The following is a 288358-nucleotide window of genomic DNA, read 5'->3' as shown; positions in this document are numbered from 1 at the left end:
AATTGAAGAAATGCATGATGAAATAAAAGAAATTATTCAGATAGTGAAGGGAGACGAAAATTTAATAGTCATGGGTGACTGGAATTCGAGTGTAGGAAAAGGGAGAGAAGGAAACTTAGTAGGTGAGTATGGATTGGGACTAAGAAATGAAAGACGAAGCCGCCTGGTAGAATTTTGCACAGAGCACAACTTAATCATAGCTAACACTTGGTTCAAGAATCATAAAAGAAGGTTGTATACATGGAAGAAGCCTGGGAATACTGACAGGTTTCAGATAGATTATATAATGGTAAGACAGAGATTTAGGAACCAGGTTTTAAATTGTAAGACATTTCCAAGGGCAGATGTGGACTCTGACCACAATCTATTGGTTATGACCTGTAGATTAACACTGAAGAAACTGCAAAAAGGAGAGAAGTTAAGGATATGGGACCTGGATAAACTGAAAGAACCAGAGGTTGTACAGAGTTTCAGGGAGAGCATAAGGGAACAATTGACGGGAATGGGGAAAGAAATACAGTAGAAGAAGAATGGGTAGCTTTGAGGGATGAAGTAGTGAAGGCAGCAGAGGATCAAGTAGGTAAAAAGACGAGGGCTAGTAGAAATCCTTGGGTAACAGAAGAAATATTGAATTTAATTGATGAAAGGAGAAAATATAAAAAATGCAGTAAATGAAGCAGGCAAAAAAGAATACAAACGTCTCAAAAATGAGATTGACAGGAAGTGCAAAATGACTAAGCAGGGATGGCTAGAGGACAAATGTAAGGATGTAGAGACTTATCTCTCTAGGGGTAAGATAGATACTGCCTACAGGAAAATTAAAGAGACCTTTGGAGATAAGAGAACCACGTGTATGAACATCAAGAGCTCAGATGGCAGCCCAGTTCTAAGCAAAGAAGGGAAGGCAGAAAGGTGGAAGGAGTATATAGAAGGCTTATACAAGGGCGATGTACTTGAGGACAATATTATGGAAATAGAAGAGGATGTAGATGAAGACGAAATGGGAGATAAGATACTGCGTGAAGAGTTTGACAGAGCACTGAAGGACCTGAGTCGAAACAAAGCCCCGGGAGTAGACAATATTCCATTAGAACTACTGACGGCCTTGGCAGAGCCAGTCCTGACAAAACTCTACCATCTGGTGAGCAAGATGTATGAAACAGGCGCAACACCCTCAGACTTCAAGAAGAATATAATAATTCCAATCCCAAAGAAAGCAGGTGTTGACAGATGTGGAAATTGCCGAACTATCAGTTTAATAAGCCACAGCTGCAAAATACTAACGCGAATTCTTTACAGACAAATGGAAAAACTAGTAGAAGCCGACCTCGGGGAAGATCAGTTTGGATTCAGTAAAAATACTGGAACATGTGAGGCAATACTGACCTTACGACTTATTGTAGAAGAAAGATTAAGGAAAGGAAAACCTACGATTCTAGCATTTGTTGACTTAGAGAAAGTTTTTGACAATGTTGACTGGAATACTCTTTTTTAAATTCTGAAGGTGGTAGGGGTAAAATACAGGGAGCGAAAGGCTATTTACAATTTGTACAGAAACCAGATGGCAGTTACAAGAGTCGAGGGACATGAAAGGGAAGCAGTGGTTGGTAAGGGAGTGAGACAGGGTTGTAGTCTCTCCCCGATGTTATTCAATCTGTATATTGAGCAAGCAGTAAAGGAAAAATTCGGAGTAGGTACTAAAATCCATGGAGAAGAAATAAAAACTTTGAGGTTCGCCGATGACATAGTAATTCTGTCAGAGACAGCAAAGGACTTGGAAGAGCAGTTGAATGGAATGGACAGTGTCTTGAAAGGAGGATATAAGATGAACATCAACAAAAGCAAAACGAGGATAATGGAATGTAGTCGAATTAAGTCAGGTGATGCTGAGGGAATTAGATTAGGAATTAAGGCACTTAAAGTAGTAAAGGGGTTTTGCTATTTGGGTAGCAAAATAACTGGTGATGGTCGAAGTAGAGAGGATATAAAATGTAGACTCGCAATGGCAAGGAAAGTGTTTCTGAAGAAGAGAAATTTGTTAACATCGAGTATAGATTTTAGTGTCAGGAAGTCATTTCTGAAAGTATTTGTATGGAGTGTAGCCATGTATGGAAGTGAAACATGGACGATAAATAGTTTGGTCAAGAAGTGAATAAAAGCTTTCGAACTGTGGTGTTACAGAAGAATGTTGAAGATTAGATGGGTAGATCACATAACTAATGGGGAAGTATTGAATAGGATTGGGGAGAAGAGAAGTTTGTGGCACAACTTGACCAGAAGAAGGGATCGGTTGGTAGGACATGTTCTGAGACATCAAGGGATCACCAATTTAGTATTTGAGGGCAGCGTGGAGGGTAAAAATCGTAGAGGGAAACCAAGAGATGAATACACTAAGCAGATTCAGAAGGATGTAGGTTGCAGTAGGTACTGGGAGACGAAGAAGCTTGCACAGGATAGAGTAGCATGGAGAGCTGCATCAAACCAGTCTCAGGACTGAAGACCACAACAACATATCAGTTTCTTTGGCGCTTCAGTATATAATACATGTTTTGTCATACGATCATGCATAATAAAACATATTAATAAATAGTATCAAAGGAACACAATAATTATTTTTACTTCGTGAAAAATTATTAAATTGTGATATACAAACTTTCTTTACGGAGGCCTTCAGTTATAATTTACTGGCTTCTGTCACTTTTGTCCGCAACCACCTCACTCCAGCTGAGACGTTTTTCTACTGTACATATGCATGCCCACAAAACCGCAACACTTGACGAACAAAATGGAAAATTTCCTGATTACAATTCGTCGCTCGCACACGGTAACGCACTGTACGAAGCTTTGTTGGTTTTCCGTACAGGAACCTCATTGATCACAGTGGACATAAACTCCTGACTTCGGAGATGATAACCGCTTCAGAACCCCAACTCTGCCCCAGAGGGCTCACAACTCGCCACCTCAGTCCCACGAGGACAGCCGGCCGACTCCCTGATGTCGCCAGCTCCAGACCAATTCACGAAACTACACGGAGGTGACAAAGGCCGTGTCATACCTCCTAATATCGACGTCGTGCAGCAGTTCGACGTGGCATGGACTCTACAAGGCATGGAAGTCCCCTGCAGAAATACTGAGCCATGCTTGCTTGACAGCCATCCTTAATGGCGAAAGTGTTACCAGTCCAGGAGTTTGTGCACGAACTCACCTCTCGATTATGTTCCATAAATATTCGATGAGACTCATGTCGGGCAATCTTGGTAGTCAAATCATTCGATAAAACTGTCCAGCCTGTTCTTCAAACCAGTCGCTAACAACTGTGACCTGCTGACATTGTGCATTGTCGTCCATAAAAATTCCATCAGTGAACAGCTGAAAATGGTATCCATGTAGTGGAACGTAACCGTTTCCGGTCAATACTTGGTCCATTTGGACCAGAAAACCCAACCCATTCTGTGTAAACACTGCCCACATCATTATACAGCCACCACATTGCCCTGTTGACAACCTGTGTGCGTCGTTCGAGGGGTCTATGCCACACTCAAACCCTACCATCAGCTCTTACTAACTGAAAACGGGACTCATATGACCAGGCCATGGTTTTCCAGCCGTGTAGGGTCCTACCGATATGGTCACGAGCATATGAGGGGCGCTAAGGGCTACACCGTACTGTTAGCAAAAGCACTTGGCTCTGTCGTCTGCTGCCATAGCCCATTAACCCATTAACGTCAATTTTTACCGCACTTTCCTAACGGATACATTCGTAATGCGTCCCACATTGATTTTGGAGGTTATTTCATGCAGTGTTGCTTGTCTGTTAGCAGTGACAACTCTACGCAAACATTGCTGCTCTCGATCGTTAAGTGAAGGTCGTAGGGCATTGCGTTGTCTGTACCGCATGATTTCCATCTGTTGACTTTACAACTAGTGACATCAATGAGGTGTTTTCGACCACGAATATTTTAGCCGTGGTCTTTCCAACTGCAAAAGGGGACCTCAACAGCTGGGCAGGCTCTGCCGACCGTTTTGTATCAACAGCAGCTCTTTGAGCTCCAACGAGCCTGGGAAGTGAGTATTCATCTAAGAGTTAGGCCCCAGGTTATGACATCATTCATTATTTGCCAAGTGATCCACATTTATTAAACATTTTCATAATAAAAGGACAGTAGAAAAACACAAGGATAGTAAAATGATACCAGGCTAACAATAGTTTTGAATTAAAGACTCAATGTTTCATACAGTTCTTTAAGAGGCCTGAAAAATTTAAAGGAAAACAGTTTTGAAGGCCAAATGTAGCAACAACTAGCGTAATTTTAGTAACACATAAAGTGTTTAAACACTTTATATGATCCAAGATAACAGAAAGGTTTTAAATCACGACCGAAGTCTTTGAAACTCAAATGTAACAATGAGTAGCACAAATTTAGTAACACATAAAACATTTAAACAATTTAAAATGTCCAAGCTAACAGAATGATTTAAGTTACAAATCAAAATTAAGACGGTGCTTTGATAAAGTTAACAAATTTTGGCGATACAAGGGCCAGCAATTGATCCGGCCGACTAAGGAAAACTTGACACAGAAAGGTCGCGCAGCACCAAAAGGAATCCAGGGCAAAAGCCAAAAATACGCGAACTTTGAAAAGACTTAAGCCCATGCGAACCAGAGGAGAAAAACTTAAGCAGCAGTCACTGTGGTGTAGAGCAGCTTCACACAAGTTAACGACAGAGGTGAGTGCCAAATGCTGTAAACTAATAACGTACCGATGGTGCACTTACACTTGTAAGACCGGGCCATTTGCATACATTGACTGCATAAACATTAGCTGGCCCATCAGGCAACAGCGGGCACTCGTAAAATAAGTGTCATGTGACAAGAAGATGCCTAGAAACACTAATGGATCAATTAGTACAATAACACACTTTCAGGCAATAGCTGCCTGAACAAGCAATCCAGAATAAGTTACACCAGGCAAGCACCTATTGGGAACAGTACAATTCAAACAGTGGCGAGAATCAAGAATAAGTATACTAACATAACCAAGCTACAAGCATAGTTTAAGTAGTTTTCAAAGGACGATGTTGAATCCCAGTTATATTAATAAAATAACGGTCAGATACCAATAAAAGATGGCTGGGAGACCCAGTCAGACTCCAATCCAAACACAGAAAATTTCACACCTCTTCGGCAGTGCACCCAGTATACTAATAGCTCTGGGCAGATCAGAATCTAAAACACAGCTAAAAGAGCACATTAATCATAAATATGCGTGACAGCACCAGTAGCACCTGCAATCGCTGTCACTCTCTCACTGCTTCATACATTCACAACTCAGTGAAGGATCACTTAGGTTAGGGCATTAACAACAGACCTCGCTAATGCCGCCAAGCTAGATCAACAATACGGTCCGACAACATGAAAGAGATATCATTTCAGAACCCTAAAATCAGTTGATCATAAAGTCGTTCCCATTGCAACGGTTCCCTCAGAGCGAATCGGTCAAGACACTGACTACCAGCGCGTGACAATACGTTTTTCCAACCGACTTCCTTCCTTCCCATTCCCCAGTGACTGTCTGTTTAACCCACCGCCCATCTCGCAAACATTTCAAACCGGAAGACGCTGTGCAAGAGCGGCGCCCAGCGACCAGAGAGAAAACAAACCAGAGATACAGTCTACAGATCGCAATCGATACAAGCCGACATGGCTCACCCTTCACATTGTAACCAGTCTTTGAGCTGACCATGCACGTAATACAAAGGAATATTTAAATGTTTTCTTTACTTTTAGCGCTTTATTTTTTTATTCACCTTATTATCTTTTTCAACATCACTGCAGCGTTTGATTAAACTTGTTGTCTCATTTTATAAATTTTAATATTTCAAACTTTTTATTTTTTTATTTATTTATTTTTTTTTACAGGAAGGCCAGGGATTTTAAATATCTCCCGAGTCGTTGTGTGTATTTTTACACTGTCTTTCAATCTTTTGTGAAGAACTGTGTATCTTTTATTGAAGGGACAGGCCAATGGATTGATTTTTTTACTGGTTCTTCCTTCAGCTTGTGTGTGTGTCTGTACTGTTTATTGAACTGGGGACCTAGAAACGATGGAGAAGGTATGTCTCTGCCTTAGCCCTCAGTGGTTCACATCCCCACACCAGGCCTCAGCAGTCCACGCAACCCACCGCCGCCCCATACCGAACCCAGGGTGATTAGTGTGCAGTTCGATCCCCAGTGGACACCCCCCTCCCCCTCCCCCCCCCCCCCCCCGAGGACGTCTGTAGCCATGCGTAGCCCGACATAGTGTAACTGAGATGGAATTAGGGGAACCAGACCACATTCGCAGATGGCACAGCGCCTTAAAAAACTTTCCATAGGCTGGTCGGCATACCTGAGCGCGACATTAATCCGCCGTGAGGGTTAATGCCAGAGACCAGCATGCCTTCCCACTCGGGAAGCAGCTGGGCGGGCTCTTCAGCTTACTTATCAGAAAGAGAAAGCTCGAAGTATTTGATTTATTGGCGAGTTTATTTTCTTCTGCACCCTTCAGAAGAATTTGTGGTTCAGAGCTGCTAGGGTTTTCCATGCGTTGTTTGACCATATATGTAGTCTGCGAATTTCATGACCTTTTCTCCACAGACCGTTTCCTCCATTATTAACGCCCACACTTCATCAACACTGTTTGGTGGTAGATGTACCGTTGCAGAACACATGTGACAAAACAATCGCATTTCTTTTCTGTCCCTGAGTTCCTCTATTACTGCTAGTTTTTTTTATTTTCTTCCACAGACGATGCTTGATGTGAAAATTGCAAATGATAACAGATGTTTCAGGCAGCACTATCTTCATAGCTTTAATTGTTAGCCATATCAAAGCATAGCACTACAGCTTTCGGTGAGCACCTTGGTATCTTATTTTTCGCCTGCGTACACGTTAAGCTCATCTACCACACACATGTCCTCCTTCCCGATGTCTCTGTCCACCCCTTACTCCCCCATCTCTCTGTCCACATCATCTCCCCCCCTCACCTATATCTGTTCATTTCCTCCTCCCCGCTCTCTTTGTCTCTTATCTCCTTCTCCCCTCTCTCTGCACATATCCTCCTGCCACTCTTCTTCTCGCCCATCCCCCGTCCTCCACTCTGTCAAGTGGGGCAGCATATTCACAGTGACTTAAAAAACAGGTTTTCGCCGTTAACTCAGCTCCTGTTGGATGCGGGAAGTTATACCGTATAGCCCACAGTGCTTTACTCTAAGTTTGCTGTGTGAGTGCCAAATTTGGCTGAAATTAATCCAGTGGTTTGGGAGAAGATCCCAGATATACATAGAGTACATACCTGCTCCTTTAAATACACAAGCTGGTCGAAAACTGTTTGAAAAGCTTGCAAGACAGGTTTGCTGAGAAATAATTGTTAGCAAAGAAATTCGATATGTTGAGCCGTTTCAGATTTAATTAGTATTGAAGTTAGCCAATCAGGCCGTTGCATGAACAATTTCAAGCGGCCCGCCAGAAACGGTTTCACTGCACGTGTTCTTTGTTTAGTTTTTTAAAACCGAACGAGAGAATAATCCGAAAAATGGACATGGGATGGTAGTAAGGATCGAACCCGACCCAAAACTGAACAGTTTCGTGCGCTGTCATCTACTCTATAACACCAATTGGCAGTAACTGCATCTGGCGGGCCACTTGACATTGCATGGGTAACAGTCTAATTGGCTGACTTCAATGCTAATTAACTCGGAAACCGCGGAAGGTATCGAAATTTTTTCTTAAAACTTATTTCTCAGCACAACCTACCCTGCAATAGCTTTCAAAGTTGTTCAAATTGTGTCTGACGACCCTGTATATCTAAAAGGTCGCCAGACAAAAGATTAGTTACCCCTGGACAAATTATAACAAGCATCATTTAATACTGTGTAATTCAGCCCCTGTACTTGATAAACACCTGGATCCGGTTAGGAAGTGAATCTGCAAGACTGGGCAGGTACGTTGCATCCGTGTCCATCCACTCGCTGAGGATTTAATCGGGCAAATCCACAAAATTGCGTGATTACTGGTATCGGCGTTTCCCACATGTCCCACAGACTTTCTGTGGGGTTCAAGACAGACAATTGTGCAGGCCACTTGGAATGTATCAGGGTGCGGGAATGTTCAGAAAACCACTCACATCTTCTTCCAACCCGTTGAAAATTGCTGTTGTCATCTTGAATAACAGTGGCATCAATAGTACACACTCATCACACACGTGTTGACTGAAAAGCAACACCTGACCATTGATAACGTTTAAATAAACATGTTGGTTTATTTTAGTGGTCATCCCAGTGAGGGGGACCAATTCCTGATAAGAAAAACATCCCCAATATATCACAGAACCAGCTATGGCTTGCACCTGCTTGCACACATTCATGATGGAATGTTTCATTTGGACTTCGGTGCAATCGAAGAAATGCATCATTTGAAATCAGGCGAAAACGTGATTCGTTAGACTACATTCGTTCCGCCAGTCATCTACTGTCCACGTTCGATTATTTCTAGCCCACTGCAGATACATAACTTTACATGCATGTGTGAGCAGTGGCATCTTGCGAAGTGACCGATTACAGTGTTAACTGCATGCAGTTCCCTTCGCATAGAGTAAAACAAATGGGCTAGATTTACGCAGACACCACACACACACACACACATTGAGGTGGACCTTCACTCACTGCCTGCAGCAATTCCTGTCCGGTTCGGAAATGATTCTGATTCAAAAGCCATGAAGCGTGTCTCCACTCCCTCTGAATCAGGCTCTTTTTCCAGTCACGATTCTCACGTTATACTTCATGACGACATATGATACACCAATGCTTGTAGACACGTCGATTAGTCCGTCCTGGAACACCAACAAATCCAGCAACTTCACACGACGTATGGCCATCGGCATGGATAAACATTATTGCCCATTTGGTCTACTCTGTCAGGTCATTCACCGGACAGAAAATTATTTACCTCAGTGCACAATCTGCGCGCACAAGCCTTTAAAGCCTTTACAGACGCCACAGCGGTCAAGTCACATGCCCCACTAACTGTGCCTCTAAGTAAGCATAAGAGTGTAGCAATCAGTGAAATGTCTATTTTTGTGTGTAAACTTGGGGAACTATAAGGACATCATAGAGTAAAACAAATGTGCTAGATTTACACAGACACCAGGCATGCACACACACAAATATATATTGCTCGATTTTTCAGTCCATCAACACAGTTCTCATATGCTGAAGCGCCAAAGAAACTGACATAGGCATGCATATTCAAATACAGAGATATGTGAACAGCAGACAGGCAGAATAGGGCACTGCGGTCGGCAACGCCTATATAAGAGAACAAGTGTCTGCCACAGTCGCTAGATCGGTTACTGTTGCTACAATGACAGGTTAACAGATTCAAGTGAGTTTGAACGTGGTGTAGTAGTCGGCGCACGAGCAATGGGACACAGTATCTCCGAGGTAGTGATGAAGTGGGGATTTCCCTGTACGACTGCAGATTTCAGTGCTGGGCCACCGACAAGTAGCAGTGTGCAAACCATTCAACAAAACATCATCGATATGGAGTTTCGGAGCCGAAGGCCCACTCATGTACCCTTGATGACTGCATGACACAAAGCCCGTCAATGCTGACATTGGACTGTTGATGACTGGAAGATTCGCAGGTACTGGGAGAAGTAAAGCTGTGAGGACGGGGCGTGAGTCGTGCTTGGGTAGCTCAGATAGTAGAGCACTTGCCCGCGAAAGGCAAAGGTCCCAAGTTCCAGTCTCGGTCCGGCACACAGTTTTAATCTACCAGGAAGTTTCATATTAGCGCACACTCGGCTGCAGAGTGAAAATCTCATTCCAGCTTGTCTTTACTGACTGTCATTGGAACCCGGAGTAACATCATCTTGAGGGCCGATCTGCTGTACACAGTTAATCATGAGAAATCCTGGGACATGGCTGATATTTACATTCAGCGGCCACATGGAGTTCCTCTGGACACGTTTGCCTCACTTCAGCTGCTGGTCTCCCTGGCGAGGTGCATAATGGTTGCCACTGCTGTAGGTTGCTGTTGGCTCCTATGTACTAATGGTGTTGTTGATCGAACACTGCAAGAATGTGTTCAGCGATCCGTAATTTGTTCTCATCTAAAATCAAAGAAACTTCGATTTGAAGAGGTAACTACTTTGTCCATGTCGTTCACAATGCGTCCTCAAGCAATAGAGTAGTGTCCACCAATTCCTGCGAAAGTTGCCAGAGCTGGGAGGACACTCTGTCATTTAGCTTTTCTGTATAAACTACCTAATGAACTTGTTGCTCCAACGATTTAGACCTTTGTAGTAAGTCTGGCTTTGCCATTCCAGACGCACAAGTGGTTGGAGATAATTGGATGAGATAGATGCGTAGTCACCAACATAGCACAACAAAGTAGAAAACTTTGACATGTCATTCAACAACATTGTGGGTTGTCAGAACAATCTCTGTGTTTGCAAACCAAGTTAGTGGATGTTCAGACTGAAGTAATGAAGTTTAGACAATGAATGCCATAGTGTAGGAACTTCACCGAAACTGTGTCTATATGGTGCTAGTTTATATGATCTGGAGATATTGTATTATAGAACCCTGTTGATAATGTGCAACATGGGAGATAAACGGCAATTCTCTTCATGTGACTCAGCTATCTGGATTCCATACAGGGAAGGAAATAGGTACATCTGCTCATTTTCAGGTGCATTAGCACAATGTAATCTGTATGGATTGTAGTCTTTTTGGTGAAATTTCGCACAACAGTCAGGTTCAGACACATGGAAAAAGGTGGACTGAGGTAGTTTGATCCATCTCATCGATGAAGTCAATAAGACAAAAGGATTGTGTCACAATAATTCGTTGCCAAATGTTCCACGTGTTTGTCCACTGTTTGGAAGGAGAAATGTAATCACTCTACTTTTCACCTCACAAATAATATGTTCCATATCGTTCGTCATACTTCATAAACCAATAAAAACATTATATGGGTGGGTGAAAGCTCCCAATCAGATTTGTCTAGTTTCACAGTCCATTGTTTGGCAGGAATGCAGCATTGAGAATTACCGATTGACTAATAATTCAGTACGTGTCTCGTAGATCACCAGTGTAGGAAATTCCGTGCAGATAAATAGGTGCAATAGCCCTCACAAAATGTTGTAGCGAAATCAAACCACTTTATTAGTATAAATATCAGATAGCGAAAAATATACGTTAGATTAAGCCAGATGTCATGTACAGACTGAACAAGCAACTTAAAACAAAGACATATAAAACGCATTTTGTTCCTTGGTCTCCGATTTCAGATGCAACGTCAACCTATGCATATCATTGGCCCCACAGTGGTGATATGCTCACATAGTACTCAGAACTGAAAATCGGCTGGGACCAGAAGCAAATATAAGCGAAATTTAAAATTTAGATTTTGATATGTATCACAAGGATAGGCTAAACGTAATTTTGGGGTGAGGCGAGGCGGGGGGCGGGGGGGGGGGGGATGGACTGAGGGAGGTCGTATTTATTGGTTTAAGGAACTTAATAATATCTAATGGGGTTATTACAGATTAATGTGGGTGAAGGTAACTGTCAAAGATGAGTCAAATGTTGTAATTGGATTCTTTTACATACTTCCTGCCTTAGTAATTGTAATTGCAGGTGTACTTTCAGATTATGTAGCTGTAATTGGGGATGATTGAAAGGGGTTGACAAGTGAAAGGGCTAACCAACGAGATAGCAATTTGATGTTATTGTATGTTGTAGATTGATGAAATTCAAAGGTATCAAGATAAATACTATAATTCAAAACAGTTTATAAAACTACTTGTTACCAGCATGTGTTAAATTTGAAAACACTATGAATACTGTGATCAGGCAAATCCTTGCTGCATTAATGGTAGGCGATAAAATTCAGGGGTGTTTTACAAATATGCTTTAGATGGATAAAAGATCAAGGCTATAAACGACAGAATGAAAATATTGCATGGAAACGAACTGCAAAATCAAGCCACCAGGAGATCAGAGAGGGCTCACAAATAGTTTCCAACCTCATCCACTAATCAGGACATTATCATGTGGGTTCACCCACCAGTGCCAGAAAGAGTGTTTCGCAGGCACATGTACAAGGTCATAGTTACTGAGTTTTTTGTAAATGGAAAGGATAAGAATCCAGGAACAATTACACCTATCACTTTTAGGATATTATTTCAGGCTCAGGGTCACCTATTATGAATGATATTGTTAATAGTTGTAATATTAATAGGTAGTGGATTCGAAAAGAGTTAAAATCAGACATTAGTAGCAATTTATTATTGAAAGCAACTGTGTTACAGGAAAAGAAATTAGATGTCTATGCTCTTACACATGCATGGTACATAGCCAATAAGTCAGCTGGACAACCAACAAAAAATCACCTCTACCTCTTGCTGGTGTTAAATAATTCGTGATCTTTAAATACGCATATTGTCATTCGTTCCTAAAGCATGTTCAATATATACACACATCAAAAAAGTTTTGCATCACCCTGGTTCCTAGAACTCCTGAAGATAGACGTTGACTGCAGATACTGTATCACAGACTCAGTCCCTTTGACTGTTCAGAGATGTCACTAAACCCGCCCAAAGATGTAAACAACCATGCATGAGCAGTACCTATTAGATGGAGGGGGTTCAACAGCCGATCAGTTTCAGCCATTCCACCAAGAAGGAGGTACACGGCTCGTGTTGTCTGTAGTTCAACCATGCCTAGACAGTCAATACCCCGGTTCGATCGCGTGCGCATTGTTACTTTGTGCCAGGAAGCTCTGTCAAAAAGGGAAGTGTCCAGGTGTCTCGGAGCAAACCATAGCGATGTCGTTAGGAAATTAAGGAGATACAGAGACACAGGAACATGCCTAGCTCAGGCCGCTACTGCAGAGGATGACGCTACCTACGGATTATAGCTTCAAGGAACCCTGACAGCAATGCCACCATGTAGAATAATGATTTTCGTCGTGTTACGACTCAAACTGTGCGCAATAGGCTGCATGATACGCAACTTCACCCCTGACGTCCATAGCGAGGTCCATCTTTGCAACCATGACACCACGCAGCGCGAAACAGGTGGGCCCAACAACATGCCAAATGGACTGCTCAGGATAGGCGTCATGTTCTCTTCACCGATGAGTGACGCATATGCCTTCAACCAGACAATTGCCAGAGACGTCTTAGGTGGCACACTGTCCAGCAAGTGCAGCAAGGTGGGGTTTCCCTGCTGTTTTGGTGTGACATTATGTGGGGCTTACGTGCTCATGAGGTGCCGTAACTACTTTACGATAGGTGAATGCCATCCTCCGACTGACAGTACAACCATATCAGCAGCATATTGGCTGGAATTTGTCTTCATGGACATCAACTCATGCCCCCATTGTGCACATCTTGTGAATGAATTCCTTCAGGATAGCGACATCAGGCGGCCGGTGTGGCCGAGCGTCCTAGACTACTCGGCTACTCCCGCGTGGCATAACTCGACAAATCCACAAAAGCTACCACACCTACTCTCAACAATTTATTAATCGTCGCAATTTGCATGGTTTTGATTATCCAAGATCAATATTCCTGAGTCCCCCAGGGGATGGCACAGCTACCCATAGTGTATCAGAGAAGACTAAACCATGATGCAAGGGTTCAAAGTAGTGTTCAAGATTTATATGTTGACATTCACAACCTTGTTGACCCCTCTTTAGTTAATACAGAGTTACCTCTTTTTCTTTCTTCTGAACATGTTTCTGTTTCAGAACCGATGACCATAAAAGCCATCGCAGAACTGCGAGTGAAGTTCTCTCAATTTTCCTGGTCTCAGACTTCACTGTGCTGCACTGGTTTAGCCATGTATCTATTAACTACTCTCTCAGTACTTCTGACATTGCTCGCTTTAGAACATTAGGCCTACTTATTAAACTTGGTTTTTTTCTCTATCTCCTAACTTTCAAACTTTTGAAAGTATTTGACCAGGGTTACTGCAATTGTGCCTTTACCACATTTACCTACCATTCTTTTCATATCACGATATTTTTGTGTTTATATATCATTTAGTTGCTAATCGGACATAAATTTGTATTCTAATGACGACTTGGTTTTAAATTTCCTCAGTTCACATGAATAAATTATTCCTAATATAGATGCTACCTGTTTGCTATTGTCCCTAACTATGTGGCACAGTATACAGAAAAACTGAGATCCTACATTTTTTGAAGATAGTCTATGAGAGTTCACTTGACCGCTGCGCACCTTTTAATCGCGTTAACATGCATGTCTTTCAGAGAGAAAGAGAATTTTCTGTCATTTACTTTCTGTTACCATTTATTTCTTGTGGTGGTGTTACAAAATACAAAATTTTTCCTCTATGCAGTATTGTGTATCCCTGTCAAGTTTCATTGGTCTAAGATAACGACACCAAGACAATGCTGAATTTTTATTTTCCCTTTTAGCTTGCGTGAAATCATATAGAAGTCTCGATCTTCATGTTCTGTGCTGCGAGGGAATCATACAGTGCAGGAGAGAGACAATAAAACAGTTGGAAAGGCAGGAAGTAAAATAATTCGGTTCCTGACAACGTATTCCAATTAAATGAAAATAAAAAATAAAGAAGATAAAAGGTCACTTTTTTATCGATAGTCGAAAGTTTCGATTATACACGGATAGCTTTCATGATTCAAAGATAGCTGTATACGAAGATTTTGCATTTTGCAGAAGTGTCGCAAGATCTGCAGCGACATCGCATGTGAAGGTATTTGCGGTATTTGTCTTTGACACTGTCACTACGCGAGAGTGCGTAGGATCAATCGCAGTTGTTTTATGCACGATTCTTTCGTGTTTGTAATCATTCGTCGTTAACGCTGACGTAAGTGTATCTTAAGATGAAGTAACATGTATTATTGTAAGATGTCATTTAAGTTTTACTAGTTATATATTAATGTCATTGTTGTAGAAGTTGCCTCACAGCTGCTTCATTCATCCCGTTCCTATTTTTCAGTACTTGAAGGGACTGTCACTTGTGTGTTTTGCAAAAAGAAAAAAAAACGAATAAATTAAATAACGAGGTGCTAGTTTTGATCAAACATGTTTCTCAAAGTCTGTCATCATTACTGTACGTGCTGGTTTCGTTTTCTGATCGTAACATCATTTTTATGTCCAGTTTTCCAGTAATTTTGTGTCTCAAATTATCTGTATTTAATTCAGTTCTCTTGCTATCCTCTAAACTGATAGCTGATGGAGAACGGACGATAAATTCTGATGGTGCTTAAGAGTCGAATTTGTGAGCTAGTCTCATTTTCATGGTGCATTTGGTCACCATAATAATTTTTGTTTACACAAATAAAAATTTCTCACTTGAGTATATTATTACATGGCCACCGTGCGGGGCTTTGCATTTGGACAATTTAAAATAATTAATGGAAATGCGCATCTTAATTTATCTGTAAATCTCCATTACTATCTTCAATGTAACCTTCCTGGCTGCGTAGTTTTTGGCTTTCTCTATCAGAGTGTGCTACATGTAGAGGAGGACTCCCATATGTTTTATGGTGAGATTTGTGAATGCAATTGTTCTCACATTCTAGGTTTGCTTGTGACAATTTATGAATGGGGGTTAGTGTGTGCTGAAGCTTTCAGGTGATGTCTAGCTGTGTAAACAATGTGTACTAGAGTGTTGAGTATATGGCTCACGTATAATAGTTTTTCACATTTTTGTGCAATAGATCACTTACTTCTAATTGGAGAATTGTTCCAGGACATTATTCCATGACATTTATAAATAGGAGTATACTACGTAAACCAACTTACTTGGGTTTTGATAATGAGAAACATTCATCTCCTTCCGAGTAAAAACCTCTTTACTTAGTGGCAAATTTGTAATATCTGATATTACAGTTAAAGCCCTTGTCAGTATACATACTCCAAACTTTCTCATTTACACGCTCCATTTACTGCTTATTCTACTGTCAACCATATATTCTCGTGCAGAACTGCACAAGCTTCACACAAAGTTACCGTGTTTTCCTTTTAGAAGATAGTGTTAGGTTATACCACTGAAATTTCTCTTCTTCCTGCTAGTGCGTATGTGCTGAAAAAGATTCTAATATTTGGAAATATTAGGTTAATTCTATCTCAATCAGCAGTATATTATGGTAGATCCTTCTTTATCGTCGCCTTGTCCCATGTCATGTAGGGTCGGCGTTGCTTTTCTGGATCCTTCTCCTCCATAATACTCTATCCATTGTCTCTTCCTTCTTCCATCCTTTTTCCCTTAGGTCCCCGGATATCTTATCCTTCCTTCTCATCTTCAGTCTTCCTCTCCTTCTCGCTCCTTCAATCTTTGTATCTTCAACTTTGTTTCCGATATACTCTTCCCCCACACCACCTTAGTCTGCTCTCTTGTATCTTTTTCCCCATGGGTCCCACTTTCACAGCTCCTCTAACAAATTCATTTCTAATCCTGTCCTTCCTTGTTAACCCACACATCCACCTCAGCATCCTCATTTCTGCTGCTTCCATCTTCTTTTCCTGGGCTACTGTGATTGCCCATGTCTCTGCCCCATATATCATAGCAGGCCTTATTACTGACTTGTACACTTTCCCTTTCAACCCAATGCTCACCTTCTTGTCACACAACACTCCACTCATTTTCCTCCAGTTGTTCCAACCCCAATTTATTCAGTGTTGTATCTCGCTTTCCAGTCCTGTATCCCTCTGTATGTACGACCCCAGGTATTTAAATTTGCAGATCGATTTCAGCTCATCATCCTGGATCTTGCAAGACCTCATCTGCACATCTTTCAGTGCTAAATATTCTGACTTTGTCCTGCTAATTTTCATCCCTCTTTCTTCTAGTGCCTTCCTCCATTCCTCCAGCTTTTCCTCAAGTCTGTCAATGCTCTGCTCGCAAAGAACCACATTATCCGCAAACATCATATTCCACGGCGCTTCCTTCTTCACATCTTTTACCAGCACATCCATAATCAGGTCAAAGAGGTAGGGACTAAGTGCAGACCCTTGATGTAACCCTACTTTTACTGGAAACTCCTTTGTCATTCCCACACTACTTCTCACCTGTGTCATTGCTCCTCTGTACGTTTCCTACACTAACCGCACACACTTCGCTGGCACACACTGCTCACTCATGCTTCTCCATATTTCGTCTTTTGGGACTCTTTCATATGTTTTCTCTAAATCAGTGAAAGCCATATGTAGATCGGCTTGTAGCTCCCCGTGTCTCTCAACTATCCACCTTAAAGCATGTATAGCATCAGTTGTTCCTCTGCCAGGCATTAACCCAAACTGTTCTTCACACACCACAGTCTCCTTCCGTAATCTTGCTTCTATAACTCTTTCCCAAATTTCATTGTGTGTGCCATCAGTTTAATACCTCTATAGTTACTGCAGTCCTGCACATCACCTTTCCCCTTAAATATTGGAATCAGTACACTAGTTCTCCACGCGTCTGACATCTCCTCCTGTCACCAAATTTTCTTCATTAAATCCCAAAGGAGCTCTCCCCTTTTTACCAAGACACTCCCATACCTCAACGGGGATCTGATCTGTGCCAACTGCCTTCCCATTTTTCAACTGCCCGTTCGACTTCATCTCTACTTATATCCATTGTTAATCCTTCAATTGCCCCTCCTTCCTCAGTTTCAACGCTTAAATTTTTTTCATTCAGCAATTTCTCAAAATAATTCAACCACCTTTGGATTATTTTTCTATGGTCATTCAGAATTATTCCCGTTTCATCTTTCATTTGTTTTATTGCTGTTAGATCCTTAGAAGCTTTATCTCTTGATTTGCCTGTCTGTATCAGTTTTCTATCTCCTGATTTTTCTGTAGTTGTTCGTATGCCTCCCTTACTGATTAAGCTTTAGCTTTAGCCATGGCTCGTTTTGCCTCCTCCTTTGCACTTTTGTATGCTTGCCCATCCTCAGCACTTCCGGACATATCCCACTTGCTCTTAGCGTCTTTTTCCTTCACAACCTTCTGCACCTCTTCATTCCACCACCATGCTTCCTTATCTTTTGGCACCCCTCTCCAAGATGTTAACCCAAACACTTCCTCCCCGGTCTTCGTTATAACAGTACTATTTATTTTCCACTACTCCTGCACACTCTGCCAATTTTACCTTTCCCAGTACTTTTTCACTAAACTCCTCTCTCAAATTTTTATCCTTTAATCTCCACCACGTAATTTTCCTTTCACATTGATTTATGTGCCTCTGTCTTTTCTCACAATCCGCTACAATAAACTTATGTTGTGTTGCTATTGCTTCACCACATATGACCTTAGTATTTTGCACCTCCCCACTATTTTTCCTTCTACATAATATGTAATCAATTTGACTTTTATTTTCGCCGCTCCTGTATGTTATTAGTTTTTCTCTTTTTCTTTGGAAGTAGGTATTCATAATCATAGATCAAAAGCCACTGCAAACTTCACTATCTTTTTCCCTTCCTCATTTCTTTTGCCATACCTCCATCCTCCATGCCACCTCTCTTCCCTACCTTTCCTTCTGCCAACATGATCATTTAGATCCCCTCCGACTATCACGCTTTCATTCACCGACCATTACTCCATCCAAATCTCTCCAAAAATTTTCCTTCTCATCCTCTGAACATCCTGCTTGGGGTGCATAGTCTGTCAGCACTGTTACCATTTCTCCGCCAAACATCATCTTAATATACCTGATCCTGTCATTTACTCTGCTGACTTCACATACCTCTTCTTGAAGCTCTCTGTGCAAAATAACTCCAACTCCTCCATTTCCTGATTTCCAGTATATTATGGTAGATCAGGTAGAGATAATGGCAGCAGAGTGGATTGTGTGCCTCAGTAATACAAATAGTCAAACCATAGGTACAACATAGAAAAATACCTGTAGAGTTGGCAGGTGAACATATGGTTCCTGAAGAGGGGCAGCAGTCTAGATAATTGTGTGATCTTGTCTTATGTCAGTAGTGCGAATGGCTGAAAGCTAAGGAAAACTACTGTTGTTATATTATGTGGTGATATACAGCTCTGCTATGTGACTTAAAGATATATTGTTGGGTAAAACATTCTGGAAGTAAAATGGTCCTCCCTTCAAATATGTAGGTGGGGCGTACTGATAAGGTTCTGATTGTGGAATGTTAGATTTGTATGTTGCTTAGAGAATTTAGAAAGGAAACATTCTAGTGATAGTATGAATTGAAGTTATAGAGACGAGATTTATGGCCTGATGAAGACAGAGTTATCACAAAATCAAATAGGCATAATGCCAGGTGTAGGACTAATAATGGTTAAGAAAACTGGAATGCAGGTGAATTACTTGTATGCAGAATAATGAATGTGTTATGGTTACAGAAGCCAAAACCTACGAAAGTGGTGCTTATTATCTCTACGGAGGTTGAAAAATTGTATAATATAAAATAAATGGGTCAGTTTGTTAAGAGAGAAGGAGCATTTAATTGTGACAAGGGAGTAAAATTCAGTAGATGGAAAGGGAGAATTTCAAAAAGTGCCCTAGGAGAAAGGAATCAAAAGAGAAGGTGATTGGTAGAATTTTGCATGTAGCATGATTTAGTCTTTGCCAGTACTTGATTTAAGAACCATAAAATATAAGTGGAAGAGATACCAAAAGGTTTTTAATATATTGTATGATAAGACACAGGTTTCAAATCCAATTTTAGACTGCTAAAGATTTACAGGGGCAGATGTGGACTCTGACCATAATTGATTACGGTCTGAAACTGAAGAATTTACAGAAAAATGCAATGTGGCTAGGGTAAAAGAACCAGAAGTGATTCAAAGTTTTAAAGGGAGCATTGAACATAAATTACCTGAAATGTGGAGGGCGAAAAAGGGGGGGGGTGGTTAGCTTTTTAAAGGATGAGATAGTGAAAGCAGAAGAGGTTCAAATAGACAGAAAGACAAGGAGTTTTTGAATTTAATTAAGCGATGACGCAAAGTTTGGCTAGTTTTCTCAGATAGTACTTCAGAGTAGATAACTGCATCATCTGTGAAAAGTCAGAGTATTATTAATATCAGCTGCAAGGTTGTTAGTGCACGGTGTGAACAGCAGGGGCTCAACACATTACTCTTGGGGACACCTGAAGTAGCTTCATCTGTTATCGACTCTTAGTCTAAAATAACGTACTTCAGCCACCCTACCAAGAATTACTCAATCCAATAAAAAATTTCACTTGTTGCTCCATTGTGGATGCATCATGAACTATGAAGGAATAGTAAATTTGGTTTTGAAGGAAGTTTGGAGGGGGGGCGTGTTGAAAAGTATAGAGGGAGACCAGAGTTTTGTGTACAGAAAGCATCAAATCAGTGAGAAGACTGATACTGATGACAAGAAAAGGGCAGGTTCAGGTGAATGTAGGTAGCAGAGATGAAAAGGCTTGCCTAGGATAACCTAGCATGGGGAGTAGCATCAAACAAATGAAACAAAATTAGTATAGCTGAAGCACTATCCACAGGGGGTGATAATGGCATGTTAATATGCAGGGGGTGATAATGGCATGTTAATATGCAGTGAATGCTGAACAATGACTTATGAGCTGGACAGAGGAGATACTTGAATGTTGGGTTACTATAAAAATAATTTATGCAGTATGAACAATGAGAACTGGAAAATGAAAAGTAATGAGAAGCTTTACCAAGATATGCAGGAAATATCACAATGGCAAAGTGTATTTTAATCTTTGGACATCCCCATTGAATGAGTGGAATGGATAAACAACACAAAGATTCTTGTATTTCTGGAAAAATAAGTCAATGATATTATTGGTTACAGAAATAAGGAAAGAACTAGAAAGAAAAGTATCAAAGAATTGGAAATAACATAAACTTTTGTAAGAATAAAGTGCAAAATTTAGGAAGCTTTCAAGGCAAAAAGATAAGAAATCTGGGGAAGAAATGGAAAGGCAACAAATGAAGACAAGAGTAATGGAAAAAAAGGAAAGTTTTTGTCACATGATCTGATTTGGTCAATGTATAGAAAGAATGGGACAGTACGCTATGTTTCCAGGATTTCCAATGAAAGCACTACAGAATTATAGAAATCCCTTACACAGTACAGGTTCTGTGAAAGGGAGATTCCTTTGGTCGAGTGAAATCTTTTGTATGTCCTTATAACATATTTTAATACACTAGACTTTTGCTAATCTGCTGATTCCTTGTACATATATGTGCCAGTTTAGTGGAAGTGCCAGGTTATTAAGTGTCTTAAATTCAGTGTAAATGCATCGGGATTATACTGTATTAAATCCTAAGATGCATTGATTTTCATAGAAAATTTATCTTTAAGTGTGTACATGTACAGTAGTATCGCTCACTATGAAAAATGTCCAAAATTTTTAGTTTCTGCAGTAATGATATGCAATGGCAGTATGCTTTATCACACAGTGGCTTTACCAGCATTACATAGGTACTGCATTTTTCAGATTGTTGCATAGTGTATTCCTGGAAGATGTGTGCAGCTTCAGCACCAGCAGTGTGAGATAATGTCAAGTTCTCTCCTCCTGTAGCTTTATTTATTTATTTTTTGTTCCATGGGACCAAATTAAGGAGAAGTCTCCATGGTCATGGAACAAGTCAATACATGAAATTATAACACGATATTAGAAACAGATAAAATGAAATATAAAAAAAACATATTCATGTGACAAGTCGTAAAATTAAATAAAGAAAATCAACAATGTAACACTGGAATTTGCTTAATTTTTTAGCTCTTCCAGGAGCTCCTCACAGGAGGAGTGAGCCATGAGTAAACTCTTCAGTTTAGACTTAAGAGTTTGGGCTACTGCTATGATTTTTGAGTTCTTGTGGTCGCTTATTGAAGATGGATGCAGCAGAATACTTCACTCCTTTCTGCACAAGAGTCAAGGAAGTGCATTCCACATGCAGATTGGATTTCTGCCTAGTATTAACTGATTGAAGGCTGCTGACTCTTGGGAATAGGCTAATATTGCTAACAACAAACGACATTAAAGAAAATATATACTGTGAGGGAAATGTCAGAATTCCCAGACTATTGAATAGGGGTCGACAAGAGGTTCTCGAACTTACACCACATATAGCTTGAACAGCCTGTTTTTGAGCCAAAAATACCCTTTTTGAATCGGAAGAATTACCCCAAAAAATAATGCCATATGACATAAGCATATGAAAATATACGAAGTAGACTACTTTTCGTGTTGAAGTGTCACTTATTTCAGATACTGTTCTAATGGTAAATAAAGCAGCATTTAGTTTCTGAACAAGATCCTGGACATTGGCTTTCCACAACAGATTACTATCTATCCGATCGCCTAGGAACTTGAACTGTTCCATCTCGCTTATAATATGCCCATTCTGTCTGATCCAAATATCGGTTCTTGTTGAATTGTGAGTTAGAAACTGTAAAAACTGAGTCTTACTGTGATTTAGCATCAAATTATTTTCCACAAGCCATGAACTTATTTCATGAACTACATTAATTGATACTGTTTCAATATTACACACAAGATCCTCCACTATCAAGCTGGTGTCATCAGCAAACAGAAATATTTTTGAATCACCTATAATACTAGAAGGCATATCATTTATATAAATAAGAAACAGCAGTGGCCCCCAGCACCGACCCTTGGGGAATGCCCCACTTAACAGTGCCCCATTGGGACTGAACATCACTACCACTCTCAATATTGCAGAGAATTACCTTCTGCTTTCTGCTCTTAAAGTAAGAGGTGAACCAACTGTAAGCTACTCCCCTTACTCCATAATGGTCCAACTTCTGCAGTAATATTTTGTGGTCAACACAGTCAAAAGCCTTCGTTAAATCAAAGAAAACACGTAGCGTTCGCAACCTTTTATTTAATCCGTCCAAAACCTCACAGAGAAAAGAGAATGTAGCATTTTCAGTTGTTAAACCATTTCTAAAACCAAACTGAACATTTGACAGCAAATTATGTGAATTTAAATGCTCCAGTAACCTTGTATATACAACCTTCTCGATAACTATAGCAAACATCGATGGCATAGAAATAGGACTATAATTGTCAATGTTATCCCTGTCTCCCTTTTTATAAAGTGGCTTCACTTCAGAGTACTTTAATCGGTCAGGAAACTGACCACTCCTAAAGGGAAAGTTACAGGTATGGCTAAGTACTGGGCTAACATACATAGAACAATACTTCAGTATTCTGCTAGATACCCCGTCGTATCCATGAGAGTTCTTGGTCTTCAGTGATTTAATTATTAACTCAATCTCCCTCTTGTCAGTATCATGGAGGAGCATTTCAGGTAACAGTCTCGGAACACTTTTTTCTAAGAGCACTATATGATTCCCTGTTTGGACTATGTTTCTATTTAGTTCACCTGCTATATTCAGAAAGTGATTATTAAATACTGTACATATATGTGACTTATCAGTAACATGGACATTCCCACTATACACTGATTCTATATCCTCGACCTGTCTGCAGACCAGCCACTTCCTTTACAACTGACCATATGGTTTTAATTTTATCCTGAGACTTAGCTATTCTATCTGCACACCACATACTTTTTGCCTTCCTAATAACATTTTTAAGCACCTTACAATACTGTTTGTAATGGGCTGCTGCATTTAGATTTTGACTGTTTCTAGCGTTTTGATATAATTGCCACTTTGTTCTACAAGATATTCTTATCCCTCTAGTCAGCCACCCATCTCTACAAGATATTCTTATCCCTCTAGTCAGCCACCCAGGCTGCCTGTTTGTGCTAGTACACTGTTTTGAACGTTCTAACGGAAAGCAACTTTCAAAGAGCACGAGAAAAGTCTTGAGAAAAGCATTATATTTATCGTCCACTGTATCAGTGCTATAAACATCTTGCCATTCTTGTTCCTTGATAAGGTTTACAAAGGTCTCTACAGCAACTAGATCAGCTTTCCTAAACAGCTGATGACTACATTTAACACGTGTTGCAGCACAAAAATCTTTTAGAGTTGAAATTTGTGCATCATGATCTGAAAGGCCATTCACCTTTTTTTCTAACAGAATGCCCTTCTAGTAATGAGGAATGAACAGAAATGTTGTCTATGGTTGTTCTACTGTTCCCTTGCACTCTCGTTGGAAAGAATACGGTTTGCATAAGATTATATGAATTAAGGTGGTCTACCAACATTATCTTCCTTGTGCAATCACTTATACAATTAATATTGAAGTCACCACATATAACTAACTTTTTGTATTTCCTATAAAGTGAACCAAGAACCTCCTCTAGCTTTAGCAAAAATGTTGTGAAATTGGAATCTGGGGATCTATAAATAACGACAGTTAGAAGTTTAGCTCTGTTTAATTTAACCACACCTGCACAACATTGACACATTTTCAGTGCAGTACTTTGAAACATCAATTGAGTCAAATGGGATGCTGTTTATCACACGCATGGCTACTCCCCCACACCGCAAAGAGCTCCTCGAAAAGCTGCCAGCCAACCTGTATCTTGGTAAAGGAAGCCTCTGAATTATCTCCTTATTTAAGAAGTGTTCAGATATACCAATAATTTCAGAGTCAACATCTATAAGCAGTTCACTAACTTTATCTCTAATACCTTGTATATTTTGATGAAATATACTAATTCCCTCATTACTCGGATACCTAAGCTTTGCCAAAAGTGGTTCCTTTGTTAGAGAGACTTCCCTTAAGCAGGAATACCGATCAGCTGACTTCAATCTAAAACAACGTGCGGCTCTAACACCAACTATTGCAGGAATTTTCCCATGAGTGATCCCACCAACCCCACCTGTGCTGTCACCTATAAGCTTTGCCAACCTCCCCTTCCCATACCTGTTGAGGTGCACATCATCATAATGTTCCTGTACACTTTGATTAAAAGTTTGGCTATAAATAGTTGCTCACCCAACATTATACTCGGCAGCATTGGCTTTCTGTAAAGAACTCCAGTTAAACTTGCATCTGTTTAGATTTTCTGCTTGAGGTCTTGCATAAAGTGTTTCCTTTTAGAAACAGTGATACTGAACTGTAAAGAAAGCCACTATTTCAAACATGAAAAGCATTGTCTAACATTGTGATTAACTGACAAAATTGTTGCACTTTAGAATTCATTTTGGTATGTGTCTTTTTGATTGAGTGTCTAGAGGCTGGATGTGGGCCAGACTACTGATGGTCAGATTAACGAGAGTATTAATTTACATAACCAAATGTGGTATGAGGAATCTTAGGGCTTAGATGATATGGAGTACATATTTCTTCAGTTAACATAATTTTTTGATTTTGAGTCAGAAATACAAAATTTCCACTTCCCCCCTCCTCGCTCAGGAGTATAATACTAGTTTCTCTTGCAGGCGGAGGAAAAGACTCTCCCGAACTCTGACGAATATCTGCTTGAACTTGGAAGCATAGGTGTCAATAAGACAGAATAAGTAACTTTAGTTTTCCTGTTAATTTTTGCACGGTAAGTTAAACTTATAAAGCTTAGCAGAACATATTTGGATTTTAGTAAAGGTTCACATATTTTGTAAAAGACTAAATTCAGATGGAATCTGCTTATCACCATAGAAACAAAGAAAGAGTCAAACTCAATATTTCAGTGTAAAATTTGTGTCTCAATGCTCCACTTTAAAACATACCCCACATGCAGTAGTACACAGATAGAATATTATTGATATTGATAACTTTGAAATGTAACTTTGTCCTCCATTCTGTGTGCCAGAATTTGATCTAAGATTCATACAATTGTATGTTAAAAAATTTTGTAAGATGTTTTAATAAATTACACAGATGTTGCTTGCTGTAGTGTTGATTGTTTTAATTTAAAAGTTGCTATACATCTGAGTTTAAGTAAAAAACTACATGAAATGAAACTATTAATGAATGAAATTCATTTTAAATTAAGATAGTCATCCTGTCCTGATGTACCTGTGGTATATTGTGTAAAATAAATTTTATAGCTTGTCAGTTTTGTCTAATACATTACATACTGAGAATGGAAAGAGTGAAGATGATAATTCACCATATAGTGGACAAGTCGAGCAGAGCATAGGCAAATAAAAAAGGACTTTTTGAGTTAATTGTTCATCTTGCGAATGCCGAAGTTCTTGTTTATTTGCACATTCACCAATCCCCATTGTCCACTATAGAGTGGTTGTTTACTCATTCCATTGTTTGTATTCCACACTTGAAAATGGTGTATGTAAAACATTTAAAATTTCAGTACAACTTTTATGTGAAACTGACCCTGTATTTAAATGTTTTGTGAACAAAACAGACAAAAAGTTACATCACTAAAGCACATTAAATTGGCACTTTGTGTGGCAAATTGCCCTTTCAACTAATTACATAAAGTGACAGCTATAGTTGTACTATTTCTCAGTTAGCAATCAACATTTGTTCTTTCTTCACTTGTTAAAGTGTGATGGCTCAGAATTTTCTGATGGTGCTATCCGCATGAACTTGAACAGTGTTTCAAGGTAGGTTCATTGTAGGTCGGTGATGCTGAGGCCAGCAGTTACCTTCTAGACGACAGCAATGGCTTGGACTTCATCCATCGTCACCAGTGTTGGAATCGGTTAGTGCCTCTGATGTGTTGGTGTACCTTGGTTAAAATGTCAGAATAATGCCATTGAAGAAATGGTAGAAACAAATTTTCAGCTTCCAGCATCTCCAGAGGGTTGGCTGTTTGCTTCCATCTTCAGCTCAAAGTTGGTGTTAATTGTAATTAAAATTAATTATTAAAATTCCACCTCACTTCCTATGTTTCTTACTGTTTTTATCAATTTATATTTTTGTCATTCATATGTGGAAGACAAAGATAAATATTCACTCACAAAATTGACAAGTTTTAAACAGTGCAGAGATAGACAATACCCCTGCAACATTCCCTGAGAAGGAAAAAAAGAAATACAGAAGAAACTACTTGGTTATCAAGTTCCACTTTACAATAGTGAGGAATTTTATACTGCATAACCTGTAACTTTCCCAGCAAAGTGAGCAGATGTACCATGCTTACTATAAGTTAAGCTAGTACTGTAATAAGTTAGCGAACTGATTTTATTACTCTCACTTCGAAATAAATTACTCTTGTAACATATGTTTTTTTTACTGTGTGTTTCTCGAGTTATCAGACACTTTTTCTCCTGTGTTTTAGCAAGTTCTTGCTATGTGGTAATGGAGTCACCCCAAACAAAAACTGCTAATCATGTGTTTCATGGGAAACCCAGAGTCAGCAGAAAATTTTGCCTTTTTTTCTTACCACAGACTATTCTTTCTTTTTCCTTTAAAAAAAGATGAACCATGATATGTACATCTGATAGTGAGCCAAGTTTAATCTGGTGCAACAATGGGTTAAAAGGTATGTCTTAAAAGAGGGAGTGAAAGCCGAAGAATAGCCAGTACCGTTAACATGGAAAGGCAATAACAATTGGACAGTGTGGTGCCATCCAGCATGTGAGATGGAGCAAATTCAGCTTGGCAGATGTGACAAACAGATGTATATCACTAGTACAAGTGCTTAAGAACTTGCTAGCTGGTTGGCTTTATTTTTAAATCACAAAGCATAGTAAAGGGACATGGAAATTGGAACTCACTGATCTGCAAAATGTGTTGAACTGTATTCGACATCCAGAATGAGATGTAGGTAGAGCACTTGCCTGCGAAAGGCGGAGGTCGAGAGTTCGAGTCTTGGTCCGGCACACAGTTTCAATCTGCCAGGAAGTTTTTTGTTCGACATGTTATTAATATGCCTTGTTCTCAATTAGTTTGTAATACAGTTAGTGACAACAAGCATTTAAAGATTAATGAATGTGTGTTTGCCACAGCTTCATTCCCATACTTGCACCCCACTCCCTTGTGTGCCAACAGGCGCTGCTCTGTCTGTACCGTCATATGGTAACAGTACTCAGTCCCTCTTGGAGTACTGGTTATTTTTTTGTGTTTTATTGTCTTCGTGAACACACATCACTGAACAGAATATGCCATTAAACTGATATGCGACAGCTCTTTTGAATAAGAACATGAAATTCCATCTTTGAAGTATTTGATTTGTAATGAGAAACACAGATGTTGTCCAATGGTAATGATAATGGGTAATGTGTAAAACAAGAGATGTGGAGTATTTGTTTGTGTTGGCTCCATCAACCAGGAAATTCCAAATATATGCCTAAACACTATAGAAAAACGCACCTTATGACACTTAGGAAACATCTTTGTTTTATTGCCTTTTACTCATTTCTAGCCCAAGGCAGTGTTACGTTAAAGTTCATGCAAATTATTTGGAGGAATAAAACTACACTCAGATTGTAGCATGCTTAGACAATAAATTACCAGTGAATGAAATAATCTTACAGAGTGGAAAAGTTAACAAACCAGGTACTCAAAACAGTGTATACTTGCAGATAACAAACAGGTAAAAAAATATAGAAAAGGACTTAATATTTTTTGTGAGGGGGGGAGGCTTATAACAAACTAAAAAACCTTGAAAGCTTCAATAAAAGGGGAAAATGAAGAAGAAAGTAGGAGTAAAATTGGTTTCTTACAGAAAGGTGAGCATATGTGAAATATGCACGAGGCTGGTACAAAATGGGGGGAGAAGACACTAAAAAGTTTGTTTGAAGAGTGCAGTTTTGTCCTTGGGTGTATGGATCAATAGCAAGTTCGTGAGAATCTTTTGCTGCAGAATCATTTGTATCTCAATAAAGCCATGCTGCTTACACCATCTTTGTCATGTTGAAACCTAATCAGAGCAGATAATGAAATAATTAGTGGTACTCATGGTGTATTGAGAAAAACATGAAACAATATAAAGGTGTATGTGGAAAACATCCCAAACAGCACATGAGAACCAACAAGAATTAAAAAAAAAAAAAAAAAAAAAATATTGCAGAACGTGTAAGTACAAGATTTCCAGTGAGGACTCTTTTTAGAGCATCGTGTGTTTGCACTTGATTTTATGTTATTTCCCAAAGTATCACAGTATATTCCTAATACACTTCTACTGCTAAAACATAGAACCCATCTTAATTCATAGTTAAGGGAGAATAATTCACTTCCAGTGAGACTGCAAGCCATGCTAACCAAGGAAGTGTGTGTGTGTTGTGCTAAATCATCATGATCTTTAATGCCACAGTTTTTGCACCTCATAGCAAAAATTCATCACCACCTGAGAAAGAGATCCTCTATGAATAATTTGCTGTTTTGAGCTATAAACTTATTTAAGTTCAGAATTTTGAAGTACTTGAACTGGCGACAACCATCTCTTAAGTTTTCCTAAAGCAGTCATTGGGAAGTCAGAATGAACAACAATTGGTGGAAATTACACAATCCCATTTTTGGCGTCAAATACAACTATAGTGCTGCACCACTCCATGAAATAATGGTGTCTACCTCAACAGATTGTTAATGTTTGCAGTGGATTGTTGGTATGGGATGAAACTGATACTAGAGCGTCCAGTGCTATTTGCTCATACAGCAAAATTATGCCTGTTGGTATGAGGACATGGTTGGATGGCTTGAACATATATATTTTGACATTTGCCAGTGTTCTGCGTCCTTTGCAATGCTGTGCATTTCTTTGTTAGGACTAATGGACCAAATGTTGACCAATTAATGACTTTACATTCTGTTTTGACTGCTGTGGTACCTGAATTGCAGAACAGTATAAATTTAGTGAAGATGCTTACCATAAGTGCAACAAGTCACACATTTGTTGTTGTCTATCCCTTGCATTGAGAAAAACTTGAACACCAAACATTGTTCTAGTATGCCTGTATGTTACAACCTGATAAAAGTTTATGGTGCCCTCTTACTTTACGGGTTTGCTTAGAAGCAAAAAAGTGAAAAATGCATAAAATACTGTAGTCACCCAGTAGCTCATTCCACTCAGCAAATAGAAGAAATGTTGAGTTATGGACAAGCACATTAAAAAGAGAGAACTTGTTAGCTTTTGGAGTAAATCCTTTGTCAATCTATTACTTGGTGAATGGCCTCTTTACTCCTAAATTATTTACATTTTGCCCTAACTTTCTGTACTATGTTTCTCAGGAATGAGATACTGGGTGACTTCACTTTTTTATGCATTTGTCACTCTTTTCTTCTTGTCCATTAGCAGACAAAATAAATATTTCTACATACAAATCTTTAAATCTTTGAGGTCATTGTCTTTATAATTCTGTATATAAATCCAGTTAATATAAGTACTACTTCCAGATTTCCGTACTGAGCGAGGTGGTGCAATGGTTTGCACCCTGGACTCGCATTCGGCAGGATGACAGTTCAAACCTACATCTGGCCATCCTGATTTAGGTTTTCCATGATTTCTCTAAATCATTTCGAGCAAATGCCGGAATGGTTCTTTTGAAAGGGCACAGCTGACATCTTTCCCTAATCCAACGGTACTGATGACCTCGCTGTTTGGTCCCCTTCCCCAAACCAACCAACCAGATTTCCATAGTTTGAATTTCTTTTAGTTAAATTTTTGGACTGCAATTTACATTGTTTTATGAGCTATGTCTTTATTTATTACCATATTGAGGAAAGTAATATGAAAACAATATGTAGGACCTGCATTGTCGTGGTACAAAAGCAGTACTGGGTCAATCCATATGAAGCGGTCCAGTGATGGTTGTTTGACCATTTGTAAATATTTTAATTTTTTATATGTGATTGCCCTATATTTGATAAGTTCAAAACACTTTTTTTAAATAATTTATCTCTCACTTTTATTGAATGTCAGGCATTTTTATTTGTAGGCACACAACGATTTTTCAGTCTGGAGACATGAATATCTCTCCACTGGTTAAGTTAAAACATTGCAATTGGTATGATTGTTTTTAGAAAAGTGTCCTCTACGAAATTGTCTATTACACAAAATACCCTAAATTCAAAAATAACCAGGCAAATTACCTCCAAAGTTTGGTGTCTGAATCTTTAAAAATCCACTTTTTAGGCCCAAAAATAACAAACAAGGAGTGATTTATGAGTGTATGTTTTTCCCTTATAGTTAGATATCATACACTACTAGCCTCATATAGAGCAAGAACACTTACAAATGTTTCCTGAATTTTTTTATTAGTTTTTTTAATTTGAAAATTTTCCTTTTTTTTTTGTAAAGTTTGGGATTAGTTATCTCAGGTGGGACTGAATATATAAACATGATTTGTGCACAGGTTGTATACTTATATAATAACAACATACTGTAAAAACCTCAGCATTGATGTCCGACTCTGATCGAAGATGATAAGTTTTGAAAATGAGGAGGTAATTCACATTACTCTATGTCTGATCTTATGGCTGTTGCCTATTCATGTGTGATATTGGCGGGATATAATCAGTTATTATTGAAGTAAGGTACTGAATTATAAACAAAGTGGAAACATCACTGCTTTTCTTATTAATGTTAAAGTCTCAGAAGTATAAAAAGTTACTAACTGAAGAGAAGCTGAATATGAATCTGTTGACCGTACAGTAAAGCTTGCAACAGGCAGCAGGCAAAAGACACAAAGAAACAAATATTGTTATTAATGAAAACTAAAAACTGTACCAATATAGTAAAAGAAAATTAGATAGTACTAATTATGATAGTAAAACTCATGACTCTATTTGAGGTGTATTGTCTGCAAATGACAGCAATAATTAAAATTTGAAATTAGTTAAGAAGTATGCTAATGTGTACACTGTATTTAAAACGCCATTTTTTTAGGGCTACCAATATTGTGAAAAATGAGCAGGATTGTAACAACTCAAAAGCTTGTAACTTTTTTTTTTCCGTCTGGGCAAAAAGTAGAAATGGAGCCTTTGAAGATAACGCAAATGATTATTTTGGACGGTATAAAAGAAAATATTCAGGCAGTGAAATGAGGAATTGATTACATGCAAATGTCATATGAAATTTATGAGAGTTGGTAAAGCACAGGTGCGGAGCGTGCAGTCACCTCGGGGCCAGATCTGTCGTGATAGAAAAAAGTGTAATGTAGAAACTAGTAAGTAAGCATTTAGATATTTAAGATGTTGTTGTTATTGTGGTCTTCAGCCCTGAGACTGGTGTGATGCAGCTCTCCATGCTACTCTATCCTGCGCAAGCTTCATCTCCCAGTATCTACTGCAGCCTACATCCTTCTGAATCTGCTTAGTTTATTCATCTTTTGGTCTGCCTCTACGATTTTTACCCTCCATGCTACCCTCCAGTACTAAATGGGTGAACCATTGATGTCTCAGAATGTGTGCTACCGTCCGATCTTTTCTTCTAGTCAGGTTGTGCCACAAATTCCTCTTCTCTCCAGTTGTATACAGTACCTCCTCATTAGTTATGTGATTTACCCATTGAATCTTCAACAGTCTTCTGTAGCACCACATTTCGAAAGCTGCTATTCTCTTTTTGTCTAAACTATTTATCGTCCACGTTTCACTTCCATATATGGCTACACTCTATACAAATACTTTCAGAAACGACTTCCTGACATTTAAATCTATACTCGATGTTAACAAATTTTTCTTCTTCAGAAACGCTTTCCTTGCCATTGCCAGTCTACATTTTATATCCTCTCTGCTTCGACCATCATCAGTTATTTTGCTCCCCAAATAGCAAAACTCACAACCATGTCTCACTCCCTTCCCAACCACTGCTTCTCTTTCATGTCCCTCGACTCTTATAACTGCCATTTGGTTTCTATACAAATTGTAAATAGTCTTTCGCTCCCTATATTTTACCCCTGCCACATTCAGAATTTGAAAGAGAGTGTTCCAGTCAACATTGTCAAAAGCTTTCTCTAAGTCTACAAATGCTACAAACGTAGGTTTGCCTTTCCTTAATCTAGCTTCTAAGATAAGCCGTAGGGTCAGTATTGCGTCACGTGTTCCAATATTTCTATGGGATCCAAACTGATCTTTCCCGAGGTCGGCTTCTACTAGTGTTTCCATTTGTCTGTAAAGAATTCGCGATAGTATTTTGCAGCCGTGACCTATTAAACTGATAGTTCGGTAATTTTTACATCTGTCAACACATGCGCTGAACATGACCTAGTCATTGGAGGCACATTGTTTCCACATCGTAACTGCCATAAGATAACATGTGTTTCTCCAGACCATGTTACCGAAAATCAAATAGACCACATAGTCATAAGCCGCAAGTTCCGACACTCTATGTTAGACGTCAGAAATAGAAGAGGGGCAGACGTTGAAAGTGACCACCACCTAGTTTTGGTGGAATTTAGACTGAAGATAGTGGCAAATAGAACCAAGCTCAATCATAGGTGCAAGAAAACAAAGGTGGCAAGATTAAAAGACCAACAGATCAAAGAAACATTTGCCCTTGAACTACAAAACAGATTCCAGGTCCTCTCTGAAGAAAACTTTATGGAAGAGGGAATTGAAACACGCTGGCAAAAAATCAAGAACAGTTATTTAGATGTGGGAGAAAAAATCTTAGGATTTAAGGCACATCAAAGGAAGGAATGGATCTCCGATGCTAAGTGGAATGAAATCAGCCACAGGAAAGAACTAAAACTTAAATTAAATTTTTGTAAGACAAGAGGGAAGAGCGAAGTGCATAAAGAATACATGGAGGCAAACAAAAAAGTGAAAACATTTCTATGTCGAGATAAAAGGAAATGGATAGATGAGCAAGCAAAATTAGCAGAAGAGGCAGCAAGACAAGGAAATATGAAAGAGCTCTACAACATTACCAAACGGTTGTCAGTGAAGAACTTCGGACATGTAGGACCAGTTAAGAACAAGAATGGTGTGATGCTTACAACTCAACAGGCACAGCTACAGAGATGGGAGGAGCACTTCAGGGAACTGTTAAATTGTGAAGACAACCAAGAGGAACAGGTAAGAGATGTTCCAGAGGAAGTTGAAGAAGATAAAGATATAAATTTGCAGTGCCCCACGATGGACCAAATTAGGATTGCCTTGAAAACACTATAATAATAAAAAAAAAAATATATACAGAGGCTCCAGGCTTAGACAACATAGCACCAGAGCTCTTAAAAGCCGATATTGAAAGTACTGTTAAAATGCTCCATCCTTTGCTGAAGCATATTTGGCTTGAAGAGAAATCTCCAAAGGAGTGGAAAAATGGCTTGGTGGTAAAGCTCCCAAAAAAGGGAAATTTGTCAGACTGTAATAACTGGTGTGGTATTACATTGTTGTCAGCGCCCAGTAAGGTCCTCACCAGAATTATTTTAAACAGAATTAAAGAATCCCTTGAAAAGCGACTTCGTAAAGAACAGGCCCCTTTTAGGGCACAATGCAGCTGTGTTGATCTTATTAACAATCTTAGGATCATCTTAGAGCAAAGGAATTCCAAGCAACCGTCTACCTGGCATTCATTGATTTTCAAAAGGCCTTCGATTCCATGAAACATAAAGTGCTCTGGCAGATGTTGCGGAAGTATTACATACCACAGAAGATCTTGAACATCATAAAAGATCTATATTATGGCTACGAATGCTGTGTACTCCACAAGGGAAATATGACAGAGCCCATAAAAGTAACAACTGGAGTCCGGCAGGGTTGCATTTTGTCACCAACACTTTTTATACTCATCCATTGGAACTTTAGGGAACAAAGTCTAGAGAAAGTCCACTCATACATGTAAGTACCTTCTCAGAAATTCCAGTCACCATCCCAAACAGGAAAGAGTGATCGAAACATTGGTGCACCATGCAAAAAGAATATTTGAAACAGAAACTTGATCATTTCAAACCTGCCTTGAAAAGAAATGGTGACTCTGATGAAAAGATACATAGGGCATGCCACCCTAAAATATCTGGCACTTCTAGTTAGAGAGAACCAACTAAAGAGACTTCCCCTCTCATTTACGCAAAACAGCCATACATTGCCTGAGCAGAGTACTGAGAAGAGAAGTGAGTAAACCAGCAAGGAAGGTGCACATATATTGGAACATTGCAAAGGACCTCTGCCCACTGCTTGCCACAGCAGGAGTATGTCAAATCCCTTGCACATGCAGCCAAGTGTGCATAGTAACTGCAAAAAGAAGCATTAACACCCACCTCAAGGAAAACAAGAGCAACCAAATAAAAATAATGATCAAAGTCATTTTGTTAAAGATTTAAAATTAAAAAATTTCAAAGCACCATACAAGATTTAAACCCACAACTGTTGGTGTAGGGTTATGCTACACAACCAGTTTCTGTTTTTAAAGGTATGTAGGATCATGTGAAATTCCGAATGCCCAGCCCCCCCCCCCCCCTCCCTCCAATTACTTGCATATGAGGGCCACCAGGATGAATGGCTGCAACAAGGTGTGAGTCCACTGACCTTAATCTACCTCACCATATAGATGGTTTCTCCACCACCAGGGACCTCTTCTTGTTAGTTTTCAATAGATATTAATGTTTGAGGAAAAGAGAAACTGACAAATAAGCGGAAGTGGAAACCAGTGTGGTAAGCTTTCAGTAAAGTATAAAAGAGCAGTTGGCATAAACTAGGACTAGATCTTAGTCTGTGCTCCCAACCAGACCCCGTACTCTTCTCCCAACAATACCTGTCGGTCCTAATCATTGGGAAGATGTATTTCATGAAGCAGGGGATTGTTCAACCAATTGAATGCTTTTACCACACAAAAATATTAAGTGAGAATGAATTTCTATATAATTGTATGTTGACTACATAGTAATTTGAGGCAGAATAGTGGCTCAGTAGCAGTGTGGAACGTCATAACCAAACCATGCAAAAAACAGCAGCAGGAGCTAATAGTGGGCTCTGATTCTAAGACAATAAATGTTGCTGCCAGGCAGAAGATTAAAACTGAAGGTGAGGTGTCAAAAAGTTTTGTTAAATTACAGGTTCTGAGAATACAGACTTCTATCTGTAATTGGCTCGTACACTTCCATAAGATTGGTGTTGTGCGTTATGATAGCACAGCCATCTGGAAGGTGAGTACTAGTTCAGTCTGAGAAGAAATGATTTAAAAATTCTTTGGGTGGTTGCTAAAAAAAATCTTTAGATGGTTAATTTAAATTAACTGATTGCAGTACTGTTGTGATAGTTCAGATAACTCTGCAATGGAAAAATTAGTGCTGATGTGGCTGCAGGAATTGCTCCCAAACATTTTACAGGAAGTGTAACAACAGTTTTGAAAAATATGGTTCTGCCTCTGAAATAAGATATAGTCAAATGCATTGTCTGAAAGAATTGGAGGAGGGAAAGAAATTGTCTTGCTTGTTAACTGATTAAAACATCTTGAGAGGTATATTGTACAGTATCCCATCTTGGAGAAGTTTGAAGAGACTTAATGTTACAACAAAAGTAAAAAGAAAGTTAGTCTCTAATGTGAAACATTACCTGTAAGATACTACCATAGATCCATTACAGTGATTAACAAAATATCCTGTGATTGCTAAGTAAATGTTTCACAGTTAATACTAGCAGTCTTGATATATGTATTAATTTCACTAGCATATTGTGAAGTATTTAGAGTGGAGTACTAGTTAAGGCTAGTTATGTAAAGTAAATTAGTTAACTTACATCAGTTTTGAATGTCCCTTCATTTGTAACTGATGTTATTTATTTCCTTTTCAGTTTGTTTCGGAGATGTTCCTCGAAAGCAAAGTCATTCTGTGCCTTGCTTTGATGTCACTCGTCTCTGGAAGCGACACTCTGCCTCCGACATGCGATAGCAACATATACTGCTATGGAGAATTGCTCCACACAGTGCAGATGGCATCAATTTTCTCCGATTCGAAAACATTCGTGGACATGAAATTGAAATATCCTCCAAATGAGACACTCCAACGTTTTGATGAAATGATGAATCGAACAAAGAAAAATCCTACACGTTTTGATATTGAAGTTTTTCTAAATGATACATTTGAACCAGCAGGCTCTGAATTTGAGGAGTGGGATCCAGAAGATTGGGTTGAGCATCCTGCATTTCTTGACAGAATCCATGATCCAGATTTGCGTGACTGGGCTAGAAAATTGAATTTGTTGTGGAAGTTCTTGGGCAGAAAGATAAGAACTGATGTGAAAAATAATCCTGATCATTATTCAATTATATATGTGCCAAATCCTGTAATTGTCCCTGGAGGGCGATTCAGAGAGTTCTACTATTGGGATTCTTACTGGATTGTAAGGGGCCTTTTGGTGTCGCAGATGTATAATACTGTTAAGGGCATGTTACATAATTTATTATCAATTGTTGACCTTTATGGATTTATTCCAAATGGCGGCAGAAAATATTATGCTATGCGTTCACAGCCTCCACTACTTATTCCTATGATAAAAAGTTATGTTGATGAGACAAAGGATATTGACTTTGTCAAGGAACATATTGTCACCATGGAGAAAGAGTTTCAACATTGGATGGTCAATCACACCATCAAAATAGAAAAAGATGGTGTTCAGTATAAATTGGCGAGATACTTTGATCTGTCCTCAGGACCTCGACCTGAGTCATACAGAGAGGATTACACAAGTGCCCAAATATTCAGAACAGCAGAAGAAAAGGAAGCGTTCTATTCAGAGCTAAAAACTGCTGCTGAATCAGGTTGGGATTTTTCAACTAGATGGTTTATTTTGAATGCAACAAATAAGGGTAATCTTACAAATCTTAAAGTGAGGTACATTATTCCTGTAGACTTAAATTCAATAATATTTTGGAATGCAAAGATACTTTCTGATTTTTTTATGAATGTTGTTAATGACACAGAAAAGTCTAGTATGTATGAAGAAATTGCTGAACAGTGGAAGGAAGCAGTGACCAAAGTTTTATGGCATGAGGAAGTTGGTGCTTGGTTGGATTACGACACAATCAATGAGATCAAGAGAGATTATTTCTACCCTTCAAATCTGGCACCATTGTGGACAGGCTGCTACTATCAAAGTGATATGACTAGTGATCGTGTGGCAAAAATTATGAAATACTTGGAGAAATCGCAAATTATGACAAATCAAGGTGGTATACCTACGACAATGGAGCACAGTGGTGAACAGTGGGACTATCCAAATGCTTGGCCCCCTCTTCAGTATATAATGATCATGGGCCTGAACGCTACTGGAGATGACTGGGCGAAAGCACTGGCACTAGAGTTGACAGAGAGGTGGGTACATTCCAACTATAAAGCTTTTAATTCATCAGAAGCAATGTTCGAAAAGTATGATGCAACTGTCCCTGGAGGTTATGGAGGTGGTGGAGAGTATGAGGTACAGCTTGGGTTTGGTTGGACAAATGGCATTATACTGGAATTTCTTGATAAATATGGTGACATACTGCAGCCCGAAGACCAGTTCAACATACAGGCTGCTAGACTGGCAGGTGTAGGCATCATGTCAGCAGCAACAAATCTTGTTTTAGTCTGTCTTTCAGTGGCATTTCTGTTAAGTATATGATTTTTCTTTTAGGGTATTGAAATTAATATGGCCAAATGTGACAGTAAGGATTTTTTTCTCCAAATTCTGTACAAAGGAATGTTAGAAGCATCCATAAAAAGCCTTGTCGGTTTTAAAAATGTTGCTACTCTTCCTCCTCAAATGAGAATGTTTGTGTCACTTGCGTATAAGTGTTAATTTATTATTTCTGAAGATCGTGTGTTCATCTGTCTTAAATTATGTGGAGACTTGTTAATATTGTTGGTTTATGTTTTCCTTTGTCTGTTGTCAGCAGCTAAGAATTGAGCTATTTTGCCCGTCAACAAAGTATTTGTTACATGTCAAAGGTGATGTTCACAATTGCTATTTGTTGATTTGATAAATCATAGGTGATATGAGTTTAATTCCTCTTATATGTCCTATGTCAAACTATGTTATTTATGCCATTGTTTAACTGGCTCAAAATTTGTCACCTCAGCTGTTACTACTGTGATGTAGTCATAATTTTAATATATCTTGGAAACTGCAGGTCTAATATGGCCTACATACAAATTCAGGAAAGTTAATTTTTTGCTGAAAAATTGATGCTAATAATAAATCTGAACAGCATTTGTGGACTAAGTTAGTGTATTTATTGTGGTGCTTGTCGGTTTAATGCATTCTGATAAATATGTTAGTTATGTTCAGTTTGGAGGAAATGAGGAGGTGGCAAATTGTGATCAGTATTATATCCCAGTCATAAGATGCCCAATTTTGCCCCAGACTTCTGGTAAATAGTATTTCCCCATACCAAACTTGGTTATTCAAGTGAAAAGGCACAAAATCGCAATCTAAAAGCTTCTGTATCAACTCAAATAATGGCATCCTTTTTCCATGCACACACACATGAAGTGAAGCTAGACAAGGCCATCTGTTAAGATAAATGATAAAGACAGCCTCGCAGAGTTAGAAATAGACAGAGTAATACTTGCGGCTGCAGTGTTCTCAGATAATGGGATGCTTGCTGCATGTGGGAGTAATGGTGGGAGGGGAGACAAGGTTGTTATTAGCACCAGACAATGTCACTTGCTTTAGATTCATTGGTTAGTCTGTAGCATGTGCTTTGTAAAGAAACTTTTTTCCTTCCCCATCCTCTCCTGAGGAAGTGAAATAATAATTACTTGCCAGTATTTCAGTAGATATTTTTGTGTTAATGATTGTTTATGTACTGTTGCCCTGACATGAGAAATGTACCCTTGTGTTCTGACTGTCTACAGTTTTATTTATTTTATTGCCAGCTGGCAGGTATTATCTACTCTCAAAAGACAAAATGCCTGTATTTAGCCTCCCGGAGGTATGTTTTACACCTCAGCAATCGTTGCCTTTGAATAGCAGAGTTTTTAAGTATTAATACAGAAGTCGACTGTTTATGCTGTCGTCATTATGCAAGATTTCTTTTATGATGTGTTGTCTTTTCTTTGTATTTATTTTCCATGTAAATATTTCACAGATATATTTAGAGACGATGCTCAAATTATATAATTATTTAAGAAGAAAAATTGGGGGTCAAGCTTGCTTGGTATAGGTATCAGTTTATACTTACCTCTATTCTTCACTCCACTTTTTATACCATTAGTTTTGCCTTGAACAAAATTAATACCTTAAAATATTATCTCAGAGTTGTTTCATATTAGTATAGGTCTGAAACTGAAAACAGTTGTATGTAACATTATTTTTATTAAAAAATTGTGGCATTAATTCCTTGTATGCATGTGAATTTCATGTATGTGAAATTCATATGGACACTTCCTTTCTTTATTTATTTTTTTAAATTGAAAAGATGGATGTTATTTTGAACACCACATACAGTCAGTTTTATAATTTCTTTGTTTGTGTAACTGAAGTTTAATACAGCGGTATAGAACACTTTTAGTTCTAAATATTTGCAGTCCATATAAATGACCAAAAACATTACACAAGTGTGTTGCAAGTGATAAATAATGTGAGATACAAATTTTACATTGAATAAATGTATATTTTTGTGCAATATTAAAGTGAAAGTTATCAAAATTATACATGTTGAATAATCACTATGTAATTTAAGTTGATAATGATGCTGGGTAGAATGACAGTAATTCAAAGTATCCTGTCTATTGAAACTTACTGTTTAATGTGCTACCATGAGGAGCAGAAATGAACTCTACAAACTGCTGTAATCATCTAAAGATCATGTTCCAAAATGTTACCTTTTTTATTTTTTTATTAGTCACTTGAGTCCCCATCTCAGAGTTTCTCGTAAGGAGAGTCAGCAGTTTGTAGTGTTAAAACCTGAATATTCAGTTGTACTGTGTGCCTTAATCTCAACTTCAAATGGAATGTATGTAATAAGCAATTTGTGGTAGTAACAAGCTAGTGTATGGATGATGGTTATTGCTCTAATGTGGTGTTTCTTTTCTTTGAGTTCTGACTGAACTTCTATCTTCTAAAAATGACAGAAGAAATTCTGGTTCCTACTTAAAGCTAATTTGTACATACTTAAACTTTAAAAGTATTGAAATATGTTCTTACCAGTTTAATTTTGCCTGTTGAGCTAAGTACACAGGTGTCAAGTTTATTTCTTGTTTCATCAAAAACCATGTTAACTGCCTGTTGTGCTGTGTGAATTCTTTTTTAGAGTAGTAACCAGTCCCCCATTTTAGTGCTTTGCCCCCATGAATATCAAGCTTATAAGCGAGGGGAAAAAAATTGTGCCTGCTTGAAACACTGAATAGATGAACACCAATAACGTGACTCCATGACCCAGTGTTGTAGGTAACATCCTCTCTAATTTCAAGTTTTTTTTTTTTTTTTTTTTTTTAGTATCTTCCTCTTGCTCTAAGGGCCAAAAGAATACTTGGTTCTAAAAACTTGAAATTTTCTCAACTTTCAGTATTTGATTTTCAATCTGATATTACCCTTCAAACAAGTAAGTTGAAGTTTCAGTTTATTACCTACGGTTGGATGCTGTTAAGGAAAGTTCAACTAAAAACAAAATGTTTAATGAGCTATTTCCTCATAAGCTCAGTGGCTACTACCAATAGAATACTGAGTGCACATAAAAGCTCGAAATGTGGTAATATCACCAGTTTATGAACAGCTTGCAGTGTTTTAAATTTCAAAGAATACTTATTCTCTGTAGTAATATGTAGCCATGATATTTTGTTTGTGAAGAATTATTTACAGAATTTATTACAATGAAATATAGTCATTCTGAATGAAATTTTACAGTTGACAATGAAATGTGTTGTTGGATTGTCCAAGGATAGTAGAGAGAAGCAGACTTGGATCGTATTTTGTAGTGAATATTAAATATTGGTATCTTACTTTCACTGCAATTTGCTGCTTCTTGAATTCACAGGGTTTTACTTGGAACTGTAGAGTCCAACTATCTCTCTGCTATTGTGAGTAATCTGTAGTGTCACATTATTTTCCTAGAGACTGCTAGTTCTAAACTGCTAGAACAACAACATCTGTTGAGTTAGTAATGGGAGATGGAAGATTTTGGGCTGACTATAAAGTTCAGTTTTGCAGTGTGGTGGATTGTATGAAAATTCCACTGTGCTTGAGACAATGCTCAGAATTAAGTGCTGCTCTCTGTTGTCATCCCAAAAACCAGTAGCTCATGCACCATTTCATTGGAGATTGCCTTGTCTTCTCTTTGGCATTAGTATATCTCAGTTTCACTGTAGTCTTGATCTTACAGGGAAGTATGTAAATCCTTATAGATTTGAGGTAGCTCTTTTCACTACTTAGGCACTCTTTATGTGGAATGAATATGAATTCTTCCAGAGAGAGTAAATTGCTGCTTTTTAGGGGCCGTACTCCTAAACCTTTCTTGCAACACCTGTGATTTTTCCAAGTAAAGTCTGTTTTATTATCAAATCATTTCTGAAAAATCACTGCACTCTTCTGTGTATAGTCTCTGTGTACCATTCTGAGTTGTCCTACACAAATCTATCAAGCAGAAAATATGACATTGCTTCAAAATAGCTCCAGAATGTCACTTATATTCATGGTCCACTTAAAATTATTTTGTAGCAACAAAAGTTTCTGCTGGTGTTGGTGGTCATTCTGTATCTTCATCTAATGAGTCAATATTTGACGGTATATAAACCAGTTGTAAGTCTGTGTATGATCTCAAGTGTAATTACCAACTGTTTGCTTCAACATTTTAAGTTTCTTTATTACAAGTCTGTGAAGCCTGGAACTTAGTCAGACCTGCTGTCCTCTCACAGCAGGCATCACACATTTTTTGTGCAAAAAACACAGTTTTGAAAATATATCTAAAAATTATGATCACATAAGCTAAAAAGTTAATTAAATCATTCCTCATGGACTGTGTTGTTAAGTGTTTGTCAGTGGCTACTTGTTGTGCAGGCTTGTGTGTATAATGCAGATGTCAAGGCTTTATGGATGGTGCCTTATGACTTAAGTGTGCAGTTGTTTCACCTGATGTGGTGCAACTGGATATGGTTACAGATCAGGTGCAATCTGCCTTTAACATAATTTGTTCCAAGTACTTCATTCAGACTTATAAGTTTTTGCCTGTAGCATATTGGATAGGTTGCCGATAGCCACATATATTTGGCTATCTTAATTTTTGCTCCCAAATGGTAAAATTTAATAACTGTGTTAATTTGCACATTGGCTGGACAGGGTACTGATTCCAGGTTTTACCTTCTTATGCACTGGACTCTGTTGTATGACTGATTACTGGGGCTAAAGAGAAGAGGCATTCAAGGAACAGCTTGCCACACTTTGTAACGTCGTATGCAGAATTCTAGGTTTAATGTAGGCATGAAAGAATTAATCCAGTGCTAAGCAGCCCAAATTGACATACTTGCTGCCACTAAAAATTCATGATTCCTTGAAGAAAAGAAACAATTTTTTGTTTATACTACAGATTGTTACAGTTGATTAAATGTAAGGAGTTTCTTGTGTATTTTTGTGTTATGAAAATTTTGATAGTTTAGCAGTATGAGCAATCAGTGATAAAGAAAATAAGAAATATCTGTGATATTTTTATTGATGTACACAAAGTAAGCATTTCTTAAATGTAACATTCCATTAGCACATGGAGCAGTATTCTGCCAAATAAAGCTTGACTGCATGCTGTGCTTTGGAGATTGGTTCCTGATTCTCAACACCCCCCCCCCCCCCCTCCCACCAACACACACATACAAAAGAATTCATGCAGCAGAAGAACTGATAGTAATTTTGGCTGTGAACTTGATTTAGATAGTTCCTTTCCTACTATTTCAGTAGTAGTATTATTATAAATTATGTTCACTGACAGATATTTTTTTCTGTTTTCACTGACTATTTTAAACTTGCATTTGTTTATATGTGTATTTTCTTTTATCTTTTGACTGTATAGTGTGCAATAAACACTCTAAAATGTTTCAATATATTTTCATTATTATTTTTTATCTTATGTTTCTAAATACCCCACAAAATTTGTTGCAGCTGTCTTTGTGCTAATGTGTTAGTGCTACTTTTTTCATCTCGGGAGAAAAATATTCACAGAAATGTTCTTGGGAAAAAGTAAGGGCACAACAAAATTAAAGCATAAGAAGTACCCGAGTATGAAATGCAGAATAACATAATGTATAGCCATTTGAAAGATGCTACCTTTGGAATATCCACACAAAGAAGTGCACAAACACAGTTTTACCAATGTAATCATTTCACGGGTTCTGATTGAAGACTGAGGGTGTTGACTGCTTCACCAGTCTCAAATTTGAATGATAATTTGTAGAGAACAACACTGTAACAAGACAGATGGGAAGTAATGGTTTGTTTCCAGGTTTTAAATATGTACATTAGTTCCTTGAGGACTGGTGAGAGCAAAGAAAGCAACATCTAGAGGTTAAAAGTACACAACCCCTGGCTACAATTGCAAAGAGTTTTTCCCATGTATCTTTGAGTTGGATATTATTGTGGTGTAATGTTTGATTTTTCCCAGAGCTAAATAATATAACTAGATGTTGGACTGGTCAATTAAAAGGCAGCTAAGAAAGAAATGTAGTTGACTTAAAATTTGAGTTGCATGTTGTGTGTATGGCTGAGTCACACTGTAGAAGAATTGGCATTTAAGTATGCTTTCTGAAGCTGTTCAAATTTTGTTGGATTATGTGTTGACATAATTTGCTTTTACAGTAATGTAGGTTTTGCTACTGACAACCAGTGTCTGTTGGACATTGTTTATTCCTCACATGCCAGTATAATAAATATTTTCTTACTTTGGATGAAGTTACAATTTCGACAACATTTCTCTTCAGCAATTTCAATGATGAATTTGTTGTTGATTTTCTTTTTTATCCTGAATACAGTAAGAGTACAAATGCCTTCCGAAGGTAAGAAGAGGCCAGCCTTAGTGGTTATTTTTAATTTTGAAAGTTTCCTAACAGAATTTTCCATTTTATGTAGAACTTGCCAATCACATTGTCTTACATTTGATGTTTATGCCTGTGTTTTATAAAGCCATAATGTTTCCTTACTGTTTAAGAGCCTACTCATGGCAAAATGTAAATATATCGTTGACTTGTATGCTGAAAGTCTATCTGTTCTTAATACAGTATGAATCCCTGAACCAACTATAAGTTACACTTTTTCTAAACAAGTGCATCTGGAGGTGCATATGTTTGTAACCTGTGTACAAAATCTGATGAAACATTTCTTAATCAGTGTAATGATACTTTATTCCCTGTCAGTAAGTATTTCATTATCTTTCATGAATTTAATCATAACTCAGTATACCTACCATATAAGTACTGGATTAATTTGATCTACAAACATACTTACAATTTCATTTCTGCTGTTAACACTTCAAATTAGTTCAGATTACTTTAGCTGAAAAACTTTACTATAGTCTTCTTTCTGTACAATGTAAACTAGGAAAACATTTAATTTTTCCTTATTATTTCTCCATTTGAAAAATTTTTCTGTGTTATTTCTCCATTTGGAGGAGTTTGATGTGATGAATTCATTCTGTCTTATCTTGTTTGTGAAACTATTGCATTTATTTCTATTTAGCTACATTATTTTTATAATCTTTGAATTTCTGTTAAATATGTAATATTGTTTCTGTATATTGAGCAAGCAGTAAAGGAAACAAAAGAAAAATTCAGAGTAGGTATTAAAATTCATGGAGAAGAAACAAAAATTTGAGGTTCGCCGATGACATTGTAATTCTGTCAGAGACAGCAAAGGACCTGGAAGAGCAGTTGCACGGAATGGACAATGTCTTGAAAGGAGGATATAAGATGAACATCAACAAACGCAAAATGAGGGTAATGGAATGTAGTCAAATTAAATCAGGTGATGCTGCGGGAATTAGATTAGGAAATGAGACACTTAAAGTAGTAAAGGAGTTTTGCTATTTAGGAAGGAAAATAACTGATGACGGTCGAAGTAGAGAGGATATAAAATGTAGACCGGCAATGGCAAGGAAAGCGTTTCTGAAGAAGAGAAATTTGTTAACATCGAGTATAGATTTATGTATCAGGAAGTCGTTTCTGAAAGTATTTGTATGGAGTGTAGCCATGTATGGAAGTGAAACATGGACGATAAATAGTTTGGACAAGAAGAGAATAGAAGCTTTCGAAATGTGGTGCTACAGAAGAATGCTGAAGATAAGGTGGATAGATCATGTAACTAATGAGGAGGTATTGAATAGGATTGGGTAGAAGATAAGTTTGTGGCACAACTTGACTAGAAGAAGGGATCGGTTGGTAGGACATGTTTTGAGCCATCAAGGGATCACAAATTTAGCATTGGAGGGCAGCGTGGAGGGTAAAAATCGTAGAGGGAGACCAAGAGATGAATACACTAAGCAGATTCAGAAGGATGTAGGTTGCAGTAGGTACTGGGAGATGAAGAAGCTTGCACTGGACAGAGTAGCATGGAGAGCTGCATCAAACCAGTCTCAGGACTGAAGACCTCAACAACAACAACTACTACTACTACTTTGTTTTTCCTGCATGTAGGCTGAAAGCCTTTCTTCTGTTTCACTTATATTTCCTGTCCGCCCCCCGGTAACTGAGTGGTCAGCACGACAGACTGTCAGTCCTAAGGGCCTGGGTTCGATTCCCGGCTGGGTCGGACATTTTCTCCATTCAGGGACTGGGTGTTGTGTTGTCCTAATCATTTCATCCTCATTGACACGCAAGTCACCGAAGTGGCGTCAAATCGAAAGACTTGCACCAGGAGAAGGGTCTACCCGACGGGAGAACCTAGCCACACAACATTTACCATTTACTTATATTTCCTCAAATTTTTTCATGTTTAGGATTCTTCTGGTTTAGACTCCTAACAATTTTTACACAATTAGACCATGCCATTATCTTTGGTTCTTATTTCATTACCACGCACACAGTTTCTCTACTATTCCCACTACAATTTCTCTTACCACTTTTAATGTTTTTCAGCAGCAAGTTACTTTGGTGCTTCTTCTACAATAGTTTTGGAAGTGTTTCCTGGGTTTTATTGTTGACTCAGATGTTTAAATGTCATAATTGTAACAAACAATCTATTTTAGCATGCACTTTTCACCCATACCATAGACAATATACAATTAATAACTGACATCCAATCTATGGTGGCTGAATTTGCATCAGTCCTTTTCAGTTCTACATCTACATACATACATACTCCACAATCCACCATATGGTGCGTGGCGGAGGGTACCTCGTACCACAACTAGCATCTTCTCTCCCTGTTCCACTCCCAAACATAACGAGGGAAAAATGACTGCCTATCTGCCTCTGTACGAGCCCTAATCTCTCTTATCTTATCTTTGTGGTCTTTCTGCAAAATGTAAGTTGGCAGCAGTAAAATTGTACTGCAGTCAGCCTCAAATGCTGGTTCTCTAAATTTCCTCAGTAGCGATTCACGAAAAGAACGCCTCCTTTCCTCTAGAGACTTCCACCTGAGTTCCTGAAGCATCACGTGATGATCAAACCTACCAGTAACAAATCTAGCAGCCTGCCTCCGAATTGCTTCTATGTCCTCCCTCGGTCCGACCTGATAGGGATCCCAAACGCTCGAGCAGTACTCAAGAATAGGCCGTATTAGTATCTTTATAAGCAGTCTCCTTTACAGATGAACTACATCTTCCCAAAATTCTATCAATGAACCGAAGACGAATATCTGCCTTCTCCACAACTGCCATTACATGCTTGTCCCATTTCATATCGCTCTGCAATGTTACGCCCAAATATTTAATCGACGTGACTGTGTCAAGCGCTACATTACTAATTGAGTATTCAAACATTATGTGATTCTTTTTCCTATTCATCTGCATTAATTTACATTTATCTATATTTAGAGTTAGCTGACATTCTTTGCACAAATCCTGTCCAAGTCATCTTGTATCCTCCTACAGTCACTCAACGACGACACCTTCCCGTACACCACAGGATCATCAGCAAGCGGCCACACATTGCTATCCATTCTATCCAAAAGATCACTTATGTAGATAGAAAACAACAGCGGACCTACCACACTTCCCTGGGGCACTTCAGATGATACCCTCATCTCCGATGAACACTCACCATCGAGGACAACGTATTGGGTTCTATTACTTAAGAAGTCTTCGAGCCACTCACATACTTGGGAACCATTCCCATATGCTCTACCTTAGTTAGGAGTCTGCAGTGCAGCACAGAGTCAAACGCTTTCCGGAAGTCAAGGAATATGGCATCCGTCTGATACCCTTCATCCATGGTTCTCAAGATATCATGTGAAAAAAGGGTTAGTTGCATTTCGCAGGAGCAATGCTTTCTAAAGCCGTGCTGATGGATGGACAGCAATTTCTCTGCCTCAAGGAAATTCATTATATTCAAACTGAGAATATGTTCGAGAATCCTTCAACAAACCGATGTTAAAGATATTGGTCTGTAGTTTTGAGGATCCATCCTTCTACCCTTCTTATATACAAGCATCACCTGCGCTTTTTTCCAGTTGCTCAGGACTTCAGGTTGGGCAAGAGATTCACGATAAATGCAAGCTAAGTAAGGAGTCAATGCAGTCGAGTACCCTCTGTAAAACCGAGTTGGAATCCCATCAGGACCTGGTGATTTTATTTATTTTCAACCCATTCAGTTGCTTCACAACCCCAGGGATGTCTATCACTATGTCCTCCATACGGGAATCTGTACGAGACTCAAACGGTGGTATGTTTGTATGATCCTCCTGCGTGAAAGATTTCTCAAATGCTAAATTTAAAATTTCAGCTTTCGTTTTGCTGTTTTCCATTGCCAGGCCAGACTGATCAGTGAGTGAGTGGATGGAAGCCTTAGACCAGAATTTCCTTGGGTTTTCAGCAAGATCTTTTGCTAAGTTATGACGGTGTTAGTGGTTGAATGCTTCGCGCAGCGCTCTTTTTTACAGCAGCACGTATCTCTACTAACTTTTGCCTGTCCTCATTCTCCCGATCTTTCTTGCCTTTGCCTTTGCCTTTGCCTTTGCTTCCTGAGCATTCTCCAATTAGTGCTGTTAAACCACGGTGGGTCTTTTCCGTCCGTAACCCACTTTTTTGGTAATTACTTGTCCAATGCGTGAGTTACAATGTGTTTAAAATTTGCCCATAATTCTTCCACGCCCATCGTACCGGAAGTAAATGAAGTTGATTCATTTACTAAGTGGGATGCTAACAACTACTTATCTGCTCTTTCTAGTAAGAATACTCTCCTGGCCTTCTTGACCGACTTTTTAACTTTCATAATCATAATGACAATATCATGATCACTAATCCCTGTCTCAACACTGACACCATCACTGAGGTCCGGTCTGTTCGTGGCTACGAGATCTAAAATATTTCCATTACGCGTTGGCTGTCGATTTAGCTGCTCAAGACAGTTTTCGGATAATGTGTTCAAAAGTAATTCACATGACAGCTTGTTTGTACCACCTGTAATGAATCCATAGTCATCCCAGTCTATACTAGGTAGGTTGAAGTCGCCTCCAACTAATATAGCATGATCCAGGTACTTCTGCGATACAGAATGTAGACTCCCTTTGAATGATTCGAGAACTGCCATGGTGAAACCTGGTGACCGGTAATAACACCACACAATTAACTTTATTTCCCCTAGCCCTGTTAAACATGTCCAGATAACTTCACAATCACACTCTACTTCGACCTCAGTAGACACACTATTTTTGTCAACTGCAATGAAGACACCACCTCCTACGGTGTCTAATCTGTCTTTCTGATACACATTCCAGCCCTCACTAAATATTTCAGAACTTGCTATCTCAGGGTTCAGCCAGGTCTCAGTCTCGAGAATAATTTGGGCGCCACACGCTTCCTGGAGGGCAGTAAATTCAGGAACTTTATTCCGAACACTCTGAAAATTTACTGCTAACATTTTGATAGTTGAAGTGTCTTTACACGGAGCGCGTCCTGATTTCCCTGTCTGCACATCGACTGGGCAGTGTTCATCAGGACACCTCGCACTACTGCCTAGCATAAAAAAAAACCATGCGTACGCCACAAGTAATCTGCTATCTGAGTAGCCGCTTCCTTTGTGTATTGCACCCCTGACCTATCTAGGGGCGTCCAGTTCCCCACCCAATAGTGCAAGTCGAGAGATCTGCAGCCAAGACCATCACAGAGCCTACGAAGCCTCTGGTTGAGACCCTCCACTCGGCTCCAAACTGAAGGACCCCGATCCACACTGGGAACGATGCTGCAAATAGAGAGGTCTGCTTGCACCCCACTTGTGAGGCAAGCGGTCTTCACCAAATCCACCATCCGCCTGTACGAACTGATGATCACCTCAGAACCCAAGCGACAGGCATCACTGGTGCCAATGTGAGCACTACTTGCAGACGACTGCACCCCGTACACTCGATAGCCACAGGCAAGGCCACCTCCACATCTTGCATGAGGCCCCCTGGCAGACAAACAGAGTGCATGTTGGATTTCTTTCCAGCCTTGTATACTATTTCCCTAAGGGGCTCCAACACCTGCCTAACATTGGAGCTCCCAATAACCAGCAAGCCTTTGCCCCCGTGTGCCTGCTCGGGACCTGCTGAAGGAGCGGCCACCTGCCCGCTTACAGGATGAATAGGTGAGGCCAGCCAGCCTCCACATTGGCCCTCCGCCCCGAGCGATGCAAACGCGTTGCAGTCCGCCACTCACCTTGAGGTGAGGGCGGCCCCAACGCGCCGGGTACACTAGAAGGTCTCCCGGCGGCTGAGTCAGTGGACGCACCAAGCGACACCTGGGGTGTCACAAGCGACGCACCAGACCCTCCACCGTTGCTGCACCTCAAGACAGCAGCCTGAAGGCGGATGACCGTGGCCAACAGCACACTCAGCTGCTCCCGAACCGCGGCCAGTTCCTCCTGCGCCCGCGCGCGCACACACACACACACACACACACACACTCTATCCATCCTACTGCGAATATCTAACGACACTGCGAATTTATACTCTACGGCTATCAATAACCAATATTACTCCTCTTAAATATGAGAATATGCAAGGATTTTATGTAATTAAATATGCAAGTGCACAAACACTCAGAAAGAAATTAAGAATCAAACTACAAAACAAATATAAAAGCTAAATATGCGACTCGGTACTGCGCTGCTGCTGCACTGATACTTCAACAGCGGCTGCTCAAGGCTGTTATCCACAATCAAAATGGTTTGTATCCAGAAATCAAAATAATATCTCCTAGATTTCTCACATGATCCCATTATGTATTAGTTAACAGAATCATTTAGACTTGCTGCAGTGTATAGGGTGTAATAATAATAATAATAATAATAATAATAATAATATGCAAAGGATATATTGCTACTCACCTCATAGAGGAGGCACTGAGTTACAGACAGGCACAATGTAAAAGACTGCTAAAATATTACAGCTTTCAGACAAAAAAGCCCTACTCCCACAACAGAAAACGCACAGGCTCAACAACTTTCAAATACATGGCCACTGTCTCTGTGGACTGGTTCCCAACTGTGAGTGCATTAGATGTGAGCAGCAGCAGTCTGCTGGGGTGGCTGATGGGGGTAAGGAAGTGGCTGGCGTGAGAATGGGGAGGGATGGCAGAGAGAAAGTGCGCGTGGAAGGGGGGGGGGTGTTCATACTGTGGTGCCTGTGGAAAGACATGATGGGGACAGGATTGGCAGATAGGTGCAGACTCGGAAGGCTGTGCTGTGGATAAGGGGTGGCAGGGGGAGGGGGACTGAGGAGAGAAGCAGAGAAGAGGAAAAAAAACGAGTTGGTGCATTGGTGGGATAGGAGTCAAGTGTAGTGCTGAGGTGGGAGCAGGGAAGGGGATAGGGAGGTGAACAGGTACTAGGGAAGGATGAGGCCAGGGGGGAATGAGAATGAAGGATATGTTGTGAGAGTTCCTACTTGCACTTTTCAGAGAAACTGGTTTTTATAGGAAGAGTCCAGATGACATAGGCTATGAAGCAGCCATTGAATTAAAGCACATAATATTGGGCAACATGTTGTCCAGTTGTAGATAACATGGGTGATTTTACATGCAGCCCTGCCTTTGAGGGGATAGGAGATGGCTGTTATAGGACTAGAGTAGGTAGTGGGAGGAATTATGGGACAGGTCTTACATAAAAGTTTTGCAGGGATATGAATCAAGGCACTCCAGCTGCACCACTTCATCCCACAGTGATCTCTATCTGTACAAATTCTGTTAGTCCTCATGCCCTCAATCAACCTCCAGCAAACCATATAAATGTACATACATACTATGCAAACAACTGTGAAGTGCATGACAAAGGGTACATCGCAATGATCCATTTATTGGGGTTTCTTCCCATTCATTTCCTTATGGAATGTGGGAAGAATGATTGTTGAATGCCTCTGTGTGTGTGTAATTATTGTAATCTTATTCTTACAATCCCTATGCGAGCGACATGTAGGGAATCCCCAAATCTTGAAAACCATTGAAACTGTATGCTTCATCTCTTTTCATTATACTTTAATATGCAAATTAGCTACATTTTCAAATGTAAACTAGAGATAGTTTGATATGCAAATTAATAACATCTCAATTAAATGAAATTCAAGGAGCTTGCATAAACAAATTTTTATTTGCAATATAGCAACATAGACTGTGTAAGCTATATCATTTCTTTCTTTTTTTATTTCATCATATGTAGTAAGACTTTGCATTTGCACCAGTACAGTTTACGATGACTTCGGTGAACTATGGTAACCCCAAAGCTGACAGAACTTTCAAACACAGAGACTGTCCTAACACCTGCTGATCTTAAGAGGTGGGAAAAGCACAATGCTGCAAGTATGGGAGACTGCAACTGGGCCCTATGCCCATTGTGCAAGGATGTGAGCCTGCTTACACAGTGAATCGACAGAGTACAGTACGTACGGCACTCACTTCCTGCAGAAAGAAAACCAGTCAAGAGGCTCACATGAAAGATCTACTGCTCTGGATGTCTGCAAAATGCTTGCCTGGTCAGAGGAGGATTCCTAAACAGGTTGGGCAGCATTTTGAGGTACTTACTGCAGGAGATACAGATCTTGGAAACTTTGTAAAAGACAGGAGCCATCTCGGAAAATAATGGTCACACAGTTGAGCTGCCAGTTCGGCAAGTAGCCCAGCTTCTTTATTTCTTTTGTTATGATGCCACAAGATAGCGTGCTAGAGGCACCGAAAATTTGTCATTATGACTTTCTGGAACTGCATGAAGGTTTTTAGACATGAGTTTTTGGGAAGTGGGGCACCACAAAACTTGGTTGAGATCCTGTTTTTTTTTTTTTAATGGGAGTACAGTAGCATCAGCTTAATTTTCTCATTGGTGGGACACTAAATGTAGCTTTCTGAATGGCAATTGCTATTTGAGGCATGAAAAACTGTAGCAGAATTGACACACTCTACGATCTTCTGACACTTCGGATTCTGCTTTCAGTTGAAACACTCCCATAAAGTGATTTTGATTTTAGAATTTAATCAGGATTCTTAAAGGGGAGACTTCTGGTTCAGATCTCATCAGAGAACAATGCAAAAGCTGCATATGAACAGGCACACTTAGCAAGCCATTGACACCACCTGCAGCCAACATATTCACACTTCAATGGTGTTGAGATTAACATGCTGCAGTAGCAATATAGGTCATGATGAATTTAGTAACCTCCCGTGATTTCACGATTAGTTTCGACTTGTCCAGTGGGGAAGGTGCAGTTGTATAATAACTTCACTTCTGTTTTGGGCATGATGAGCAATCGCTGTTGTTGAGTTGCAGATTTTGATAGACAATTTTAAAATGTTGCAGTTAAGAAGCTGAATTTACCATTTCATACTTCCCTATCCTAAACTTTACCAACCACAGTTCATTCAAAATTTGTTTCTTCATCTTATTATTAATGTTTGTCATACAAGGAGTATGTACAGAATTATTTGACAATGTCTGAAAATCAGTTATTGTTAATAAACTCAGATTTATTTAATCTTTGAGTTTCATTTCATTGTTAGTCAGTCCTTTGCATAATTAGTGAAAATTTGTTATGATGCCATTGCTGGGCCAAAACTTAGCATTTATTAATTCCACTGAACACAGTTTCAATTAGCAGTGTTTCATTGGGCAGATATCTAGGTAGGCAACTAGCTAGCATCATTAATCTCTGTTTAACAGCGTGGGTTTTGTAACCTCCTTGTAGTACCTCCCCTCGATGTATAAAATTCTTCTACTCCTCTATCCCAAATTCTTGCATCCCATCTCCCAGAGAGAAACTCTTACTCTTCAGCACTCAGGAACTTACTCCCACCACCATGCAGAATGTAGAGCCTAAACAGACCCAAAACACTGTCATGAAACTTTCCTATAAAAGCCTCAGTTCCACAGAAGTATCAGTACTTTCCATAGATCTTACCTTTTGCCCCCCCCTCCCAAACTGAATCATGATGGGCTTGTTAAAGACTTCTCTTTTCTCATCCCTACAGTAGAAACACCTTTTCACCACCAATTGTACCAAACACTCGCAACCCAAAACCAATACTGAACCCTGCCTGACTCAGTTCACTCCCCCGTCCAACTGTGGTCCACCACCACTGCCCCCCAGTTGCACCCTCTAACTTTCCAGAATTTGCTACCTCCTAACCTTGTCTCATATTCATTCCCCAAATCCCTCAGTATGGAAACCAACATTACTTTCACAGAAAGAACTGTAAACCTGACTGTGCAGTCCTACCTGCTGACAAACGCTCCATGACTGTGATCACAAACTGCAGGAATTATCTAGTGGGGGGACTTTGCCAGCTGTCAGGTGCATCCATCTACAAACCCTGCCACAATGACTCCTTTCCTAATATCCAGCAGTATCTCCAGCCCCTCCTGAAACCCTTAGCTCCGACCCAGGCTCTCTCTCTCTCTCTCTCTCTCTCTCTCTCTCCCCCCCCCCCCCCCCCTCTCTCCTCCTACCATCTACATGCTTGCTTAAGTCAGTAAACCCAAGCATGCACAATGCGCAAAACTATAGACCTATATCTCTAATGTCGATCTGTTGTAGAATTTTAAAACATGTTTTTTGCTCGAGTGTCATATCGTTTTTGGAAACCCAGAATCTACTCTGTAGGAATCAACATGGATTCTGGAAACAGTGATCGTGTGAGACCCAACTCGCTTTATTTGTTCATGAGACACAGAAAATATTAGATACAGGCTCCCAGGTAGATGCTATTTTCCTAGACTTCCGGAAAGCGTTCGATACAGTTCCACACTTTCGCCTGATAAACAAAGTAAGAGCCTACGGAATATCAGACCAGCTGTGTGGCTGGATTGAAGAATGTTTAGCAAAGAGGGCACAACATGTTGTTATCAATGGAGAGAAGTCTACAGACGTTAAAGTAACCTCTGGCGTGCCACAGGGGAGTGTTATGGGACCATTGCTTTTCACAATATATATAAATGACCTAGTAGATAGTGTAGGAAGTTCCATTGCGGCTTTTCACGGATGATGGTGTAGTATACAGAGAAGTGGCAGCATTAGAAAATTGCAGCGAATAGGCACTTGGTGCAGGGAGTGGCAATTGACCCTTAACATTGACAAATGTAATGTATTGCGAATACATAGAAAGAAGGATCCTTTATTGTATGATTACATGATAGCGGAACAAACACTGGTAGCAGTTACTTCTGTAAAATATCTGGGAGTATGCGTGCGGAAAGATTTGAAGTGGAATGATCATATAAAATTAATTGTTGGTAAGGTGGGTACCAGGTTGAGATTCATTGGGAGAGTCCTTAGAAAATGTAGTCCATCAACAAAGGAGGTGGCTTACAAAGCACTCGTTCGACCTACACTTGAGTATTGCTCATCAGTGTAGGATCTGTACCAGATCGGATTGACAGAGGAGGTAGAGAAGATCCAAAGAAGAGCGGCGCGTTTCATCACTAACTGCTCGAAATAATTTTCGGAGAAAGCATTTAGGACAAACTCGGAATATGTTTTCTGCCGACCACCGGTTTTGAACAAGAATTTTTGCCAACACATCGAGGGAAGGTTGAAGTCCCCACCAACTATAACCATATGAGTGGGGTATTTATTTGTTACAAGACTCAAATTTTCTCTGAACTGTTCAGCAACTATATCATCGGAGTCGGGGGGGTCGGTAGAAGGAGCCAAGTATTAACTTAATTCGGCTGTTAAGTATAACCTCCACCCACACCAACTCGCATGGAGTATCTACTTCGACTTAATTACAAGATAAACCACTACTGAGAGACACAAACACTCCACCACCAATTCTGCCTAATCTATCTTTCCTGAACACCGTCTGAGACTTCGTAAAAAATTCTGCAGAACTTATTTCAGGCTTTAGCCAGCTTCCTGTACCTATAACAATTTCAGCTTCTGTGCTTTCTATTAGTGCTTGTAGCTCAGGGACTTTCCCAGCACAACTACAACAATTTACAACTACAATTCTGACTGTTCCTTGATCCAAGCCCGTCCTGTATTGTCATGCACCCTTTGAGATTGCAGCCCACCCCGTTACTTTCCCGAGGCCTTCTAACCTAAAAAACCGCCCAGACCATACCACACAGCCTCCGCTACCCGTATAGCTGCCAGCTAAGTGTAGTGAACTCCTGACCTATTCAGCGGAAGCCGAAACCCCACCATCCTACGGCGCAAGTCAAGGAATCTGCAGCCAACATGCTCGCAAAACCGTCTGAGCCTCTAATTCAGACCCTCCACCTGGCTCTGCACCAAAGGTCCGCAGTCGGTTCTGTCAACGATGCTGCAGATGGTGAGCTCTGTCTTCATCTCGTAAGCAAGACCGGCAGCCTTCACCAAATCAGATAGCCGCTGGAATCCAGAGAGAATTTCCTCAGATCCAAAGCAATACACATCATTAGTGCCGACATGTGCCACCACCTGCAGCTGGCTGCACCCTGTGCTCTTCATGGCATCTGGAAGGACACATCAGGAATTACTCCACCCAGAAAGCACACGGAATGCACACTGGATTTCTTCCCCTCCTTAGCCACCATATACCTAAGGGGCCCCATTACGCACCTAACATTGGAGCTCCCAACTACCAATAAGCCCACCCTCTGCGATTGCCCGGACCTTTAAGGTGCGTTTACACAAGTGCGCCTTGCGGCTAGTTACTGTGAGCTGTAACTTACCCCACATCGGAAGCACAGGTGCCCAGTGAAGAGGCAAGCAACCTACGCACATGCCTCTACTTGCATGTGGGACAAGTACAGTCACAAGGGGACTAGGCACAAGCTGCACAGCCGTAAACTCAGCTTTACAGGGAGTAGCAATTTGTCATTTTCGTAACTGTTGAAAATACTAACTTTTCATCTGGAACAATTTTTTTGTATGATGTGCATTTTGAGGTATTGAGTTGTACCAAGTTAAAAAGAAATGCCCTATATAGCGGTTTAGGTTATGAGTAATCGGCTGAAGATGTTGGTCCATGATGGCAGAGATTCTCTCTGTGGAGGCACATTAATTGGCCATAATGGGGTACATCTACATCTACATTTATACTCCGCAAGCCAACCAACGTTGTGTGGTGGAGGGCACTTTACGTGCCACTGTCATTACCACCCTTTTCTGTTCCAGTCGCGTACGATTCACAGGAAGAACGACTGTCTGAAAGCCTCCGTGCGTGCTCGAATCCCTCTAATTTTACATTCGTGATCTCCTCGGAAGGTATAAGCAGGGAAAAGCAATATATTTGATACCTCACCCAGAAACACACCCTCTTGAAACCTTGCGAGCAAGCTACACCGCGATGCAGAGCGCCTCTCTTGCAGAGTCTGCCACTTGAGTTTGCTGAACATCTCCGTAACGCTATCACGGTTACCAAATAACCCTGTGATGAAACGCGCCGCTCTTCTTTGGATCTTCTCTACCTCGTCTGTCAATCCGATCTGGTACAGATCCTACACTGATGAGCAATACTCAAGTATAGGTCGAACGAGTGCTTTGTAAGCCACCTCCTTTGTCCACGAACCCACGCGAATTGTAAATGGTTGTGAAAACACACTTGACCTCTTAGCCACAAACAATCCAGAGCTAATAGAGAGCATCATGACTGATACAGGGATTAGTGATCACAAGGTTGTTGTAGCTGGGCTCAATACCGTTTCTTCCAAATCCACCAGAAACAAACGCAAAATAATTTTATTTAAAAAAGCGGATAAAGTGTCACTAGAAGCCTTCCTAAGAGACAACCTCCATTCCTTCCGAACTGACTATGCAAATGTAGACGAGATGTGGCTCAAATTCAGAGATATAGTAGCAACAGCAACTGAGAGATTCATACCTCATAAATTGGTAAGAGATGGAACTGATCCCCCATGGTACACAAAACAGGTCCGAACGCTGTTGCAGAGGCAACGAAAAAAGCATGCAAAGTTCAGAAGAACGTGAAATCCCGAAGATTGGCTAAAATTTACAGACGTGCGAAATTTGTAACGGACTTCAATGCGAGATGCCTTTAATAGGTTCCACAACGAAACATTGTCTCAAAATTTGGTAGGAAATCCGAAGACATTCTGGTCGTATGTAAAGTACACAAGCGGCAAGACGCAGTCAATACCTTCGTTGCGCATTGCTGATCGTACTGTTACCGACGACTGTGCTGCTAAAGCGGAGTTATTGAACGCAGTTTTCCAAAATTCCTTCACCAGGGAAGACGAATGGAATATTCCAGAATTTGAAACACGAACAGCTGCTAATATGAGTTTCTTAGAAGTAGATACCTTAAGGGTTGCGAAGCAACTCAAATTGCTTGATACGGGCAAGTCTTCAGGTCCAGATTGTATACCAATTAGGTTCCTTTCAGATTACGCTGATACAATAGCTCCCTACTTAGCAATCATATACAACCGCTCGCTCACCGATAGATCTGTACCTACAGATTGGAAAATTGCACAGGTCGCACCAGTGTTTAAGAAAGGTAGTAGGAGTAATCCATCTAACTACAGACGTATATCACTGACGTCGGTTTGCAGTAGGATTTTGGAGCATGTACTGTATTCAAACATTATGTATCACCTCGAAGGGAACGATCTATTGATATGTAATCAGCATGGTTTCAGAAAACATCGTTCTTGTTGAACGCAGCTAGCTCTTTATTCGCATGAAGTAACGGCCGCTATTGACAGGGGATCTCAGGTTGATTCCATATTTCTGGATTTCCGGAAAGCTTTTGACACTGTTCCTCACAAGTGACTTCTAATCAAGCTGCTGGCCAATGGGGTATCATCTCAGTTGTGCGACTGGATTCGTGATTTCCTGTCAGGAAGGTCGCAGTTCATAGTAACAGACGGCAAATCATCGAGTAAAACTGAAGTGATATCAGGTGTTCCCCAGGGAAGTGTCCTGGGACCTCTGCTGTTCCTGATCTATATAAATGACGTGGGTGACATTCTGAGCAGTTCTCTTAGGTTGTTTGCAGATGATGCTGTAATTTACTGTCTAGTAAGGTCATCCGAAGACCAGTATCAGTTGCAAAGTGATTTAGAAAAGATTGCTTTATGGTGTGGTAGGTGGCAGTTGACGCTAAATAACGAAAGGTGTGAGGTGATCCACAGGAGTTCCTGAAGAAATCCATTGGAATTCGATTACTCGATAAATAGTACAATTCTCAAGGCTGTCAATTCAACTAAGTACCTGGGTGTTAAAATTACGAACAACTTCAGTTGGAAGGACCACATAGATAATATTGTCGGGAAGGCGAGCCAAAGGTTGCGTTTCATTGGCAGGTCACTTAGAAGATGCAACAAGTCCACTAAAGAGACAGCTTACACTACACTCGTTCGTCCTCTGTTAGAATATTGCTGCGCGGTGTGGGATCCTTACCAGGTGGGATTGACGGAGGACATCGAAAGGGTTGCAAAAAAGGGCAGCTCATTTTGTATTATCTCGTTACAGGGGAGAGAGTGTGGCAGATATGATACACGAGTTGGGATGGAAGTCATTACAGCATAGACGTTTTTCGTCGCGGCGAGACCTTTTTACGAAATTTCAGTCACCAACTTTCTCTTCCGAATGCGAAAATATTTTGTTGAGCCCAACCTACATAGGTAGGAATGATCATCAAAATAAAATAAGAGAAATCAGAGCTCGAACAGAAAGGTTTAGGTGTTCGTTTTTTCCCCGCACGCTGTTTGGGAGTGGAATGGTAGAGAGATAGTATGGTTGTGGTTCGATGAACCCCCCGCCAAGCACTTAAATGTGAATTGCAGAGTAGTCATGTAGATGTAGAAATATGACACATTGCTGCCCCCCCCCCCCCTCCCCCTGCCCCCTCATGGGGGAGGGGTCAAAATTTTGTTCTGTTTTCAAATGTGAACCCCTATTTCATTGCAGATACGGATTTCACACAAAATATACCCAAAGTTTACCTAAAACTATTTTTAACACTTGTGGCAAATCACCTGTGCTCTAACTGACAAAATTTAATTTTTTAAGATTTTTTGCAATTAAGAACCAACCCATTTGAGTGTACAGTACACTCAATAAAAAAGCTATAATGTGTAAGTCTTGTCATTGTGCCTGTCTGCAACTCAATAGTTCATCGTTTGTATCAGTCTGTTCTTTTCCTAATATTGTTGGTATTCTAGTCTGAAGTTTCCAATGTTTGACTGTGAAATTAATTTTTTTCTTTATTATTATTATTATTATTATTATTATTATTATTATTATTATTATTATTATTATTATTATTTAAATACTTGCTATGAAGTTCCTCTGCACATTGTTCTCTTTCAAACTATGTCAGTTTCATTCTGTCCAGCTGCCTTTAGTGTTCTCCAATGTCACATTTGTTGTGAAATGGCTTCTTTTTTTCTTTACGTACTAGACAACTTGTTCACTAATAGTTCTCTAGTTTCACAGAAAGCGCATTTCGCTGTTGTAATTATTTTTTCTAATTTCCATGTTGCATCTGTTGTCTTCTGTAATTAAGGTGCCTCAATGACAAAATTTATTGGAGCTGAAAGAAAAGGAGGAAAGAAAAATATCTAAATAGATGAACCAAAAATTGTGGAGGAGGAATGGGGTAGATTTAAGAGGACATTAGTGTGGTGGAAGTAGTATGTGGCAGAAAAGCAGAAAAATTGGTGGAAGAAACGCCATGGTGGAATGAAGAAATGAAAGATACAGTGGAGTAGAATAAAGGAAGCTTTAGAGTATGGCTCTCAAAAATGACAGTCAAGATAAGAGATGAGTGCAAGACAAGAAAGAAGCACAAGAAGTGACAGAGGAAAGTGAAAGATTGGTGTAGAATGATACAGATGGATAAAAGGAAGACATGGAATAATACAAGGCACATCCAGAACAACATTGTTTCCTTTAAAGTAGACATATTTAGCTGGGCATATTGCACATGTGCAACAAATCTACAACCTGACAACTAGATGCTGGTCGGACAGGTCCCACCTGGTACCAGTACCATGGCAGGGGTGCTCCAAAATGGCGGTTTTTATTCATTCTCCCACAACCTGCAAAGTTTGGTCAGTGACAAGGCTACTTAATGAACAAAACATAGCACCCTTAAAAATTCACTGTCAGGTCTACGGACAGAACGTCACGAGCAAACAGATGGTGCTTCGCTGGTGTAGGCTTTTTTCCAAAGGTCCAAGTGTTGTTTGGGGGGGGGGGGGGGGCTGTTTTGGGAGAGGAGACCAGACAGCGAGGTTATCAGTCTCATCAGAACAGGGAAGGATGGGGAAGGAAGTTGGCTGTGCCTTTTCAAAGGAACCATCCTGGTATTTGCCTGGAGCGATTTAGGGAAATCACAGGAAACCTAAATCAGGATGGCCGAATGCGGGATTGAACCGTCGTACTCCCGAATGTGAGTCCAGTGTGCTAGCCACTGTGCCAACTCGCTGGGTAAAGGTCAAAGTGTCCATGATGAAGAGCACAATGGGTGACCATCCTTCAACAATGATCACATGGTTGAGCTAGTGTGGCAGCACATCCAGGAAAACCATCGCTTCATGATTATGGAGCTCAACAACCATTTTCCACAGATATTGTGATCTTTATTGCGTGAAACTTGTCACTAAGCATGTGCTGTTCAAGAAATCATGTCAGCACTGACATTTCTGCAGGTATCATGACGGTGATGAGTTCGACAGGATTGTAGTGGGCAACGAGATGTGGATTTCTCACTTATCCCCAGATATGCATTGGTGTCACAGTGGATGGATGAAATTCAAACAGACTGTGCTGGTGCAGAAGGTGATGTGCAACGTGTTCTGGGAGAGGGAGAGCATTCTGCTCATTGACTTACTACCCAGATGTAAAACAGTGAATGCTGACTGCTACTGTGAAACATTGTGGAAATTGCAACGTGCCATTCAGAACAAGAGGTGCGGAATGCTTACAGCAGGTGCTGCGCTGCTCCATGACAATGCTCGTCCCCATTCAGCTCAGCGCACAGCAACTGTTTTGCAGAAGTTCACCTGGAAGCTGCTTAATCTGCCAGCATACAGTCCTGATCTTGCTCCCAGTGATTTCCATCTCTTCTTGCACCTCAAAAAACTTCTGTCTTCTGGCCAGCATTTTGATGACAATGAAGAGCTTAAATGACTGTCACACACTGGTTCCATTCACAGGTGACAGCCTTCTATGACATAGAAACACAAAAGTTGATCCCACGATATGCAAGTGTCTCAGTTCTTTTGGTGACTATCGAAAAATAGCTCAAACATTGCTGTACCTGTTGCCAATAAAGTTTTTCACGTAACTATGTTGTCTTTGTTTTTTAAAAATAGGTAAACCTGCTTTTTGGATGCACCTCATATAATAAGCTGTTTGGATGCTGAATAAAACTGGTCAAGAGATAGACAATGAGGAGGGACTCAAAATCATGGGAAGGGAATATTTTGAAGAACTTGGGAACCCAAATGTAGACTTTGATAAGGAGAAGGAACTACAAACAGAGAAGGACTTACCATGAAGAGAACTAGAAGATGCTTTGAGAAAGAAGAAAGAAGACACAAGGCTTTGATGACTTAAGTGTAGAGATGGTGAGAGCAGCAGGAGAGGTTGGAATACAATGACTCAAATGGTGAAGATTGTGTGGAAAGAAAAGAGGACCCCAGAAGATAGGATGAAGGGAATAAATGGCACAATTTGCAAGAAAGATAATAGAAAAGAGTGAAAAAACTATCAGAGAATTAAATCGATGAGTTATTGTGCCGCTGCTTTCATTGAGAAAGTTTTGGAAATATGAATTTGGACAAAAATAGGAGGGATGAAAAAACAATTGGCATTCAGAGCAGGAAGGTCTACAGTAGATCGTTTTTGCTGTAAGACTACTACAAGAACGTCACTATGGATAGGGAATAGATGTATCAGTGGCCCTCTAGACATTGAAAAGGCTTATGATAGTGCTTGTAGAAACAGTGCATGGAAGTGCCTGGATTACAGAAAAGTAAAAGGAAGACTACATGGATAAGAAAAATGTACAAGAAGAGTGTCAAGGTGGTAGGATCAGAATAACAGCTTGAGGAATGGGAAGATCACTCTCACTGTTGCTCTTAATTGGGTGATGGATGAGATGATGACCAGAATGGCAGAAATAATTGGTGAAGGAAAGATTAAAACAGTGGAGTTTGCAGATGATTTGAGGAAACGAGGAGGACATATGGCAACAAATAGTACAGAATGTGGGATGAAATTTTGGATAAGTAAGTGTGAAATGCTGATCACAACCAAGAAGAAGGAGAGTGACTGGTGGACTAACAGTTGGTGGGGAAAAATTGGGGAAGCTAGAGAGTTTCAGGTATTGTGAAGCGTAATACTGGAGAGTGAAGGAAACAACAGAGAAATAAACAAGCAGGGAAGGCAAGCAGAAGCGTTCTGGAAGACTCTGGTATGGAGCAATGATGTCCCACAAAACAGTGGAAGGATTGTATATTGGGTGTGCAATGTTCAAGTTATGATGTATGCCTCAGAGACCTGGGTAATGAAAGGAAGAGAGAGAGCAAAAAGTGTAAACAAGTGAGATGAGGTTTTTGAGAAGTAGTATTAGAGTAAGAATGACAGACAGGTTAAGGAATGAATCAGGAAATTAGGAGAGGAGGAACCATTGCAGGATAAGATACAGAAATCCCAGCTCAGACAGTATGGACATGTTCAGCAAATGGGGGAGGATACCCAGAAAGATACACAATATGAAAGGGAAGAGAAGAAGACCTGGATCAAGGTGGAGGCAGAGAGATGATGGAAAGACAGAATAAGATGGAGAGGCTTATGTTCCAGACAGACCCAGCTGGTGGCTAGAAACTGTAAACAATGATGATGATGATGATGATGATGATGATAACGATTATGATGATAACAATTATGATGATAATGCAACACATCACTCAAAATTTTTTATGATAGGTGCTCTAAATAACAGAGGCAGGGCCAACCACATCAATTACACTGCAACCACTGCACATCATTCTGTGTAATTATAACCACTAAACTATCCAAATGTAACAACACAACAATCAATTTTTGACAGTTAAAATAACTGTATAGATAAAAAAATCTACTCAGCAAGTGGCAGCAGAAAATCTACATAAAAGAGGTTATAAGTAGGCAAGCTTTCGGAGCCAGTGGCTGCTTCTTTACGCACAAGTGTTGAGGGGAAGGAAGAGGGGTGAAGGAAAAGGACTGTAGAGGTCTAGGAAAAAGTGCAGACTTCAGAAAAGTCACCCATAACCACAGGTCAGGGGAAACTTACTGGACGCTTTCCTTCTCATCCTATGCGGTGAGTATCCTCTGACCCAAGGTTCTGGGTGACTTTTTTGAAATCTACCACTTCCCATAGGCCTCTCCAGTCCTCGTTTCTTTCCACCCCTCTTCCTTCCCCTTCTGCATGGAGGAAGAGCCACTGGCTCCGAAAAAATGCTTAATTATAACCTTCTTTTGTGTGTGTGTGTTCTGCCACTTCTTGGCCAGTAGATTGTTTATCTATGCAAATGGTTAACTAGGCCATACAGTTGCAGCATGCCCATCATAATGGCCATTCCACAACCCATACCATATGGATGTTCCCCCACTCCCCTTCAACAACAGCTTTTCTGAGCAGTGTACAGGTGAGAACTCCTCCTGCAACATATCCTTTCTTAGTGCTGTCCTCTTGCCTTCAATATTAGCTAATCCCTGTCCTCACTCTGCCTCTAACCTCTCTTCTGTTCCAATCTTCACCCTCATGCCGACTGTTTTGTTCCTTCACTTGTGATATGATAGTGCAAACTAAAACTGGAAATCTGGGACACATATCATCTGTGTATTTGAAGGCTTATCACAAGCATTACTTAGCAGAGTACAAGGAACATTTTTGCTACTGTATTTTTGCAGTATCAAGTAAGAAGCAGTACTGTTGTTTTGCTTGAATTATTGTTACAAGTACAAGAAGAAAGTTTTGTTCAAAATAGTGTTGCCTTCTACTTTGGCACTATCTATTAAAAATAACAGTGAATAAACTGACCTCAACAGCCAGAGACTGTGTGTGTGTGTGTGTGTGTGCGTGTGTGTGTGTGTGCGTGCGCGCGCGTGTGTGCATGGTGAGTAGCAACTATACTTTTCATAATATTGTCACAGTAAATAAACAGTAGACAACCTTGCTCTATTTACTCTATTTACATAGCACAAACACAGATTGTCTTCTTGATACTTTTTCCCCTTTTCTAAGTGAAAACATTTCCTTTTTCTAGGGCTATCTTGTATGCACCAGTTTTCATTAATGAAGAGTAACTGGCTTTGTTAAATGGTAGTTAAAAAAATTTATTCACATTGTTATTTTCAGAACTTTGACCATCAGGATAAAAAGTATAAAATTTCTGTCTTAGATATAAAATAAATTAAGAACTTAACATAATGTGAAAGAGATTTAAAAAAGCAAAGAGAAAGATATTTATAGATCTATTTGGCTAGGTATAATCTTAAGGCACAATGCACTCGGGAACAATGACTAACACTGGACATGTGACTAGTGTTGCATAAACAAATACAGAGTTTTTGAAGTATGTTCCAGTAGCATACAGTAACAGCTTAAAATGAATAAGTTGACTTAAAAATTACTTTAAAGAAATAAATCAGGGGTTATACATTCAAAATGTCACTTTTCCATAAACTTAAAGACCACATAACATGGAAATGTAAAGCTGTCCTTCAATCAAAAATATTTCCTCCAGCACATCATCATATAACAGTTCACTCTTGCCATCATTCTTTAATTACTGTTTTCATATCTGAAGTGACTTTCTTTTGTCTGCCGCACTATGCTTTCATATAGTCAGTTTAAACTGCCATAATACAGAGCACAACTTGTACTGTTCAGATGCACAAGAACACACACACACACACACACACACACACACACACACACACACACACACACACACACACACCAGGTGGCAAGACTGAGTTCATCTCTCTTCAGGCTGCAGTGCCACAGAAGGAACAATACGTAACAATCTCGCAGTGAGTCTAAGAAGCACAAACACTTCAGACAACAGATAAACATAAAATTCACAGTAAAATTAAGACACACAGTCAAAATCATACCATACGCTAACACAGTCATATGCTTACTCTTTCATTCGAAAAGTTAAGAACCGATCTGAGTTGCACACAATAGACTTGCAAAACTGTCTAGATGAGATACAGTCGTAGGTGGAACAGGCACAATGGGATGTGAAATGTTTGTTCTCGGAGCAGCTACTTCTGTAACTGTTGTAGTGGCAGTAGTTTCAGGAACAGTACTGCCAGCTAAGGTACTGTTGTTAGCTGCCACATTGCTCACAGCAACAGAGGGTACTGGCTGTCGTGGTGGTGGTGGTGGTGGTGGTGGTGGTGGTGGTGGTGGAGGAGGAGCAGGATCAGATGGAACAGCTGTTGCTGCAGCCGTAGCTGCTGCCGCCGCCGCTGCTGCAGCAGCAGCAGCTGCTCTGCGGAGGCGGGCTCGCCTGGCATTCGCTTCAAGCCTCGCCCTCCGCAAGTGTTCAGGTTCATTGGCCCTCCGCAGCCGAGACCGCCTGGCATTAGCCTCGCGCCTGATGCGCCGTTGTTCTTCGGTTTCGTTGGCCCGTCTCCTCCTCTCACGTTCTGCCGCTGCTGCGAGCCGCGCGGCTCGTCTCTCTGGGGTCTCTGGTGTCTTCCGAGGGTTTCGTCGCTTTGGGGTACTGTGGGCATGTTGGTGAGATTCTGTTTCCACTGGGGGAGGGCAGAAATCTGCTGGAGCGGGTTCTCGAGGTCTGTGGCAGTTCAGTCCCTCATTTCCTGGCACTGTACTTGGAATATCTTGACATATTGGCTGCAACTGTAACAGTGTCAATTTTAAATTGCATTACTTTATATGGTTTTTATTTTGCTTCAGTTGGTGCTTATGCTATCATGTGGAGTGCTGCACTGAGTTGCGCACACTGTTGTCAGGTTTTATCAGCAACATATTTTCATTACTCTGAATTACTTCAGCAACATTACATCCTATTTGGAAAGAAAAAAGTATTAATGGGGCACCAGACTGCAGTGTGTAACCTGAAGTAATTTTATCTTCCTGAACAAAGGAGTTTCAAGCAAAATCCTTTAAATAGAACGTTTACAGAGTTATTAAATATGGCAAACATTTCCCTCAGATATGTGAGGTTAGCTGTACATGATCCAGTCACATTAATATGACCACCATACTAACAGTGGAGGTTATATTAAACTTGTTACGGGGCAAAACAGTGCAGTTATCATAAAGTCGAAATTGAGCAATTTGTGTAAAATCCAAAAGCACATGATCATTGACTTTCAAGCCAAGGATGGAAGCATTTCTGAAATGGCTGTTTGTAAACTGTTCATGTGCTGCTGCGGTTAAAGTATAATGTGCATGGCCAGACGGTGCTATCCAAAACTGGCATCAAGGCAACTGTGGCGCATGATGGACCTTACATGACAGAGGAGATTGATGATTGCAGAGATGTGTATGGGCAAACAGATGTGCAGCTTTGAGCAGGTGACTACCTAGATGAACCAAGGGGCTGCCAACAGTGTTTCCTCAATGACCAATCAGCAAAAGTTGCTGCATATGAGCCTCCACAGCAGGCACTTAGTTCATTCACCCCGGCTCACTGCTGTTCATCGGTGACCAAGGTTGGAATTTGCACGCCAATGCCACAACTGGACATCCACTGAGTGGCGACACATAGGCTTTCTAGATTAATTACATTTTATGCTGCATCCGACAAATGGCTGTTGCTGTTACTGTGTACAGCAGGAAACTTTTAAAAGCGAACACACTGCACCAACTGTTGGAAGGGTCCATACTAAGGAGGGAGCATTATTGTCTGGGGAAAATTTTTGTGGTAGATAATCCCATTATTCTGAAAGGAATAATGGAACAAGTGTGCATCTATCCTTGGGGGGGCCAAGTCTGCCCCCCAAGTGTAGTTTGCTGCACAATGGCATCTACCACCAGGGCAATGCAACGTGTCACACCTCACAGTGCATGAGCGTGGATTGAAAAGCACCTAGATGAATTTACCATACTCTACTGGCCGCCAAATTCCCTGGATTTAAACTGAATCAAGAATCTGTGGCACAACCTCAACTGGGCTGTGTCGCCATGGATCCTTAACTGAGAAACCTAGCGAAGCTGGCCAGGGCAATGGGGTCAACACGTTCCAGAACACACTTCCAGCACATCTCGCAGGGGGCTGCACTGCCAAAGGCAGTTATTCAGGCTTTTGATGGGTGGTCGCACTTATGTGAATAAACAGTGCATTGTAAGATGACACAGACAAAACAAATGATGAAAGCATTGCAATTACTTATACAGATGGGAAGAAGCAAGGGAGAATTGGATGGAAGGGTCGCTAACAGGGTGGGATTGTGCCAAAGGTGTGTTCAGTCTCATGGATGTACAAGGAGTTGCATTTGGTGCTCAGTGGTGTGGGGGAATGTACTGGTAGAGAAACTGGAGAGAAGAATGTGAGTGAAGTGGCAGGCATGTGGACAGGCAGGCACTGGTTGTGGGAGCCATTGGAGTTGAGATTGTGAGGATTGGGGGATCAAAGCTCAGTTGCGATCTTCATAGTTCAGAGAATACAGCATTCAGGGCACAGATCCACATGGCATAAGTTGTGAAGAAGCCATAGAAGTTAAGTATGTTGTCCTGTGTGTTCTGCCACTGAGTAGTCAACTTGCTGTGGGCTACACTTTGGCAGTGTCCATTCCTTCAGGTGAACAGCTGATTAGTGGTCATACCCACATAAAAGACTATTCAAAAGTTATGACAGAGCTGATATATGAGCCCAAGTCTCAGTTACCCCCGTTACCCTCTCCACAATCTCTCTCTCGTCCTCTGTTCTGTCTCCCCCTCACAGCCCACTCCACCATGTCATTGTGCACCACAAGCACCTTCCATTGCGTATATTAGATTGAGCACACAAATGCCACAGTCATATCACCTGCAGTTGCTGCCTCTCCCTGCTAGTCACAAACGAGGTCATTGTCCAAAAGCTCAGTCTTCCTTATGTGCCTATCAAGCATGCATTACATCAACTATATGGTGCATTGTTACCTTAATTTCCATTACCCATGTCAGTTTTCGCTTAAATGACTGATTTGGAAAGAGGCTAGGAGCAGAAAACAGTAGCAAATCCAGTGAAAGTGATGATATGGCAGCCTTTATGCATAAGGGGTGCTACTGTTCACTACTGTATGTCAGCGAAAGTCACTTGGTGTAGTTGTGTATAGGAAGATACGCCTGCCCCATGTGTCATGTGCAACCCATTTATTAATTTTGAAACCACTGCATTACAGTAGTGACCAAACAGCCTGTATGAAGTACTGTATAACAATCCAACCATCTGGTTCATGTGATCTTATATAAGTATGTAACAGAGAAGCTACTTGAATGAAAAAAAGCAGCTCTGAGATCTGGATGTTGACAGTGGCTGGGAAAGCAGTGTGCTCTCCCCATGCCTTTCATACCATATCCACAAAATGCCATTTGGCAGAGGATGACATGGCAGCCAGTCGGCATTGCAAGCATTGCTTGGTTATGGTGTTGATAAAAAAAATCACTTGCTGTTTAATCCCTGTCCCTCCCCCCTTTCTGTGCGCTCTCTCTCTCTCTCTCTCTCTCTCTCTCTCTCTCTCTCTCACACACACACACACACACACACACACACACACACACGAATTAAGGCCTTTTTATGCCAGAATACCACAGAAAATATTGCTACAGGGTGCTTGTTCAGAACACCAGCATCAGAATACAGGGTGGGCCATATGTCAGCTACCAGAAGTGCAGTTGGTGCAATAATACTAGACAGCTGAAAATAAAATTTTCTGTCAATACACAGACACACATAGTTAATTAGTTTGTTTCTTTCAGGTTCCTTGGATCATTTTGGAAGATGAATTGTAATTATGTGGAACGAGTCATTTTAAATTCACATCCCTACTTAATTTGTAAAAATGGCTACATACTGAACATTTATAAGATATTTTTTATTTTTTCAATATACAAATATGAGATAGTATTTCCTACCCACCACCTTCTACACAACAGGTGTTGTCAAGGAGAAAATTTTTCAGTTTGTTTTCAAACTTTCGTTGCAGCATTGTACACCAATTTTTCTGCTAAATGTGGAGTAATAATTGTAATTTTTTCGTTCTGGTACTGTAATTATGTACATCGGTGTTCCTTTTGAACTGTAGTGGATTATTTATAACACACTTTGTGAGGGAATAAGTACACTGTGAAGCAGCAGTCAGAAGGCCCAACTCCCTAAAACAGATGTCTACAAGACAATTGTGGGTAAGCACCACATATTATACTTATAGCAGGTTTTTGAGCTATGGAGACTTTCCTTCTAAAAGATGAGTTATCACAGAACATTATTCCATATGGCATTATTGAATGAAAATATGCAAACTATGTCAACTTACTGATTTGTCTTTCCCCAAAGTTTGTAATGATTCAAAGTGCAAAAGCAGCTTAACTAAGTTGTTTTATGAATTCTAAAATGTGCTTTTTCTGGTTTAAATTATCATCAGTATGGACACCTAAAAATTTTGATGTTTCCACCCTCTTTGTTACTTTCTTACCATGTGTTACACTTATCAATGGTGTAGTACCCCTAGATATGCAGAACCGCATAGGTTGTGCCTTTTTAAAATTATGGATGAGATTATTTGCAGAAGACCAGCCAATGACACTTTTAAGAATTGTTTTTACCATTTCTTCTGTTTCTGTCTGTATGCCTGGACTGATTACAGTGCAGGTGTCAGCTGCAAAAAGAACTAATTCTGTTTGTTGTATATTAGACAGAAGATTGTTTACATATAAGAGGAACAACAGTGGACTTAAGACTGAGCCTTGGGAATGCCATACATGATTTCTCCCCAGTCAGAATAATGTCCTTGGACTATATTGGTTGAATTACTATTAGTAAATATATTTGTTACCTGTGACTCATAATTTGTAGCCATTCAATTCAGTTCAATAGTGATTGTATCCTGTTCTGCAGCTGATTGTCCTGTCTCTCATTTCACGATATTCAATGCAGCCTTAAGTCTGTTGCTGGAATTACTGATTACTGACATTTGTGCATGCTCCTTGATTTTTTAATAATCTGTTTTTGGTAATTTTGAGTATTTTTGTAGTGTGGGATCTCTACTTGTTCTTGCCAACAGATACATTTCTATTTGTCTTTCATGAGATACATTAATCCCCCTAGTGATCCACGGTTTTTTAACATGTCTGTTTAAAGTTCCTTCTAATCATCTTATGTGGAAAGCTATTTTCAAATAATGATATGAATTTATCATGGAATAGATTAAGTATTTGGTTAGCATTTGGTTCAATATAAATTTCATCCCAGGCTATTTCGCCTAAGCTATTCTTAAAAGCATTTGTCTTTGAGTCATTAATTATTCTAACTGATTCCCACTGAGGAGTACCCATACTGTAAAGCATTACATTATTTATCCTAACTAACTGTGCATCATTGTCAGAGAGAACATATGTTACTGAGTAAGCTATTGTTTTCTTACTTTGAGCTCTGCCAAAGAAACCATTAGGAATTGGGGACCTACTGTCTTAATCCAGCTGTGTTGAAAAGTTAATCACTGAGATCAAATTGTAGAATCCAAACAAGGTTACCAGATCATTCTTCCAAGAAAACACTATAGAAAATCTACAATGAAGTCACCACAGACTGTTAACTTGTTTTTGCTGTCTGATAGTAATGTAGCAAGGAATCAAGATCCCTCATAAACATTTCAAAATTTCCCGGTGGGGATCTGTATATAGTTACAATTAAAAGTGAACTGTTTGTAAATATTAATACAGAAGCACAACTTCTTTGGGCTAATCACAGTAAAATCTATTTGTCTCAGTGTTTTGAATGCATGTTCTGCCTTAATATATGTAATAACTCCTTCTTTAGACATATTTGTCCTGTATGGGTAAGCTGCTAGAGTGTAATCTTTCATATGTTACTTATCTTATCCTGTGGTTATGTGGTGCTCAGATAGGCAGAGGATGTCTATCTTCTCAGAGCTCTCTTAAATTTTCCAAACAGACAAGAATCTCTAATATTTCAATGAAATAAGCTAACCTAAAAAAAAAAGGTCCTACTCTCACACCTCGGGAGGACGACGGTTCAATCCCATCTCCGCCCATCCTGATTTAGGTTTTCCGTGATTTCCCTAAATTGCTTCAGGCAAATGCTGGGATGGTGCCTTTGAAAGGGCACGGCCGATTTGCTTTCCCTTCCTTCCCTCACCCGAGCTTACGCTCTGTCTCTAATGACCTCGTTGTCAACGGGATGTTAAACACTAATCTCCTCCTCCTCCTCCTACTCTCACACCAGTAACAACATGGATTTTGCTTCGTATGATGATGGCCCCCTGTAAATTATCAGCAAGCAGCTCAGCCAACCTCTTTTCCTCTCCTATTCAGCGGTAGCAGCGTATAGTATATCCACATCTCCAAACTGTTGCAACAGGCACTGCACTCATACAAGATGTAATTTCAGTCAACAGCAGTGTGTTCAACTCAGTGTTCACACAGCTCACATCAGTGCTAACCCAGGGCTTCTCATGGCACTGCAGGACCTCCCACAGAACTTGTGAGTGTCTGTACTCGCTACTCCTATTTCATTCATGTCCCCTCTGTCCTTAGCCAGGCTGTTCACTGCTCTATCTACACAATAACACAATCCTCTTTGCCAAAATCTTTGCACTGATTCCCTATTTCCTCTGTCACCTGGCCAAGATTAGCACTTGGCTTCACAACACTTGTGACCTGATACCCTGTTCCTAATTTGTCCTGTACCATCTAGCCTATATTTCTCTCATAGCTACTACCTAGTAGCAAAACTCTTTCCTCCTTTCTCTCTTATGGTATAAACCTAAACTGAGAGTCTTTGCTAGAAGTATGGTGCACTACTGCACCCTACGGTGACCTACAGCTGTATGAGGCACTTCCCCCTCCCCCCCCCCCCCCCCAAGTTTAGGTAACAACTCAGATTTATCTGATACTGGAAGTTCAAATGTGGGTGATACTGAAGAGCTGTTCCCCTTTCACCCATTGCATGTTATTTTTACCCAGTTCCCATGATCTTCTTCCATCTTGTTGCCAAATCAACTTTTTCTTAACTGGTTGCAGATGTCCAGAAAAGTGGACTATTTTCCAGTTCCACCAATACTTCTTGAAGAATATTTAGATAATTTACAGAACTACTGCGAAAAGGATAGATTGCCTTGGCAGCCGGAGACAGTGATCGTGACTCTCTCTCTCTCTCTCTCTCTCTCTCTCTCTCTCTCTCTCTCTCTCTCTGTGTGTGTGTGTGTGTGTGTGTGTGTGTGTGTGTGTGTGTGTGTGTGTGTGTGTGTGTGTGTCTCTCTCTCTCTCTCTCTCTCTCTCTCTCTCTCTCTCTCTCTCTCTCTGTGTGTGTGTGTGTGTGTGTGTGTGTGTGTGTGTGTGTGTTTCAGAAGAAGGCCTCGTTTTGGCTCCGAGACTTCACTTGTTCAACAGTCTTTTTGTTGTGCCTGTCTGTGACTCGAAATCTCTACTATACTGTATGGTGAGTAGCAACCTATCCTTCTCATAATATTCTTATTATTTCATGCTGGATTTTAAATTGTTTAATTTACAGATCTGGCAGTACCATTAAACAGATAAGGTCCAGTTAGCCCACTGCTGATGCACTCTGCCCATACAATCATGCCAGGAGAATCTAACTCTACCTCCAACGCTACATGGGGATTCACAGAATCCTAGTGGACATAGCAGTGCCTGTCCACTCTGCTGTTCACTTTGAAAGTCATTTTGTTGCTCCAAGGAACACTTCTGTACAACTTGGAATCAGCTTCTTATAGGATTGGGTACAATTTGCAGAATTCGATATACCTGCCCAGATCATTATCATTTAGGCCTTGAGGTAAAGTAGGCCGATTTGGTATCAATTTTGGCTGTTTCTGTGTCTTTGCTCTTGCTATTCTGTAATCCTTGGATGCTGTTTTTTTTAGATTTATTCAGTGTTTGTACAAAAAAAATTGAGCAATATCATTAAGATTCTCTTCTGTAGGAACAGATTTTGACCTACCTGAACGAGGGGACTCTGCTGCCAAACACATATCTTCATATCTTAAATTCATTTTGCTAATACCTTGTCAAAATGGAGTTTGAATGATTGTGAAAAATTCCACAAACAAATCACAAACATCATTGTAATTATGGATGTGTTTCCACCATCTTTACAAAACAAATACTCACTGCTCTGTAGTTAACTTTCTATTCGTTGTTTCCCGGGTAACAACAAATGACATAACCTGATGAGGAGTACGTCATTCAGACCCTAGGTTGGTAGAGAGTTACCTGTTGTGATAGAGAGGGTAGACCTGTAGTTCCAGTAATTTCATAAGTTTGCTGCTGGAAAATAGCCGGGGATTATTCTGATTCACTGCAAGATGTATCTTTGTTATCACTAAATCTACTATTCCAGCATTCACTTGCTTTTTAACCTCTATTTAACTTCATTGCTTCCCGTTGCTGTCACAACAGCCAGGTATAGATTTTTCTATTTTTACTGAGTATATCTGAAGTACGGTGCTTTGAATTTCACAATCTGATGATAAGTATTGACTAGCCATTCTGTCTGCTTGTAAATTCACATTTGGCTTATGTGAATTCTTTTCATACAGTTATTAATTAACAATAAAGATTTCTAATTTTGACTGATACAATAAAAGATTTTATTAAAACAATCACTGCCAATACAGTAGATGTGTGTCTCAAATCAAAAACCATTTGGTTTCCTTGGACAGTCATTCTGGTTATAAACTACAAATAAAGTATCATTTTATGAATTAAACATATACTTGCATGATATCACTGATCAACAAAGACAGTGAAATAATTTTTTTTTAATTGTTGTTATATAGAGTGACAATTAATAAGAATCAGGATGCTGATGTAAGGTATATTTGTGAACACAGGATCCAGAGGCTGGTGCTGTAATTAATAAAAAAAAACTGCAATTGAAGTATTCTCCTACATACTCACCGGTTTTCCAAAAAATTGTTCATTCCAATTGACACATGTGCCATGATCAAAATTCATGGGTCTGGGACACTGCATTTCCTGTGGGTAGAATGACTTTGTTAATAATGTAATAGTACAAAATAAATTAAATCTGAAAAAATGAATGGCAAGTGTAATTAAAATACTGAACTCACATATGGAAAATAATATGGCTGATCAAATTTTGGGAAACTTGTCAGACGTATGTCTGGAGGAATCATGTAATTTCTATCAATTTTTTGAGCCACACACTGTTCTTTCTCATCTTCTTTCTTAAAGAAAGCACCTGGTAATTCCTGTAAACAGAAACAAATGGATTGAAATATTGTTACTGGTCTCAATTGCAATCATATAAGAAAGAAACGATGACACTGCAACAAGCAAACCTATATTTTTTTAAGGGATTGCAACAGTTTTACGGCATAAATCCCAAAATTGTAAGATACCAACAAAAATGATAAATTTTTGAAAATGTAACTGGGTGGGTAAAAAATTTACTTGCCAAGTGGCAGCAGGATAACGCACATAAAAGGAGTGAAATTCAGACGCTTTCAGGACCAGTGGTTCCTTCTTCTAGCAGAAGGGTTGAAGGGGGAAGAAGAGGGGTGAAGGAAAATGACTGTTGAGATACAGGAAATGGGGAAAGTTGCTCAGTACGTTGGATGTGATTGCTGGAAAATCTCCTTTGAACTAGGCTGGCAGGGTAATTATGTGCAGTGAAGGCAGAGGTGAGAATGGTGTTATATTGTCATAAACAGTCTGCATCTGAACAAATATGTTTGCCTAGAATGCCAAGACTGTATGGGAGAGAATGTTTGAAGTGGAAATGATGGCAACTGTGAAAATGTACACTATGTGATCAAAAGTATCCGGACACCTGGCTGAAAATGACTTACAAGTTTGTGGCGCTCTCCGTCAGTAATCCTGGAATTCAATATGGTGTTGGTGCACCCTTAGCCTTGATGACAGCTTCCACTCTCACAGGCATAAATTCAGTAAGGTGCTGGAGGGTTTCTTGGGGAATGGCAGCCCATTCTTCACAGAGTGCTGCACCAAGAAGAGGTATCAATGTCGGTCAGTGAGGCCTGACACGAAGTCGGCGCTCCAAAACATCCAAAAGGTGTTCTATAGAATTCGAGTCAGGGTCCTGTGCAAGCCAGTCAATTACAGAGATGTTATTGTCGTGTAACCACTCCGCGACAGGCCAAACAGATGCTCGACTGTGTTGAAAGATGCAAAGGCCATCTGCAAATTGCTCTTCAACAGTGGGAAGCAAGAAGGTGCTTAAAACATCAATGTAGGCATGTGCTGTGATAGTGCCATGCAAAACAACAAGGAGTGCAAGACCCCTCCATGAAAAACACGACCACACCATAACACCACTGCCTCCAAATTTTACTGTTGGCACTAAACACGTTGGCGATAACGTTCGCCGGGCATTCACCATACCCACATCCTGCCATCAGATCATCACATTGTGTACTGTAATTTGTCACTCTGCACAAGGTTTTTCCACTGTTCATTCATCCAATGTTTACACTCCTTACACCAAGTGAGGTGTCGTTTGGCATTTACTGGCATGATGTGTGGCTAATGAGCAGCTGCTTGACCATGAAATCCAAGTTTTCTCACTTCCTGCCTAACTGCTATAGTACTTGGAGTGGTTCCTGATGCAGTTTGGAATTCCTGTGTGATGGTGTGGATAGATGTCTGACTGTCACACATTACGACCCTCTTCAACTGTTGGCAGTCTCTGTCAGTCAACAAATGAGGCCGGCCTGTACACTTTTGTGCTGTACAAGTCCCTTCACGTTTCCACTTCACTATCACATCAGAAACAGAGGACACAAGGATGTTTAGGAATATGGAAATCTCATGTACAGACGTATGACACAAGTAACACCCAATCACCTGATCAAGTTCGAAGTCCGTGAGTTCTACAGAGTGGCCCATTCTGCTCTCTCACGATGTCTGATGCCTACTGAGGTCACTGATATGGATTACCTGCAGTAAGTAGGTGGCAGCAAAATACACCCAATGTGAAAAATTTACATTTTTGGGGGTGCCCGGATACTTCTGGCACATAGTGTTAGTACTGTTGCTTGTTAGTTGGTTTAACGTGGACTGAAGTGTGTAGCTGGACTTCAGTGAGGATGAGGTCAGTGTCAAGGAAAGTGGCATGGGATTCAGAATAGGACCATGTGAAATTTAAATGGGGGAATACATTTACAGATTCCAAGAATTTTAACAGGTCAGCCTCACCATGAGTCCATGTGACAAAGATGCAATCACTGTGTCTAAACCAAACCAGGGTCTAAAGGCTTATGGATCACAGAAAAGCCCCCTCCAAGTGACCCATCACAAGGTTGGCATAGGAAGGAGCCATCCTGTAATTGAATGTGTATTACATGTAAGTCTGCCTTAATCTTATCCAAATAAACTGTCTGTTACAGTGAAGGGCTTTTTTTAAAATAAGTAGAAAATTGTGAGTGCAAACATCCTGCTCCCAACACAAAAAGGGAACAACCTGTGAATGAGTGCTGGAATGTGTGATAGTCACAGAGATTCAATAGCCACTAAAAACTATATTTAACATAAAATTAATAAAAGTGGATGACATCTTGATTTTACATGTACATTAAGACTTATTTCTTCCAATACTGAAGACACAGACTTATTAGGCTTCCCAAAATTGTTAAACTTGACCATTCTGGATGTCCCATTGTGACTAGTTAGTGTGCTGGTTACATTTCCAACCCACTGCCCACAGCCCAGTTACGCATTTCAGAGACATAATGCACTTTCTTCATCATCTCTCCGCCATTCCCACATCACTAAAACCTGGATACCTACTCATCACTACTGATGCCAACATCCTCCATGTCTAGAGCCTTCTCACTGTAAAACACAATCTTTTTCCAATGTCCTTCAAATTCTTAGTCTACCCCCCCCCCCCCCCCCCCCCACGCACAAACACACATTCCTTAATTCCTTATACACATAGCAAATACATTACTTAACCATAACTGCTCTTCCTTGGAGGGAAAGATACAGAAACATATCTGGGACATGGTTATGGGCACCCACTTGGCACCCTCATATGTCAACCGACTGACGGGCCATATACAGGAAATCTTCCTAATCAACCAAAATCCCTAATTCCATGTCTGGTTCAAGCCCTCTGACCACTAACAGTGCCTCCCTTCTCACAGCTGCCATCCCTTCCACAGTAAAAATTCCCTTCCATACAGTATGGCCACTTGTGGATGTCACATCTGCTGCACTGAGCAATCCCTTTCCCAGTATGCTTAAGGTCTTACTAAGGCCTTCATGGATACACACTCTCCCCCCACTAATACCGCAAATAGCCACAAATGCCCCCACCCTCTGACTATCCCAGTGAACTGCCTGCAAAGGAGACCCTGTCATTACCCAGTATCACCCGTGACTGAAAATACTTCACTATATCCTTCACATGAGCTTTGAGTACTCATTGTTGTGCCTGGAAATCAGGCCATCCGTTAATCAATTACATCATCTACCAGCTTTTCTGTGACTTTTTATGGCCCTTTATGTGGGCGTGACTACTAATCAGCTGTCTAACCAGATAAATGGGCATTGCCAAATTGCGACTAAGAGGGCAGTGATCCATTGACAGAACATGTTCCTGCGCACAATATGTTCGATTTCAACCGCTGCTTCACAATCTGGGTCATATGTGCCCCCTCCCCCCCTTCCCGTGTACACCATCTTCTCTGAATTACATATATAGGAATTACCCTTACAACATCCATGATCATCTTGTAGACTTCTGTTTAAGAAGTTGGGCATTCTGACTACTGCTCCACAGTATATTTGTTGTTAATAATCCACCACAGTTCAAAAGGAACAATGATGTACATAATTACAATACCAGAAGGAAAAAGGACATTCATTACTCCACATGAAGGTTGTCTTTAGCACACAAAAAGGGTGCACAATGCTGCAATAAAAATTTTTGATCACCTGCCCAAGGATATATAATGTCTGACAGGCAGCAAAGTAAAACTTGAAAACAAAATGAAAAAGTTTCTCCTTGTCAAACCCTCACATTCTGTAGAAGAATTTCTATTGTTGCAATGTGTAAAATGTGTTGGATAAGAATTACTAACTCACACCTGAGTACTTAAAAAAGCTTATAAATTTTCAGCATGTAACCATATTCACAAACTGATTTGCAATGGAATGTAAAATGACTCGTTCCACATCATTATCATTTATGATGAAAACTGATCCGTGGAGTATGAAACTAACAAACGCATCCTTTGATCCCACATTCTTCCTGAAATCAATTTCTGCTAGCCCCATCTGACACTCACCCTCCTTTCTGCAGTCTTCCTCTTCCTCTGTTCTCTCTCCCCATACCAGTCCACTCCTCTGCATCATTGTATACAACAAACAACTCTTTCTGCCTGCATGTGATTAACCTCATTCCTAGGTGATGCAGTTGTTACCTTCCCCTCCCAACCAACAGCCAGCCTTCCCTACAACTCTGCCTTATTCTCCTTCTTTTCTTCCCTCACCAATTCCATCCATATGATGTGTTGCTCCAGTAGAGATGCAATGCCTCTAGTTTAGTTGGATGGGATAATTTAATCACACAAGCGAATGGGTGCTGACATGTATACATTACTACTAAATTCTGAAGGAAGATGTTGTCTGAAAGCTTAGCAACGTTTACAGGTCTTCTGTTTGTGCCTGTTGGCCAGTCATGTTTCAACTATATGATGAATTGTTGGCTTTTATACCTTCCATTAATTTTTTTATTTATTATTTATTTATTTATTCATCCATAGACAATCAGGATTGTATGGATATTGTCAACATAAGTATATACAATAGGTACACAAATTTATAATTATCACAATCAGAATTCATGAACATTGTAACATAAAGATACATTGTTAAACCACTTAGTAACACAGTTGATAATTTTTACATCCAACTAAATATTTATATCATTCCAAGTAATCCTTGACAGTATACTTGTACCAAGGACTTGCCATTACCATAGTGGCACAGGTTTTTGAATCTTAAAGTTGCTTTATGGATGGAATTGATTATACTAGTTGTGTAAGACACTTCTAAGACATTTGTGAGATGCATTTCATCACTTACCACCAGGACAATTATGTAATTAAACAAACATGTTCTGTAATTGATCTAGTTTCTTACTTAAATAATTTCCATATTCCTTTAAATTTATTATGAGAATTGCCAACTTTAAACATTAAATTTTTTATTATTTTTTAAATTATTTTACCAAATAAAAGGCTGAACGGTTCTGCTTTGTGTGGAACATCATTAGTACTGATGAAGGAACTGCATAGGATTTCAGAAACAGGAGCCAAAGAAATTTATTGTGCATATGGAGGTCATAGGAAGAGCTACACAAATGTGGTGTCCCAGACCTTTATTGTCAAAGTTATTCTGCCAGTAGAAAATCATAAACTGTGTATTCTGAGATAAGGACCAAGTAGTTCAGAATGGATATTTCAGGTGGTAACAGCTTTTGAATGAGTGACACATGGGAGGTATATATTTGTAAACTGGTTGTGTAGTTCATTGCAACCAGCAGCCACTTGCATCAAATTCAGTAGTGCTACCTCAAAACATCAATACAGTCATCTGTGGTATGTCCACGATGGAGTTTACCAGTTTCACAGACCTGAAGATAGAGCACTACTTGTTACAGGAACTTGCAGGCATGCAGCAAGTGCATCGTGCAGCAGGCTGTAGTGCCCAGGGATTTGAATGAATGTGAATAAATAATTTTCATAAAAACATAATTCTAGCAGAATGAGATTTTTCACCATGGATAGAAACCAACTCGAAACTGGGTTATTCACGTTACAGGTTGCTGGGCAAGAATTAAGAGAGATAATGTTGGATCATTTGGAAGAAGATTCATTAAATAGGCAATGACACTCTGCCTTTGAAATGCCCACTTTGAAGTATCCTGAGCAGAGTACGGTAGACCAGCACCTGTACCTTTATCATAAACAATATGTGCAAACAGTGAGGCCAATTTATTTTTAAGCCAGAACTAAATACTGACAAAGGGTTATGCAGCGTATAATTGCAGAGCTAAACTTTCTACAGTTGTACTGTTCATGAATTATGTCTTTTTTTTTAAATCTGTGATTGTGTTTTTAACTGCTGCAATAGCCACTTTTGGAGTGATAAAAATCCATACACCATGCTCACCTCAGATCACTAGCAAAGATTCTCAGCTAACTTGTGGGCTGCAATTTTACAAGATTTCCTAATACATCCTTATTGGTGGCCACAGTTATTGGAGTGACTGTAGTTTCAAGGTGACAATGCACTCCTTTAATAATAAATAGTGCAAATAACAGGTACCCTTGTTGTTTGGGTGAGAAGCAGGGTCCTTTCCCATAGCCAATGTGGTCTCTGGATCTCACTCCTTCTCACTCTTATGCATTTTCTCCCCATACCTCAGTGGAAACTGAAAAGGAACTGGTTGGTAGGGTCCAAACTGACTGCCTCATTGTAGTGCAGACAAGACAATAGGCATATTGTAGCAAAATGTCACGAACCACTATGATATATGATTGAGAGTCCATATAATTTTGTCCCAAAAGATATCATATACTCAGTTGTTGTTGTTGCTTTTGTTATTGTAGTTGTTGCTGTGCTCTTCAGCCCAAAGGCTGGTTTGATATAACTCTCCATACAACTCTATCTTGTGCAAGCCCCTTCATCTCCAAATAACTACCACAACCTACATCCTTCTGAATCTGCTATCTGTATTCGTCTCTTGGTCTCCCTCTACAATTTTCACACCCCCAACCCACTTCCCCCATTTCTTGATGGCTCAGGGTGTGTTAAATCAGAAAGTACTTTCTTTTAGTCAAGCTGTGCCATAAATTTGTTTTTTCCTAGTTCAATTCAGTACCTCCTTATTAGTTATTCACTCTACCCATCTAATCTTCAGCATTCTTCTGCAACACCACATTTCTAAAGCTTTCATTCTCTTCTTGTCTAAACTGTTTATTGTCCATGTTTCACTTCCATACGTGGCTACACTCCATGCAAATACTTTCAGAAAAAACATCACAGCACTTGAATCTATATTAGATGTCAACAAATTGCTCTTGTCCAGAGATGCTTTTGTTACTATTGCCAGTCTCCATTTTATATCCCCTCTACATTGGCCATCGTCATTAGTTTTACTGTCCACATAGTACTCATCTAGTACCTGTAATGTCTCATTCCTAGTTTAATTTCCTCAGTAACATCTAATTTCATTTGACCACATTCCATTACCCAGCATCAGCTGATCTTATAATCTGTTTTTAAGAAACTATCCATTCTGTTCAATTGCTCTTCCAAGTCGTTTGTCATCTATGACAAAATTATAATGTCATCAACAAGGCTTAAAGTTTTTATTTCTTTTCAATGAACTTTAAGTCCCTTTTCAAGTATATCCTTGATTTTCTTCACAGCTTGCTCAATTTACTCATTGAGTATGAGGCCTATGCCAAAAGATTTTAGAAAAAAAATTCATGATTTTTTTAAATTTGTAATCAACTATTAAAACTTTTCAAAATACTTTCTTTAGTTTCCCTACCAGTAGATGTCACAATGGAGGCAGATGAGCTGGCGTGAGTAGAACAGCAGAGTAGTTCAGAAACCAGCCACAGGGGGCGCACAAATCGCATCATGGGCAAACCTGCTGATGCAAGTGTGTACTTGCACGTGGCAATAAGAGGAGCAGGCAATGCTCCTGCACAGTTAAACTGCTGCGGACCTAGCTTGGTGATTCATGCTGAGAGTTGTTATGTGCTTAGTCATTAGCCAGCAGCATGCTGAGCACACAGCTGGGCTTATATCCACACGGGTTAGGATGCTCTGCTTCCCATATTTATTTCAAATTTTGAGTTTGTTCCACTCACAGGGTTCTGTTCCCTAGTTATTCCCATGTTACCATCAGTCTGTGATGTACCTGCACCGACCGTGTTGAGTAATAATGTTGTCATGCCTTAGGCAGATGCTCAAGTCTCCATGAATGCTTATACATTCTTTCCATCTTTTGAAACCTCTTCAAAAATGTCTCAGTCCAAGTGGATTTAGGAAAGTCACTTGGAGCACTGTAGTATGCTCCTATAGCCTCTTCACTGGATGAAAAACATTGCCCATGAATGTTTTCCTTTGCCCTTGGAAAGACTAAGAGTCATACAGGGCCAGGTCAGGTGAACTGAGTAGGTGAGGGAAAACTTTTACCTTTCCCTTCTCCATGAAGTAGGTTGTTCTGGTAGCCATGTGTGCTGAAGCACTATCACATTGCAGAAAAGGTGCCCACTCTTCCACTTTGGGTGCTGTGACCTTTTTGTGATGATGACTTTCAGTAGACATTCAGTCACATACAGCTTAACATCAACTATGTGATCCGTGTGCATGGTTACACAGATGAGACGCACAATTGTGGCGAAGAAAGAGGTCGCCATGCTCTTTCCGGGATCCTACTTCTCCCAGTTTTTGTGGGTAGTTCCGCACCTGGAAAGCAGCATACTGAATGTTGCCTCTTTGTTTCACTGTCATAATGGTCACATAACAAAATTGTAAGTCTTTCTGGACCAGAGTTTGCTGAATTATTCAAGAATAAATTGACACCAGTCCATTCTTGACTGCTTTTGTGCTTCTGTCAGGGAATGTAGCACCTGATGAGTACATCTCTTGGTTAGGCCTATGCTTTCATACAGCTGCTTCTCTAATTTTCATAATGGTGGGATCTATATTTTCTATAGTCATGCATGCTTTTACAGCCTCGCTTTTGTCCTTCAGCTGTTCTTGTTTAGCCATTCACACTTTCTGTTCATCTCATTTTTTTTTTTTTTTACATTTGTGTTCCCTTTCACCTGCTTCATTTTCTGCATTTTCCAGGATTGTCTACAAGGCCTTATCTTTTTACCAATGTAATCAGCTGCTCCCTTCCATACTTCAACTCTCAAAAGCTACCCATTCATCTTCTATTGTATTCTTTTCCCCTGTTTCAGCCAATCACTGTCTAATGCTCCCTGTGAAACTCTCAACAACCACTGGTTCTTTCAACTTATTCCTTTATTTCATCATACATTCTTACAATCTCTTTATCATCCGTAAAGCTAGTTGGCATTTAAGTTTGTACTACTATGGTGGATATTGGCTCCATACCTATCCTGGATATGCATTCACTATGCTGTTTATATAGCTTACCTACACACCTATTTTATTATGCATTATATTGCTACATTACTGTTATTTGCTTTTGTGTCGACAACCTTGTTCTAACCTGGCCAGGAGTCCTGTTCCTCCTGCCACCACACTTCACTAATTCACACTACATTTGACTTCAACTTGTCCTTTTTCTCAAACCTACTTATCAAATTAAAAGTCTATCATTCCACACACTGAAACAAAGGTCACAGCTTTGTTTTCCTGGGTAGTCCTTCCCTGGAGATCTGAATAGGGGACTGTTATACCTCAGAATATTTTATTGATGAGAATGCCATCACCATTAAGCCATGCAGTACAACTACATGACCTCATGGGGGAAAAATAATTGTTATAGTTTCCCCTGACTTTCAGGCATCAGCATTACCAGAATAGCAAGGATATGTTGGTTAATGTTACAGTAATTCAGACTGTGGCCCCTGCAACTATTGAAGAGGCTATTGGCCCTCATCAGGAACCATGGATTAGTCCACTCTCTCTACAGATACCTCTTTGTTGTGATTACACGTACAGTACAGCATGCGAGCCACCCCACCACAGCAAGGTGCCATATTTCATGGGGGTATTTTATACTAAACTATGATGAAAGTTCAATTGCTAGACTAGTTGTACAATAAGGTACAAATAATATTTGGAAGTATGATGGCCCTTTGCCACACACAGGTTTGAACAGCCTGCAACATTCTGAATAAGGCTAACTTGCTATGGCCATCTGCTAATGCAGTGAGGTTCTTTCTTTGTGTGCCTTTGCTTCCACACAAAGCTTTCACTTCCACCATGTGACTGGACACCCAACTGCTGCAGCTGCTGGCTAACACAATCAAGACAATAGCCCCACATCTAGCTTTGCTCCCGTCAGCCTAATCTCATTTTCAGTTCTCTTCTCTTCAAGGCAGCAACACCAGAGTTCCATCCCTCATTTGCACTCTGATGGATGCGCCACAAGGCCACAAACTTTGTTTCTCAAATAGTGCAGTACACAGTACCAAGGCCATTCTTAGATGCTTGTTAAAAATTATCGGGATCCACCCGCAACGTGCTTTCTCTATGCCTGTAATGCAGTATAGTATGTAAAGTGCACATGACCACATGGATACTAGCCAAGATTTGGTTCCTGCCCATTGTGGCCAGTACACTCACATGAAGACCATGCACCATTCTATTGAGTCCTGCCCTGGCTGTTTCCCCATGACAAACACTGATCAATTCCATGTCTCATGGCAGGAAATCTGTGTCAGTTCTGGCGAACAATGAGTGACTAGCTACTATGTATACATACTGCCTCCAACATCATTTATAAAGTTTACATTTCAATACCCTGTGAGAGATGTTATTTTTCTCTTCGCCCCATGATATCAGAACTTGTGTTGGTATCTCATGCTGCCATGTTAGTGACTTTATTCTGTATCTCCACACTCAACGTGGACCGTGTGTAGAGTGTTTATTTCCTGCACTCCGAAGAATGCTATTCTTATGGTGCCTCCTGGTGGCACATATTTTTTAGTATTCTTCATATTAGCAAGTGACATTAATACCAAGCATCATTGTTTCAGGGTCCAATAAGAGCTATTACTTCTTGACATAATTACAGTGCTTCCTGTGGTAGTTTAGTTAATCCAATAAACCAGTTTGTTTTTGTCTTAAACCTCTTGTGAACATTGTTCATAGTGACAGTGTCTACCATGCTCATTCTCAGATGCTCAGTTTTACTGAATTTTATGTGGGTTATTAATCAATTTAGGTAAGGACCTAATATTAGCCATCCCTTCCTTTTGTGTGTGCATCATAGACTCCTGCTCCTGCTCGCACCACACAAGCTACTTCTCTTTCTGTCCTATGAACGCCAGCACACTAGGGCTATTATTTTATGTTTTTCACAATAAATTGTGTTCGTGCTATAGATGTTAAATTGTGTCCGTGCTATAGATGTTAGTGTGCCATGACTCATACTTTACTTCGAGCTTTGCAACACAAGCTATTTTTCTTTTGTGCACTTTGCATGTTTGCACCTGTCCAACCTAGAAACCATAGCTTCTGCCATCACGAAACTGAAGCCTCACTGTTCGCATTCACAGCTCCACCAACCGTCAATGTCATTGACAAACTGACCACACACCTCATAGAAACTGGAAAACAGCATGGGGGGGGGGGGGGGGGGGGGGAGGAGTGCCTGCAGACAGCTCGCAGTGACACGATGGCCTGGTGGCCCAGCACCCAGCGATGGACTCCACACATCAGCCTCGCATCTGTGACCTCTGCTATTTTGCCCAGCCTTGACGAGATGAAGCAGTACTGGATCTGGGTCCTCATTTCACTTGAGCAGTGCAGTGACCAGCAACCCTCATAATTCCTGTGCCACCTCGAAAGCCTGATGGAAGCACACAGGGTTTCTGACTGCTTCTTTTATATGTGTGGCTGCCTTGTGTTCCAGCCCCAACACAGACAGCTGTAGCATTGCACATGAATCACTGCCTCACCATACCACCAGCCTTGATGACAGATTCCACAAGAAGCTGACCTACCTGGTTGCGACTGCCGCCACTGAATGCCAAATGCATTCAAAATCTACATCTACTTGCATACTCCACAAGCCACCATAGTTTGTGTGGCGGAGAATATCTTGTAGCACTACTAGTTATTTCCTTTCCTGTTCCACTCGCAGACAGAGTGAGGGAAAAATGACTATTTATATGCATCCATATGAGCCCTAATTTCTCGTACCTGGTTTTTGTGATACTTATACAAAATGTATGTGGGCAGCAGGAGAATTGTTCTGCAGACAGCTTCAAATGCTGATTCTTTAAATTTTCTCAATACTCTTCCTCGAAAAGACTGTCGTCGCATTCCCTCGAGGGAATCCCATTTGAGTACCCGAAGCATCTCCATAATACCTGCATATTGTTCGAACCTACCGGTAACAAGTCGAGCAGTCTGCCACTGAAATGATTCAGTTTCTTCTTTTAAACTGACCTCACATGGATCCCAAACACTCGCAGTACTCAAGGGCAAGTCAAACTAGCGTCCTCTATGCGGCCCTCTTTACAGATAAACCACACTTTCCCAAAATTCTCTCAATAAGCAAAAGGCAATTATTCATCTTCCCCACCACAATTGCCACATGCCTGTTCCATTTCACATCACTTTGCAATGTTATGCTAGATATTCAGGGTGTTACAAAAAGGTACGGCCAAACTTTCAGGAAACATTCCTCACACACAAAGAAAGAAAAAATGTTATGTGGACATGTGTCCGGAAACGCCTACTTTCCATGTTAGAGCTCATTTTATTACTTGTCTTCAAATCACATTAATCATGGAATGGAAACACACAGCAACAGAACGTACCAGCGTGACTTCTAACACTTTGTTACAGGAAATGTACAAACTGTCCTCCGTTAGTGAGGATACATGCATCCACCCTCCGTCGCATGGAATCCGTGATGCGCCGATGCAGCCCTGGAGATTGGCATATTGTATCACAGCCGTCCACAATACGAGCACGAAGAGTCTCTACATTTGGTACCGGGGTTGAGTAGATAAGAGCTTTCAAATGCCCCCATAAATGAAAGTCAAGAGGGTTGAGGCCATGGAATTGGTCCGTGCTACCAATCCATCGGTCACCGAATCTGTTGTTGAGAAGCGTACAAACACTTCGACTGAAATGTGCAGGAGCTCCATCGTGCATGAACCACATGTTGTGTCGTACTTGTAAAGGCACATGTTCTTGCAGCACAGGTAGAGTATCCTGTATGAAATAATGATAACGTGCTCCATTGAGCGTAGGTGGAAGAAACTAAAATGAGCTCTAACATGGAAATTAAGTGTTTCCGGACACATGTCCACATAACATATTTTCTTTATATGTGTGTGAGGAATGTTTCCTGAAAGTTTGGCCATACCTTTTTGTAACACCTTGTATAATCAAAGTGACTGTATCAAGCTGCACCCAACTAATGCTGAATTGGAACATTGCAGGTTTGTTTTTTCTACTCACCAGCTTTAACTTACATTTTTCTACGTTAAGAGCTAGCTGCCATTCATCACACCACCTAGAATTTTTTTCCAAGTCATCTTGTATCCTCCTACTGGGACTCAACAATGACACCTTCCTGTACACTACAGCATCACCAGCAAACAGCCACAGATTGCTGACCACACTGTCCATAAGATCATTTATGAGGGTGGTCTGTAAACTTCTCGGCATGGTAGTGAAAACAAAAATTTATGATTTCAAAGACCATTTATTTTCCAACATAATCTCCTCTGATATCAATACATTTCATCCAGTGGTGCTCCAATGTCATTACCCCTCTCTGTAGTGTTCCTCCAGAAGTAGCTGCAGAGTACCCATCTACAGCAACAATGAGCTATTGACTGAATGAAAATTGCTGACCAGCGAGGAATTTCTTCAGTTTTGCGAATAGATGGAAGTTTTGTTAGAACTTAAGAGTAGCATACTCCAGTTAAGGTTTTAGATTTTTGAAGATAGTCAATCAAAAAAATTCCTTTCGCATCCGAATACATTCATGCCATGATTTTCCTTACCAATGGCACTTTCCTTTCTTTCTTTGGAGATGGAGAACCAGCTTCTATCCACTGTGTAGACTGCTGTTGGGATTCATGTGTATAGTGGTGAATCCCTTTTTCATCCACTATCACATTATCAATGCAAAAAATCACTTCCGTTCTTCTTAAAAAGCATGAAGCACTTTTTGGAAAATGTCACAAATTTCATTTGTCATCCACAGTGAACAGACATAGCACCCATTTTGTGCAAAGTTTCCTCATGTTCAATTCATGATGCAAGATGTGACTAACACATTCCTTTGATATCCCTGCAGCATTAGTAATTTAATGCGCCTTTAAATGCCCATCTTCCAGACTTATATCAATCACTTTGTTGATGATTTCCAGTGTCCTTTGCATGGGTCATTCTGGACACTTCCACAGCTATGTTTAAACTCAGCCGCCCATTTCTTCATGGTGTAAATTAAATTGAAAGTGAAGGGCTGCCTCATACATTTACAAGCCACAAACAAATTTTGGTCAGCATTAAATCTTCTTATATGAAGAATTTCATCACTGCATGATACTAGAATTCTTTTTAACGCTATATGCACCAAAACTGTTTCACATGACTGCCTACAGTCAATTGCTGCCTGGAATGGCTTGCAATTTTACATGATGGTTATTAACAAGTGCACCAAGGCACGGGGAAAAAAGTGATGTGAGTGATGCTGAAATCTCTGGGCGAGGCTAAGAACTTTTCAGCCAGTCCTCGTATGAATATAAACTTCCCTGGATCACTCCTGACAATATCTTTACCTCCAAGGAACACTCACCATTGAATACAACATACTGGGATCTATTACTTAAGAATTCTTCGAGCCATTCACGTATCCAGAAACCTATACCATATGCTCGAACCTTCATTAACAGTCTCCAGTGGTGCACTGTGTGAAATGATTTTCAGAAATCTAGAAATTTCGACTTTGCCTGTTCGCCCTTCATCCACAATTCACAATATATTAAGTGAGAAAAGGGCGAGCTGGGTTCTGCACAAACGATGCTTTCTAAAACTGCACTGATTTGTGGACATAAGCTTTTCGGTCTCAAGGAAATTTAATATATTCGAACCAAGAATATATTCTGGGATTCCGCAACAATCTGATGTTAGGGATAATGGTCTGTAATTTTGTCCGCTCTTTCTTTTACTCTTCTTATATCCAGGAGTCACCAGCACTGTTTTTCAGCTGCTAAGTAAGGGGTGAAGAGTACTATTTGTAAAACTGAATGTGATTCCAACTGGACCAGGTGACCTACTTTGTTTTTTAGCCGGCCGAAGTAGCCGAGAGGTTCTAGGCGCCTCAGTCTGGAACCGCGCGACCGCTATGGTCGCAGGTTCGAATCCTGCCTCGGGCATGGATGTGTGTGATGTCCTTAGGTTAGTTAGGTTTAATTAGTTCTAAGTTCTAGAGGACTGATGACCTCAGCTGTTAAGTCCCATAGTGCTCAGAGCCATTTGAACCATTTTAACTTACTTTTTTTCAACTCTTTCAGTTGTTTCTGTATGCCAGGGATGCCTATTACTGCACCAGGTGCCACCCATTGGCTGCCACACTGACAGCCACCCTACCTTAATCTCACCTTCACCAATCAGTGCACAGCTAATGACAAAATTGGCTCCTTCCTCCCCACCAGCCTGCAACAGCACCCAGCAGTGAGGAGTACACAACACATTCGCCTCCCTCAGCATCAATATGGCAATGCAGCAGATTACTCGTCTTGTCTCCAACCAATGCCAAGCTTGCAATGTTAGCTGTGAGCGCAATGACGGCCACAGTTCCTGACATCCTGCCAATGCCTCTCTGCTGGTACCATGAGTGCTTCAATCCCAGCACTCCTAACTGCAGAGAGTCCTGCTCTTGAGCTCCAAATGCCGACAGCCATTGGGAAGAGGCAAGCCCAGCTGCTGCTCAGGTTCCCAGCACCTGTTCATTTGCGACATCCACTCCTCCACACCATTCCCGATTGACACCAGCTCAGACCATCTATCTTCCCACAGAGTCTCTTATACAACCTTGGTGGCACCTCAGCAATCCTCCTGACAGCGGCGAAAAGCTTTACCACTACTACCTACATCGTGCTTCATTGTGTCCTTGATCTCAGCCTGCAATGGCATCTGCCCTGTTGCCGACGTCACCAACCATATTATTAGAGCAGATTTCAGTGGGTGCTATCTCCTGCTCCCTGAAGCCACCATCCAGTGCTTCACTGATGGCAATACCAGGAGATCAACTAAGTGCACCACCCATTTCAGTGTCTTCTTCTATGTGAAGCAGGTGGCATACTTTGGGCTCTATGCTGATTCCCTGGTGCAGTTTCCTGCTCTGACAGCCCTGTTCAGCACACCTTGGGAGGTCTGCCATTCAACTGCCCATTGCACTGATACCATACTAGGACCATCTGTCTTCTGCCAACTGTGGTCCCTAGCACTGAACAAGCTCAAGATCGCCAAGCCATAGTTTGATGAGCTGATTGCCACTGGTGTGCTGCATTCTTAAAGAGCCCATGGGCATCTGCCTTGTCCAAAGAAGGATCGTTCCTGGTGCACATGCAGTGATTATTGGATATTAAATGCCCAAAACATTCCTGACTATTATCCGATGCTACTCCTTTACAGCTACAATGCGCTAGCTGGAACTACAATCTTCAGCACAATCGACTGTGCCAACGTTTTCACTTGCCACAGATTTCACCCAGATTTCTAGTGCACATGCGGACATCCAGAAGACCACAATCATCATGCCATTTGGCCTGTGCAAGAGTGGCTTTATGACCTTCTGCATCCAACATGCTGCTAAAATGTGGCAACCTCTCCTGGTCAGCATCTCATGAGGCTTGCCCTGGTGCTTTGCCTAGTTTGATGACATCCTTGTTTTCTCTGCAACACCCAGAGAACACTGCAAGCACTCCACATAATCTCTGAATGCCTCCGGGACACCAGCACAATTGTCAATACAGCAAACTTCATTCTATGTTACATAGATTAAAAAACTGACCACCGAAAAAAAATTGAGATAGAACTAGATCTCTGAAATGTAGCTATAAGTAATGTTTATTCTAGAAACTTATTAGACACATTATTCAAAAATAAAACCAATCAAACACGTGCCAATCCCACAGATGAAATAACTTTAACCAGAGACAAAGACGAATCACAGAAAAACAATGTTCTTGTATGGCCATATCTAGGCATTATTTCCGACAAAATAACTCAGTGTTTCAAGAATACAAAATTATATGCCAGTTTGTAGAACCACTAACAATCTACAATGATTATTGAGACACATACCACATAAATCACAACCATTTTTGCAATCAGGAATCTACAAAATTAACTGTGAATAATGCCCAAAATTTTATACTGAACAAACAGGAAGAAAAGATAGTACATGATTTAAAGAACACACACAATAAGTGACAATAAGCCATCCACATTTGCTGCACACTTAAGACACCAACCGTAAAATACCTAATACAGACAGATCACTTCAAATATTTCATAAGTTACAGAAATGAAAAATCGTGCATGTAATGGAAGAAATTGACATTTACATCCATCTAAAAGATCAGTCCAACTGAGTTTTAAATGAGCAAAAAGAACTGTGAAATGGGAAATTCCAGTTCTATGCTGAAGCGTTATAGAACCATAGAATGTAAAATTATCACTATACTCATTAATAAATATGACTGTAATGGAAACATCATGCAACCATAAAGCAGTTTTTTCTCGACTCTCGTATTTCTCAGCACTGTTTCATTAGAGTAATGTGATGGCTTTTATATATCAGATCTTTGTACCAACTATTCAAAATTGATGTGCTCCTACAAAAAAAGAACAAATATATATACAAATATTTTAAAGAAATTACATACAGTCATATTTACAACATTGATGAATGAAAATTAAATATTACTGAGAACAAAAGCATATGCAGGTTAATTAACAAATTTCTCTAACTTAATTATAATCTTCCTAGTGTTAACTATGTTCAAACATGGGCCTTGCATATAAGAGCTTTGCAACAATTGCTCAAAAGTAACATGCTTCTAAAAGGGTGTAAAACATCTTGGATTTACTTTATGAGCATAACATGGAGTCATAGGAGTGATGATGTACATGGAATAATTTACTACTAAAAAAATCATCCATAAAGTAAGTTATAATGTGCCTAGTATATCTACAGATATGACTTGTTCCTACATCAAAATCACTGGTGTCACTAATGTATCCAATGTATAATGCTTCTGTTTTAGGTACTTGAAAATGGCCTAATGCTGAAATTGTACAATCATATATGAAATAAAAAGAATAGCAGCTGAAGGCATCACAAAATCTTTCAAAAAATTCATTGCAGCTGCAGGCCCTATCACACTGAAAATTACAGCAAACTGTGTCTTGTCAACAATTGGCATTCCTCAGCCATACCATACCATTGGCTCATGTCTCCTAACTGACAAGGTACAAGCTATCCTCAATTTTCCAGTCCTAAAACATTCAAGAACCTCTCCCACTTCCTCTGCATGTTGAACTTCTACTGCTGCCACCTCACCACATAAGAACTGCCTCTGCTATGCAGAGGCCACTCTGCACTACCCTTCGCAGTCAAACAAAGGTGAACGAGCCTGTTCCATGGACACAACAAATGGAAGACAGTTTTGCTCCCACCCAGCATAACTTGGCAGATAATATGCTGCCTGCCCCCCCTCCCCCAACCCAGTTGCTGCCCTGGCTGATATCAGCCATTTGGCCACTGGTGCCATCCTGCAGCAGCAAGTCAGCATCACCTGCCAGCTGTGTGTGTGTGTGTGTGTGTGTGTGTGTGTGTGTGTTTTCCTCCTGCAGGCTCTCTGTCACTCAATGGTGTTGAAGCACATACGACACGGAGCTCCTCTCCATCAATAAGGAAATCAAATATTTTCGCCCATCATGGTCTTCATTGACCACAAGCACAAGTCTATCATGTTTTCCCTCTAGAAAGACACTGACCTGTACTCCCCACATCAATTTGGGTACAGTTGTTCGTCTCTGAGTTTACTACCAAAATATGTCACATTATCAGAACTGACAATGTCATTGCTGACTCCTCAGCTACACCTGTGTTGTCACTTCATCCCTTGACTGCAAGGCACTTGGCTTTGTCTAGGAGCACAACCTGGAACTAGTCCACCTCCACCTGGAGACCACTTCCAGCCTCCATATCCAAAGTGTGTCAGCCCTGGCAAAGATAGCCGTATCTGGTGGAGCGTATCCACCAGCTCATGGTGCCCATTCCTGCCCACTGCATTTTGCAAGGCTGCATTCGACCAGTTATGCAACCTGGTGTGCGCACCCACACAGCACTGGTTACATAGCATTTCCTGTGGCCAAAGGGACTTCAAGACCATGGGACCGTACCTCCCCACCTATCAGCCTTCCGAGATTGGCCACCACGTACCTGCTCCCACTGCTGCCTTTTCAGACATCAAACATTGCTTGTTCCTGTTCAAATGGAACTCATCAGCCCTCTACCACCCTCTGATGGCTGCCAATATGTCCTCACCATGATGGACAGGTTTACCCACTGGCCTGAGGCAACACTGATACCCAGTCATTGCCACTCCTGTCTCTGAGTGGACTGCACATTTTAGCTGCTTGTCTCTTATCTCAATGGACCACAGGTGCCAATTTCCATCTTTGCTCTTGTGTGCCCTGATCGACCTCTACAGGGGTGACCTGCGCCTGATATCGAGCTACCGTACAGCTGCCAACGGCACGGTGGAATGGCTCCATACCTTACAGGTGACCCTTGTTTGTCACAAAATCTGTTGGACTGCTGCCCTGCCACTGATACTTTCAGCCACTGTATCACTCTCAAGGCTGACCTGGAGATGTCAGTCACTGACCTTGTCTAAAGGTGCCAGCAGACTTCTTGGAGACCAACAACACGCATGTGAATGACATCACGCCTGAGCCTACAACCCCCCCCCCCCCCCTCCCTCCACACCCTGTATTATGGTGAACATAGGGAATTCATCCATGGCAACTTTGGCTCATGCACTTATGTCATGCTGCTCACGATGTTCACCAGCTGCTGTTTTGCCCACACTACTCTGGCCTGCAATGGGGTCTGAAGTTGGATTCTTACATCTCCACGGCATCCCAATTGGCATCTCAATTGATAAGCTTAAGCCATCCTATATGCTGCTTGCCCTGACACCACTCAGATTGACCACCATTCTTGTCAACAACCCACAGACACACAAGTGCCGCCACCACCGACTCCCTCCAAGATGGTGACCTGGCACACCACTGCCAAGAACATTGCTGGAAACTCACTAAGTTACACTGGCGCCATCCCCAACACTATCCTTGGCTGCTGACAACACAGGCACCAGCATCCTCAATGTCTGGGGACACTCATGTCCCTGCTCCACTACCTCTTTTGTGGCCTAAACACGACCGAGCAATTTCATCTCTGCCACCCGCCAATTACACTCTCAATACAGCATTGCCTTCACCACTCCCACAGCAGAGCTATTTCACAAGTTCACAGTGGTGGCTCTGGACCTGTTGGTGGCTATATTCACACTGAAGGCACTGGCAATTCACGCTCACAATGCCCCTTGCATACTTTTTCATCTGTCAAATACAGGCAGTGACTCAGCAATGCTGCTATGCTCCTCCTCCACATTTTGTCCTCATGAGGGGAGGGGAATTGTGTTGTGGCCCATAACTTTTAGCTGTCCAGCCCCATTCTCTATGCACATGGCTCACTATGGTAGTGCAGTGAGGGTCTTTCTTCATGTGTGTCTGTCTGCTTCTGCCCAAAACGCTCGGTACTACCATGGGATTGAACACGAGTCTACAGTGGTCACTGGCTAAAAGGACCAAGACAATAGCTATGCACCTAGCTAGGCTTCCATAGGCCTAACACTGCTGCCAGTTCTCTGCTTCTCTCTGAGATTACAACAGTAGAGTTAAGTCCTGAGCACATGCCGCAACAGACATACCATATGTCTATGCAGATCATATTTCAAACAGTGCTGAACACAGTACCGAGTCCATTCTTGGATGCTTGTGCAAAAGTATCGAGATCACTCACATTATGCTGTTTCTACATCTGCAATGCAGCACAGTTTGTAAAGCAGTGCATCACACTGCAAAACACTTTATCCCACTGGCAAGTGCACGTGCCCATGAGAGTGCCAAGTGCACGTGCCCATGAGAGTGCTGGCCAAGATTTGATCTCCCCTCCATATTGGCCAGCACACTCACATGAAGACAGTGTATCATTCTATTTAATTCTGCTCTGGCCATTTCCCCATGAGAGATGTTAATCAGTTCTGCACCTCGTGGCAGCAAATTTCTGTTACTGTCAGTGAAATCTATGGGACTTGTTACTATGCATATGCATCACATCCAATATTGTTTGTAAACATCTCTGTTACCGCCATCGTCACCTCTGTCCATAATAAAAACCACTAACCACCAATACTACCTGCATTTTGACAGATGTCATCCCTTCCATACCAAAAAATCCCTTCCATACAGCCTGGCCACCCATTGATAACATATCTGCAGTGATGTGAACTCCCTTGCCCAGAATGCTGAATGTCTCATAAGAGCCTTCACAGACAGGCACTATTGCCCCCTAGTCTGCAAACAGATTTCCCATGCCATATACACACTCCCTCGTAATCACACAGCCACCAAAAATCACTTACAAAGATGCATCCCCCTCATCAGCATCATTTTCACAGCCCAAACTCACACCAACTTATCCATTTCCCTTTTGCAACCACATAATACTTTCATTTGTTCATTTCTCATGTCATTTCTCATTTTCGTAAGACCACACAATCCTAATGGACCTCTGCAGCAGATTAGAAAAGTATGCCTTTCCCTAGCTCTGAGGGCTGTTCAAAAAGTATCCAACTTTTATTTATAAAATCAATCTTTGTCCAGATACCATTGTTTGACACTAGTCACCTTCAATGTAGTCTCCTACAGCTTCTATACATCTTTCCCAACACTTCTGTCATGCTGGAAATTCTCTTTTGGCATGGTGCCCAGCTGCTGCATCAAATTCTGCATAACACTTACCCTGTCTGAAATTTGGTGCCTTTCATTATTCCACAGGTATTTCATGAAGACACCCTTTGTTTCCTATTAGTTGGGTAAGACTTGAACTGTTTTGCAGCACTGCCAGTGATATCATAAAATTTTAATTTTCTTATAAGAATACTATGATTCACACAGTCAAAAGCTTTTGACAGGTCATGGAAAATTTTCGAATATTTCTTTAAAAACTATCAAAAGTGAAAGTGGTTGCTAGTTTGATGGTATCACTTTGTCTGCATTCTTGTACAGAGGCTTCACATTTTAGCTGGTCTAGAAATGTTCTGCTGATAAGGGACTGATTACACAAATACCTTAAAACAGAACTCAACTCACATGAACATTCTTTGATTAACTTTGTTGATGTGTTATCATAAACACAAGAATACTTTGATTTTAAGGATTTTACGATGGATGCTACTTCTCTGGGAGAAGTGAGTGTCATTTCCATTTTACTGAAGCAATTGACAATATTATGAAAAGGACAGTTGCTACTCACCATATAGTGGAGATACTGAGTCACAAAGAGGCACGACAAAAATATTGTCAAACAAAGCTTTCGGCTAAACAAGCCATCAGGATAGTAACAGGAACACAGTCCTTGTTTAACAGGTTTACAACATTACATGCACTCGTTGGCAACGTCTCATTTATTTTGGAGCTATCTGCTCTTCTTCCTTTCTAGCCCTACCTGTCTTTATCTTCACCATATCCAATATACTTCTTATTTTGTTGCCTGATGTAATTGTCTTTTTTTTCTCATAATAAAGCTGCTTGGATTTCTTGCTTCAATATTTTGAAGTACTTTTTGTAACACATTACAATGCTATGATAAGAACTGTTCCTAAGTAGTAGATACTGTTTCCTTTCTGTCCCAAATGATACCTTTATTCCTAGTGCAATCCATGCTTAATTTTACACTTCTCATTGATTTGATTTTTCCTTTAGGGAAATAGATTTCAAATTATGAAGTAACTTTATTAACAAATGATTTGTACTTTTCACTTGAGTCATAAGTATAGCAAAGATCTATCCAGTTCATGTCTTTGAGCAGTCTCATATAGTCTCAGTTTTTGACTGATTTACTACCCACCTGTACTCAGCTTTAATAGATTTTATATCCTGACAAGTTTCAACATTTAACGTAAGATGCTGCAAGTCATGATCAGGTAGCCCACAATACATAATCTCATGACTACCCACTTACATGTGTTCACTTGTCAATGGCTAGCCAGCGATTGCTTGTGTCCACAGTCATGGACAAAATCATGCATTCACACTGTGTATGCTTACAAACATACAGAATGTGCACACCCCAATACCATTGTTGGTTTGAGCAATAAAAAATAAGGTCTGATACTTTTTGAAGATCCCTTGTAAAATCCACTGTACCTTAAATGTTATCTAATCCCCCCCCCCCCCCCCCCCCTCCTCCAATGGCCTAACTGTAATAATTCCCTTTGCTCGTTTCCAGAACTCACCCCTCCTTTCACAGTGCCCTTCACATTCTCAGATTCTGCAAGTTCCTATCCCTCACAAGCATGGTAATATAGAAACACGTATCCATGGCACAGTATCCCAGAGCCACCTCTGCTCCCTCAACAAGATACTGTTGCTGTGTGATCCTAACTACATATGCCACATCTCTAAAGTTGAAAGCCTTGCCCTCCAACATCTGGAAGAGCATTCCAAACACAATTATCCAATCTGCTGACATGCTGGTCCCACCTTTAAGCACCACTAACAATTAACACTCATCCCATCCACAGTGGAACCCTTTGTCAACCCTTCACAGCACCCGGAGCGCCTAACTGATCTTTCCAAAACTCCCTCCCAACACTCCACAAAATCCAGAACCCAAACAAAAGCAAAACACCATTGTTAAACTTTCCACAAAAAATTAAACTGAAGTGTTAGTCTTGTTCAAAGGCCTCACCTACATCCCCATACCCCAAGTTTAACCACATTGCCTACACCAAAAACCTACTCTCCTTCTCCTGATGCCTACAGTAGAAGTACCTCTTCAGAACAAATCCCTCCAACTGTAGCCAACATAATCCCAACGTTAAACGTTTCCTCTCCCAGTGCATATCACCATCAAATGATGACTCTTTCCCTCTCCCACCTAACCACGCATGATCACCTTCCAGGAATTTCTTACCTCCAACTCAGCTTCACCATCCTTCCCCAAGTCTCTTCCTGAGAACACTAATCTTTCAGTAGAAAAAAGGACAGCTATACATAGCCTCAAAACAGATCCTGACCTATCTATCCTCCCTGCTGACAAAGACTCCACCACTGTCATGATGAACCTCAGTGACTAACTATTAGAAGGCTTCCACCAACTATCTGACTACTCCACCTACAAAGCTTGTAGATCTGCCATAGTGATACCATACCAGAAATCCAATGTAACTTCTGATCCCTACTGAAATCTGCAGCTGCATCCCAGAACATCTCTTTCCTTGAGTCCATCGCCCCCCTCACCTCATTGACACCCTGCACACCCACCTTCTACAGGCTCCCCAAAATCCATAAACCCAAGAACTCTTGACGTCTCACTTATCCAATAACTGTGCTCCTACTGAAAGAATTTCTGCTCTTGTTGACCAACACTTCCAACCAATTTTCCAAAACCTGTCCTCTCATGTCATAGATACTAACCACTTCCTTCACTGACTCATCTCCATTTCAACACCTTTACATCCTAGAACTGTACTCATCACTGTTGGTGCCACCTCCCTCCACATCAACATCCCTCAAGCCCAGAGCCTTACCATTATGGAACACTACCTCTCCCACCGTCTTTCAGATTCCAAACCCGCCACCTCAATCCTCATGCACATTACGTACTACACCCTCATGCATAACTTCTTCTCCTTAGAGGAGAAGATACAAATCTTTGGAACAGCCATGGGCACCCTTATGGCATCCTCCTATGCTAACCTTTTCAGGTGCCATCCAGAGGAAACCATCCTTGCCTGCCAAACTCCAAATCCCTCATCTGGCTTAGGTTCACTGATTATACCTTCATAATCTGGACTCAGAACCAAGACACCCTAGCCTCATCCAATGTCAACCTCAACACCTCTCCCATCTGCGTCACCTGCTCAGCTCAATGTGTCACCTACATCCAGTTGACCTCCACATCTCTGATGGCTCCATCCATACCTCTGTCCATATTAAACCTACTAACCAGCAATAGTACTTGCATTTACAAATGTTGCCATCACTTCCACACCAAGAAATCCATCCCATATCTGTAGTGTCGAGAATTCCCTTGCCAGTACGATGAAGGTCACACAAGGCCTTCAGAGACAGATGCTACCTCCTCCTCCCCCCCCCCCCCCCAACTCCAAACCTACTCCATAATCAGATTCCCCATGTGATACCCTCACATCACCCCAAGAATCAGCTCCAAAGGAGCACCTCCCTCATCTCCTGAGAGCACTCTGGACTAGAACAACTGAACCACACTGTTGCCAGTTCTTCCATTATCCATCACCATGCCTTGAAATGAGGAACAAACTACCCCAAGATCCCTTCAACCCCCCCTAAATTGGTGTTCTATCACCCACCCAACATCCACATCCTAGTCCATCCCTATGCCACTGTTACTTCCAGACCCTCATTACAAGGATTATATCCCTGTGGAAAATCGAGATGCAAGACCTGCCCAATCTGCTCACCAAGCACTTTCTACTCCAGATCAGTCAAAGGCTTATCCTATTCCATGAGAGGCTGGGCCAGCTGTGAAAGCAGCCATGTCGTATACCAACTCTGCTGCAATCACTGCACTGGTTTTCATGTCACAATGACAACCAAACAGATGTCCAATGGGATGAATGGCCACTGTCAACCTGTGGCCAAGAACAAATTAAATCACTCTGTGGCTAAACATGCAGCTGAGCACAACATGCTCAATTTTAATGGCTGTTTCACGACCCGGGCTACCTGAACCCTTCCCTCCACCAGCAGACACTTCTGAACTATGCAGATGGGAATGGAAGTTACCCTTGCAAAACATTCTTCGCTCCTGCAACCATCATGGCCTCAATCTCTGTTAACTAACTGTCCCAACACTCTCCACCCAACAGCTTTCACTTCCTCCATCTTGTCACTCCTTCCACCGGCTCTGACACCTGTGCATCATATGTCTAGTGTGGGGCTCTGCTACCCCTCCCTCCCACATTCCTAGCCAGAAAACTGGCACTTAGTTACATGTTCCATACATCACCTGAATGATTCTTTTATTGAAATGATGTGTAACTAGTCAGATTACAGGGCATACATACATGACAGGTGTCAACATTAATGATTGCACTATTTTATTAGTCCTACTCATGTCACTACACTTAAAAACAAGTTTTTTTTTTTCAACTCATGTTATCGTGATAATTATCAAACAATTTTGTTGCTGCATATTGGACTCCTTTCTGAGCCACTGGCAGCTTTAATAATGGGTAAAAATGGTCATTTTTCCCTCTAGTTTTCTAGGTATGGACAGACTGTTCTTATCAAACTGTGATGGATTATTTATGATGAATTTCATTAGTGAATATATCTATTATGATACAGTTAAAGCATCTAGCTCCTTGAAGAGATACCCACATTGTGTCTGTGGATTAATGCCACATACTACTCTTAACCGCTCAATTGCAATCAAGACTCACTTCCTGAGATACCCCAGAAAGTTATTCAATAATACAGTATTGATTGAAAATATGCTGCTTCCCTCCCCTAATGGTCTACTTCATTCCTAAAGTATTGACATTCTAACAGCACTTTTCTAGCATGAAAATGGAACTACTAAATTTTAGAATGAAAATTACACTGAAAACAAAATTATTATTAACAATACATTATTATTACATTATACAATTGTATTAGTAACTGTAATAATGACGATAATAAACAGAATAAGAATTCAACATGCAAGTCTGACAATGGGCAAGGAAAGGGAGAGGGTAAGCCTTAATTTATTTAGTAGGAACCCTTCAGAATTTGCCTGGAATGGTTTCATAACAGCTGTTCAGGCAAAATAAGCCTGTCTTCTGTTTATATTATGAAAATAAAATTGGGAGACGAACACAAGAACAATGAATAAATAATAGAGCACCTTTAATAACAGAATGAAGCAAAAAACCACATGAAAACAATCTGATTTACAATTACATTCATTCATGTATCTTAAATCTATATAACACAAAAAAGCAGATTTAAATTATTCTGACTGGAGATTGGAGAAGTCTGACAGGAGAAAAGCCTTGAACTTGAGTCTGTAAACTTGTGATTTGCCACTCACAGTCATCACCTCTTACAGTCGTGTATCAATCATGTATGTTGCACAGTGCTTCAGAGTATTTGGGTAGTTACACATGTGCACACAAAGTAAAGTTCTTCTGTCTTTTACCCACTGAATGGATGCTGGTGTTCACATTAAACAGTTTCAGCCTATCTGTCACATATTTCATATGTGATACAATTTATTGTTATATAATGCAAGAATTTCCAACTTCTAACCTTCGTGAATTAACAACAGGTGTGACTCATATTGTTTGCTTTTTGGCTAAAATATTTTTTTCTGGTTAAACTAAGTGGTCTTAAAAAATATCCAATAAATTGAGTGACTATTTAATGGTACAAAACTTGTACTTTAACAACTTATCTTTCTTCTCCCACACCCCCTACTGTATCGCGTGTGTCTTGTTTCACTCAAGGTTCTGGAGATATATCCTTCCTCCTCTTATCTCATTCATCCAACTGTACATTTGGCTCTCCCTGGATTTCAGTTTATAGCAAATGAAAGTGTAAAATGTACATTTTCCCCAATGAAACGGTCAGATATAGAACAATTTTTGCAATCAAATGAGCTGTGAGGTTATTGCTAGTTTAATATAACTCTGAAAATACTTACAGGTTCAACTTTTATTACCACAGAATTGTCAGGCTGAAATGTTAGCACTTCTTTTCCTCGGTCAACAGGTTTCATCTCTTGCAATCTTGGCATCTCCTATAAAGATTTAAAAATCATTATCTGATCACATTAAAGGCATCAAAATAGGTAGATTCAAAATCAAAATGAGAGAAACAAGCTGTTTTATAAAGACAAAATATTTCTGATATCGGTCAGAAAAAACTAACAATGGGGAAAGAAATTAAAACGAGATTCTTCTGGAGAGACAATAGATATAGAAAGATGGTATGAAAGATCAGTAACTTGTTTACTTATTAGCTATGGATCCTGCATGCCAAATCTTTCATTAATACAAGTGCAAACTAACCTTTAAAAAAAAAATGCTAGAACACTAACTGTACAAATGGACAGCCATTTGTTGTAGACTGTTTGAACATATTCTTAGCTCAAACATAATGAGATACCTCAAACAGAATGATATCCTCCATGCCAACCAGGATGGAGTCCAAAAACATTGATCATATGAAACCCAACTAGCAATATTCTCGCATTACATCCTGAAAACCATGGATTATGGCAGTCCGGTAGATGCAGTATATCTTGATTTACAAAACTCAGTACAACACCTACATTTTTTATCGGAAGTACAATCATATGGGGTATCAAGCAAGATTTGTGACTGGATTGAGGGTTTCTTGGTAGGGAGGATACAGCATGTTATCTTGGATGAAGAGTGATTGGCAGATTCAGAAGTAACCTTTTGTGTGCACCATGGAAGTGTGTGGAGTCTGCAGCTGTTCATGTTGTATATTAATGACCTCACAGACATTATAAATAGTAACTTCAGATTTTTAGGAGATGATGCAGTTATTTAGCATGAAGTACTATCTCAAAAAAGCTGTATAGATATTTAAGAAAAAGCAATCAGTTTTTGAAAATATAATGTAATTGGATAGATAAAAAACTACTCACCAAGTGGTGGTAGGAGAACACACATGTAAAGGTATTGAAATCTGCAAGCTTTCTGACCCAGTGGCTCCTTCTTCTGATACAAGAGTTGAAGGGAAAGGAAGAGGGGTGAAGGAAAAGGACTGGTGAGGTGTGGGAAAGGGCAGGGCTCAGAAAAATTGCCCAGAGACCTGGGATTGGAGGAGACTTATCATACAGGATGAGAAGGAGAGATATATAGTTGATGACCACAATGGATGATATTTGAAAACCTGAGAGATTAAAGGTTGAAGATTGGGTAATATTCAAAACAGAGATTACTGACAAAACATTGTGCATGAGTTAATAAGAGCGGGAAGCTAATTACATCGTACGTAGTAGAGGTAGAGGGCAAGGAAAAACAGATACATCATAAAATAAGAGATACAGAAAACTAAAAGGGACTTAAGAAAGGAATAATCACTGAGAAGAAATCCTGAAAACAAAGAAATTTATGTAAACTATGGCCAGTTGGGTGGCGAGAACCAAGGACATTGTTTAATGCCAGTTCACACCTGTGGAGTTCTGATGAACCTGGGCAAGAACCTGGGGCAAGAATCCAGATGACACGTGTAGTGCAACAGGCACTGAGGTCATGACTGTCATACTGTAGTGCATGCTCTGGAACAGGGAATTGTTTATAGCCAGTATACACCCTCTGCCAATGCCCATCCATCCTAACTGATAACTTCATGGTGTCATGCCAGCATCAAAAGTCGAACAGTGGTTTCATAACAGCTGGTACATGAAGTGTCATTTTACAAATGACTCTCCCTTTGATAGTATATGTTTTGTCAGTTACAGGTCTGATATAGGTGGTGGTAGTAGTAGGTTGGATGGAGAAAGTCTTACAGTGTGGACTGCAACAGGGGTAGGAACCATAGGGTAGGGCAAAGGGTGCAGAAGGACTATAGGGTCTGACAAGTATAATGCGGAGATTGAGAGCCATGACAAAAGGCTATTCTAGGAATGCTGGGCAAAATGTTAGACAGAACAGACCTCATTTCAGGACATGATTTTAGGAAGTCATAGCCTTACTGAAGTAGCTGATTGATACACTCAAGACCTGTATAACACTGAGTAACAAGATGTGTACTCCTGAATATTTTGGAGGGATCAGCAGTATCAGGATTGGATGACATGGACAAGAAATCTGCTTTTGAACTTGGCTGATGGGGAAATTACATACAGTGAAGGCTGAGGTGACAATGGTGGTGCACTGGTGTAAAAATTCTGCATCTGAACCAATATGTTTTCCTCGAATGCCAAGGCTGTACGGAAGATGCAGACTCTTTAAAGCAATACACCTCCATTCTCACCTCAGACTTCACTGGACATAATTTTCCCATCAGCCTAGTACAAGTGCAGATTTCCCGTCCATCACAGCCAATCCTGATACTGCTGATTCCTTCAAAATACTTAGGAGTACACCCCTTGTCACTCAGTATCATCCAGGTCTTGAGAGTATTAATCAGTGACTTCAACAAAGCTATGGCTTCCTTGAATCATGCCCTGAAAGAGGTCTGTTCTAGCTGACATTTTGCCCACCGTACCTTGAATAGCCTTTTGTCACCCTCCCTTGTGAGACCCTGTGCTCCTTCTGCACCCATTTCCCAACATTATGGCTCCTACCCCTGTGATTGTCCCCAGTGTAAGACTTGCCCCTATACACCCTCCTACCAACAGCTAAAGCATTCTTGTAATTGGCAAATCACATTGTATCACAAGGAGATTCTGTGAAATAACTTGTGGTGTACCAGCTGTTATGTAAACACTGTTCGGCCTTTTACATTGGCCTGACAGTACTAAGTTATAAGTTAGGATGAACGAACACAGGAAGGGGGTGTATACTGGTAACATGCAATATCCTGTTGCTCTACATGACAATCATAACCTTGGTGCCTATTACACCACATCGGCAGTTTGGAGTCTTTCCCCACACCCGTAATCCCTGCTGCGTGTATCACTGCATCTTCCACCTTTAACCTCTCAGGTTTTCAAATCTCGTCCATAGCAGTCACCAATGATCTGTCTTTCCTTCTCATCCCGTCTGGTAACTCTCCTTGTTCCAAGGTTCTGGGCAACTTTTCTGAACTCTCCCCATTTCCTACACATCGCCATTCCTTTTCCTTCATCCCTCTTCTTTTCCATTCAACCCTTTAGCCAGAAGGAGGAGCCACTGGTTCTGCAGGGTTGCAAATTTCAGTATATTTATATGTGTGTTCTCTTGCTGCCATTTGGTTAGTAGATTTTATTATCCATCCAATTATACCGTATGTAGGCAGATCTTGATAAGATTTCAAAGTTCAGAAGGATTTGCAACTTGCTTTAAATATTTACAAATGTATAAATATGCACTTCAAAAAATGAAAAAAAAAAAACATATTTTGTATGGTTACCATATCAATGAGTCACAATTGGAACCAGTCAACTCATATATATATAAATATCTGGGTGTAACTGTGTGTAAGGCCACAAAACAGAGTGATCACATTTACATCAACCATTTATGTGAATGCTCGGTGAACCACTATGAAGTCCATGGCAATGGTACACCTCATTTTACCAGTAATTAGGATTCCTTCCCTGCTACTCACTTATAGAGCATGGGAAGAATGATCATTTAAATGGCTCTGAGCATGCTGTAATTGATCTACTCTTGTTCTCATGATACCTACAGGAGCGATACACAGAGGACCGTAGTAAATTCCTAATATTTTCTCTTAAAGCTGATTCTTGAAACTTTGTAAGCAGGCTTTTTAGTGCTAGTTTACATCTATCTTCAAGAGTTTGCCAGTTCAGTATTTTCAGGATCACAGTAACACTTTCCCATGGGTGTATTAAACCTCTGACATTCATGCTGCCCTTTTCCGTACATGTTCAGTATCTCCTGTTAGTTCTCTCTTGTATGAGACCCACACACTTGAGCAGCATTCTAGGATGGGTCACATGAGTGGTTTGTAAGCAATCTCTTTTGCAGACTGATTGCAATTCCACAGTATTCTACCAACACATCAAAGTCTGCCACATACTTTATCCATAACGTAGGTTCATTTGTAGGTAAAGAGGAGGAAGACTTCAGTTCATTGATAGAATACCATGGAAATGCAGCCAGGCTACAAACAAGATTGCTTACAAATCACTCCTGTAACTATCCTATAATATTTGATTCTTGAGTTTCTCCCGGCGTATTTGATAATCAAAATATCCACGGGTGTACTGCCGGTCTATAGTGTCCAACGGGCACAATATTTCGGTGATCAAACATGTCGCCATCATCAGGTGAACTGACGGACTGAGCTCCTGTGAACGTGCCGGCACGGAGATCCGTACGCTATGGCTGCTCAGGGGGAACTGGGTTCGGTCGCGGCGGCGGCCGATTTAAATACCCTCCGCCCGCGGCGCGCTCCCTCCGCCATCCCCGCCCCGCACCACGGTCTCGCGGTGGAACAGATTGCGACGGCGTCTGAGATGATGTCGGTGTGATGGCTCTGTCCGCCGTGGTCGTCACAACTATGCGTTTGCTCGATTTACTCTTGATTAACCCAATCGCTGGTTCCCAAGCCTTACTAAGATTATAGCCACAGTCACGGTTTATGAGGTCGTCATTGGTGCGAATTTCGATGGCCTCTCTAACAACGCTGTCCCAGTACCTCAACGTCTGTACCAGAATCCTCGTGCGGTCATACTCCATAGCGTGATTTTCCAACAAACAATGTTCAGCGACCGCCGACTTGCTCGGATACATTAGTCGAGTGTGCCTCTGGTGTTCACGGCATCGATCCTCGACAGTACGCATCGTCTGACCAATATACGACTTGCCACATTGACATGGAATCTGGTACACGCCAGCCTTCCTCAAACCGAGGTCATCTTTGGCGCTCCCCACCAGTGCACGAGTTTTATTCGGAGGACAAAACACAGTTCTGACACGGTGTTTCTTCAGAATGCGGGCGATTTTCCCTGAGAGTGCGCCTGTGTATGGAATAAATGCAGTGCCTACCTCCTCCCTCGTGACTTCATCCATATCAACAGGTTGTGCTGCAGTGGTTGGGCGGAGAGCACGTTGGATCTGCCACTCTGAGTACCCATTTTTTTTTTTTTTTTTTTTTTTTTCGAAACACAGTTCTCAGATGTTCCAATTCCTGGGGTAGACTCTCTGTGTCAGAGATAGTGCGCGCCCTATGTACTACAGTTTTAAGTACCCCATTCCTCTGTGAAGGGTGGTGGCAGCTGTCTGCGTGCAAATACAGATCAGTGTGTATTGTCTTTCGATACACCCCATGAGCTAGGGTGCCGTCAGCCCTTCTCCTGACCAAGACGTCAAGGAAAGGTAATTTACCCTCCTTTTCAATCTCCATAGTGAATTTGATGTTGGGGTGTATGGAGTTTAGATGTGTAAGGAAGTCAAGGAGTTTATCCATACCATGTGGCCAGATGACGAACGTGTCGTCCACGTAACGGAAAAAGCAAGTGGGTTTCCATTCGGATGACGACAGGGCTTCCTCCTCGAAGTTCTCCATGTACAAATTCGCCACCACCGGTGAGAGTGGGCTACCCATGGCGACTCCCTCCGTTTGTTCGTAGTATTCTCCATTAAAAAGAAAATACGTGGAAGTCAAGACATGCCTAAAAAGTTCAGTGGTATTCTCGTCAAACCTCTGACCAATCAACTCTAGCGACTCTCGCAGGGGTACCCTCGTAAACAAGGAAACGACGTCAAAACTCACCATGATATCTGACTCATCCAACCTGAAGCTATCAAGGCGTTTAACAAAATCCACGGAATTACGGATGTGATGAGGGCATTTACCCACATAAGGACTTAATATTCCCATCAGGTATTTGGCCAACAAATATGTAGGTGCCCTGATGTTGCTGACAATGGGGCGTAATGGTACCCCCTCTTTGTGAACCTTCGGGAGTCCATATAGTCTAGGCGGTACCGGACCTTGGGGTAACAATTTCTTAGCGGTAAATCTGCGTCCTTGAGAAGAACCCTCGTCTTGTTCTCCACCTTCTTTGTACGGTCAACGCTGATCTTCCGGTAGGAATCGTCATTTAGCAGGCTCTGCATCTTATCAGTGTAGTTCTTACGGGAGACAACAACTGTAGCATTTCCTTTGTCAGCCGGTAAGACAACAATTTCAGAGCGTTCCCTCAGATCACGAATGGCCGCCGTCTCTTTACTGCTGATATTTGACTTCATCGGCTTGGATTTCGTCAACGCACGACAAGTTTCACGACGTATTTCCTCGGCTGATTCTGGCGGAAGTCGAGCTGCAACCTGTTCAACAGCACTAACAATTTCTGCGACCGGAGTGAACTTGGGGGTGGGAGCGAAGTTGAGACCTTTCTGCAAAACCGAGACCGCATCATCACTCAACACCATGCCACTCAAATTGATGACAGTCTTGCACGGAACCTGCAGAGATGGTTTGTCAAGGAGACGTGAGAACTTAGCTGTTTGACTTCCCGTAGCCTTCTTATGAGCGGAATCAGCTGACACCCAGGTGACACCATCAATCCAATCCCAAGAAAAAGAAGTGAACTTAGTAGCCAGTTGCAAATGTAACTTGAGTAATTCCTGTGAGATAAACTCAAGGCTCCGGCGGGTGAATTGCACTCTCTCACGTACCAATGCGAGGCTGGCTCGTTTCTTGATTCTCTTAGCTGCTGCAGAATCGATGTGATGCATAACCTTAGCAAAATTTGGAACAACATTCTCGGAACGACATCTCTTTAGAAAGGCAAGAGTACTTAGCAAACGACATCTACGGTGGCGCAACTTTTCAAATTTCTTCATGCTGCGATACATCTCCTCCCCGTAAAGGTGTATGATGTGATTCTTGAGTTTCTCCCGGCGTATTTGATATTTCCTCAAGTGTTGTGACATGTACCAAGTAGGAGTAACATGAGATACAGAATGTATACAAAGAATGATGGGACAAATGGTCACAAGTTTCTTTGACCCATGGGAGAGTGTGAAAGAGATGCAGATGAAAGAGAACTGGCAGACACTTGAAGGTAGTTGCACAAACTGTCAGAAGAAAGTGTACTTACCAATTCTCAAAAACCAGCTGCGAATGATAGATCTAGGTATATCATACTAAGATTTCATTAATCACCGCACACAAAGAGGCATTTAAACAGTCATTCTTCCTGCATTCTATACATGAATGGAATGGGAAGAAGTCCTAATAACTGGTACAATGGACAACATGCACTTCATGCAGAGTATGGATTTACATGTTTATGGACTCATCTGAGAATTGACTGAAACACCACAGGTTAATGTGATCATTAATATGTAGAAACATAAGTAAATAAAGAAGCAGTAGATAAAACAAATGAGTTGATATATATTACAATAATTAAAAACAACAAAAAAAGATAAAGAATAGTAAAGGTCGGGGCTAATTGTGATAACGAAGAACTAAATTATAGGAGGGAGACCAGAGGGAGGGGGGGGGGAGGGGCAGAGAGAGAGAGAGAGAGAGAGAGAGAGAGAGAGAGAGAGAGAGACAGAGAGAGAGAGAGAGAGTAAAGTTGTTAGTCTGTGGCAGAAGACAGCATTCATCTTATTCTATAGACTCCATAACGAAATGAAACCTTCAGGGATGCACAGCATTTCAAAGTATACATTAACAAATGAAAAGTAACTCTTAGAAACTTAATTTGTACACTGTATGAACAGTGAACTATGAGTATATTGCTTCAATATTATTTCTGTTTACACCTGCTAAACAGAACTTAGTAAATTAACACAAAAGCTGCTTCTTTGTTACAAGCTGTAAAGTATCTCCCATTGGCAGTGTATTATGTACTTGAATTCAATGGTAATTTTCAAAGAAATAGTTTCCAACATCTGTGAGAACACAGCACACTTACAATACACTACTACTTGTCACATAGCTTTACAATGAACATTGCTTATTGCCATGCAGCTAATAGGAACTTGATTTACCAAAAGTTATCATTAGTTTTTGGGGAAGAGACAGAAACCTAAATGATTGCTTCACTGTCAAATTGTCTTCAGCCAGTACCATAGCATTGTACTCACCCAACCATCTTCTTTACTACACAATTCACCATGCAAACTTGTGTACAATGAGATGATTAGTCCACTGGAGAACACTGATAACCCACTCACAATCAGTTGTTGACTATTCAGCCATACCTTCTCATAACAGAACCAACAATATATACCATCATAGATTTATTTATAGCACTGTGATTTATTCCCCATAATTTTGTGTTTGTTTACTCGTCCATATAGCTGAGTGTGTTAAACCACCCACTTCTGGAACAGGGAGGTGCACTGATCCCACATTGAATCCATCACATGGATTAATGAAATGCGCCGGTACGCCTGCCAGCCAGGATGTTGTTTTCCACATTCACCCAGGTAAATACTGGGCTGGCTCCCATAACACTCCCCCCCCCCCCCCAATCCCGCCAGATACACATATGTGCAAACATTTTGAAAAGCAATGTCACATTTGGCCATGCAATTACACTAGACACAGACAGGAGACACAGAAGGAATCCTACCTGAAGGGTGCCCAGTATTAGCTTTAAAATGTTGTTGGGAATGGCGACCCTATTGTAATAATAGCCTATATATATCGATATGGGTGGAATCTCTTTGAAATTGGACACATACCATTTATACCTGATTTGACATTGGCTGGATAAATGGCATGGGAAGGGAAGGAAAGAATTTTGCATCTGACTCTCACTTACACATTTATTGTTTTTCTAAAATTTATTTTACCTGCAGTTCTTTTATTCTGTTTCTTCAGATACTGCTATTAGTGAGATTTCATGCTTTGTGTGCTGGCAATTGGGATCATGAGTGTTTCACCTGATCAGATTTAGTCCACAACACTTCTTTGGTGCCATTCCGTTCACTGCACTTTTTCATGTATCCATAACATTTTAGAACACACTTATATATAATAATAATCTCTGTGCTATGACCTTTGTCAAGTGTTTTCCTCAAGCAAAATTCTTTAACATCATGGAGTTTTCCTCACTACCTTTGCTTGTTCAATGAGATATCCATCTGAGCATTTCATACAAACATTTTATGCTACCAATATTTCACTTAACAAATATTCTTCTGGTATCTGATTTAAGAATGGTACCTACAGTACTTTACATTCTTGAAAAGCCTTGTAATCCCACTCAACTTTAATGAGTTTGTTAAATATGGCATCAAAATTTAGTAACTGTTTTGGAAAATTACTTTCCCTACAACAGGTGTTTTGTTCATAATGAACTGCAGAGTGTGGACTATGTATCAGAATTAAATTACAAGTTAAAACAGTCTCCTTCATCAGTCACGACTGGCTACATATACTACTTGTTTAAATGGTCACTTGATAATTGGGAGGTGAAAAATTATGTAAATTGCCATCATGTAATTCCTTTTTGTGATGATCATACTGAGAGTCATCTTCTAAGAAGAAAATGTATAGAGGATGCTGCTGGCTGTTAATGGTCCCATGTTCTCATAGCTGTTTAAGTAGTATTAACACTTTTTCACAAGAGAAACAATTAAAATCGCTCAAAAGAGGAAAGGCCGCTGGTCCTGATGGGATACAAGTTCGATTTTACACAGAGTACGCGAGGGAACTTGCCCCCTTCTTGCAGCGGTGTACCGTAGGTCTCTAGACGAGCAAAGCGTTCCAAAGGGTTGGAAAAGGGCACAAGTCATCCCCGTTTTCAAGAAGGGACGTCGAACAGATGTGCAGAACTATAGACCTATATCTCTAACGTCAATCAGTTGTAGAATTTTGGAACACGTATTATGTTTGAGTATAATGTCTTTTCTGGAGACTAGAAATCTACTCTGTAGGAATCAGCATGGGTTTTGAAAAAGATGGTCGTGTGAAACCCAGCTCGCGCTATTCATCCACGAGACTCAGAGGGCCTTAGACACGGGTTCACAGGTAGATGCTGTGTTTCTTGACTTCCGCAAGGCGTTTGACACAGTTCCCCACAGTCGTTTAATGAACAAAGTAAAAGCATACGGACTATCAGATCAATTGTGTGATTGGATTGAGGAGTTCCTAGATAACAGAACGCAGCATTTTATTCTCAATGGAGAGAAGTCTTCCGAAGTAAGAGTGATTTCAGGTGTGCCACAGGGGAGTGTCATAGGACCGTTGCTATTCACAATATACATAAATGACCTGGTGGATGACATCGGAAGTTCACTGAGGCTTTTTGCAGATGATGCTGTGGTGTATCGAGAGGTTGCAACAATGGAAAATTGTACTGAAATGCAGGAGGATCTGCAGCGAATTGACGCATGGTGCACGGAATGGCAATTGAATCTCAATGTAGACAAGTGTAATGTGATGCGAATACATAGAAAGATAGGTCCCTTATCATTTAGCTACAAAATAGCAGCTCAGCAACTGGAAGCAGTTAATTCCATAAATTATCTGGGAGTACGCATTAGGAGTGATTTAAAATGGAATGATCATATAAAGTTGATCGTCGGTAAAGCAGATGCCAGACTGAGATTCATTGGAAGAATCCTAAGGAAATGCAATCCGACAACAAAGGAAGTAGGTTACAGTACGCTTGTTCGCCCACTGCTTGAATACTGCTCAGCAGTGTGGGATCCGCACCAGATAGGGTTGATAGAAGAGATAGAGAAGATCCAACGGAGAGCAGCGCGCTTCGTTACAGGATCATTTAGTAATCGCGAAAGCGTTACGGAGATGATAGATAAACTCCAGTGGAAGACTCTGCAGGAGCGACGGTCAGTAGCTCGGTACGGGCTTTTGTTAAAGCTCCAAGAACATACCTTCACCGAAGAGTCAAGCAGTATATTGCTCCCTCCTACGTATATCTCGCGAAGAGACCATGAGGATAAAATCAGAGAGATTAGAGCCCACACAGAAGCATACCGACAATCCTTCTTTCCACGTACAATACGAGATTGGAATAGAAGGGAGAACCGATAGAGGTACTCAGGGTACCCTCCGCCACACACCGTCAGGTGGCTTGCGGGGTATAGATGTAGATGTAGATGTAGATTAGGTCAGATCCACAAAAATTCACTGAACTGCCATCGATTCAACATGGTATCTTTCTATGCCAACCAGTTTATTTGCATTCAGAAGGATGATAGTTCAAATTCATGTCCAGCCCTCCTGATATAGGTTTTCTGTGATTTCCCTACATTGCTCCAGGTGACAGCTAGAAAGGCTTCTTTGAGATGGCATATCCAATTTCCTTCCCCTTCCAACAGTAAAACAGTCTGAGCTTGTGCTCTGTCTCTAATGACCTTATGGTTACCTGGACATTAAACCCTACCTTCCTTCATTCAGTTTGTTTCCCAGATACTAAAGGAACTATTCCTATCCATCCAAAGCCTTAACCCCTTAATCTGGTTCATTTTATTGATGACCTCTGCCTCTTTTCTCAAGAAACTAAATTGCTACTCTCAGATCAGCTTCACCCGGTCCTCCCTGGACTACTGATAACCTCAACAATGAGCACCCCTAAAGTCAAGTCAGAATCCTCAGATTAATGAGCTACCTTCCCTAATTCAAGATCTCTGATGGCTCACTGCCACTGTGCAAAACAGATACACCAATCACTAATGGTATCGCCATTTTGGACTGAGTGTGGGATCCCTGTTCAGCCATACTGATTTACATTTCCGATGGTTTCCCTAAACAGATTAAAGTAAATGTTGCAATAGCCCCTTAAAAATGACATTCCTAGTTCTTTACTTTTTTTTGTTGAGAAAAGTCATTTTAATTTTATTTTATGTTAGATCATCAAACCATTATCTTCCTTTCGTTCACCAACTTACCACCTGCTGTTGCAAATTCAGTAATAGTCAATTCCTACCCGAGAAAAGACAGGATTAGATGTAAAAACAACGTCATCCTCCACTTGTTCAGCAATTATCATGTACTGTTCTCTTTTCATTAGTTAGTGAGTCAGTTATGTGCATGTTCTACTGGCCATAATTCCAGTCTCTCACTTGGATGTGGAATCAGCCAGTTTACAATTATATGAGGGGTGTTCAATAAGTAATGCAACACAGTTCTTTTTTGGAAAGCAGGCTGGTTTCATTTATGATTCCAATACCTCATTTCCCAGTCTTTCGGCTACAAAACTCTATTTTTCAATACAATCTCTGTTCAATGCAATGGCCTTTTGCCACCTCACTAAGAGGGCCAGTATGTTCACGTGGTACCAGTCCACTGGTCACTGTCAAAGCCAATGTCTTGCTGCATCAATAAATTCCCCATCCTCCACGTACTGCTTCCATGGAATGTATCCTTCATTACACCAAACAGATGGAAGTCATACGGTCTGGGATCCGAGCTATAGGGTGTATGAGGAGGAACAGTCCAGTGAAGTCTTTGGAGCTCCTCTCAGGTGCACAGATCTGTGAGAGGCCCTGAGGTGTCATGGAGAATGAGAAGTTTGTTTGCACTTTTGTGGTGACAAACACGCTGAAGGCGTTCTTCAATTTCTTGAGGGTAGCACAATACACTTCAGAGTTGATCGTTGCATCATGAGGGAGGACATTCATAAATTGCTGTTTTGTTTCCAGTGCGAAGTACTGAGCAAATGTATCATCATATGTGATGATGATAGACAAAAATTTGTCTTGGTCAGCCTTGTAATGGGCAAGCAATTCCACCCTAGAATAGGAATGTCCCAACACTGCAGGAGCTACAATTGTGTACGACTGGCTGCCATGTGGTAGATTGGACTGGTTTGTGTGACCTTGTTGCGATAATGGCTGATGCCTCGCCCAAAGACTCACAGTGCTTTTGTTCACTGCCATATCTCCATAGCCATTCTGCAAGTGCCTATGAATACCTGTGATGCTCTGGTTTCCCACCAAAAGAAATAAAATGATAGCTCTCTGCTTGGAATACATCTCCATTACAGACGCCATTTTGAAGACTGCATATAACACTGCCACCTACCGAAACTTCATGAAACTATAGTGGCTGAAGCGGGAATATTCCATGATGTCTCACAACAAATTCTCCATTTTTTAACCATAACTGACCAAGAGAGAAAATGTACTGCACTACTCATGAATGCCTCTGGTAGTATGCTTTCTTGGTAAAAAAATATATCAATATGCAAACTATGTACATGATTGTCTTTTTGTAAAATCTTAAGCTACCTTTATTTTTTTGTAGACTCACTTTTATTTAACTATTTTCAATATCACCCCCCCCCCCCCCCTATCTCCCAAACGCCACCTCCCCCCATCCTCCTTTTCTCTCTCTCTCATAAAGATTTGTACAGCTGAATACCTCACTCCTTTCTCTGCCACACTAACACTGAGAAACAGACAGTGTAAGTCTGTGGGACGTAGAACCACTGGCTCTACCTCCCAGTAATATCGATGCCTTACCACAGCAAGAACATCTTTGGCTGATCAGTTCTCTGTAGTAAGCTCTCTATGCTACATGCATTGTGTATATGCGGCGAGAATAAAAGCACTCATAGTAGATGACAGGAGAGCGAGTGATTATTTATTGTTGTAGTTACCACGTCCGCTCCCCACTATCCATACAATGTTATAATTGTGTATGCTGTTGTTCTTCTTTTCAAACTGTAATTGGTTATAACTCTGCAAGAAAGTAAATATAAACTCACAAGTATACCCAACAGTTCAAGAGCTGTGTACAAGAGGTTCCAGAGTGGACACTATGTTATCTTTTTTACGTGGTTCCACGTAACAAACACTTTCTCCCTGAATAATAAGCTCTCCCACAATATGATGGAGATGACATTTTTATCTACAAAGTTAGCCATATGTGTTCAGTAACTTAACCAGCTGAATTTTCCCGCGAATGGCCATTACTAAACTGTGGCTAACCACAAACTTGATTATCTAATTGCTAGACAGCATGGCTTCTGCAGCTGACTCCAGTTTCAATGCCATTTGGTTACTCACCCTCTCCCACATTGCCCATAACACCCCAGTCCTCTGGCAACATGCAGTTGGCAACTATCCTTACAGACTGTCTTCTGTTCCGACCATACCTCTGATCTAAACACTATCTACTTCTCTTCTTCAGCCATATCTTGCCCACTCCTTTGTTCTTTCTCTTTTGTCTTTTGTGATTTTCCACTGTATTTCTCTGTTGTTCCAGTATTATACTCACATTACCGCCCCCCCCAAGCTAACTTAGACACACACATATACACACATACTCTCCCTATTTCCTCAGTAGTTTTGTAACTGCCACAAGAATTCATTTACATATTATTGATGCAGGGAGACAGTTCCCTTCTTCTTTCCCACCTATACAACTCCATCTACAAAGTTTCCAAATAACTGTGAAGTTCATGGCAGACAATATATCCCATTGTATCTCTGTATACTGTTTTAACATCCTGTTCCACAGTGGCTTCCACCTTGCTTGCTATTCTGATACTGTGTGTGATTACACACTACTGTTTCACATACAAGATATGTAGAAGGAAGTGTACAGCCACTCCAGCTGATCATGTGTCTTGGCCTAATTCCAGTGGATTGTATTAAGATGAAGTTCAAAAGTTAATAACAACTTGAATTTTTCTACTGTCCAAAACTGTAATCTTGTAACTGCACATAGGATTGTTTTCTTTAATTAAAACTATCATTACTTTGTATTTGTCTTAGAAATTGCTTCCTTTTGTGACTTTTTCAAACAACAGTCTTTTATCATTATGCATATTTGTTCATTAGATGTTTTATTGTTATCAGTTATTTCTACAGTCTTTCTATTTAGTTGAACTCAATTTAAGTACCTTCCTTTTGTGATCACATAAATTTGGATCAAAGGACTCACCTTCCAGGGGTTTATTCTACACGTTATTATTTGATTATAGGACACATTAATGCAATGAGAAGCATCATGTTTTGTAGTTGCCATTTTATGCTTTTGTTACTTAAATCTATTTAATTTTGTACATCATTCTGGTTTATGTTTAGGAAGATTTAATCAGGTAGATGACTTAGCGTCTTCCACACATTATTATATTTTCAGTGTTACAACTTTATTTTGCTCATTTAAATAGTTAACAGGGTAACAAAGGAGTGGGAATCCTGGATAGTTGGGGGTTCGCACTGAACTGAAAAATGCAAACAGTACACTGGTAAAATCTCTTGGATTTATTCAAGTACAGATCATATAGGTGAATTGGTTCACTTGTGGAAACCGACCCACAATATTGCTGTGGGGCCATATTGCCAAAAATCCAAAGGGCAAGCCCTGCAGGGCAGGAAGGGCAGCATGGTAGATGATCGGAATCTAAGATCCAAGAGGGCATAACATGATTAGTTTGACTCTCAGCTCCCATTCCCAGCACCCTGGGTGAGCATCACCTATGTTATGATTGATGGAGGGTTGTTAATGAGGACTTGACAAAGTCTCACTGCTACATCTGCAAGTAGCCAGATATCATTACATGCATCAGAACCCAGGAGAGAAACACCTGAAACTGCAGTATGGAAGGGCTACCTGCAGAAGAGATCCCGATTTCAAATGATAGCCAACCTAAATACCATGGACTGACAGTGGACGGGACACATGCCAGGACAAGACCAAAGCACCCTACATAAACAACAAAGTGCAAAGCAGAACCTTTGCTACAATGATATCAATAGCCAAAGAGAAAAGAGAGAGGAATCCAAACTGCAACCAGTGAGAAAGACTAAGTGCCAAGCAAAGTTATTATACAATACTCCATAGCACAGTGATGATAATAACTGACAACATCAGATATGACTAGAGAAGTGACAGACCATACATTGGGCACCTGTATTCATATTGTCTGCGAGGAGCAGTACTGGCCAGTGTATTCATGTGTCAAGACAAGTGGTGCATTCACACTGTGAAAGCAGTACTGTGGTGAGACTTTGCCCTCTAATGGCCCTCTACATCCATTACATGACCTATGGTGGGCATTCAACATCTGCAGAGCCAGATATGAGATCTGCGCCCCCCCCCCCCCCTCCTCTCTCCAAAACAGGAGTGTACAAGGCACAGGCAGAAACATATCAGATGGTGCTGGGGGGTTTGGAACAGAGGCATGCGTGAATGGGTGAAGACTTGGCCCTTAGACTGCCAGTTGTGGGGCCGGGGGGAGTGTGTCTGGTGGTGTCCATAGGGACATCATTGGCAATGGGTGTGCCAGGAGGTTCCACTGATACACATGGATGTGAAAGAGATCACCAGTGCAACTATTTGGAGGTGTAGGCTGCTGCCAGGGGCATCGACTGTGAGGCCCCATTGTCAACAGAAGACGGAGGAGGTGGCAACAGATGCAATGCCTGCACTTGAGACCAGAGCTGGTTGTGGTGAAGGCACATGAGCCCCTTCTGTATTTGGACTGATTAACCCACTATCACTGGGTCTCCACCACTGTTGCCAGTTGTCAAAGCCTCTGTATTCCCATAGGGTAAGGCCCACGCAGCCAAGTCACACAGGTAACCCTGGGAGCGGAGCTCTGAAGGAGGCAGCATTAGAAGATGCTGTTCCCACCCATGGATGAACTCAGCAGGGATATGATTGTTAATTGGCATGGTTCAATAAGTGCTCAGAAACAGGATGAAGGCCGACATAATGGCAGTGAATTCAACAGTGTTTTTCACTTGCTGCTTAAAGGTCCAAATGAAGCATTCTGTTTCACCATTTGAGGGATGATGGAATGGATGGTTGCAGATATGTTTTATCCCATTGGCCAAGTACAAATCTTTGAACGCAGATGCAGTGAATTGCGGCCCAGTATCAGAGACCAACGTGCATGGCAGCTCTTTGATAGTCAGAACCTGACCACAGGTGATGACAGTGGCATCAGTTGTGGCACTTTGAATAAGCATCCACAATGAGCACACAGATCCCAAAAACGGTGTAGACCAGGGGCACTGCCTCGTGCCATACACACACCATGCAGCCATCGATCATTGCTTCTATGTCAGCATCGATCACCAGCCAGTGCACACGTCAGCAAGGTAACACCTTTATTTGGGACACCCTCCAATCTCCTCAGTGCAGCAAGCTCAACACACATTGGCAAAAGTCTGCTGTTGGGATGACCACCTGATGCGTGTCCATCTCAGTGTCCAGAAGAATGACATTACTGCCAACCAAGAGTCTGTGACAAATATGTCTCCAGGAGCTGAACTTGTTTACTGATTAGCAGGTGAAGCAGGTAGGTCATACGTGGGTCACATAGCAGAGGACCTCCTGCAAGGTGGGGAACCTGCACATGTCAGTGGCAACACAACCAGCAAAATGGGCAAAACGTCAAATATATGTTGCACTTGGTGTCAATGTGGAAGCAGAGGGCCTCCTGTTGGTAAAAATCAGGGTCCAGTTCAGTGGGTTGATCAGACAACATGCCAGCATTGGAATGCTGTGCCATGAGTTTGAACCAGATGGTATAATTGTATGCACTCAGGAACAATGTCCAATGCTGAAGGTGTTTGGCTGTTCATTTTGGGAGTTAGGTGTGAGGCCCATATAATGCCACCAACAGCCTGTTATCCCTAATTAGGATGAACTGTGACCCAAAAAAGTAGACATGAAATTTTGTAATGGTAAACACTACTGCAAATGCCTCCTTTTCAATCAGGAAATGGTTTTGCTCCACAGGGGTAAATGTCTGTGATGAATATGATATAGGCTGTTTGGAGCCATTCCCATTCACATGTGCCAATACTGTAGTGATGCTGCAGGCAGATGCATCGGCTGCCACAACCACGGGGCAACTGGGAGAGAATGGCATGATGCATATTTTCATATGATTTTCAATTAGTTAAATGCCTGATCACAGGCAGGCATCCAATCACATGCTTCTTACACAAGTGATTGAAAGGTTGTGTGATATGGACTGCATGGGGTAAGAACTTGGAATAACAGTTGACTTTGCCCAAAAACTCTTGCAATTCATGTAAGTTTGTCAGGCAGGGTAAGAAGGCTATCATGATGACAACCGAATTGTTGATCTGGTTCCCTCTTTGGTGAACCACAGCCCCAAATACTCCAATTCGGGTTATAAACACCTGCACCTCTCTGAACAACAATGCAGACTGTGTCACACATGGTTATAAAAAGGATACAGAAATTTTGCAAATTTTCCTGGAGGGATGCAGCTGTGACAATGAGATCGACCAAGTAATTCATCTGTACGAACCACATGGCATATTAATGGTAATGATGTTCTGTGGCTTCTCACTTCAGGATAACTGGAGGTAAGCATCTGCTAGGTCAATCTTAGAGCAATACCCTCCTACAGAAAATCTGACGAGGAGGTCTCGCAATGGTAGGATAAGTTTCCAACTGTGATTGAGCATTAATTGTAGCCTTGAAACCTCTGCACAATCTAAGAGGACCACTGAGCTTTCTGATGATGGCTATGGGAGTGGCCCATGCACTACATTTCACCAGTTTTATAACCCCAGCAACCTGGAGATGATCTACCTCCTGCTTCACATCAGCATGTAAGTTAGTCAGAATTGTTCTGGGGTGGTAAAATTGAGGCATCTGGCTGAAGGGTGATGTGGGCCTGAAAGTCTGAGACACACCCTGAATCCAGCTGAAATAGAGATGTAAACACAGGGCCGAGAAAGGAACCATGGTTGATACAACCTTGATTTCATCAGAAATGGAAAAAACAAATGGTGTAAAGCGATCAAAGCCAAAAATGTTTGTTGCAGATTGGTGGCTGACCACGAATAACATGATGAGCAGTGTAATGGTTTTGTAGGCCGTCATAACTGAGAAATGCCTGTGAAGAGAAACAGAATCATCCCTGTAGGCCACCAAACACGAGGTTGGGGACAGTTTTTGCACAAAGGGGTCACCTGTGGAAACTGCTGACTGCAGCATGTCTATGATGTTCTGGTGCTATTATGGACTTGGATGATAGCGGGTTGCATGGCTTCAGCACAAAGAGCAGAGGTGCCCCTTTTGCCACACTTCGTGCAGGATGCCCAGCAACCCAGGCAGTTTGCTAAAGGGTGAGCAGAAAAACACTGTGGGTGTGAAGGGAGTGGTTTCGATGATCATCAATGAAAGACAACTGGAGGCTCAGAGGCCATAGAGACAACAGACCATGATGAATCATAATGGTGCTACAAACTCATGGTCAACCTATGCCTATGATGTGAGGGTGGAATGTGTGGTGGTACATTAATTGCTGCAACTTGTGGCATTGCTATGAGTCGTTCATTAGCAGCCTGCACAATGTTTAATGAGTGTGTGATGTGCAAGATGTTCTCTGACAATGTGTTATCCAGTGTGCCACTGTGAAGACCTCACGATTGGGTGTCAGCTGAACCATGACATCATGAATAAAGGAGACCATTTATGAAGCCTTGTAGCTGTAGTTGGTGGAAGTGAAATGCCATCTGCAGTAAGATCTTGCAAGTCAGTGACCCAGGGGCAGTATGACTGTCCAGGCTGTTTATGGTATTGCTGAAACTTGAGCCTACAGGTAACCACACAATATCTCTGTGAACAATAATTAGCCAACAGAGTGCATATCTCCTGAAAGAAAAGCACAGTGTACTCACACAGAGGCACCAACTTGCAAAGCAGAAAGCACATATCCAGCGATGCCCAACACAGAAATAAAAATTGCTGCAATGAATCATCCGTGACTTGAAATGCTGTGAAACTTTGCTTCAGTTGATACAAATAGTGTTCCAGTCCTCCTCAGCAGCATGGAAAGGTGGAAGCAACGCAGGATGAATAGGGTTGTTGACTGCAGGGGAAACTGAGGCCTGGGGCAAAGTGGCTTCATGCGCTCGGAATTTGTCCACCTAAGCTGAAGTGAATTTGTAATAAATCTACCTGAAGTTGCTGCTGTTGCATTAGCTGCTGCTGTACAAAGTTTCAGGGAGACCATAAGGGAACAACTGACAGGAATGGGGGCAAGAAATACAGTAGAATACGAATGGGTAGCTCTGAGGGATGAAGTAGTGAAGGCAGCAGAGGATCAAGTAGGTAAAAAGATGAGGGATAGCAGAAATCCTTGGGTGTTGTTGTTGTTGTTGTGGTCTTCAGTCCTGAGACTGGTTTGATGCAGCTCTCCATGCTACTCTATACTGTGCAAGCTTCTTCATCTCCCAGTACCTACTGCAACCTACATCCTTCTGAATCTGATTGGTGTTTTCATCTCTTGGTCTCCCTCTACGATTTTTACCCTCTACGCCACCCTCCAATACTACATTGGTGATCCCTTGATGCCTCACAACATGTCCTACCAACTGATCCATTCTTCTAGTCAAATTGTGCCACAAGCTCCTCTTCTCCCCAACTCTATTCAATACCTCCTCATTAGTTATGTGATCTACCCATCTAATCTTCAGCATTCTTCTGTAGCACCACATTTTGAAAGCTTCTATTCTCTTCTTGTCTAAACTATTTATCGTCCATGTTTCACTTCCATACATGCTACACTCTATACAATTACTTTCAGAAACGACTTCCTGTCACTTAAATCTATACTCAATGTTAACAAATTTCTCTTCTTCAGAAACACTTTCCTTGCCATTGCCAGTCTACATTTTATATCCTCTCTACTTCGACCATCATCAGTTATTTTGATCCCCAAATAGCAAAACTCCTTTACTACTTTAAGTGTCTCATTTCCTAATCTAATTCCCTCTGCATCACCCGACTTAATTCGACTACATTCCATTATCCTCGTTTTGGTTTTGTTGATGTTCATCTTATATCCTCCTTTCAAGGCACCATCCATTCCGTTCAACTGCTCTTCCAAGTCCTTTGCTGTCTCTGGGAGAATTACAATGTCATCGGCGAACCTCAAGAGTTTTTATTTCTTCTCCATGGATTTTAATTCCTACTCCGAACTTTTCTTTTGTTTCCTTCACTGCTTGCTCAATATACAGATTGAATAACATCAGGGAGAGGCTGCAACCCTGTCTTACTCCCTTCCCAACCACTGCTTCCCTTTCATGTCCCTCGACCCTTATAACTGCCATCTTGTTTCTGTACAAATTGTAAATAGCCTTTCGCTCCTTGTATTTTACCCCTGCCACCTTCAGAATTTGAAAGAGAGTGTTCCTGTCAACATTGTCAAAAGCTTTCTCTAAGTCTACAAATGCTAGAAACGTAGGTTTGCCTTTCCTTAATCTAGATTCTAAGATAAGTCATAGGGTCAGTATTGCTTCACGTGTTCCAATATTCCAATATTTCTACGGAATCCAAACTGATGTTCCCCTAGGTCAGCTTATACTAGTTTTTCCATTCGCCTGTAAAGAATTCGCGTTAGTATTTTGCAGCCGTGACTTATTAAACTGATAGTTCGGTAATTTTCACATCTGTCAACACCTGCTTTCTTTGGGATTGGAATTAATATATTCTTCTTGAAGTCTGAGGGCATTTCGCCTGTCTCATACATCTTGCTCACCAAATGGTAGAGTTTTGTCAGGACTGGCTCTCCCAAGGCCGTCAGTAGTTCTAATGGAATGTTGTCTACTCCCAGGGCCTTGTTTCGATTCAGGTCTTTCAGTGCTCTGTCAAACTCTTCACACAGTATCATATCTACCATTTCATCTTCATCTACATCCTCTTCCCTTTCCATAATATTGTCCTCAAGTACATCACACTTGTATAGACCCTATATATACTCCTTCCACCTTTCTGCTTTCCCTTCTTTGCTTAGAACTGTGTTTCCATCTGAGCTCTTAATATTCATACAAGTGGTTGTCTTATCTCCAAAGGTCTCTTTAATTTTCCTGTAGGCAGTATCTATCTTACCCCTAGTGAGATAAGCCTCTACATCCTTACATTTATCCTCTAGCCATCCCTGTTTAGCCATTTTGCACTTCCTGTCGATCTCATTTTTGAGACGTTTGTATTCCTTTTTGCCTACTTCATTTACTGCATTTTTATATTTTCTCCTTTCATCAATTAAATTCAATATTTCTTCTGTTACCCAAGGATTTCTACTAGCCCTCGTCTTTTTACCTACTTGATCCTCTGCTGCCTTCACTACTTCATCCCTCAAAGCTACCCATTCTTCTTCTACTGTATTTCTTTCCCCCATTCCTGCCATTTGTTCCCTTATGCTCTCCTTGAAACTCTGTACAACTTCTGGTTCTTTCAGTTTATCCAGGTCCCATCTCCTTAAATTCCCACCTTTTTGCACTTTCTTCAGTTTTAATCTACAGTTCATAACCAATAGATTGTGGTCAGAGTCCACATCTGCCCCTGGAAATGTCTTACAATTTAAAACCTGGTTCCAAAATCTCTGTCTTCCCATTATATAATCTATCTGAAATCTGTCAGTATCTCCAGGCTTCTTCCAAGTATACAACCTTCTTTTATGATTCTTGAACCAAGTGTTAGCTATGATTAAGTTGTGCTCTGTGCAAATTTCTATCAAACGGCTTCCTCTTTCATTTCTTAGCCCCAATCCATATTCACCTACTACGTTTCCTTCTCTCCCTTTTCCTACTACTGAATTCCAGTCGCCCATGACTATTAAATTTTTGGCTCCCTTCACCATCTGAATAATTTCTTTTAGTTCGTCATACATTTCTTCAATTTCTTTGTCATCTCCAGAGTTAGTTGGCATATAAACTTGTACTACTGTAGTAGGTGTGGGCTTCGTGTCTATCTTGGCCACAATAATGCGTTCACTATGCTGTTGGTAGTAGCTTACCCGCATTCTTATTTTTTTATTCATTATTAAACCTACTCCTTAATTGCCCCTAATTTGACTTTGTATTTATAACCCTGTATTCACCTGACCAAAAGTCTTGTTCCTCCTACCACCGAACTTCACTAATTCCCACTATATCTAACTTTAACCTATGCATTTCCCTTTTTAAATTTTCTAACCTACCTGCCCGATTACGGGATCTAACATTCCACGCTCCGATCCGTAGAACGCCAGTTTTCTTTCTCCTGATAACGACGTCCTCCTGAGTAGCCCCTGCCCGGAGATCCGAATGGGGGACTATTTTACCCAAGAGGACGCCATCAGCACAGTAAAGCTGCATGCCCTCGGGAAAAATAATGGCTGTAGTTTCCCCTTGCTTTCAACCGTTTGCAGTACCAGCATGGCAAGGGCGTTTTGGTTAGTGTTACAAGACCAGATCAGTCAATCATCCAGACTGTTGCCCCTGCAACTACTGAAAAGGCTGCTGCCCCTCTTCAGGAACCACTCGTTTGTCTGGCCTTTCAACAGATACCCCTCTGTTGTGGTTGCACCTATGGTACGGCTATCTGTATCACTGAGGCACGCAAGCATCCCCACCAATGGCAAGGTCCATGGTTTATAGGGGGGGGTCCTTGGGTAACAGAAGAAATCTTGAATTTAATTGATGAAGGGAGAAAATATAAAAATGCAGTAAATGAAGAAGGCAAAAAGGAATACAAATGTCTCAAAAATGAGATCGACAGGAGGTGCAAATGGCTAAGCAAGCATGGCTAGAGGACAAATGTAAGGATGTAGAGGCTTATCTCACTAGGGGAAGATAGATACTGCCTACAGGAAAATTAAAGAGCCTTTGGAGAAAAGAGAGCCACTTGTATGAATATCAAGAGCTCAGATGGAAACCCAGTTCTAAGCAAAGAGGGGAAAACAGTAAGGTGGAAGGAGTATATAGAGAGTCTATACAAGGGCGATGAACTTGAGGACAATATTATGGAAATGGAAGAGGATGTAGATGAAGATGAAATGGGAGATACGATACTGTGTGAAGAGTTTGACAGAGCACTGAAAGACCTAAGTCGAAACAAGGCCCCGGGTGTAGACAACATACCAATAGAACTACTGGCGGCCTTGGGAGAGCCAGTCCTGACAAAACTCTACCATCTGGTGAGCAAGATGTACGAGACAGGCGAAATACCCTCAGACTTCAAGAAGAATATATTAATTCCAATCCCAAAGAAAGCAGGTGTTGACAGATGAGAAAATTACCGAACTATCAGTTTAATAAGCCACAGCTGCAAAATACTAATGTGAATTCTTTACAGACGAATGGAAAAACTGGTAGAAGCCGACCTCGGGGACGATCAGTTTGGATTTCGTAGAAATGTTGGAACGTGAGGCAATACTGACCTTACGACTTATCTTAGAAGAAAGATTAAGGAAAGGCAAACCTACGTTTCTGCATTTGTAGACTTAGAGAAAGCTTTTGACAATTTTGACTGGAATACTCTCTTTCAAATTCTAAAGGTGGCAGGGGTAAAATACAGGGAGCGAAAGGCTATTTACAAATTGTACAGAAACCAGATGGCAGTTATAAGAGTCGAGGGACATGAAAGGGAAGCAGTGGTTGGGAAGGGAGTGAGACAGGGTTGTAGCCTATCCCCGATGTTATTCAATCTTTATATTGAACAAGCAGTAAAGGAAACAAAAGAAAAATTTGGCGTAGGTATTTAAATCCAGGGAGAAGAAATAAAAACTTTGAGGTTCGCTGATGACATTATAATACTGTCAGAGACAGCAAAGGACTTCGAAGAGCAGTTGAACGGAATGGACAGTGTCTTGAAAGGAGGATATAAGATGAACATCAACAAAAGCAAACCGTGGATCATGGAATGTAATCAAATTAAGTCAGGTGATGCTGAGGGAATTAGATTACGAAATGAGACACTTAAAGTAGTAAAGGAGTTTTGCTATTTGGGGAGCAAAATAACTGATGATGGTCGAAGTAGAGAGGATATAAAATGTAGACTGGCAATGGTAAGGAAAGCGTTTCTGAAGAAGAGAAATTTGTTAACATCGAGTATAGATTTAAATGTCAGGAGGTCGTTCCTGAAAGTTTTTGCATGGAGCGTAGCCATGTATGGAAGTGAAATGTGGACAATAAATAGTTTGGACAAGAAGAGAATAGAAGCTTTCGAAATGTGGTGCTACAGCAGAATGATGAAATTTAGGTGGGTAGATCACGTAACTAATGAGGAGGTACTGAATAGGATTGGGGAGAAGAGAAGTTTGTGGCACAACTTGACTACAAGAAGGGATCGATTGGTAGGACACGTCCTGAGGCATCAAGGGATCACAAATTTAGCACTGGAGGGCAGCGTGGAGGGTAAAAATCGTAGAGGGAGACCAAGAGATGAATACACTAAGCAGATTCAGAAGGATGTAGGTTGCAGTAGGTACTGGGAGATGAAGGAGCTTGCACAGGATAGATTAACATGGAGAGCTGCATCAAACCAGTCTCATGACTGAAGACCAGAACAACAACAACTGTTCCTCCATCAGGCAAACCAGTTTAGCATCCACATTACTAAACACTTCCTTTTTCCTCATCACCAATGCTATTCTATCAGAAGCCAGATATCACTGCACATGTCAGAGCCTGGGTGAGAAACACCTGAAGTAGCAAGATGGAAGGGCAGACTACAGAAGAGAACCTAGTATCAAGGAGTAGCTGAGCTAAACATGGCAGACGGGAAACAGACAAGGACATGAAGCAAAGCAACATAGGTAAACAACAGAGTGCAAAGCAGAAACCTTCACCACAATGATGTCAGCAGGACAATAGCAAAGAGAGAGACAATCCAAATTGTGATTACAGAGAAAGAACAAGTGCCAAGTGAGCTTGTTATCCAATGCTCCATAGTACGGCATCCAACAGTATCAGATGTGACTACAGAACAGACTGACCATTCCCTGGGCAACTGTATTCATATCAGCCACACAGAAGACTGTTGCCCAGCGTATTAACTTGGTGAGACAAGTGGCATGCTCAAACTGCAGGTGCAGTGCTGTGTGCAGTCTGTGCCCTGTAACAGCCATATGTCCATTACTTCCGGCACAGGCATTCAACTTCTGTGGAGCCAGATACTGCAGTCCCCTCATTAGCAGCCCTCACCGTGATGATGTTAGCAGTGCAGTGGGGGGTGGGGGGAAGGAGTGATCAGGATTGGGTTTGTATTAAGGATGATCAAAAAAGTTTTCATTTGAGGGCACTGCTGCAGTGTACAAGCAAAGTAGTGAAATTGTGAGGCAATTATGCAAGCAAGAGATTAATGTGAAATTCATGCCTTTCTGACATGCATGCGTAGAACTGTGACCTATGCCTATGTTATTCTTTGCTTGGCTGTCAAAGGACAAACACCAGTGGATATCCTTCAGAGCATGAAGAATGTGTGTGGGTCAACATGTCTGTTTAATTATGGTGAAATGTCCAGGAAAACTGCAAGAAGGGGTGCTGCTAATTCATGATAAGGCTTGTTCCCAAATCGCAAATGTCGTAACGCAGAAGAAGTTAGGTCAGCTCAAATGGAATACACTCGAGCACCTGCCCTACAGTTTTGATCTCTCCTCATGTGATTATCACGCCTTCAGTCACTTAAAAAAGGCCTTGAAGGGTAGGCATTTCCTATTGGATGAGGATATACAGCACACGCTTACGTACTTCTTCATGCAGCAGGACATGGTATTTTACTAAACAGTCATCTTTGACGTGGTGCGCCGCTCAGATAATTGCATCAATAGTCATAGTGATTCCGCCTGATTGGCATACCAATTCTGTAGTGTACAGTCTTTGAATGGAAACTTTTTGGTTGCCATTATAATTAATATACAGCACTCAAGTTTACAAAAAAACCATATTGGTGTATTTGCTGATATGGATTACATGGTGGAGATTGACAGAAGGGTGTGAGAAGAAAACTCCAGTAGACCCAGACCCATCTTGGAGGAGAAGGGAAATATCAAGGCAATGAAGTCTAACCCATTTGGCATCTGCTCTAGGTGGTGGTTTGGAGCAGAAGAGAGAGATGTTTTTTGGTAGCAGCTCTGAGAGCCCTCAGCCTCACAAGTCAGGTGATCCTGTGGCTCAATTTGACTGGCAAGTCAGCATTGCTGATGACAATTAAGGCAAGTCTGCAAGTCTGATGTGAAGCAGTCGATTGTTGTTGCATCAACTCTCTGTAACGATTAAATACGTGAAAGGGGCCTGAGAACATCTTGTACATCTCCTCCTCTCTCCCTGAAAGAATTGATCCTGGTTGCATACTAATTTTAGAACAAAATCAAAAACTCATAAAGTATAGTTTGATTTTACGTGTGCTCATGTGTGTACGTCTACATCTACATCCATACACTGCAAACAAGTGTTGAAATGGATGGTATGGTACTTCCCATTTCACCAGTTATCAGGGCTTCTTTTTCCATTCCATTAAAGTACAGTGTGTGGGAATAAATCTGTTTTAATACCTCTGTGCACGCTTTAAATAGCCCTGTCCTCACAGTTCCTATTGGAGTAATGCATAGGAAGCTGTAGCACATTTCTAGTCAACATTCACAGCTGGTACTTGGGACTTTGAAAGTACGCTTTCTCAGGATAGTTTTCATCTATTTTCAAGTATCCACCAGTTCAGTTTCTTCAGCATACATGCTACCAAGCACAACATGGGCAACTTCAATGGCTGCTTCATAACGCATGCCATCTCACTGTCAATTATAGCCATCGACTACTGATGGGAAGCTTGCTATATGTAATTAGATAAAACCTGCAGTAAATTCCTTCATCAGAACTTTCTGCAAAACTGGCACTTAAATTTCCACAAATTATGACACTCGGTTCTTTTATGAGACCTTATTAATTTTACTTATAACTGTGTAAAATAACTTACAGTAACAAGTCATCTATCAAAACTTTATGCAATGTTAACTTGTACAGTTCCATGTTCTCTAAATACTGTCCAGACCTAAATCGCTATGCATCATTATCATAGGGTGTGATGCACACACACACACACACACACACACACACACACACACACACACACACACACACACACACACACACACACCAGCATTTACTTAGGACTCTTCTTAAAGTGAGCCTATTTAAACCCATGGAGGTCACCTAGTGTCAGTGATACAATATGGGGCAAAACTTCCAGATGTCCCATGTCCCACTGAATGCTGTCAACCTGATGTCAGGTTATGCGCGAAATATACAAAAGAACATGTACAACACCATCAATGTCACATCCTAAACCAGTCCTCTTATATTGACTCTGCTACAACTTCCTCTGCAGAAGCCTTTTAGGAGGGTATGACCACAAACCAGTCATCACCAAACTGGCCAAAAGCAAAATTCTCATTAAAATCCTTCTGGATGTTTTGCTACATCGTCATATAAAATTTTATAAGATGACATGGCAGTACATCCAGAAGGATTTTAATAAGATCGATGCTGACTGGAGAAGCACACATATTTATAAGAGCAAAGTTGACTGTGCCACTGAGCACAACAGGCTCGAATTCAATGGTTCCTTCACAGCTCGTGTCATCTATGTCTTCCTCCTTCCTCAATACCAGCTTCTCTGAATAGGATTATTAGAAATTACCCTTACAACACATCATTCAATCCAATAATTCTCCCGATGTTGACTGGCACCATCCCTGGTCCAACATCCACCTCTGTTGCAATGCCTTCTGTCCGCCCCCCACCCCTCCTACCCATCACTTCACTTTGGCTTAATTCACATACACATTAATCTCCACATACACTATTCTTTTCTATTTTGCCTCCACTCCCAGCCCCACCCAATACAGCACACCACACCATCTGCCTCACGCAACTTCCCCTACTTGTGCTGGTACAGGCTTGCTGGTGCCACATTTCTATCCTATGTCCTGCTGCACTATTCCTCATTAGGTGTCACCTTCATTCTGCTCCACCCCTGTCCTCCTCCTTGTTCCTCTTACCCTCTCAATCTGACAAAATCTCTCACCCAGTGGTCTGCAATTCTGACTTACCATTTTTTGTCAACATTGTACAGATGTTATGTGTCATAAGGAATCAACAGTGAGAATTAAATGAGTCCAATAGTACACACAGTAGTAGGGATACAATTTTGAACATTGTCAGACAATTTCATAAGAGTACTTGTAACCATATCCACTATAAGCGATGTTATTGTTAACTGGAAATGTCAGGAAGCATTAACCGTATCCTCACTCTAGCAGACCTAAGAAATTAATTTACTTGGGCTGTTTATGAAGTGTATTTTTCATCTACTGCAGAAACATCAGGTCAATGCCAGAAAAATGTGTTGAGAAGTGATAGAGCTCGGTTTTCATACCTATATTGTCATCCGGAAACAGTGTGTGTGTGTGTGTGTGTGTGTGTGTGTGTGTGTGTGTGTGTAGCCTAGCCTATGTCAGACAAACTGTATTTACCTGAATATGTTTTGATAACCGTGAAATTCACTGGAGCTGGTGTAATGGTCACCTCGTTTCATTAGGACCATTAGTTTTGACATGAAGAGATGGAGAGTCTTGCATGGGATAGACTACTGTGGAGAGCTGCATCAAATCAGTTTTCTCACTTAAGACTGCAATAACAACAAGTTTTGGCCTATGGCAAAAATACATAGGTAAGTCGTATGGCAATGTTCGCTGGGAGACCCCAAAGAGCAGGGTCAGCCACCTAGTTAGAAAAGTCTTTCTATTCTTTCCACACAATGGCACCTTTCCTTCATGAAGTAAGAGAATTGTGTGGTTGACACATTCACTGCCATGAAGGTGCAGGAACCACAGTATTGGGATACTCACAGACCACAAGGGCAAAGTCTCCCACAGCTTTTATGACACTTTCATCTGACTCTGAAACAGTCTGGCCTGGCAAGAAACCAAAATCTGCCTTTTCTATGCACTTACGGGGTAACATAGTAATAGTACACGGAGTGCCTGCTAGATGCAGCATCATTTTCTTTTAGAACACTGTCTCCTGTGTGACATGGTTCTGATGCATTGTTTTCACAGTTATTTCATCACATGGCAGCAGTGGTATTGCTTCTGGAATCCTGACACATGGTTTTAGTTTTCTGTGTAGTTTCCCTTCACATTTTGTGGTTCTATGAAATATTCTTTTGTAATCATGCAGCAGAGTAATTGTAAGTGTTTCTAATAAACAACTGAAGAACATTGGTGTCTTCTGAGTTATTGTTTATTAAATTACATGGTAAATATCAAATTTATTTTGATACACTATTGCTCTGCTATCTGTTTTACAGTAAATGGCACATTCTAATCTCAAAATTGGTGGACCACAGAAGTAGTACAGTGCTCTGGTCCCTCTACTGGTAAACAGGGGTGGAAGATAAGTCCGAATTCTTGACATAGGAAGAGCTGTTACAAATTTTCAATACTGATGATGGTGAGTTGTCCAATTGTTGTTGTGATGATGATGATGATGATGATAACGATTGTGCACTTTTTCACATATGGACCCGTTTCGTCCATCAAAGTGACAAGGAACGGGAAAAAGGTAATGAGCCGTCCAATATACAGCCTATCTTGCTTCAGTTTCTAGAAGGAAATTAATATGTAAACAAGGCCAAAGTGGACTGCAGCATGCTGAGGAACGTACAACTCAAAAGCATGGAAACTTTTGAATATAATGAACCATGTTATTCAGAACTTCCACTGGGGACAATATTTTAGCATTAATTGTTACTGAAACAAACACAAATGACACACAGTTCTTGGCTACTACTCAGTCTCATGATAAAACAAGGGCTAGGCTTGCAACGGACAAACACTGATGAGATGCTCAAGTCTTTTGGCATAATTATGTACATGGGGCTAGTTTACTAACCACATATTACTGACTACAGAGACAACTTAAGTCAGTAGACCTATGTCCTGTAATCGATTTCAACTGCTGCTGAGATTCATCCATTTTGTGGATAATGCAACTGCAGATCAAGTTGATCATGTATTTAAGATCCAAAAACTTCTTGAGACGATCCAGAGAATGTTTTGCTCACAGTATGAACCAGGAGAGATGCTAGCAGTGGGTGAGTCAAAGGTGCATTTTGCGAAAGACTTTTGTCAGTACATACCCAGCAAAGTGCATAAAAATGGAATCGATGTCTTCAAATCGTGTAACCCAGCTAGTTGTATGCTGAGGCTGACTGTTTACACAGGACTGCTGCACACTGTCAGTAAAAATTTAGCAGAAAAAGTAGTTTTCGACTTAATGGAAAAATATGTAGACAAGAGACATACCATTATTACCAACACTTATTATACAACAATGTCATTAATTCGGCAGTAGATGAATAGCAATACCAACATTGTAGGCACCCTGTGAAGAAACAGAAAACATTGTCCCCCACAGTCACAAAGTCACAAATAGGAAAAGATGAAGTCTTTGGAAGGGAGTCTAGTAGAATGCTGGTAGCAAATGGTAAGACAAAAGAGATGTGATGTATCTCACTACTAAGCAAGGCATTGAAATGTGAAACACTGGGAAGAAAAGCAAGAAAATGGCAAGGAAATATTTAAAGCCTACAACCTTTTCTAATTATAATGATGCAAAGCAGCAAGGAATGAGATGTCAAGTTATTTTCCACCACTGAGGAAAACTATAAGACTGTACCACAAACTGGCATTAGTCATTATGTTTAACAAAGCAGTAACATAAACTTCCACTTTTTGTTCAAAATGTTAATCGAGACAAATATTTTTATCAAAAATTTTAGGGATGACATAGTCATAAGCCTCTCAGATACCGATGTCAATACTCTGGAGTGCCAATCGACCTTCTAAAAGAGTCAAGGACTTTATCCTAATAGAAAGCGTGAAGAGGGGAAAAAAGAAGTAGAAAAATCCAGAAGAGTTGCAGAAGTTGTTACTTGAAGATTTCAACACAGAACAGTACAAATGAAGCAAAGAAACTTGTAGCAAAGGTGATAACAACCTGTAAAGAATGTAATTTGTTTGTTTGCATTTATGCTTTTCAAACCCTCATAATTTCTAAGAAAAACACTTTTTGTCCCTATTTTTGTAGTAACCATGCATACAGTATATTGTTTATTACATGAATCTAGTAAACAACATTAAATTGGGTGCTTTTCAGATAATTTACACTCTGATTATTTATAAAGTCATGTAAGAAAGTGAGGTAGCCAGCATCCTCACAGTCCTCAACAGCACCCTCTACGCAGTTAGTTCCACTTCTGAGTTGATGACACCGGCTAGCTCACAGTTTAAGCTCTCTTTTGAAGCATTCATACATTGGAGGTGCACTTCACAACATCAGAACAAAATAACACAAAAAGACTTTTAGGGTGGGAGGACCCTGTTCCCAGCACACTCCTGACAGTGAATGTATTAAATATATGCTACATGTGACAAGTGTAGGTGACCACAATGGGTGTGTGTAATGTGGTGGTGGTGGTGATTAGTGTTTAACGTCCCGTCGACAACGAGGTCATTAGAGACGGAGCACAAGCTCGGGTTAGGGAAGGATTGGGAAGGAAATCGGCCGTGCCCTTCTCAAAGGAACCATCCCGGCATTTGCCTGAAACGATTTAGGGAAATCACGGAAAACCTAAATCAGGATGGCCGGAGACGGGATTGAACCGTCGTCCTCCCGAATGCGAGTCCAGTGTGCTAACTACTGCGCCACCTCGCTCAGTTGTAATGTGGTGTGATGTCTGGGTTGATTCATGGTGAGAAAATGGAGAGTGTAAAACCAGTGCTCGCACATAGCCTACTACTCTCAAATAGCATCAAGGGGGGTCACTGAGCTTAACATCACCACCCAATGGATGGATCAAAGTCAACAGTCTCGCACCCCTCACTTCGTGAGTTACTGCAGGCGAGAGTTTAATCTGGGAAATTAATGCAAAGTCTTGTAATCAGGAACTCTATGCATACCCCCCCCCCCCCCCCCCACTCACTTACCATAATTGCAAAGGGAAAGTAGCCAGTAGCACATGGCATACTCAGGCAGTTACCTAGCAGGGTACCAGCTGCACCCGATGATACATAACTTTTGTGATCTTACAACAACCGGCATATTCAACAAACCAAGTCTGTTGGCTATGGCAAAAATGAATATACATTTTTAATGAAAACAGTTTAGCCAAAATCAAGGTACACTATTCTAGTGAAACATTGTGGGGCAAATTTGGAGTAGTAGTATTTTAGATAAGTCTCAAACAATTATAGGTATTACAGTATATATTTTCTGTAAATGTCATAGGGCGAAGATAAAAATCCAGAAATTAATCTTTCACCCTGGAGATGGAGTACATGCTGTTTTGAAACTTCCTGGCAGATTAAAACTGTGTACCAGACCAGGACTCATAGCCAGAACCTTGCCTTTTGTGGTCACTGTGCTAACCTACTGAGTTACCCAAGTGCAGCTGACAGCCTTCCCCACAGCTTCAGTCCTGCCTTATACTTTCTGCTGTTCACGGATGCTCTCCTGCTTATCTTGCTGGACCAGCACTGCTGAAAGAAAGGATATTACACACAAAGATACGAAGGAGAACACCTGAGAAGTCTGAAAAGTACGAGAGGGAGGTTCTGGTAGAAGTGAAACTGTGAGGACAGTCATGATTTATGACTGTATAGCTCAGTTGATATGAGCTTTGTGAAAGGCGAGATTTCTTATTCGAGTCCTGAACTGGCACACTGTTAATCCTCTGGGAGACTTCACAATAAATGTCACTGCAGTATGTACACAAGCACATGGACAGAGCAGATAAGGTAATGACTAATGATCTGTATACAGACCCATAAAGAATTTTGATAATCACAGATCCCGGGTATCGAATCCACCTCAAGAATAACTTGAAGTAATTATAGCAAAAGCAGATGAATCTGTAACAAGACGTAGTAGTCACACTCACTCACGGTATCCCTACTGCATCGAGTGAATACATCTACCAATGTATTACACATTACAGGGAAAACATTTTTTACTAATACTTAATATAAATTATCATAGAACAAGAGCCAGTTTGGACTTACATTTACGAAGGAAAAACGAACAAGAAATTCAAACTAGCATTTTCTATCCAGGAATTAAACTGTATAATAAATTTCCTGAAGAGATGAAAAAGATTACTAATATACTTCTCTTTAAAAGTACTGCTAAAATGTTCATTGTAAGTACTGCATACTACACAAGCAAAGATTAGTCAGAGGATTGGGAGTAGAGGTTAGTAAAAAAAGGTGGTAGCTATAACACCTTGTCACACTACAATACTGCAACATTTTTGCAAGAAAATAATGTGCTAAGTTCTACAGTGCATTACAGTAATGTCTTGTCATTCTCCCACGTTCAACATCTCACTCATCATGAGGGTATACTGCCTCAGTTTCCCAAGCAGACTGAAGAGAGGATTCAGAGATGTGAATGACAAATGGTAGCATGTTTGTATTTCTGGAGTCAGTTTTCAGGATTGACCGAAGGGAGCGCAAGGAGCATAATAGGTTGCTCATGGTCCTGAAGCCACCAGTAACAGTCCGTAGTGTGTGCAATGATGGTGGAGAGAGATGTGAAGAAGCAGTGCAGAACCATTTTTCATACTGCAACATATCTTGTGCAGATGGCATATGAACAAAATAACATTGTAGAATAGTGACCAGCCAGATGAGGCAGTGTAGTTGGTAAGGTGCTGACTTCATATTTGGGAGTATTGTGCTGTTTTGTGTCCAGCAATCATGATTTAGGTTTTTCATTTTTTTCCTAAATCATTTCTAGCACTTACTGAGGTGGTCCCTTCATCATGGCAATGGCTGTTCTACCCTCATAAAGCATACTTATATACAGGGCCTGCCCTGGAGAATGGCGTATTGTATCACAGCCGTCCACAATACGAGCACGAAGAGTCTCTACATTTGGTACCGGGGTTGCGTGGACAAGAGCTTTCAAATGCCCCCATAAATGAAAGTCAAGAGGGTTGAAGTCAGGAGAGCGTGGAGGCCATGGAATGGGTCCGCCTCTACCAATCCATCGGTCACCGAATCTGTTGTTGAGAAGCATACGAACACTTCGAATGAAATGTGCAGGAGCTCCATCGTGCATGAACCACATGTTGTGTCGTACTTGTAAAGGCACATGTTCTAGCAGCACAGGTAGAGTCTCCCGTATGAAATCATGATAATGTGCTCCATTGAGCGTAGGTGGAAGAACATGGGGCCTAATCAAGACATCACCAACAATGCCTGCCCAAACGTTCACAGAAAATCTGTGTTGATGATGTGATTGCACAATTACGTGCGGATTCTCGTCAGCCCACACATGTTGATTGTGAAAATTTACAATTTGATCACTTTGGAATGAAGCCTCATCCGTAAAGAGAACATTTGCACTGAAATGAGGATTGACACATTGTTGGATGAACCATTCGCAGAAGTGTACCCATGGAGGGCAATCAGCTGCTGATAGTGCCTGCACACGCTGTACAAGGTATAGAAACAACTGGTTCTCCAGTAGCACATACTGACGAAACTAAAATGAACTCTAACATGGAAATTAAGTGTTTCCGGACACATGTCCACATAACATCTTTTCTTTATTTGTGTGTGAGGAATGTTTCCTGAAAGTTTGGCCGTACCTTTTTGTAACACCCTGTATGCTACGCATACATATATTTTTGATTTATTTATTTTCATTGTATTATGATGACAAATCCAGTAGGCTATCACTGTAAGATGAATAAATAAATCAAATGACTTAGAGGGGAATAGGGAATCATGGATGTCAAAAAGTATTACTGATATTACAAAACTGTTGATATGGGATGGAAATTCAACCATGTACACAAATGAGAACCCATGTTTAATGCACAATACATACATCATAGAGTGGTCTCTGGACAAAGCATTTATATATTGGGAAAGAGCTGTTACAGTTTAACAGCTTACCTGATGACAGTTTCAACCCTGTTGCAGAAAGTGTCATTAAGTTAACAAACTTAAATTACTAGCAGCTCAAGGTTACAGTTATTGTAAGGCAGATATGACAAAACATAGCAAATACTGTAACACTTTGTGTAATGTTAAAGGAAGTGTGATAAATGATTTTATTTTTTATGTTCAGCACCTTCACTGGTGCAAAGTTTAAAAATAAAAACCTGGACTAGAAAGGAATAAGAATGTTGAATAGTGGAAGGATAATTGTCTATATATTCATGCATTCATCATTAACCTATAAACTTGAGAATTCTTCGTAACTATTCATAGGTAATATCCATATTCTATATCACAAATACACGCTGCACATAATACGGACAAACAGGAAATGACACCCAATAAAAAACAATCATCCCGACAATATAGTTACTCCCAATATGAATGACTCTTCAATGTGACAAGTGCTTTGAGGATTATCTGCATGTTTGGAGCTGCACCAATAACACTGGTACAGCGATATGTTACATTTGACATTAAATTATTTTCATACATTTGTAAATTATTTTGACACTCTCAGACTATTTATCTTACTTTTCACATCTCAAATTGCAAACACAATTACTTATTATTTTCGATGGAGAATACAACAAAACAGCCATGGTAAAACATGGGGCAGTAGGATTATCATTAGAATGCTTAAAAAATTTAATAACAAATGACAGTTTCTTTGAAATAATAGTTTCATACACCTAGGAACACCTTAGAATGAGCTAATATACAATGAACAAGCAGCTCAACTTTCCACATTGTAATTCAGATTAATTTAAAGATTTCAGTATTTTTACTACACAAGAGAATTTGTAATAATCCGGTTAATGTCATTTAACAATATGTGTATTAGTAGGCGTAAAACTGGCTTCACTAGTGGCATTCGTAGTGCAAAATATTATGAAGAGCTCTCCAGGCATTAGATGTTCTATGCTGTGAATATTTGATCGCAACTATAACTAAAATATTATGAAGAGCTCTCCAGGCATTAGATGTTCTATGCTGTGAATATTTGATCGCAACTATAACTAAAAAAGCAATTCTTGAAGTTTATTGAATCCGAAAACGCAGACGAGTTGAAAGGGTTACAAAATGCAACTTCGGTGGTTTCCAGCTTTTGTGGTGTTACCAAGTGAACCGAAAAACTTGAACTTTTTCTTTTCTTCACCGCTGGAAAGCTTAACTATTTGAATACTTGTTAGCACAAAATTTGCTCTGGTTAACTGTTAACCGGTAGCCTTTGCTACATCTTGTGTAATGTTGGGTGACCAGTTCTTTATGAAACAAAGTATCACAACTTTAGTAATTACAGGCTTACAGCGATAGTACCGGTACTAATGTTAAGTGATTTCTATACACTGTCTGCACTATTGTTTCATGCGACGTCACTATTTCGCCCACTATTCGGTGGCACACTTTTAATACAGTCTCTAATTCTGTAAACTGTAAATAAGACGCTCTAAACTTTTCTTTTGAGTAGGTCTCGACTGATTTCCGTCAGTGTATGCCGATCATTTTATTTGAGGTAATAGAAACGGCACCAGCACAGTAGCTTGTTTCCCTACTTTATTTACATAACAATGTAATTGCTAAGCCTTGTAAATAGCATCTGAAATGTTCAGGGACCTTTTGGCATTTATCGCTCATTCTAAAACGTGATATCGTGTCAAGCATGCATGAAATCGATTCAAAACATTAAAGCCCGCTGTTTTAATAGGTTCTTTGTAAAATACAGAGTTGCTTCACTTACAGAGTTAATATACTGCATGTACAAGCTATTTGATACCATGTTTGCATTCATATATTTATAAGCTGTTCACTGTTGTCAGTGTACGTCTTTCATTAATTGTAGCAGCTGTTCTCTCTGATATACGCGGCGAAACTTTTCTAACGCACAAAAAAGGCCGAGTTTAAGGGGAAACGCCACGAGCACCCATTGCGCTTAAAATTCACGTTGTACTGTGGTAATAAAACAAAATTCAACATAATGTCTCGATCAAAGTTTGGTAAACTACTACACCCGCGCTTACTGATTCACGCATACTCCATGAATGAATGCGGGAATTTATTTTGACAGCAATCTGGTTCAAGAGCGTGTAATAAACGGACAGCATACAACTAATTAAATAATTTTTCTGGGGGTATTTGTTATTTTACGTTGATAACTAGGTTGTCACTTTTCCTTCTCAATTTATTAGCTTTATAAGTGGTTGCTACCATCTTACTACAAACGAAAAATCAGAATTTCAAAGTTCATATTTCCGAAAAAATAAACAGTTCTACAGTGAGTCAGTCTATCGCGATGTTTTGTACATTTAGGTTATAAATTAATTTCATTGGGAGGCTTGCGAAAACCTTTACCCTATGTTATTGTGAATAACATCTTTGCAATGTTATGCGTTTGTCAGAGGATTGTAGGGCTGTGCATGTTTGAGTGTATGAGTGCGTGTGTCATATTTTAAAAACTAAAGCTCTAGTACTGCATTTTCGTAAGAGATATGGGCAAAAGAAAGAACCAAGTTTTAATAGATTCGGAGAGTGGAGAAAGCGACGGCAGTGAGTCTGATCTGGATTCGGTAAGTAGAACTGTTAGCATAATACTGTAGTTGGAAAACATAACCTTTGTTCAAAAATCCTAATGCAGTCAGAATTTTCTGACTGGAAAGTTTAAAGATAATTTGAAAAAAGTGTACTTAATCATAATATGTCACTCTTGCCGTTTTCATGAGTGCTACTTATCCATATTATATTAAACGAATGTGTACTAAAGGTAATAATAATAATCGAAATGAACAACGTGCGTCGTATTTCACCTGGCAGTGTGGCTTTGGTGACAAGATTTTCATTTGAAACACCTTGAGGGTATGTTCATTCATCGCCTTTGTGAGTAATGAGACATTAAAATTGCAATTTTGGACGAAGCTGGAGTGAACAGCGGATACGTAACCAGAGCTGCCTTTTCGGACCATGCTGGAATAAAAAGCGGATACGTAGAATTTTGCAGCAGTTTCGATCGAATCCATCTGCAAGATACAGCATAAGAAATAATGAATTGTTTGTTACAACGTAGGTTTACATACTTGGTTAGTTTAATGAGCAATGAACCCAATTAAATAAAAATATTCGTTGCAAAATAACATAATTATTTTGCTTCGAACTGTTTCAGTGTGATGTATATTTAAGGTTTATATGAGAATGGAAAGAACTACAAAAATCACCAATACATTTGTTTTCTCTGGTCAGATCATAAATTGTTGTTCGTACCATTCAGTCGTAAATTGCCCTTTGTAATTGCTTCCTTCTGTATTAGTAGAATGACTGTTTTAACTTGTGGGATCAGCAGTTGCTCAAATTAGCCATATTTTGTAAATAATATTTGTTTCCTGTCTGAGTATTATTGTCTTCATCCAATTGTTAGTGACATGAATTGTTTTCATGCTTGCCAAGTTTGGTTATGTAAATTTTAATAACATTGCTTTCTCTTGCTTATTTTCATTTGCAGGAATTATTGTCTTTGTCCAAGAAGAAAAAAGCAAAACATCAAGATGATGGTGCTGAGAATAATGTGACTAAGAAGGAGAATGCATTCAGTGATTCTGATACTTCAGACTCTGATGATGACTGGGATGCAAGGGGAAACAATAAAAAGAAGAAGAAACCAAAACCTGCAAAGAGGACAGGAAAGAGGACTGTCACAAAATCATCTTCGGGCAGTGATAGTGAGAGTGAAAAGGAAAAGAGTTCGGAACCTGAAGAAGGTGATATCTTGTAACAATTTGTACATAAATTCATTTTGTTGTACATGTCTTTTTGCCTGTCTGTTTCCTTGCATCTGTGTGAGGATATGAGAATTGAAAGAATGGAGGATCTTAATAGCATTTGCCCAAAAAAGAGTAGCATGCGCGTGGAAGAAAATAGTGTATATGGGTCAGGCTGTGATATTGTATGCCACAAGTACTGAAATTCAAAAACCTTTTAATCACCATAAAACTTTGTGCTATTGTGTTCAGAAAACTATAGTTTCATATGCTATAGTCATTTTCCTTTTTTAAAAAAAATATTAGTGTGATTTTTTTCCTCACACATTTAGAAAAAATAAAATATTTTCTGTTGCAGAAGGACATTTCATTTTTATTATTTGTATCACACACATTGATGATCCTGTGACAAAATCTATGTTAGCACTTAAGTTAGCCTAACAGGAATACATTGGTATTAAAAGAAGAAATTTGGTATGTTTATCAAAGACATAAAATTTTCCCCAAAATTGTAAATGTCCTTCTGTAACAAATTGTTGACATAATTTAAATACAAAATATAAATATATATAAAATTTTCTTTTCCATAACCTCCTAATACAAGTATTATGATGTCTTCAGTACCATAAATCCACATGAAACACGACCATTTAATAAATATTTATTTAGTAAAACATGTTACGGAAGGGCATGTGGTATAAATGTATATTCGAGTTTCCCTCTAAAAATGAAACCAGTCACTCACAGCATGTCTTTACCTAGCTAGCCAATGAAACAATTCTGTCAGAAGTTTTCCCTCCAGTTTTATGTTCTCTCTCTCCATTGTATAGGTTTCAAGTAGCTGTTCATGTTGGAAGTGTAAATTTGCTGGTTATAAAGGTTATAAACAATTTGAAAGTAAGTATTAGTTTAATGTAAACAAAGTTTATGCATAAGTCTGAAACGCTTTTTCAAATAAGCCTGATTACTTCAAAAGCCTGAGTGAAGAATGTAGGCTATAATTCCATGTGCTATATAAGCAGGTGTATCAAATATTTATATGCTGAGGCATCTTGTTAATATTGTTATTATTTATCTGACAACTTACAAATATTTTTATTACTATTAACTGTGAAGGAACATTGTAGCCTACTCTGCAAAGACTAGGTGACATTGTTATGTGCAACACTTTTAAAAACACATAAAAAGAATTTCTCAATTTTTTGGCATTGTAATTTTTAATTTATACTCCAAACAAACATGGCATATCTCCTTTGAGCAGAGTGTATGTTCACACTTTGTGCTTGCAAATAAAATATAGTGTACATCAATGGCTTACTATGAAATCTTTGGAAATGGAATGTAAATTCAATTGCTTCTTTGATTCAGTTATACACTTAATAAGTTTCTTGAATATATGTGCAGGTGCGATGACCAAGACTGATGCCGAGTGTGCTAAGGAATGCAGAAAACGAAAAATGAATGATCCAGGAACAGCAGAAGTGTATTGTCAAAAAGATTGTGGGAGAAAGAAAGCAAAATGACAGAAGTTAATAGCTGAGGGAAAGATAGGTCATTTACAAAAATATAAAAATAAAAGAAAAAGATACAATGCACCCTTGCTCACCAAATCAGTGCAAATCCAACATTAAAAATGTCACCTAGCATGTTAGGTAAAGCTATTGTTAGGATCAAGAGATGTCTCCCAAAATCACCTTCCAAGCATCCGGAAGTTCATGGAAAATTCATCAAATCCTTTTAACCTCAAAAACTTAATAAGTTTTTGGAGTTGCTGGATTTAATGCTAGGAATGTAAAACCAAAACAATCCGTATTTGAAAGGAAAAAGAAGGGATCAAACAATACGGGAGAGGATACAATTTTATGAAAGAGATGACATAAGCTGGCAGTGCCCTGGCAGAAAGGAATTCATTTCTATTAAACGTGGTAAAGAGTACAGACAAGAGATATTTTTGTAATACAGTATTAAACAAATTTATGAACTTTTCTGCTAAGAGCATGGGGAGTTGCCCATTGGACTGTCAAAATTTATACAATTACAACCAAAGCATGTTGTGCCTATAACACTAAGAGATCGAGAAGTTTGTGTCTGCACTTATCATAAAAATTGTGCTGTGTTATTAAGGTCTTTGAACAAGCATGTGCCAAGCATACCAAAACGTTTAGATGAAGTACTTGAGAAAACTGTTTGTGATTCCACCAATGTCAGCTGTATAGACAGGAATTGTGAAGTGTGTGGCACTTCAAATCTTGACAGCTATTTTGAAGGGTTAGATTTAAATGAAAGAATAACTTTTTATAAATGGTGTCTAGAAGGAGGTCGTACAAAGAAACAAGAAATGCAAACAAAGTTGTCAGAAGCAAAGGTGCAACTTTATTTACAGTTACAGACTTTGACCAGGCATGTTTACAATGCACGTAGGCAGCACTCAGAGTTGTGCATTTTAAAATGTGCCCTTCCCGAAACAGACATCATTGTACTTGAGGATTTCTCAGAAAACTTTTTGTTAAAACATCAACCTGAGATTATGCAGGCTCACTGGTGTTCACGCAGTGTCTCTATTTTTACAGCCATTGTGTATTACAAGTGTCCTGAACTGAAGCATATAAACTACTGTGTTGTATCTGATTCTTTAGAGCATAGTAAGGACAGTGTCCATGCTTTTAGATTAGATTGGTTTTTTGTTCCATAGATCCGTGCTGAGGAGATCCTCATGGATGTGGAACATGTCAGTTTTTTTATTTTTTTAAGCTGCAATAACAGTACTAATAGTATGAATATATGCAATACATCATTTGTTTCTATTAAAAAATTCATCGATGGAGTAGAAGGACTTGGCCACTAGTAAGTCTTTCAGGCTCATTTTAAACTGATCTTTATTTGTAACTAAATTTTTTATTTTTGCTGGCAAATTATTGAAGATGAGTGTTCATGAGTAGTGGACCCCTTTTTGAACTAAAGTAAGTGGTTTGTTCTTGGTATTGTATGTATGAACTGAACTGTTTGTTGGAAAAAGAGATACATTATTTAGGACAAATTTCATTAAGGAGTGAATATACTGAGAGGCAGTAGTTAGTATACCTAGTCAGGCAATTTTAGCACATCTGAAAACAAAAGTTGGGTTTCCAATTTCACATGTCCATAACTTTAGTGATGGAGCTGCAAGTCAGTTTAAAAGCTGGTTCTCTGTTTGTGATCATCTTGTTCATGAAGATTATTTTGGTGTAACAGCTGATCCGAGTTACTTCGAAACAGCTCATAGAAAGGGTCCACATGATGGCACCGGAGGAGAACTGAAGAGTCATTTTTCGTTCCATACTCCAGAAAAAAATAGTAGTAAATAATGCAGAAGAATTTGCAAAAAGTATTATTGTGATTTGCACTCCAGAGTCAAGAATTGAGGCAGTATAGAAAATGTTGGAAAGCCGATGGAATAACTGTTTGCATATAAGTAGCCTTCAAAAATATCAGTTTGCACAACCCTCGTATGATTAAAAAAACACATCACACTTTTGTATTTTTTTTTTCCTTCTTTTTTCTGGGCAGCATAGTAGTAGGAAGGACCTACAAACTTATCCAGAGTGCATATGTTTTCAAGCAGCAGCAGCAGAACCAAGTAGTTCAAAGCAAGTTAAGAAGTGATTCAGTGTTGTTTGATGGGTCATTTTTACTTTTCAAGGTGCTTCGTGATACAGTTGTTGTATACAGGTGTGCATGCATTATTCAGAAGTTTCATGCTGATAAAGACATTTACGAAGTGATGTGAATGAGGTCAACAGACAATACTAAAAACACATTTAAAATTGTCCAGAATGATGTCTTTAATGTTTCTCCTACTGACATTATTTCTGTGTTATGTGAACCACATATTAATGGTAGCTCTGAAAGATTTACTTCGGCAACATTACTCATGCTTTCTTAAGCAAGTAGTTATGCCTAAGTATATGCATAATTTTTTTTCAATTATTTTGAACTTTATAAATCATTTTCCAGTGTTACTTATTAAATGTAAAGGGTACTTTCTCAGAACAGTGTTTCAAATTATGTATGTACGAAGTCTATATTTTACTAACAATAATTTCGCTTTCCTATGCTACATAATTTTAATTCCAGTAGTAAATTAATATGAAACTTGTATGATGGCATTTATTATAAAATTCAATAAATAACAATATGTTTTGTGTTAAAAGTCAAATTTGTATAGCTGGGGAAAAAATGTCCTTTCGTAACACTGCAGCTACTCACTTTCTTGGATGCAGCATTTAATGTAAGAGCTAAAAATATCTATTGTGCTCTTATTTACGTACTAAACATACGCAGTTAACTAATAAAAAAAATTTGCTAAGTGAAATATAAACATCAGAGCAGGAATTAATCTTTACATTCAAGTATCAAAAAAGCTGTGCTTTTTCTTGTCCTTCCATAACACTCAGTATAATAATTAATAAATATAAAAACATAATATTACTATTTAAATGCATAAAAAATTCCTGTTGCTGGTAACAGTTTGCAGAACATATGCTGTGCCCTAGTTTTCCATTTCTAATTAATTTTTTTTTACTCAGAGTTCACAGAAAGGTGTCCTTCCGTAGCAAAAAAATAGCACGGCCTGACCCTATACTAGGTATCCCTATACAGTTATTTCCTTAACCGTACCTATGCAAAATAAACTTACTTCTTCTTTTTTTGAGGCCTAAATAAAACTAAAATTCTAGGCGCAGTAATTTGCTCAGCTTGTCTGCTGTTCAGTTCTGTTCTTCTTCCTCTTTTTTTTTTCTTCTTGTTGCTTCCATATTGCTACTGTGCAAGGTGACACATTGGTAGGACACTGGATTTCTTTTTGTTTGATTTTCCTAAATTTCTTGAAGGCAAACTCTGTGGTGGTTCTTTTGAAAGGGCACATCCCATTTTCTACCCCAGCCTGAGCCTGAGCATGTGCTTCCCCCCCCCCCCCCCCCCCCTCCCCGATTTATTCACATCACATATCTATCCTTCCTGTATAACTATGTTGTTAAAACAGCAGCAGAAACATATAAACAGAAGAGAATACGGGGTATAAGTCTCCTCCCTTCAAAATCTTGATTATATTGATAGATTGGTCCATAACAGAGTGCATTCTGATTTATGTTGGAAGGTAGCAATTTGGTTGCGAGTTGCTGCAGCCAATGTATGTGAATATGAAATAAAGTTTGTGATAACATACTGGTCTGTAGTGAAGTCATAGGTCAGTGTTTGCTTCCAGAGTAATGCCTTTTTCAGTATTTATAATCATTATGGTATAATAAGGTCAGAAAATCTGTTTTGCATGTTGTTTGAGTATTTTTGTGCATAAATCATTTGTAAACTTTGACAAATGAAGGGGGTGAATGTCCTAGTTAACTTACTGAATGCAGGTGCTAGATTTCTTTGTTGAGTGACATAGTAGGTAGCATTGGAGGAAGGGGATTTTTCTGGGATGTCTGTAAGACAGTTGCCATGAGCAGTCTTCAGTTTGGTTGGACAGGATTTAATTAATGGAGATTTAAGATTGTTTCTTTGTTACCTTTTAGTCTCTCAGCCATGGCCTTGTTGCATGCGGCTATGTCAGACATTGTCTGCTCTTTGTTTGGTTGTTGGTGTAAAGAAATTCAATATTGCTATTCCAAATTCTCTTGAATAATATAGAAAGACTATTCATATTTATTATCCGTATAGTGTCTATCAGCAGCAGTAGTGAACATCAGATTGCACTCATTTGCTTTTACCCAATATGTCGTCAGTATGGCGGAAAGGCCTACTTCCAATGTATACAAAATGCCAACTGCCACTGCATACTCATCCCAACAAATGCGAACAAAAATAAAAAGTATATGAAAAGTTTCACTCCAACCATAAAATGAAACTAACAAGACAACTGTGAAAGATAGGTGCTTTGGGGGGGGGGGGGGACAGGCTAAATATATAACAATACAAAACACTAATAAAAAAAAAAAAAACACCCTCAACTTACAACATAATGCGACAGCCACAAACAACAGAAATCACACATTCACTCGACCTGCGATAAATAGCTATACCAAAAAACCAACAGCTACAACTCCGAAAAATGAAATCTGACATTTTCCTTGACCTGTGTTGCTCAAACATAGCTCTCAATACCTACTTTCAAACCACCAATAAAAAAAATCACAATCGCAACCATAACTTAACACCCCTACACGACTCACGAATATCACTGAAACCAAAACCCCAAAAACTTGTAAAACCAAAACCCACATAGTCGCTAGACTAATTAAAACAAACCAAAATACCATAAATATAAAACAGGCAAAACACCACATTTACTTTAGACTAAACCCAAAACAAAAATTACTTACCAACAAAGGCCTCCAACAAAATCACCCCCTCCATCTCACACACACACACACACACACACACACACACACACACACAATGAACACCAAAGTAATCAAGCACACAAACAAAAAGAAAAAAACGTATAATAGCTCACTGAAAACAAAGCAAACACCTCCAAATCCACATTATGGCACTGACTACCCAGACTCGAATAAACCCACATTACCACAGTGATAGCTAAGACTCAAATGAACCCAATACTACACGTTAAACTAAACATATCAAGAGCTACCACCAGAGGGTGCCATCAAATACAACACATCTACAAACATGAACCAACTCAGAAACGCCACGCCATAGTGACGTCACATGTCACAACACTGTTAAATCATGGGTAAAAGCAAATGGGTGGAATCGGATGCTTCCAATGACACCCATCAACATATGTCATCAACTGGATAGTATCAAACTACTGTTAAATCATAATGCTCAACTCAAAACATCCACTTAGAAGTCTATACAAAGAATTAATATCACATTTCATTTGTCTAATCAGCATCATAACTAATATCAAGAATATTATTATTCAAGGAATTAGCATTTGCCCAAAGTAGGCCTTTATGCTAGGAGCTTCTATATTTGCACCCACATGGTTACTTCTCTTTATAAAGTTGCTTCGATCTCTGTCCTATCTTCAAGATGTGTTAACCCAAGGCATAGTTATCTGCATGCAAATAAAATAAGACATGGCCAGTATTTGTGTTCGCCTCTACATTTACATATTATGAGATAATCCTTCATGAGTTAGCATTTGTCATTAGGAATACTTAGGGATACATACCATTCCTTTGTAATGTTATGTAACACCACACAACAACTCAGTCAAGGAATACAGGATCGGGGGATGGGATCAACAATTAATTTTTCTTCGTCCTCTTTCCTCTTGTACCATGTGAAAAGCAATTTTTTGTTCCAAAGAGAGCATTTTTATTACTTATTGTTTGAGTTATCCTATCACTTGCTGGAAGATTGTATTTTTACTGCATACTAATTTCATTTTTTTAGTTTCTATTCATTAAAGACTGCTATTGCTATATGCATGTGGAGTATTGCACATTTTTATGTACTGTCAGTCGAAAAGTAGTAAGTTATCATTTGAAAAGCTAACTTGCCATTACTTAGTTGCTTAAATGATCTAATCAGTACTGTTGTGCAGTCTTAGAAGTATGATTGAAAATTGAGCACAAAAGTGGGAAAGATGAAGTATAGAAATGAAACAACTTATCAGACATAAAATAGTCGACATGTAGTCTTTACTTCATTAACACTATAAACTGTAGATGCATTCAACAGTTGAAAAAGTTTGTAAGTTACTGTACAGTTTGTTCTTCATTAAAGATGCATAACTGCTGTCTACATCCATCACCCGAGAATACCCATTTGGACACAAGTTAAGCATAATTCAGATATTTTCAAGTTGTCTAGTTATCAGATTTTTTAAGTAGTCTCTGCGAGTCTACCCGAAGATTTCTTGTCAGCTGTAACTACCAGGTAGATGTGACTAATGCTGAAGATGTGTTCCATAATATATGTGGACTTTATATTTGAAATTTAGTTGGATGCATGTAATCATCATGTGCAGTTTTCAGACAAGATGTTATGCTACAGTCAGTTGTCAGCATTATTTTCCTGCTATTAGGTGAGGTTTCGGACTCTGAAGGAAGTGACAGTGACAGCTCAGATCTGAGTCAGGAAGAGTTCAATGATGGCTATGATGAGAACCTGATGGGTGATGAGGAAGACCAAGCTCGACTTGCCCAGATGACAGAGAAAGAGAGGGAGCAAGAAATATTCAAGAGAATTGAACAAAGAGAAGTAATGAAGACAAGGTCTGTACAGTTTTATCTACTCCTGTAATTTGTGGTTTAACAGTTTCAATTGATTAGTTGTTTAAGAGTTTGTGTATATCATGTTGTGAGTAAATCAGTATAACAAAAAATTTAAAAAAATTGTGAGTTATGTTTCAGATGATTCACATCAAAATCAAGGTTTTATGAAAAAATTGTAAAGGCACATCATTAATTTTATTTGGAAAGCAATCCTGCTACTAATGTTTTTGATAAAACACAATTAATGCTTTAAAAGAGAGCGTGTACAATGCAGTTATTTCGATATCTCCTAAATTACACACCATTCAAGTAATAAGTTATTGTAGGCACTTTGTTACAGTTAGACGAGAAAGACATCTCATGGCAAGAGTATGGAGATAATTACAAGTTAAATTGTTCGATATTACTGTGGCAATATTTGTGAACCTTACCCTCTAGATGTGCTTTGTGAGGGGGTGGGAAAACTACATTATTGTCTAACCAACTCAGTTGGTTAGAGCATGTTTCTCACAAAATTAAGTAGTGCATGTTTCTCTGTTGCTGAAAAAAAAATGTAACTGCACACTGATTTGCAGGCATTTTTTTCTGTGCTGTCCATTCCTTACCTTCTTTATTGTTTACACATGACTTACCTGTGCTGTGTTTTTCTTTTAAACAACTTATATTCATTGCAGCAACACTATGCTTCATAGTCAATGCAATAAAAAAAAGATTGTTGTTTAAGATTTCATTTTTTATTTTGTTTTATAGATTTGAGATAGAAAAGAAGCTGCGACTAGCAAAAAAGCAGGAAATGAAGAAAAAGAAAGATCAAGGAAAGAAGAAAGAGGAAAAGATTGATGTGAAAGAAAGGTGTAAGGAGAGAAAGAAAACTGTTGAAGAAAATAGAGGCAAAGTTGACAGGAAAGTGCATGCAATGAATTTGCTAAAAGCACGCCGCGAGGAGAAAAGAGAAAGAGGTATGAGAAATATTTTTTGTGAGAAAGGATTGGTTTAAAATTTTTTCAGCATATGTATGCCCCCCCCCCCCCCCCAATCACCCTTTCCCCAAACACACAAAACTAGTTGAAGGCACATAACTACCATACAGTTTGAGTATTATATTTATGAAAAATATTTGAATTAACTTTTCTGCTCCCTTTCCCTCAAATTTTCACCAGGACCTAACACTGCAGACAGATGAACACTTTAGGGGATCCACTTTGTATGTTTTGGTTGTCGAGGTTTGTTATTCAGCAAGGTTGACTCTGGTGCATTCATCCTAATTTTTAAGAGGGTCTGTCTCCAGATAGCGTCAAAATCATGGTTTGTGTGGCGATGTGAAGCCACATTTCCCACCACCAGTGCTGTGTTTTAAATGCAAATAATAGGACTTCTTCCCAGTGAACACCTGAACTGATTTGCTGAGACTGTGGATGATCACTTGTCTGTGTCAGTTTGGGGAATGACCCTCCTGCATCCCCGAACTGTGCTGCTTCCATCAAGGGACACAAAATTCAGGAACTGAAAGTCACACATTGCCTTTTACATTTTGTAGCTTGGAAAAAACTGACTGATTGTATCCACTACCAATAATACTGGCTTTTGCCACTACTGTGCTCAGTTCATCAGTAGTAGCGCAAATAAACTCTACCATGGGGGTCATAGGCCCATCTGTCTCATGGTTCCAGGGAGAACCATTTCGGGAACCTCTCCCCACATCGAGCTGGAGGAGCAGAACCCACCTCCAGTATTTACCTGTTGCAGGGGGACCCTTCAGGCTCTTTAATTATCACATCATATGCCCCGGCCTGAACATGTTTTAGTAGTAGGTTTTTCCTCTTCCCAATGACAAGATAGTTTCGTCGTCCCAATCCTTAAACTAGGTGGAAACCTTGTTTCCATATACAGCTACCTACCAATTAGCCTCACCAACTTGCTCTGGAAACTGCTCAAGAGGATGGTAGCTCGGCACATGTACTGGGATCTTGAATCGTGGGACACTTCATCGACTTGTCAGTAGTTTGCAGAAGGACCGTCCACAACCAACCATCTCGTTAGCTCCAAAACAGCAACCAAACAGGCTTTTTATAAATCCCAACACTTCATTGCAGTCTTTCATCCTACCTGTTTAGAGTTAGATTTGGTACACCACTCAGCTCCCATGAGTTCAAGAGACCAGCATCCCACAAAGCTCACTTTGGAATGTTACTCTTCCTTTTTACGCGTAACAGGTGACTGGGTAGTGCGTAATTCCCAGCCCTGGGTCAACAGGTAGGGTTCCCTGGTACAGGCCAGGCCCAGGGAGGGGTGACTGCCTGTGCAGCAACCTTCCCAAATTGCTGATTGGTCCCACTGTCAGATGTTCAGGAGGTGTGACCTGAAGTGTGAACAATCATCTAAGGTGGGTGCACCCCTTGTTAAGGGACCTCCCAGTTGGAAGGAGCGTACCATCAGAGACTCTGGCAATCATGGGGATTTTCTCGCAATGAGTCAGTCATCTTCCCAATCAATGTCTATGAAATGTAAACGTCACGTCATGAGGTTAATGATTTGATGACCCTTCCTGGTGCACCACGGTTCCTGCTGGTCTCACGTTCTGAAGACAGTCAGTCCTTCACCACGGTAAATCCGCTTATTATTCAGAAAGGTGTTGATGCAATTGCTGGCCCTGTGAAATCCTGCTCTCGTTTACAGAATGGCACTTTGCTTTTGGAGACTGCACGACAACTGCTTGCCGCCTCACTTCTCCATGGCTACCCTTCTTGTGTTGAGGCCCATAGAACTTCGAATTCTTCCCATGGCGTAATTTACACCAGGCTGCTCGACGATCGAACCATGGCTGAAATCCAATCTTACTTCTCAGATCAGGTGTGATTGCCTTCCATTGTGTAATGAAAAAGATAGATTCCTCCTTAGTGCCCATCCACACACTTTTCCTCACCTTTGATAGAGTGATGCTGCTGTCAAAGATCAAAGCAGGCCGTACATTCTGAACGAATGCACTACTGCTGGTGTCATTGTGTGAATCACACTAGAACGTCTTGTCGACATCCAGCCAAATGTGTAACCTGTGGTAGGGATGCACATGAGGGCGATTGTCAGCCTCCTTCTTCCTGCTATATGAACTGCAATGGCGACAATGCCGCCTCCTTCTTCCTGCTATATGAACTGCAATGGCGGCAATGCCGCCTCCTCTTGGGATTGTCCCGTGTATCTTGATGAGCCAGTTGTCCAAGAGATTCGGGTAAAGGAAAAAGTGCCTTACCAAGTAGCTCGCAAGTTACTGGCTATTTCTCGTCTGGCACCTATAGTTCTGTTCTTGTTACCCCTCACTCCATGAAGGACTTGGCCATGCAGGCATGCATCCTCAAATTCAGCACTGGGGTCGTGAAATCGCACAGTGTCAAGGTAGCATTGCCATCCCCCCCCCCCCCCCCCCCCCCATTTCACTGTCCAACAAACTAACTCTCGCCTCAAGGGGTGAAGCCACCAGCTATACAACCAGTAGGAGTAGGCAGTACTCCCATGAAGACTTCCTCCATCCCTCCAGACTAACAACACCCAAGTCTTCCTCCAACCGGAAAGGGTTGAAGTCCATGAAAGGCAAACAGTCTTCTCCTTCATCAACTCTAAAGATCCTGCTCGTTGATATCGCCGTGTGGTACCTTAGCCTTGCCAGCCTCCATATCCCCGGTGCGCACCACCAGCTGTTTTTCAGTGTTGGACTCCACCGACTGACTGCTCAAGTAAGCCAATGCTTCTGTGGACCTTAGGGAGCAGGAACCTCCTGCTTCTGTGCGCTGTAGCCTGTAGTAGTGACGCTACACTGGCTGTCACTCGGCGGCTGCAGAGTTGACACCCTTCATATCTTCCTCCTCATGACTGTCCTCCAATGGATCATACATGGCTGTCGGTCCCACAAAGAGGATTTATGGCTGCTTTTAGCATCGTAGCATCCCTTGTACTCTGCCTTCAGGAAACGAAATTGTGTCCTCACGACCACTTTGAGCTTTCACATTACTTACTGATTCATTTTAACCTTCCCCCTGAGGTCGGCATTCCATCTCGTGGGGGTGTCATGCTGCTCATATGGTGTGACATTCATAATCAACCCATCTCCCTGACTACGTGTCTTCAAGCGGTTGCAGTTTGCCTTTTCCTTCCTTACCTGACTTTTTCCCTCTGTACCATTTATGTCCCTCCGTCATTCGATGTCACCAGATCAGACTTCCTTCAGCTTATTGGGCAGCTACCTCCCCCATTTTTGCTACTTGGTGACTTCAATGCTTATCGTATCCTTTGGGGTTATCCCAGGACCTGTCAGAGAGGTGCCCTCTTGGCCGACTTTCTTAATCAAGTCAACCTCTTCTGCCTTAACACTGGAGCACCCACTTTCCTTTCAGGCTCCTCACACACCTATTCCCATTTGGACCTATCCTTTTGCATTGCACTGCCCAGCTTGCCCATCATCTTGAATGCTCTGTTTTTTCGGACACCTACTCGAGCGACTATTTCCCATGTGCTCTCCATTTGCTTACGCCTCCCACATCCATGTGCATGCCCAAATGGCAGCTTACTAATGCTGGCTGACTGCTTTTCTCCTCCCTGGCGACCTTTGAAGAACAAGATTTCTCCAGTTGTGATGACCAGGTGGACTATCTCACCAACGTTATCCTTAGTGCTGCAGAATGTTCCATTCCTCGCAATTCCTCTTTATCACGTTGTGTCCCAGTCCCTTGGGGGACTGAGGCAAGCCATGATGAAATCCACACACAGAGTCATGATTTCCATGTTATTAACAGTCATCCTATGTTGGCAAACTGCGTTCATTATAAACAGATGTGTGCAAAGTGTCATCGTGTTCTTCGGGATAGCTAACTGGATTTCACTCACTAGTTCTTTCAACAGTTCCACCCCTTCGTCTGCCATGTGGGCCAACCTCCAACGGCTCTCTTGGACCAAGATCCATTCCCCCATTTCTGGCTTCACAGTAGCAGACAGTTATTGTGGACTCTGTTGCTATCTCCAACACCTTGAGCCATCAATTTGGTGAAGTTTCGAGCTCTTTCTATTGTCACCCTGCCTTCCTCCATTGGAATCGAGCGGAGGAGGCTTGGGTGATACCCTTTTCTTCTCCGCATTGTGTGTGCTACAATGCCGCCTTTACTATGAGGGAGCTAGATCATGCTCTCACTTCATCCTGATCCGCTGCCCCAGGGCCGGACACCATCCACATTCAGATGTTGCAGCACCTTTCTCTTGCGGGCACTTTATGCTTAACACGAACAACCGCATCTGGGCAGAAGGCACATTTTCCAGACACTGGTGTGAAGCGATCGCCATACCCATGCCTAAGCCTGGTAAGGACAAAAACCTTCCTTCTAGCTACCACCCCATCTCTCTCACCAGCTGTGTTTGCAAGTTGATGGAATGTATCCCAGCGGGTATGGTGGCTCGAGTCTCGCAATTTACTGACAAATGCACAATGTGGATTTAGTGTGGTGCTCTACAGTTGACCATCTCGTTGCTTTGTCCACCCATGTCATGAATGATTTTCTGCGGAAATCCCAGACTATGGCAATGTTTTTTGATTTGGAGAAGGCCTACGACACCTGCTGGAGAACTGGCATCCTGTACACTTTACACGTGGGGCTTCTGTGGGCGCCTGCCCTGTTTCCTTCGGGCATTTTTAAAAGATAGAGTTTTCAAGGCGCGTGTGCACTTTTATCCAGGAAAACTGTGTGCCTCAGGGTTCTGCTCTGAGTGTCGTCCTCTTTTCTATCACCATTAACCCTATCATGGCCTGTCTCCCACCAGGCATCTCTGGCTCCCTTTTTGTTGACGATTTTTGCCATCTGTTGTAGTTCTCAACGTCCCTGTCTCACTAAGTGGTGTCTTCAGCAGTGTCTTGATCATGTTTACTCCTGGAGCATTGACAGTGACTTTCGCTTTTCCACTGACAAAACCGTCAGTATGAATTTTTGGTGACGCAAGTGGTTTCTCCCGCCATATTTACATCTTGGGCTGTTGCCCTTCCATTCGTTGATACTATGAAACTCTGGGACTCTTGCTCAATAGGAAACTCCCTTCGTCCCCCCATGTATCTTACCTGGCAGCCCGCTGTACGTGGTTCCTCAGTGTCATACATGTCTCAATGGTACTTCCTGGGAGCACCAATCGAACCACCCTCCTCCGTTTGTAACAGTCCCTTGTCCGTTTGAAACTCGGCCACGGGTGCTTTGTGTATGCATCTGCACGCAGTTCCCTCTTACGGCGTCTCAACACTATCCACCAATGTGGCATTCATTTGGCCACGGGCACATTTTACGCCGGCCTGGTAGATAGTCTGTATGCTGAAGCTGTTGGACTACCACTGTCCTACTGCCGTGACTTTCTCCTCAGCATGCCATTTGTCTGCTAAGCGTGGCCACCCATCATATGCCTCCTTCTTTGATGATTCATTTGATTGTCAGTATGGGGCTTGTTGTTCTGTTACCTCCTGGATCCTGCTTTTGGCACTTGCTACGGCGGCTTAACTCCACACTACCTGCACCTTTCCTGGGGGTGTGAACCCTTCACCACCTTGGCTTCATGAAGCGGCCCATGTTAAGATTGGCTTCCATTCACTTCCTAAAGACACTACTCCAGCCTCGGTCTATCGCCTAAAGTTTCGCGGCCTTACCATGGAACTTCGCGATAGTACATTTGTATACACTGATGGCTCTCAGATTGGCTGTGAGGTCGGGTGTACCTGCGTCATTGGCACCCGTGTCTTTCAATACCGGATTCCGGCAGCTTCCTCAGTATTTACAGCCAAGCTCTTCGTCTTGTATCAGGCCATGGAGTACATCCCGTGACACAACCTTTTCAATTGTTTCCTCCGCTCAGACTCTCTGTGCCTTTCAAAGTCTATGTGCACTGTATACTTCCCATCCCTTAGTGCAGCGAGTCCAAGAAAACTGTCAACTGCTCACTCTTGGTTGAGCCAGTGTCATGTTTCTGTAGGTTCCTTGTCATGTTGGTCTGCCAGGGAATGAGGCTGCTGCCAAAGCTGCAGTTCTCGTACCTCAGCCTGCAAGTACCTATATTCCCTCCGACGATCTCTGTGTTGCCATCTGTCAGGAGGTGGAGTCCTTTTGGCATCACCAGTGGTCTTCCCTTCACGGGAATAAGCTCCAGCTTATTAAGCCTCTCCCAGCGGCATGGACAACCTCCTCTCGGCCCTCCTGCTGGGAGGAGGTTATTTTAACTCTGTTGTGTATTGGGCACTGCCTTTTTAGCCATTGTCATTTGCTAAGTGGCACTACCCCACCACTTTGTACACATTATACTTAAGTTTTAACTGTCGGCCACTTCCTGTTGGACTGCCCACTTTTTAACGTTTTACATTCCCATTTAGATTTGCCGTCTGAGTTCGGCCGTTTTAGCAAATGGCACGCGGGCTGTCGACCGCGTCGTACTTTTTATCCACCAAAGAAATATGGCGAAGGCCGTTTAATTTTTAGTTTTGGACCTCCGTTTTGTATTGCATTTTTTAACCCCTTTTCCATGTTCCTGTTTGTAGCTGTTTTCTATTATGTCCATTGGGACTGACATTTAGTTATTTTTTAACTCCCCTCTGTCTTTGTTTTCTATAGTTTTGACTTGTTCCTGTATAACCCCAGTTGTTTTTGCGCCCTAAAGCAAAACAAAGCCAAACCACCTACCTTCCTCAGAATGTACTGGTTGTTTCCACACACCCGCTTGTGGTTAGTACACAGACCATAATTTACGAGCAACAAAAATAATTTGTTGCCCTCAGTGTCTCTTTATGCCAGTTCTTCAGGAGTATGAGGATGATATCATCATTTACACTGGTGAACTTAAAAACCAGGATAATTAAGTCTCCTGCTGGTCAGTAACATCATTTGTTGCCAGGAATGTGCAGTGTTTTCACACCAGATCTAAGGCCATGAACGGACACCTACGTTTTGTTAGACACCTCCCTCAACTACATTGTAATTTATAGTGGATCAGTGAGCGATATCCAGGCTATTGGTAGATGTTGCTCTCATCTCTGTCTGATGACATTTCTCTGTACTGCTTGTGCTGCATGTCTTAGCTGTCTTTTTTTTTAGTCCCAAGTCACGGTTACCTCAGGGGATGAATTGGTCAACCATTTGAGTACTGAAGCGATTATTTGCCCAACAATAGTTTTGACAATCACAGTTGGTGATTTTTCAGAGCAAAAAAGACCTCTATCATACTTGGAGATGGAACAAAATCTGGTGTTCTGCCACTGTGTGGTGCTTCTCCTTCCTTTTCTCCCAGAAGTAGTTCATTCTGTGCCAACTCTCGATTGGTCATATCAGATTAATGCCGAGTTTTATTTTATGTGATAGGTCATCCCTTGTGGATGTGGAACCTTACAGATGGGTCACATCCTGGTGAAATGTCCCCTCCTCCTGGCTCTCTGTTTTAAGCAAACTGTTGCAGACTTTTTGTTTCTAATATTGGTGAATGACTCGAGTACTGTTTTCAGTTTACTCCATGTAAGTTGTTTATACTTGGATATAAACTTTTAAACTGTTGTTGTTGTTGCTGCTGCTTGCTGGATCTCGGGGCCATTGACCCTACCTCCTTCGCCATGCTCCTTCATCATCCCTCTTCTCGCATTTTAATTGCTTGTAGATGCAGTTAACCCTCATTTTTATGCTGCACTCTAATTTCAGTTTTAAGGGAAGCACTCTAGTAATAGTGTTCGTACTTCCTCCTCTATAATGGATTGGGTAAGGATGGCTGTGACAGGAATGGCCTACATGCAGAGTTCTGGGGGCACTTGCCAGGCCCTCACACTCCTGCTGACCTTATTGCTTCTCTCGGCTTATTTTATTATTGTAGGTCCAACTGACAGCCATTAAATTTCTAGCCTTCTCATTTTAGCTGTTACAAATCTCCCAGCTAGAAGGCATTCTTGATGCCGTTCCTTTAGTTGCCCTTAATTGGGTTGGCGGGAGTCAGATGCTGGTGGGGTTTCTCTCACCACAGATGAGCCCTGGGAGACCCTTCACCTGCTCTTACTATTACTGGTCTGACACATTTGTGATTCTCTTCAAATTATGTTTGTTCTGGCATCAATATTGCTTTCAGTGCCTAGATTATACCAATCGTTCACACTTTCATATTTCAGTCAAGTTTATCTCTGATGATGTCTAACTCCAGATGATCTCTCTCTTGACAGATGATCAGATGACCTTGTTGTTTACCCCCTTAATCGCCACCCCCCCCCCCCCCCCCCCCCCCAGCCCAGTCAATTAACCAACAGGTATTCACATGGTATTTTGATGAACCAGTTACATGAGTTACATGGAAGTTGTCCTTTCACTCCATGTTAATTAGTAAGCTGCAATGCTGCCTATTCTGACGTCCAGGCAGGAAAGTTATGTCAATAAAAATTAACTGGGGATGCACAAGTTGTAAAGGCAACTGTGATTGCAATAGTGTGTTTATGTACCACTTCCTAGAACCGGATAGCAGAAGCAGTGTTGACACACACACACACACACACACACACACACACACACACACACACACATATATATATTCTGTGTGTGTGTTTGTGTGTTTTGTTCATGTGCCTGTCTGCCGGCGCTTTCCCGCTTGGTAAGTGGGAAAGTGCCGGTAGATAGACACAATAAATAAAACACACACACACAGAATTTCTAGCTTTCACAACCAATGGTTGCTTCTTCAGGAAAGAGGGAAGGAGAGGGAAAGACGAAAGGATGTGGGTTTTAAGGGAGAGGGTAAGGAGTCATTCCAATCCCGGGAGCGGAAAGACTTACCTTAGGGGGGAAAAAAGGACAGGTGTACACTCGCGCACACACACACATATCCATCTGCACATACACAGACATAAGCAGACATTTACTTGTGTCTGTGTATGTGCAGATGGATATGTGTATGTGTGTGCGCAAGTGTACACCTGTCCTTTTTTCCCCCTAAGGTAAGTCTTTCCGCTCCCGGGATTGGAATGACTACTTACCCTCTCCCTTAAAACCCACATCCTTTCGTCTTTCCCTCTCCTTCCCTCTTTCCTGAAGAAGCAACTGTCGGTTGCGAAAGCTAGAAATTCTGTGTGTGTGATTGTGTGTTTTATTTATTGTGCCTATCTACCGGCGCTTTCCCGCTTGGTAAGTCTTGGACTCTTTGTTTTTAATATATATATCCCTAGGTTTTTCTCTCTCTCTAATTGCTAACCAGGGAAAAGTGAAGAAAGAGAAATAAAAAGGAAAAAGAGACACATGGCTACTGGAACAAAGGAAATCTGTAAACTATTGATCTGATGAGATATGAGGTGTAAACAGTGGTTCTCAGGACTAAGTCCAGGGTATACAGAACAACATACTTTAAGGGTCTCACTTGTTTTTAATTATGTCTTGTGTGAGGTGCGTAATTTGACAGTTATTTGGTGGTTATAAAATTAACATAACTATGACAGAAGATCAGTATCAGTGTTTTTGTACATAATTATTGATTGTATTTCAGAGGAGAAAGAGAAGCAGCAACGTATTGAGCAGGAAAAACGGAAAGAAGAGGAGAAAGAAGTTACTGAAGAGCAGGAAGAGGATGGCGAACAACCCGAGGAAAAATCTAGTAGTTCTAAAACCAAGCTAAAAGCCTCTGAAGTGTACACTGATGACAGTGGGTCAGACAGTGAGAAGTCTGAGAAGGAAGAAACTCAAAGGAGAAGCAGGAGTAGTAGTAGCAGCTCTCGGAGCAGTAGTGACTCGGAATCTGACAAGAAGTGAGTAGTTTTCTGATACTGTATACATTGACAGTCATTAGTTGCTGGTCTATAACTAAAATCAGCTTATATAAATTGCATTTTTGTGTATCAGGTTTCTATACAGGGTGGTGCTTCCTTTAACTGCTGTTCCGCTTTGACTCGCACTTTTCTGCAGAAAGCTGGTGTTTAAAGAAATGATATTATTTTCTTCTTAGGTATCCTGTATTTCCTCAAGAAAGTTATATATTGTTACAAGTCGTGGATACTAGAATATACGTGCTAATTGCTGGAACTGAAACAACTGTAGGAGCGTGACAAGTGAAAACAAAATGTGCTTTATATATTTTGTATTTATTTATTTTGTATTAGGAAATAAAAAGTATTTCCTTGTAAATAGATAAAACACAAAAAGGGAGAAAAGTTAAAGAAGGGACATAGGTAAAGTATGAACAGAATATTTGCTGCAATTACAGGCTAGGAGATTACAGTAGTTGAGATTCTAATTCTGAATAGTTGTAGAAACCTAAAACTGTTGATAAGTGAAAAATGAGATCACAAAACGAGAAAGAACTTTAAGGTAAACGTAGAAATGAAGGATAGTGTGATGGCAACAAATAAATAAACAGAAAAAAGGACAAGGGAACATGGGAAAAACAGTTAAAAAGGTCAAAAAGACCACTTACATGGTGAAAGGTGGGGTTGGTTTGAGTAGAATTGATGAGGGGCAAGTATCTGCTGAAGGGCTAGTTCTCATAACTCAGTAGCATGTATCAAAAAATGGTCAGCTATTAGATATTAGGTTTAAATATCATTCATTCTTTAAGTTAAATAATATTATTTAATTATCACAATATTATGATAAATTGCTTCTCACCACATAGAGGAGGCATTAAGTGCAAGATGGGAACATGAAAACAAGACTGTTGAAATTCAAGCTATCACAGGCCAACCTTTCAGTGACATAAATTATAATTGGGGTGATATGAAATGATGTATTGGTGCGTACTTGGGAGTTGCCGCCACACTACCCAATGAGTGTGTTTCAGTAATTGTGTGAATAAGTACTACGGGAGGTAAGAGGGTTGATTTAGATTCAAAACTTCGTTATCATAGTTCGGAACAATACTAAGTAACTAGGGTCATACTATTCTCATACTTCAGAATATTTTTAGTGGAGTTAGGTTGGGACAGGATGATGTGAGAGATAAGTTCAATATAGATAATTTTATGAAATTAAATAGTTAGAGTACTATTTAGTTAGTGTGCTTTTATCTCTCTGAAAGCCCAAGTCTCCAGGGAACTAACATTTATAATTTAGGAGACAAGGAGGGCACCCATGGAATAGGAGAAGTGCTGAGTCATCTAAAGACACACACAAAAGACAATGAAAACTTCATTAGCTATCAGAATAAATCCTTTGCCAAGCTAGAGTGCAAATGTTAGAGAGCCTTTGACGTGTGATTTGGAATGGATGAGAATAAGTGAAAATGTTATTGTTGATGAGCTTAATTTGAACGAACCAAGAATGATGACATCCAAGTAGATGATGTCAAGAAAAGTTAAATGAGGAAGTGTTTTATAAATATGTGTGCAATGCTGAAGAAAATAAAAGTGATAGTGTTGAAACATTTTACATCTTTTTACACAGAATTTATCATACCTTACAATTACCATTGTGTGGAAATGTAGGTGATGTTAAGAATGACTGACAAATGCAAATCAAATAAAGTCAAGAAACCTTCCTAGTAATTGTGGGCCTTGAAAAAGTCTGATGAAGTAAGATGGAATAAAATGTTCACAATCCTTAGAAAAATTTGTATAAAGAACAGAGCCAGACAAACATTCTAGAATGTCTACAAAACCTTATTGCATTGTTAATGTGATCGATGAAACCATATTCCATACTAACTGATTCATCTCCTTTCCTTAAGAAAGCATCAAGAAAAATTACTATATAATAATTTATATTATTATAAGTAAATCGCTGCAGATAATCTAAAATAACAAGCACTTCAGTCAAACCACAGTTAAACATCGTAGGAGAAACCACATGGATATACAGTATACATGCAAAACCCTCAAACTTTTGTGGAGAATTTTGCAGCACCTCATAATAGACTGAACTATACCACACTGTGTGAAAAAGCATATCACTTAATGATCAATTCTTGTCACATCTGTGTTTTGGAACTCTGCAGTTGTGCATTTGTTAAGCTGCGAAATGGAAGTAAAAATACTTACTGCTGAAAATTGCGCGTGCGCGTCCACACACACACACACACACACACACACACACACACACACACACACACACACACACACACACACTTTACATGTATGAGAAAATCTTTTATTTTTAACTGTATAATGTTTCTATAAGTCATTTTTAGTATACTGTACTTATTTATGTCTATGCTTATACATAATTCAATGGTTTTAGGTCAGTATCCAGTACAAAAACGAAGAAAGTTAACTTTGTAACCAAAAAAGAAGACTTAAGTAAAATAAGGTTATCTAGGCATAAGATGGAGAGGTACGTATTCAGTCTCAGCATAAACATAATTAAAGCCTGATGAGTGTCGTTGGTCTTCAAAACTTACTGCTGCATGAAACCTCTAATACCTTTACTTCTTATGTGCTGCTCTTCAGCTTAGCTCTGTTTATTATATAAACCAAGCTTTTCTTTTCATATAAAAAGAAAAGGAAGGAACTGTATAGTTGCTCATAATTAAAGCATTGTTTGGTTCTTATATCCTACTCGAGATGCTGTTGTGTGTGAGCTGTCAAAAGTTGTAGTTAGGAAGCATGTTTGTAATTTGTATTCAGATTAAGGAAAGTGAATGGAAGTCTGATATGTTGGGAGGATTCTGGGCTAGTGAACTGCACATTCTAATGTAAACACATTCCAGGTGTGTTTTCTTTTCATTCATTGTTATTGTCCTTTGAGTGGTTTTATTCTTCGCTTGCTTTTTCTGTTTAGTGTTAACATTTTCATCCTTATGCAGCAGTTACACTCAGTTTCCATTATCTCTTTTGAAAGTTCTAGTTTTTATCTGCCGATACTATTTATCTCTTATTGATACTCTCAGCTCTCGGGATAACTAATTCCTGATCGCTATGGTGTATCACTAACGTGCCCCTCCCTCTGGTATGTGTTTTTCCAGCTTTTGTTGTATGGTGGTGGTGGTGGCGGTGGCGGGTGGCGGTCAGTCTTTCCTGTGCAAGCCTTGTCACATCTGCAAAACTGCATAACTGCTGCAACTTGCAGCAGTTTGAATCTTATTACAGCAGTCAAGCCTTGGTTCCCTTATTCGATTTCTATCATCTACACTTTGCTTCAATACCTAATTGCTAATTCCTTAGTGTTTCAGGATGTGAGGTGTCCTATCGATTCATCTTTTGCTGTAGTAAAGGTGTGCCATAAGTGAAATGACATAGTTCCGGAGACTTACCTGGTCTTATACAGATATGATTTTATATTTATAGACTGAAGCAGTGAGTGATGCTGAGGTACTACTCCAGAACATGGAGCTCTTTGATGATTCTGTTTGTGTGTAAGGCAGAATTAAAGTAGACCGGAGCAGCAGTGAGAATTTGGGTTGAGGAGGGCGGCATGCCAGGATCATCAGTGCAGTTCTGTGAGCCACTGTGCCAAGGTGTCTTAGTGGCTAAAACACTTACGCATTGAATACCCAGCTTCCATTCCTGGCCTCGGTACCAATTTCACTTCTTTAAGTCTGTATACCTTGTGCCATAAATTTATTTTTTCTCCTGTTAGTACATCTTGCTTATTTATGCAAACCACCCATCTGATCTTCAGCAGCACTGCATTTCTTTAGCTTTTATCCTCTTCATGTTTGTACTATTTGTCATCCACGTTTCACTTCCATTTGAGGCTACATTCCGTCAAATAACTTCATAAAAGACTTCCTAACATTTAAATTTATATTCATTCAGAAACAGTTTTTTTATTTTATTATTATTATTATTATTATTTTTTTTTTTTTTTTTTTAATGCCAGACTTTCTTGTGTATTCTTTTCTTCTTACCCTGAAATAGAATCAACTTTCATTGCGAAAATTCACAGATTGCAGTCAGGTTCAAATGTATCTACAGTTTACAGTGTAGTGACATTACAAAACAACACATTTGTTTTGTGCAAATGCAAATTGAAATAATAAAGAAATTGTTATTAACAAATAAATATGTGAATGCCCCTCTCTCAAGCTGCTGAAGATCGAAATGTTTTGTTCGATCTAGGTTAGGTTAAGGAAAGGAAAGTATCAACAGTGTATGTAATGAGTGTAGATAATAACTGATCTCGAAACAATTCTTGGACACATCTTAATTTATGTAGTTCGTTTAAAGGCATTTTATAGACACGTAGTGGCAGACTAAGAAAGGAAGATTCAAACTATTTGCTGCGGATAGTTAAGTGTGCTGATTTTGACAGCAGCCAATAATGATTGAACATCTCATACAAATGTACCCTCTTGGCTTGAGTAGCAGTAACTATATGATTAGCCAGCAAACACGTGCTTAAGCTGCTATGACAACTGCACGCACATTGATGACTAAAACATAAGCAAATATGTCATTTAGCAAGGTGATACTTGCGTCAATGGTTTCACGATTGCTTCGGTAGCGTGGAGGTTGCATTCTGACTTACAGTGCAAAGGTTCTTGGATTGAAACCCAGGTCACTTCTCAAGAATTCCATTTCCAGTGTGTCTACTGAGGATGACAAAGGGCAAACCCATCCTCAGAGTTAAATGATAAATCATTTAAGCTGAGCTTTTGCTTGGACACAAAATATTGTGCAGTAGTTAGAACTGAGGTTGAGTGTCTTCTGAAGCTATCCAAAAGAAACCAGCCACTGACCTGAATCTTTTAACATAAAGATTTTATTTTGCATGAAGCTTCCAGTTTTTGGTTGGAAATTTGTTTAAAATAGATTTAGCAATAGTCTGCAGTTTAAAGTAGATTTAGCAGTGGTCTGCAGAGTTGTCCACAAGGTATTGGCTTGCGTTGCCCCACAGAGGAATGACTTCATCCAAATGCATATGGAAAAAAATGACGTGACAAGAACTAAGCATGGTTTTTATCAAATAGTGCATTTTCCTGGTGTTTTAGGCACTGTTGGCTACACCCATATAATCATCCAATCTCCTGGTGGCGAAAGTGCAAAGATGTTTAGCAACTATTATGGGTGGTTTTTGTTAAAACTTAAAAGCAGTCTTTTAATGTAAATGGAGACGCATGCGCACACACACAGGTTTAACTTTGACAAGCTTTTGGAGCCAGTGGCTCATCTTTCTGTCAGAATAGCTGAAGGGGAAGGAAGAGGGGTGAATGAAAAGGACTGGTGAGGTTTAAGAAAAGAGGTACAGTTTAGAAAAGTCACCTAGAACCCCAGGTCAGGGGAGACTGATTACTGGGGACTGCACTGGAAGAGATCTGAAAGCTTAAAGGTGGAAAGCAGAGTAATATGCAAGACAGAGATCACTACTAAAACACCATGCACAAGTTAATAAGAGTGGAAAATCTAAGTGCATTTTGTGTAACAGAGGTGGGAGGGGGGACGACAAAATAGTAGACCATAAAATGAGAGGTAGAAAACTAAAATGGAGTGAAAAAAGGAGTAGTTACTGTGAAGAAATGCTGAGATGAAAGGAATTAATGTAAATTAAGGCCAGGTGGGTGTCGAGAACCAAGGACATGTTGTAACACTAGTTCCCACCTAGGGAGTCCTAAGAAACTGGTGTCTGAGGGAAGAATCCAGATAATGTGTATGGTGAGACAGGTGCCGAGGTCATGGCTGTCATGTTGTAGAGCACACTCTGCAACAGGATATTGTGTGTTGCTGGTATACACCCTCTGCCAGTGCACATTCATCCTGACTGATAACTGTGTGGTAGTCTTGCCGATGTAAAAGGCTGAACAGTGTTTACATAACAGCTGGTATATGACGTGTTGTTTCTGAGGTGTCTCTCCCTTTGATAGTGTCCATTTTGCCAGTTACAGGACTGGAAGAGATGGTGGTAGGAGAGTGCATAGGGCAAGCCCTGCAGTGGGTATGGTCACAGGGATAGGAGCTATTGGTTAGGGAGGTGGGTGCAGTAGGAGCATATGGTCTGACAAGGATATTGTGGTGATGGGGGGGGGGGGGGGGGGGCACGAAAAGCTATTGTAAGTGTGCTGAGAAAAATCTCACACAGAATCACAGAATGAATCTTATTTCAGGGCGTGATTTTTAGGAAGTCGTGGCCCTTACTGGGTGATAAGTTGTGTGCTCCAAGGTTGTTTTTTGGAAGGATCAGCAGTACCAGGATTGGGTGTGATGGCCTGGGAAAACTGCTTTTGAATTAGGCTGTTGTGATAATTACGTCCAGTGAAGGCTGAGGTGAGAGTGCTGGTGTATTACTGTAAAGAGTCTGCATCCGAACAAATATGTTTGCCTCGAGTGCCGAGGCACCAAACATGTGACGTGGAAAGGTTGACAACTGTCAGAATGTAAGTACTGTTGTTTGTTAGTTGTTTTAATGTGGATGGAAGTGTGTAGCAGGCCTTTTGTGAGGATGAGATCAGCATCAAGGAAAGTGCCATGGGATTCTGAATAGGACCATGCTAAATTTAATTGGGGGAAGATACTTAAGAGATTCCAGCCTCACTATTACTCCATATGTCGTATCTAAACCAAACCAGGGACTGAAGGTTTACGGATCCAAGGAAAGCCCTGCCAAGCGACCCATGAAAGGTTGGCATAGGAAGGAGCCATCCTGGTTCCAATGGCCGTACCTCTGATCTGTTTGTATGTCTGCTGTCAGAGGTGAAGCAGTTGTTGGTAGGTATAAAGTTGATTAAGGTCAGAAGGTTGTCATAGGTTTGGAATCAGGTTGGTGTTGACTGAGGGAATATTGAGCGGCAGACAGACAATGTACATGGGGATATTGGTGTAGAGGGACATGGCATCAGTGGTGACAAGCAAGGTGAGTGGTGGGAGTGGGACGGGCATGGATTTCAGGTGATCTAGAAAATGGATGGTATCTTTAATATAGAAGGGAAGTCTTTGTGCTATGGGTTGCAGGTGCTGATCAACTAAGTCAGACCTACATTTTGTTGGTGCTTCGAAGCCAGCAACTGTAGGATGGCCAGGATGATTGGGTTTGTGGATCACATAGGAAGAAGGTCAAAGTTGGGGGTGCATGGTTTGGGTGGGATAAGAAGTTCTATGGACTGAGGTGTAAGTCCTTGTGAGGTGCCTGAGATTTTTAGGAGGGACTGCAGGTCAGTTTAATCACAGGGATGGGATCTTGATGGCAGATGCTGTATGTAGAGGTGTCAGAGAGCTGGCACATACCTTCACTAGCATACTCCTGTCTGTCAAGTACCACAGTGGAAGAGCCATTGTCTGCTGGAAGGATAATGATGGAGTCATCAGCTTTTAGGGAACGTAGAGCCTTGAATTCTGCAGAAGATAGGTTAGTTGACATTATGTGTAAAGAAAAATAGGTCCTTCACCAAAGCAGCATTGATAAATGTAGGTTTACAGCTGAAAGTGAGACCTTTGGATATTACAGATGATTCAGGAGGGGAGTGTGCTTTAGACAAGAGTTACTGTACTGTTGTGACTGGTTCTTGTGATTGAGGTATTATTGGTCTGGGAGGCAGTTGTGAAAGCTGTGGGATATTAAGGAGGTTGGCCGAGCTTGGTTTGTAGGAGAGCAGTGGTAGTTGATGGTGCAACTGTTTGGAGGGAAAAAGAAAAATAGGTAGGGGAAGGTCGTGAAAGGAGACAAAATTTTAAAAATTGGCCAGACAGAAAGTCACAGGACATAAAGAAATGCAGGGGATGGCAGTAAAAGTTGGTCAGTGTGGTTTCGTGAAAAACACACATACAAAACATTAAAGAACAGCAGGGTAAGTGGAGGGTAGGAAAGAAAAAAAACTGTCAAATTTGCAAATAAATCGACAAGACACTCGGGAGAAGACCCTGCAGTGTAGTGAACTGTAGCCAAATTTGTAAATAACAGTGGAATTGTTATATGCAAATTCACAAAAAACAAAAGGCCTGTCTAAGTGCACAAAAAGTGGTACAAAAAAATATGTAGGGGCAAATAAATGATGTTGCAGACAAATAAATGATGGGACCACTAGCACAAAAGGTAGAAAACAGATGATAGTTTGAAAAAGACAGATGACAACAAGGATAGTTTGAAAAATACAGATAAGAGAGACTGACGAGAGGATTGCGTGAGAAGGAATGATGGCCACAATGATCAGTCTCAGGCGCAGATGTTAATCAGCGCATATTAAAATGTATTCAAAGTACTGCATATAACTTTGGGATGAAAATATGTCTACAAAGAAATTCCAGTACTAACAGAAAATGAAGCTAACAGGAATCACAACGCAATGAGTGTTGAATTTAACAGTGTATCTTCATAGAAGCATTTATGCAATTTCCTTATTGGCCTTAGTAAATTTATCTGGTTTTTGCATTGTGTTGTGCCTACATATTGGTCTAGTATGATTTCCAGCAACAGATTTTTTTGTATGAGGAGTTTACTTTCCTCCACCTTTATAATGTGAGATCTTCCATGATAAATACTGTGTTCTTATGATACACTGTTTGTATTTGCTGTCAGAGCACAATAACTGTCACTAGCAAGTTTTAGCCGTGTTGCTAAGCGTGTTTCGTGCATGCATGGAATAATAGGTAAAAGGAACTAGGCAACTACACACCTGCAGCTGGCTGATGTGCGTGACATAGAAACACACAACAGAAAACAGTATTTATACCAGTGTTTGAGCTTTTGCTCTTACCACAGATTCACACACACAACCACACACAGACACCCAAAAACCATGCCTGTGGCCTCAGCTGACTGTTTATTATCAATAGCTATTGTATGGGCAGGAGGCGTGTGGAAGGGGTAGGGAAGGACGCTCAAGGCGAGGAAGTGTTAGTGGGATAATGTGGTGCAGGTCTTGCCACATATCACTTGGTGGCTGCACAACAAGACAAAGAGAGTTCAAAGTGTAGAGCATATGGGAGGTAGGGGAAGGAGAGGAAGCAGACTGTCTGCTCTCAGGAATGCCCACTACCAAACAGTGGCAAACTGCAAATTTGGCCATCAAGTAACCAAACATGCTGCATGCAACAACATAAATGACTGCAAGAGCTGCTTCACCATCTGAGCCATTTACATACACACTTCTAGCACTAGTTTCTCTGAAGTGCATAGGTGAGAACTGTATCTCCAGCACAATACAGTGTTTTCGCAATCCTCTAGCCCTAAACTTCAGCTAACCTGTTTCCCAGTGCCTCACCTCACACACACCTCACCACCCTCTCCCTTTCTTTCTTCCCTCCATGTCTCCCACCTAATCTCCCCCCTTTCATTTTGTTGTGCAGCTGCTGAGTCATCCGCAGAAAGAGATGCCTCACACTATCCCACTAACACACATGCCTTGTGCGTCCTTCCCTACACCTTCCCCACTGCTATCTGCCCAGACAACTGCTAGCGATAATCAACAATTTGTCTCGTTGTGGGCAGGGCCGTGTGCATTTTGGTTTGAGAGAGAGAGAATAGAGATAATGCTATTTTCTTTGCTGGAGAAAGAGCAAGAACTCAAAAGCTAGTTAATATAAATACTTTTTTCAGTCTATGTTCCTATGTGCCATGCGTCAGTTGACTGTTGGTGAGTGGGTGCCTTTCATTTATTTTACATATGTATCATGCAAAATAAATGAAAGGCATCCACTCACCAACAGTCAACTGACGCATGGCACATAGGAACATAGACTGAAAAAAGTATTTATATTAACTTTTCATTTTATATTAACTTTTCATTTATTTTACATATGTATCATGCCCCCCCCCCCCCCCCCCCCCATGAACCATGGACCTTGCCGTTGGTGGGGAGGCTTGCGTGCCTCAGCGATACAGATGGCCGTACCGTAGGTGCAACCACAACGGAGGGGTATCTGTTGAGAGGCCAGACAAACGTGTGGTTCCTGAAGAGGGGCAGCAGCCTTTTCAGTAGTTGCAGGGGCAACAGTCTGGATGATTGACTGATCTGGCCTTGCAACATTAACCAAAACGGCCTTGCTGTGCTGGTACTGCGAACGGCTGAAAGCAAGGGGAAACTACAGCCGTAATTTTTCCCGAGGACATGCAGCTTTACTGTATGATTAAATGATGATGGCATCCTCTTGGGTAAAATATTCCGGAGGTAAAATAGTCTCCCATTCGGATCTCCGGGCGGGGACTACTCAGGAGGATGTCGTTATCAGGAGAAAGAAAACTGGCGTTCTACGGATCAGAGCATGGAATGTCAGATCCCTTAATCGGGCAGGTAGGTTAGAAAATTTAAAAAGGGAAATGGATAGGTTAAAGTTAGATATAGTGGGAATTAGTGAAGTTCGGTGGCAGGAGGAACAAGACTGGTCAGGTGAGTACAAGGTTATAAACACGCAATCAAATAGGGGTAATGCAGGAGTAGGTTTAATAATGAATAGGAAAATAGGAATGCGGGTAAGCTACTACAAACAGCATAATGAACGCATTATTGTGGCCAAGATAGATACGAAGCCCACACCTACTACAGTAGTACAAGTTTATATGCCAACTAGCTCTGTAGATGATGAAGAAATTGAAGAAATGTACGATGAAATAAAAGAAATTATTCAGATAGTGAAGGGAGACGAAAATTTAATAGTAATGGGTGACTGGAATTCGAGTGTAGGAAAAGGGAGAGAAGGAAACATAGTAGGTGAATATGGATTGGGGCTAAGAAATGAAAGAGGAAGCCGCCTAGTAGAATTTTGCACAGAGCACAACTTAATCATAGCTAACACTTGGTTTAAGAATCATGAAAGAAGGTTGTATACGTGGAAGAACCCTGGAGATACTAAAAGGTATCAGATAGATTATATAATGGTAAGACAGAGATTTAGGAACCAGGTTTTAAGTTGTAAGACATTTCCAGGGGCAGATGTGGACTCTGACCACAATCTATTGGTTATGACCTGTAGATTAAAACTGAAGAAACTGCAAAAATGTGGGAAATTAAGGAGATGGGACCTGGATAAACTGAAAGAACCAGAGGTTGTACAGAGTTTGAGAGAGCATAAGGGAACAATTGACAGGAATAGGGGAAAGAAATACAGTAGAAGAAGAATGGGTAGCTCTGAGGGATGTAGTAGTGAAGGCAGCAGAGGATAAAGTAGGTACAAAGACGAGGGCTGCTAGAAATCCTTGGGTAACAGAAGAAATATTGAATTTAATTGATGAAAGGAGAAAATATAAAATGCAGTAAATGAAGCAGGCAAAAAGGAATACAAACGTCTCAAAAATGAGATCAACAGGAAGTGCAAAATGGCTAAACAGGGATGGCTAGAGGACAAATGTAAGGATGTAGAAGCTTATCTCAGTAGGGGTAAGATAGATACTGCCTACAGGAAAATTAGAGAGACCTTTGGAGAGAAGAGAACCACGTGTATGAATATCAAGAGCTCAGATGGCAGCCCAGTTCTAAGCAAAGAAGGGAAGGCAGAAAGGTGGAAGGAGTATATAGAAGGTTAATACATGGGCGATGTACTTGAGGACAATATTATGGAAATAGAAGAGGATGTAGATGAAGACGAAATGGGAGATACGATACTGCGTGAAGAGTTTGACAGAGCACTGAAAGATCTGAGTCGAAACAAGGCCCCGGGAGTAGACAACATTCCATTAGAACTACTGACGGCCTTGGGAGAGCCAGTCTTGACAAAACTCTACCAGCTGGTGAGCAAGATGTATGAGACAGGCGAAATACCCTCAGACTTCAAGAAGAATATAATAATTCCAATCCCAAAGAAAGCAGGTGCTGACAGATGTGAAAATTACCGAACTATCAGTTTAATAAGCCACGGCTGCAAAATACTAACGCGAATTCTTTACAGACGAATGGAAAAACTGGTAGATGCAGACCTCGGGGAGGATCAGTTTGGATTCCGTCAAAATGTTGGAACACGTGAGGCAATACTGACCTTACGACTTATCTTAGAAGAAAGATTAAGAAAAGGCAAACCTACGTTTCTAGCATTTGTAGACTTAGAGAAAGCTTTTGACAATGTTGACTGGAATACTCTTTTTCAAATTCTAAAGGTGGCAGGGGTAAAATACAGGGAACGAAAGGCTATTTATAATTTGTACAGAAACCAGATGGCAGTAATAAGAGTCGAGGGGCATGAAAGGGAAGCAGTGGTTGGGAAAGGAGTGAGACAGGGTTGTAGCCTCTCCCCGATGTTATTCAATCTGTATATTGAGCAAGCAGTAAAGGAAACAAAAGAAAAATTCGGAGTAGGTATTAAAATTCATGGAGAGGAAGTAAAAACTTTGAGGTTCGCCGATGAAATTGTAATTCTGTCAGAGACGGCCAAGGACTTGGAAGAGCAGTTGAACGGAATGGACAGTGTCTTGAAAGGAGGATATAAGATGAACATTAACAAAAGCAAAACGAGGATAATGGAATGTAGTCAAATTAAATCGGGTGATGCTGAGGGAATTAGATTAGGAAATGAGACACTTAAAGTAGTAAAGGAGTTTTGCTATTTAGGAAGTAAAATAACTGATGATGGTCGAAGTAGAGAGGATATAAAATGTAGACTGGCAATGGCAAGGAAAGCGTTTCTGAAGAAGAGAAATTTGTTAACATCAAATATAGATTTATGTATCAGGAAGTCGTTTCTGAAAGTATTTGTTTGGAGTGTAGCCATGTATGGAAGTGAAACATGGACGATAACTAGTTTGGACAAGAAGAGAATAGAAGCTTTTGAAATGTGGTGCTACAGAAGAATACTGAAGATAAGGTGGATAGATCTCGTAACTAATGAGGAGGTATTGAATAGGATTGGGGAGAAGAGAAGTTTGTGGCACAACTTGACTAGAAGAAGGGATCGGTTGGTAGGACATGTTTTGAGGCATCAAGGGATCACAAATTTAGCATTGGAGGGCAGCGTGGAGGGTAAAAATCGTAGAGGGAGACCGAGAGATGAGTACACTAAGCAGATTCAGAAGGATGTAGGTTGCAGTAGGTACTGGGAGATGAAGCAGCTTGCACAGGATAGAGTAGCATGGAGAGCTGCATCAAACCAGTCTCAGGACTGAAGACAACAACACAACATGTATCATGCTGGCTTAGACACCAATCTCCTTAGTTGGAACAAAGTTCAGTGTTACACAATAAAATGGAGTACTAAATACTGTTCAATTTCTAAGCTAACATCAAAATTGACCTGAAGTCAGGACAGTTTAAGCAATCGGCCCTTAGTTTCTCATGTCCTTATCTAATTTCCTCAGCATTGCTTGATTTAATTTTGTACAGTGGTAGGAGGGAGTGTCGTATACTAAAAATCCATGCCGGTGGGGTACAAACATCAGGGGGGGGGGGGGGGGACCCTTGCTGTGTAAAGGTCACATTTTTGTTTTTCTGGAATGTCTAGAAAATTATGGTTTCTAGCAAAAATGTTTCCTAGTGCAAAATTAAATTATCTTAAAATTGCCTGCAAAAAAACAAAAAAAAAAACATTCATTTTTCTCTAGGACTAATAGTTTTGAAGTTGCAGGGGATTGAAAATCGCCGATTATTAAAAATCAAACAGTGGAAAGTCCAGGTTGGAATAGCATCAGTGTTGTGGAAAGGATAGATAGCTACTTGCCGTAAAGATGGCGAGTTGAGTTGCAGACAGGTACAACTAAAAGTGTTACTCATCTGAGCTCTCGGACATGGTCCTTCAGAAAGGAGCCCCCCCCCCCCCCCCCCTCCCACACACACACACTTGTGCACACATGACCACTATCTCCGGCCAAAGAAATGGCGTGTTAATGGTATAAAATTAATGTTTATTGTTAAAAGAAGTGGATTAAGAACAGTTATTAATTGTGCGTGCCACATGTAAGTTCAGCAGCACCATGTTGGGGTATAAATAGTGTTCTGGGGGTGTAAACGGGTGGAGCAGCTGGGGATGGAGTAGAAGCATGAGGGAAGGTAGGTCACCTAATTGTCTTTCTGCTTTCCCTCCTTCATAGTTCTGCAATCTGAAGAGCGAGTTGGTGATTCATCATTATATCACAAGAAACAACCAAAGGATGTTTCACAAAGTTATACCGAACCTCCGCAATGCAGCTTATGAATCACTGGTGATGCACTGCACAGGTTTGCGTGGGGCCATTTATTTGCCATAAAGTGCATTAATGCTACATGGAATACAATTATGAGTTATTAATAATAATAATAATAATAATAAATATGAGTAGAGTCGGTGTAATTCTCTGCACTGATAGTGGGGAAATTCTTAGTCATCCTGTGCATCATCGCCAGCATTTTTCCAGGAGAGGCAATGTCCCCCACTACAAGCACTGCTCACTTTCCATTTTGCAGATGGGCCTTACCCCCAGCATTTCCTGCCCATTTCTCTTGTGTGACTACAGTGGTTATATTGTGGAGTTACTTTCATTTTATTAAATGAGTGCTTATTTGCAGTTGTTAGGTGAGCTATTACGTAAAGAAAGTCCAATCACTGGAGCTGTCACCTGTGTAATTATACACATAGAAGAATCTATAATATAGGTAACATTCTGTCAGTAGTATCCGACAATGTCAATTTCATTGTCTCCGCTATCACTGGCTGGAATGCTTTTCAGCATGACAGTTATTGAACACACCATCCAAGCCTTAGCTCTTCCATCATCTGAGGAAGCCAAGAGGTGTAAATTGTCTCCCCCTGCAAGAATAAACCTGATGTAAACAAACACAAACACAATGATTGGTCAGAAGCCATAGCACACATGTGGTGTTACACTCTTGGAAGTAGATTCTACTTTTGTATTAGATATATTATTACGTTAAATGAAACTTTTTTAAGGTATTCAATTGTATTAACAGCCATCAACGTTTTTCTGAATCGTGCATTAGCTACACAGTTTTTATTTCAAAAATTGGGTACAGTACAGCCTCTGTGGCATTGTACTCGGATTGTATAAAAATGGCTGAGCCTGCTTTCTGTTCTGTAGTGAAACACACATGTGGAATACAGTTAAAAAGTGCTGAGAAATAGGCTATTGTTAATTTTTTTCATAAATTTACGGAGATAATCAGTTCTGAAGTTTTCCCAGTCACTGTAATACAGTTGATACATAAATCCACATCGTAAGTGTAGTGCACTCGATAGCATAATGGAGTGTTAACCAAATACAGCTGATGATTCTTTAGTTCCAATCTCCCCAGTATCATTCTTTGTTTCTCGTTCAATTCAAAATCCCTACATATTGTAATTATAAAACTCATCATCTTTTTTATGAATAATACAAGTCTTCTTGTTTCTAATAACATATTGGGCGCAAAATTCCTGTTTTCATTTCCAATACGAATCCTTAATTATCAATGTTTTATGAAAGACTGTTCATAAAAGTAGCTTAAATTAAGAAAACGTAAAAATTTAATTTTTAAGGCAAAAACAAAAAACCAAATCCTCTTTGTTTGGATTATCGTTTTAATACCACTGAGGTAAATAAGTATCGTAGAAAAATGAAAAACAATCATTCTCACATCATCGAGTACATCACACAAATGCTGGGTTTTTTTTTTTTTTTTTTTTTTTTTTTTTTTTTTTTTTTTTTTCATTTGCTACTGTACCATTACAATATGAACCCAACAGAACTGATCTGGAACCAATTTGCGAGATTTGGCCTGAGAAGTAACGAGATTGTTAAGTTGCCAGACATACTGGAACTAATGCAAGCAGCTTTTTCACATGTCACTGCCGAACACTGGCGGGATATAGAACAGCTCGTCATAAAACAAGGAGAGAAAATACGGCGCCTGGTTGGCTTTGTGGACTCTGTTGTTGATAGGCTCATTATCAACATAGCAGGTGACACTTCCAGAATTGAAATGTATTTATCAGATTCGGATAAGGAAAGGACTAAGGGATTACCAGATGACTGAGTGTAATTAATACCTTCAGTGGCTTTAGTATTCAACGGTACAGTGAAATCCCTGTAGATGCTTTTGCTTCACACAACTCCCTCAGAAAAATTACCCTATGTGTAAGTTAGAAATTTTCATCACTCTTGTTTATAATTAGAATACTGTATCAGATGAGAACGAGTGCATTTTATGATTTCTTTGTGGCCACCTAAGAAGCTTGAGGTAGTGCTGGAGTTTCTCGGAATACTGTTTCAATCTCTTTAAAAATTAAATGACGTTCAAAGCTATATTGTTTCTTTGCTCATCTCTTTTTTACATCTTAACTGCAACTGCTCACATCATTGCAGGGTAGGTGGAGCATTGGCTGGCCAGTTGCTGTACAAGTTTAATGTGCCGGTAAAGCTGTTGTCCCGCCTTATTGCTCAGTCTTTGTATGTGCAACACAGCATAAAACACATCCTTATGATCGTACTTGACAGTACTGGTCTCACATTTGTTTGCAATCCACATGAAACGAAATCCAGTGAGATTCCAGCAGTCGTGGAAGAATACATGGTGTAATGTTTACATAGGTTTATTGTTATGATGAACAGAGTATAGGTGCTATAGACCTTCAGATATTTCAACATAGGTCAAGCGGCTTGAACATGATCTATCAAACATATTCATACCCACCTTGGGAGAAGGGTATAGTGTGGATGTGTGGTAGGTGGCTTCACTCGGTGCAGTCCATCCTAGAAGTGCCAGCAGTTCCTGAATGGAAGAAATTTATGCATTCTACTAGTAACACAATTAACGGCGGGAGAAGTGCAGTAACTTTGTCATACATTAATTCACCACCAATTGAGAACACAATTGCACAGCTTTACAGTACACTGCCAATGATAGACAGCAATGAGTTGCCACATTTATCAATCCAATCACTTTACCACCAATGCTATAGAAGTCATGACATCAAACTTACAGATTGTACACTTGTCAGTCATTGTTTATAGGAACACATTTTACATAAAAGCCTACTTAACAACTGCAAATAAGTACTCACTTAATAAACTGAAATTGGTCATTGAAGTTATTTTGTCTATTCCATACAGAAAATACTGCAGAGGTACAGCTTGTCTGTAAACTGAAAAGTGAGCAGTGGTTCTTGTGGGTTAGGTTGCTTTTCCCGGAAGAATGCTAGTCCTGACGTACAGGATACTAAAAATGGATTTTCTCTCTAACAGTACAGAAAAGTGGACAGAGATTTGTGTAGATTCTGTCCCTATGTGGCTCTTGCATTAGTATTATTTGTAGAAAATAACCACCAACCATGTATGTTTGCACATTGTGTAGCCACTGATTATAATGTGTGCTGCAGAGGATTGGTATAACTTTGTGAAACACCCTGTAGTAACATCTTGTGATACAGTGAGGCAGATAGTGAAGAACTGACTTCTAACTTTTCAACTTTTCAGTTGTCAAGGAGGGGAGTGCATAACCACAACCTGGTGACCCACCTTTCCTTGCGTTTCTACTCTCCACCCACATCCCTGCCACCAGAACATAATTTATCCCCTCAAAATGACTAGTGCACTTAGAAGTCGTATTCACATTTAATACTTGTTCTTTACACACTTCATTTAACAGCAAAAAACTAATTTTATACCATTAAAACACTGGTTTTTGTAATATGTGATTTTTCCAACCCTGCAATGCAGAAATCTTTAGTCCTAGAGAAAACTGCATTTTTGAAAAATTTAATGTAGTGTAATTGTGTACTGGGAATCATTTTCACCAGAAGCTCCAGTTCGAGTTATTCAAGAAAAACATGAAAAGTGACCATTAAATGTCCCCATCCCCACACTCATACCCCACCAGAGGGATTTTTAGTATGTTGTTCATGATACTCCCCTACCACTGTAAAAATGTTTGTGGTTATATGAGTTCCCTCCTACCCCAATTTTCCTTTGTTGACTGGACTGTAGCTTTTGTATCCTCTGCCATCTCTGACCGAATTACAATGTTGTTGACAAGCCTAAAAGTTTTAATTTTTGTTTCTTGAACTTTTGTTGTTGTTGTTTTCAGTCCTGAGACTGGTTTGATGCAGCTCTCCATGCTACTGTATCCTTTGCAAGCTTCTTCATCTCCCAGTAACTACTGCAGCAACCTAACCCACAAGAAGCACTGCTCACTTTTCAGTTTACAGACAAGCTGTACCTCTGCAGTGTTTCCTGTACGGAGTAGACAAAATAACTTCAATGACCAGGAGCTACTACTGTTAATTCCTTCTGAATCTGCTTAGTTTATTCATCTTTTGGTCTCCCTCTACGATTTTTACCCTCCATGCTGCCCTCCAGTACTAAATTTGTGATCCCTCAATGCCTCAGATCATGTCCTACCAACCGATCCCTTCTTCTAGTCAAGTTGTGCCACAAACTCCTCCCCAATTCTATTCAATACTTCCTCATTAGTTATGTGATCTACCCATCAAATCTTCAGCCTTCTTCTGTAGCACCACATTTTGAAAGCTTCTATTCTCTTCTTGTCTAAACTATTTATCGTCCATGTTTCACTTCCATACATGGCTACACTCCATACAAATACTTTCAGAAATGTCTGCCTGACACTTAAATCAATACTCGATGTTAACAAATTTCTCTTCTTCACAAACACTTTCCTTGCCATTGCCAGTCTACATTTTATATCCTCTCTACTTCGACAACCATCATTTATTTTGCTCCCCAAATAGCAAAACTCCTGTACTACTTCAAGTGTCTCATTTCCTAATCTAATACCCTCAGCATCACCTTACTTAATTCGACTACATTCCATGATCCTCATTTTGCTTTTGTTGTCATCTTATATCCTCCTTTCAAGACACTGTCCATTCCGTTCAACTGCTCTTCCAGGTCCTTTTCTGTCTCTGACAGAATTACTATGTCATCGGCGAACCTCAAGAGTTTTTATTTCTTCTCCATGGATTTTAATTCCTACTCCGAACTTTTCTTTTGTTTCCTTCACTGCTTGCTCAATATACAGATTGAATAACATCAGGGAGAGGCTACAACCCTGTCTCACTCCCTTCCCAACCACTGCTTCCCTTTCATGTCCCTCGACTCTTATAACTGCCATCTGGTTTCTGTACAAATTGTAAATAGCCTTTCGCTCCCTGTATTTTACCCTTCCCACCTTCAGAATTTGAAAGAGAGTGTTCCAGTCAACATTGTCAAAAGCTTTCTCTAAGTCTACAAATGCTAGAAATGTAGGTTTGCCTTTCCTTAATCTAGCTTCTAAGGTAAGTCATAGGGTCAGTATTGCCTCACGTGTTCCAATATTTCTATGAAATCCAAACTAATCTTCTCCTAGGTTCGCTTCTACCAGTTTTTCCATTCGTCTGTAAAGAATTCGTGTTAGTATTTTGCAGGTGTGACTTATTAAACTGATAGTTCGGTAATTTTTCACATCTGTCAACACCTGCTTTCTTTGTGATTGGAATTATTATATTCTTCTTGAAGTCTGAGGGCATTTCGCCTGTCTCATATATATCTTGCTCGCCAGATGGTAGAGTTTTGTCAGGACTGGTTCTCCCAAGGCTGTCAGTAGTTCTAATGGAATGTTGTCTGCTCCTGGGGCCTTGTTTCGACTCAGATCTTTCAGTGCCCTGTCAAACTCTTCATGCAGTATCATATCTCCCATTTCATCTACATCCTCTTCCATTTCCATAATATTGTCCTCAAGTGCATCGCCCTTGTATTGACCTTCTATATACTTCTTCCACATTTCTGCTTTCCCTTCTTTGCTTAGAACTGGGTTTCCATCTGAGCTCTTGATATTCATACAAGTGGTTCTCTTTTCTCCAAATGTCTCTTTAATTTTCCTGTTGGCAGTGTCTATCTTACCCCCCGTGAGATAAGCCTCTACATCCTTACATTTGTCCTCTAGCCATCACTGCTTAGCCATTTAGCACTTCCTGTCAATCTCATTTTTGGGATATTTGTATTCTTTTTTGCCTGCTTCATTTACTGCATTTTTATACAGGGTGTTTCAAAACTGACCGGTATATTTGAAACGGCAATACAAACTAAACGAGCAGCGATAGAAATACACCGTTTGTTCCAATATGCTTGGGACAACAGTACATTTTCAGGCAGACAAACTTTCGAAATTACAGTAGTTACAATTGTCAACAACATATGGCGCTGCGGTCTGGGAAACTCTATAGTACGATATTTTCCACATATCCACCATGCGTAGCAATAATATGGCGTAGTCTCTGAATGAAATTACCCGAAACCTTTGACAACGTGTCTGGCGGAATGGCTTCACATGCAGATGAGATGTACTGCTTCAGCTGTTCAATTGTTTCTGGATCCTGGCGGTACACCTGGTCTTTCAAGTGTCCCCACAGAAAGAAGTCACAGGGGTTCGTGTCTGGCGAATAGGGAGGCCAATCCACGCCGCCTCCTGTATGTTTCGGATAGCCCAAAGCAATCACACGATCATCGAAATATTCATTCAGGAAATTAAAGACGTCGGCTGTGCGATGTGGCCGGGCACCATCTTGCATAAACCACGAGGTGTTCGCAGTGTCGTCTAAGGCAGTTTGTACCGCCACAAATTCACGAAGAATGTCCAGATAGCGTGATGCAGTAATCGTTTCGGATCTGAAAAATGAGCCAATGATTACTTTGGAAGAAATGGCGGCCCAGACCAGTACTTTTTGAGGATGCAGGGACGATGGGACTGCAACATGGGGCTTTTCGGTTCCCCATATGCACCAGTTCTGTTTATTGACGAAGCCGTCCAGGTAAAAATAAGCTTCGTCAGTAAACCAAATGCTGCCCACATGCATATCGCCGTCATCAATCCTGTGCACTATATCGTTAGCGAATGTCTCTCATGCAGCAATGGTAGCGGCGCTGAGGGGTTGCCGCGTTTGAATTTTGTATGGATAGAGGTGTAAACTCTGGCGCAAGAGATGATATGTGGATGTTGGCGTCATTTGGACCGCAGCTGCAACACGGCGAACGGAAACCCGAGGCCGCTGTTGGATCACCTGCTGCACTAGCTGCGCGCTGCCCTCTGTGGTTGCCGTACGCGGTCGCCCTACCTTTCCAGCACGTTAATCCGTCACGTTCCCAGTCCGTTGAAATTTTTCAAACAGATCCTTTATTGTATCACTTTTCGGTCCTTTGGTTAAATTAAACCTCCGTTGGAAGCTTCGTCTTGTTGCAACAACACTGTGTTCTAGGCGGTGGAATTCCAACACCAGAAAAATCCTCTGTTCTAAGGAATAAACCATGTTGTCCACAGCACACTTGCACGTTGTGAACAGCACACGCTTACAGCAGAAAGACGACGTACAGAATGACATACCCACAGACTGCGTTGTCTTCTATATCTTTCACATCACTTGCAGCGCCATCTGTTGTTGAAAATTGTAACTACTGTATAATTTCGAAAGTTTGTCCGCCTGAAAATGTACTGTTGTCCCAAGCATATTGAACAAACGGTGTATTTCTACCGCTGCCCGTTTAGTTTTTATTGCCGTTTCAAATATACCGGTCATTTTTGAAACACCCTGTATTTACTCCTTTCATCAATTAAATTCATTATCCCTTCTGTTACCCAAGGATTTCTAGCATCCCTCATCTTTTTACCTACATTATCCTCTGCTGCCTTCACTACTTCATCCCTCGAAGCTATCCATTATTCTTCTACTGTATTTCTTTCCCCCATTCCTGCAATTGTTCCCTTATGCTCTCCTTGAAACTCTGTACAACTTCTGGTTTAGTCAGTTTATCCAGGTCCCATCTCCTTAAATTCTCACCTTTTTGCTGTTTCTTCAGCTTTAATCTACAGTTCATAACCAATAGATTGTGGTCAGAGTCCACATCTGCCCTTGGAAATGTCTTACAATTTAAAACCTGGTTCCTAAATTTCTGTCATACCATTATATAATCTATCTGAAACCTGTCAGTATCCCCAGGCTTCTTCCATGTATACAACCTTCTTATGATCTTGAACCAAGTGTTAGCTATGATTAAGTTGTGCTCTGTGCAAAATTCTACCAGGCGGCTTCCTCTTTCATTTCTTACCTCCAATCCATATTCACCTACTACGTTTCCTTCTCTCCCTTTTCCTACTATGAATTCCAGTCACCCATGATTATTAAATTTTTGGCTCCCTTCACCATCTGAATAATTTCTTTTGTTTGATCATACATTTCTTCAATTTCTTCGTCATCTGCAGAGCTAGTTGGCATATAAACTTGTACTACTGTAGTAGGCGAGGGCTTCGTGTCTATCTTGGCCACAATTATGCGTTCACTATGTTGTTTGTAGTAGCTTACCCGCACTCATATAATTCATTATTAAACCTACTCCTGCAATACCTCTATTTGATTTTGTATTTATAACCCTGTATTCGCCTGACCAAAAGTCTTTTTCCTTCTGCCACCGAACTTCACTAATTCCCACTATATCTAACTTTAACCTATGCATTTCCCTTTTTAAATTTTCTAACCTACCTGCCCAATTAAGGGATCTGACATTCCACGCTCCGATCCAGTTTTCTTTCTCCTGATAACGTCGTCGTCCTAAGTAGTCCCCGCCTGGAGATCTGAATGGGGGACTATTTTACCTCCGGAATATTTTACCCAAGAGGACGCCATCATCATTTAACCATACAGTAAAGCTGCATGCCCTCGGGAAAAATTACAGCCGTAGTCTCCCCTTGCTTTCAGCCGTTTGCAGTGCCAGCACAGCAAGGGCGTTTTGGTTAGTGTTACAAGGCCAGATCAGTCAATCATCCAGACTGTTGCCCCTGCAACTACTGAAAAGGCTACTGCTCCTCTTGAGGAACCACGCGTTTGTTTGGCCTCTCAACAGATAAACCCCCCCCCCCCCCCCCCCCCAATTGTGGTTGCACCTACGGTATGGCTATCTGTATCGCTGAGGCACACAAGCCTCCCCACCGATGGCAAGGTCCATGCTGCATGGGGGAGGCTTTTATCTTTCCAAATTTCTCACTGGTTTCCTTTACTGTTTGCTCAATATGCAGGTGGAGTAACATAAGGGATAAGCTACAGTTCTGTATGATTCCACTCTCAACCACTGCTTCACTTTCATATCCTTCCACTCCTGTAACTGCAGCCTGGTTTCAATACAAGTTGTGACAACCTTTTGTACCCTTTGTTTCATCTTTGCATAATTCCGAATTACAAAGCTGCAGTAGTGCAATCAACAATGCCAAAAGCTTCCTCTACATATTCGTAATGCCATAAAAATACACTTGCCTTTTTCGAGCTTCACCTTGTATGATAAATTGTGATATCCGTAACCCAAGTATGTTTCTACATTTTTCAGAATGGAAACTGATCTACTCCAATAATGATTTCTAGCAATCATTCCATTCTTTTGTAAATAATTTGTGTCAGTATGTTGCAACTATGGCTGATTAACATGACAAAATGTCTTGTCCATCATAACAATGAGACACATAAAAGTATGTCCTCTTCGGGAATGATAATCAATGAAACTGTTCAATTTTTTGTGTGTGCCAAAGTCCACTATGAGTTACAGGTGATAATATGAATCAGATGCACAAAATTTGTGCTGTCGGAGTTTGAAAAAATGTGCTGAATTTCGTAATCTCAACTATTGTTAGTTATTATAAGCTTTCTGGAGGCAGACATCTTCCAACAGACTGATGTCCAAAACTAGCTATAGAACATGCTTATAAATTGGTCACTTAAGTATCATACTCAGTTTCTCAGCTTCAGTTAAATGGTTTAAGCACAGGCAAATGTCTACTCTGTCATCTGCATCTGTAATAGACGTCCCACACAGCAGTCCACTTGCCAGCATGTTACCCATTCTACTATTAGTTAATGCAGTAGTATTTGAAAGTGTAGAAATAGTAACTACATTATCAGGACATTTTTCATGTTTTGATCTTTTTTCAAAATATCACAGCAAAGAGCTTGCAATAGAAGAGATTTGTTTCACAGTGTTGAAGATGTATTAGCTATAGCTCTGAAGGTTTGAAGGAGGGGATATGGGCAGGTGTATTGCAGATGGCAGCACACGAAGAGGACGGGAGACAAGAATAGGCAGGAGGTGATAGGAAACGGGGGGTGGAAACTGTTCGCTGGAGGGTGTGGGGACAGTACGTTGCGGTAGGTTGAGTGGGAGTGGAGAATGTGTTGTAAGGGTAACTCCTATCAGTGCAGTTCAGAAAATCTTCTGGTGGAGGGGAAGATCCAGATAGTTCGGGTAGTGAAGCTGTCATTGAAATCGAGCATGTTATGTTCAGCTGCAATGCGGTTGGTAGCCACAGAATATATATATATATACATTAAAAAAAAAAAAAACTGTACAATGATTGCAACAGAGCTGGTATGCCACAGTGAAGAGGTACGATAAGTGTGTAATGACTGGAATAGGACGTGCTGGGTGGGTGGATTAGTGAAATGTTGTACCTGGGTCTTCCACAGGGATTTGACCCCTGTGGCAAGGGGCTGGGACTTGGAGTGGCATAGGGATGGACTAGGGTGTTGGGTGGGTTGAAATACCACCACCTTAGCAGGGGTGAGAAGCATCTTGGGTAGGATGTCCCTCATTTCAAGGCATGATGATACATAATCAAAGCCCTGATGAGGGATGTTGTTCTGTTTTTCCAGTCTGGGGTGGTATTGGGTGACAAAGGGGGCACTCCCTTGTAACTACTTCTTGGGGGTGGCAGGTAATTGGAGACACAGGCACAGGAGATCTATTTCTGGACTAGGTCTGGAGAATAGTGCCTGACTGTGAAGGCCTCTTTGAGACCCTCAGTATATGGGGCAAGGGAGTTCTTGTCACTGCAGATATGCAATCCCTGGGGAATTTTTTTGGTTTGGAAGAGACGACAGCTGTCTACAGATACTGTCATTGATTGGCAAGTTTAATGTGCACAAAAGTCTGGACAGAGCCATCAGAGAGACAGAGGTCAACATCCAGGAAGGTGGCATGCTGGGTTGAGGAGGGCCAGGTGAAGTGGGTGGAAGAGAAGGTGTTGAGGTTGTGAAGGAATGAAGACAGAGTATCTTGGCCCTGAATCTAGTTCATGAATAAATCATCAGTGAACCTGAACCAGACGAGGGGTTTGGTATTTTGGGAGGCAAGGGAGATCTCCTTTAGATATCCTATAAACAGGGTGACATAGGGTTCTATTCAGGTGCCCATGGCCATGCCGAAGATTTGTTTGTATACCTTACCTTCAAGGGAGAGGTAGCTGTGAGTTAGAATAAAGTGAGTAAGGTGTATGAGGAATGAGATAGTGGGTTTAGAGTTGGAAGGATGTTGAGAAATAGTATTAAATAGTGATGAGGCCATGGTCATGGGGATGTTGGTGTCAAGGGTATTAGCCTCACCATCCTTCTCCTCAGATCACCAACCTTTTAGTGGAATAAAGAACAGCCATGCACAACCTCAAAACAAATGCTGACCTACTCATCCTACCTGCAGACAAAGGTTCCAGCACTGTTGTTATGAATTGCAGTGACTACCTGATGGAAGGCATCTGCCAGTTATGGCGCCTCATCCACCTACTAACTCTCCCAGAGTGATACCACCTCTGAAGTCCAACATAATATCCAATGCCTACTTAGAGCCTCAGACCATTCCCAGAACCTCTGCCCTGAATCCATTTCCCTCCTCACACCTTCCGAGCGAGGTGACGCAGTGGTTAGCACACTGGACTCGCATTCAGGACGATGACGGTTCATTCTGGCATCCGGCCATCCTGATTTAGGTTTTCCGTGATTTCCCTAAATCACTCCAGGCAAATGCCGGGATGGTTCCTTTGAAAGGACACGGCAGTGTCCTTCCCTAATTTGATGAGACCGATGACCTTGTTGTTTGGTCTCTTCCCCAAACAACCCAAACCAACCTCCTCACACCTATGACACCTTGTGCACCTACCTTCTGCATACTGCCCAAAATCCACAAACCTAACAATCCTGGCCACCCCATCATAGCTGGTTGTTGTGCCCCCACTTAAAGAATTTCGGCCCTCAGTGACCTACACTTCCAACCAGCTACCTGTAATCTAGCCTCCCACATAAGAGAGACCAACTACTTCCTTCATCGATTCTGCACCATTCCTGTCCATTTACGTCCTGGATCCCTACTCATCACTGTTGATGCCACTTCCTTATACGCCAGCTTACCTCGTGCCCATCATCTTAGTGCTATTGAGCACTACCTTTTTTAATGTCCTTCAGACCCCAAACCCACTACCCCATTCCTCATACACCTCAGTAACTTTATCCTGGTCGACAATTATTTCTCCTTTGAAGGGAAGGTATGCAAACAGATATCCTATCTTCATACCTTCACAGCTTCAATCACTTCTCTCCCATCGGCTTCACCTGGTCCTTATCAATCCTGTGTACCACCTACCTTGACCAACTCTTCCCTGATGGCTCCATCCATGCCTCTGTCCACATGAAACTGACCAACCAACAACAATACCAGCATTTCAACAGCTGTAATACCTTTCACGCCAAAAAATCCCTTGCATACAGCCCGGCCACCCAGGTACGACACATCTGCAGTGACAAGAACCCCACTTGCCCCCTTATGCTGATGGTCTCAGAAAGGCCTTCACAGACAAGGACTAACCCTCAGACCTAGTCCTCAAACAGATTTCCCACAATGAAAGGAGTTGCCCCTTTGCCACCCTCTACTATGCAAACTAGAACAACTGAACCACATCCTCTGTCAGGGCTTTGATCACCTATTGTCATGTCTGAAATTAGGGACATCCTACCAGAGATCCTTCGCACTACTTCTAAAGTGATTTGACTGACTCAGTATGCACATATATAATCTGATGCCACTGAATACAGTCCTTGAGGGTGTCACATTTTTTCCTGCCATTGAAACTGACATAAGCTACAGTATACTGCATGGTGGAGGCTACTTCGTACCATTGTTAGTAAATTTGTCTTACTCCATTTGTTTATTGATTGAGAGAAAAGTTATTAGTCTTCCTCCTCTTCTCTTTCCTTGCCTTCACCTCATATCTACACAGCGTCCACGTTTTAATCTCAATTTGACAGTGTTAGTGATATAAGGTGGCTGGATGCCCGTCATGTCGAAATCCTTCCCTTCCCTGGTGCCCCATCCGTGTTATCCATGTGAAGCCAAGAACTTGTTTTTGCAAGTCCTGTAACTGATTCAGGCCATTGGTACTAGTCAAGTATTCATATAGTCAAATGTAGGAAACTGCCTAAAAGCCACATCCAGGCTGGCCTGCACACCAGCCCTCGTCATCCGTCCACCAGGCAGATGTGATTCCAGACTGACATGCCTTCCCAAATCCCGTGCTAACACGCTTCCTGATTTCTTGTATTTTATTCTTGTTACCTCTACATTAGATACACAATGATGGCAGCAGAATTGACATACGGTCTTCTAAAATACCAGTTCTCTAAATTTGCCCTACATATTTGTATAAGGATAATGTCATCTTTCTTCCAAAAACCTCCATTTATGTTTTCTGAGCCTCTATTCTTAAGCTTTCATATGGGCTACACAAACTTACTTTGATCCTAGCAGTGTGTTTCTCAGTTCATTTGATATTTTCTTTTCTGCACATATTGTGCCCTAGGATTAGTTGCAGTAGCATCTTACGTGTGACTTATGGTATAGATGTACCATACTTTCCTAGAAAGCTTTCAATAAATTTAACTCTTCTTTTCAACTTGCCTACTGCTGATTTTGTGTGATCATCCCATGCCATATCATTTCTAACTGTTACTGTTAGATACTTACACGGTTTGACTTACCCCAGTTGTTCACCACTAATTTTATAATTGGATACTATCAGGTCCTTTCTCTTGGTTACAGACATTCTTGCATTTATCCACATGTAAAGAGAGGTGCTATGTAATACACCACAGATATTTTGCCCAACTATTTCTGGTATTCTGTACAATTGTCCGGTGATAATACTTTTTTGTACACAGCTGCAATGGCAGCGAACATTGTAAACATTATCATGGTGCTGCTGAATGTATCTAATAAGTTCTGTATTTATATTAAGCACATTGGAAGTCACATATCACTTCTTTGAGGCTTGCTTGATGTTACTTTCATCTATGTAGAATATTTGCTGCCCATTAAAACATACTGAGTTCTTTCTTTAAAAGATCATTAAGTCTGTTATGTATCTGTGAAGGTACTCCATATAATCAAATCTGGGTTAGTAGTTGACGACACCTAATAGTTCTCAAAAAGTCGGATGGTAATTATTTTATGTCAAACAGAATGACTTAGCACAGGCACCAACATTTGACAAGCAATGCAGCCGTAACAAAAGCAGCCAAAGCATGGAATGCAAGGAGCTTGTCTGTAGCAGCGAAAGCGTTAAAGATAGAGTTAAATATTTTGGTTACCTATCCCTTGTTTCCAGTTTCTATAAAAGACTCATCCATGAGAGGTTGGAGAAAAGGTGTGCATTAGTTCATTGACCAGAATTTCCAAGAATTTTCCAATAATATTTCACCAGGATCTGACTGTGGAAAGCATAGTGAGCTTCATGCAAGGCCATTTTGTGGCTGAAAGAGTTGTCTTTATTTTCTGTGTCCATGATCTCACAATGGTCACAATCCCTACTCATATCTGCTATTGATCGGAGATCTTAAGATAACAAAGTGACATAAAAAAAAAACTAGTTGTTCTTTACTGCCAGAGAGAAAGGGGGTGGGCACTTAATTTAGTGCAATGCACAAACTTTTTAAGTTATAGCTGCTAAAAATGTGCTACTACACATCCTGGGAGCTCTGTATTGAGACATCATTTCTTAGTGCACTTTCTTCCTTTAGAGACCACTAATCTACTTCATTAAAGTACTCCCATACATATAAGTGCTAACAGTATACAAGATGGTATAAAAAAAAGTTGCTTTCGTTGAATGAGCAGAATGTTCATTACTCTTGGTAAACTGGGTACTAATTTTGCAGTTTCATTTTGTTGTTTTGCCTTTTTTATTTGATAAGATGTGTAGGCATTAAGTCAATGTTTAACACACATACTTGAGGTTCAGTGAACATGCGAATTCTCTTTTTCAGGTTTGTCCATTTACCCTTCTTCACTAGAGTAGTAACTGGATGTTTTGTTAGGATAGGAATTGGAAATAATAATGGCAAACCAGTGTACAGAGTGAGTATACGACACATTAATTATCAACTTATGTAAGCATAAGATCTGTACGAAGGTTCATTGTAAATAGATCTTTCTTCAGTCAATTTTGGACTTTGCATTGCACTCAGTGACAACAAAGCTTATTGTTTTTATACACCTTTTGATAATTTCCAATGTCCATTGCAATTGTTATACATGGTGCAAAACTGTCATGGTGTGAGAGATATTGATTCTTTGCACAGCATTGACAGCACCAGCAATGATCAAGAGTGTCACTGTCATGGCTCCAGATGTCCATTTTGTTTACAGTATTGGCAACAATGACAAAGATTTAATAAAATACTGACAGTAATTTAGCATACCTTACTCCTGATCCAGATCTTCGACAATTCCATGATTCATGCGTGCAGATTTTGCTGTATCCAGGATACACTTTAGCTATATATTTCACCAAATTTGACCCATCTCCCCATGACAACCGATGCAGTTTCTAAAATTGTGATTCGGCACTAAATGAAGTCTAAAACTGCTTTCCGTGGTACACAGTCTCAGAAATAACTTCCACAAGGTAATAGTAGTGCAGCTTGACACTGCGTCAGCTTCACTCAGCACCAGAACACTGCTGGCATTGGATGATGTTGCATTGTCAGCAGCGCTGCAAACAAAATGGATCTCTCACGCCATGACAGTCACATCAAGGATTATTATTAGCTTGTACCAGTTGCTGTAGTTTTTTTTTCTTTTTTTCCCCTCCTCATATTATAGTTGAAGTGGATAATATAATTACATGCACTAAATTTACAGCACAGAAATGACAGCAGTGTGAAATAATGATAATAACTTACGGAGTCTCAAACGAAGGCATTATGTTCCGGTTAAGTGAAGATAAAGTAAGCAAAAAAGTATTTTAGGAAAATTGATAAGATGATACAGGCAATAATAAGTTAATCATAACCCCAACTCAAAAGTAGTGACTTGGTTACTGCTTCAAATAATACGCTCAGTCTTCAGTATCTAACATTTCACATTGCTGTTAACAGTATGTTTGTGTATATAAGACAGTCATTGTACACACTGGTAACTGTAATTTGTGTGTCTTAACTTTCTGGTGTTATAACTGGACCTAATCATAGATATTAGCTTATCGGCAGTGGACTAATTCACCAAATGCCATCTGTCTATAGAGAATTCTACGATAATTCTCCAAACAGACTACACATTATTTATTCCAGCTGCAAAACTTTTAAAAGTTAATGATATGTTTTTGGGAGGAAATTCCTTGAAGAATAAGACTTTTTTCTGTAGATATACTCATTTTAAGAAACAAAACATCTGAAACAATTTCCTTGTGCATCACTACCATGTAAGAGTATAGATGGCCACCGCACAATTTTGATTTTCTTGGCAACCTATTGAAGTAATGTGAAGTTGCCAGATTTGCTTTCCAGTCTTGAAGCTATTTTCCAGCCTGGACGACAGTTACCAGCTTTCTACCATGGAATCTCATCTCATCCTCTCATTGTGAGATCAGCTTTCCGTGACTTCCATCACATTGTGAAACACACTTTTTAACCCTCTTAAGATGCTGCCCAGGTAAATTCAAAACTGTAATCCTTGTCTACCTGTGATATTCTAATTACCTTTCCTGTGGCATCGCATTTCGATTGCTTCCAACTTTTTTCAGGTCACTGTTCTTTACTGTCCAGGATTTCATCACAAACAGTAGAAAGGAAAGCACCTCACATTGAAATAGATGATGTCACAAAATATTTAAATCTATCAAACATGAATGATCATTTGAAAAATGCCTGAACTAATTATGTCCATGCTCTGGTCTCAGTTGTCTGAGTCCTTGTTTGCTCATTATCAAGAGTGAATATTCAGGACTGGGTATTGTATACACAGCACAAATGTCAAGCAGGTATGGAATCAACTTTTGATGCATTCCAATGAACCATTAAAATGTAAGGGAGTAATATGTCTTTGGAATACAACAGCATTTTCCGAGACTGAGAAATCACTAGTTTTCACTTCATATTATGTATGTAAATGTGCATCAAACACTACACAGCCAAACCTTCAACAGTTTTGTGATGATGAACTTCTTGCCCAGTTTATTTTTGCTTTGGTTCAAATATCTTTTTCTTTAACAGTTGTTTCTGTAAGTTGGAGTAGATGTTTCCCTGCACTAGAATATCCCATCTACTTGTAACAGCAGCAGCTAAGGCAGAACTTAGCACCAGAAGAAATAGCTGAAGATTTTGAAGCTTGGGATTTAGGAATATGGGGAAGTAAGGAAGTACAAGAGTAAGAAGAATATGAACAGTGCAGTAGAGAAAACAATTGAGTTACTGAACACGAGCCAGAAGTAACCTAGCAGAACACCTTTCTCTTGGAAAAAGCCTCTTGATAGGCTTCAAAAAATTTGTTGAGCAGAGATAGTTATATCAGAGGCGAAGAAATAAAGAGTGCAACAGTGGTAATAAAAGGGTAAGACAAATTGGGGGAAAGAAACACAAAATAACAAATATACACACTTGAAATCCCAGTTCTCATCATACACGCACATTCTATGGTAGCTTCTGATATTCCATAAATATTTCTGCGTTTAATTCAGTCTGCCATATGTTGTTGTTGTTGTTTTAATGTGAAACTGAATTTTTTAAAATTCAAATAATGTCGTTAGGGTGAGTTTTGCATGAATTGAGAGAGATAGTTATAACTGAAGCTTACAATCAGTCCACAAAGTGTTCCAGGCTCAGTTCTAAGAGAACTATCTGTAGATATGATTTCTTTATTAGAAATGGACATATCGTAGGCATATTTTGTTTGCAGAATGTACTTACTTCATATAAAAGTGCAGAATTGACTTCGACAGCAGTGCAGTAAAGTGAGCACTAAATTTTGAATTTTTAATCGAAGATTCTATTGCCAAAACTTTCAAGTCTGTCTTCCTATTTGGTATTCTGTGAGGTAGTACGTTCTTATGCTGTATTTCAGTTTCATTTTGGTTCTGTCACCCCCTCTGTTTTTGAACAGATAACCATCAGCTCCAAAAGTTTAGTTTCTATTTTCAGCTGTCATTCTGTCCACTGAATTATACTTCCTCCATTTGATAATAGTATATAAGTATGCATATTGTGATGTTAATGCATTTAATGTGTGTTAAAAGTTTTATTTAATGTGTCAATTTTCATTAAGTCGGCTTATCTGATTTCAGGTTTGTGAAGTTAGTGGTGTGTGCGAAACCGGGAAAGTATACCAGCTGGGTAACACGCGTACCAACAAGGGCCTTAAGTTAAGGTAAGTATTAATATGTCATGGTAACTGTTATTTAAAGATTGCCTGTCTATAAGATTTGTGTCGATTTGTAGATGAGGTACGATGTAAATCCTGCAGAGAATGAACTGTAGTGAACTAAGTCATAAAGTAGAAAGTGCAGACTGTATTACGGGAAATGAAACAAAGATGCTGGAAGTCTAGATCAAGAGAGTGAAATTCGGGCACTTTGTGATTTGAGAATCTCTTCCATTTGACAGAACTGCCTTATTCAGTTACCTTAATTGAGCACTTAGGTAGTTTTCCCAGGTTAAGAGCCACAAAAGTAAAGCCACAGTTAATTCATTCCAACACCTTTATTCGGTCAGGCAAGAACTACTGTTAGTTCACATTTTTTTACAGTAGGACTGCTGTTAGGGAAGTATGCTGGCAGTAGTAGTTTCTTTTTCCCATTCCCACTTTCTTAAACTGCTATAGAGAGAAAAATGAAATGGGGTACATTATTTGTATATACGTTTCATTGACGTTTTCATGAGCAATGTTGGGCTGAAGAACATTGTTGCTTCAGTACTAATGAAGTTATAAACTCAGTGTTAGATTTGTAAAAAATAGACTTTCCGGTACTGTGTCTTCCTGGGAGGAGTGGGAGGGGTTTGAAATATAGGGTTTTCTGAGCATTTTTAAAGGGTGACTACAACATTCGTACCAATAAAAAATAAAGTTCTAACGTGCCACATCTCAAAATCTGCGGTTATGATTAATTTTTGTCAGAGTTTCTGATATGGGGTACTGGTGCGTAGCATCAAATCAAGCTCTGGCTAAACTGTTTACATGACAAAAGAAGAAAATGTTTCCCACAACATTAATTTTCCCTCAGCACAAAAGCCACTGCAATGTGTATGTGACTCTGTATAATCAAATCAATTCATTGATAATATTGTGTCAGCCTCATGACTCCACAAGATTGAGGGCACACAATTAAGGCTATAGAACAACTCGAGGCCGCCAATGCAGCCTTTAGCACAGAAACCAATAACTTGGTCCCCTTCACATGGAAGAAATTGGGTAACTCCTCAGAAAATGAAATTAGGATAAGTGCCTAGGTTCTATGGCATTCATACCGAATTTCTTATTCGTTTTGGTAACTATACAAGAAAGTGGCTTGCCACGTTTTTCGCCAATACATTGCAGACAGTCAGTGTTCTCCATGAGCTCAAGAGAGCTAACTTCATTGCCATCTTAAAACCAGGGAAAATAAATGATTCCCTATAAAACATATTATGAAAAGGATAGTTGCTACTCGCCATATAGCGGAGAAGCTGAGTCGCAGATATGCACAACAAAAAGACAGTCTTTTCGTTGTGCCTATCTGCGACTCAGCTTCTCCGCTATACAGTGAGTAGCAACTATCCTTTTTGTAGTATTGTTACATTCCATCCTGGATTTTCCATTGTTTGATTCGCTGTAAGACTATATACCGTGCTCAGCATGATTAAAAAACTTGTGGGAAGATTATTTTATTACAGAATCAGGCATGATATACTTAAATGTATCCCAACTGGCCAGGCAGGGCTTTGTCCTCATCAAAGCTTATCGGATCAAGTTCTCTCATAAACGATGGTTCATGCAGGTAGAAGTAGGCTACAGGAAAAAAAAAATTGAAAACCTCAGCTGTATCCTTACAGTTGCATATGACACAGTTTGGATACTGGTCATGGTACTGAAATTCATGATAGGGGTCCCGTACAAAATTACCTGCAACCTGGCACACTTATAATAGACTCTTTAAAATGATCATTTGTAACAGAATGAGCCCTCAGTTGAAGTTGAGCAATGGTCTTGCCATCTGTTCTGCCTCTCCTGTTGTTGAGGTTTTTATGCTGTTGTGGTCTTCAGTCCTGAGACTGGTTTGTTGCTGCTCTCCATGCTACTCTATCCTGTACAAGCTTCTTCATTTCCCAGTACCTACTGCAGCCTACATCCTTCTGAATCTTCTTAGTTTATTCATCTTCTGGTCTCCCTCTACAATTTTTACCATCCACGTTGCCCTCCAGTACTACATTGGTGATCCCTCGATGCCTCAGAACATGTCCTACCAACCGATCCCTTCTTCTAGTCAAGTTGTGCCACAAACTCCTCCCCAATTCTATTCAATACCTCCTCATTAGGTATGTGATTTACCCATCAAATCTTCAGCCTTCTTCTGTAGCACCACATTTTGAAAGCTTCTATTCTCTTCTTGTCTAAACTATTTATCGTCCATGTTTCACTTCCATACATGGCTACATTCCATACAAATACTTCCATAAATGACTTCCTGACACTTAAATCAATACTAGATGTTAACAAATTTCTCTTCTTCACAAACGCTTTCCTTGCCATTGCCAGTCTACATTTTATATCCTCTCTACTTCAACCATCATCAGTTATTTTTCTCCCCAAATAGCAAAACTCCTTTACTACTTTAAATGTCTCATTTCCCAATCCAATTCCCTTAGCATCACCCGACTTAATTCGACTACATTCCATTATACTCGTTTTGCTTTTGTTGTTCATCTTATATCCTCCTTTCAAGACACTGTCCATTCCGTTCAGTTGCTCTTTCAGGTCCTTTGAAGTCTCTGACAGAATTACAATGTCATCAGCGAACCTCAAAGTTTTTATTTCTTCTCCGTGGATTTTAATAGCTATTCCAAACTTTTATTTTGTTTCCTTTACTGCTTGCTCAGTATATGAATAGCATCGGGGAGAGGGTAGCAAAGATGCCCAAAACCATGTTACGGAAGTTGGGATATGCTGATGATTGGGCCCTGTCAAACTTAGAACTCGCAACAACATAAAGCAGAAACCTGACAGCACTTCATAGAACTCTTCAGGTGGCATGTTACTGACTTCAGTCTGTCCAAAAACTGAATATTGTTAACCATTTTAACACTAGTCTCATAGAGTTCAACTAAATAAACTATGTGCCTCATGACAGTCACAATAGAGGTGACCCCATCCTATTGGTTGCCTGCACTCTGCCATATAGCTTCTCCCAATCGGCAATGAGATAAGGTGCTCATTAGAGACATCAAAAAATAAAGAACCAACCCTCTTCTACAAATCCACCAACACAGCCCCAAAAGGGAGAGAACCAGACTTTGTTCTAGAGATCCGCCCTTAACCATTCTGTATGAAATGTAAAGTCGTTCAAATATCTGGGCAATGTGTTGCAAAGTGATAGGAAGTGGAATGAGCATGTGAGATCTGTATTAGGGAAAGTGAATGATCGATTTGGGTTTATTGAAGAATTTTAGAAAAGTGTGGTCCGTACATAAAGGAGACAGCATAAAGGACATCGGTGTGACCTGCTCTTGAGTACTGCCCAAGTGTTGGGGATCCGTACCAGGTCAGATTTATGGAATACATCAAAGCATTCAGAGGCGGGGTGCTAGATTTGTTATTGGTTTGTACAACACGTAAATGTTGCGGAGATGCTTCAGGAACTCAAATGGGAATCCCTGAAGGGAAGGCAATGTTATTTATGAGGATCACTATTGAGAAAATTCATAAAACTATCATTTGAAGCTGACTGCCGAAAGATTCTACTGCTGCCAACATACATTGCCCATAAGGAACATGAAGAGAACATTAAAGAAATTAGGCCTCATATGGAAGCAAATAAACAATCATTTCTCCCTTTCTCTATTTGCAAGCGGAAAAGAGGAGGGAATCACTAGTAGTGGTACATGGTACCCTCCACCACACACTCTATGGTAGCTTGCAGAGTATCTTTGTGGCTGTAGAGTCACCCTAATTGATCGCTAGAAAAAGAAGTGGACCAAACAAGCACACCCTGCCTTTCATAATATGCCTTCTCACCACCGAATTTGACAAGATTAGCATAATCTGTTATGCCCTCAACAGTGTTCAAAGTAACTGGTAGATGGGCTGACTCTTTACAAATATAGCAGAAAGTAGTTTCTCCCAAGTGAGATTGTGGTGCTGCTGGGCAAAAGTGTTAACTGTATAGTTGAGGATTACCTAATGGTAACAGCTCTGAATTTCAACATGCTGCAGAAAACATGTTAGAATATATCATCAATATGGACTTTCAGCTGTTTTATTGTTATACATTTTATTGTTTTATGTATTTTATATCCTTTTTTCTTTTTATGTGACCTCTACATTTTATGTACATACTTAATGTACATAAATTATTCCCCCCACCCCCTATTGATGTTAGACTTTATATGATCACTCTGTCTGCAGCCTTAATGCAATTATTGAAAGCAGTCATTCTACATGTAGCTGTTAAAATAGCTAATGTGATTGCAGTTTTGCAGGTGCTAAGCATTCTCATAGCAAACAGGCACAAAATAAAATATACTGGTGTTAAAAGCAGCGTAATGGAACTTTATAACTGAAAACATGATGGTACGTGGGATATTAAAGCTTGCAGTAGTGTGTCATGCCACAAAATAGTTCACAGCAGTCTGAATTCAGATACGTATTGTATTTAAGTGTACCTCGTGTTCCACACACCACATAAACTCAAGTCGTGCAGGCGCAATAATCACAGTGGGCTTGCGTAAAAATAAAACTTATATCCACAACACCCAAATGATTCATTCGTGTAACCAGTGCGGCTTTTTATGCTGATGTCTAAAATCCCCAAATAAGAGTGGGTTCATCTGCCAATTCTTTGGAAAAGCACTATCGCTTATACCTTCTGAGCATTGATTTTAATACAGATGTTGACTGCATTGATCTTAAGATTCTCACTGTGTTCCACAGGATTGGCCTGTGGACATAGTTATATCCTGTAGAAAAACTGATAAATGTTACTAACAATTATAAATGATAGGTTGCCACTCGCCTTAGAGATGACACGTTGAGTTGCAGACAGGCACAACGAAAAGACTGTTGCTGTTGCACACACAGATTTTGGCCGAAGCCTTCTCCAGTAAAACTCGCACTCACTCAAGCAGGCACAACTTGCACACACCTGACAGCTATATCTGGTCGATCCAGCCAGACTGCAACTTTTCTGTTGATACTACCAACACCACAACCAGTCCACCAGCTGCAAAATAGCATTGGCACTGTCAGTCTAGCTGGCATCAAATATAGGCACAGGTGTGTGTGTGTGTGTGTGTGTGTGTGTGTGTTTGTGTGTGTGTGTGTGTGTGTGTGTGTGTGTGTAGCTCGTCAAAGGATAGCTCCAAAAGCTAGAAAGCTGTCCTCCTTTTATGTCTGCCTATTGATAACTCAGCACTTCTACTTCAGTGAGTGGTCTCCCTTGATCAGTAGTTGTTGGTTTTCAGGATATTGGGTGTGTGAACATCTGTTATTGGTATTTCTAAATTTTAAGACACGGAAGTTAATGGTTTTGTGTGCACTTCAGCCTCTTTGTTAAACTATATTTTATGGCAGAGCTTATTAAGATCATTTTGCACAAACTCTACTTCATGCCGGGAGCCATCAAACACGACTATCAAATCACTGACACATTCATGTAGGTGTAATCCATCTGTGCATTAAATGCAAGGCAATTTGGTTTTTGCCATACCCATTCCTCATTTATTTGTGAAGCATCTTCCATGACCTGTAATACTTGTGTTTTATTTATGTAATGTGTTATATAGTCATTACAAATATGTTAATAATTGCATTTACCAGCTACACTTCTATTTTTCAGCTTAAAAAAACTTTTTCAGCACAAGTTTCATGTGGTTAAATTATCATTTGGCATTATTTACGCTTCCCAATGTTAATTTAATTTTGTCATCTTGGAGATGCTTCGCTTGGTCTGCATACTCCAGGTGGCACATATTTGTGGATGGTATAATCTATATGGTAGATGAACCAATGGAGAAAACAGATAAATACATAAACAGTATAATAAAAACAATTGGTTCACAGTGGAAAAAGAAACACCAGGGTGTATACGGCCCGGGAGATCTGAGGAAAACCCGGGAAATTTTTCATCCGGGATTTTTCATTGTTTTAGATTTCAGTTAAAGTTTTGTAGGATTGATGTGTAAGATCTGATTCGCTGACAAAGAACTTTAGTCCACTACTGCTGAATAATACTGCAGCAATGAAACATAAATCAGAGAATAACACCAAAATAAAAGTTTAGGTGCATAGGAAATGGGTAATTTACACAATGCACATACCAGTTTGCCGACACTGAAAAGTGTCAAAGGCTTTAGGTCGAAGATTGTGCAGTACGTCCGTAACAACTGATGTGCATTCCATGTGCGTGATGTCACAATTGTTTATATTTCTAACAGATCACCAGAAAATATTACGAATAGTGGCTTGAGATGCGTTACTTTCAAAGTAAATTTCCACGCAAGATGATTTATGTTATGTGTGAGAATGTGCAGTGAATTTCTTAAATCACAGGGCATTATAACTCTCATTCAAAATGTAACACTTTGAGGATCAGCCATTTGAAAAATGTCGGGCCCAGAAGATAAGTCATTTATGCCAATATTTAAAATTTTACCGGCGCATTTGTATTTGATATGACTTAACGTGTAACACACGCTTAAAAAAGACCGAGCTTCAAGTTAGTTTTCATATTTAATGTTGTTCTTTAATAGATAAAAAATTATGCAATCTATGGCAAAAAGTGTAATTGACCTTCAAAAAATGTGCATAATGTGTTACTGAGCAATGTCACAAGTCTCTTCATGCCAGAAACATTTCGACTTTTCTACACAACTGATAATCATTTTGGCACGATTTTAATTGCCAAATTAGAGCCTGTTAGTAGGCCTACGGACTTCCTATCATTGTAGGACTAATAACAGTGGATGCCAATAGACGATGCAATTCTCGTTCGTACATACACTTCTACTTAATTAACCGGTGTGGAAACGCACTTCGCTGAGTTGAGTGAGCTCAGCCTATCTTCGTAACATACGCACTGTGGCCTGTCTTTCTCGTAGGCCTCGTGCTCTGAATAACTGCCATCATTCACTAGTGAGATCACGTGACATGAGCTATGACTGGCTGACAAAAGTGCATCGCTGTACGCAATCTCTGTTTTAGAGTTTCGGAAGCTACCGTGCTGTAATTTGTGGAATTTGTGTATATACTTTCGCAATATGAAAATACACTCTGTGTATACTGTCTCGCACCAAACAATTTTCCGAACGCATTGTTTTTCCTGAATTTCATTTCCTAAAGTACTGGGACGTCCTCTGCCGGCATAAGACCTTTACGATTCAAAGGACTGATAGGTTTTTCAGCTCCGAGGGAAAGTATACTGTTACTTAACACAGATGTATTTTCACCCACTTTATGTGTAATTTGACCCGGGACAAATTGTGTTTTTAACCGGGAAATCCAGGGAAAATCAGGTTTTTTGTCCACGTAGACACCCTGAACACAAAACCAAATACAGTTCTTGGATATAACAATAAAAAGACAGCCATAACTACACTTTTGACATCCTCAAAAAACCAAAAGCAAATGTCACAATTATACCTGCTACATACACTATATATAAAATTAAAAATTAGTAGCTTTAAAACACATGATCCATAGAATGAATAACATCCCTCTCAGCAGAAAAAACTACAAAAATTAATTAAAAACAATACTACTATGGTTATAACACCCATATCGTACAGACTTTGCAACAAAATCAAAGCACAGATGAAAACAAGCAGAGAACACAAGCCACAAATACCTACAAACAATATAGAAACTAGAGTCAAACAGAACCATAAAATAGTAGCACTCATGACATGACTATCAGAAAGAAATGGTGCACTTAAACATACAAACACAAATCAACACACTAAACAGATAATACAGTGAAGAAACAATGATTACACATGCAGAGTAAGAAACATACTCCAGTCACATTAACGACCAGCTATAGAAAAATAAGGCAAAAACCAAGGATCTGGTATATACTGGTTAGAATGTCAAGAACACGAATCAGGGTATCTGACAGTGAAACCTAGAAATTTCAAATCTAGGCATAAAGAACATAAAAGAAGCAGGAAATATGAAAATACCCATTGTTCCTATTCTGAACACCTGATAAAACATGGACATAAACCATCCTACATAACAGAAGACATGAAAATTATTAGTGTGAACAATTAAAACAGAAGACCTCTTGACATTACGGGAAAACTGCCAGTACAAAGAGCCCTTGCAATTAGCAATAAAGTAATGAATGACTAAGTCAATGTAAGCAATAACTCACTGATCATGTTACCCACTAAAACAATAACAAACTCCCCCCTGCAGTTCCGGGGGTTAGAATAGGCACGGGGTATTACCGCTTGTCATAAGAGGCAACTAAAATACTTTTTGGCCCTATAAATTCAGGTCCCATGATTTGACCTACCACTTTCGAAATTCTACAGAAGTGCGGGTCACATAGGTCACACATTAGGTGGTGCATGATTTATCCATAGTGCACTTGGATTTGATCTCCTGAACCTCTTGTCATCATGGCTCTGTACCTCCACCTGCAATTCAACTATATGGGTGAGGACACTTCCCAGGGTGTCATCTTTCTCCGTTGTCTCCTGTCGTCTTCTGCCCCCAAGACAATATTGGATTTCTCTGCGCCAAATACCCAGCACCGTAGCCAGTCCATTGTGGTGAGGCTGTCATATACGTATTTGGTGGTAGCCCCCTGACAACACAGGGATCGCACTGCTGATGCCTGAGCTGTAAACTCCCCACATATGCCAAGGAGGAGATGCCTGTCGTACTGGGGCATCAGAACTCCTGGCAACAGCTATCATGCCATGTGGCCTTTGCTGTGGCTGGGGGGCGCCCCTGATCGGAGTGGGTGGCATCAGGGTGGATGACCTGCAATGAAGTGGACTAAGTCATCTCTTGCTGGTGACTATACAGTTCCAGCAGTCTCTAAGAAGGGGAAGATCAAGTACAATGCTGACCGGCGTGACCCTAAATTGTTTCCCCTCCCTCAATACATCATTGGCGGAACGTAAGGCTACAGAAGGAAGAGAGCCGTATTCTCCTCATTATTCAATCTGTAGCAGGTTGGACAGGGACTCCTTTCTACCTGTGAAGCCTGAATTTTTCGTTGAATATCTTGTGGATGAGTTTGGGAAGTGACAGCACTGTCCAAGATGAGAAGCGGTGCAATCGTGATTCAGACAGCATACTCATCCCAATTCCAGGTGTTACTCACTTGTAACTGGCTGCGTGATATTGCTGTTTCTGGGTGATATTGCTGTTTTCGTCACCCCCCATAAAAGCCTCAACATGGTCCAGGGGATTATTTTCCATCACGACCTCTTGCAGTCTGACGACAAGCTCCATGCCAATCTATAACGGCAGGGTGTGCATTTCATCCAGTGTGTTTACAGGGGACCCAAAGACAACAGGTTTGCTACCAGTGCCTTCATCTTGGCCTTTGAGGGTGATTCATTGCCTGAAAAGGTCAAGGTGACGGTTTACTGCTGTGACATTAAGCCATATGACCCTCCCCTTATGCAGTGCTTTAAGTGGTGGAAATTCAGGCAAGTCTTCCCACTGCACTTCTAGCGCCACATGTTGAGACTGCGTACATCCACTGCATCCAGATACTCCATGTGCACCTCCTCACACTTGTACTAACTGTGGAGGGCAGCATTTCCCCTGCTCGCCAGACAGCACAGTACTCCAAAAGGTGCAGAAAATCATGGAGTATAAGACTCTGGATTGGTTGACTTACCAAGAGGCTAAACATAAATATGAACAATTACATCCCGTTTGGTTGATGTCCACATATGCTGCAGGTACATTACCATTGCTGTCAAAGTACGAGTCGCACCACACACTGTGCCACAAACAGTGAGCCCTCCAGGTCGCCAGAATACATCTGACCTCTTGGCGGTAGGGGGCAAATATCCTTCTGTTGCTCCCAAAGTACCCACTTTGGGAGCAAGGTCCCCTTCCCACAGTTGGAGAAGCAACAGCCTCCTCTGGCTCCTCTCATGCAGAAGGGGTCCCTTTGGGACCCTCTCTTAAAGGTCTCCACCAATGCCACAGTGGACACTCGTCAGTGGCTAAAGGAGCCAAAAGCTGCTGGACTAAGAACTTCATGGTATTCCTCCATGACTGAAGCTACTATGGAGATGTCCTCCCAGCAAGCCCCTAAAGGGAAGCGAGAGGGCAAGTGTAGTCTGCTAAGCAAAAGGACCCTCCATTGGCCCCAAGACCACCACTCCCTACCAGTTCTGCATCTGAGGAGAAGGTGGTTATATTAGTATCCCCTGAGGACTTGGATCTCACTGATACGTCATCCACAATAAGAAAGAATACACATACTCACTTGGTGGCTGCACGTGGCTCTGAGGTGTAGCCTGTCTCTCTGCACGCTTCATGCCTTCCCAGCCTCATGATATCATCATCCTCCAGTGGAGTTGAGGCGGTTTTTTCCACCACTTCTCTGAGCTACGGCAAATGTTAAGCTTTACACCTGCTTTCTGCATTGCCCATCAGGAAACCTGGTTCCTGTCAATAGTGGACCCCTGTCCTCCATGGCTGTAGGGGATATTACAAGAACCGTAGCAACTATAATAGTGTGTCAAGTGGAGTTAGTGTCCATGTGCTGACTCAGTATGCAGTTAGCCTGTGCCCCGTCAAACACCTCTTCAAGCTGTGGCTGTCAGGATAAGGATGGTGCAGGAAATAACTGTCTGCTATGTACAACTTCCTGCAGATGGTGCAGTATCCCTGAACGCATTGTCTGCACTTGATTCAACAACTCCCTAAACCTTTCCAACGTTTGGGAGATTTTAACACCTGTAACCCCTTGTGGGGTGGCAACTTGCTTACTGGCCTAGGTAGAGATGTCGAAACTTTCCTGTCTAAACTCAACCTCTGCCTATTAAATACTGGGTCCCCCCACAAATTTCAATGTGGCTCATGGCACTTAATCGGCCATTGTTTTATCCCTCTGCAGCCCAGAACTTGTCCCATCTGTTCACTGGAGAGCCCCCAATGACCTGTGTAATAGTGACAACTTTCCCCTAGTGCCATACCCCTGGACGCCTACCCAGATGGGCTTTAAACAAGTCAGACTGGGAAGCTTTCACCTCTGCTGTCACGGTTGAATCTCCCCCACATGGTACCACCAATGTGGTGGTTGAGCAGGTCACTAGAATGATCATTTCTGTGTCAGAAAACATGATCCCTTGTTGTTTAGGGTCGTCATCCCCCCTCTCCCCGGCGAAAGTCAGTACCTTGGTGGTCGCTGGAAATTGCTGAGGCTATTAAAGTGTGTCTGTGAGCTCTACAGCCACCTTCTCTGGAGCACCTAATAGCTGTTAAATGGTTCAGTGCCTGGGTTAGCTTATAAAAAGATGGAAACAGGAATGTTGGGAACGGTATATCCCGACGATTGGGTACCATATGTCGCCTTTCCAAGTCTTGTAGGAAATCAGACGTGTTTGTGGGTACTAGACTCCGACAGGTCTCACTGGCATTAACATCAATGGCGTATTATCTGCTGACGCAAACACAATTGCCGAACACTTTGCTGAGCACTATGCTCGAACCTCCACATTGGGGAATTATCCCCCAGCCTATTGCACCCTCAAATGGCGGATGGAAAAGAAAGCCCTCTCATTTGCTGAATGTCACAGTGAACTCTATAATGCACCATTTACAGACAGAGTGGAAGCTCCTCAGTGCTCTTGCACATTGCCTCAACAAAGCTCCTGGGCCAGATCGAATCCACAGTCAGATGTTCAAACATATCTTGTGCGACTTCAAGCGAAATCTCCTCATCATTTTCAACCGGATCTGGTGCGTTGAAGTCTTTCTACTGCAATGGCGGGCTATCACCATTATTCCAGTGCTCAAACCTGGCAAATACCCGCTTGATGTGGATCGTTATTGGTCCATCAGCCTCACCAACATCCTTTGCAAGCTGTTAGAATGTATGGTAAGTTGGCCCTTGTGTTGGGTCCTGTAATCAAGTGACCTACTGGCTCCATGGCAGCGCAGTTTCCACCAAGGTCACTCTACCACTGATAATTTAGTTTCCCTCGAGTCTGCCATCCAAACAGCCTTTTCCAGACGCCAACTGCTGGTTGCCATCTTTTATTATTTACGAAAATCTTAAGACACGACCTGGCGACAGCATACCCTTGCCACATTATATGAGTGGGGTCTCCGGGGTCCGCTCCAGACTTTTATCGAAAATTTCTTATCGCTCTGTGCTTTCCTTCTCCAAGTTGGTGCCTCCCATAGTTCACCCCATATGCAGGAGAATGGGGTCATGGAGGGCTGTGTATTGCATGAATCTCTATTTTTAGTGGCCATTAACAGTCTAGCAGCAGCTGTCGGGCCGTCTGTCTCACCTTCTCTGTATGCAGACGACTTCTATATTTCATACTGCTCTTCCTGTACTGGTGCAGCTGAGCGGCATCTACAGGAAGCCATCCACAAGGCACTGTCATGGGCTCTAGCCCACAGCTTCCAGTTTTCAGACTCAGTCATGTATCATGCACTTCCGTCGGCATTGTACCATTCATCCGTAACCAGAACTTCACCTTAATGATGATCCATTCACTGTAGTGGAGACATATCGATCCTTAGACTGGTTTTCGACACCCAATTGACATGACTTCGTCAGCTGAAGTGGAAGTGCTGGCAGCATCTCAATGCCCCCCCCTCCTGCTGCCTGAGCAACACCAACTGGGGTGCAGATCGCTCTCTGTTGCTGCCGCTCTACAGAGCCCTTGTTCTCGATTCTTGATTTGTACAATGGCCACGAAGTGGTTTACACTGACGGCTCGATCTCTGATGGTCACGTTTGCTTCGCATATGTCCATGGAGGGCATATTGAACAGCACTCCTTGCCAGGTGGCTGCAAGTGTTTTCACTGCAGAGCTGGCGGCCATTTTTTGTGCTCTTGAGCCCATTCGCTCATGCCCTGGTGAGTCATTTCTTCTCTGTACTGACTCCTTGAGCAGCTACAAGCTATCGACCAGTGTTATCCACAGTCTACACAGAAATCGCTTCTAGAGATCGGCATCCCCATAACTAACCTGCGATCATTATTATGCCACAAGGTTTTTCATCTTTGGGAGACGGAATGGATTAATCTCTGTACGCACAATGCACAGCGTCCCATTAAGGAGATTATGAATGTGTTTAAGTCCTGGATGCGGGCTTCTTGCAGGGACTGTATGGTTCTCTGCCGGCTCCAGATTGGCCGTATGTGGCTAACACATGGCTACATCTTCCTTAGTGAGGACCCACCTTAGTGTCACTGTAGCTCACTTACATCTGACGTCCACATCTCACTGGACAGTGGACTCTGAACCTTCCCACCAGCCTGCCTTCAGTGTCTGGTGACAATGCCTCAGCAGCAGATTTAATTTTGCGTTTTATACGTAAGTAGGTTGTTTATCATACCATCTAAGGGTGGGCATTTAGCCTCTTCTCAGAGGCCGCCATCCTCCCCCCATTTTAACTCTGTCGTCTTATCTTTGCATTTGTTTGTTACGGTGGTCGTCTTTTCCCTACGTGTGTTCATCTCGCCTTGTCTTTTTGGGGTAGACATTTTAATGTGTTGAGAAGTGGCTGGCTCATCCTATTTTTATTCTTATGATCAGCCAGTCCAGACCATCTGCTCTATGGTTTTGATACTTACTTCTGCTTTTCCTTATGATGTAAATTTTCCCCCTTTTTGTTCATTCCAGTCATTTTCTTTCTAGTTGTGGTTCCCCAATCCTTTTCCCCCTTTTACTTTCTCAAACATACTTAGCGTGTTTTTGTACCTTGAGCCTTGCTTGCATCAGGAAAAAGCGACTGATGACCTTGAACTTTGGTCCCTTCATACCCCAAACAAACCAACCAACCAACCAACCAATAATAAACAGTTGTAAAAGATGACAAGACTCAGTATGAAAACTCCTTCCCCTCCCCCGTCCTCCTACCTCCCTGCTCTCCCCTCGCCCGTCCTCCCACATCCCCGCTCTCTTCTCCCCTCCCCCTGCCCGACCTCCCACCTCCCCGACCTATGAGCACCTCCCCGCCCTCCCACCGAGCCCCACCCCGCCCTCCCACCGAGCGCCTCCCCGCCCTCCCACCGAGCCCCACCCCGCCTTCCCACCGAGCGCCTCTCGACACAGCCCCTCCCCACCCCTTGAGTAACTATAGTCACCTAGCTGTAACAATGAACTGCACCCTCTAAAAGTCAAGTTCACACAATGTAGTGGAATGCTTCCCGGATGTAAGCCGATCTCTGCAATTATATGTGACGCTGAATCTCATCTTATGCGGATGCATCCAATAGTGTTTGGTTAGTGCTGCATATTATACATTTGTATTTTGTTGGCATTGTGTGTGTGTGTGTGTGTGTGTGTGTGTGTGTGTGTGTGTGTGTGTGTGTGTGTGGTGTTGGGTTTTAGAGTGGTTTTTATGCTGTGGTCTATGGGTAGCATCTGTGATCAGTAGTCAAAACATCCTTGGTTCCATGTTCAAATCCTGCCACTACTTGAAGTTTGAATAAAAATTATCTGCTTTTGCAGCGTAAGACCTCTGGAACAAGAAGTGACCCCATTCAGCCAATGGCTTTGTTAAGAAGTCAGAGGAACAGACAGTAGTTCAGGACACTCGTTGCCCTTGGAGTGGGAAACTGTCTGTAAAGGCGGAAGAATGATCAATGGCATGAGGATGCAGAAGGCAATGGAAACTACTGCATCAAAGACCCATAATGTGAATCCACAGGACATGTGGCCTGTTGTTACAACATTCTGTGAGTCAGGGCATGGACTGACAGAAGTTTGAATGTGATACGGAAGCTAGGAAATCTGAAAAGGAAAATGCCAAGGCTCAGTCCAGATGTGACAGTAAGTGAAGTGAAGTGAAGTGAAATGAAATGGAAAGAAGACAGATTCCTGGTCAAATGAGAATAGGGTAATACCAACAACAGCAGAAAATGGTATAACAAGAGTAGATTTCATTATGAATATGGAGGTAGGCCAGAGACTGAGTTACTGTGAACAGTCAATGATAGGGTTGTTCTCATAAGAATCAATACCACACCAATTTTGTTACCAATAGTTCAGGTACATATGACGTCATCTCAAGCCAAAGATGAAGATATAGAGAAAGTATATGAAGATACTGAAAGGTAATTCAGTGCATAAAGGTAGGTGAAAATCTAATAATCAGCAAGGATTGGAATGTGGTTGTAGAGAAAGGAATAGGAGAAGAGGTTACTGGAGATTATGGGTTTGAGGCAAGGAACAAGAGAGTAGAATGACTAATTGAGTTCTGTAATAAATTTCAGCTAGTAATTGCAAATACTATGTTCAAGAACTACAATAAGAGGAGATATGCTTGGAAAATACCAGTAGGTACAGGATGATTCCAGTTATGTTACATAATGTGTAGGTAGAGATTCCAAAATCAAGCTGGATTGTAAGGCATACCCAGGAGCAGATGTAGACTTAGACTACAATTTAGTAGTAATGAAGAGTAGCTTGAAGATAAAGAGACTAATAAGGAAGAATCGTGTAAAGTGGGATACGAAAATATTGAGGAGGAATGAAGAGAGATGCATGAAGTTCTTAGACTGCAGTTACTACGATAAGGAATAACTCTGTTCAGTTGAAGTTGAAGAGGGATGGACATCTCTAAAAGGGCAATCACAGATGCTGGAAAGAAAAAAATTTAGTACCAGGAAAGTAAGTGAAAAGAAACCATAAGTAATGGAAGAAATACTTCAGCTGATCAATGAAAGAAGGAAGTACAAAAATGTTCAGGGAAATTCAGGAATACAGACATACAAGTCACTTAGGAATGAAACAAATAGGAAGTGCAGGGAAGCTAACGCTAAATGGATGCATGAAAAATAAGAAATAGAAAAATAAATGATAGTTGGAAGAACTGACTCAGTATATAGAAAAGTCAAAACAACCTCCTGTGAAATTAAAAGCAAGTGTGATAATATTAAAAGTGCAGTGGGAATACCACCGTTAAATACAGAGGAGAGAGCTGATAGGTGGAAAGTGTACAGTGAAGGTGAGTACAGTGATAGCCTCTGTGTGGGGGAAGACTTATCTGAGGACGTAATAGATGAAAAAACTGGAATCTATATAGAATTGAGAGGGGATCCAGTATTGGAATCAGAACTTAGAGTATTGGAAGACGAGATTGAATAAGGCAGAGTCGATAGATAACATTCCATCAAAATTTCTGAAGTCATTGGGGGAAATTTCAGCAAAACAACTATTCATTTAGGCATGTAGAATGTATGAGTATGGTGATAAACTCTCTGACTTTCAGAGAAACATCATCCACAGAATTGTGATATTGCAGAGCTGGTGCAAAGTTGACAAGTACAAGAATTGGTCCACATTCAGCTCACCAGCTCATGCATCCAAGTTGCTGACAAGACTCGTATGCAGAAGAATGCAAAAGAAAATTGTGTGTTTTGTAGATTATGATCAGTTTTGCTTTGGGGAAGCTAAATGCACCAGAGACACAGTTCTCACATTGCAGTTGATAATGGACGCAAGACTAAAGAAAAATCAAGATATGTTCATAGGATTTGTTTACCTGAAAAAAGCATTTGATGTTGTCAAATGGTGCAAGATGTTCGCAGTTCTGAGAAAAACAGTGGCATGCTATAGGGAAAGACAGGTAATGTACAAGAGGCAAGAAGGAACAATAAGTATGTAAGACCAAGGATGAAGTGTTTGAAATAAAAAAGTGTGTAAGACAGGATGTAGTCCTTTGCCCATTGAAACAATATAATTAGTAAGATTTGCTGATGACATTGCTAACCAGAGTGAAAGTAAAGAAGAATGATAGGATTTTGGTTGAGGATAAATTGAAGAAAGACAAAAGTAACGAGAAGTAGCAGAAATGAGAGCCTAGAGAAACTTAAAGTGAGGATTGGTGATCACAAAGTAGATGAAGTTACGGAGTTCTGCTACCTAGACAGCAAAATAACCCCTGATGGATGGAGCAAGGACGACATAAAAAGCAGACTAGCATTGGGAAAAAGGGCATTCCTGGCAAAGAGAAGTTGCTAGTATCAAATTTAGGCCTTAATTTGAGGAAGAAATTTCTGAGAATATATGTCTGGAGTACAGCATTGTGTGGTAGTGAAACATGTATTGTGAGAAAACTGGAAAAGAAGAGAATCAGTGTTTGAGATGATGTGCTACAAAACAATATTGAAAATTAGGTTTATAGATAAGGTAAGGAAATCAGAGACGAAAGGAATATATGGAGAACACTGACAAGAATAAGGAACAGCATGGTAGGACATCTGTCTGAATGACTTCCATGGTGCTACAGGTAACGGTGGAGGGTAAAAACTACAGAGGAAGACAGAGATTGGACTACATCCAGCAAATAATAGAGGACATAGGTTGTAAGTGATACTCTTGAGATAAAAAGGTTGGCACAGCATAGGAATTCATTGCATGCCACATCAAGCCAGTCAGATGACTGATGACCCAGAAATCATTTGTGAAGAAATAGGAAATAAAAGTTTGAAAGATCCATGACTCAGGATCCAAACACACAAAGCAAGAAAGTTAGGCAAGAATTGGAAAGAAACTCAACAATTTTTGTGGCACAACAAGTGGTTCAGGTGTGATGTTGAGCACTCTGATAGGATGAAACCAGCACCAACGCATAAAGTATCAACTATAGAGTATTTTTAATGGGACTATAGCAACTAAGTCTCGCATTGTACTCTCTTGTCACTTTATTTATTTACCTGTCTAGTTCCGTAGGACCAAATTGAAGAGCAAGTCTCAAAGGTCATGGACCATGTAGTACATGAAATTAAAACATAAAAGCAATAACAGATCAAAATAAAATGTTTATGAACCCCCAAAAAAAGTCAAGCCATAAGTTTTAAGTTAACACAATCAACAATATAACATAAGAATTAGCTCAGGTTTTCAAAGAACTCCTCAACAGGATAGAAGGAGTGACCCATGAGGAAACTCTTCTGTTTCAATTTGAAAGTACATGGATTACTTTAAAGATTTTTAACTCTTGTGGTGGCTTATTGAAAATGGATGCAGCGGTATACTGCACACCTTTCTTCATGAGAGTTAAGGATGTGTGATCCAAGTGTAGATTGGATTTCTGCTGAATATTAACTGAGTGAAAGCTGCTAATTCTCGAGAATAAGCTAATATTGTTAACAGGAAACGACAATAAAGAAAATATATATTGAGAGGGCAATGTAAAAATACCCAGACTAGTGAACAGGGCTCAACAAGAGGTTTGTGAACTTACACCACTTGTTGCCCGAACTGCCCGTTTCTGAGCCAAAAATATCCTTTCAGAATGGGAACAGTTACCCCAAAATATGCTACCATATGACATAAGTGAATGAAAATAAGCAAAGTAGACGAATTTTTGTGTCGAACGATCACTTACTTAAGATACTGTTCGAATAGTAAAAATGGCAGCATTAAATCTTTGAACAATATCCTGAATGTGGGCTTACCATGACAGTTTCAAATATCTGAATACCTAGAAATTTGAACTGTCCAGTTTCACAAATGAAATGCCCATTCTGTGAAATTAAAATGTCGGGTTTTGTTGAATTGTGTGTTAGAAACTGTAAAAACGGAGTCTTACTGTCATTTAGCATTAGTCTTTTTCCACAAGCCATGAACTTGAAACCGAGCGAATGTTGTACACAACTTCCTTTACTACCACGCTTACTCATAATACTAGAGGGCATATCATTTATAAAATTACCTTTTGTTGTCTGTCTGCTAAAGTAAGAGGTGAACCAATTGTGAGCTACTCCTCGTATTCCGTAACGGTCCAACTCCTGGAGCAATGTTTTGTTTTCAAGACAATCAGACGCCTTAGTTAAATTAAATAATATGCCTAGCATTCAAAACCTTTTGTTAAACCCATCCAGTACCTCACAGAGAAACTAGAATGTAGCATTTTCAGTTGTTAAACGACTGCTAAAGCCGAACTGTAAATTTGATAGCAAATTATGTGATATGAAATGATCAATTATCCTTACATACATAGCCTTTTCAATAACTTTAGCAAACACAGATGGCTTAGAAATAGGTTTAAAATTGCCTATATGATCATTATCTCCCTTTTTATAAAGTGGCTTTACTACTGAGTACATTAATCATTCAGTAAACTGACCATTCCTAAAGGAAAAATTACATATATGGCTAAATACAAGGATCACATGTGGCACAGTACTTTAATATTCTGCTAGGCACCCCATCATATCCATGAGTCTTTCGTCTTCAGTGCTTCAATTATTGATTCAATCTCCCCCTCACCCCCCTCCCCCACCCACCTTGTCAGTATCACGGAGTGATATTTCAGACGTCAATATCGGAAAGGCATTTGCCAGGAAATTTATATGGTCCCTGTAGAAACTAAATTTCTATTTAATTCACCAGCAATGCTCAGAAAATGATTGTTAAATACTGTGTATATAACTGACTTATCAGCAAAAGAAATATTGTTACCACGAACTGACTTTATATTGTTGACTTTGTGCTGCTGACCAGACACTTCCTTTTCAACTGACCATACGGTTTTAATTTTATCCTGTGAATTAGCTATTCTACTTTCATACCACATACTCTTTGCCTTCCTAATAACATTTTTAGCACCTTACAATACTGTTTGTAATGGGCTACTGTAGCTAGATTGTGACTACTTCTAACATTTTGATATAATCCCCACTTTGTTCTACATAATATCCTTATCTCACTAGTCAGCCACCAAGGCTGCCTTTTACTGCTAATACCCCATTTAGAACTTTCTAATGGAAAGCAACTCTCAAAGAGCATGAGGAATGTGTTAAGGAAAGCATTATATTTGTCATCTGTGTTATCGGCACTATAAACATCCTGCTACTCTTGTTCCTTAATGAGGTTTAAAAAACTCTCTGTTGCTGTTGGATTGGCTTTCCTGCATAGTTAGTAATTATATGTGATATTTGTTTGAGTTCAAAAGCCTTTTGTGTTAAAATTTGTGCATCATGATCTGAAAGGCCATTCACCCTTTTAATAACAGAATGCTCATCTAATAATGAAGAATGAATAAAAATATTGTTTATGGCTGTGCTGCACTCTAGTTGGAGACAACACAATGTGTACCAGATCATATGAGTTTAGGAGGTCTAGCAACATCCTTTTTTTCATAATCACATACAAAATTAATGTTGAAGTCAACTAATTCTGGTACTTTCTATAAAGTGAACCAAGAACCCTCTAGTTTGAGCAGAAATGCTGTAAAGTCAGAGTTAGGGGACCTATAAACAACAACAATTAGAAATTTAGTTTCACTAAATTCAGCTGCCCCTGCACAACATTCAAATATCTGTTCTGTGCTGTGCTATGGACTCAAACGGAATACTGTTTCTCACGTACGTGCCACTCTGCAAGGAACTCCTTGAAAAACAGCCAGCTAATCTGTATACTGGTAAAGAAAGGCTCTGACACATTAAATTTAAGTTCTTTAATTTACAATGTCTACCTCTTTCTCTGTAAAACCAGTATTAACATGTTGAGTTCTGTTTCATCTTAATCTTAAAATTATCACAAATTGGTTTTTATTAAAGTACTAGCATATAAACTCTACCTAGTCATAATCTTAGGGTCATATTGTCAGTTCTTAGACACTACCAAACCTGCAACGTATGCTTGATTTTAGCAGGGAAACATAGGTTGTTAGTCTTAATGTACAACTTCTATAATGTAATATCACCTCTACAATATCGTCTAATTTTTAATAGCTCCTAACAATTTATGAGAGAGATACTTCATTATTTGTACAATGTATGTGTTGGTGCTTAAGGAAGGATTTAAAGATTCCCTCCTATCTTCGTAAGGGGCATACATGTATATAGAGGCTCACTAATTATTAAAGACAACAATAAATAATGAGGGATACTGAAAGAGGAATGGGAGCTGGTTCGTGGGACTTTCATTTCTAAAAGCTAAGTACCACAGTAAAATTTTACAAGTTACAACCTCTTAATCAAGACATCCTTGTTGTTGTGGAGTCTTTGAACAGGGCAAACTATGACTAGTTTACAGTACTTTGTTTGATGTCATCTGGCACCGTGAGAAGACAGGCACCAAGAAGGGGGACTTGAAGGTGGGGTTTTGCTGGAACAGCATCTGTACACAAGTCTTACGAATACACAGGACAAAGAAGGGAGGAAGTTTGAAAATGAGATAGATTCGCATGCCAGTGAGTGGGAGTCAGTGCGGTTGAAGAGAAAACTGCACACTATAATCTAGATGCTGATACCAGGGAGACGAACCAGGTGTCTGGCATCAGACTCCAGACTCTATACAGCCACAGTCAAGGGAAGCCCCTTGTGGGAATGTGGCTCAGGAAGCTGACGTGCAAGACGTGGTAGCACTTGTCTCGTTAACCGAATTGGGGGGGGGGGGGGGGGACTGGACACAAATGCAAAATCATGCTGTCAGCGTTAACTCTGGTGAAGAGCGGCAGCTGACAATGTGAACCATGTGGCATTGCACATGATGAGCTGCCGAGAGTATGCCCGGGAAGATATTACCTCGTCGAAGTAGGAGCAGATACTAGTTGAATGACGGTTTGGTGTGTGTGGCCCTTGGAAAATGTGGCTGTCTGGTCATACCCGAGGTGGAAGTGACCAGCGAGGTTGCTGGGTGCTGGGGAGATGCAGTGGTGCCTTGGCTGCCAGGCACTTTGCTGATTGTCGGTTTTCTGTCAGCATTGCCCAATTGTTTTCTGCTACAAGTGGAGGTGAATGGAAGGAGTTGCTGCATGGTTCGCCCATTCTGAGGGGAAAACACCAGTACCAACCCTGCAGTGGGGTGTTTAGAGCTGAATGAGGGTGCTTGCTGGAGAGCATGCATGGGTTGTCGCTGTTGTGCTCGTGCTTGTACTGTAGTTTCTTGTGAGAAGAGGTGCATGGGCAACACCTTTGCACAGCATTGGATGCATGTGAAATAGTGTCCCTGCGCCAACAGTGTGGGTGTTAGCAGCAGTAGTGAAAGCATTCTTTCAGGAATGATGGGAACCTGTGGTGGCAGGGCTGTGTCTGCGTTGCTGGCCAGTATGCACCCAACAGAAGCATGATGCGAGGTCACGGTAGATGAAGGTGTGGTGCTTCCCAGGACATTGCAGAGATGTTGGTCGTTGCTGGGCCATGAAGCTTTGAAGCTGCGGTACGAAACCTGGGAGCATGCTGCCGGGAAGAAGTGGAGATGCTTCAGAAATATACCATTTCACTGATAGAAGTTCCCACGTCATTTTTTTGTGTGGTCTGCTGGCCTAGAAGTTCCAGACGTAGATCAGTGGACCATTTGAAAGAATAACATGTAGCTGTGGCTTTAAGTGTGCGGTGGAATTGCTTCACTTCCACCTCGGGTATGACCAGACAGCCACATTTTCCAAGGGCCACACACACCAAACCGTCATTCAACTAGTATCTGCTCCTACTTTGACGAGGTAATATCTTCCCGATGTAGGAAATAGTGAATGGCTTCGTGGAATGCGAGCTGTTCTTTGTTGTGTTTGTCCTTGCACCATTGTGCCTCAGAGAGCTTAGATGAAAAAGAAGGCAAGTGGTTACCAGATGTGTACATCCATTGCTGTAGGGTGGCCTTGATAGCTGTCTATCTTGTATCCACCACTATTGCGAGGGGGGACACTAGGATGGAGGGTGCACCAGAAGGAGAGGTCACCCTTTTTTAGGCTCTCGGTCATGGCCTGGGTCCAAGGGACCAGTTTGTTGTCTTTGTTTTTATAGCCACAGAGTGCTGTGGTTAGGGGCTCTTGAGTGGCAGTGGTGTCCTTTAAGATGTCGATGAAACGCTGGAGACCTTTGAATGTAGTAGGGTATGGAAAGTCCGCTACTACCTGTACTGTCTCAGGGAGGGAGCAGGAGCTGATAGCAGAGACTAATTGTTGGAGAAATTCAACCTTTCTCACCCCAATAATGTATTTTGCCGTGTTGAGTACCTCCCCAGCTTTCAGTAGGCAGGAAAAAAAATATGTGTAGGTGTTGGTAGTGTTCAGTAGGGTCCCGGAAGCTGATGAGTACATCATCTAGGTAGGTGAAACATCCTGGTGTACCCTGGAGGATGTTTTCCAAAAATCACTGCCAAGAGTGTGCAGCATTGTGGAGGCCAAATGTCATGAATGCACTCTAGAACAAGCTGAATGGTGTGATTATGGCTGTTTTCTTAATGCCCTCTGGGGCAATTGGGATTTGTGTGTAGGCTGTAGTGCAGTGTACCTTACTGAAGGTAATAGCCTCTGAATTTGCATCATCTTAAGTGCAGAATAGTGGGATAGGATAGTGATAAGGGATGATGTCGGCATTGAGTGTTTGGTAATCATCCAAAGGTGCCAGGAACTGTCCTCCTTGGCAAAGAGCTGAAGCCTAAGTGCTCTTTGAAGGTTAAAGGACACAGATAGCGAGCAGCTCCCTTTGTACGATTTTGCATCTGTGATGGAGGGAGAAGGGGGGGGGGGGGGAGCAGAGCTGACACAGCAGAAAATGGTGGGGGCCAGGAGTAATGGCATTGTAATGCACATAGTGGCAGTGTAATGCACAGTGTCTTGCTGAACATTCTGGGGGACACCAGGGGGCAGGATGAGAAGTGGGAATTCTGCAATGAGCTGAGCATGTTGGCCTGAAATCACCAGCTGTTCTTCGGCGAACAACATTGCAGGATAGAAGCTGTAGCGGATGTGTCTGTCAAAGATTCTGTTGAACAAAGCTTCGCTATGTTGTAATGACCGAGGAAGTTGGACCCCAGAATGGGGTCAGTAAGTTCCACGACTGTGAAGGTCCAAGGGAGTTGGTGCTGAAGGCCTAAATAGAGCAAACGGGCTCGCATCACGTAACAAGGGATGGTGGCAGTGATGGGGTGGGGGGGGGGGGGGTGGTGTTTTGCAATTTAGTAGTAATTTGTAGGGAAATGTGGAAAAATCAGGCTTGGTTTTGATGAGTTATGAACTGGGGAACTAGCATCATTCAAACCCCATATGCATAGGTGCTGTTAGCTGGTGTAGTAAGCAGGCATGCCTACTACCGGTGGCTGCCGAAGTACATTGGGTGTCAGAACCAGAAGTGTGGAGCTCTGCAGTTGGCAGCATTCTCGTCTAATTTCTGGTATTACCAGCAAGCTGTGCCTAGGTTTCGTGCGTTTTTCAGTCATGTACTATATATGTTCATTAAACATAAATTCAGAGTCAATAATTCTATCCAAGTACTGTAATCATTTAGCTTGTTGCAAAACATTATTGTTTGGAACAATGCTGTTACTCTTTACACCTTCTCCTTGTTATTAGCATTACTTTTGATTCCTGCTTATTAAAACGGATTTTCTTGTTCTGGGCCCAAAATGTGATTTTTCTGTTTCTCTATTTCAGAGCTTATGAGCTATAGTGACTGTATCTGCTTTGGACAACAAGATTAAGTTATCTGTAGATGCTACCATTTTCATATTTGCTGTGTAATCCAAATTAAGTAGAGAATTATACATGTATTCCAAAAACCTGGGCCGCAGCAAGATCCCTACGGGCAAACTTTTGTCACCCTCTTTTCTAGTTTTATGCTGTTAAATGCCAACACTGCTGTTCTATCACTGTAATAGTTATTTGCTTGGTTATATTAGTTCCTAGGACATTCAGTTTCTAATAGTACTTGGGCCACCAAGCTGTATCAAAAGCTCCCTTAACATCAAGACTGATAATTATTATATACTGTCCTTCTGATATGCTTTCGTCTACGAAGTTCTTAACAGCCAACTAACACTGCATTGACTGTCCCTCTCTGTGGAGTAAATCCATACTGAATGTTGTTTAGGAGATCGTGAGGGAAGACATGGTGTATAATTCTATTAATTAATAGTGTTTCCAATACTTTTCCCTCTGTATAAAGAAGGTTGATGGTATGAAATTTGGACACTTCCATGCTGTTTTCTTTACCAGGTTTCAGAATATGTACTATTTTAGCTTTTTTCCACAATCTTGGAAAGCAACTGTTCTTTAGGCAACTGTTATATAAAGCGGTAAGATGGAAAGGAAAAATGCTATACAGTCAATGAATGATCTTGGTAACACAATTTTTACCAGGAGTCCTGTTTTCAGCCAAGTTTGTTGTTATTTCCTCTGTTTCTGTCTATGTGTAAGCTACATCATCTGCCATTCTGTTGGGTTGTAGCGTTTGAGGTCTTACTAGTTTTTGGTATTCTGTGTCTTGAGTTTCATCGTCCTCAGGCACAAAATATTTGAGCCTGAGATCTGTTGTTGTTGTGTTATCACTTTTCCTTAACACAGTTGTGAGTGTATTACCTCTGATTTTCCCTGATGTGATTCGATAGACTGTATTCCAAAGGTTATTTGTTGGGGTCAAGCTTCCGGGTTGTTTTTTGCTTTCTGTATAGCTATGCTGTATTCCTTCTTTTCTTTACAATATTGTTGTCTTTGTAGCACCCTCAGCTGTTTGTTATCCTTTGGCCTTTGATAAATTTGCCTTAGAGCAATGGTTTTTCTTTCACATTGCAGTTAATTTAGATGTCGAGCAGGGAACAAATTTTTTTCCAGTTCTGTGCTTGAGCTGGTTTTGTATCTTGAATGCTTTACTGCATGAGATATGTAGAACATCTTCAAATTCTGTGATAAAAGCTTCGATATTTGTATTTGCTTGAACTTTAGCTGCCAAATTCTGGTCTATTTCTTGTAAGTTTTGTAAGTCCATGTTTGGTAAATATCTGTGCGTAAGTTCTTCGAAAAAGTACCCATCAAAATCTCTCAGGTTTTTATCTCTAACAACAATTTTTTTTTTTAGTTTGGATTATGCTTCCAGCATATGCCGTTGGGCATACTCCTATGATGATGAAAATAATAATCTTACCTTCGGAGCAACTCTCTTCTTCACCACACACCCATTGGCTTATGCCGGTATTTACCATATTTCTTTGGCAAAGTTGATATGTCGAATATTTATGTCAAAGAAATTTGATGGTTTAATAAGGAACTTTGTCAAACTTTGCCTGTTGTCAAATAAATATGATCAAATCGAGGGCCTCACCGTAGATTTGATCATGTCATTCGTCTTCTGTTCACTGTAATGTAAAATGTAATCGCTTCAAGCGCTGGCTTTGCTACATCTATTTGACGTCTCTGTAGTGTGTTTGTAAATGTGGCTTCAAAGTTGGTTTGTTCCTATGACCCTTAAAAAAGAAAACTTGATTCGCCTAGGGTGGGGGGTGAATAAGGGTCACAGTGCAGGCTATTAGTTGTGAGTTGATGGGCAGGTGGAATATGCTGCAGGTGACTTCATGTCCACAGTCACAGCTAGTCATTCACGTTTACATCTGGAAACATCCAGGCAGTTTTTCAGCGAGCTGCAATAGAGGATGTAGTCATACTCTAAAATAACAAATTATATCTTAGATTTCCATTCTACTGTGTCTATTTCTGAACTATGGATGCCACAATTTAAAAAGCACTTCATCAGTTTCGTACTTTTGATTAATTTTGTGTTGTTGGAAGACTAACTCTATTATTCAAAATTAAAAATAATTCTTACTGTCCATACAGTGTACTAAACATTTATTTACCTTCACATATTCCCCCTTCAGTGCTTTATTAATCACTTCCCACGTTTCTGGAATTATTTTGGTTAATGTGCACTGTGATATCAGAGTTCTGTGTTGTAGACTAGAGTAGGTCTCTAATGTATCCAGAAATCGCAGTGTTACAATTTGCCTGTCTGCTGCACATATATAATTTCTCAAGAGAGTATTCTGTTCTGTAATATGAGAAGCCGATTTACTGAGCAAATACTGAAATACACACTCATCCATTTGTAAGTAATTTGTATTCTAAGACTTCACTTCTCCACTTACATCTCTCGTAACAGATTTTGCTGAATGCTTTTATTATCTTTACGTAATACCTAGTGCTTCATCCAAGTATGTTTCCTTTTTTCCACTGCTGTTCATCCAAATACACACACAATGCAATTGTTGTACTAGAAAACACAGCGCGTAGTAACAAGTTGCCATCTTGAAATTTGACAAAAAAATATGACAACAGTGTAATACCCCTTTTTAGTGCCACATCAAAGATCTTTGTCAAAGAAATTTGACGAATATTTGATATTGAAATAAATATGATATGTAATATCAGCCTTAGTACCAGCAGCAGTAGATGAGAAGTGACCATAGTCAACTCAATATTGCTCTTTCCTTTATTATTTTCAAAACTTTATCTGTTTTTCCCTCATTCAGTAGCTACAGTTTAGTAGAAGCGAGTAATTCTTCCATCTTCTTTCATCTGGAGTTTGCTACTGTATCATGCCACGTGCTACATCTTTCATTGCTATCCATAGCAATTACTGAACCAACTATCTTATTGTGGGTTATCATGTCATCAGTTTTTCTCAGGTCATCTTGGGTCTGTTTTGTGATAAGTACATGCTAGATATTAAAAAATCACCAATTTTCTTTTACTATTTTTACAATTACTGCATCTTCATCGGACAAGTGGCTAATCATTACGGAATCAATATCTTCATTGGGTGTCAGTATTTCTGCTCTTTCCCTTGTTTCACCTGCACTCAATATCTTGTAAGCCCTAGTAATTTCACCCACATTTTGTTGATAACAACATGGTTTTTGCATGAAAGAAATGTCAATATGATATTGCACAATAAGCTGCATTAGGTTAGCTGTGCAGCTCTGAAGTGCTGTAGATTTATTTGTATGCACTTGATTTGTTTTTGAAGAGACAAAGTTGTTGGCTTGTATTTGATTTTGCCATCAGTGTTAGTGTTCTGTTTGCATTGTATACTATTTATTTCCCACATATCCATGCTACTGCGTTGTTTGTACTTGAACACAAAGGTGGCAAACACGACCACATATAGTGACCATTTCATTTTTAATCACACTTAACAGTCGCTGTAGGTGACAACATTCGTCGATTGCATTAGTTTTTGTAACTTGTTTATCAATTAAGTGTTTCAAAGCTACAAAATCTTTAGTGTGCTCGTCCCCCTCAAAAAGGCTTCGAATTCTTTTGAAGACATGAGGAGGTAATCTTTATGGATATCTTCTGCCAGTGACGCATCTCTCATTGAGGAATGTGATACCAACAAACCACAGTTGGATTCCATATCCAACGTGTCATGATTTTGTTGTTAGCACAAGATACAGATAGTGTCAGCAGTAGCTGCTGTGCCTGGCACTATGTGAGCTTTGGGGATCTGTGTTGTGGGTGGTACTTTGCTTAAATCGTTGAATGTGTATAGAGCAGTGCAGTGCAATGATTTTATTATGTGAGCATCCCTGAATCCTGGAGCTGCTTGGAATATCTCTGACATGCTCCAATATACATATACATTTAGACATTTTATTAACTATTACAGTATTGCTCATAAATGGAAATACATTTGGAAAGACAGCTCGTGTACTGCCACTTTTAAAAAGCCTTACAGGGGTCTTATCTCTTTAACACACAAATTACCCTCTTGCACTAATCAATCTATTTTCACCAGTTCTTGTAAAAATACAAATGTTGGTTCCGAATATGCGAGAACAATGCGTACGACAATTTGTGTGTTAGAGATAATGACGCCAATAATATTTTTAAAAAGTGCCAGTACTTGAGTTGTCTTTTCTAAGATATTTGTATTTATTAGTAATGTTGTATTAAGGTAATGAGGACATTATCGGTGATGTCAGCTTTTCCTAATGAGATCATATTATTGGTAGAAACAGTTTTGTTGAGCAGCCGGTGTTTGTTGAGACGATTCAGTCATAGAAGTTCCAGTAGCGCACCCATTTTCACGCACTTTCGTAATATTCGTGCAAACTAAGTTGACACTTCGGGGCGGTGGCTGTTGGGAGCGACCATAAAGGTATTTCCCATTTACAGTCATCCTCATCAGCCATTGCGCCAACTGTCGACTACTTAGTTTGCACGTATAATAGCTTTGGTGTTGACAACTAACTGTAGCGCTGTTTAAGCTGCTCTTCATGCCGATGAAACTGCCCTACTTAGCAAGATTACACAGGAGCTGTATCCTCTGCTCTAAAACAAAGTAGATGACAGTGACTCTTGTGAATTAGACTATAACACAATCAAGTTCACAAACTGTGACAGTTGCTTTAAACAGCTTTTGAAACAGCAGACACACACATGTGTCTATGTTCGTTGCTAGTCAAAGATCATTTGTGTCACGTAATTGTTGAGAACCTTGAGCACATTTCTGCCTACGTTTATTTGCAATTAAGAAAATTATAAGAAATGTAGATTGATTTCTATGAGATACATGTAAAACATTAGCCGGCTTATGTACAAGGTATATATTTTCTCAAGACAATCCCACGTCCTTGTGATATACGCTGATCAACCATAACATAGCAACTTACCTAGTAGCCAGTATGTTCACCTTTGGCACAGATAACAGTGGCAATGCATTGTGACACGGAAGCAATGAGGCCTTTGTAAGTTGCTGGAGGCAGCTGACACCACATCTGCACACGCAAGTCACCTAATTCCCTTAAATTCTGGGGAGGGAGACCATAGAGGTGTTGTGTCCTAGATGTGTTCATCAGGTTCAGATCTGATGAGTTGGGGGGGCCAGCATATCAATTGGAACCTGCCACTGTGTTCCTCAAATCACCCAATAAGACTCCTGACCTTGTGTCATAGGACATTATCTTGTTGAAAAATGCCACTGCTATTGGGAAGGTTGATCGTCATCAAGAGGTGTACGTGGTCTGCAACCAGTGTAAGGTACTCCATGGCTGTCATGGTGCCTTGCGCGAGCTCCATTGGACCCTTGAATACCCACATGAATGTTCCCCAGAGCATAATGGAGTCATTGCCAGCTTGTCTCCATCCTACTGTACAGATGTGTAGGAGCTGTTACCTTGGAAGGCTACATATTCATGCCCTCGGTTTGGTATGATGAACAAGGTTTCGGTACTCAGCAGACCATGCTATGCTCTGCCACTGCACTACTGTCCAGTGCCAATGGTTACATGCCTATTTCAGTGATAGCTGCCAATGTTGTGTTAACATTGGCACATGGGTAGGTGGTCAGCTGCGGAGCCTAATCTTTAGGAGTGTTCGGTACACGGTGTATTCATACACACTTGTACTCTGTCCACCATTAAAGTCTGCGTCATCTGTAATGAGGGGTGGCCACCCAACCCCAAGATGTCTAGACTTGGTTTCACTGTATATTGTCACGTGTTGAAGACACTCACCACAACCTTTCCCGAGCGTCCGACAAGTCATGGGGGTTCCGAAAGGCTCATGCCAAGCCTCTGGGCCACCACAATCTGACATTGGTCAGACTTAGATTCATTGCGCGCCTTCCACATTCTACGCACATATAGCACACTCACTTTTAATACATGCACCATGTGTGTGTCTGACTAGCAGTCATTCCCCACCTGGTGATGCTGCTATTGCCTGGACAGGTTTACATCGATAGTAGGTTGGTGAGCATAATGTTCTGACCGATTGGTGTACATGGTCATCCACCAGCCGTAATTGCCTTAAATCAATGATCTTTTCATTTCCCAAAGTTAAGTTCGTTTCCTTCATTTATTGAACCAGTTTTTGGCACTGTTTCTTAACAGGATAGTCAGAGCATCAGCTGTGACGCTTGTATTACATGACTGTCACAATACCATACTTTATTTAAAAAAAAAAAAAATCTGCTGTCGTGATATCATACTGGACTTTTTGTACATTAAAAGCTTTGTATCACAAACAAGACTTAGGATTTTGCTGTTAAATTGTCTACATTGGCTGCATAGGAGTTATTTTAAATGTATTATGCTGGATGTCCGCATTGTTAACCACTATTTGTGTATAACATCATGGAAGCAAGTACTCCCAAACAGCTGCATATAATGGTTTGTATCACGGGTCATGAAGAAACTCTGTATGACATGATAATAGTTATAGGGTGCAATGGAAGATGAGAATGTGGCCCGATACTCATCTTGCATAATCAGTTTAAAACAGATCATATACAGTTGTGAATATTACTACTGAACTACAGCCTATTAACCAAGGATTATTTTGACAATTCATTTTGCATTGTAAACAAGTGTTAGTTCTAGAGAAGGCTACTGGTAAATGTTTTTTTATTAATTATGTTATGTATCTTAAAAGATTTTTTACATGTTAATTACTGATTTATTTGATTACAGGCATGGTATACAGGAGCGAGTGTTTCGTTTGGAATTTGTGAGCAATCAGGATTTTACCGATAGTGAGTTTAACAAATGGAGAGAGACGTGTGCCTTACAAGGTGTATCTCTGCCTACTCAAGAGGACCTTGAACAAAAACTGAAAGATATAAAGGAAGCAATGATTTATGAATTTAAAGAAGAAGATATAGAAAAAGTAAGTATCTGTTGCCCCTTTTTTCCGTACTGAGGATGCCCACATTGTACAAGTTATACTTACTTATACTTACCCTTGTAAACATATAAATTTTGTTTTCTCTTCATTACACTCTTGTACTAGGACTGATGAAATGTGATAAGTCAGTTTTAATGTTAGATAAATCGTATACACAGGTCTCCATCCCAGCAGTACAACACATTCTTCACTTTCAAGCTTTGTGTATCTCCCTTCAGTAGCCATTTTATCCCCATACCAACAAAACACGATGAATGTCTGGTCATACCCTGAAGAGATTACGCTGACCAGTGTGATTAAAACAATACTGGTATCTGTGGAGGAATGTAACATTATGTGCTTAGATTAATATTGGGATTCATGTCAGTAGTTACTTAGATGTTGGAGTGATCAACTCCCAGTGAGACAAGGGCAGTGCCTGTGAAAAAAGAAGGTAAGTTGAAGTGTTGTACGCTTGTGCCTGTCAAGGTTTTGTGACAGACTGCCTACTACCTAATAATGTTTCCTTAAGAAGAGAGAAGTGCTTGTCGTGAAGAGATGAATAGTGTCATTTTCAGAAGTGGTTTTCAACATTGCAAGCAACAGGGGTATCTCTTTTATGTGGATAATGCCCTAAATAAGTCTGTTATTTATGGTGACACCTACTTCTACAACAAGGAAAAATGAAATTATTCATGCTGTAAACTATATAATATGTATTTTTGAAAAGATCTGAGGAAGGTTAAATTGATGAAAATTGTGACACATTTCTCATCATAGATTGATGGAATTGCTAAAGTACATGGGCGTGAAATCATCTGCATACCTCCATATCACTGTCATTTCAAACAGTGAAAAATCCAGAATGGAATGTAACAGTATTATGAAAAGGGTAGTTCCTACTCACCATATAGCGGAGATGCTCATTTTCTGATAGTCTTTTTGTCATGCCTGTGTGTGACTCATCACAATTCTGCTGGCCATCACATTAATCAGATCCCAGTATTACTGAGACTTTGTGGTCTGCATTGGAGAGAAGAGTGACTGATTGCTGTCTACCTCAATCAACGTTGGCTGAACTTGGCACTTTCCAGCAGGATGAATAGTATAAGATTCCCTTCTAAATCAGACGGGACCTGTATTTATCCATTCCTACATGATTGGAAGCTGTTTTGAGTGGCATATGTTTTTGTACATGTGTTGTATTCTTGGGTTTAGATATTTTTGTCCACACCCAGTAGTCCTTTGTCGTTTTTGAGGTGATCTGATATATCTAGTAACTGAAAATGAATTTATAAATCTTAGATACAAACTTCATGATGTGTTTTGTTTCTGCCATTAGAGTACACGAGTCGTAGAGACTGGGGTAGCATGAACTTTCAGTACTAGTCATTTATCTCGCAGACAATAGTGTGGGGTGTGGGCATACAATTTCTTCTTAAAGGTGACTGTAATGTTAACCAAAGTGCACTTAAATTTAATTACACATGGGGATAAACAGTAGCTTGTCCAAGTATGAGTCCAGGTTTCAGCCAAAATATTTGAGTAGATGGGATAACATTTGGCAAAAAAAAAGTGTGTTGTAGAACAACAAACCGAATAACACATTTTTTCCCCCAAGTTACTTTTAAAAAATCGAATTTTTGAATGTAAATTACAGGTGCAGCACAGTGCTTTCAGAGGCACACAGTTACAGCAGTCAAATCTGATGTGACATGGTAGTAAGTTATTCTAGAGTGGAGTAACCTATCAGTTAAACAGAGCTAATATTAATAATAAGCAATAAAGGAAGGGATTTGCTTACAGCCCTACAGATGTAGATGTAGTGCAGAGTAGAGTCACAGTTGTAGAATTGGTCATTTACACCTTCGGACTCATTCGTAAGCTCATTACTGCTGTTTCACATATTTAGAGCCACAAGGTGCTATGGGGCAAGACATGCTATGGGGCAGACATTTGGCACAGTGAGCCTGCAAGGTGCCACGTTGCTCACTCTAAAGTGCCATTTGAACAGTGCTTCAATGGAGGATAATGTTCTACAAATTTCAGCAAATGGAACACAGGGTCTGCTGCATGTAACCAGACTTAGCCATGGTAAAATCTGCTGGAATAATTTGAAGGTGCTAGTTGTTTAATTGTATTAGGAATTTGCATCATTTCGTGTTGAACAAGGTGCCAAGCTAATGTTACCAGATTTTCCTGAAATATTCAGTTTTTATTCTTACAATAGTTTGAAATGACATTGACTAAGTTTTATTTGCATGCTTGAAACATATGTTTAAATTATCTAAACTGAAGCATCTCTTTCATGGATAGTCTTATTTAAATCAAGCTCCTCAGTGCCATGTAAAGTTAAAGATGTGAACTTTCATTTATTTATTAGTCCATATAAATCTCTTTCTCAATACATATATCGAACACAGGATATTGGACAGAATACCTTTTTATCTATTTGTTCTTCGAACATCAAACATACATCATCTAAATTTTTATAACAAGTTGGATCTATACAGTTAATAATTACAAATTTTATATTTATAACTAATTTCTACAATTAGAGAGACAGATTACATTTTTTCTTGCATAAGATTCTGAGAGACTGAATAGTAGCAGTTTTTCTGAAGGTAGGCTGTCACAGACTTTTTAAAGCTCTTTACTTCAGGAAGATATTTTATATGTCTTGGTAATCTGTTGCATAGTTTTGTTCCTGCTTGATACACATCTTTTGGGCATAATGTGGCGGTCCGATGACTTAACATGTATGTCACTGTCTGACCTGGTACTGTATCATAGACACTTTTGGTTTGAGAAAAAAAGGTTTTCTTTTCTTCATGTACTTTTTTGAATTGTGAACAGATGTTTGGAACAGTAATAAGACATCTGTTTTTTTTTTTTTTATGATGAAATAGAAACAAATGTAAATTAAATTTTGAGAACAGATTCAGAAAAAGCATTCCTGTGATTTCATTGAACAATTTTAATAACGTTTCTTATTTTCAAGGACGATGATGGTTCAAACCTGCGTCCGGCCATCCTGGTTTAGGTTTTCCATGATATCCCTCAATCGCTTCAGCTCAGGCAGCAGCCGGGATGTTTGCTTTAAAAGGGTACGGCCAACTTCCTTCCCTAACCCCATGGGACTGATGAGCTCACTGTTTGGTCTGCTCCCCCAGGTCAACCAACCAACCTTATTTTTGAAAGGAACTGTCCACCGAGTTTCGACTTTGGACCATTATGGGAATAATCACCATAATATTTCCCTCTGCTGTTTTCTTGTGTTGTATTTTGGAAAAAATTGCTTCTTTAATTTAGAGAGTTGAGAGAGCTATGGGCTGTGTTTGACATAACAATGTTTAAAAATATCATTAACAATTTTATATTGTGGTCCTGTGGGTTGTTTTCGGCACTAAAGAGAAGAAAGCACTGCAGGCATGTTAAGGAGTAGTGCAAAAATATCAGACTTCTGACATAAAAAACAGTTTTAAGAACAATAAAGACACAGCCAGAGACAAATGTGTGTATTGGATCTATGGTTCTTCAACATTGTCAATAGAGAGATATTTATTAGTCTCTCCCAATAACTAATCTGAATCGATGTGTGAGTATACAAGAGGGTTTTCCTTCTCTAGGAACGGTGCCCGTGTATATTCAAGGATTTAGTTGAGAAAACGTCTGAGATAGATGTAACTGCTCTGAAATTTAATGCCAAACATAAATAAAATTCTTTAACTTCACAAATTTCTCCTATTTGCTGTGCACTGCATAAATACGGCCTTAAGGCACTCAGGTGAAAAGTTGCTTCATAAAGAGTTGCGTGAAAATGAAAATTTGGTTCAGACTATGTGTAGAATAGTGATGTTTGTGAAATGATATGGTGTTGTGGCAAGATCAGGGAGAAAATAAAAAAATACATCAAGATGTTAAAACTAGATGGAGTAGTATCTATGTGATGTTGAATTCAGTTCCTTCGGAAATGAAACACATTGAAATTTCTGGACTGTTTTAAAGAAGCTACAAATGAGTTGGAGGGTTAAAAAAGCTGACCTTGCGTTTTTGTAGTGACCATTTAGTCTACTAGATTCATGTCAGAGTTAAGATGTCAAGGCAGCAGTGAAATTGCTGAAAGGGTGCACTGAAGCCTTCGTAAAAGGGGAAGTTGTTAATCTACTGCAGAAATCTCGTGACATGGCTATTTTCTTTCTTAATCCTTATATCAAGAAACTCTGAATCCTGAGTGAGGAAAAGAAAGAACATAATTATCCAACTTTTCATTATAAATATTAAGAGCGATTGCTACTCAGTGCTTAGAGGAGGTGCTGAACAGCAGGCAGGCACATTCAGTATTAGACTGTTAGATTTTAGCTACACACAACTCACCCACACAGGGCCACTGTTGTCTCTGGGTGCTGTGGCCCCACTGTTCATCAAAAGTTAGATAACACAGTTGTGAAAGAAGAGAAAAACATTTGTTCCCTCGCCTATAAAGAGATTTGAGAGCTAGTGCTCATAAATTTCTAAGCATAAATATGAACTGAAGATATATATGAACACAGATGGCCCAGGTTATGGCGTCGAGTGTGTTGTCTTGGTGCAAGGCCAAGCCTCTGCCTTGTCTAGATTCTCCAGAGTTGTGAAAGAAGTCCTTATGCATTCCCACCAGCAGCTCTGCAATTTAAAGAAATATTAGGAAGACAGACTTCATTGCATCAGTGGAAGACCTCTGTATCAATCCATATTGTGTTAATTACATTTTGTTAAGTTGTAACAATAATAGAGACAAATGAATTATTTTATGAGGACAGCTGTATGTTTGAAGAAGAAATGGGTAAAATCCATGTTCATGGCTATACTTACATAATAAACATGTAATGTACAGTCCTATATTCTGAAATTGTTGCAAAGGTACTTTTTATGCTCTTGACATGTAAGAGTAGCTGCCATGTAACTACTGCATTAAGAGAACTGAATCTGTTGTATGTCCTAATTATCTTGTATTTTTAATTTTATATTAAATTAGGTATCTTGAAAAATATTGCTAATAATTAGGGATTAGAAAAATTCACACTTTTCTATTAATGCGAAATCAATGTGAATTTGCCTCAAAATGTGAAAACGTGAAATTACTTAATAGGCGCTGTTTCATAGAGAATTGTATCCAGATGGGCTATTTATTACAGATAGTTTGAAATAGCTTTATTTTATGTGGACAATAGCAATTAATGCCGAAACCCAATTTGGAAAGATAATGTGCACAAGAACTTACTTGCAAAAAGAAAATGTACGAACGTAACAATGTATCAGTGTGCCATGCCAATTGTGGACGGCAGATTTTTTTTAATCTTAAAATTGGGCTGCAAAAGACAAATAATGACTAGAAACACCTTATACCGGTGACACATTCACTTAACTGGTGGGGAAAATGCTGCTGCTTTTCAACAGAACAATTATTTTTGAAAGCTTAAATACAGTAAAACAAAGAAAATGATGACTATTTTGGAAGAAAAAGGTGTTGAAGGTTTTGCAAAAGTAAACATTCTAGTCAAAAAGTTCCCAGTCAGCAAATTTTTTAACAGTTTCAGAGCACTAATAGTTTGTGTCTTCACTTATGTAGCATGACAACCTTTTAAATTTGTGTGTTTAATCATTTACAAGCAAAAAAAAAAAAAAAAAAAAAATTATATACATTTTTCCAAAAATACATGCTATGTTTTCTAGACCCTACAAATTATTTACGAGACAGAATGCTGGTGGTCAGTATTAACCTTCAGTATGCAAAGTGTGTAGTAGTGGTCTCACACACACACACACACACACACACACACACACACACACACACACGTATGTCGTACGTATGTGCACACGCAGTAGTTTCTTCCTTGAGGAAGAGAGAGGGATATTGTGGGTAGTGGGGATAAAGAGTAATGTAGGTCACAGTCTAGGATGAGAGGAACCATCCGGTGGTGAGATCAGAGGTAGACAAAAATACAGTTATAAAATGATTTCATTAATTAATCATACCAGACAATTAATTTTGCTTATAAGTGAATGCTTAGTGAACGAAAACTATAGCCATTTTCTGATACTACACTGTTCCTGAACAAGTGGGCAAAAAATGTGAAGAGCAAAATGTTATGATATTCAAACAATGTCTATATTAAACAGTTTTCATTGTGTTTACTTAGTTGTGAAATTTTGCCGGTTTCCCTTTCACTAAAAGTATATTTGAACTGCCTCAGTTGTGATGTCTTGTTCTCGATCTATGAGTTTCCTGCTACGCCACACCCGAATAGCTGTCAAGGTCTTTAGTAATGAGTGAGTGTGATGCGCATTGGGCCTGCCTCAGCACAGTCGTGTGTACTTTCTGTAGTTCTTGCTGCCTCAAATAAATGGCCTTAGGCAGATGAGGGCAACACTTTAATGCCCTGACCAAGATTTGGCAATGTACAACAAAAACACCAAAAAAAAGATTTTCCTCAAAATTAAAATTTTAGTTTTCTTTGTCATACAATCAAAATTGTTAAGATATTATGTCAGCTCCAATTGCTTTGACTTTGTTACTTGATTAAGATGGTTCCTATTGACACCAAAGCTAAATATATTAATTTATGTGAAAGGTAATATTAAGCATATTGCAGCAAATTTTCTAGCAGTAGGTGACATGTTATTCGCGTATGTACTGTTTAGTGCCAGAATTCCGTGTACTCTGCTTGTACACATGATGTATTAATATTACAGTTGATAACAACAATGAAATAACATTCAATCACACCATCCCCATTGAGACAGAGAGAATAATATGTAATCAAATGTTCAGTACTCAGAATGCTTGTTACCATTTTTAAAAAAATTATTATAACGTAAGTTTGATGTCCTTTAGTTCATAGAATGATTTTAAACAGATAGCTCATCTATTTGCTACACAATTTTAGTAAGAATATTACACCTGTGCTGCCATAGATTATTGTTGTTATATCCTAATAGCTATTATTATACTTTACAGATTATTCGTGAAAAAGAAAGGTTTAAGACAAATGTTTATAATTATGCAATGAAGAAAACTCAGTTGATGAAAGAACGAGATATGGCTGCTGGGAGGTAATTATTTTATTTGAATGTAATTTTTAGACACAACAGCTAACTTAGTTTTACTAGTGAATAGCTTACATTTGTTATGTTGTATGAAACTGTGTGACAAATAGGAAAAGACTGGTTGAGAAAATGACATGCTGAATACGCTAGTGTACTTCCATTGTAGCTTGATGTAGGCCCGTTTTAGTTTCTCATCTGTACATATATACAGACCATTTATTATGGGTGTATGTTTGATTAATTCAATCCTGTCATGGTGTTAGAAGATTTTAATTGATAAGATGCTTCATCTTCAAATAACAAAGATGATTCAGTTTTGAATGGGGGGGGGGGGGGTGAGGGGAGACAGTCGTAGTGTTGTTACCTTATGTCATGTATTCAGCAATTGTCATCATTGCAAGATACTATTTTTATTTGTTGATAGATATCTGTCTTGGTGTTGGATGCCTCCATTTTCTCCTCCATTCCTCACTATAAAAGTTTTCATTTAAGGTTTATAAACAATTTTAGTCTGCACACTTTTTCATGACACCTTGGTGCCGTCCTAGTCCTTACTCAGTAGAAGTCAGAAAACTAGCAGTCAAAATGCCATTGTTCAGTATTCCTGTTTTTAAATTCACAGTATTAGGAAAATAACAGTTGCTACTCAACCATATAGCGGAGATGCTGTGTCACAGATACGCACGTCAAGAAGACTGTCACAATATAATAATTTTGTTGTGCCAATCTGTGACTCAGTGTCCCTGCTATATAGTGAGTAGAATCTTTCCTTTTCGTAACATTGTTAATTCCATCCTGGATTTTCCGTTGTTTGTTTCTAATTTCACATTTTTGTGAAACTGCTCTCTAAGATAAGACTAATGTAGAATTACACTTTGCTGACATAAGTCATGGGATACCTCTTCATATCGTTTTGGATCTCATTTTGCCTAGCATGGTGCAGCAACTCAACATGGCATGGACTCAGCGAGTCATTAGAAGTCCCCTAGAGGAATACTGAGCCATGCTGCCTCTATATCTGTCCATAATTGTGCAAGTGTGGTGAAGCAGGATGTTGTGCATGAACTGATGTCTAGATTATGTCGCATAAATGTTTGATGGGATTCATGTCGGGCGACCTGGTTGGCCAGATCATTCGCTTGGATTGTACAAAATGTTCTTCAAACCAGTCGTGAACAATTGTGATCCGGTGACACGTAGCCCTTTCCAGTCAATGAACGGTTCAGTTGGGCCAGAGGACCCAGTCCATTCCATGTAAACTCATCCCACACATCTGACCAGGCCATGGTTATTGAGTCGTATGGTCCAGCCAGTACTCCCTGTGGTCCCTGCTGCCCTAATGTTCTGTGCATCACAAGAACAAACTTGCTTTAAAATTCCAATAGTTTGCTAATATGAAGGATTATTATTGCATTTCACCCCCATTTCTTCACCAATACTACATTATGATGATGTTTCAAAACAATAGCTTATAGCTCAGATAAAAGTTTATGGGAGTAATTTTTTTCACATGGTACAGTTCACATTAAGCCATTTTGGTTTGAGAAAGTCATTGTCTGCTATTGTGATGTATTGATTTTCCTCTTATTTTGTATTTTTCTCTGTAACAACTCCTGATTTTATTATAAAAACATGGGCTTAGAATACCAATAACCTGCTCAGTATATTTCATATTTTATGTTCCCCCTTCTTTTTTTTGCAGAGGTGATGAAGAAGAGGCAGCAAGGATTCAGCAGAAACTCCAAGAGTTGGAAGAAAGAGCTGAAGAACTTGACAAATTACGAACATCGACTATTTCCAGTATTAGTTACATCAATGATCGTAACCGCAAGAAAAATGTTGAAGAAGCAGAGAAGGCCATAATGGTGAGTTGAATAAAATAGGTTTCTTGTGGACCACTGTCAAGGAGGGAAAAAAGTAATGCTTGTTCAAAAGTTTTTTTTTTTTTCCTGGCTCCAAGGCAACAAGCTGCGTATCATGAGAATCATTCTTATGTACTAAGCTGTATAATATGATTAAATTGCTGCTGAAATTGAAATATGTAGTTACTTAATATGGTTTTATAGATTTGGCCCCACAGTAACACTGACATTGAACATACTCTGAAGAAGAAGAAAGCCTTAAATTAAATCTTTTTTGGGGGGGGGGGGGGGGGCACCCTTTTGAAAGCATGCAGATCTTACCTTACACATGGTGTATACAACCCGGGAGATCCAGTAAAAACCCGGCAATTTTTTAGAATTCCGTGAATTTTTAATTGTTTTAGTTTTCAGTTGATTTTTTGTAATTCTGACTGGTAAGAAATAATACTGCATCAATAAAACAACGAGAGAGAGAAAAAACGAAAATAAAACTAAAATTGCAAAGGAAATGCCCCATGTACAAGAACAAAAACAGTGCTCATACAGGTACAAGCATCTGCCAACAGCAAAATGTGTCAAAGGCTTTAGGAAGACTATGCAATGCTTCATGCCAACAAATTTCCTCCAATGATCATGACAGCACAACTGTTGACATTAGATTCATTTCAGCACTTATGAGCGGGCCCTTGCGCATGCGCAGTTGAGTCGCATATGAGTAATACCTTCTCCCACTTCTGGTCACAAAATGTGGCTGTTCGCTGTGTAAGCAGCAGCCGCAGCAAGCAGCAGCTAGATGCTACCAGGAAAACTTTTACTGGCGTGACCAAGCTGCCAGATTCGTGCATGCACAGCATGCCCATTTCTAGGAGGTGGAGGGGGGGGGGACAAACCCCATAATGCCATAAGTGCTATAAGATAAAAGCATTCACTAACTAAACACTTTGTTTCAAATACATTGAATGCCTCAGTGGAAAAGATCAATAAAAGAAATTTCTTTAGCCAACTGACAAAAATAACTTTATTGTTCTGCAAGGCGGTTAATGCTTGACTGTCTGAAAGGAGGTCTCTTACCCAGGTGGCAAGCATCCAGAGCTCATTGGTCTATCAATTATTCATATGATTTTGAAATGCACCCTTGTTGGTTCCTGAATATTTTTGAACTCATTCTGAATGAATGGTTTTTGAATGGTGCATAGAGTACGTGATGTCTGTGTTAGGGGAATCCTTGTTGCATCTAGAAATAAAGTTCCCTGCACACAAAAGAGGACGGAGTGGTTGATTGGGTTTGTAAATGATCAGCATTGTTATAATTACTAGCAAAATCCATAGATTCAGACTACCAGAGTGGAAATAAATGACTTCGCTGGGCAGCCTAGATCCAGCTCTTTTCCCTCTTCTTGTTGGATGTCGTCTCCAGGTGAGACCAGTTTTCTTGGTGATTCATGCTGTCTGGTTATCGTTGCCAAGTTTAATTTTAGGGTCGCAGATAAATGTTTTCATTTACTACTTTCAGAGCGTAGTTTTCAGTGAAGACAGGAATATTGACAGAACTCATGACTTAGGTTTTTTGGCCAGATCGCTACACTGGTAAGGGCCAGTTTTACAGTCCATGGCTAGCAGCCACTTGAGTTCTATTCTGGAAGTAGCGTGTCGCTGCGAAAGAGGATGAAATCTGTAAAGCAAAAACATTGAGATGTTTTCCATATAGTTCATACTGTATCACCAGGGTAGACATTCAAATACGTCCTACAGAGCCAAGGTGAATTACTTACATCAGATTGTGTCTGCTTTTAGAAGTCTCTCCTCATGGGAAATTTTCCAGTGATCCAGTCTTCCTTTGTTTTCACACACAGTGGCATTCTCATAAAGAAGTTGATCAAATTAGTGTATTTGCAGTCAGTGTGGGCTGTGTTCATTGCTTTCAATAGAGCCCAGGTTTTGATCATGTCGAACCCCTTCTGGTAGTCTGTGAAGGCCATGTGAAGTGGGATATCATAACCTGGATGTTTTTCTGTTACTGTGCATAGTGCTTTGAATATGGTCAGTTGTACTGAAACCTTTTCTGAATCATGCCTGTTTCATTAGGTGGTAAAAATGAAATTTTTCTTTCGGGTGGCTCATAGTGATTGTTGTTACCAGTTGTAAAAGATAAGTAAGACTAGAATATAAAGTGTATGCTTTGCTTCTCATCATAGAGAGTAGGTGCTGAGTCACATACAAGCAATTTGAGAAAGGCTGCTAAAATGTTAAGCTTTCAGACAAGGTCCTTCTTCTGAAATGGAAAAGACATACACATTCACACAAGCTTAACTTGCACACATAAGTTTTCTATTTCGGAAGAAGGAACTTGTGTGGTAGCGTAATATTTTGGCAGTCTCCATTGTACCTGTCTGTGACTATACGGTGAGTAGCAACCTATCCTTTCCATATTGTTGTTACTCCAACCAGGGTTCGATTCCCGGTGGGGTCAGGGATTTTCTCTGCCTCATGATGACTGGCTGTTGTGTGACGTCCTTAGGTTAGTTAGGTTTAAGTAGTTCTAAGTTCTAGCAGACTGATGACTATAGATGTTAAGTTCCACAGTGCTCAGAGCCAACCATTTATTCCAACCAGGATTTTCCATTGTTTGATAGATAAGACTAACACGCTTGCAATTCTCAGTATTTGTGTAGTCACATATATGAAAGGAGAGAATGTTGTCTGTATTTTACAGTCCACAGCTCGTGGTCCAGTGGCTAGCGTTGCTGCCTCTGTATCACGGGGTCCCAGGTTAGATTCCCTTCTGGGATGGGGATTTTCTGTGCCCAGGCACTGGGTGTTTGTGTTGTGAACATCATTCCTTCTTCTTCATCATTGTCGTAGTCGCCATCATTTGTGACAGTGGCTGCATTAGACTGTGTAAAAATTGGGACTTTGGTTTGTGAAGCGCTCAACTCTGCAGTCATCAACACCCGTACAATCATCATCATCATCATGTATATTCCATGACTGGAATCTCCCCTTCCTCAAGATATTTATTTAATAGAATTAGGAATGCTTCTTCTAGTCTCTCTCCTACAATTTTAAGTATCTCCTCTTGATCTCCTCTTGATCTGATCTTCGTCTAGTGCCTTACAAGTATTGAGTTAGTTGAGAACTGTTCCAATTTCATTCCAATTCTTTCAGCCCCACACTCATTAATGATTCATCTTGCTGGCTTTGGCTTGTGACTGATTGTACAGCTTCTAATAAGTCTTTGGCAGTTTATATAATTTCCTCTCTTTCAGTAGCAACTGCTTCTCTGCCATTCCAAATTTTGTGTATGATTAGCTTGCCTTTTGGTTGACTGGAATGGAAGACTCATGTTCACATGGTTTTTCATGGTCTCCTTGATCAGTCTTGTGTTTTGTGTTCTCTAGGTCTCTTCTGATCACATTCTTAATGTTTCTGATGAGGCCTCTGTATTTGGGCGAGTCTTCTACAATGTTTCTTCTTTGTACTACACGGAAGTGCCAAAGAAGCTGGTATAGGCACGCACGTTCAAATACAGAGATACGTAAACAAGCAGTGTACGGAGCTGCGATCGGCAATGCCTATAAAAGACAACAAGTGTCTGTCGCAGCTGTTAGATCAGTTACTGATGCTACAATGGCAGGTTATTAAGATTTAAGTGAGTTTGATTGTGGTGTTACTGCAGGCACACGAGCAATGGAACACAGCACCTCCAAATTAGTGATGAAGTGGGGATTTTCCCGTATGACCATTTCACAAGTATACCGTGAACATCAGGAATCTGGTAAAACATCAAATTTGCGACATCGCTGTGCAGAAAAAGATCCAGCAAGAACAGGACCAGTGATGACTGAAGATAATCATTCATGACAGAAGTGCAATCCTTTTGCCGACTGCTCCAGATTTCAGTGCTGGGCCATCAAAAAGTGACATCGTGCGAAGCATTCAACGATACATTATCAGTATGGGCTTTCGGAGCCAAAGGCCCATTTGTGTACCCTTGATGACTGCATGACACAAAGCTTTATACCTTGCCTTGGACAGTTAACTTACTTTGGACTGTTAATGACTGGAAACATGCTGCCTGGTCGGACGAGTCTCATTTCAAATTGTATGGAGTGGATGGACATGAATGGGTATGGAGACAACCTTCTGAATCCATGGACCCTGCGTGTCAGCAGGGGACTCTTCAAGTTGGTGGAGGCTCTGTAATGGTGTGGGACATGTGCAGTTGGAGTGATATGGGACCCCTGATTCATCTAGATATGACTCAAGACAGGTGACACATACATAAGCATCCCGTCCATTCACCTGCATCCATTCATGTCCATTGTGAGTTCCGACGTACTTGGGCAATTCCAGCAGAACAATGCGACACCTCACACATCCATAATTGCTACAGAGTGGCTCGAACTCTCTTCTGAGTTTAAACATTTCCATTAGCCATCAAAGTCCCTAGACATGAACATTGAGCATATCTGGGATACTTTGCAACGTGCTTTAGAGAAGAAATCTCCACTGCCATGTACTCTTATGGATTTATGGACAGCCCTGCAGAATTCATGGTGTCAGTTCCCTCCAACACTACTCCAGACATCAGTAGAGTCCATGCCACGTTGTGTTGCAGCACTTCTCCGTGCTTGCGGGGGTCCTACATGATATTAGACTAGTGTACCAGTTTCTTTGGCTCTTCAATGTATAAGATGTTGTATTTTGAGCCTGAAAGATGCACCAGAATATATGCTTACAATAATTAATCTTTATGAACAACAGACTGTTTTGGCATTTAGTGCCATTGCCGAGCAGATGTGAACAAAATTTTGGCAAGAACATGTTCTAATTGTGAATGTCCTTTATGTTAAATTGACTATATTGTACTCACATCTGGAATTATGTGATGTCCATAATTATGCTGTTGCTTTGAAATGCAGTTGCTTTGCAATGAACCATACAAACATTGGGTTGATGTATGCTTTCTGTCCCCATTGAACAGCTCTGCAAGGAGGGTCAGTATGGAGTTGGATTGGGTGCTTTGGGTGGCTACTGGGTCTGACATGGGTTTGATTCCTGTAGCTGCTACTGGTAATTTGATTTCACTAGGCATGGTCTGTATCTCAATAGGAAAGGGAAGGGTAAATTCGCTGGGTTGATAGCAAAACCCTTAAGAGGTCGGCTGAAACTCATGGGAGTACCGCTTTCTTAGGTTAGGATCAGTGCCCAGTGATATAATGTTGCAAGGAATAAGGCACAGTAAGCATCTCAGGCAGGCTGGTACTAAAGATGTTAAAATATTACAACATTCTCAAAAAAGTACAATGCAAAACAGTGTTAGTGTATTGCATCATAATACCGGGACTTAAAACCAAAGAAAATAAATGTGTTGTTCGTTTGGAACATTTGGAAACACAGAATGCAATAGATGTGCTATGCTTCTCCGAGCATCATACAGTTACAGATACGTAAAAGGTAAATGCAAGTGAATTTACGCTTTCAGCGCTAGTAACAGTGTGACAATATGGAAAAATGGAGTTGCCATATATGTTAAAAATTACCATAGTGTGGAAAATTAGGAGAAACTAAAAAAAATTGTGTAGAGCAATGTATAGAGGCATGTAGCTGTGTGCTTAAACTAAATGATGGTAATTTTATAATTATAACTGTGCATAGGACCCCATTGGGAAATTTTGAGTGATTTCTGAAAAGCGTGGATTCCTTATTGTGATGTCAGTCAGACAGGGGGAAGCAAGTTGTTATTTTGGGGGATTTCAAAGTAGATTTTATGAAAGCGTCTGATGGAAAGAATTGTCTTAAGGTATTACTCAGTTCTTTCAATTTAACATCAGTTGCTGTATTTCTTACTCAGGTTATACAGGAAAGTAACACACTAATAGATAATTTAACACACTAATAGATAATATTTTCATTGACCAAGATAAATTTGATCAAATAAACATTTATCCTCTTAAGAAATGGTCTTTCTGATCATGATGCACAGCTAGTTACAGTGAATGATATAGCTCCATACAGTAATGTAAAACGGTCCTATGAAATGGTGTGTTCAGTTAGATGGGGATGAGGCGTACTGGGAACCTGATGCTAATTCAAAATAGTATTTTTGAAAACAGTTTCCCTATGAAAACAGATAAATACAATTGTAAGAAACCATGTAAAAAAGACTTACTAAAAGGATCAAAATATCTTCTAACTGGAAAGGAAAATGTATCTAATGGCAAGAAAGAGTAATGACCCAAAAACAGTCAAATATTATAAAAACTACAGTATTATATTAAAGAAAGTTATTAAAAAGTCTAGTAGTATGTTTGACAGCAACAACTCTGATAATTAAATTAAAACAATTTGGGATACTGTTGAAAGGGAAACAGCACAACCAATAGCACAAGAAGACAGTATTACCATCAGATCGGTTGAAAAGTTTATTAACAAAATGACTGACTGAAATATTTTTAGTAACAAATTTTTGAGTGTTGTGGAGAAAGTAGGATCCCGATTTTCGTTAGAAAAGGCAAAGCTGTATATGGAAGAGGCAATACATATGCAATTTTATAAAACTGAAATTCTACCCACCTCTCGTTTTGAAGTTAGGAAAATAATAAACTGTCACAAAAGTAAAAGGTTGCTTGGAATTGATGGCATCTCCAACAAAGTACAAAAAGCTTATTCCCGACAGACAGTAGGACTCTCAGCTACATATGAAATAGCTCACTAAAGCAGGGCATTTTTTCCTAATAGATTGAAATATGCTATTTTAAACCATTGCGTAAGAAGGGGGTAGGTCTATGCCGACTACCGCCCAATCTCACTTCTGACAGCTTTGTCCAAAACTTTTCGAAAAGGAAAGTATTGAAGAATAGCTTCATATATATTTGTAAAAAATAAAGTGCTAACAAAATACCGCTTTGTTTTTCAGCAAGGTTTTTCAACAGAAAATAACAATATTATGAAAAGGACAGTTGTTACTCACCATATAAGAGAGATACTGAGTCAGAGATAGGCACACGAAAAACACTGCCAGAAAGTGAGCTTATGGCCAAAGAGGCCTTTGTCAAAAGTACACACACACACACACACACACACACACCGTCTCTGGCAGTGTAAGCCAGACAGCAAGCAGCTGTGTATGATGGGAGAGGCAGCTGGGTGGTTGGGGTAGGAGGAGGCTGGGCTGAGGAGGAAGAGGGAAGGCAAGGTAGGGCTGGAGGGTGGGAGCGCAGGAACGATGTGGAGAGAGGGTGGGCAGCTACGTACAATTAGGTGGTTAGATGTATAGCAGTGGAGGGGGTAGCAGAAAAAGAGGGAAGTAGGAAGACAGGTGCATAGGTGGAATGGAGGGCTGTGTAATGCTGGAATTGGACCAGAGAAGGGGCTGGAAGGGTAAGGACAATGGCTAACGAAGGTTAAGACCTGGAGAGTTACAGGAACCTTCATTAATCCTTGTCCTTCTCATGTAGACCTTTCCCTGGTCCCATTCCAGCACTAGACAGGCCTCTGTTTCATACATTCACCCAGTCTTTTTTACTTTCCTCCTTCCCACCTGTCACACTCAGCGTAATCACTGAAGCTACGGCATACAGTACTTTCATCTTGCCCCATTATCTGCTGCAATTGTTCAATCGCAATTTCATTGTTTTGTGAGGTGATGTGTTCTTCTGTGATTTTGTTGTTTTCTGACATGATCTCTCCTGTAAGTGCCAGTATCCAATCAAAGCCAGCCTTCTGAAAACAGCATGATATTGTGCTTTCTTGCATGGAATCCCATGCATTTCTCACAAATTGCATAGCATCCAGGATCATTACTCTTTTTGTTGTACTTTGATAACAAAACAGCCTCTTCCATACAAGAATTTTACTGTATTTTTTTTCAGGAATTTTGTAATGCCTCGATAGTGGGTGAAGATGGCTTTTACATTGGCAGGAAAAAACACTACATTTATATTACAAAGATACATCGTATCTTGAGGATGTGCTGCATGTTTGTCTATAGAGGTTCATTTCCTTGTTTTGGACACCCAATCCTGCATAGCAAGCGCACAGATATTCCTCAGATTTATTTGTAGTTGCCCATGCTTTCGAATTAGATGTGTATTTGCATGGCAATGTCTGCACATTTTTGAAACGTTGTGGACTTATCACTTTGCCAATTGGTAGGGGCACCCGATTTTCTGTTTCACTTGCATTGCAACACAGTAGAACAATCTCTCATTGCTGAATTTCTCTCCTCTGAAATCAATGTCTTGGGACACAGAAGGTGAAAAAATAGGCCTGTTTTGTCTGCATTAAAAATACCATTAGGACTTTACCTCACAATGATTTTTTCATGACAACAGTTTCAATATTCACACTTCCAGTCTCACTTCAAACATACTCATATACTACCTTGTCGGCTCTTAAACCTTTTGATCCAATCACTGGATGCCTTGAAATCTTAAGAGTCCCAACTTTTGTGCCAAATATGTAGCATGAACCACAGTTCCATTAACTGGAATGTTTGCTGTGTGAGCTTGTTTAAGCCACTTCAGTGGGAAACTTTCAAGTTCTGGAAATTGACCATTGTGCACGTTTTCTTTTACTGTTTCCAACTTCCAGGCATGCAGCTTCATTTACTTTTCGCTTGCTTACTATCGTGTGGAGAAATATACAGTTTTGTGCAATATCAACACACTTCATCTATGGATTTTTGTCTATTTCATGAATAATGTTCCACTTTCCTTCATTAGTGAACTGCCTCACTATCTTCTTATACATCCATGGTGTATCAATAATCTTTTCAACACAAAAAGGAAATCACACACTGAGAGTTAATCAAACACCAAAGTCTCACTATACCATATATGAACAAAGACCAGCTACTGAGTTACACTTGGTTTATAGTTTTTTTGGCCATTGCATAACTACTGACTCCGATTGGCACTTGTCGATAGGTTGCAAGTCATCGGAGCTATCGCCAGCCTTTTTACGAACTACAGTACTTCGCTGTACTTCTGCTTGTCAAAGGAGTCATTTCTATGATAGCTTATGATGTGCACAGTTGCCAGCACTGAAAAATATTGCCAAATTTTAACATGCTAAGCAGGTAGGGAGAACATACAAACAAGTCGTGTTAATGTGGGTTTAATGCATCTGGAATTGGAACTTCTAAAAATGGATGGGAAAACAGTAATGAGTACTAATGAGATTTCACTGTTTGCCTGGGTTGTCATCTCCTTAAAAAAGGGGGGGGGGAGAAGAAAGGTGATGTCTCTTGAATTACATGTATCTTATTATGCATTGTTGTTGTATTGACCCACCATTTCCATTGTAAATTCTAGGAACAGCCCTTCACATAAATGAAACAAGTTGTAGCTTGTCTTAACACCCAATATACTTGTGAAAGCATTTTCTTCATTAAGAACACACATGAACCCATGGGCAAATTGAAAGATGTGCACAGTCCACTGATAGTTAGATTTACTTTTCTTGACATTGTAAACATCTACACCAAAATTCCATTAGAGGGCACCATAAATATAATTAGGAATAATTTACTTATAACACAAGAAACTGGGTATGGCGGAGGTCTGTGCACGCTTACTTATGTAAACCACTTAGAGCAACCATTTTTTTCAAAGTTAATAGTCTTGCCATTGGCAAAAACATCAACTTTAAAAAGTGTTTGGATGACAGAGTGAGAAAATTGACACATTAGCAGCAAATCTGAGCAAAATATCAAATTCACCATTGAACATGAAGCATATAACAGCATTAAATCCCTGCCCCACTTTCTGCCACCTACCCACCCAAACACAGCCTCCCAACACTGCACTTAACAGCCCTGTTGTATTTTTGCACACCAGACAGGCAACACTAGCATTTTCCTGACCCATACTGTTCTATCCCTTTCCCTTCCAGTCAAGTGCTGCCTCCTTACCCCCACCACAGGAGATCAGTGCTCTGTCAGATGCAGTCATGTGCGTGCGCTCCTGCTGCTGCAAAAAGCTTTTATATTTTAGCAGTCTCTTTCATTGTGCCTGTCTGCATCTCAATGCCTTCTCTACATGTTGAATAGCAATCTATCTTTTCCATATTATTATTCCATCCTGCACTTTCCATCATTGTTACTTTGTTCCCTTTGTATAACACAGTATTTACATAATATCTATATCAGTATCACATTTATAACAAACCATTTTCTTTTCTTAAACAATGGAAACTCCAAGATGGAATATCAACAATATTATAAGGAGGACAGATTGCTACTCGCTGTACAGATGACACAGGGAGTTGCAGACAGTCACGATGAAAAGACTATTATACATTCACACAAGCAAGCATATCTCATGCACATATGCCTACTATATCTGACCCCTACAGCCAGAAGGCAACTGTTGGGTTGAACAAAAGCAGCAATCTGGAGTGGGGTAGGTGAATAGGGCAGATCTTGAATCTGGGGCTTCCACTGGGACATGTTCCCTGTGGCAAGGGTTTAGGTTTTGGAGTGGCATAATGCTTTACTGGGATGTTGTGGGAATTGGGTGTGTGATGGAAAACCACTTTAGGTGGGGTGGTAGAGATATTGAATAGGTTGTCCCTCTTTCAGAGTGTGGCGATAAATCATCAAAGCCCTGACAGTGGATTTGGTTCAGTTGTTGCATGCTGGAGTGGTGTTGGATGGGGTGTACCTTTGTAGCTGGTTCTTGGAGCTGCTGGGAGGATTGGTTGTGTAAGGGCATATGGTAGAGGAAACTTGTTTGCAGGCTAGGTGCTCCCTGCAGGTCTGGGCGTTGGAATAGGCCCGAGGTGTCCCTGCCTGTCATAAGAGGCGACTAAAAGGGGTCTCTCACTTTTTTGGCCCTATAAGTTCAGGTCCCATTTTATGGTTTGACCTGCCACTTTGCAATTCTACAGAAGTGCAAGCCATATGGGGAAGGGGCCCCTGATCGGAGTGGGTGGCATCAGGGCAGATGACGCGCAATGAAGCAGACTGAGTCATCTCTTGCTGTTGACCGTATGGCGCCAGCAGTCTCTAAGAAGGGCGAGATCGAGTATACAGTGCTGACAGATACAACCCTAAATTGTTTCCCTCCCTCGCTACACCTTGGGAGGAGTATAGGGCTACAGAAAGAAGAGAGCCATGTTCACCTCCGTATTTAGTCTGTAGCAGAATGGATGGGGATTCCTTTCTACCTACGAAGCCTCAATTAGTTGTTGAATTCTTCAGGATACGTTTGGGGAAGTTACAATGCTGTCAAAGGTGAGAAGCGGTGTAGTCTTGATTCAGACAGCATCCCCAACACAATCCTGGGAGTTACTCACTTGTGACAGTCTGGGTGATATTACTGTTTCTTTCACTCACCATAAAAGTCTCAACATAGACCAGGGGATTATTTTCCTTTGCTACCTCCTCTTGCAGTCTGATGACGAGCTCCGTGCTAATCTAGAACGGCAGGGTGTTCATTTCATTCTGTGTGAATACAGGGGACCCAAAGACAACAGGTTTGCTAGCGGTGCCTTCACTTGTCCTTTGAGGGTGATTCATTGCCTGAAAAGGTCAAGGCAATGGTTTAGCGTTGTGATGTTAAACCATACGTCCCTCCCCATATGCAGTGCTTTAAGTGGTCAAAATTCGGGCACGTCTTCCCACTGTATTTCCAGTGCCACATATCGAGACTGCAGACATCCACTGCATCCAGATACTCCATGTGCACCTCCTGCCACTTTTTCTAACTGTGGAGACCAGCACTTCCCCTGCTCGCCAGACTGCGCAGTACTCCAAAAGGTGCGTAAAATCACGGAGTACAAGACTCTGGACCGGTTGACGTACCAAGAGCCTATACATAAAGTTGATCGATTACACCCTGTTCAGTTGATGTCCACATATGCTGCAGCTACATCACCATTACCTCCAGGCCTCCAGTCAACATCCACCCCCTTGGTGGTAGGGGGAAAATCTCCTTCCATTGCTCCCTAAGTACCTACTTCTGGAACAAAGCCCTCCAAACGCAGGGGACATAGGTACCCATCCCCCAGTTGGAGAAGCAACGGCCTTCTCCAGCTCCTCTCATGCAGAAGGGTTCCCTTGGAAACCCCTCTCCTAAGGTTTTCACTACTGTCACAGTGGACACTCGCCAGTGGCTAAAGGAGCCAGAAGCTGCTGGACTAAGAGCTTCATGGTCTTCGTCCGTACCTGAAGCCACTTCGGAGAAGTCCTCCCAGCAAGCCGCTTTAGAGAAGTGACAGAGCAAGCAAACGAAGAAGTCTGCAAAGAGAAAGGACCCTCCGGTGGCCCGGACACCACCATTCCCTACCAGTTCTGCACCTGAGGATGAGGGAGAGATCTTAGCATGCCCTGAGAACCTGGATCTCACTGATGCCTCATCCACAGTGAGAAATAATACACATTCTCACTTGGTGGCAGTAGGTGACCCTGAAGCGTAACCTGCCTCTTTGTGGGCTTCATATCTTCCCAGCCTCACAATAATGTCATTCTCCAGTGGAATTGCTTTGGTTTTTCCATCACCTGTCTGAGCTACGGCAACTGTTAAGCTTTATTTCCGCTTTCTGCATTGCCCTCCAGAAAACCTGGTTCTCGGCAATGTGGACCCCTGCCCTCTGCAGCTATAGAGGATGTTACAAGAACTGTTGTGACTATAATAGAGTGTCAGGTGGAGTTCGTGTCTATGTCCTGATCTCAGTATGCAGTGAACCTGTGCCCCTTCAAAAACCCTCTTGAAGCTGTGGCTGTCAGGATAAGCACAATGCAGGAAGTAACTGTCTGCTACATACATCTTCCTGCAGATGGTGCAGTATCTCTGAACGCATTGTCTGCACTGATTCAACAACTCCCTAAACCTTTCCTATGTTTTCCTACGTTTAGGGTTCCCCCCCCCCCTTCCCCTCCCCGGCGACAGTCAGTACCTTGGTGGTCGTTGGAAATTGCTGAGGCTATTAAAGAGTGTCTGTGAGTTCTACAGCCATAAGCAGTACCCTTCTCTGGAGCACCTAATAGCTGTTAAATGGTTAAGTGCCCGGGTTAGTCAGCTTATAAAAAGACGGAAACAGGAATGTTGTGTTGGGTGATGGAGTCACATGGCCTACTGGCTCCATACCAGGGCGGTTTCCGCGAGGGTCGCTCTGTCACTGGTAATCTCATTTCCCTTGAGTCTGCCATCTGAACAGCCTTTTCCAGATGCCAACACCTGGTTGCCATCTTTTTTATTTACAAAAAGCTTACGACACAACTTGGCGACGACATATCCTTGCCACATTATATGAGTGGGGTCTCTGGGGCCTGCTTTCTATTTTTAATCCAAAATTTCCTATCGCTCTGTACTTGGAGAATGGGGTCCTGCAGGGGTCTATATAGTGTGTGTGTCTATTTGTAGTGGCCATTAACTGTCTAGCAGCAATCGTCGGGCCATCCGTCTCACCTTCTCTGTATGCAGACAACTTCTGCATTTCGTACTCCTCCTCCAGTAGTGGTGTTGCTGAGCGGCGCCTACAGGGAGCCTCCACAATGCGCAGTCATGAGCTCTAGCCCATGGCTTCGTTTCCAACTGTGAAGTAGTGTCATGCACTTCTGTTGGCATTGTACCGTTCATCCAGAACCAGAACTTTACCTTAATGATGATCCACTCGCTGTAGAGGAGACATATCGATTCTTAGGACTGGTTTTTAACGCCCGATGGACGTGGCTTCCTCCTTGTCATCTGAAGCGGAAGTGCTGGCAGCAACTCAGTGCCCTCCGCTGCCTGAGCAACACAAACTGGGGTGCAGATAGCTCTACACTGCTCCAGCTCTATAGAGCCCATGTTCAATCCGCCATGACTATGGGAGTCTGGTTTATGGTTCAGCAGTGCCTCCATCTTTGTGTATATTCGACCCAGTGCACCCCTGTGGTGTTCAACTGGGAATAGGAGGTTTTAGGACAAGTCTGGCAACCAACATCCTGGTGTAGGCCGGAGTCCCTCCATTGAAGGTTAGGTGTGCACAACTGCTCGCCATTTCCATTGAACACATTCGTAGTTCTCCTGAGCATCCGAATTACCATTTCCTTTTCCCACCCACAGCAGTTCATCTCCCACATCGGAGGCCCAGGTGAGGGCTTAAGATTGTGGTTTGCATCCAGTTTGTTCTGTCTGTAGTGGAGTCCTTGCTTTGACCACCTATACTCGAGGTCCATTCACGTACACATCCATGGTGTACACTTAGGCAAATGCTTCACCTGGCCCTTTCACATGGTCCTGAGGACTCGGTTAACTCTGCGGCTCTTCACTGTCCCTTCCTCTCGATTCTTGATATGTACCGGGCCATGAAGTGGTTTACACTGACAGCTCGATGGCTGAAAGTAAAGTTAGCTTTGCATATGTTCATGGAGGACATATTGAACAGCAGTCCTTGCCAGATAGCTGCAGTGTTTTCATTGCAGTGCTAGCAGCCATTTCTCGTGGTCTTTGAGCGCATCCACTCATGCCCTGGCATGTCGTTTCCTCTCTTACTCACTCCTTGAGCAGCCTACGAGCTATGAATCAGTGCTACCCCTCACCATCCTTTGGTAGTGACCATCCAGGAGTCCATCTATGACCCGGAACAGTCCAGTCATTCTGTGTTGTTTGTGTGGACCCCAGGCCACTTCAGAATCTCAGGAAATGAACTTGCCAACCGGCTGACCAATCAGGCTACACGGTTACCGCCTCTGAAGATTGTCATCCTCATAACTGACGTGCGATTTCTAGTATCTTCCACTGCGGAAGTCGAACACGCAGCAGAACAAATGAACGTGGTCAGCCCATAGAGGGCTCCGCCTCCGCGACGGCTATTCCGCACAGCAGCTCTCGCGCAGCGAGGGCGCCACCGCTAAGCCACGTGCAGACAGCGGCCAATAGCCACTCCCTCCGGTTTCGTATACAGGGACCCGCTCTGCCATAGTCCAGCCAGTCTGGTACTCACTCTGGATTTCGTTTCTATCTCGGCGGTACTGCGTTCTGGTCGTTGCTCGTTGTTGATATTTGCCTGGCTCTGGTTCCGAGTGGATGTATGTTTGGTGTTGTGGTTTCCACAAGCCTCCGTTGTTTATCTCTTCCTTGTTGTGTCGCTCATAGTCAGTCGTGGTCGGTTGTTGTCAGTTGTTGTTGGTCTGTATTCTGACTCGTCCTGTGTTTACCCGGTGGTGCGTGCTCCACCGCCGGCGGCTTCCCTGCCTGGCGGCTCCGATCCGTAGCCCAAGGTGTTCCCGCTGTTGGTTGTGGTTACTACACGATTGCTATTATACTACAATGTTTTTCATCTTTTGAGACGGAATGGCATAATCTCAGTACATGCAACAAACTGTGTTCCATTAAGGAAACTATGAATCTGTTGGAAGACCTCCATGCTGGCCTCTCGCCGGGACTCTGTGGTTCTCTCCTGTCTCTGCATTGGCCATATGTGACTTACATACGGCTACCTCCTCCGTCACGAGGACCCATCTCGGTGTCACTGTGGCTCACATATGACTGTTGTCCACATGTTTCTGGACTGCCCACTTTGTCCCTCTGTGGTGAACTACCCAGTATCTTACCTTTGGTGTTGGGTGACAGTGCCTCAACTCTGTCATACTTTCTTTGCACTTGTTTGTGTTGTTGGTCGTCTTTTCCCTGCATGTGTTCATCTCGCCTTGTCTTTTTGGGGGTGGACATTTTGATGTGTTGCAGAGTGGCTGGCTCATCCTCTTTTATTGTTGTGATCAGCCAGCTCAAACCATCTGCTTTATGGTTTTAATACCTTCTTCTTCTTCTTCTTCTTCTTCTTCCCCTTGTGGTGTATGTTTTCCGCTTTCACTTTTTCAAACGTACTTTGGGTGTTTTTGTACTTTGAATCTTGCTTGCATCAGGAAAAAGGTACTGATGAGCGTGTAGTTTAGTCCTTTTATGCCCCAAACCAACTAACCAACGAGGCTAGGTCTGGGGGCTAGTACCTGTTTGTGATGGTCTTTGTAAGACCTTCAGCATACTGGGCAAGAGTGTTCTTGTCACTGTGGATGTGTCATTACTTGGCCCAGTCTGCCCACCCAGCACTTACTGTTCCAGTCCTGTCACAGGCTTATCCTACCCCATTAAGAGGCTGGGTCACCTGTAAAAGCAGCCAAGCTATATACAACATGTGCTGCAATCGTTGCACAACTTTTTGTATTGATGTGACTATCAACCAGGATGAATGGCTACTACCAAACTTGGGCCATGAGCAAAATGGACCACCTTGTGGCATACATGCAACTGAACATAACATGCTTGATTTAACATAACATGCTTGATTTCAGTGTTATCTGGACAGCTGGGGCCCTGTGGATGCTCCCCTTCTTTCTCAACTGCACAGATTGTAGTTGAAATTACAAGAAATTCCATGTGTCTTATCTTGCCCTCAACTTAGAGTAAATTACTGTTCCCACAGCCTCCATCAAACCATTTCCGCTCCCTCTGTCCTTTCACCACCTCCTAATCCACATCCTCTCACCCTCATTCTGCACCATTCTCTGCCAGTGCATGCACCTGTCTCTTTCCCTTCTCAGCTGATCTCCTTTCCTTTCCCGATCTCCCTTCCCATCTCCCCCCCCCCCCCCCCCCCCACACACACACACACACACACACACACACACACACAGCCTTCACATGTTGCCTTGTTCTGCCACTGGGCAGTCGCTCTATGCTCCACTGGACAGTGCGCTTTCTTCCTCCTCCACATCTTTACGCTCCTATCACTCCCCTTCCCCACCCCACTTTCAGTGTGTGTGTGTGTGTGTGTGTGTAGCTTGACTTATTTCTGAAATTTCGTATTCAGAACTACTTATTTCGCTGTGGTAGTTCCAACAGGCTGTTCTTTCACAGCCATTACTTTGCCATGGAGTTAACCAAGTACATTTCTCAGGTCAACACAAAGCTATTTTTTCCGTTAATATACTGGTGTAAAAGTACCACAGAAGCTTCGTTGCTTATTGTTCAGGACTGGCATCTTGGAACTTCCTGGAAAATACGTACTACAGAAAGAGTTCCCATTAGACTCTGGTTGGCCCTTGAAATATATGTGAAGTCTTATGAATACACTCGTGAGAACTGCTACTGTTTTCTAGGTGTCTGTGTTATGTAATTGTACATATTGTATTGCAAACTACCCAACTTCATTTTGTTATATGAAAATAGTATGTCTTTATTGTAATATTTCTCTCCCCAGGAAGAAGTTAGAGCCAATAAAGGAAAAGTTATAGAAGACCCTTTCACACGACGCCATACAAAGCCTCGCATGGTTTTCAAAGTTCAGGGTCAGCAAGATGAACCACCACCTGAAAAACTTCCGGCACCAACAGAGAAGAAGGTAAGACATTAAATATTGTGCTGTAATTACTTTATATATAAAAGTACTCTTACATGTGAACTCTTACTGCCACTGTTACTGGATATTGTGTGAGATCGGATACTAACATGGCCATCTTTATTTTCATAGTAACTTTCATAGTTCCAGCAAATGGCAAAACATTTCTGCCAGTAATGCCACAGCTGATTTATTCCGTATCTTTAGTGAAACTGATTACTGAAATATCAATTTTGATATATTATCACCACATGCCAACAGTTCTTTTGTGTAGTCTCTTCCCGCAACATTTCAGCTCTGTCCTCTTAGTTGCAAGATACTTTCACTTGCAAGTCTGTCTCAAACAACCATGCTTCCAACAGTTGATGAACTACAAAGTATTCTAACTGAACAATTATAAGCACTGATGCAGCTCTGAATAATGCCTACAGAACCATAGAAACACTTAAAATAGAAAACAATACTCCTAGTTTCCTGGTATAATATGTCCATTCTTCAGGAAGAAGAGTTGGTGAGATATCTGTGAAAATTATAAATGAAAATATAATTGTATAAATAAAAAAATTACTCACCAACTGGCAGCAGGAGAAAACACACTTAAAATATATACAGAATACAGAAGCTTTTGGAGCAAGTGGCTGCTTCTTCTCCTGAAAGAAGAGCTGAAGTTAAAGGAAGAGGGATGAAGGAAAAGGACTGTTGAGGTTTGGGGAACCACAAGTCAGTTTCCCCTGCCCAGAGCTCTCAGTGGCTTTCTCATAACTCTCCCCATTTCCTGAACTTCACCAGTGCTTTTACTTCATCCGTCTTCCTTTCCCTTCAATCAACCATTCTACCGGGGAAGGGGGGGAGGTCACTGGCTACAAAAGCTTTCGCATTCTGTACATATTTTGTGTGTGTTTTTCCATGCCATCGCTTGGTGAGTAGATTATTATCTTTTTAATTTTTTTTTCATTTTTATCTATCCAATTGTATGATTACAAAACAATATAGTTTCACCTTCAGGTGCCTTGATAGAGAACGTGAACCTATCGACATTTGTAAATGGTGCTGCCTCATACGAATGCGGGATGTTGTTGTTGTTGTGGTCTTCAGTCCTGAGACTGGTTTGATGCAGCTCTCCATGCTACTCTATCCTGTGCAAGCTTCTTCATCTCCCAGTACCTACTGCAACCTACATCCTTCTGAATCTGCTTAGTGTATTCATCTCTTGGTCTCCCTCTACGATTTTTACCCTCCACGCTGCCGTCCAATACTAAACTGGTGATCCCTTGATGCCTCAGAACATGTCCTACCAACCGATCCCTTCTTCTGGTCAAGTTGTGTCACAAACTTCTCTTCTCCCCAATCCTATTCAATACTTCCTCATTAGTTACGTGATCTACCCATCTAATCTTCAGCATTCTTCTGTAGCACCACATTTCGAAAGCTTCTATTCTCTCCTTGTCTAAACTATTCATCGTCCATGTTTCACTACCATACGTGGCTACACTCCATACAAATACTTTCAGAAATGACTTCTTGTCACCTAAATCTATACTCAATGTTAACAAATTTCTCTTGCCATTGCCAGTCTACATTTTATATCCTCTCTACTTCGACCATCATCAGTTATTTTGCTCCCCAAATAGTTAAACTCATTTACTATTTTAAGTGTCTCATTTCCTAATCTATTTCCCTCAGCTTCACCCTACTTAATTCGACTACATTCCATTATCCTCTTTTGCTTTTGTTGATGTTCATCTTATATCCTCCTTTCAAGACACTGTCCATTCCGTTCAACTGCTCTTCCAAGTCCTTTGCTGTCTCTGACAGAATTACAATGTCATCGGCGAACCTCAAGAGTTTTTATTTCTTCTCCATGGATTTTAATTCCTACTCCGAACTTTTCTTTTGTTTCCTTCACTGCTTGTTCAATATACAGATTGAATAACATCAGGGAGAGGCTACAACCCTGTATTACTCCCTTCCCAACCACTGCTTCTCTTTCATGTCCCTCAACTCTTATAACTGCCATCTAGTTTCTGTACAAATTGTAAATATCCTTTTGCTCCCTGTATTTTACCCCTGCCACCTTTAGAATTTGAAAGAATGTATTCCAGTCAGCATTGTCAAAAGCTTTCTCTAAGTCTACAAATGCTAGAAACGTAGGTTTGCCTTTCCTTAATGTTTGTTCTAAGATAAGTCGTAAGGTCTGTATTGCCTCACGTGTTCCAGTATTTCTACGGAATCCAAACTGATCTTCCCCGAGGTCGGCTTCTACTAGTTTTTCCATTCGTCTGTAAAGAATGTGTGTTAGTATTTTACAGCTGTGGCTTATTAAACTGATTGTTCGGTAATTTACTCCAAATCTGCATGTTCCAACTTCACTCGAAAGCTGTAAACTATAAAACAGCAGGACACCTCTCAGGCGAAAGAAGTGAGTGTAGTATAAAGGAATTGCGGAAAGGGGGGGGGGGGGGGTCACTTTACAGGGTGAGGCATTTAGTGGAAGTGCCAAAGGTGAAGTTGAATTGGATGAAATGTATTTAGCAATGACATGCTTGCAGGAGGAGGACAGGTACAGGGATAGGGAACATAACAAGATTGGTAATAAAGGAGATATGACTAATACTGGCAAAGGCAACACTATAGAAGAGAAACAGGTGACAAATGAGGTGAAACATACTTATAGAATTATAGAATCCTTCATCTATCAAAGCAGAGGAAATTGTAAAATTAACATCAGGAACTGAGCCAGGCCTGCTGAACCCTTGTTCATTGTAAGTTAGGACATTAGAAAACCTTAAGTTTGAAGTATTCAGTCACTAAGGGATACGGGAGGGGGGGGGGGGGGGGGGCGGGCAGCGTATGGTGGCAAAAGGTGTAGGGGCCAAAATATATTACAATGCAGAAGAGAATAGTTGTGGTAAGTGAGTGAAATATAAATATGTTGCAATTTAGAATAGGAAAGTGGTAGCATATGATGGAAATAAAATTGCCCCTAAAAAAAAAGTGATGCAGAAACTGAAAGATTCAAATAAGAAGGAGAAATATGTGTGTTCATGTGGAAGGGTATCAGAAGTGAGGGTGCACGAATTACAAGGAGAAAGGTAACAACTGATGGGATTACTGTACCTGAAGGCCAAGTTCATGATGACAATCAAAGAGACCAGTACTTACTTCAAAGAGGTGAAATTTTTAGGCCTTTCTATAGTCATGTATAACAGTACACGAAATCATCCTATCTCCTGAAAATAGTAGTTCATTCCTCAGGGAGGACAGAGGGATAGGTTGGGGAAGGTTAAAAATGAATGATAATAGGGACCCACATGTTATGAGAATGATATCTCCTGGAGTCTGACTGACCAGTCCTCCTTTTTTAAATTTTGTAACCCAACCTTATACACTTCACAAAGAAGGGACTAATAGTTCAGAAAACTATGATTTTTATGTGTCTATCGGCACTATTTAAAGTTTTGCCTAATTAAGGCCTCTCCTATGAACCGATCAAGTACTAGTTTATCAGTACATTATCTGTAATTTATCAGTTGTGTGTGTGTGTGTGTGTGTGTGTGTGTGTGTGTGTGTGTGTTATATATATTGTGTAGAGCTTTTCAGTATTGTAGCCTGCTGAAATAATCATAAAGAATGACTCGGGGAGAACTGTAAGAGTATTGGTAATAAAATTGTTGCAGATTCAAGAAGCAGAACAGTCTCCTATATCAGAGGCACCTGCCAATAAGGAAAAGGAAAAGTCACCTGAGAAGAAAAAGGAAAGTTCAAAACTTTCAAAGACTGATGACCTGTTCTCTGCCCATGACTTTGACATCAAGATTGATCTTGAGGTCCCTCTTCATAGTAAGTACAGAATACGAGCTTATGAAAAACAAGTTTTCTCTCATTTACATATGCTTTGTATAATTATTACTAACTGATTACTTGGCATTGCTGAATTATTGATTTAGCTCAAATTTCTCGAAAACCTAAACACTTTTAACTAGCTCTAAAAGATTAAAATGTGTTCAGTATCCCCTTCCTCCCTCCCTTTCTAATGTGAACTTTAATATCATTGGGATTTTCACCAAGCAACCTAGAACTGTGACATGACTATCAATTCTCTTTAACTTCTGTGTCAACGCCTTCCGAACATCATATTTTCATTTTGCGTGAATGTTTCTATTGTACTTACCTCTGTTCATAGATCCAGTTGCTTTTGTGGCACATGCAACTATGCATGTTCATGGCATTTTCATAATATATAAAACATTCATTTGTAGAATTACTCTTGCAGCATCAGTCAGGATCAACATGAGAAATGCTTAAGGCACTATTTTTAACTGCTATTGCAAACGGAAGTTCAGACAAAATTCTGTAGCTAAAAAACTGTAACTCCACACAGGAGTAAGTTATTATAGTTGAATTGTAATCAAGCTTAATGGGGCGATAGTTCTTTAGAATGATAATGCAGCTATAAAAATAAAATAAAATTAAAATTCTTGTTGACAGGAATATTTGAACATATACTGGGTGTATTTGGTATGCTGAATCTGAAAACAGATTTGACCAATTGGCTCTAGTTTCTTAGATACAGGCTATCTCTCATGTGTAGAGTTTAATCATTAAATTATCAGTAAATTAGTTGTGAATTCCATAATTCTGTATGCCTATTCATTTTGTATTTTGCGATTGCATGTGTACAAATGTAATATCGTTTTTGTTACACGTTATAGAGGAGAAGGTGAGATTATGGAACGTGGTAGTAATTTGAGACACCCTCTTGTCTCACAATTTCAAGAAGTGTGTTCTGCTATATTTGTGGAGAATACACTTTGCAAGAACAACGGAAGAACAGCATTGAGTTTGTGAAACAGGCCTATCTTGCGTATTTTGGGATTAAACTCGGAGACCAAGATAAACATTGGGCTTCTCATAAAGTTTGCATAAGCTGTGTCGAATCTTTACGACTGTGGCCTAATGGTAAACGAAAGAGTTTATACTTTGGAGTGCCAATGGCATGGTGAGAGCCAAAGATCTGCCATAATGAATGTTGTTTTTGCATTGTCAATGTAGAAGGTTTGAATCACTACAAGAAACATAAGTGGGAATGTCCCCATTTAGAATCAGCAGGGCAGACTATTTCACAAAGTGATGACATTTCTATACCAGTGTTCACCACTCTGCCAAAACTACTTCCTTCAGATGATGATGACGATGATGATTTGCAGGGCTTGAGCACCAGTAGCAGTGAATCTGAATACAAAGGAAGTTCCCCAAGACATCAGCTCTTCAATCAGGAAGAGCTTAATGATTTGATAAGAGACCTCCGTCTTCCTAAACAGTCTTCTGGACTCTTGGCATCCAGACTAAATGAGAAGAATTACTGGACAAGAGATCATCTATTTCATACTTCAAGATGATGTACGTGTTTTCTGCAGTGACATCCCTGGTTTACTACTAAAATATCAACCTCAAGACGGGAGGCATTTTATCGATTGCTCAACCAGACGCCTAAAATGTGTGTTGCTGCATAATGGTAACTGCTATACATCCATTCCAATTGACCACTCAGTGAAATTTCAAATACGTAAATATCCAGATGATTATCCATAAACTTCGTTATAGTCAATACCAATGGCCTATCTGTGTTGATTTAAAAAATAGTTAACCTTTTGCTTGGACAGAAAAGTGGATATTCAAAATTCCCTTGCATTATTTGCATTTGGGACAGCAGAGCAAAGCATGATCACTGGGGAAAAGTTTCATGGCCATCAAGAGATAGCTTCACTGTAGGAGCAGCTAATATCCTAAAAGAACCATTAGTCGACAGTGACAAAAATCATTCTTCCACCACTTCATATTAAGCGTGGTCTAATGAAGCAATTTGTGCAAGCATTGGACAAAAATTGTGACTGTTTCAAATATATATGCAAATCATTCCCTGGACTCAGTAATGAAAAATTAAAAGCTGGTATATTTGATGGTCCCCAAATTCGGAAGCTTACAAATGATTTGGAATTCATTAAAGTTATGAATTGCATTGAAGCATCTGCCTGGAGCAGTTTTGTCTCTGTTGTCAAGAATTTCTTGTGTAACCACAAAGCACATAATTATGAGGAACTGGTGCAAAACATGCTCAGTAACTTCAAGAGCTTGGGGACAAATATAAGCCATCTTGATAAATTTCCAGACAATCTTGGTGACTACAGTGAGGAAAATGATGGAAGATTCCATCAAGATTTAGAGATGATGGAAGAACGATATCAAGGTAGATAGGACAAGCACATGATGGCAGGCTATTGCTAGAATCTTCAGCGTGACTGTCCTGTCTGTTGTTTTTCATATTACATGCTGAATGAACAATGAAACTGCTTTTTTGTGATCCTTTACATATGTTTTTCTCATTTTCATTTGACTGTGTACACATTGTATTTCAATTAATATTTTGAATTTCTGCTTGTTTGTTTATCTACATATTGTACGTTACCATAATAAATAGAGCCAGTCTAGCAAAACAAGTGACATATTCTAATTCAGCACCATAAAGTTATCCTAACATCAGTGTCAATTGGCAACAAAATCACTGTTGACCAGTGTAATACTTACTTAGGCCTTTCATCACTTTCAATGTCGCATACATTGGTTTGAGTTACATCTGTTGTATATCTGATATGTGATCAATGTCTAATTGCCATTGCCTTTTCTTGTGTAACAAAGATAAGTTACTTTTTATTCTCTTGTTGATGTAATTTGTTTCCTTTTTTCTAGGCAACCCAGTTAGTGTTACTCCTAAACCAATGACAATGGTAAAGGACACTGGGCCTAAGCGATCTCTTAACTTGGAAGACTACAAGAAAAAACGAGGACTGATTTGAGAGCAAATGTACTTAACTGCAGTAACTGTTGCTGCAATTTATATTGTGCACGTCTGTTGTACAGTTTTTCACCTTTCTGTATTTCCTTGTACGGAACATATGGTCTCTGCATTTGAGAGCCAAGTGTCTAAACTCAAATGTATTTAACAGTGATTTTTTCCAGGATCCTGTCTAGTAGGTGTTAGACATTTCACTGTGTGTATGTGAACAAAACCTGTGACTTGAAAGTTTTCTTAAGTGAATGGACAAGTTATTTATGTTGTCATAGCTATGCTTACAGTCAGAGCTGTGGCGCTGCAAAAATAATGAATAATATGCTGCTAATACACCAGATTAAAAAGTGTGATATTTGTATTCAAGAATATTTTTTAAAATTGACATTTTGTGTGTAATGTAAACTTTAGGACACAAAGTACAAAAATCAAAAAGTTTGCCATTGGGGAAGCTATTCCCAAAACTACTATAGCTGAAACTGCCATAATGCAATATGTATTATTGTTAACTATTTGAATGATTGTGAACCTTTAATTTTTCATTAGTAATTCCTTGTAGTATATATCTAGTGTTAACATATTGCATTGTACATAACAAAATGTTTAGCATAAAAATAACAATTTCATATAAAAACCAATTCTGTATTTCTGGTGCCTCAATATATTGCCCATTCTCTTGCATGCCCTCTGTAAGTGTATCTGATATTTTAGGAATTAACAACAGTATATCCACAAGCAGTCAAGAAGTACATCATTTACACTCAGACATATCTCTAGGATCATTTTAATGATTAGAAAATTGCAGTGAAACTAACAGTCGGCAGCCATATGTCAGGCAAAACGTCAGATTTCTTGCACTCTCATTAAGATAAGTTATTTAGATTGTAATAACAGTTAGTCTAGTACAAATTACTCATTAAATACATGTATTAGTGCACTTTTAAGCTTGGTATTAAAGGTGTTGCTTTTCGTTACCTATTAGATTACCAGAAGATTGTAAGGATGGATTGTAGTCATATTTTTGCATACATTTTGACACAACAATTTAAGCAGAATGTGCCAACACAATTTTAAATTCAAATTTCCAGAGAGTAGAGTAAATCTTAATTTGTTTTAGAAACTTTGGCATTAGTAATTTGTTTACATACAGTTCGCTTACATTAAAGCTACATTCTATTGTGATGAAGTTAATTAACAGCTGCTGTAGTTAACTGAGTGCTGAGTTCTTGTTGCAAGTGTAAGTAGTTAACTTTGCATTTTATCGTACACTTGAAGCCCTAACCTATAGGCATAATTTTTGCAGCTTGCAGCTAATGAAAATTCGTGCTGTTTAAAGTGTGTTAAGTGATTTTTATTCTATTTTTAAGCTTGTAATCTGTTGCAGTGCTTGATAAATGTGGATGTCGCCATAGTATAGTCAAAGAGGGAGTGGTGTGTGTAGACTAAGGGTTGGAATTTCGCTGAGGTGACTAGTGGAGAACTGGACGGGGTGAGGGGGTGGGGGGAGGGGCAGGATCTCAGCAAGGCTCTCCCATGGAATTGCAAACTATGCAAAAAAGACAAGAGAATCAGTGAGCATCAAGCAAAGATGTGCCCTTCAGCCTGAATTCAAACATGTGAAATGTGAGCTAGATAGGTTGAAGGGGGAAAAGATTCTTGGAACTGGTAAAGGTAAAAGCAATGTGCAAAAGGGAACAGCTCTTCAACTTTACCATCATTCAAGCTAACAGTATTGAGTCAATTTGGCTTGTTATATGAAGTAGGAGGCAAAGAGCCTCATACAGCTGTATTCACAGCAGGGCGTAACAGACTTGTAGCAAAGAAACTCAGTGTTGGTCAGTACCAAAATATAGTAGGAAGAAGGGTCTTGCTGCTAGGTAGTAACCACGGCAGAGGTGTAGGCCAGATGGTACAGAACATATTACGAAAAGGGTACCAGGTCACAAGAATTGTAAAGCCAAGTGTTAGTCTTAGCCAGGTGACAGAGAACATTGGGAAGATTTTGGCAAAGAGGATCAGTTTATTACAGTGGGTGGAACAGGATACAGCACGGCTAGGAACAGTAATTACAGCATTAGGGGTGACCGGGATGAAATAGAAGTGGCAACTGCACACAAAGTGAGAGTTTTGTGGAGGTTTTGCAGCACCATGACCCGCCCTGGGTTAATGCTGGTGTGAGGTGTGTGAACACTAGGTTGAGCAGGCTGCTGCTGACTGAAATGAAATCTCCTATGAGTGCAGTGCCTGTTGCTGCTATCGGGAGATGGGGGATATACTCAACATGTCCTACATTTGTATAGGAGAGCGAAAGATAGGTTGGCTGAGTTTCTTGCAAATAATACAGAGGGGCCACCACTGCACAAAGCAAGATCCCTGTGGTTACTGGTCTCAGAGGGTACCTCTCTTAGGTTACAATCAGTATTCAGTCATCTGGTTATGTAAGATCAAAATAATAGAAGAGTCCCATAAAAAGCTTAAGAATGCACAGAAAAATAAGGTTAGCTTCTTTCATCAAAATATTAGAGGACTTAATAATGAGATACAAGAACTTCTTGTCTTTTTCTACATTTTTTCAAAGCTCTGAAATGATAAACATTCAGTGCCTATCTGAGCACCACATAACCACAGTGTTTGTAAGTTACATATAAAAGCAGCTTAAGCATGACTACTAATATGGGGAAAAGAGGATTTGTTACATAATTATATTGACACAGTAGTTCAGAAACATATTTTGTAGTGATCAGCACATAGAAGTTTGTGCTTGTGAATTAATAATGAAAAAAGTTCACTTTAATTGTAACTGTATATAGATGCCCACTGTGAATGTTTATGAGGAATCTGTATTTCTTACTGTACTGTGTGTCAGACAGCAGCAAGCAGTTAAAGAGTATGTGGTGACTTCAGTTTAGATTTCTATAGGATTCTGATAGGAAAAAATGACCTTAAAACCTTATTTGGATCCTACAATTTGATCTCGGTTCTTAAATTTGCAACAAGGTGAATAGAAACAGTAGTACTCTAATTGACAATGTTTTCTTTGGTGAAGTTCAAAGCAGGAAATAATCATTTCCCCCCAGGAACAAATGCTTTCTCTGATCATGATGAACAGTAAGATATATAATGTAGTGCATTACAGTATGGACACTCCTCAATGGAAATCCATTAGACTAATTGACTCCAGGACAAATGCTTTTAAAAATAGTTTACAGGAGATAATCTGGGATGAAATTCACAATGAACTAAATGGTAAAATAAAATATAGTCTGTTCCGTGATAAATTCACATCAGCTATTTAAAAATAGCTTTCCGCATAAGCTAATCATAAAGGACATTAAACTGGCATGTAAAAAATGATGTGGATCACTAGAGCAATTAAAGTATCTTGTGAAAGGAAAAGGGAAATGTATCTGCTGGTAAGAACAAATAAAGATCATGGAGTAGCTGCACACTACAAAAATTATGTAAAATTACTCAGAAAGACTGTTAAAAAATAAAGGAACATGCACATAATGTCAAAAACTTCAAACTATATGGAATGTAGTGATATGGGACACAGGACAACCAGCCACATAACAGGGTAAAATCACTATTGAACTGAATGCAAGGCATAAATGATGAGTCACAGGTAGGAAATCTATATATCTAATCATTTCTTAAGTACAGTAGGTACAGGGACAAACAGTTAAAGATAAAAATCATGGCAGTATTGTGAAACATAACTCTCAAAAAATTCTGTCATACGAGTGTATTGCCGACATCTGAAATTAAGAAAGTTGTATATTCTCTCAAAAATGAAAGCTCATCTGGATTTGACAATGTTTCCACTAGTACTAAAGATTTGTTCCAATTTAATAAGCCCTGAAATACTCAATGCTTCTCTAACTCGAAGCATTTTTCCAAAGAAAATGAAATATGCTGCTGTTAAACCCCCCTTTAAAAAAGGTGATGAGAGATATCAATGGCTACAGCCCTGTTTTGCAGCCAATGTCACTTTCCAAAATTTATGAGGTGGTGATTTATTCTAAAATAGCATCTCATCTGAATGACAATAATATGCTCAGCAAATTACTATGAATTTCAGAAGAGTTGCTGGACTGAGAATACAGTTTACACATTCACTCCCCAAATTTTAAAAGTATTAAATAATAAAAGATTTCCAGCTGGTATTTTCTGTGACCTATAAAGGCATTTGATTGTGTGAATCGCAGTATTCTCTTAGAGAAACTGGTTTTAAGGGGTTGATGCTGTAACCAATGAGTAGACAGTGTGATATCCAACTAAAAGAATGCAGAAAGTTGTACATAGTAATTCAACCAATATAGTATGGGGATGTTATTCTGACTGGTGAGAAATGATGTATGGGGTTCTCAAAGGATCAATCTTAGGTGCAGTATTGTTCCTCATATATGTAAATGATCTTCTTTCCACTATATGTAGTTCTTTTTGAGGACAACACTAGCATTGCAATCATCCAATCCTACATACAGAAACAGAAGTTGTAAACAATTTTTTTAAAGTATAAACTGATTTTATGCGAATAGCATCACTGTTTTAAAAAGATACAAACATCCATGGACAACAGTTGTAATTTTTAGTTGGGATGTCGTACTGCAGGGGGCGATACACAGTCTGCCGCCCAATGGCGATGACATCGGTTCTCCTGACACCACTCTGTAGTGCATGGCAGTCTTCCCTCATCACAGTGATCAATGCGAACTGAGCCTCAATCACCTGGAAGTGGGTGTTGTGCAGCGGAATGCAGTTGAAGCACAAGAGGGAATGAGACACTGATGTCGGGGCCTTGGCCGACAGACGGTGGCGCTTTGTAGAGGGTATGGCAATTTCGGGCACCACTCTGTAGGGTGAGCGGTGGAATGATAGGCTGGTGGGGCCAGTGGCAAACAGGTGACCAAGAGAAATATTTTATTGGACTTAAATTACACATCTTGTCATTGAGGCACACACACCCCACTTCGGTGCAACCAGCCGGCGACAACCAGTGGACAGCTGGTTTCCACCATGGTGGAGAGGTATGCACGGATGGTGGTGATGACACTGGGTCATCAGCAATCCAGTCGGCCCAAGCTTTGACATTAGCAGCTCACTCCTTGCGCTGCAACTGTGTTCTCCTGCAGAATGCCCACACTCCATCAACTCGGGTCCCAGTTTGCATCCACCAGGCAGGAGCCTGGTGGTGGCAGTCACAGATGGCAGGCTGCATTGCAGCACCAAGTCCCACAAAAAGACTAAGTACTGGAGGTGGCTTGCCAACTCAACCACAAATGTCGGGCTGCAGCTCATGGTGCCTAGTTGTCTCATCATCTAGTGTGGCCCTGGCATAGTGATGCTGTTGGATTCTGAAAATTTACAGCTATTTATATGGCTCTGATTCACATTAGTTGCTCTATTGCCCAGCACCTGTTCACATAGCTCATAACATGGGTCTTTCCCTGGTGTGATGACATTTTCCTGTCCACTCAGCACTGTGCAGTGCAGGTTTTGCCAAGTGCAGCTAGCCCATCTTGCGATCATTTTGTGTGAGTGTTGCTATAACCTATATCTCACTACACTGCACCAGCTGTAGCTAATGCAGTAGTCCAAGACAGCTTTCTTATAAATTCCTACAAGTTTCTCAAAAAACTAGTAATGACACTACTCGTGTGTACATTGTGTGGATCCGCTACTTCCTTGTTCTTCCTTCTTCTATTGCTTGTCTGTGCTCAGTGGAATTGTAGTTATGTGCTTCCTCCTTTTTTCTGCACACACAGTTAATCTGTGTGCGCGTGTGTGTGTTTTACAGCATGGGATTGTGTGAACTTATAGTTTGTGGGATGGGATTCTCCCATTAAGAGCCCAATAAAGATGGGGCAGTGAGACTGTGTGGAGATTAAAGGGCTTTTAATGTCCTCACAATCTGAACATGCAAGACGTCACCCACTACCGTGTGGTACTTCAGTTTTCAGTGCCTTAGACTGTAAGAAGCCATACCTCCATATACTGATGAGTTCAGAGGACATCCACAAAACTGTGATTATCGCACTTTACAGTTCATAAGAATTTTTATGTATGCCATATGGCCTTAAAAACCCGACTGGAATGTGGCAACAATTTATGACATTATACTGTTACAACTCTCTCCTTGCTACCCCTACCCGGATAACATACTCATCTTCACCCCTACCAAGGAACTGCAACTTAAACAAGTTCTCTGTGTGTTTGCTGCCAATAGTATAGTGAGTAATGAGGCTAAACACTAACTTTTAAGCGTGACGTCAACACAGCCAGTATTCACCCCACACGACAGCAAACTAACCTCACCTGCCACTACTGGCATCGCAGGTCTTTCACAAGTCACATAATTTCCTCAGAATTATTAATTTCTGTCCATCATCATCATCATCTACATAACACAGCCACAATTCAGGCGTAACTACAAAAATTCTCGTGCACTCAGGGGCTCAGCATTGATTTGATGGATACAGGTGTAGCAACCCCAGGGTTCCTGAGCTGGGGACTGGCAAGTGCTGCCAATCCCAAGCTTTGGGAATGCTTCAGTGACCACCGTGCGGTGCGGCGTTGGAACGTTTTGTGACCGCTCGGATCGTGAGGACGGAGTAAACCTCTCAAGGTGTGCTGCGTGCTGATGGGATGTGTGGCTGTTGAGGTGGAACAGTCATTGGCAGGTAACTGCTGGGGAACCTGCCACACCCCAGTTGTATAAGGCTGACTCAGGCGCAAGGGACTCTTTCTGAGCGGATCCTTATTTTACCTAACTGCTCGTGGGACCAAAATGGAACCCTCAAAATCATCTTCTCTTCCCAGTAGAAAAGTATTCACTCTCATATTTTGGACTGGAGTAACAGAGCTCATGGAGTCGTGAATAACAATGTGTTTCTGGCGACAGAGGAAGGAGAGTATATTTGAAAATCTTTCCCCCCTTTTACGGGGTGTCCAGAAAAGCACTCCCTGATTTCAAAATTAAATATCTCGAAAACAAAGATCGATAGGGGAATGCAGTAAACGGTATGTTTATTGTGAAAGCTGTAAGAAGAGTATAGAGCAGTTTGAAATAATAGTTACAAAAGCTGCTAACAGATGGCGCTGTAATCGCCATACGTAATGCCTAGTATAAATAGTAATCCGAAGCCCAGAGCGATCAGTTCCACTATTGAAACGTGAAAGGAGATTAGCGTACCGAAGGAAGAGATTAAAACCATGTACTCCATTGAACAACGCGTTTTTCTGGCGCTGGAGTACCACAGGTTAGAAGAGTCCTACGGCAACAAGGCGAAGTTTTCAAGCACGATTTAATGTTCCAAAAGGACCCGAAGCGAAAACCATTCGTACGCTCTTCGCAAAATTTCAACGAACAGGCAGCGTAACTGATGATCTAGGGGCATGTTGGCCGCAAGCAAACCGCAGTTAGCCTGAAAATATCGCCACAGTTACTGGAATTATTCAGCGAAATCCAATGTCATCCGTCCGTAGAATTGCATCTGAGACTGGTTTGAAGCGTTCCAGCACGCAGAAAATACTGAGAAAGAGCCTGCACGTTTCCATTCAAAATTCAAATGCACCAGGCCATACCCGAACGAGCTGTGCAACAAAGGGTTGCCTTTGCTAATCAGATGCTCACAATGATTGATAGTGAAGGATTTGATCTGGTTTACAGATGAAGCACACTTCCACCTGAATGGATTCGTGAATAAGCAGAACTGGCGATTTTGGGGTTCCGAAAAGGCATATTGGTGTGAAGCGAAACTCCTGTATTCTCCTAAAGATACTGTGTGGGCTGCAGTATGCAGCAGAGGCATTATTGGCTCTTTTTTTTTTTTTTATTAGAGAAACGGTCACTGGTGCACGTTACGTTGCAATTTTGGAACAATTTGTCGCCACACAGCAAGCGTTAGAGGATCGACCATGTACTGAATGGTTTATGCAAGATGGAGCCCGACCACATTGTGCCGAACAAGCGTTTCGCTTTCTTGAGTAATACTTCGGGAATCGAGTCATTGCTTTGGAATATTCCAAATTTACTGATGCAGGGATGGATTGGCCTCCATATTCGCCAGATTTGACTCCCTGTGACTTTTTTTGTGGGGCACAGTGAAAGACATGGTCTACCCGAAGCTGGACGAGCTTGAATCGGCGATCTCTGTGGCATGTGCATCCATATCGGTTGAGATACTACGAAATGTGATGGCGAATTTCATCCTTCGTTTGCGCCACCTCTGTAGTGCCAATGGTGAACATTTTGAAAACATTGTGATGTGATTGTTTGCAAAGATTGTTTTCATACCATTATTTCGGTTATGTATGCTGATATGAGCTGTACAATGTAGAGCGTCATCTGTTAGAAGCTTTTGTAACTATTATTTCAACTGCTGTATAAACTTATTACAGCTTTCACAATAAACATACCGTTTACTACACTCCCGTATCGATCTTTGTTTTCGAGATATTTAATTCTGAAATCAGGGAGCCCTTTTCTGGACACCCTATATATCCATAAGGGTTTGGAAGGCCTTGCTGGAACATTAAAATCTATAAAACGATTGGGTAATGGCTCATTGTTGGTCGAAACTAACAGGTCAAAGCAGGCAGGCCTTCTTAATAAATCACAGAAACTGGGTGGCTAGTATATCATTGTCGATATGCACACCTTTCTCAACTCCAGTAAGGATGTTGTCACGCGTTAAGGTTATATGGACATGGACATAGCAGATCTGAGGCAAGAATGGGTATCCCAGGGAATAGTCAATGTGGAACAACGAATGCGTAGGAATAATGGAGCAACTGAAAAGACTGCCACTTTCATTCTCGCATTCAATTCTCTGACTCTGCCTGAACATCTTACGGTGGGGTTTCTTCAACTTAGTGTTCAGCCTTACATTCAAAACCCTATGCGGTGCTATAAATGCCAGTGTTCTGTGGAAAAACTGCTCATGATGCTGAGACTGCATCAACTGCTCTGGGAACCGCCCAGTCTGGAAGTGAGACTTCACTATTTTTGCTGAAGAACGCAAAATACAGGAGATAAAAGTGACCAAGTGGATCCCCTACGCCAAAGCAAAAAAAAAATATAATGCGACGAAACCCCCTGTCTTTGCCACCTCATATTCTTCGATGTTGCGGAAACCTATTCCCAAGGCGGACACTTTGACGTGCCTAGTATGCCTGCATCCACCAAATGCATCTGTACTTGCATGGGTACAGGTCAAGGGAAAAAGAGTAGGAACAAAGCAATCCATGCAGCTCCACCACGAAAGACCAACAACAGATCTGCAGCAAGCATCCAGAAGGTACAAGAAAAGCAGAGTGCTCTCAACACCCCCTTTCTCCCTCAACTCGAAGGAACAGGGTGCAGTGAAAGTCTCACGATGTTTGGATCAGAAGCTGTCCCGAGAGTTATCAGATGTCATTGTTTCCTGCCTGACTGATGAGGAGGATATCACAGAGTTAGATGCCTTGGATCCAGGCAGTCCCTCACTCTTCAAGTGCTTCACCTCCCCGATGCAAAGATAGGGGTAAATTACAACCAGACTGATGACGTGGCTTCCATACTACAGTGGAACATTAATGGGTTCAGGACTCATGTGGAGGAACTGAAACACGTCCCTTGCGCTTTTTTTTTTTTAACGAGAAACGCACTTTAAAGGTACAGATGTCCCTGTGCTACAGGGATATACGCTATACCGCAAGGATGCCCTATCGGGGGAAAGGGCCAAGGGAGGTGCCGCAGTGTTTGTCACTAATGTGCACCACTCCTCTGCTCTCCCTTTGGCTACTAACCTGCAAGCAGTCGCAGTTCAAGTTCATGTGTGTCGAAGAATCACTGTTTGCTCACTGTATTTACCTCCGCAAGGTGCCCTGGACTCTGAGGCTCTCGTGGATCTTATCGCACAACTCCTGCGACCATTTCTCCTCCTGGGAGACTTCAGTGCCTGTCATGTCCTGGGGGGCTTGATCAATACTTGCCCTTGGGGTCGCGTTTTGGAGGGCCTCATGACGTCTTGCGAGCTGTGCATCCTCAACACGGGTACTCACACACATTTCTCTACTGCTACTGGGTCATTCTCAGCCATTGACCTGTCTTTCTGTTCTCCTGCTCTCACTGACTGTTCAGTGGGAGGTTATTGACGACCATTCCAGTAACCACTTCCCAACTGTCTTCATCTACTAAATTGCTTACCACCTGAAGATAAGCCACCAAGATGGATGGTCAGCAGGGCTAACTGAATGGATTGTAGCCAGCTGGCTGTTTTTGAACACTATGACAGTGTCCAAGGATGGGTGGACGACATCATATGAGTGATCCATTGTGCCACTAACCTCCATCCCGCAGTCCTCAGGTCATCTTAGGAGGCTACCAGTACCTTGGTGGACAGATTAGAGCCGTTCCACGATCCACAAAAGGCATGTGGCTGTTCAACATTTTAAATGCCGACTGACCTTAGACCCTTTTTGAGTCACGGGGGCCAAAGCTCGACACGTCATTAGGAAGAGTAAGATAATGTCATGGCAAGTATTCTTGGACTCCATCAATGGTTCCACTCCTATAAAAGTATGGGAAGCCATCCAGTGGATTTCCAGAGACCACAGTCATTTACTGGTAGCAGCAGTGCTGAAACAGGATTGCCTCCAAACAGCAGCCAGGCACATTGCTCAGATGCTGGCCAAACATTTTGCATGAACTACTGCCAATGCAAGCCAGAACCCAGCGTTTCGTAGCTATTGTGCAACTGTAGAGGGGGAAAAGTTGGACTTCGAGTCCAACAGTTCTGAGGCCTACAGCTCCCATTTCTCCATGTGGGAACTCGAATCGGCACTGATTGAGATTCGTGACACTGCCTCTGGTCGCGACCAAATCCTGTACTGCATGCATCGACATTTGACAGTGGCATCAAAGGAAATCCTCCTCGAATGTTTTAATCTAATATGGCAGACAGGCAACTTCCCCAACTCGTGGACGGAGGCAATTCTGATCGCTCTCCTTAAACCAGGAAAGGACTGCACAATGTCCCAGTAGTTATCGGAGTATCGCCTTGATGAGCTGTGTAAGAAAGACCCTGGAGCGAATGATTAACCATCATCTGGCCTGGTTGTTAGAGACCAGACACCTCTTTAGCCACTCTCAATGTGGATTCAGAGGATTTCGGTTCACTGTCAACAATCTGATCCTGCTAGAGGTAAGCATCACTGCATTGGCATATTCTTCAATCTGAGTAAGGCATATGAAACTACCTGGAGACACTGTATTCTCGTACAACTGCATCAATGGGGCTTTCGTGGCCACCCATTTTCATACAGTCTTTCCTGTCTCAGCAGATTTTTAGGACCTGAGTTGGTGACACGATGTCTTCAGGGCAGTATCTTAAGTGTTACCCTCTTTGCCATAGCCCTCAACAGTATCAACATCTACGGAAAGGAGTTCTGTACAGTGCTCCCTGTTTGTAGACTATTTTGCTGTTTCCTGTTCCTCCTCCAGCACTGCAACGGCGAACCGTCAGTTGCAACTTTCAGTGCAAAGTTTAGAGTGCGCTGCAAAGGTAGGTTTCTAGTTTTCAGCAGATAAGTGTGTGTGTGTTCATTTTAATTGTTCTCGTCGTCTTTTTAATTTGCCTGTCTTCTGGGCCTCATTTTTCATCCCGATTGTCGTGGTTAACACACCTGCAGGACCTGAAAGCCAGAACCCTAAAGGCACTGAACACCATGAAGTGCCTTAGCCACAGGTCTTGAAAGCGCACAGCATGCGTCTCCTTCAGTTTCGTCGGGCTTTCGTGCATTTGCAGCTGAACTATGGTTGTCCAGTGTATGAGTCAGTGAGGCCCTCTCACTTGTGGATAATATAATGAGGGGATTTGGCTGGCCATGGGTGCTTATCAGACAGTCCCACACCTAGCATCTGTGCTGAAGTGGGGGAACCGCCACTTACTTACCATCCAGCGCCAGCTCATCATGGTGCTTCAGGCATGTAAGTTCCTTGCAGCTCCAACTTCACCCGCACACCATACTGTTGCTCGTTGACCTCTGGAATGCCTTTTTTCCAACCGTCCATGAGCCATGATGCCTTTTAAGATCCATGTGCTGGAGTCACTCGGTTTGGAGCCAGTACAACCCCAAATCGAGGGTTTTAACCGTCTACTGCTCTGGTTACTGGAGACTCCCAGAGTGATTTTAGATTTGGTGAGGTACTGGAAAGATAGCACTCCTGCTTCCATTCTTAACGCGATATTCTCTTATATTTTATCTGAATACCACGACCATGTAGCTGTTTCTTCGGATAGGTTTTCCCGGATCATGTCCTCAAGGTCTGACTGCCTCTAGAATTTACCATCTTTGTCGCAGAATTACACTATGTGATCAAAAGTATCTGAATACCCCCCAAAACATACGTTTTTCATATTCGGTGCATTGTGCTGCAACCTCCTGCCAGGTACTACATTTCATCGATCTCAGTAGTCTTTAGACATCGTGAGAGAGCAGAATGGGGCGGTCTGTGGAACTCACAGACTTCAAAAATGGTCAGGTGATTGGGTGTCACTTGTGTCATACGTCTGTACGCGAGATTTCCACACTCCTAAACATCCCTAGGTCCACTGTTTTAGATGTGATAGTGAAGTGGAAACGTGAAAGTACATGTACAGCACACAGGCCAATCTCATCTGTTGACACAGAGACCGCCGACAGTTGAAGAGGGGCGTAATGTGTAATAGGCAGACATCTATTCAGCCTATCACACAGTGACTCCAAACTGCATCAGGATCCACTGCAAGTACTATGACAGTTAGGCAGGAGTTGAAAAAATTTGGATTTTATGGTCGAGTGGCTGCTCATAAGCCACACATCACGCTGGTAAATGCCAAAAGACGCCTCGCTTCGTGTGAGGAGCGTAAACATTGGACGAGTGAACAGTGGAAAAAAGTTTCATGGCGTGACGAATCACAGTACACAATGTGGCGAGCCGATGGCAGGGTTACAGCACAGGCCTACATTGATGTTTTAAGCACCTTCTTGCTTCCCATTGTTGAAGAGCAATTCGGGGATGGCGATTGCATCTCTCAACATGATCGAGCACCTGTTCATAAAGCACAGCCTGTGGTGGAGTGCCAGCTGGAGTGGCCAAGCGGTTCTAGGCGCTACAGTCTGGAACCGTACGACCGCTACGGTCGCAGGTTCGAATCCTGCCTCGCGCATGGATGTGTGTGACGTCCTCAGGTTAGTTAGGTTTAAGTAGTTCTAAGTTCTAGGGGACTGATGACTTCAGCAGTTAAGTCCCATAGTGCTCAGAGCCATTTGAACCATTTTGTGGTGGAGTGGTTAGTCGACAATAACATCCCTGTAATAGACTGGCCTGCACAGAGACCTGACCTGAAACCTGTAGAACATCTTTGTGATGTTTTGGAACGCCAGCTTCGTACCAGGCTTTACCGACTGACATTGAAGCCTCTCCTCAGTGCAGCACTCCATGAATGGGTTGCCATTCCCCAGAAAACCTTCTAGCATCTGATTGAACTTACGCCTGCGAGAGTGGAAGCTGTCATCAGGGTAAGGGTGGGCCAATACCATATTGAATTCCAGCATTACCGATGGAGGGTGCCACGAACTTGTAAGTCATTTTCAGCCACGTGTCCGGATACTTTTCATCACATAGTGTATATGCGATCTTGCGAACACTGGAGCAGATGAGACGTTCTCCTGGTGTTAGATATCTCGTCTGCTCAGATTCTCTGAGTGCCCTATACTCTCTCCATCGTTTGTACCCAGCAGATACAGTAACCCAGAATATCCGGGATGACCTCCTACAACAACAACGACAGGGTAAGGAGGTGTCATTGAATTGTGGGGAATGAAAGGGCCGATCGAGCAGCCTAGGAGGAGCGGCGTGATCCTCTGGTATTTCGGTATGCTATCCCCCTGCATGCTATCACCTCGCTATTGTGGTACAAAGGCATGTGTCGACGGGAAGACGGATGGCTGGCAGTGACCGATAACAAGCTCCGTGTCATAAAGCCCACAACTCGACCATGGAGTACCTCCGTCCAGCTACGTCAGTGGGACGAGATCCTTCTTACTCGTTTTCACATAGGCCACAGTCATATGACACATGGATTCTTACTCCAGTGAGAGGACCTCCAATGCGTAGTGCTTGTGGCGTGCAGATCATGGTGCACCACATTTAATAGAACTGCATTTTATTTGTCGACCAGAGGACTGCGGCGGATTTGCTGGCAGATCTGCCATCTGTTTATGTAATGGTCAAACGAGTGTGGTTAGGGTTTTAAAGTAGTGTGAAATGTCCAACGTTTTTAACAAGATTTTAGGGAGATGTTCTTAATGTGTCAAAGGGTGGCTGGTTCACCCTAGGTTTTTTTAGTGGTCAGCCAGTCACATGTCTGTGATTTTCTTTTAGTTCTTCTTCGTTTTGTTTTCTCTGTGTTTTAATTTCTTGATTAGCTCTGTTCCCTCTTAACTGGTTTTAGTGCTTGCGTGAGTGTCTGTCATACAGAGTGACTATGTGTCTATTTCAAGTGCATGTGTGTATAACACTTTTAATTCATCTCCACGTTCGTTTGTTTTCATAAGTGTAAGGGCGCTGGCGACCTCGCCATTAGGCGCCCATCAGATCCACACACACGCACGCACACACACACACACACACACACACGCACACACACACACACACACACACACACACACACACACACGCACGCACACACACTCGTGGGCAAGAGTACTATTGCTAAACATAAGTTAGAGTGAACCCCTCACATGCAGCACACCTTTGAGCAAATAAAAATCTGACTCATGCAAGCCATGACATTAGTACACTCGCATCCGCACGCTCAACTTGCCATTGATGCTGACGTAAGCGACTTCGCTACTTGAATAGTTCGCAACAATAAGTGACAGGCGTACAGCAGCCACTCTGGCTTTTTCGTGTAAATTGACGGCTTCACAGCACAAGTAGTCGCTCTACGATTATGATCTAGTGCCAGTGTACAAAGCAGTTCGTCAATTCAAAGACTATATGGATGGCAGACCACCCATCATCTGCACTATCCATCGACCTTTACTGGACTTGATCCATAATCCTTTGATGCCCTTGATGATTCCGCCATCTTGATTATATAGCGCAGTTCATGGCCGATGTTAGATATCTACACAGTGCTGAAAACATTGTCCCAGACTGCTCGTTGCACACCAACATCCCCTCTGCACAGGTCGACTATAGCAAATTCGCAGAAATACGGCTTTAAAATCAACAACTCATGGATTTACTCCACAATGCCATGACAACTTACAGCTGGAATTTTGCCCAGTTCTGGGAACAGATAAACACCTCTTTTGTGATGTTTCATAAAATCCTTTAGTACCCAAGTAACTACAGAAGTTCATGTCAGAACATCTTCACAACTTGTCGCACTATGGCATCCACCTGATGACGTGGTTCATCACGGAATATTATGTGTGGACTAATGTAAAAATGTGCAGAGTGTGGAAGCATGCATGCATAGCTTGTTAATGGATCAAAGTGAAATGTCGTGCACAGCCGCCACTTGGTCAGTTTGATATACCAAAATGAAGTTTCTAGCATGTACACCTCGACCTGGTAGGGCACCGAGCGAGGTGGCGCAGTGTTTCGCTCACTGGACTCGCATTCGGGAGGACGACGGTTCAATCCTGTCTCCAGCCATCCTTACTTAGGTTCTCCGTGATTTCCTTAAATCGTTTCAGGCAAATGCCGGGATGGTTCCTTTGAAAGGGCACGGCCGATTTCCTTCCCAATCCTTCCCTAACCCCAGCTTGCGCTCCGTCTCTAATGACCTCGTTGTCGACGGGACGTTAAACACTAACAACCACCACCACCACCTGGTAGGGCCAATGCCCAACTCTGAAGGCAAGTGATGCATACTCTCAGTTGTTGACCACGTCACGCAGTGGGTGGAGGCCGTATCCCTTAGAGACATTACAGCAGAATCAATGGCCAGGACCTACATCGATACGTGGGATCTCCTCTTTCGGTTGTTGAATCCCTATAACCACTGATCAAGGTCTGCAATTTTAATCGGTGCTCTTCAACGAACTATGCAACATCCGTGGCGTTCATCAGCAGTGTACGTCTGCATACCACCTGAGAATCAATGGCCTGATTGAAGACTGGCGTTTACTCTGAAAGCTGCCCTCATGTGTTGTGAGTCAGTTGACCACGGTCCTTCCCTGGCTACTGTTGGTGATTTGCTCCATGCACAAGGACAACCTAGCAGAGATCCTGGTGCAGCACTTGCTCTATCAGCAGCTCTCCAGGCAACATCGACGTAGACTACGTAACTACCTGCCCTAGCCGAATGTGTCATGGCACACAGCATGCCTTCAGGTGCCTCCTCCATAGCTGCACAACACTTCGAGAACCTTCCTCCATTGGATGTTGACGGACTCTATCTTGTCATGCTTCGCAAGAGTGCCATTCAGCTGGCATTCCAACCACTGTACAACAAAATTCACAAGCTTCTTAAAAGCGTGTTCGGCAAGGTTGACATAGTGTTTCAGGTCAAGCCTATGATGGTCATGATCCATCAATTCAAGCCTGTGTGGACCTTACGCAACAGCACTAGGATTGATGATGTTTATAATAGTTTCCACAACGAAACTTTGTCTCGAAGCTTGGCAGAAAATCCAAAGAGATTCTGGTCATACGTAAAGTATGCTGTCGGCAAGACACGATCAATGCCTTCTCTGCACGATAGCAATAGAAATGCTATCTATGACAGTGCTGCTAAAGCAGAGTTACTAAACGAAGACTTCCGAAATTCCTTCACCAAAGAAGGCGAAGTAAATATTCTAGTATTTGAATCAAGGACAGCTGCCAACATGAATAACTTAGATGTCCTTGGAGTAGTGAAGCAACTTAAATCACTTAATAAAAGCAAGTCTTCCGGCCCAGACTGTTTACCAATTAGGCTTCTTTCAGAGTTTGCAGCTCCATCCTCCAGAATCATATATTTACACAACCGTTCGCTCTGTGAAAGATCCATACCCAAAGACTGGAAAGTCGCGCAGGTCACACCAATATTCAAGAAAGGCAATAGGAGTGATACACTAAATTAAAGACCTACGTCATTAACGCTGAGATGCAGTGGGATTTGGGAACATATATTGTGTTCGAACATTATGAATCACCTCGAAGAGACACACAGTCAATATGGATTTAGAAAATGTCTTTGTTGTGAATCACAACTACCTAGCTCTTTGCTGACAAGAAATGTTGATTGCTATCGACAAGGGATTTCAAATTGATTCCGTATTCCTAGATTTCCGGAAGGCTTTTAATACCATACATCACAAACTACTTGTAATCAAATTGAGTTCTTGTGGAATATTGTGTCACTTGTGTGACTGGATTTGTGATTTCCTGTCAGATGGTGCGTTAACTAACAAAGCCGTCGAGTAAAACAGAAGTGATTTTTGGCATTCCTCAAGGTAGTGTTATAGGCCCTCTGCTGTTCCTTATTTATACAAACGATTTAGGAGACAACCTGAGCAGCTGCCTCAGGTTATCTGCACATAACACTGTTGTTAATGCCTAGGAAAGTAATCAGAAGATCAAAACAAATAGCAAAACGGTTTAGGTAAGATATCTGTATAGTGTGAAAATTGGCAACTAATACTAAATAACGATCAGTATGAGTTCTTTCACACGAGTACTAAAAGAATCCGTTAAAATTCAGATACATGATAAATCAATCAAATCTAAAGGCCATAAATTCAAGTAAACAGCTAGGAACTGCAATTACGAATAACTGCTGGCACAGTAGCTCAGCTTGTTCTGTCAGAGAGTTAGCTACCCTCTGTAATAAAAAAAAAACTGAGTGAACGGATCAACGATGAACTTAAACAGGTGTCATGGAACGTCCGCCTCGAACAGATGCAACCAACAATACCGAACAAAATTATATAAAAAAAAACTTAAATTGGAAAGGACACACAGACAGTTTTGTGGGGAAGGCGAAACAAAGACTGCATCTGATTGGCAGAACAATTAGAAGATTCAACGGATCTGCTAAAGAGACTGCCTACATTATGCTTGTTTGTCCTCTTTTGGAGTACTGCTGCATAATGAAGAATCCTTGGCAGGATGGATTAATGGGTACATCGAGAGTTCAAAGAAGGGCAGCACGTCTTGTATTATCTCGAAATAGTGGAGAGAGTGTCACGGACATGAAACAGGATTAGGGATGGAAATCTTTAAAACTAAGGCGTCTTTTATTGTGGCAGGACCTTCTCACGAAATTTCAATCACCAACTTTCTCCTCCGAATGCGAAAATGTTTTGTTGACGCAGACATACACGGGGGAGAAACGACCATCATCATCATCATCATCATCATCATCATCATCATCATCATCATCATCATCATCATCTAAAGGAAATCGGGGCTGACACGGAAATATGTAGGTGTTAGTTTTTCTCGTGCGCTGTTCGAGAGTGAAAGTACAGAGAACTATTGTCAAGGTGGATCCTCTGCCAGGGACTTTTTTTTACGTAACTTGCAGATTAGCCGCCGGCTGTGGTGGTCGAGTGGTTCTAGGCACTTCATTCCGCTATAATCTTAGAAGATTTTGAGTCAGTGGCAGTAATAGTTGAGATATGTTGATGACATGTTTGCCATCTGGTCACACGACCGCAAAGACTGGACAATTTCCTGGACCATCTACACACAAAACACCCCACGTTCACTTCACCATGCAACCAGAGAATGATGGCCAATTCCCGTGCCTGGATGTCATAGTGAAGAGGGAGGCAGATTTCACACTCAGCCATTGTGTGTATAGGAAACCAAAACACAGGGAATTATATCTACAGGCCGATAGCTGCGGCCACCAAGCACAGAAGAATGAGGTGCTCAGGAACACTTGTACACCTAGCCAAGACACTCTCCGACCCAGACTGTTTGACAGTGGAGTTAGAACATATGCAGCGAGTGTTCATTGACAAGAGATATTCAACCAGTGACAACCGCAAGGCTTTACATCGTACCAGTTGACCTGATGCAATGGAAGTGGAACAAGAAGAGACCAGGAAGGTAGGCTTTCACCCATATGCAGAATCCTACAGGAACACGAAATCAAAAATGTGTTCTGCCCACCAAGCAAGATCAGGTCGCTCCTTGGAACGTTGAAGGATGATCTGGGTTTAGGAAAACCTGGTATTTACCATATATCTTGTGAATGTGGTATGTCTTACATCGGTAGTAACACCAGAACAGTGGACATAAAACGTAAGGAAAGGAACACTAGAGACATACCAGAATATGACAGGCCACTAAATCAGCAATAGCAGGACATTACCTGGAACTTGAACACACCATGAATTATGGCAAAATGAGGGTCGTGACTCAAATCCCCAGATTCTGCGAGTGTGTCTATTGAAATCAAAATGGCGGATAACCTGATCAACTAGGAAGGCCAATTCCAGCTTAATAACTCATGGAATCCGGCTTTGGAATTAATACAACACCTGAAAAAAGTCCCCTTCTCTGGTAATGAACCATAGATGACCAGGGGCGTAATTAACAGGATTAGGCTTCATATAAAGCACCAAGTGGCAACTATCTCATCAGGACACATCCACAGACGTCACAGATAAAATAAGGAACAACATAAACCACTTGAAACACCAGGCACCGCACAACCTGGGAGCAGACATAATATGGAGCACCAAACGGCAACCGCTGCCACAAGAGATTGCTACAGCACGCACACTCCAACATCAGCCTGTTGTTGCACGAAGCACACCTCTCAGGCGTGTACCGAATTCAGAGCACCAGGTCAACATGGTCATGAGACAAGGCAGTTGCGAACAGCATAAGAAACGTTTACAGCATCACGATAGAGCTTGGAACGCTACTGGTGGGCTCGGATCTAATACGAAATGCCATGTATAATATTATGGCTCAAAAGAAGAAATTAATGATTTTAAGCTGGTAATATTAAACTCTTTGTTATTGAACCAGTGTGTTAAGTGTCTGTTTGTATGTCTGTGAAGGACAGTATCAATTTCCAGAGCGGTGTCGACTACTCCCATAGCGTACGTAATTTCGTACACATAGACAAGTTACTCTCATGGTGTAGAAGCAGCTGCCGACTCCAACAGTTGCCTATAAAATTCTTGAAATGTAAGAGAAAGAAACTTTCTATAGGACCTTCTCGAACTGGGATACTGCCATTCGCATTTGGTCTTTCGATGATTGTCTGCGAGTGAAATGAGTTCGTTTTATCAGAGAAAACTTTCTCTATGCTTTTGATCATGTTATTGAAGCAGGTTTTAAAGCAAACATCGACCACCAAATGTTCGAAGTCCTTTATAAGCTTGTCGTACATTATAGTGCATCACAGAATCTTTTGATCAAAAATAAATAGGCAACATTACCTTTGAAATGCACCAGACTGTATTGTGGCTGTTACTTAACTCCACATTAACCTAACATGTCGCTTGTGAATCTCAGAAATCACAAGTTATACAATATAGCGGCTAACAATGACTGTTTCATTTCACACACTTCATACATGTCCTCTCGTTAACCTGTCTCGCTACAAAGTCCGATCACATATCGATTTTCTTACATTTCTTCGTTCCCCATGGAGCAATTCTAAGTCAAGGGATCAATATTTAGCTCGCGCTGGCGAAACGCTCCACCTCGCGATATATATTAGCTTTCAATCAATAATAATAGTAATAATAATAATAGGAAGCCCGTGTGGAGTTGGTAGTCTCCCATCGGGCGCCTCCCCAGGTGGAGGATAGGGGAATGCTCTCCAGATATGGAGGGTACCGGGGAAATAAAATACCCGGGGTGGACCAAAACTATCAACCGAAATCCACTAACGTCTGCCTGGTATCCAGCGGTTAGGGGTCAGCGTCTGTTCGCCTAGATGGTGCGGCTGCAGCAACCTTCTTGATATCAACAATCAAGTCGTATTCCTCGTGATCTTTCCTCGGAAGGACCACCACCAAGTTAGTTTTCAACTTGAAAACCAAACATGATGACAACACAAGGAATGAATCCACTACCCCGGGCACCAGTCGCAAAGCTGGCTTTACCTGGTCTTCGGATTCCGGGGGACTAGGAGCATCATGTTACGCCTAAGGTTGAGAACCAGACGACGTCCAAATTATTACACACAAAACAAAGACACTTCATTGGTACACTTAATACTAATATTCTTTTCAAACTGGGCAAGATCAAACAACTTACAGATGTGCTGCAAAAATTCCATATCAAAATCCTTGCAATCCAGGAAACCCGATTTACGGACGAAAACCATTTTGATACAGACAACTACAGGATCTACAAAGGAAAACCAGCAGTTAAAACTAATGAGAAAGGGCTCAAACAGTTTGGAACAGCATTTGCAGTCCACAAATCTATCAGCGACTCTGTCATTGACTTCCAGTCTGCCTCAGAACGTATATCAACGCTCTGCATCAAATCGGCCAACAAAGCATATACCTTGATCAACGCACACGCACCCACAAATAACTATAACAAGAAGAACCGCCAGAAAGTGGATGACTTCTGGAATGACCTTGAAGAGACGACAAACAAAATTGCCAATCACCATGTAATAATCTTGTTAGGCGACTTTAATGCACAATTAGGTAAACAGAAAAAATACAGGAAAAAGACCGGAATCCATACAGCTCACAAGAGAACTAACAAGAATGGGGAAAGATTGATAAGCTTTTGTGAAAATTTAGGCCTTGTAATTATGTCAACACAATTCAAAAAACCCAATAAGAAACTGTATACTTGGAAGTCGCCCAACACAATGTTGGGTGAATTCCAGATAGACCATGTGGCCATCTCCAAGAGTAACACAGCACAAATTCTGAATGTGAAAACAAGACGAGGATTTTTTGACCCAGACCACCATCTTCTACAGATAAAGACCAGATTACAACCCAATAGAAAAAAGCCAAAACTAAACAAAGTGCTGAGACCAGACCCCGAATACATAAAACTCAACAAGGAAAACATCTTACAGGAAATTAGTCAGACAAACACCACAAACTGGACAGAACTTGCGGACGTCCTCAGATCCACGATGAAATTGGGTCAACCTCCGAGGAGGAGAAAACACAGGTGGTGGAATATAATATGTGACCAAGCAATAGAAGAAAGGACCAATGCCTGGAAAAAACTTCAATAGTCGCAAAACATCAGAAAAATGGAAAACAATTTATAGTAATCCGAAAACAAACATCGAAAACTATTCGGAGGGAAAAAAGAAATTATGACAAACGGCGACTAGATGAGATAGAACAAGACTTTAAGAAGAACAACATCAGGAATTTTTATAAGACGTTTAAAGAACATATTTCAGGATACCAGCCACCCAATCTTTGTTTCAAGAAACCGAATGGTTCACTAGAAACTAACACGAAGAATAACTGCCAAATCCTCGCAGACTATTTCAACAAACTTCTCAACTGCGAAAGACCTACAGAGGATATTCACTATGAGACGTCTACACCAAATCCTGATGCTAAACCGCCAACCATCAATGAAATAATAGAAATTATCAAGACACTCAAAAACAATAGAGCCCCAGGAGAAGATGGAATTATTGCAGAACTGTTGTTGTTGTCTTCAGTCCTGAGACTGGTTTGATGCAGCTCTCCATGCTACTCTATCCTGTGAAAGCTTCTTCATCTCCCAGTACCTACTGCAACCTACATCCTTCTGAATCTGCTTAGTGTACTCATCTCTCGGTCTCCCTCTACGATTTTTACCCTCCACGCTGCCCTCCAATGCTAAATTTGTGATCCCTTGATGCCTCAAAACATGTCCTACCAACCGATCCCTTCTTCTAGTCAAGTTGTGCCACAAACTTCTCTTCTCCCCAATCCTATTCAATACCTCCTCATTAGTTACGTGATGTATCCACCTTATCTTCAGTATTCTTCTGTAGCACCACATTTCGAAAGCTTCTATTCTCTTCTTGTCCAAACTAGTTATCGTCCATGTTTCACTTCCATACATGGCTACACTCCAAACAAATACTTTCAGAAACGACTTCCTGATACATAAATCTATATTCGATGTTAACAAATTTCTCTTCTTCAGAAACGCTTTCCTTGCCATTGCCAGTCTACATTTTATATCCTCTCTACTTCGACCATCATCAGTTATTTTACTTCCTAAATAGCAAAACTCCTTTACTACTTTAAGTGTCTCATTTCCTAATCTAATTCCCGCAGCATCACCCGATTTAATTTGACTACATTCCATTATCCTCGTTTTGCTTTTGTTAATGTTCATCTTATATCCTCCTTTCAAGACACTGTCCATTCCGTTCAACTGCTCTTCCAAGTCCTTGGCCGTCTCTGACAGAATTACAATTTCATCGGCGAACCTCAAAGTTTTTACTTCCTCTCCATGAATTTTAATACCTACTCCGAATTTTTCTTTTGTTTCCTTTACTGCTTGCTCAATATACAGATTGAATAACATCGGGGAGAGGCTACAACCCTGTCTCACTCCTTTCCCAACCACTGCTTCCCTTTCATGCCCCTCGACTCTTATTACTGCCATCTGGTTTCTGTACAAATTATAAATAGCCATTCGCTCCCTGTATTTTACCCCTGCCACCTTTAGAATTTGAAAAAGAGTATTCCAGTCAACATTGTCAAAAGCTTTCTCTAAGTCTACAAATGCTAGAAACGTAGGTTTGCCTTTTCTTAATCTTTCTTCTAAGATAAGTCGTAAGGTCAGTATTGCCTCACGTGTTCCAACATTTTGACGGAATCCAAACTGATCCTCCCCGAGGTCTGCATCTACCAGTTTTTCCATTCGTCTGTAAAGAATTCGCGTTAGTATTTTGCAGCCGTGGCTTATTAAACTGATAGTTCGGTAATTTTCACATCTGTCAGCACCTGCTTTCTGCCGGCCGCGGTGGTCTCGCGGTTCTAGGCGCGCAGTCCGGAACCGTGCGACTGCTACGGTCGCAGGTTCGAATCCTGCCTCGGGCATGGATGTGTGTGATGTCCTTAGGTTAGTTAGGTTTAAGTAGTTCTAAGTTCTAGGGGACTGATAACCACGGCAGTTGAGTCCCATAGTGCTCAGAGCCATTTGAACCATTTTTGAACCTGCTTTCTTTGGGATTGGAATTATTATATTCTTCTTGAAGTCTGAGGGTATTTCGCCTGTCTCATACATCTTGCTCACCAGCTGGTAGAGTTTTGTCATGACTGGCTCTCCCAAGGCCGTCAGTAGTTCTAATGGAATGTTGTCTACTCCGGGGGGCTTGTTTCGACTCAGGTCTTTCAGTGCTCTGTCAAACTCTTCACGCAGTATCGTATCTCCCATTTCGTCTTCATCTACATCCTCTTCTATTTCCATAATATTGTCCTCAAGTACATCGCCCTTGTATAAACCTTCTATATACTCCTTCCACCTTTCTGCCTTCCCTTCTTTGCTTAGAACTGGGCTGCCATCTGAGCTCTTGATATTCATACACGTGGTTCTCTTCTCTCCAAATGTCTCTTTAATTTTCCTGTAGGCAGTATCTATCTTACCCCTAGTGAGATAAGCTTCTACATCCTTACATTTGTCCTCTAGCCATCCCTGTTTAGCCATTTTGCACTTCCTGTTGATCTCATTTTTGAGACGTTTGTATTCCTTTTTGCCTGCTTCATTTACTGCATTTTTATATTTTCTCCTTTCATCAATTAAATTCAATATTTCTTCTGTTACCCAAGGATTTCTAGCAGCCCTCGTCTTTGTACCTACTTTATCCTCTGCTGCCTTCACTACTACATCCCTCAGAGCTACCCATTCTTCTTCTACTGTATTTCTTTCCCCTATTCCTGTCGATTGTTCCATTATGCTCTCTCTGAAACTCTGTACAACCTCTGGTTCTTTCAGTTTATCCAGGTCCCATCTCCTTAATTTCCCACATTTTTGCAGTTTCTTCAGTTTTAATCTACAGGTCATAACCAATAGATTGTGGTCAGAGTCCACATCTGCCCCTGGAAATGTCTTACAACTTAAAACCTGGTTCCTAAATCTCTGTCTTACCATTATATAATCTATCTGATACCTTTTAGTATCTCCAGGCTTCTTCCACGTATACAACCTTCTTTCATGATTCTTAAACCAAGTGTTAGCTATGATTAAGTTGTGCTCTGTGCAAAATTCTACTAGGCGGCTTCCTCTTTCATTTCTTAGCCCCAATCCATATTCACCTACTATGTTTCCTTCTGTCCCTTTTCCTACACTCGAATTCCAGTCACCCATTACTATTAAATTTTCGTCTCCCTTCACTATCTGAATAATTTCTTTTATTTCATCGTACATTTCTTCAATTTCTTCATCAATGGAAACTAAATGATGAAAGATTAACAGGAAAAATTCACAAAATCATATTAAACATTTGGGAAACAGAACAGATAACTTCTGAATGGAAATGCGCTCTCATCCATCCACTCCACAAAAAAGGCGACAAAACTGAACCAAATAATTACAGGGGTATCTCACTCGTACCGGTCACATATAAAATCCTATCAAAAGTTCTCATGAATAGATTAGAAGAACAAGCTGACCCACAAATAGGAGAATACCAGGCTGGTTTTCGCAAGGGACGATCATGCATACAGCAGATCTGGAATCTGAAAATGTTTCTCCAGATGAGAAACACCCGAAACACAGTGGTTACTTTTGTAGATTTTAAAAAGGCCTACGACTCAATAGACAGACTAGCGCTCTGCAAGACGCTGGAAGAGTTCAGCATTGACATAAAGACAAGAGCAATCATTCGGGAAACATTAACTGACACAGTCTCCAAGGTTAAATTTATGAGGGATATCTCGGAACCATTTGAAATCCAAACTGGAGTGCGACAGGGTGACGGACTTTCACCATTACTCTTTAATATCATTCTTGAAAAAATTATCAGGACATGAGAAAAAGAAGCCAAAGGAATCCAAATTGGCATTAGAAAAGACAATAGGTTCAATGTGAAGTGTTTAGCTTTTGCGGATGACCTTGCAATCCTCACAAATAATAGAGAAGAAGCCACTAACGCCATAGAGAAGTTACACGAAATTGCACAAAGAACTGGCCTGCAAATCTCATATGAGAAAACCCAGTACATAGAAAGAGTGCCACAAGACAAATTGCCTATTGTGACAAACCATGGGAAAATCGTACAAGTACCACATTTTAAGTACCTGGGAGAAATCATCCAGCCATCAGGGATCAACCTAAAGGCCAATGAGGAAAGAATAAAAAAACTACAGAAAGCATATAAACTCACGTGGAACTATTATAACAAAAAGTCCATATCCATTAACGTAAAATTGAGGCTCTACAACACTGTCGTACTTCCGGAGGCACTGTATGCATCTGAAACAACACAAATAGGTGGGCAAACTAAAATCAAAGAAATAGAGAAACACGAAAGGAAAATTCTCAGGAAAAATTTTGGCCCGATACAAGAGCAAGGAATCTGGAAGAAGAGACCAACATCAGAATTATATAAATACACAGACAAGATTACAGATACAATAAGGAAAAGAAGAATGCAGTTCTACGGACATATCCACAGGATGAATGAAAACAGAATTTCAAAGCAAATTCTTAAAGTCATCAACTCAGGCAGGGGAAAAACAAAATGGATAAAAGAAGTTGAAGAGGACCTGAGACTAGCACACATAACAGTAAACGATGCAGAAAATAGAACTGAATTCAGGAACACCATCAAAAAACATAAATTTGACACCACAACACGGAAGAGACCAGGATGCAAATGGACAGCGGAGCGAAAGAAAATTTGGGCTCAGAAAAAACATAAACAATCATTATAAAGGAATTCAAGTTCAAACGCTCTCTTAAATGGAAATAATCGAAAATAATAATAATAGGAAGGTCATTGAAACGATCAGCTGATCGATTCACAACTCTTAACCGCCAGTACGGGCCAAGGGAAATTATACGTGGGACTGCTGGCACCATGGCATACAGCCGCAATGGAGGGAAAGGGCATAGCTAATACCAGGCACTGCCCGTGTGTAAGTATGGAACCCACTCAGCAATGCGACCAGTCATTCATCATTCAGCTCGAAGGGTGGCACAGTGCACACCTACTCGCTCTCCACTGGGATTCTCTGAGTGGCTAACTCTGTTTAGCAAAGCTTCCTGCTCCGAAAAATCAGGTTGCTGTTTGCTTTCGAAGCAAATTGTCGTGTTTCGGGATCTTGCCATGGCAAAGCTGCCAACCGGGGTTCTTTATCCTGGAGCTGGGGTGAAGGTAGTGGCGGGTCACCATCTGGCAGAAGCTTTTCTGCTAGCAACCCCACCTGATGGAACACATCAACCAGGGGAGTATCATACCTGATACTCAGTTTAGTTTTCGACGCGGCTACTGGACGTCTCAATAGCTCCTGCAACTGGTACAAGTAGCGATGAGAGCAATGGAAAAAAGTAAATATCTGGGGACAGTGTTCCTTGACATGTCCAGGGCCTTGGATTCCTTATGGTAGGACAGCCTTGTGTACAAGCTTCTTTTGTACTCAGGCTGCCAGTGTCACATGGTGTCGTCCTAAGATCGTGTCTTTCTGAGAGCGAGGGGAGACGATGGTACATTCACTGATTGGCAGATACGTGCAGGAGTGCCACAAAGGTCGATTCTCGGCCCCTTGCTGTCCACACTACCGATATACTGCAGGTGACGTGCACTGAATTGGCGCTTTCCACTGATGATACAGTGTTATTTAGCATGAATGTCGAACGTCCATATGTTGAGCCATCACTCCCAGTTCGCAGCATGCGACTGTTTGGGTTCACAATCGGCGAAGTAGCTGCTAAAATTCAATGCAGTGAAGAGCCAGGCAGTAATCTGTACTCGAAGAATGCTGCCGCCAGATCTTCCGCCAGTCGAGATCCTGGGAACACCCATCCCATAGAGTAGAACAGAGAAGTTCAAAAATGGTTCAAATGGCTCTGAGCACTATGGGACTTCACATCTGCGGTCATCAGTCCCCTAGAACTTACAACTACTTAAACCTAACTAACCTAAGGACATCACACACATCCATGCCCGAGGCAGGATTCGAACCTGCGACCGTAGCAGTCGCGCGGTTCCGGACTGAGCGCCTAGAACCACTACACCACCGCGGCCGGCAACAGAGAAGTACCTAGTGGTCACTCTACATCAAAGACTCTCCTGGGCGCCTCACTTTCGTGACATCAGAGGCTGAACCGTATGGTATCTTCGCGCTTTATATCCACTGCTCAACCCACAGTCGACGCTACCACTGCACCACGGTATCATGCTGTACCTAATGCTGGTTCGACCAAGTTGGAGTACACAGCCGTGATGTGGGGAAAAGCCACAGATTCATTCAATGTAACGCTGCAAACGGTCCAGAGCCGCGACTTGAAGACAGTTCTTCATCTTCCAAGGGAGTGCTCCACTTGTCTGCTACATGAGGAAACAGGAATCCCACCACTGCAGGACAGAATTTGGCTCACCGCGAGATACTTCTACGAGAAGGCAGGTCAAACCTGCAACTGGCTAGTCTCTGAGCTGGGCCATCATCTGCACCACAGGTCAACCACGCACTGGCCAGATCTGCTGCGAGAATAATATTCAGGAAATCATCACCACATCACCCAAGGCCAATTCGTTTAAGTATGGTTGTTGTTTCTCTTTTCTACCGCGCAAGAACAGCATACTTATGCTTACACTGCTCAACGTGCCGAACAAGGAAAGCTCACAAATGGAGCGTCAGCGCCAAAGCAACCGGTCTCGAGAACCAACTGATGTATGTGGTGAGTTATGACGTCAAAATACCGTATTGGGAAGACGCGGACCTTCGGCAGAACACCTGATTCTACAAGATGACAACGAATCCCCGGGAAAGTCCACAGAATTATATGATAGTTCTATTTTTTCACCTTGTGACAAATTTTGTAGTGAGGCTGAGGAAATGGTACCTCGTACAGTCTGTGCCTTCATCGACTGCATTTCAGCGAAGAAAAGGACAAAACAGAAAATTAGAAAGAAGCTGGCCTCTATATCTCACGCCATTCGCCCTCAGTCATTCATATTGCCTCTACTACGCGGTGTTGCTTTCTTCATACTCTGGAAGTTTGAATAAAAATATTTGATCAGTCTGTTTGCTGGTTTGCGATTCAGCGGAATGTATTACGAAAACACAATAAATGTAGTTATCAGCTGTCTACCACACTGAAAAGCCTGTCAATACATATTCGACCCTGTCGATTTCATCATCTACACCATCGACTGCTGGAATATTTTAGACAGCATGTAGGGTATCAAATGCATCACCCCAGCCTCAGCTCTCCCACCATCTGAAGATCCAGAAGCTTAATTCGGCTTCCTCTGACAAGGAAGTAGCCCAGCTACATGTTATGGAACTTCAGGTAAATGAACATCATACAAGCAACACATTAGAGCAGATTACTGTCCTTGACCAGAACATGATTAGTCCCATCCCATCTGACGTATTAAAACCAAACATGACCGATATGCTGTGGATGTGTGGTAACTGGTTTCATTCCACGCAGTCTGTTCTAAAAATGTCAGCTGTTCCTGAATGAAAGGGATTTGTGAAGTCTGCTTGTAACACAATTAATGGTTTAAGTAGGGCAGTAAATCTGCAA

At 40.8% G+C, this 288358-nt stretch overlaps 3 protein-coding genes across 8 annotated transcripts; 2 read left to right on the top strand and 1 right to left on the bottom strand.

Moving 5' to 3' along the window:
• Positions 1-14518: 14518 nt before the first annotated feature.
• On the top strand, positions 14519-43776 carry LOC126335028 (trehalase-like). Of its 5 annotated transcripts, none has more exons than XM_049997872.1 (4): positions 14702-14904; positions 25369-25478; positions 26509-26591; positions 36563-43776. In XM_049997872.1, the coding sequence occupies exon 4, from the start codon at positions 36575-36577 to the stop codon at positions 38369-38371; it is 1797 nt and encodes a 598-aa protein (XP_049853829.1). In that variant the 5' UTR covers positions 14702-14904; positions 25369-25478; positions 26509-26591; positions 36563-36574; the 3' UTR covers positions 38372-43776. The 5 variants fall into 5 exon arrangements, with proteins under 5 accessions (XP_049853830.1, XP_049853829.1, XP_049853825.1 ...); XM_049997868.1 differs by having other exon boundaries at positions 14717-14904; positions 26509-26724; XM_049997873.1 differs by lacking the exon at positions 26509-26591 and having other exon boundaries at positions 14519-14904.
• Positions 43777-65443: 21667 nt separating this feature from the next.
• On the bottom strand, positions 65444-140817 carry LOC126335026 (uncharacterized). 2 transcript variants are annotated; one of them, XM_049997867.1, is made up of 6 exons: positions 140729-140817; positions 103279-103374; positions 77685-77809; positions 75578-75718; positions 75405-75482; positions 65609-67157 (listed from the first exon to the last, which is right to left on the bottom strand). In XM_049997867.1, exons 3-6 carry the CDS (start codon positions 77685-77687, stop codon positions 66447-66449), a joined length of 933 nt encoding a protein of 310 aa, XP_049853824.1. In that variant the 5' UTR covers positions 77688-77809; positions 103279-103374; positions 140729-140817; the 3' UTR covers positions 65609-66446. The 2 variants fall into 2 exon arrangements, with proteins under 2 accessions (XP_049853823.1, XP_049853824.1); XM_049997866.1 differs by lacking the exon at positions 77685-77809 and having other exon boundaries at positions 65444-67157.
• Positions 138841-259307, top strand: LOC126335025 (RNA polymerase-associated protein RTF1 homolog). Its single transcript, XM_049997865.1, has 14 exons — positions 138841-141554; positions 142481-142736; positions 150772-150961; positions 151712-151920; positions 161471-161729; positions 164152-164244; positions 190791-190881; positions 194084-194166; positions 225351-225546; positions 232544-232638; positions 234335-234497; positions 251685-251825; positions 255500-255662; positions 258570-259307. Exons 1-14 carry the CDS (start codon positions 141477-141479, stop codon positions 258674-258676), a joined length of 2124 nt encoding a protein of 707 aa, XP_049853822.1. The 5' UTR covers positions 138841-141476; the 3' UTR covers positions 258677-259307.
• The last annotated feature ends 29051 nt before the right edge of the window (positions 259308-288358 follow it).

This window comes from Schistocerca gregaria, chromosome 2 (assembly GCF_023897955.1).
Source record: "Schistocerca gregaria isolate iqSchGreg1 chromosome 2, iqSchGreg1.2, whole genome shotgun sequence".
Classification (NCBI taxonomy): domain Eukaryota; kingdom Metazoa; phylum Arthropoda; class Insecta; order Orthoptera; family Acrididae; genus Schistocerca; species Schistocerca gregaria.
This window is presented reverse-complemented; position numbering and strand designations above follow the sequence as displayed.

Coding starts and splice junctions, on each gene's coding strand:
- LOC126335028 (XM_049997873.1), top strand. CDS start 36,575: ATGTTCCTCGAAAGCAAAGTCATTCTGTGCCTTGCTTTGATGTCACTC.
- LOC126335026 (XM_049997866.1), bottom strand. CDS start 140,779: ATGAATGCAAACATGGTATCAAATAGCTTGTACATGCAGTATATTAAC. Junction 103,375..140,728: donor ACATGCAGTATATTAACTCT/GTAAGTGAAGCA, acceptor AAATCTTTATAG/GAGATGCCAAGATTGCAAGA. Junction 75,719..103,278: donor TGGTAATAAAAGTTGAACCT/GTAAGTATTTTC, acceptor TTCTGTTTACAG/GAATTACCAGGTGCTTTCTT.
- LOC126335025 (XM_049997865.1), top strand. CDS start 141,477: ATGGGCAAAAGAAAGAACCAAGTTTTAATAGATTCGGAGAGTGGAGAA. Junction 150,962..151,711: donor AGAGAAGTAATGAAGACAAG/GTCTGTACAGTT, acceptor TTTGTTTTATAG/ATTTGAGATAGAAAAGAAGC. Junction 164,245..190,790: donor TCTAGGCATAAGATGGAGAG/GTACGTATTCAG, acceptor TCTCTTTTTCAG/GTTTGTCCATTTACCCTTCT.